The 208,861-nt window shown below is 36.8% G+C and overlaps 9 protein-coding genes, 2 long non-coding RNA genes and 3 other non-coding genes across 14 annotated transcripts in view; 11 read left to right on the top strand and 3 right to left on the bottom strand.

Moving 5' to 3' along the window:
* Window positions 1-1,120: 1,120 nt before the first annotated feature.
* On the bottom strand, window positions 1,121-155,479 carry side-II (sidestep II). Its single transcript, XM_065311984.1, has 12 exons — window positions 154,436-155,479; window positions 59,103-59,235; window positions 27,719-27,927; window positions 17,141-17,455; window positions 16,508-16,653; window positions 12,700-12,844; window positions 11,325-11,455; window positions 5,413-5,572; window positions 3,470-3,769; window positions 3,093-3,392; window positions 1,322-1,581; window positions 1,121-1,261 (listed from the first exon to the last, which is right to left on the bottom strand). The coding sequence occupies exons 1-11, from the start codon at window positions 154,515-154,517 to the stop codon at window positions 1,421-1,423; spliced, it is 2,082 nt and encodes a 693-aa protein (XP_065168056.1). The 5' UTR covers window positions 154,518-155,479; the 3' UTR covers window positions 1,121-1,261; window positions 1,322-1,420.
* Window positions 40,031-40,102, top strand: TRNAG-UCC (transfer RNA glycine (anticodon UCC)). Its single transcript has one exon. It is a non-coding gene; the product is annotated as a tRNA-Gly (tRNA).
* On the top strand, window positions 40,175-40,246 carry TRNAA-UGC (transfer RNA alanine (anticodon UGC)). The gene has a single exon. It is a non-coding gene; the product is annotated as a tRNA-Ala (tRNA).
* Window positions 53,430-55,905, top strand: LOC135798979 (CLIP domain-containing serine protease B9-like). The gene is made up of 5 exons (XM_065311985.1): window positions 53,430-53,697; window positions 54,141-54,351; window positions 54,731-54,927; window positions 54,987-55,091; window positions 55,145-55,905. The coding sequence occupies exons 1-5, from the start codon at window positions 53,529-53,531 to the stop codon at window positions 55,468-55,470; spliced, it is 1,008 nt and encodes a 335-aa protein (XP_065168057.1). The 5' UTR covers window positions 53,430-53,528; the 3' UTR covers window positions 55,471-55,905.
* Window positions 80,980-83,387, top strand: LOC135798280 (glucose dehydrogenase [FAD, quinone]-like). The gene is made up of 3 exons (XM_065311070.1): window positions 80,980-81,444; window positions 81,506-81,875; window positions 81,936-83,387. The coding sequence occupies exons 1-3, from the start codon at window positions 81,075-81,077 to the stop codon at window positions 83,224-83,226; spliced, it is 2,031 nt and encodes a 676-aa protein (XP_065167142.1). The 5' UTR covers window positions 80,980-81,074; the 3' UTR covers window positions 83,227-83,387.
* Window positions 83,487-85,656, top strand: LOC135798281 (glucose dehydrogenase [FAD, quinone]-like). Its single transcript, XM_065311071.1, is given in 5 exon segments — window positions 83,487-83,846; window positions 83,849-84,001; window positions 84,060-84,429; window positions 84,480-84,633; window positions 84,636-85,656. Coding segments are annotated over 5 exon segments (1,854 nt in total). The 5' UTR covers window positions 83,487-83,629; the 3' UTR covers window positions 85,596-85,656.
* On the top strand, window positions 144,324-144,395 carry TRNAG-UCC (transfer RNA glycine (anticodon UCC)). The gene has a single exon. It is a non-coding gene; the product is annotated as a tRNA-Gly (tRNA).
* A 2,841-nt stretch (window positions 155,480-158,320) lies between the features above and the next one.
* LOC135799093 (uncharacterized) lies at window positions 158,321-159,994 on the top strand. Its single transcript, XR_010549880.1, has 3 exons — window positions 158,321-158,560; window positions 158,672-158,715; window positions 159,780-159,994. It is a non-coding gene; the product is annotated as an uncharacterized lncRNA (long non-coding RNA).
* Window positions 159,995-165,744: 5,750 nt separating this feature from the next.
* Window positions 165,745-168,920, top strand: LOC135799871 (uncharacterized). The gene is made up of 3 exons (XR_010550078.1): window positions 165,745-166,081; window positions 166,172-166,351; window positions 166,423-168,920. It is a non-coding gene; the product is annotated as an uncharacterized lncRNA (long non-coding RNA).
* A 3,543-nt stretch (window positions 168,921-172,463) lies between these two features.
* LOC135798486 (uncharacterized) lies at window positions 172,464-174,238 on the bottom strand. Its single transcript, XM_065311335.1, has 3 exons — window positions 174,030-174,238; window positions 173,745-173,956; window positions 172,464-172,736 (listed from the first exon to the last, which is right to left on the bottom strand). The coding sequence occupies exons 1-3, from the start codon at window positions 174,166-174,168 to the stop codon at window positions 172,506-172,508; spliced, it is 582 nt and encodes a 193-aa protein (XP_065167407.1). The 5' UTR covers window positions 174,169-174,238; the 3' UTR covers window positions 172,464-172,505.
* A 26,067-nt stretch (window positions 174,239-200,305) lies between these two features.
* On the top strand, window positions 200,306-201,431 carry Vps28 (vacuolar protein sorting 28). The gene is given in 5 exon segments (XM_065313090.1): window positions 200,306-200,467; window positions 200,559-200,815; window positions 200,870-200,971; window positions 201,025-201,232; window positions 201,235-201,431. Coding segments are annotated over 5 exon segments (642 nt in total). The 5' UTR covers window positions 200,306-200,451; the 3' UTR covers window positions 201,294-201,431.
* Window positions 201,432-201,628: 197 nt separating this feature from the next.
* Window positions 201,629-202,556, top strand: RpL12 (ribosomal protein L12). Its single transcript, XM_065313091.1, has 4 exons — window positions 201,629-201,794; window positions 201,921-201,994; window positions 202,070-202,250; window positions 202,309-202,556. Exons 1-4 carry the CDS (start codon window positions 201,758-201,760, stop codon window positions 202,512-202,514), a joined length of 498 nt encoding a protein of 165 aa, XP_065169163.1. The 5' UTR covers window positions 201,629-201,757; the 3' UTR covers window positions 202,515-202,556.
* A 62-nt stretch (window positions 202,557-202,618) lies between these two features.
* spd-2 (spindle defective 2) overlaps window positions 202,619-208,861 on the top strand; it is a 6,942-nt gene continuing 699 nt past the window's right edge. Inside the window, exons 1-3 of the mRNA XM_065313088.1 lie at window positions 202,619-203,848; window positions 203,920-205,209; window positions 205,343-206,503. Coding sequence (XP_065169160.1) covers window positions 203,654-203,848; window positions 203,920-205,209; window positions 205,343-206,503 — 2,646 coding nt within the window. The 5' untranslated portion in view covers window positions 202,619-203,653. The remainder of the gene's footprint in view (window positions 203,849-203,919; window positions 205,210-205,342; window positions 206,504-208,861) is intronic.
* LOC135799866 (uncharacterized) lies at window positions 206,505-208,779 on the bottom strand. The gene is made up of 2 exons (XM_065313089.1): window positions 208,551-208,779; window positions 206,505-207,942 (listed from the first exon to the last, which is right to left on the bottom strand). The coding sequence occupies exon 2, from the start codon at window positions 207,912-207,914 to the stop codon at window positions 206,937-206,939; it is 978 nt and encodes a 325-aa protein (XP_065169161.1). The 5' UTR covers window positions 207,915-207,942; window positions 208,551-208,779; the 3' UTR covers window positions 206,505-206,936.

The raw sequence follows: 208,861 nt of genomic DNA on the forward strand, positions 1-208,861 counted from the left end.
TATAGAATCATGAATGATAGTAATTGGAAGTGTTTGTTGTGTGTGTGTTTGTATTTATATATTTGTGTGGTATATGAATTCATTTTGGAGGGTTCTGGAACGAGAGAACACTGACAAGAGTGTTCATGTTAGATTTAGTTTAGCGTTATTTACAGATTATCTACACACCGGGCGCGGTTTGATCTGATTGACGCTGTTTGTGTTTACTCAGCGACAATTCCATCGAATTCAATTTCGATTCGATTCGGCTTTTGTTAAAATATTCAAAGATGTGTTTTGTTTGTCGCGATTGTATTTACATAAATGTTTTCATTTGCAATTTTGTGCTGTTCGACATTTTGTGCGTCACGAATTTTCATTCGATTTCAATCACATCGACCCACATCGGTTTATTTTGAATTTTTGCGTTGGTTTCACAACAACTCGACAACCAACGCCACCTGTCGTCAATTACTCAACACTATGTCCAATTAACCGCCATCTTAATAGCTTTTATGACAACATAACATCAATAACATGATAAGTAATAACCTCAAAGATTGTTTTACATTTCATCATCGCTTAAGCTTACATTATTTAACAATATTTACAATATTTATAATAATAGCATTTATATATATATTATTTCATATGACATGATTTACGCTTTTTAATAATTAATTTATTAATTTTATGTATGTATTATCCTTTTTGATTCGATTATCATCATTTTTTTAAGAAAACAATATATAATCGTTTCATGGACGGTCGAAATAAAAATCGGGGAAGTACATAAATGAGACAGATGCGACATCTGTTGCCGTGTAAATGAATCAAAATGAATGTTTAGTTGTAAAATGATGGAAATTTAAACACAACTTTCCGGTAATCGGTTTGCCATGAGACGTTCTTTGATGGCCAAACCGTTCAACTCCAAATCGCTCGGTTGCGTATTACCACCTGCAACGCCACCTCGTGTCAGTGTGGCTGAATTACCATTACCTAAACGTAATTCTTTCGGTCGAGAGTCTCGCGGAAATGTTCCCACCATCGCTACTGGATTATTATACTGATGATACTATTTAAAAATTAAAAATTACATGTTTGCATAATAATTAAATAATTCATATGCTAATTACCGGATTATTATCAACAGCAGGTTCACCAGACGCTGGACTAACCCAGTGTTGCGCCACGCTTGTTTGATTAAAACCTGGTGAAGTTGGAAGCCGCCCGCCGTGAGATGGCGCTACTAACTGTCGGCTTTCGCCATCTGGTGAGCCTAAAAGTGAATTAAATTAATTTTTAACTACGAGTTTAAAATATAAAAACATATAATTACCATATTTTGCTGGTATGACATCTGGATCTCTTTCGTCACCTGCGCAATCTCTTGGAGAAGCACTCCTAAGCAACGGTTTTGTTGATGATAGATTTTGGCCTAAGTTAGCCCCGCCTCCAAGAACTTTTGTTCCGCTTCCGGTCCGTTGGTCTGCGCACGTCGTACCCGCACAATGACAAAGAATACAATGGCGATTATTGTGAAAGCGCCACCTATGACAATGCCCAGCAGCGGTGAGATAGGCAACTCTCCATCCGAAGCTGCAAAATAAGCGAATCATTTTAGGAATTGAATTAAACATGGTTTACAATAAATTTCCATAATTTTCTTAGTCCCATGTGCCTTGCCAGTTGCTAAGATTATTGAAGGACTTATGCAGGACCTTTGAGGGATTGTTATCCCTATGGACTTGCTACACTAACAATTGTATTGTATAAATTTACTCTCAATAAATTCTAGTTAATTCTGTATTTCTAGTATTAGACATTGGACGCCATCTTGTCTCGGATATAATTTGTAGCGTCCTGAATGGACATTGATAAAGTCTTACAATCCTGCACCGCAAGGACAATTAGTCGTCTTATCGGCGCGGATGCGACCATTGTACGCGTGCACTATTCGATTGAATTCCGGATGTCAATTTCATGGCATTCAAGACGGATGACGCCACGCCCACACCGGAAGTCCGAGAGATGCGTCATGGTGCAAGGAAAGTCGTCGTGCAGGATATGAATCGCCATGGACAGGAAGAGTGCTAGAGGTCATGCTATATCATTGGATCTGGACGTGTGGGGATGATGTATGCACAGTCGAGGGTGTTTGCAGGAATAAAAGTGGAATAATTCATGGTTAAAGTAGGATCAACGTGGATGAAACGTTTCGGGCGGTAAATTCAATGTTTTGGTGTTTTGTTCAATGGTTGGTGAATTATTAAAGGATGCTTGAGGGGTTATTGATTTTTAAAGATGATTTATTTAGTTGAGGGTTGTTTTACTGACGTTTTTAGTGGTTTAAGTTTATTGAATTGCACTTTTGATTTTGTTTGGGGAAATTGCAATTAATTTGATATTATTTGTGTATTAATAACTAGCTGTTGCCCGCGACTTCGTTCCGGCAGTGTTTAAAGAAAATGTAATTCGTTTTTACTCTCTTGTTCTAGACATACTCGTAGTAAGAGTCAATTCTATCAATAAGATTAGCAATTTTAATTTAAAGAAATTAATTATATAAAGTTTTGTCAATAATGCACTTCAGCGCGCCATCTCGAATTCAACTATTTAACTATAACTATGATTGAATCTCAATGTCAAATTTTATTCTATTGAAAAGAGCTGTTTTGAGGATTTTCCCGGCAATTATTCGAATTTTTCTCACCTTTTAAACCTTCCCTAGACCTCCACGAATAATTCAAGACCAAGATAAGATAAATCCGTTCAGCCGTTCTCGAGTTTTAGCGAGACTAACAAACAGCAATTCATTTATATATATATAGATTGCTTTTAAATATTAAAATTGATATTTTTTCTTGCTTTAGAAATTTTTAAAAAGTTTTTTTAATATTTTAGAAACTAAATAATTGATTATAATATTTTTAAATGCAATTAGCAAAATTTGAAATATTCAAATAAAAGTAAATTACTGTTAAAATATCAATTTCCTGTGTAATATTAAAAATATTTTAAAATGATAAGAAACTATGTAGATAATTTTAATATTAAAATTGACAAAGTTATGTGATTCTAAAGAAATGTGTTTTTTATTTAGTTTTTACCTGTTCGCTTTTCAGCATCACGAAAAGTGACTTCTTCTAACACCACGCCATTGCTCCGCCCCTTGGCGTTGACGGCAAAGACGACGATGCGGAACGTCACGTCCGGTTCGAGATTATCCAGGAAGAAGAACGGCTCGGCGAACGAAGTAATATTATACCGTGGAACAGCCGAACTGGCCGAGTATAACTCCAGGAGGAAATGCTGCGGCAGGCCGCCGTCAAAGCCCGACAGGCAGTAGACGTCCACTGAGCTGCTCGTCTGATTCGAAAGGGTGCAATTTTTTACCGGAAATGGTTTACCTACAAAAAAATAACAAAAATTTTAATTTTTTTTCAAATAAAAAATTTTTAAAATTTTTGATTTTTAATATAATTACCAGCTGCAACCACTTGGAAAACACATGGATTCAACTGATGTCCAACTGAGTTGATGGCCCAGCAGGAGAGCGAACCGTAATCCAGCTCAGAGACAGGAGTGTACCGCAGGACACTCGTCGTTCCGTTCGATGTCTTCGCAAAACGCTCAGCGGCGACGTCCAGAGTTTCGCCCGAGTTGTTGAACTTCCATCGGTAGCTTTTCGCTGGCGGGTCGGATTCGATTTCGCACACGATGTCGATGCTTTCACCTCGCGATGCACCCACAACTACAATCCTATCATATCGACAAGTTGGCGAATCTGAAATTGAAAAATAACATAATATTTTCCTTAAACATCAATTTCAATATTTTTTAGAAATCGCTTTAAATCCAATCTAAAAAGTCTTTAATTGCTGTTAAACGTAACAAACATGTTTATCGGTAAAAAAGTTTTATTATCATTGAGGATAATTGCCATTCAACTTTTATCCTCTGCCGTTGGATTTATTCCTGAAAGGACTAAAAGGTTTGCATGCGTGAGTGTGTGCACGTATGCAAATTGTTGGAAAGAGTTGCGCTGGGAAAATATTTTGCGATGCGGCCGCCCCTAATTGAAAAATCGCATTATCTAAATTGTTTGCGTCCCTGCCGAGGACAACGCCGTCATCCTTTCGAACACAAATGCTCTTGTAATCACATACTAACATGTCGCACGCTTTTTTAAGCTAAGTGACTTCGGCGCAGTGTCCACTCAACAATGTTGATTTTTCCGAGTAATTATCCTGCAGGATTATCCTGGAGATGCGTAAAAACAGTTAATATTTTTTGTTTGAAATAGAACCAAAAAATTAGGTAGGCGAAAAAATATTGTGTGTACAATTTGCAAAAATATTAAAAATTAATATATTTCCCTGAAAATGTGATTATCGATCTTGTGGGCATTCCTTTGGCCTGCTTAATCGACAGGGGCTGGTTTTGTGGTCCGCCGCTAGTTATGCATAACTTTCCGACGCCTTTGCGTTTCCAGCCAGCAATTTGCCCGTAACGATCCTTGATGATAATGAGCATCACCACAAAATGTTCGCAGTTTTTCCTCCACATTTTCCTCGCCCGCCATGTGGGATATCATTTGTCCGGCCGTTTGCATCTGCTCGCCGCGCCGCCGCCTATTAGCGCATAACGAACATAACGAAGTGGAAGCGACGTGCGAGGCGCGTTATCGCCGGAGGTGGCGGGCGTGGGTGGCAAAGGATGCGTGCCGGCCCGCTCCCAGGACGACGCTTTATCACGTCTGCACGCGTTTCCGCAGCCGCGAAGAGATAAAGTTATTACGATGCAATTTGTTACGGCGGCGAAATTGGAATTTTTCCGCGTCCTGACAGGACGTCATCCTTACCTGTGTGATACAGGCGGTGACTTTTCACGGTGGCGCGAGAATAAAAGATTGATCAATTCGTCCTGATAACGTCACACGACATGCTGCAAAACGCCCTTAGTGTGTTTTTTCCTTGCTTGCTTGCTAACAAATTCACAAAAAGCAAAACGCTTTATTCAGATCGCGCATGCTGGCGCTCATTATTCCCGCCGAAGAGGAAAAACCGGAAACCGGAAAAACACCAACGTGTCAAAGACGTCGAGGAGGCGGAGGAGAAAAAATCGCAAATAGATTGCGTCTTGCGTCTTTAAATGACATCGGCGTTTTCTCACAATTCATAAAAACACATCGTGCGTCAGGGAAACATCCTTTGCACCCTCCGTGTCCTTTCTAGCCTCACATGGAAAATTAATTGCATGTGATTTTTCTCTCAGCGCGTGTTTAAAGCGGGCGGTAATTGGCGTTCTCTTCTTGTATGATAAGAAGAGGAAGGAAGAGAAAACACCGAGTGTGGAGTGAGAGGTGAGGAGATGACTGTTATCCTTGGGGATGGAAATTAGGACAAAATATGCAAACACAGTACTCACACTGAACGCGAAAAGAAAGCTCGTTACTGAGCGTCTCGCCTTCGGAGTTCACCGCCGAGCAGACGTATTTTCCGGCGCTCTGACGCGTCACCTTTTGCAGGACGAGACTCTGATTGCTGCGTATTATCCTGGCAGACATGTTGTGATTTAGTACCAAGCCCTGGAACAGCGAAACAGTGAAATGTTTAGTGATATAATTCATTTGCGAATTTTTCTTGAACTAATTGAGATAACAATCTGAAATATAAATTAACAGAAGGAATATTAAATTCTTCATAATGTTAAATATTATTTTAAGGACATAATTAATTTATAAAGTGAGTTTTTATGCTTAAAGTCACAAAATATAATGAAAAATATACACGACAGATGTTTTATAAAACGGTTTTATTGATATCTTGGAAAATATTTGATATAAATTAAATTTTAATTTATTTTCTCATAATTAACTAAATTTTCCATTATTTTAAGAATTGAAGTAATTGTTATCTTAATATAAATATTGTTTAAATAAGTTTAAAATAAAATATTAGTTTATTAAAATTTTATTGAAATTTTTTGTATACTTTTCGATATAACTCTTTTAATAATAAATAAAATAGATTTTTTCTTTCAGCGATTCATAAACAGATATATTTTTAATAAATATTCGATTAAAATTTGAATCTGCATATATTTATTAAATAATTACCAACAAACATAAATTCGAGCAAACATATTTTAAATTTTAGCCATGTATTTATTTTGTTTTTTGTTTATAACTTAATAAATACTGACCAAAATGAAATAATTGAACTATATTCAATCAACCAATTAATTTTCCTACCATTCATGTACAAACAAATTGTCGAAATGTTATTTATTAGTAGCGTAATTATTAATCAAAGTCCAATCAATGTCTGAAAAAAACCAAAGCGTAATTTCAATTGATGTACTCGTACTCGTATATTATTTCGATTGAATTTATCGCGAGTTTGCGGAATTGAATCGCAGATTGCGGGGTATGTGCCGTGTGGGTTAATTCGCGGATTATAATAATTAGAACATAATGAAGCAAATTAGGCCACATGTAAAAATAACCGAGGCGTAATGAAGTCCCTGCATTATTAATTAGTGCACGTAATGCAGCCGAGGAGGAGGCGTGCAAAACGGCATACAATATCCTATATGCTGGCGTAGCAGCTTGCCGCCTCCGCAGCCGCGGCCGCATTAGTGTCGAATCGTTTTAATTGACAACGGCTCGCGCGCGCGCCATACCCTGTGCTGTTAATGAATGATTGATATGGTCTAATTACGCATTCATCGAACGCGCACCGAATTAATTATTGCTTATGATCTGCCCGCATAGCAAAAACACACTGATCTTAATCATGTTGGAAAAATTCTATATTTTATGATTTAAAATTATAGATTGGGGCAATAGGATTAATTTTGGCGTTAATTTATGGAATTTATAAAAAACTGCCCTTTGAATTATTTTTTTTAAGAATTATGTGGATATATTCTTAAGTATGTAGATCGATAATACAAAAATGAATCGCAAAATCTGTTTGTAAGCGCATAACTCAACAACGCCTGGACCAATTTGGCCAATTCTTTTTTTTACATGTTCGTAAAAGTCCAAGGATGGTTTTTACTGCGACGAAAATTCGAATAATTGTTGGGAAAACCTAAAGCCAGCCCTTTTTTGTAGGAAAAAAGTTGGCAATGAGATTCAATCATAGTTATAGTTAAATAGTTGAATCCGAGATGGCGCGCTAAAGTGCATTATTAGCAAATTCTTAAATAATTAATTTCTTTAAAATAAAATTGCGGATCTTATTGATAAAATTGTCACATAGTATGTCTTGAACAAGAGAGTAAAAACGAATTACAGTTTTATTAAACACTAACGGGGTCAAAATCGCGGGCAAAGCTAGTTTATAATAAAAAGATGTCTAATTTATTAATTTTCTGTTTTAAGCTCCACCCCGTGACTAAAGTCCGTGACTAAAGTATTTTAGTCACGGCATTGACCGTCCGTTTTTAAAATACTATTTTTTGTGTCTCGAACCCGTTAAATAACAAATGTCAATTTATTATTATATAGAATATATAATTTATTTACTTGGAATTAAAAATTTGTAAAAATTTAAACTGTAAAAATTGTTCAAGTCATTATAAGTTCTAAACACCGTAACATTGCCGATAATGCTTTTTTGGTAATTTAATTTTTTTTGTTGATGTTTTAAGAGGTAGTTTTTCTATAGGTGTGTTTAAGTTCAGGAGTGTTCGCTTAACCGCAAATCGAGGTCGATCGACATCGAAAGTTGGATTTTTGCACTCGGGAAACTTGCGCTCGCATGCTCGAAACGACTTCGCCGCCCCAACAACCCCGCAACTGCCGCCCAAGACGTCCGAGTTAGGTAAAGCACTCGCGAGCGAAACGATTGTGTAGATTGCATATCGGGGCGGCGGTTAATTTTGCGCCCCACCCCTGCAAATGCGAGAATAATAAGAGAATAAAAGGTTTTGATATCGACGTCAAGCACGCCACCCCCATGCACCTTTAAAACAGAAATAAAAGAATAAAAATTGTGTGATTTTTCACCAGAATAACAAAACGTATAAAGATGAAATACATTCGTAACAAATATATTGATGTGTGTTTTAAGATGTCACCGCCACAGCCACCGCTGGAGCGCTAAACGTCAATTCCCGTGAGGATGTGTGACTATGCCGCCTCCATATATATAGAGGGCAAAGCACCAAACGACAAACAAGGTAAGACGTTCGAAATTCGAATGGAGTTCGTCGCGTTTTAGGAAACACATCGGAATGTCGACGATTTTTGGCGGTTGACGCCCCATCCTCTTCGCTTTGATGCCGCCCCCGCGCTTTGACAGCTGGCAAGTGCACACGCCGCCAAGGAGCGCACAATACGTCGATATTATGTTGTCGTGTATACAATATCGTGAATCTTGAATTCCGACGCGATTGACTGACACGTCTCTAGCGGTTTTCGCAAAAAGTGAACTAAAATGGAAAAATTGGAAAATATGACGAAAAAAAGTTCAAACAAAAAATATTGACATCATAACTTCTATTTGACTTTAAATAAAAATCTTGTTTTTATACAATATATTTTTTAAATATTTTTTTTTGTAAATTTATGAAAATTGAAAAATAATTTTCTATTTTCAGAAAAATCCATTTTTGTAATCTCTCCGCTTCAATCACCCGAATGACCGAGATGGCATTAATCACAATTTCAATTAAACAAAGAGCCGGCCCGACATTCCATTAAAACGACGTTTTGCCGCCGCCGCCAACATTTTTGTCCTCGCCCATTTCCGCAATCTTAATGCCTTGCACATCCCAATCGCGATTGCCGCTGGAAAAATTTATAATATCTCTTGCACGAAAGAGTTCTTCTTTCGCCGCCCCCGCGTGTCTAAAAATATGAAATCGAATAATCGTCTCGAATCGCAGAAATAATGGAGCGTTTAGCACTTTTTGGCCCGCTTGCCTTAAGAATAAAAATCATTAAAGGGTTTTCATCGTTTTTATTCCAACGGAGGCGGCAAAGGCGGCAGACGCGAATCGATAGTCATAGATTGATAAAGGGATAGATGGGAAAGTTAATGAGCTATGAACCGCGCGAACAGAAGGGAGCGAATGGTGCAGAAACGTGCAGCGTACGACGCGCCGCCGCTCGCACCAACAACCGCCCCCGGTTTTCACTCTAACATGAACATCAAGCTTAGAGCAAAGCCATCGAACGCTGAGCAAAGAATGCATGTGCAGTGTATTAACCATCCTACAATGTTCATCCCTTCCAACATTGGGGGGTGGCATGGGGCGGCAATCTCTATCAACCACCAACGCTTAACATAAGGGTAGAATGCTTCTTCTTGATGGATATGCTTTCAATGTTTAGTATTTAGTGTTTACACACATTGTATGTACATGTCAAAAGTTTTATAAAGTTGTACATACAATGTGTTCATAGTATCCTTGTATCAATTTATCATTTTTTTCACGCGCTTAATATTTCCATTAGATTCGATGTGGTTGGAATATTTCCAGTCGAAAAATATGTTGTTGTATGCCGCCTCCGACACGTCGTAAATCGTAAAAAATCGACTTGGAAATTGATGATCCCCACGTATACAACCCCCGCCAGGACCTCTTTTTGCGCGCAAATATTTTGTCAAGACGTCAAATGCATTCCACAATCCGCATCGAGATTTCACAATTTCACATCAACCCGCCATTCGGACAAACAGGATTATTTATATTCCGCGTCTTAATTTTTTCCTTTTTCTCCGACGTTTTTTGCTTAATCGATCTCCGGGTGGGATTTTTTCGTCGACGAGCGCCGTCGATGCAATTACTACACCCACATGTCCGTGACTTTATCAAGCAGCCAGGATCACCGGTCGTTTCATCAGCCGTGGTGGCCCCGGACTGGAAGACGGATTATCTTTAATTATCTAAGACATCCCTCCACATCGCATGCCCGGCGACAAGTCGTGTTTTTCCGGCTGCCAAACGAAATAAGCTTCCGATCCTCAGCGCGCGCCATCATCAGGACTCCCGATGATTGTTACACACGTTCATCGCTGTTTTTCGCCCGGAATGCTCGTCACTTGAACGCGAGTCTTTAACGCGCGAGGACATTTCAACGGCGGCGCGATAGCATCGCAAGGATTCGACGTGAACGGAAATCATGAAATCAGATTAGTTTAGACTCGTTTTTCTCGAAGCTAACGATACAAACACAATAGTTTCAGTGCGGGTGTGTTGAGGGCGGAATCCATCTACTCTCAGAGGTCGTGTTTGCCAACGTATGCACATATACACACATGAGTGGAGCAAGGATGCAGGACAATGCATTAAACATTTTGCTTGCTCAGCAAAGCGCACTCTAGCCATACTAGCCATACGGATGAAAAAATGGGAAATCATCGTGCCTATATCCTCATCAAAAATATACAGTGTGTTCACATATACGCACAAAATTATAAATGAAGTTCAAAAGCTTTAAAAAGTCAGGATTCGTGGAGATTTGATAAAAACTCATTTTACATACAGTGTGTCCAAAGAACAATCCTTTGATTTTTTTCAGTCATTGCAAGTGCGAATAAAAGATTCGTTTTGGAGTTTGCCGCATTTTCCAAATCACCGTTAGATATACGTTTAGATTAAGATCAGAAAATGGTGTGCAATTTCATCCCCCGCCCCCCGTCGAGTTTGCTTTCGGTATGCCATTATGCCTCGGAATGTACTGTAGCGATTTCCTTCTTATTTTCGCTTTTCTTTTTTTTGGGCAGGCGGCGGCTTAAATTAATGGTTGTGCGAATTCAATGAGCCGTCGCACACCTCGTGCCCCAAAGGGGGTAGTTTCACAACCGTTCATTATGGCAAATTAATTTTTAATCGAAATTTCCACGTATTTTTTTAATGGCATGTAATTTTAACTCACAAGTGTGTGGCGGTGTGTGAGCACGCCTGGACGAAAATTGAGTCCTGCCACGCAAACCCAAATGGGGCGGATTTTTATCCTGCGGTAGTGGAAGAAAAAAAAAGCGTCGGCGAGAAACGCAAAAACCTCGAGGAATTTTTCCAATAATAAATCCGACATTGGTTGCGCAAGGCGCTTGAAAATAAAATTCGCTGGCTGTGGAGGGATTTTTTGCGCCGCCTGTGCGGGGCGGCGGTCGTCTTTGAAGTCCGTCGTGACAGTCATTAATTATGACGACGCATCAACGTCGCCACGCCGCATAACAAACAACGCTTCATGAAAAAAAGCGACGATGCGGGAAATGAGGTGAGACACTTTAATATACCATATGTTTAGGATAATAAAAAAATTATTATCTACTCAATCAATGTGATGTTAAATATACAGTGTGTTTGGATGTACTTACATCATGCAACCAGGTGAGTCGATGCCAATGGGGGTTTGCCTTGATGTGACATTCAAAGTAGACGTCGTCGCCCTCCTTGATGTCATCCGGGTTGAGGGTGCTGCCCAGCCGCAGTGAGACGATGGGCGGATCTGCAACAATAGAGCGGGCACAATGACGTGAGGCGTGCGTGGTTGAGTTACTGGAGGCGGCGGTGGTGGTGCGCATTATGGCGCAAAAACGGAGCGTATAAATCATCGATAGACTATTCATGCGCGACACGACACAAGGCAAGAAAGACGCTGCCATCGTCGCCGTCACCGCCGCCGCCCCCCGGTAGCATCACCACCGTCGTCGCACAGCGATTGTTTGCCAGATTTGTTGATGCGTTGTGTTGTTCGTTTGTTTACTTGTTGTTTGTTTGCGAGCGGAGGCGGCGGTGGTGAGCGCGTTCAAAAGGAAAACTGACGCGCGAGACAATGAGCAGATTCGCAAGGACCGCCGGCGCGCCTCGCTTTCTGTCATCTTTGTGCCGTGCCGTGTCCCTCGTCTTTGCATCGTGGGCAAAGAACGAAGAAATGGGGGCAGCAGGCCGTTGTGGCGGCATCGCAGGGGGCGCACGTTGATTAGTTCCGACAACTTTGACATGCCTTATCGACGACAACGCAATCTCGCACAATAGCAATAATTGTCAAATGTTAATAATTTATAGCTGAAATTATTATTAAAAAATATATTTTGACTTAAAAAAAATAAAAATATATTATAGGTTAAAATTACTTAAAATTACCAAAAATGTAAAGATTTGATGAAAACTGATTTCACATACAATGTGTCCAAAGAAATTTTATTTAAAAATTGAACACATTGTATGTTACAGAGCATTATGGTAATCGCGGATTAAAAATCAATAAAGTTGAAAAATTTTCGGTGGAAATTTCTGCCGGTGGCGGCATGGACGTTAGCACAATTAAAAACTAATTAGCGTTTTGTTCGCCTGAACAAAACGAAATATTTTTTCAGTGAAAATTGCCAAAAACGCCACCGGCAAATGGCGCGTGAATTAAACGTATAAAGAACGAACAATCGCGACTTTCGTCCTTCTACAAAGAACAAAACAACAAAAAAAAAACACAAAAAAAGTTTGCAAGAAAACCATGCTGCTTATTTGCATTCGCATCGAGACATCTGCACTAGCGTTCCATGCCGTGTTTATCCTGTGACGTCCTGTTTGCTTCCGCCTCGACTGTTTTAATACTCCCGGATGCAGACAGGATAAGTAGGCAATTGACATACGCCGACATGCGACTCGCGACCGACTTTACGTATTGATAAAACACACGCCAACGCAAAAAAAGCAACCACGGAGAAACAGGACGAAAAGTCGAACACTCACAGACAACGTTGATCTTCCAGGACGTTTCCAGGAAGAGGCCGGTGACGTTGGGATTTTCCGCGCGGCACGTTATGGATTTGCCGTCGTCCTCCGTCGTCGGCACGAAGCTCAACTCGCTGATCGTGGCGTTCTCGCGCGTCTCTTCCTGCGAAAATCAACCAGGAACACAACATGAGAAAAAGGACCTCACAACGTAATTATTACAACATGTGTCATGTGTCACATGGGTGACTATATTATATAAAGAAAAACAGCATACATTTCTGTTATCCTTCATGCAACAAATTATAATACCGCTTTTTAAATATTGTCCTGAAACAGGACACGACCTTATTTTTTTTATTACTGTGCATAAATCTTTTGTTTCATATGAGAAAGGATTATAACTCACGCATAATATAAAACGTTAGAAATTAGCATGTTTATTTATATACAGTGTGTTTTTATTTTTTATTTTGTTTTAAGAAAATAATTATAACACCCTGTATATGATGACAATATAAAATATAGTTCATTATTGTTCTGTGTCTCTGTAATAATTTATGTTTCTTTCAATCGTTTTGTTTTGTTCCTCATCCTTTGCATTTATCATTGCAAGTCCTGCGAGTCTTCATTCATATTTATTAACCTAGTTGAATTCGTAAAGTTAAATAAGCATTTGAACGTTGCATTAGTAATTTCTACCTTGGAGAGACAAACGGCGGCGACAGTAGCGGCTACATCCTTTGTTTTTCCTGCATCTTTGCCGCCCCTCAAGGCACTAATACTGTTTGTTTTCTTGCTTCGGTTGTTTCGCGTTTCTTGACAAACTTTTTACGTTTTGAAAGACTCGAAGGCGAGTGAATTATAGTGTGTTGCTTGTTGCCGCCTCCCGCAGCCACCCACCACTTCGGCGTGGTGAGGTTTTAGTCATCTTCAACTATTGAAATTGAAACGAGCGCAACAAGCAGGCGTGCGGAGATGAAAACGGAAGGAAAATGAAAAATAAGGCAGTTTTCTTTGCTTCCGGTTGGAGGAGGGTTGAAGGGTGGGTTTTATAAAGTCGTGACTTGATGCTTAAAGCGGGTGGGTATGAGTTAATAGAAACACTTGACGTTTTGATTAATTTTGATGAGTTTATATAAACTTGCTAGTCCTCGGTCTTACAGTCAAGGGTTTTGTCGGGGGTGAGTGGAGCAGCGGGGGTAGGAAAACAATGTCGCGACGACCGCGTAACAACGTCGCTGCGTGGATTCAACCAGCCAAGCAAACAATACATCGAATAAGTTTGTTTTTCAACTTTGCTTTGTATCCTACTAAAACCACCCCTATTTTCTTTTAAGGGGTGCACAAAAAATACACGACAATATTTTTCACATTTATTTGTCTTTTTAGTTAGTAATTTCGTATGACACTGTGATGATGATTAGCGATTTATTTTGCGAGGGTGCAAAATAAAACTTAGGGGATGAAAATTGAAAAAGTGGCAAAATGTCTCCAGAATTAATGTTTCATTTTACAGAGTGCTTATTTTATGCAACTTTCGCTTCAACAATTTCATATTTTAAATTTTTAATTTTTGCAACCCTTAAATTGGCAATGGTCCGAAACAAATTTGCGAAACGTCAGAATAATTGCAACTCTCAAATTAAATAACATTTATTAAAACATTCACATTGGCCTATTTTAGTGTTGAGGGTGATTACCCCTTTTGCACCCTATATACCGCCGCCCCCAGCTACCGCCTCTGTTGTGCATCTGTGCATTTATGCGTGTTGTATTCATCAAAACATAAATGTTTTATTATTGCGTTTTCGGCGCGCAACGGATGCGGCAGCAGCGGTGGCGAGCGAAACAATACCGGACATGACCGCCCTTTTTCGACCGCCTCCCCAGCTCGAATGCGGCTGATATACGTACAATTACATCGACATCGACATCGGCGCGCATAAATATTATTAATTTCGCGCATTATTGGCGAAATGATTAAAGCGCTTCGCGTTTTGCGTTCGCGCACCCCCAAAAACCCACCCCCTACACTCAACCACGCTCGTCGACATCCAAGGACTGTAATATTTTATGTGCCAAATGTAATTTGGCAATTTCGCCATTTTCCTAAAACGATTTTATCATTTTACGCGCACCCTTAAAATCATCCCCTAATTCTAATTTTCAGTGGTAATAGTAAGATGTAAAATTAAGAACCGAATGTTAAAATTCCGGAATATATTTGAATATTCAGCGAATCTTTAATTAACCATTATTGCAACGGTTGCATTAAGCTCTACTCTTGGCGCTGGAGGCGGCAAGCTGGGATTAGCTCTCCTCTTTCAGCGCGTTAGTTATGATCTTAATTGGTATTGCTAGGTGCTGATCAGGTCGGAATGGGTTTTCGCTTTGATTAAAGATTTAATGCTAATTGAAATGATGTGCACCTCTTCCGAAATTTTGAACACATTGTATATTTCTTATAAATATTCTCTGTTTGTAACAACTTGCAGGTTACACTTTTGCGTCACTCTCAGTGCCGCGAATAATTAGCGAAAATGTCGAGAGTTTCAAACGCGTCGTGAGTTTTCCTTTTTGCCGCCTCCGTCGTCGTCTCGAACGCTGGCTCAGTGCTTATGAAATTTAATTTTCGTAATTAAACGTTAGGTATCCACGTTTTAATGCATTTTAATAATAAACATCTCACAACATCCGGCTGCAACGTCTGCAACTTATTTTACACGGCGACGCCATCTTAATTCAAACATGTGAAAATAATTTACGTAACAAATTTTATAGAGCGAGAGCCAGTGACGGCCAGACTTTCGTCATTTTAGGAAAGATGAAATTTTGTCCATGTGTTTCTCCAACACAGGTAAGAACGATCCCCAATTATGAAACCTGGATCGTGGTTCCTTTGGCAGTTAACAGCCAACAAAGATGTACAAATGATGACCTCAAATTCGTTATTTTAGCAAACTCCATTTTTACATATTTTGTTCGTAACATTATTATAACATGCGCTACTAATTGCCAGACACCTAGTATGGTTCCAACCCTAGCCAGACACCCCTAAACTATAATATTTTTGAACTGTTTTACTTTCGTTATATCAGGAAAGCTGAATTTGAGTCACATTATGCAGAGAGCTATGAAACTGTGTTTTCTTTCACGCCAGACAGTTTGGTCGGTTCTATCATCCTGCCAGACGCATTGAAAGTGTTAAAAGTTGCAAAAGTTAAATTGTTTAAACATGAAATTTTCAGAGAACAGTTATTTTATTTGAACAAATATTTAATAATAATCATCCCTGTCGTCGATAACTGTTTTCTGAAAATTTCATGTTTAAACAATTTAACTTTTGCAACTTTTAACACTTTCAATGCGTCTGGCAGGATGATAGAACCGACCAAATTGTCTGGCGTGCTGGAAAACACAGTTTTATAGCTCTCTGTATAATGTGTATCAAATTCAGCTTTCCTAATATAACGAAAGTAAAAAAGTTAAAAAAAAAATACTTTAGGGGTGTCTGGCTAGGGTTGGAACCATACCAGGTGACTGGCAATGAGCAGCGCATGTTATAATAATGTGACGAACAAAATATACAAAAATGGAGTTTGCTAAAATAACGAAACATAGGTCATCATGTGTACATCTTTGTTGGCTGTTAACTGCCAAAGGAACCACGATCCAGGTTTCATAATTGGGGATCGTTCTTACCTGTGCTGCAGAAACACATGGACAAAATTTCATCTTTCCTAAAATGACAAAAGTCTGGCCGTCACTGGCTCTTGGTCTATTAATTAATTTAGAAAAATATTAAATTCAAAGTTACACTTACTTTCGTGCGTCGAAGTTGACGTTTTCCTTTGTACCAGGTTATGATTGCAGGGGGGCGGCTTCCGGCTGATTCACAAGTCACTTCGTAGCGACGATCTGCCACCAGTGGTGTTTGGGTTTTCAAAATGGTTGCTGTTAATGGTTTTACTGAAAAATAAAAAAAAATATTTATTAACTGTAATGAACACATTGTATGTTGTGCTTTATTTTTTGCGCGTTGGAAGTTTTACTTGTTAGTACACAAAACTTCACATTTGTAGCAGGATGTGAAGAGATAAGTGTAAGTAGAAGGAGTAGATAGGTGCAAGGACGACAAGGATGTGTGCAATACGGATTGCAAAGTTTAACGTTCTTCAAGACGAAACTACAATATCCTATTAAAACTTGTTTAATCATTATAATTACTTCTTTCAACCGCGCGCGATTATCCCTGGAAGAAAAGGATCATCAAGGATAACAGGTTCTGGAAAATTCGCGAAATTGCTGCGGTTAGACATTATCTCGCGTTCATAAAAATTAACCTCGGATTAAAAAACTTTTTTTTAGTTCTTAAAATTATCATTAACTCCAAAGAATAGGACTAGGAATTAATTTCTTGTGTTATCAACAAAAAAAAATTTAAAATATTTCTTACAATGAATATCGAGCATGACGAAAGCTTCTTTTGGCTCGGTGAGGATGGTGTTCACCGCTTGGCAGGTGAAGATGGCGTCCAGGTCCTTGCGGCCGACATTCGGCCACAATAATCGATTCTCAATGACGTCGCCGGCGTTGTGTTCGTACTGGTCATCAACAGGGAGGCCGTTGACCAGCCAACGCACCACTGGTTCTGGATGGCCGCCCACCGTGCGGCACGTTAGCGTGATATCGTCGCCTTCTTCATGGGGACCTACACTGCCGTTTAATTGTCGCCCCCATTTATCCAAAATTGTTGGTTGTTCAGGTGGTACTGAAAAAAAAGAAAAAAATAAATTAAAAAATTATACATTTTAGAAAATAATTTATTTCATAATTTTAATAAATTATAATTTATTATATACTAGCTGTTGCCCGCGACTTCGTTCCGGCAGTGTTTAATAGTAAGTAAGAGTCAATTCTATCAATAAGATTAGCAATTTTAATTTAAAGAAATTATGCATATAAAGTTTTGTCCATAATGCACTTCAGCGCGCCATCTCGAATTCAACTATTTAACTATAACTATGATTGAATCTCAATGTCAAATTTTATTCTATAGAAAAGAGCTGTTTTGAGGATTTTCCCGGCAATTATTCGAATTTTTCTCACCTTTTAAACCTTCCCTAGACCTCCACGGATAATTCAAGACCAAGATAAGATAAATCCGTTCAGCCGTTCTCGAGTTTTAGCGAGACTAACGAACAGCAATTCATTTTTATATATATAGATAGATTAGACTAGCTTTAACCCGGGGCTTCGCTCGCGAATATCCAAAATAATGAAGTTGCGTCCGTACGCGTCTTTAGTCACAGAAGAAGTAACAATGAAGTTGAATGGCGGGAAGTTTAAAATGGCTGAAAGTATTGTCTATGGAAGTATAGTGTACAGTCTCCATAGTGTAGTCAATTGGATTTGATGTTCACGTAGCTGTCGGTAATACAGTGTGATAATACAGTGTGATGGTACTATAGTACTTAGGTTTGATCTTCATTGCTGGAATGCTAGATGGCGTTAAAGTAGTCAAATAGCCAGATTCAGAGGTATTATTGGCTAAACAATTTCTTTATTTTATTTAAAAAACAATTTTTTTTATTAAATAAAAAGTAGCCTATAACCATTCGGGGACCACTAAGAATATGTATACAATTTTTCATGATGACCGGTTAAGTAGTTTTTGCGTGAAAGTGTAACAAACATCAGGACTATCGCATTTATAATATTAGTAGGGATGTGAAAATTTAAAATTATTTTGAAGCTTTTTTGATAAAACATTTAAAATTGAGCTTTTGATAAAATTGAATGAAAATCAATATTGTTTGATGAGCGTGTTAAATTTGTATTTACATTTAATTAAATATTGTATGGTTTGATATCGCGCGCTTTGTTCCTTAGTTATTTAAAGCTTTTTCGGTGATAAAAGCGCCTTCCACGCTCTAGAATGAAGTAGAATTTATAAATTCATCCAGTTTAAGTTACCGCCTCCAGTACGAGTTTACGGTTAATCCCGGGTCTATTAATCAGCATTACGCGCCGCTTCCTTCCCCATCGTCGTGGGCTCCGCTTTTTCCGCGAAAAACGCCGAAAGCTCTTCGCAAGCTCGGCGCAATGTAAACACGCCGCGTTTACACAGACGAAATGAAAATATGATTTCGAATCATTTCTCTCTGACAGTATTTAAAATGCGTTGATTAATTATATTGTACAGGGCCAGCGAGGGTGCGGGGTGAAAGCTCGCAGCTTGCAGCTCGCCGCGTAATTCTCCATAAATATTAAAAAGAGCGAAACGGGCTTTAATGCTTGCGCGCGACACGCGGTCGTCGGCGGCAGGGAGGCTTCGAAAGCACCAGCCGTCCAGGCATCGAAAGCTCGCTGCTCGGTCGGGCGTGTGTGGAGAAATTTCAATGATTTATTCAACCGGATTTATTTGATGTTTAATTACGAATGCCAACGCAGCTTAAATCGGCACAACGCAAGCACACACATCCGTTGAGCTTTTTTTTCAAAAAGCTCAAATCATACAAAACAGATTCTATATTTTTTTTATTTATAAAAAAACAACACGGATTAATATGCATATTTTATAAGTTTAACTTTGTGGCAGAATGCGAGCGTATTGAAGTTTAGAGCTTTTGCGTAAAACAGTCATAAACGCTTTGATTATGCGCACTCGTTAACGTTTTGCGGAATTATGGCCGGGGACCTGCTTCCGACGCGCTGCTGGCTGCGGATAGATAGCGGCGGTAATTTGCAGATTGCCGCCGCCATCGTCGTCGCAGCCGCCGCCGTTTCCGCAACAAATAACTTCATAATAATAATAATGTTTACGATATGTGGGGCGGGCATGCGGGGCGCGCTCGTTTGCGCGGAAGCATAACAGGCGCGCGACGCCTGAAATAATATTACAGCCGGTGGAGAAGAGAATCATCCGCTCAAGGATGGCCAAGGAAGGACTTTCAGGATGATATTATTATAGTTCCGCAGCGTCTAGTGCTTGCACAGCTTGCTGACGTATCATAGGCAGGTATGAAAATATAGGTAAACAAAAATATTATTTACCGGAAATAAAATTCGTTAAATTTTATTACAAAAGTTGAGCTTTTGAGAGCTTTTTGCTTCATATTTATTATTAACTAGCTGTTGCCCGCGACTTTGTTCCGGCAGTGTTTAATAAAAATGTAATTCGTTTTTACTCTCTTGTTCTAGACATACTCGGAGTAAGAGTCAATTCTATCAATAAAATTAGCAATTTTAATTTAAAGAAATTAATTATATAAAGTTTTGTCAATAATGCACTTCAGCGCGCCATCTCGAATTCAACTATTTAACTATAACTATGATTGAATCTCAATGTCAAATTTTATTCTATAGAAAAGAGCTGTTTTGAGGATTTTCCCGGCAATTATTCGAATTTTTCCCACCTTTTAAACCTTCCCTAGACCTCCACGAATAATTCAAGACCAAGATAAGATAAATCCGTTCAGCCATTCTCGAGTTTTAACGAGACTAACGAACAGCAATTCATTTTTATACATATAGATTATTAATAATTTTATATGAAATGAAATATTTTGTGTTGATTAGTTTCTTGCTGTGTTTTGAAAATGTTTTTTTGTGAGCTTTTCTGGACTTGTTTAAGAACGTTGTTCATTAGAACATTTTTGTTGCTCTGGCTGGAATTTACGACACTTGGCTTGGATTCGGCGGCGGCGTTATAATGCTTTATGGTCGCGTAAATACTCGCGGACGGCGCGGCGCGTATGCATGAGGTATTAAAGCTTTCGCCGCCCCCGGGCGCGCGTCCAAAGGCAATCCCGGCGAATGCTCGCCGGCGTTTTCGCAACTACCCCGATTACCATACCCGCGCGTACAACGTACAACTGGTACGTATGATTCCAACATAAAAATAATACACAAATGTCTAAAACTTTTAAAAACAACAAAAATTTAAAATAAATAAAATTTTATACAAAATTTATTTATGTATGATTTAATATCATAAAATTAAAATATATTCAACATATTTTTATAAATTCATATTGATTTGTGGTGGTTTTAATTCATTTCTAAAACTTTTGCTCGGTTGTGTACAATGTTGCAGTTTCTCGGTGCAAAATAAATTCCGTATTTCGTAATATGGAAAGTCAGTCGGACGGCACGAAGGCGCATCCACACTCCGGCGGGTGGCGGCGCATAAATATACGCGGGCAGCGGGGGCGGCAAATGCGGTCGGGCCCACAGCTCCAACTCCGGAACGCAAACGCAGAGATTAAGTGGCAGTTTATAAACATAAAGCAAAACGTTCCCGACTGGCCACCATCGCCGCCGCGACGACCCGCTGGCTAGTAACTCAGCACGCCGGCGAGCTTTCGGGCTTAACTCACCATCATCGTCCGAGCGCCACCGAACCGACCAAAGCTTTAAGGATTCGCCATGATATTATAAATATTTGTTATTTGTCTAGAGACTAGTGTGCTTACTCTAGCAGCAAATCATCAATGATTAACTTGGAAAGATTTGCGGAGCTTAAAGCTCCAGATCACAATTTTTTTTTAACTACATACTGTTAATATTAATATTATTTTACTTTAAAAGCTCAGGTGTTTTCAACTTGGGCAATACACAAACGAAGCTTGGTGGAAACTTTTTCGATCTAGTTAAATGGACAATGGCCCCGATTCCACCAGGAATCACAACAAATAATTAACTAGCTTTTTTTGGTTGGAATAAAGCTCGGAAAAAAGCTTTAAAAAAGTTTGCGCTTTGGGGACACAGAAAATGATCATAAACATAATTTACATTTTAAATTTTGCATGTGTATAATTCAGACTGACTCTTGACATTGATTTCCGGCCAAATGAGCTTTTTCACAGTTTGCAAAAAGTTTGCGAAAACAAATGATGATTTCGTGCTTAATTTAGCCGGGCAATATTTTGTTTCAAGTGTTATATGCGCGGTAATGCGCAGGATATGGGAAAACTTGAGGGTTCTTCCAGGACTTTCAGGACTCCATTGCAGGCGCAATTTCTGTTGTGTTGTGCTTGCCGAAACGATTCATTACATTTATGACGGCGCGTGCAATTTGCATTTTTTAAATTGCCTCCGACTACACGGCATTATCCTTATGTTCCTGCTCGCGCCTCGTAATTTGATATTTATTAAATTACCTCATTTACAGCCGAAAAGACCTCGTTATGTTTCTCCGTCATGAAAACTGCATTAGACGCATTTATCATGTTTACAATAAAAAGATGTGATAATATAAAGTATTATATATCAAGTGTGTAAAATGACACTTTTAAAAACCCCAAAGAAAAATTTACACATTTTCACATTATATGAAAATAATTTTTTATAATAATATATTAAGTATCAAGTGGCTAAACGGGGACTTTAGTCACGAGGTTGATTGAGAGCGGGCGTAGCAATCGTTTAAGGAATTGAGTGTTTTACGAGTACAACGTTTAGCCACGTGATGGTTACAGTATTCTTTCTATTTTCATTCTATTTCCATGTTTAGATTTTTGTATTTAAACTTTTGTATTTGAAATCTTTGAATCCGTAGGTACCGTAAGCAAATGCGCAGGCGCAAGCTCCGCCCCGTAGATAATACCCGTGGGTAAAGGTGAAAGTACAACGAATGTAATTTTTTAAAATCCTTTTTCATAAATATTTCAAATTGTAAAAAAAGTTGTGTCAAAAATTGTCAAAAATGCAATTTTAAACATATATATTTTTATTTATGAATTTTTACTTGATTATAAACTGGTGCATACTCCATCACTGACTTTTTTTGACCCTAGTTTTTTTCGCGTGTGTCCCGCACGCAAAAAGCGTAAAATGATTATCGGCCAGCAAACTGTCATGAACTGCGTTGTGCGTAACGCGCGTTTAAAAGCGTGCGCGTCCGAAAAAAAATGACTAAACGTCTTTTAATGCGTCAATGAGCGTTCATTTTTCAGCCCAACCAAAATTCCCTCTCTGTCCTCATCCTCGCAATCCCCACAAATCAATATCGAAACCATAACTTTACTCACAATTAAATCCCAAGCGTAAAACCCAAAGTCAAACAAAAGTAAAATTTACCTCAATAAAGCACATTTTCATATCAATAGAAATAGGAAATTGGGGTGCTATATCATATCACTTCGTGCTTTGTTAGCTCAACGAACAAAAGCCGCGCCTAGACAAAATCTCCACCGACCTGGTTTTGAGTTTTGGCACTTATCGTGAGCGCGCGCGCGTGTGAAAAGCCGATTGTTTAAGGATCGACTTTACATCGCATTTTCATTCAGGTTTTGCGGGCCGGCGCGCGCTGTCGATACATCACACAATTAAACACGCGCACACCTTTTGTGTCCCAAAAGGGCGTGCGGATTAATCCTTGCCGCCACTTGGAAAATCCTACTAGTGCACACGTGGGAAACAAAAGTTTATTAATAAATTAATAAATCGTCTCTGGTTTTAACGCTGCTTGTGAAGCAAAAAGGAAATTTATTGAATTTCAATTCAATGCCAGCGAAACACATGGTATATTAGAATTACCGCAACACACAATACAACGATGAAGTATTATCTGCGCAGCGCGGTGAGCTTTTCATATTATTTAATTAATAAAAACGTAATTAATCAACGTGCACGGATAGTTTTGATGCGGATGAAACCGCGGTTGTTAATTTTATGTATTAATTAAATTGGAAAATTATTATTTGAAAGTATAATTTATTGGTTTGATTAAAAAATAATTTTATATTTTATTGCAGGAATAGTGTCAATTTTAGAGTGAATAATTTGATTTGGAGAAGTCCAACAAATTATTATTTACTTTCTTTTGCCCGCGACTTTGCCCCGATAGTGTTTAATAAAAATGTAATTTGTTTTTATTCTTTTGTTCTGGACATAGTATGTGTCAATTAAATAAATAAAATTCGCAATTTTAATTTTAAACAAATTAATTATATAAAGAATTGCGAATAATGCACGTCAGCGCGCCATCTCGGATTCAACTATTTAACTATAATTGTGATTGAATATCAATGCCAACTTTTATCCTATAGAAAAGGACTGTCTTAAGGGTTTTTCCGGCAATTATTCAAATTTCGCCATCCTAGGACGCCATCCTTGGACTTTAACAAACATTTAAAAAAAAAAAGTTGGCCAAATTGGTCTAGGCGTTGTTGAGTGATGCGCTTACAAACAGATTTTGCGGTTCATTTTTATGTTATAGATCAGCTTTTGCTTTCACGTAAAATCGATTCTTTTAACACATATAATTAACAATTACTCAATTTAATCTGTAAATCTTACATAAACATTTAAAAATTCTAAGGAATACAATGTAAGACTTTTTGAACATTTAAACTTAAAAAAAGAAATATTTAGTTTAATCGTTTGTAGATCCAGAAGGATCAGCATAGAATGAAAGCATAGCACTGAGCAGATACTCGCACCCAATAAAAATAATCGTCTATTAAGTGAGTTTTTACTGTCGTGCCAACTGATGAAAGTTTCATTGCCGCTCCCCGGAATAAAGAAGCCGACGTAGATAGACATTTTCTTAAATCGCTTCAATTGTTGCAAGTTGTAACAAGTTGTACAAAGTTCCTGACAATTATTCTAAAATAAATTTAATTACTATACAGTGTGTTTAATGATTTTTTTTCGGAAAATAATTCAAACCCGAATAGGATTAAGCCCACCACAGGATTACATAAACTACCCTCGAGTTACGGCGGTGGCAACGTGTGCGCACCAAGCCCGCGTGTGCGGTTTGCCGCCCCCGAAACACGATACACATATATCCGGTGATAATAATAAACCAAATTTTATTACGCGCCGGAAGATTAACCCATCAAGGACGTTCCGCACACTCGGAGGCGGCAGGACACTAAAACAACCCTTCCCGAAAATTTAACGATCACCGAATCTAAAATCTAAACTTTTAAAAGAAAAATAAAAATATATAATGAGTAAACCGGGCGCTTAATGAGTCCTGCCGCACAATCCTTACAATATCCTTAAAAGTATAACCGTGGGGCGGCAGTCATTAATCATACTCATACATTGAGTCCTTTACGTCGTTTTTCGCCTACTTTTAATACAAATACTTCGGATCTTACTTTCAAAAGAGGAAAATTAATGATGGTCTAATTGATTAATAAATTAATAAATATACTTTCCGGGCTATTGTATACGGAAAATAGCTGTTCTAGGATTTGAATATTTCGGTAGGAAATTAAAATTTTCAGAAAAAAAGTTCAATCGCTTTTGGGAAATCATTAATATTCTGCGCCTTTGGGGAAAAAATTAAATAGAGTATTTACTTGTATAGTGAAAAATGTAATTTTGATTGAAGGATAATCCGGAAAAGCACAGCTTTGAGGGTTATTACCGGTGCACCTTTGGCTTCGTATTAAATTTTAATTAAATCGATTTGCACTATACATGCGGGTCAATTTAATTGGCTGTAATTTAATTATTTCCATGCTACGCTCGAAGCGTTTACCGGAAAAGTGGAAAATCCGTAAAAATAATTTGTGGTTTTTTATTTGCATAAAATATTTTATTTATGATTATTCAAAGGCAAAATTTTAATATTTGCTTTACATTGAGACACGATCAAAAGTAATATGTAATAAATTTCATTTCACGGATAACAATCTTCCGCCGCCTCCTTGTAATGTAATTCGTAACTGTGGCGGCAGCTTCCACTCAGATATTGCTTTCTTCTAATAAGTCGACATGTCGATTGCTCTCCTTTGCTCCTCAGCCATTGCATTAAGAAGTCGATATCTTTTCAATGCCTTTGCCGCCCCCAAAGTCGCGGTGCGTTATTCCGCATCAATAATAAATTATACGAGTAGTAATAATATCTAATACAGTAATACGGTATTATGTATTTTTTGTTTGCGGCGGCGGCGGCGGCGGATTACGCGAAATCAATATCAAGTTCATTACTGTGTAGTAGGTACCCTGCCGCCGTCGATCAGCTTGTATCGGCATATGCCGCCCAGTGAAGCCATAAGTCGATGCTGAAGATTCACGGATTCATGCCGCCGCCGCCCCCGTGTACACCCGCACGTGCCGCGGGGCATAATCCGCATCGAATCCAATTTTCTTGCTGGAGATAAGTTCGCTCCATTTGTGAAGAAGAACCCGAACGGCGGCAATTCAAAGGGTTCTCTATCGTGGGATAAAGAATGACAAAACGGAAAACCGGAAAAAAGGCTAATTTTTGTTTTATAATACGTAAATTAAATATTAAAATATATTTTCGTTTAAAAAAATTTTTTATCACGTCTATAACACTCATGTTCGGTACTTATACCGTAACTCAAAGCATTGTCCAACATATAAAGTTGAAGTCTTGATGTTAAAAATCAAAAATTTTAAAGAAAAACTATTTAAATTTTTATGTATTAGTGATGCACAATGACGCATGGAAAGTTTGTCGTGCAGACAGCTTTTCCGATCGGGAAAACTCTCGCCGAACAACGATGGGAAACTTGCGTAACGACTTGCCTAACGACTTCGTGCCGATAGTTGACTCGCGACAAAGATATTATTTGTCATTGTTGACGATAATTGTGCGCTAAGTGCGGGCGCGCATCCGACGCGGAACGCCGTAAGCTTCTTTGCGGGAAAGAGGCGGCGGCGGCAGCAAATCCTCGCGTTATCGAAATCAATGTTCCTGATCGAGTTCGGCGCTGGAAGCTCAGGCTGCATCGTCGATTAAGTTCTAACGACTTTCATATTCTCACCGATGCCGCTGCCGCCTCCAACAACGGCGGATCTTCGACGGCGGTGACATAAGCTGAATTTCCCAGGCTTTCGTAACTTTACACGCCGCATTAGACGCGAATCTATTCTGTGCAAGGAATGCATCAACGCACACGTCGACACCTTATTACATTTTCCGGTGGAATGTTGATAGTTTGTAAGTTTTCCCAACTGGACACACTGTATGTATTTTTCTGCATGCCTATAAATTAGACTAAGATTAGCGTGTAAATATTCCCCGTACGTCCGGTCGTTCGTTCTCCAAACATCGGAAAATAGCGCGTGGGGCAGGAAACGAATGCGAAACGAAGTCGGCGGCGGCGGCGTTCGGAGGCGGCGGATTGCAGGATGACGCGCTTGTATCGTTCGGTGGTCGCGTCGCATCCGTTTCGAGTTTAAATCGACTTGAGCATGAATTATTAATGCAGTTAATCCGTTCAGCCGCCTCCGACGTCGACGTCCTTCTATAACCACCGCCACGCTCCCGAATCGAGTTGCAATCTTGCAAGCGCGGATTAGGCGTTTGTTTCGCCCTGAAAGATTTATAAGTTATCCGTCATAATGAAAACACAACAACCCCTTTTCTTACCCTTTGCCGCCCCCACGCGTAACAACCACAAAACCATCAGTCTAAGTGATTGTAATTAAAAACGTCGATTTATCATGGAAAACTAAACCAATTTAAATTACGCAAAGAACATCAAATTTGCCGCCCCCGGGTGGCGGCGTGAGTTTGACTCGTCTTGCACTTGTCGAATAACTCATCTATTGCAGAACGCCGCCGTACATATTAATACTTGACAGATATGTTTAATTACTCGCAGCTTAGCCGGCGGGCGGCGGACCATCTGCTGCCCCCGCGAGCCTCGGCACCGGCGGCGACGCCATCTGCGTGACGACCGGAGTTTTCAACCTACTCGACGTGCAAGTATAAACTACCAAGTGAGCAACGTTTGGTTGAAAGTCCGGTCGGAGGCGGCTAAGAAGGATAGCGTATACTTAATTACACGTAATTGATTAGCGCCCGGCTTAGCTCGCTTAATGCCCGACAATTTATAATGCTACAGACAAGAAGATGACTAATGCGCGCTTGTTTAGTCCTGGGGGCGGCTAGCGACTTAAAGCTGCACACCGTCGGATTAACTTGTTTTTTAAACGATTTAAACATACTAATCTCCCAAGTAAAATTTTACTTAGTATTTTGTTTCATTACGGTTTTTAGTATAATTTAATATAATATGTAAATTTGGTTGCATACCTATCACTGTCAAATTGTAGCGAAAGCTGCGCGTCTGCGCATTGCGAAAATCAACTCTGCATCGATAAACCCCTTCATCGTGCCGGCGGATGTCATCGATGACGAGCTGCGCTGGTTCGGACACCGTCCGGAAGTATGCTCTCGAACCGAATACTTCCGGTGCGGACCAATGGCGTGCCTGTGACAACGGTTTACCACGCACGTCGAAACTGCAACACAGAAAACAAGTTTTTTAGTTTCACTCCATAATATTCAATACTAATTATATCATTGTTATTATGTTATTGTGTACACATTTTATAATTAAAATAATTTATGTATGTTAATGATACTATACAACTTCCGGTTTTTATTTGTTCCGCATCATAAAATTTGAAAATATTGTACAGCAGATGAAGTGGTAAACAATTGACGTTTTGCAATTGGTAGAATCAGGGGCTGGGCCGCCATTTGCGAACAATTGAACAATCGCACATCGTACAATGCGCATTGTTATTTTATTGCATTATTATTTATATCGCATTGAGAATGTGATATAATTGTGATTTATGTTGTCGGTGCGCTTGCTGTTGAATAATGCATCCAACATTACACATTTAAAATATATTAAATTAATTTGCATAAATCACTAGTGAATAATTTTCGGAAAATATAATTCTGTCAAATACTAAACTTTATACACAAATGTTTAAAATTTAAAAATGTGTTGTGCGCAAATTATGATATACGACGTGGGAGAAATTCCAACAGCAACTTTTCGGATGTCCCGTGAGCATTTCGTCCTCGCCGGCGAGTTTACAGGACCTTCAAGACCTTTGCGACCTTTTCACCCCTACAGGCCGCCCTAGTTTGGCGACCGTTGTTTGCAGCTTCTTGTCCACCCTGAATGGTCAAATTTTGAAATTTCACGTTTGTGGTTGTCTCATAACTACTAGCAAGATGCTACCTAACCTCACATATACAGTATGTCCGTGTCCGTAAAAAAAATAAAAAAAATTTCACTAAAACCTAACCTCATTTATTGTATCAAATTTATATTCAAGTATTTTCTCCTTAGCAAACTCTAAACTTGGCAAACACTTCCATTCATTAAAGTTGAATTCAATTAAATTGAATTCCATTTCTATTCAGAAGTGGTGACAATCGAATTGATTTCTAGGATAACCCCTCAATTTCACTTTCTAGCGCTTCGCATGCAATGCGTTCAGACAATGGCGGCTTGTTTCGTCAGACTATAAAGACGAGTTAGGTTATAGTCGTTAGTCGAATGTGGAGCAAAAGGGGTGCGTGTGGAGATTGTCCCAAAGTAACTTGTTATCACAAACGGGGGTGGCCGGGGGGTGAGTGTCCTAGGGTGTGTCGGCAAATTTCACGATTTCTAATAACAATATTAGTCGTTACATAAGGGATAATTAGCGTTAGGAGGTTAGGGCTTGCTCGAAAGTGGGTTGTACACGCCGCACACTACCCTTATAGCACAAAGTGTTTGCCAAATGGGTTCTCACCACATCGACGCTGTAAATGAGACTATTCTACATAAAATAGATTAAAGAAATATAAAAAAAGTTGATATACAATGTGTCCAGAGAAAAAAAATTAAAAAATATTTTTTTGTTTTTATTAAAAACTAGCTGTTGCCCGCGACTTCGTTCCGGCAGTGTTTAATAAAAATCTAATTCGTTTTTACTCTCTTGTTCTAGACATACTCGTAGTAAGAGTCAATTCTATCAATAAGATTAGCAATTTTAATTTAAAGAAATTATGCATATAAAGTTTTGTCAATAATGCACTTCAGCGCGCCATCTCGAATTCAAGTATTTAACTATAACTATGATTGAATCTCAATGTCAAATTTTATTCTATAGAAAAGAGCTGTTTTGAGGATTTTCCCGGCAATTATTCGAATTTTTCTCACCTTTTAAACCTTCCCTGGACTGGAATAATTCAAAACCAAGATAAGATAAATCCGTTCAGCCATTCTCGAGTTTTAGCGAGACTAACGAACAGCAATTCATTTTTAAACATATAGATTTTATGTGAATATTTGCAGTCATTTTCTAATTCTCCCTTGAGTCTTACATTCAACATAAATAACTAACTGCAGTTCGCATGACCGTGGCGTATTTGTAACACAACTAGCAAGTCCTTTGTTCCTTGTCAAGTAATCCTTTTCGCCTGCAAGCTATATAACGGCTAGCGGCGGGAGGCTTTTCCATTACTTATTTTCCTGGTATTTCCACCGTACGCTGCCGCTTTCGACGGCGCCGTGCATACGCTTACGAAAATCGCACCGCGCACGTAAATAAAACATTGCATCGCATGTCCTTCCAGTGGAAAAACATTCGCGACATAGAAGCCGGATGAAATTTTCATTATCCTTGCTTTACCGCGCATACGCGATGACGTGATCGAAAATTGAACCGAATTAATGTCACGTCATGTCTCTGCCCGAGTCAAAAATTGAAAATTTTCTGCATAACGTGCGCATAATTGGGAAATTAGCCTTAAACGAAACCGAGCACAATTGCGGAAATTTAATTAATTGTATGTCAAGCAAGCTCAAAGTGATTTTTGAGTTGATAGTAAATAATTTTGTGATTTATGCAGATTATTATTCACGCGGTGAATAATATGAGAATTATTTTATGTTAGATTAGAAGTAGACAAATGAAGCTCTTGCAGGACGAAGGATGCGATGAGGTGGTGGACGTGAAATATGTCCGAACATTAGGACGTCGAGCGAGCTCGTTCGTCCCGAGCGCGCCGGTAATAAATTCGAGTTTGATTTAAAAGTAATTGAGATAAAGCTCGTCCGGATAGCGCTTCGCCCATCTCAGGACGAATACGCAAACCGGATAGCGGGCGTTAAAATGCACTCGCACTTCCGTAAATAATCGGAGTTGGGTGCACAACGCGTACAACTAATTTCGTTTTATCCATCAGCGTAAATCACTTGAAAAAAGGACTTTTTCTTTGAATCTTGTCTCAAAATTTGATTTTTTGTTAAAAATAATTTTAAATTAAATTTTTTGTACTTTGTGTTGCATAATAAAATTATTTGTATGTTAGGCAACCAGTTATACATATTTGCATGTATGTTTGAGAAAAATCTGAAGTAAATTTAATTAATACATTTTATAAAGTTTTGAAAAGTGTTTAGCTATTGTATTCATGTTGTTTCTTATGTTATCTTGTTGTTCTTGCTGTTGGCGGAAGTACGCGTCGAAGCATGCCCCAAAAAGGGAGCGAAAAGTTGCGCGCCAAGCAGAAAACTTTGTAAAACTTTGAGATTTACAGTGATTAGGTTTCCGACGCCGCGCAGGACCCTCCACAGGATGAACATTGAGTAACCAAACTTAACTTCTACCTTAAGCCAGGTTTTGAGCTTTTTAAAAGAACACCAAATATAAGTAACTATAAATTTATTTTGTATTCTGCGGAAATTTTATTTCTAAACAAAAATTGTTCAATTTAGGAATGTCTGGAAGGAAAAAAACATTGAGTGAAAAGTTAATGTGTTGTGTTTTGAACGTTTGCCTTCGCGTAAATCGCAGAAAATGGAAATAATTTTCATATTCTAAATGTCAACGCAGACTGCATAAATCGTGTTAACATTTTTTGACATTTTCAATTTTTCCGCGCCGCCTCGAGCGCGCTTCAGTTAGCATTTTTCATATTATCCTTTCGTTTTCACACGTTTTCACATTTTCGTGCGACGGACGGGCGCACTCGCATCGGGTTACGTAACTCACGACTCGATGCCAAACGAGAAATGCTACTCACTTGCAAACGTATCGATTTTCACGAGGTGAGAAAATATTAAGTTCTATCAGGACCGAAAAATAGAAACACGGCAAAAGTTTGCTTTTATTAGAAAAAACCTTTTAGAAAGTTTTCAAATTATCAGTAGTAAATTCACTATCAATTTTACTTTAATATTTTCATGAGTTTAAAAAAATTTGTAAAAAAAATTATTTGTGCCTGAAAAAATCAGCTCTCAGACACTTTTTAAATCATCCGGTTAGTTACAACACTTATAACTCAAAATCGGCTGAACAGATTTTGATGATATATGATTTATTGGATTAGTCTTTCTCTCACGAAGGACATAAACTATTAAAATATTAAACATTGTGCCTTAAAACATGTTAAATAAAGGTTTAAAGTTTGTATTAAAATTTATTTATTGTTATAGTTAAATAATTCAATCAGTAATGGCACTAAAGTGCATTACTGCATTAATACAAAACCATTATTTTTCTAATGCTTTGCAAACTAAAATAATATTAAATAATTCTGATATAAACAAATTACAATTTAAGTTTTTATAGGTTATAATTCCCGGTAATGAAAATATACCTTTACACTAATTTCCACACGAAATAATTAAAAATGCAGACGAAGGAAATTTCGAGCCTGGCCTGGTTACGCGAAAGTTTGGTTCGTTGCACTCTCCTGCGGCGTCCTGCAGCGGCCTGCGCGCGCGTGTTAGTCCTATCCATGTGAAAACATGTGTATATGTGTGCACTGCAGACGCTTTGATCTATAGAGACGCGACGCTTGCGATGCAGGTCGCGTCGTTATCCAGAGTAATTGCCGGGCTTTTCCCGGCCATTCCTGCGCGCCGGCGACCTCGCGCCAAGCCTGCTTCGCGAACCTTGTTTGTGTTTTTTATTCCTGCGCCGCTCATTGCTCATTCTCGGGGCGGCCGCCCGCCTGCGCGGATAACACAAGACTTCACATTTTTGCAGTTAATTTAATAACGCGCTGGATACACATCGAGTTAGCGTGTTTGAAATAACAAAACGAAAAAAAAAACATGGCAGTGAGGCTTAGATGCGAAAATGCGAGGATGCCAAAGGATTTACAGCGTTTGATGTGTTTTTCGACTTTTTGAACTAGTTTTTCGCTGGTTAGTTTGAAGAGTTTCACACTAATTTGATGATTGTGCGTGCTAGATTTAATTACAGGACTCATTAATTACTTTAACTGTTTAAACAACAATTTTTGTCTTTATAAGTTGTCTTGTCGTGGTTTTTTAACTTTATTTGTAAGTAAAGCTTATTCTGCTAATAGAAAGACGATATATATCATTCGATTTTATTGTCCATCCATCGCAATCTCAATGGCTGCCATTTCTTTGCTTTGCTGGCGATATTAAATCGCAGGATCAAATGTCTTGATATTTCTATTTTCGTTCTGTCAATTTAGTTCTACAGCAAATGATCAATACAGAAACTTTATTTTAGGTTTATTTCGCTTATTTGACTTTGGGTATTAAAATATTTCATTTCCTAAGTGCAGTGAGAGCAATTATTGAACTAGAGAACATTCTGTGTGGTTAACTACAAGTTTACTGCCCGTAACTAACATTTAATACTGATTGTTTCTGTAAATTTGCTTATAAATGTCAATTCACAAAAATATAGGCAACTTTTGTAACGTTGTGTGTAAAAACTAAAGCCATCTATTTCCAGCAGCTTAAACTACAATATTAGTAAGTTTATCTATATATATAAAAATGAATTGCTGTTTGTTAGTCTCGCTAAAACTCGAGAACGGCTGAACGGATTTATCTTATCTTGGTCTTGAATTATTCGTGGAGGTCTAGGGAAGGTTTAAAAGGTGAGAAAAATTCGAATAACTGCCGGGAAAATCCTCAAAACAGTTCTTTTCTATAGAATAAAATTTGACATTGAGATTCAATCATAGTTATAGTTAAATAGTTGAATTCGAGATGGCGCGCTGAAGTGCATTATTGACAAAACTTTATATGCATAATTTCTTTAAATTAAAATTGCTAATCTTATTGATAGAATTGACTCTTACTACGAGTATGTCTAGAACAAGAGAGTAAAAACGAATTACATTTTTATTAAACACTGCCGGAACGAAGTCGCGGGCAACAGCTAGTTAGTAATATTTATTGAAATATAATTTTTATTAAAGTTTTGGTTTTTAAGTAAATTTTTGCTTTTAAAACACATTATGAAGAATTTGGGTAATGTTTGGGAATTTCCTTGATTACCAGTTTATTTCCTGGCGTTAGTTTTATGTGCGCCGTGCAGTATTTCACTGCGGATGGCTTTATTTTTAGGTTTTTTCCAGCTCCGTGTTGCAGGTTTGTTGGCACAACGCGCGAGCCGCCGCCGTCGTCTGCGAATCGTCGGAAAAATCGATTTGGAGTCGAGCCAAAGCAATATCTGCGCGGCGTGTGCATGCCTCCCCATTAGTAACCATCTCGGCCATCTTCGTCCTTTATTAATTCTTTTAATCAAAAGGAAATCTAATTTATTTCAAACTTCTTCAGAAAAAAAACTTTGGCTTAACTTTTAACTTAACACAAACAGATTAAATTAAAAATTCGGCACTAGACTTAATTTTTGCGTTTAAAATTTATTTGTATTTTATTTTTGTATACAACCAAATGACAGATAGTAAAATTTAGTGTGTTACATCCCAAGGGTAGTCTTCCCCGCAAAAGTCCTCAGGGGGTGCTCGTCCTGCTGGTGTCCTGCGTCCGCAGCGGGTTCTCAAAGTCCACCGCTCAATATTGTCTCATTCTCTGAACGTTTTCTTTTCGAAAGTTGAGCTGACGCAAAGAAAACACTGCGAGGACACACACCGTTACTCACCCTTTGCAACCCTTAGTCACACGGGGGGTGGATTTGAATATATTCGTTTCCGGACATGGCACAAAAATGTTTTACGTTATTACCGGTTTTACTGTCGGCGATTTTCATGTGAAATACACAATTTCCTTCTTTTTGTCCTTTGAGAGTACAAAAACAGGCACCAAAGACAAGATGAAGATTTTTCCTGAAGGGTAGCTTAAGGGTGTTTAAAAGGAGCATATGGTTGTTAGGATGGGGGATGAAGGACTAAAGGGCTGTAGGACTAAAGGACTCGAGACCATTCGCATGCATGTGTCGCGTAACTGCAATGATTATTGCCGTTATTATGGGGTCGGAATGGACCCTCACGTACTTCCGGGAAACAAGTGCATTTGCACACACCAAAATCGAAAAAAGGACAAAAGCACCCCTTATCTTGCAATGCGCAGGGAAAAGCCGTAAAATGCAAAAACTAAGGAAATTGAAAAAAAGGATGCACTTTTATAACTGTGCATAAAGTGCCAAAATAATAGATATATACAATATGTTTATAGTAAAATAAAAATATATTTTACTAAAAAATACTATTTTCTGATTAACTCTGCAACCATTCATGCAAAATTAATAAAATTTTACAAATATATTTGGAACTAGCTATAACCCGCCGCTTCGCTCGCGAATATCTAAAATAATGAAGTTGCTTCCATACGCGTCTGTAGTCACAGATGAAGTAACAATGAAGTAGAATGGCGGGAAGTTTAAAATGGCTGAAAGTATAGTCTATGGAAGTATAGTGTACAGTCTCCATAGTGTAGTCAATTGGATTTGATGTTGACGTAGCTGTCGGTAATACAGTGTGATAATACAGTGTGATGGTACTATAGTACTTAGGTTTGAGCTTCATTGCTGGAATGCTAGATGGCGTTAAAGTAGTCAAATAGCTAGATGCAGAGGTATTATTGACCAAACAATTTCTTTATTTTATTTAAAAAATAATTTTTTTTATTAAATAAAAAGTAGCCTATAACCATTCGGGGACCACTAAGAATATGTGTACAAATTGTCATGATAATCGGTTAAGTAGTTTTTGCGTGAAAGTGTAACAAACATCAGGACTTTCGCATTTATAATATTAGTAGGGATTACATTCATAATCAGTTTAATCTAAACAGCTTGTCAAATAAGCTAGTATATTGAAAGTTATTAACGTTTAAAAATATGTTTTGTAAGAAAAACAACTATTGATATAAATTACTTGATAACTATAAGAAATTTCACGTTAATCATTATCATTTGACGTTTTTATTGTATAAAATAAATATTGCATTGACAATTCTTTATTTTTTCTAAATCACGCAATTAATTTGCTTGTAATTAATTAAAAATTTAAAAATGCATTTACTTGATTTCAAACGCATGGTATATTTGAAAAGAAAATGTTTACAATGTAAACATTGCACCTCATCATGATAGCACCAGCGAAAAGAGACATAAACACTATGAGCAAACATCTTTCAGTAGCGCCTCTTTTGTGTCCTTCGGCCGGATCTTTATTTCTGCACGCCGACGTAGGATTATCACATGAGTTTGTCCCCAATCTTAAAAACTCTCTTCTCAAAACAATCTAAACTTTCGTTCGCAGGGATTAAAACTTTTACGAATACAGTAAAATATTCCAAGTTCTAAGAACCTTCTGAACTAGTTCCTTGAAAAATAAAAATCAATTTTTATCTGACATTTTTCCATTTTCTTCACTGCCCTGTGCACTATGCACTTACACAGTAATTTCATTGTGTACATTACTCAAATAAAAAAAAATAAAGCAATAAAGGAAAAACTAACATTTAACTCTAACATCTTCATTTCCAGCGGTGGGAAATCGAGATTGCGTCACGCTTCGCCGGACGTCACTTCTAATCAAAGTAAATTAAAAAGGACATCGTTATCTTTATTCGTGTAATTTAATTGCGGCGACGACGACGACTGCGTCCACCAGGAAGCAAAAAAACACGTCGTTTTTTCGCCGTCGACGGCTCGCAATCTCAATAAAGTCCGAGTGGTTTCACATAATGCCTTTTATTACAACCAATAAATTCGGCTATTAAGTCGTCCGGGAGGAGGACGCAAGACGGCGCAAAGAAGCGGCTGCAACGATCCGAACTATCTAACCATCCAAGCGGCAAACCATGCGACTGCATTTCGCTATCTAAAAATGGTGCATGGACGACGAGTGCGCGAAGCATGAAGCAAAATTCATTTTATCATCGACGTCCATGCCGAGAATGCAATATTTTATGAGGGAGAGGAAAAATAAGAAATTTTTATAATTCACTAGTGATTTATGACGTAGGTATATTACTCATGTGAGCGATATTTAGCATATTTAGTAAGTATTAACTGTAGTTTATTTAAGTTTGCTATTAAAATTATTTACCATCTGTTTTTTCACTGTTTTGAAACTCAAAAATCACTTTAAGTACTTTAGTCACGGGCTTTAGTCATGGGATCTATATCAAATATTTAGTAAGTATTAACTGTAGTTTATTTTGATTGGCTATTAAAATTAAATACCACCTCTTTTTCACTGTTTTCAGACTCAGAAATCACATAAAAGTACTTTAGTCACGGGCTTTAGTCATGGGATCTAACTAGCGCTTGCGCACTTGTCTACGGAGCAGCATTAGCTCTAACCAAAATGTTGTAATCCAAATTTTAAACGTTTTTCCGTTTCTAATGTTATTTTATTATTTATCGTTGATAATCGGCGGGCTAAAGGACAAAACTTTTAATTAGCAATAACAAAACAGAAATTGTGTTCCAGTTCAAATTGTAAGCCGCACTATTTCCGGCCGCGAAAGCATATGCGCTCTCATTACAAAACGTTCGTTTTCCCGTTTGCTTGTTTTCCGTTTTCCAGCATTTGCGCATTCGATTGTTTCCGTTCTTTGGGCGAGTTTGTAATTGCGCGCAAAATTTAATTACGCATTGTCGATCGTGGACGCAGTGCATGCGGAGCGCGCTTAAAAATTGAATTATTTATTGCAATCGCAATCGCGCATCGATGTCATCGACGGTGCACGGGGGACGGTTTAAAAGCACGGCGCTGATTGAAATCATAAACGATCCGCCATTATTCCCGAACGAAACAAAAATACAAATAAAAATGCAAATGGAAAAATTACAAACAAAACACGAATAAATTGAACGTTTGGAAAACGTGCGGAAATAAACCATGTACGCATATTGTTTATTACGAAAAAAAAGAATACAAAATACGTTATGTATTGATACAAAGCTGAAAGCTATTGCACATAAATTTAATCTTTTTTTTCATTGAAGCAAAAGAATTTCGCAAAAAGCGAAATATTTTACAGGATACACATGAAGCTGTAATTGTGCAAGCGCCGATAATTTTAATCACAAACACAAGCGGCAACTTTGAATATTGTGCTGAATATTGCACATCTTTGTTCATTATACGAGTAGAATGAAGTTGCGTGTTGGTGGAGGAGCCGGTCAAGCGATAGCCTCGGGGGCGTCTGGCCGCTTCTTGTGCCTTGTAGAAAGCCCATCAAGCATAATAGTTCGTCGATAGTTTGCCAATTTATTAATTATTGTTGTTGGCCTCGAACAGGTTTCGAGCCGGATTGTTATTGGGACGTTCGTACCGTAATTACGATGTTACATTAGTGGCAGGACCTTAATAGCCTACACTTCACTGGCGCCCGTCAATGAGGACTGACAAGGCGTCTTGGTTTAATTAAACTTCGTTTAAGTTTGACCAACAAAAAATTATAAATTGTATATTTTATATCAAGTGTGTAAAGTAAATATTTTAGACACTAGTGCAAAAAAAAGTAAAGTTAGTAAAACATTAAAAATATTTATTTAATTTTAAGAAAAAGTGGTTGATGAAAATATGTTTTTAAAACAAAATTTTATAAATTAAATATTTTGCGTGCGTAAAAGTGAATTTTAAACACTAGTACATATAACATATGCACGTCTTGCAAAAAATATAATTTTTATACGTTTTTATGATAAATATTTTAGAAACACAAATTAATGCGTGTGTAAATAATGATTTTACGCACTAGTGCACAAAATAATATTTTTAAACATCCAAAATTATTTTTGCGGAATTTTCCGTATAAAATAAACCAAAATTATTACGATAATTAACGTGTTTATGCCTGAAGAATTTACGAGTTATAATCCAGCAAAAACTATGAATAACACGTGTTCATAATGAACGTTTTTCATGCGCCTGTTAGTCCTCATCGCGCGCCGAGTCCTTTGCGTTCGAGTTCAGCAAGCAATTAAAACGCAAAGGACGAATGCAGTGCGTGCGCCGTTTATGTGCTCAGGATAATAGGACGTGGGCACCGACCATCTGTCGCACAAATGTACAAATTATATACAGAATGTTTCAATATGTATTATTATGTATTTTTATATTTTTTCTCCAACACTTTGTATATTATACGCGATTTGTGCATTACTATTTTTTCCATGCGAGTGTCGCGCGTGTTGTTTTACTAATGCGCCGCACGAGTGGGGGCGGCATGCGTGCGCTTCATGCATGTAATGATAACGTTGCGTGCGCGTGACACACGAAAAAGTCTCGCAATAATTTTTTCGTCGCGCGTTTTCGCACCGCTGCCGCCTCCGTATGTGGAAATGAATGCACATGCATATCCTGCGGGGAGCGCGCTCATATTCTCATATCCTCTATCGCTTCCGACATGTAAATCTGCGACTTTTTGCTTTTTGTGTTTGTTCTGCCTTTGCTCACTTCGCGTTTTGTTTCGCTGTGCTTTTTGTTCATTTTTTGTTGTGTGTATAACACATGAGGCCTCCGCGCGCGACAGGACTAATATGGCTGCCATGGGGTTGATGGAAAGCCGCAAACGCACGTCGGTCGACAGAAGTGGAAAAACGTCGAAACGAACGACACTCATGAGCGTAACGAAAAAAAGTTTGATGGAGTCATTATGTAATTTTTCTACGTTCTGTTGATTTTTTCATCGTAACAGCGAAATAGCAAAACATTACCGTTTCCGCAACAAATAAAACCAACTATGTAAATGTTATGACAAGTTTATTTCGTGAAAATTACATGTTGTATAATACCAATGATTTATACACTTACTAGCTTTAACCCGCGGCTTCGCTCGCGAATTTATAAAATAATGAAGTTGCTTCCGTAAGCGTCTGTAGTCACAGAAGAAGTGAAAATGAAGTAGAATGGCGGGAAGTTTAAAATGGCTGAAAGTATAGTCTATGGAAGTATAGTGTACAGTCTCCATAGTGTAGTCAATTGGATTTGATGTTGACGTAGCTGTCGGTAATACAGTGTGATAATACAGTATGATGGTACTATAGTACTTAGGTTTGAGCTTCATTGCTGGAATGCTAGATGGCGTTAAAGTAGTCAAATAGCCAGATGCAGAGGTATTATTGGCTAAACTATTTCTTTATTTTATTTAAAAAATAATTTTTTTATTAAATAAAAAGTAGCCTATAACCATTCGGGGACCACTAAGAATATGTGTACAAATTTTCATGATGATCGGTTAAGTAGTTTTTGCGTGAAAGTGTAACAAACATCAGGACTTTTGCATTTATAATATTAGTAGGGATTAGTTGATTGGGATGTTCCCATTCTTCCTGTTTCGTTATTTTTTAACAAACATGTGCGTTGGTGGTGTAATGGTCAGCATAGTTGCCTTCCAAGCAGTTGATCCGGGTTCGATTCCCGGCCATCGCAGCTTCTTTTGATTTTCTTGTATTTTTAAAACTTAGGTTCGAAAGATTTTTGTTGTAGAATCGGTTAACCATCGGGGATGTAGCTCAGTGGTAGAGCGTTCGCTTTGCATGTGAAAGGCCCTGGGTTCGATCCCCAGTATCTCCAAATTTTGGATTTCTAATTGTTAAAATTAATATTTTGCGAATTTTTTCTTCTTTCTCACAAAGTATACCTCGTAGTATCATTGGTAGCGCATTAAAACTTACTAGAACCTTTTCTGTTACAGTCACTGAATAATTTAGCAAATAATTCTTTGAACATATTATATATCCAGGTACTCAGTGATTGGCAAAACAATTTCTTTATTTTATTTTAAAAATATTTTTTATTAAATAAAAAGTAGCCTATAACCTTTCGGGGACCACTAAGAATATGTGTAAAAATTATCATGATGATCGGTTAAGTAGTTTTTGCGTGAAAGTGAAACAAACATCAGGACTTTCGCATTTATAATATTAGTACGGATTATTCACGGATTTTGTAATTCCAGTGTATAATTTTCAGTATTTGTGTATTGTTAAAATTTGTGCATAATAAACTCGTTTGCTAAAAAGTGATTGACTCGTAACTCGCGTTTTGTCGTCGCGACGTTGTTGGTCGTTTTGCATCCTCAAAGCGCCCGGGGGGCGGCGGCAGCGGCAAACGGCGACGACACGCTAAACGTATTAGCCCGTCGGTGGTGAAACTCGTGCGGTTGGGCTCTTGATGGAATATCGCTCCATTCGCGTCGCTGTCGCCGTTGCACTTTGGCTTTAAGTTCACCCACCCTCACTGCCGCCTCCGCGAGAGCTTTATCGACACACGAAGAGTGCACGGAAAACGAAATACATCGCGCATTTGCATATTTATGTAAATCTGGGTAGAATTCACGATTTTCAGTTGGAAAATATTTGGAAAACTCAAAAATATACAATTTTTAAATATTACACTTATAAAGCGATTTCTATTGAAAACGTGTGTATTGAGTTGCCTATAGTAAAGTATAATCTAAAAAACATTGACTCTTGATGCTGAATCCGTTTGGAAATTTTGTAAATTATGCCAAGTGGGTAAATTACGCAAGGACGAAGAGCAGCACGAGACAAGAGCGGTGTAATTGTCCGACGATGAATTCAAATTCGAGGGTCCTTGCAATAAGCCCTCGCTTCACGCCAGCACGTCGTTGACGCCGTCGGCACGGAAATGGCAGACTCGTAGGATTCGCAGGACGCGCACGTGTGACCCGTGAATTTACATACAAATAAGACGTGTTTACCTTTCGCAGAAAGGACGACTCATTGCCTCGTTATTCATACATCATCCTAACATCAAAATTCCAAAAAGCAACTTCAGAAAAATGTAATAATTTCAATTCTGCGTATAAAGTCACGTTGCATTTTATAACCTGAAACCTGAAACCTGCAAGCGTTGCAAGTCACGTGCAACAAAAGCTTTTTCTGTTTTTGCTTGTTTGTGTAAAGCTTTAATTAAAACGTGTCCGATGTTTGTAAGTGAAAGGTGTTGCAAACTGGCACGGATATTAACGCAAGCGTCTTGGGAGCATGATGCAAATCGTCCTGTTCTGTTTCAGCACCAGGACTTTATCCTTCGCAAAGGAAAAGAGGAAAAAAATGTGATGCAATTGGATCGCATCGCAACTTGCCAACTTGTTGACGACGCGCATCGATGGGGATTGCTCAAGGCGAAACTTAATTAACGTAAGGACGAGAAAAGGACTCGGTTACAGGACGACAGATCCGCATGATTGCAAAACGACGAATAGGAAAACGATTGTTATACAACTAGAGAGTATATGTAACCTTCAATAAGAAAATAATTGAATTATTCTTACGTAAAAATATTAATTATTTCCATTATTATATTTCATATCTATACGTATAAAATTGAATTGTGTTAGTTACATCATTTGTAACTCAAGAACGGCTAGACAGATTTTAATGATTTATAATTTGTTTGATTTGTATTTAGCAGGAATAGCAGAATAACTATTAGAATATTTAAAAAAAATTACTTAGGGGGTGTTAAATAAGGGATGAAAATTGGTATAGAAATTTATTCATAACTTGCTGTTGCCCGCGACTTCCTTCCGGCAGTGTTTAATAAAAATGTAATTCGTTATTACTCTCTTGTTCTAGACATACTCGTAGTAAGAGTCAATTCTATCAATAAGATTAGCAATTTTAATTTAAAGAAATTATGCATATAAAGTTTTGTCAATAATGCACTTCAGCGCGCCATCTCGAATTCAACTATTTAACTGTAACTATGATTGAATCTCAATGTCAAATTTTATTCTATAGAAAAGAGCTTTTTTGAGGATTTTCCCGGCAATTATTCGAATTTTTCTCACCTTTTAAACCCTCCCTAGACCTCCACGAATAATTCAAGATCAAGATAAGATAAATCCGTTCAGCCGTTCTCGAGTTTTAGCGTGACTAACGAACAGCAATTCATTTATATTTATCTATAGATATAGATAATAACTAAAAAATTGAATCACAGATGGCGTTAATGCTTATTCGTGGAATCGAGACGTACTAAGTCCTAAATACAAAAATATACATTTATTACATTTTTACTAACCACCACTGGCACTAAGTCGACGGCAAACGCTATTTAAAGATATAGGATTCTTTATATTTTTGTTTCATTTGTATTTTTAGAGAATAATCAATGTTGTTTTCAGCTATTATTAGAAAATTGTATACGATTAGATAGAGCATTAAATTTTCTACGTCTGGTCCTGCCAGGATATATTTGCGATACCCAGGTTACCGATCAAATTAGCGAAATGGAATTGCACGTCTCGCTAAACGTCTGAGATCAGAACAAAATCAATGTATCTGTCAATTATTTATCGTCGGGGCCGCCGGCCGGAGCTGTCCCGGGCCGCCGGGCGCCCGCCATCTCCGCCATCGGATCAATTTCGAATTAATTTTTAATTCTCAGTCCCGGAAGCATCTCTAATCGAAACCACTTTGTTACATTGCAACCGATACAAATTGATTTCAAGAGGGTTAATCATTCAGAGATAAAAGTTTTAAATTTCACATTTGAATAAAACATTTAGAGTTGAAATTTAAATTTTTCAGAGTTGGGCATAAAGCACAATCTTTTAAGTTAAAAATTAAAGCTTTTTTGTACTTTAATAAATGTATCAGTTAACTAGTTGCTGCCCGCGACTTCGTTCCGGCAGCCTTTGATTAAAATGTAATTCGTATTTCCTACTCTCTTGTTCTAGACATACTCGTAGTAAGAGTCAATTCTATCAATAAGATTAGCAATTTTAATTTAAAGAAATTATGCATATAAAGTTTTGTCAATAATGCACTTCAGCGCGCCATCTCGAATTCAACTATTTAACTATAACTATGATTGAATCTCAATGTCAAAATTTATTCTATAGAAAAGAGCTGTTTTGAAGAATTTCCCGGCAATTATTCGAATTTTTCTCACCTTTTAAACCCTCCCTAGACCTCCACGAATAATTCAAGACCAAGATAAGATAAATCCGTTCAGCCGTTCTCGAATTTTAGCGAGACTAACGAACAGCAATTCATTTTTATATATATATAGATAGATAATTGTTAAAAAATACATTTTTTGTATTTTGTCTGAAAATATAGTTGTAAAATCGTTTTAAAATACACAATGGCACAATTTGCAATATTTTTATATAAAATTTTACCTATAATTGCATTTTACATAACTCTAAAGATTTTTTTTGTAACACAAAAATTTAAACCCTAGAAGAACCAATACGCCACTTGCAGTGCAAAGTATATTGCGAAACATGCCAGATGTCCAACTGCAACGACCAGCGACAACCAATACACCCCAATTTGTCCTTATGGAGTCCGACCGCAGTGTCGAACAGATCGTGCCCGGAATCATCCTGGATTACGTGCGCAACACCACAAAAAGACAACTATTATTTCATTATTAAAAAAAACAACACAAAATCTGATTTAACCCAAAATAACTTTCCATAATCTCAAAAATTTACCCATTTTTTCTACTAACGCCATCTGGTGATAAATAGCCCGACAAAATCCTCCGCTATTTTCACGCTGTGCGACGTATATGAAATTTGTTGCCGCCCGTAATTAATAGTTTTTAATAACGCGCGTGTCGCTCGACTTTTCTCGTCCTTGGGATTTTCATTTCGTGTTAGGGATGTTGCATGCATAAACAGGACTCAGTGCCCAGGCCTCCGAGAGCGAAGCAACAGCATCCACTTAATAATTCAGCTCGTAAATCATTTTTTCACGTGCGCGCACACCAACACACAGCTCTTCATGGAAATATAGAGGTGGGGGCACGTATTTCACGCGGGCGACTTTACACTCCCACTCATTCCCTCCTCCGCCTCGCCATGGTCGTTACACGCCGACGCATATTTTTGCACCTTGACGCTAAATTAATCGTGCGCCCTCGATATTATTTTACGCGCCGCGTCTCACGATCGAGCGCTAATATTTACGTTTTCGCTTTCGTGCCGAACTTCCTAGGTAAGCATCCCTTATTGGATCCTGTAACTAGCGGGGAACATTTACATTTATCTTTGCTTTGAATACGAATATATGCATATTATATCTGCATACTCGGGACCTGGTCTCGTGGAATTTTGGAAGCCGTAGGAAGCTGTAGGGGTTTATAAAAGGGTGGATTGTGTTTGAGGGGTGTAAATGTTGGTGTACGTGGAGAATTTTCTATTTTATCATTGACATGCTTCGAAATGAGATGAAATTAATTGAAAATTATTTTTTGCCTAAATGGGATTTATGTAAAGTTTATGTTGCAGATGTCAGTTTGATCCTTGAAAGTTTTCAGGACTCAAGCATCCCTGGCGCCGCTGGACAAATGTATTCATTAACAATCTGCCGCCCAGGAAATACTCGACAGCGCTCAATTTGGATATTGCCGAATGCGGCTCACTGCGTCGCGCAATCAACGAAACAACAAAGTGTAATTAACATTAAACAGCCATAACAATAATCCTGGAGTTTCCGGCACCAACCGGGTGGAAAATCAGGATAACTACTAACTTTCAACATTTTACAATAATTACATTCAGTGAAAAATAATTGATCTCATTTGCAATGGATTACTAATTATTTTTGTGTAATGCGCATTAAATGGGTATTTTATTGCCTAGGCAATAAAGAATAAATTTTTCCAATAAATATTTTTATACTAAAACGTTTTTATAATTTTATCTGCAATATAAATTTATAAAAATTTGAAAAATAAAAATTGTGTTTTTTGCTTGGCATAAAAAATATTTAATGCCTAGGCAGTGAATATATTTTTTATTTTGTATTATTGGTAATTATTTCATGTTTTATTTAATTTTTTACATATTCAAAAACTATGCATACATTTTAATAACCCTTTCATGCATTTTTTTGCAATAATTTTTTTCCACTCCAGGATAATGAAAAAAAACTGTAACAAAACCAAAGGGTTGTACAGGTAAAGCATAAACACGAGCGAACATAATCACTTCGTGTTGCGCAGTGCACGAACACGGATCCTTGTTACCCGTTGTCGTCCTGTGTTGTGTCCTGAAAGTGCAAACTGCCTCCGGCGCGTCCCGGCTAACGTGCAATCCACAAACATGTTGAAATCCTTTCAGATACATGTATACCAACAGTTTCCAAAAACACTCCACATTCAATTCTGTAACTTTTCCAACAAAAATTTTTCCATTTCCATAACCACACTGTATATTCACCTCGGTGTAATAGTTAGGCAGGATTCCTGCTCTTGCCTCCTAAGCACTCGACGCGACGGAAATATTCGGCAGTCGTAACACACCTGTGAACAACACCTAGAGGCGGCTCCTGTTCGAGATGGTCCTGCGCCAGGACGACCACTCCGGCTCCTGCGGCAAACTCATTACCGAGGCAAGTTTATTGGACAGTTATTGGTGGCGCGTCGGGCGGCGTAAAAGGCTGCAGAAGGAACTATTATCTGAGGCGGGGTGGTTGGGGGCGGCTAAGGACGACACGTTCGTGGCGCTAAACGCCGCGTGCACGTATTAAGTTAAAACTTAGCGCGCCGGCGAAAATTTCGCTTTTACGAGAGGACTAGTGTTTTGCCTGCCTTGCCGACGGTGTTAAACTGTTGCGGCTATTTCGTCCGGAGCGAAATAACGGTCAAAAAGGAGGCGGGTTTGTTTTACCGAATGATGATTAGTCCCACAACTCTTACAGTGCAGGGTAAGGTAATAGTTATTTTTAAAAAACAATTTGGATTATGGTTTTTGACGTGATAACGTCTTTAAAATCGTTTTATTGGGTGACTGTTCAGAAACTGTGTCACGAGCGAGGTCGATCGCAGGTATACCCCCCTCTCGTTATAACGAGAGAGAGACGGACCGATCTCCCGTCTCATCTCGAGCGCTGCCAGTCATTCCGTGCCAGTCATAGCGTTCGAGTGAGTTGACCGATCTTCCGTCTCTCTCACTCTAGCGGCATACAAACGAATGGAGATTTTCTCGTGCGGTTAAGTTTTCGTTGAATGTTTAACAGTGAAACAAAATGTGAAGTGCAAGTGAAGTGTTACAACAATTGCAACAAACAAAACTTATATCACCAATAAGACGTTATCACGTAAACATCTCGATCGTAAACCTACTTTACAAACAACCATTTTTGAATTAAGTTGTAAATTTTTTGTAAAATTGAAAAAAAAAATTAATTTTTTGGATAAAATTTATTTAGAACCAGCTTCGACCCGCGGCTTCGCTCGCGAATATCTAAAATAATGAAGTTGCTTCCGTACGCCTCTGTAGTCACAGAAGAAGTAACAATGAAGTAGAATGGCGGGAAGTTTAAAATGGCTGAAAGTATAGTCTATGGAAGTATAGTGTACAGTCTCCATAGTGTAGTCAATTGGATTTGATGTTGACGTAGCTGTCGGTAATACAGTGTGATAATACAGTGTGATGGTACTATAGTACTTAGGTTTGAGCTTCATTGCTGGAATGCTAGATGGCGTTAAAGTAGTCAAATAGCCAGATGCAGAGGTATTATTGGCTAAACTATTTTTTTATTTTATTTCAAAAATATTCTTTTTATTAAATAAAAAGTAGCCTATAACCATTCGGAGACCACTAAGAATATGTGTACAAATTTTCATGATGATCGGTTAAGTAGTTTTTGCATGAAAGTGTAACAAACATCAGGACTATTGCATTTATAATATTAGTAGGGATAGTAAATGTAAATAATTTTTAAAGTAAATAATTTAAATATTAAGAAAATTAAACATTTCTGGAAAATTTTTGGGCAAAAATTATTTTTTTCAAAGTAACTAGTTAAGTAACAAAAAAATTAGTTAATTAATTAATTAATCATGTTCTAAATACTTGTATACCGTCTATTTTCAGATTGGTCTATATTTTGATACAGAATTATTTAGTTTGTAATATTCTAGAAACTATTTCAGCAACAAGACGTCCTGCGCTCGGCCTGTTTCATGTTGCATGTTTCCCCGCCGCCTGCAGTCGGCCCACATGCGCCCGTCGCCAACTCGCCTGAATTGGACGCATATTGGATCGCAATTGGCGAACTAATATCGCCGCCGCCCGAAATTTCTAATATGCATCGCTCGCCGGCGCGCGCGGAAATTCATTCGTCGCGCAGATGCAGCGGCGTAATTGTGCTGCCGCCGCCGCCGCGTCTAGTTTGCGCAAATGAAGATGAAGTTCGCGTCTAATTGAATCTCCGAACTGCCATGGCCGAGCACAAAGAGAGACGAATCGAGCGCGAAAGCCTCCGCCGCTTCCCGCGCGCCCGCTTGCACACGAAACGTTCAATTACAAATGTTATTGCGATATAAATTAATTTGATTGATTTCGTACCAGTGGAAAGTTTCCAGGCGTACGATTCCAGAAGACGGAAGTATCACATGGATACTTCGAAAACTTAATGATAGTTTATTAATTAATCAAGTAAATTAAAATTTTTAAATATTAAATTAAAATATATTTTGTGCTTTACAAAAATTTATATAATTTTAATAAAAAATATTGACTTATAACAGTTTAATCCAAAAATTAAACTTATTATAGCGTAATAAATTTATATTGTTTACTAGCTGTTGCCCGCGACTTCGTTCCGGCAGTGTTTAATTAAAAGGTAATTCGTTTTTACTCTCTTGTTCTAGACATACTCGTAGTAAGAGTCAATTCTATCAATAAGATTAGCAATTTTAATTTAAAGAAATTATGCATATACAGTTTTGTCAATAATGCACTTCAGCGCGCCATCTCGAATTCAACTATTTAACTATAACTATGATTGAATCTCAATGTCAAATTTTATTCTATTGAAAAGAGCTGTTTTGAGGATTTTCCCAGCAATTATTAGAATTTTTCACACCTTTTAAACCTTCCCTAGACCTCCACGAAAAATTCAAGACCAAGATAAGATAAATCCTTTCAGCCGTTCTCGAGTTTTAGCGCGACTAACGAACAGCAACTCATTTATATATATATATAGATATAGATTAACTCATCTATTGTTAAACATAAAATATTACTACAAAATATTTAGTACACTTTATAAATATTTGTGCTCAATGGTAGACATAATTTATTTATATTTTTAAAATTTTTGATTTAATAGACATTATAAGTTGATTTTTATTATATTTGCCAATACCTACTAAAATACCAATACCTCAGGAGCAAGGATAATGTCGACCTCTGGCAAATTACGATTGACATTCAAGATCAAATATTTAATTACGGCAAACATTCTCGCGCTCAAACAATCCAGCAATCCAACGCGGCAGATCCTCGAACGTGGAGGGCTTGAGGGGTAAACCGAGGGGTGGCAAATGGACTCTAGGACTCTAGGACTCATGAACTCATAGTTTATACAAACATTCGCCCAAGCAAATACCTTCGTCAAACAGTAAAGAAAATGTTACAATATTACAATAACAAACTTTTGATGTGTAATTTTGGTTAGTGCCAAAATAAATCAGTTTAAAATTAATATGTATAAAGTACTAGCTTTAACCCGCGGCTTTGCTCGCGAATATCTAAAATAATGAAGTTGCTTCCGTACGCGTCTGTAGTCACAGAAGAAGTAACAATGAAGTAGAATGGCGGGAAGTTTAAAATGGCTGAAAGTATAGTCTATGGAAGTATAGTGTACAGTCTCCATAGTGTAGTCAATTGGATTTGATGTTGACGTAGCTGTCGGTAATACCTACAATGTGATAATACAGTGTGATGGTACTATAGTACTTAGGTTTGAGCTTCATTGCTGGAATGCTAGATGGCGTTAAAGTAGTCAAATAGCCAGATGCAGAGGTATTATTGGCTAAACAATTTCCTTATTTTATTTAAAAAATTTTTTTTTTTTATTAAATAAAAAGTAGCCTATAACCATTCGGGGACCACTAAGAATATGTGTTCAAATTTACATGATGATCGGTTAAGTAGTTTTTGCGTGAAAGTGTAACAAACATCGGGACTTTCCATTTATAATATTAGTAGGGATAGTTTTAATGAATTAAAAACTACATCGAGTAGTGTACATACACAAACTTCAAAATTAATTTCTACACTTTGTGTTACTAATAATTCACATTTTTTATTTATGAAAAAATATGATAAATATGATAATTTCTCTGCTTTACCATTTCATTGTTTTTCTCATACTTAAATTATGAAAAAAAAAATTAATGAGTCCAGCTAAATTGCGTATTTCGCCGGAAACTTTTTTTTTTCTTCGCCTCTCATTGCTTTAATTTCTGTCTTGGTTTTGCATCTTCAGACCTGAAGAATGGAAACTTCTAGGCGCGTCCGCGTCCTTTTCGGGAGTTTTTCTCGAGTGAATAATGATTATGGTTTAATTAAATGTTTTAACGACTTGGCCGAAAAGCAAAACGGCGCGAACTGCGTCGAGGAAATACAATAAAAACGCGCGCGCAAGTACAGGAGTAAAAAAATCCTTGTTGTTGGAAATAGCTGTGGAGAAATTAAAAAAGCGGACATTTTATGAGCATTTCCTTATTTTGTACAAATTACGCAGCGGGATCTACAAATTTAAGACTTTTTGTTCGGTTTTAATTATAATTATAATTTTTTGCACCGATGTAAATGTTAAAGTTTTTAAATTAAAGAAAAAAACTTTAATTAATAAATAATTTTGTTGAAATACATTTTTGAAACATAATTTACTTAATTATTAATTAATTAATTAATAAAAATAATGAAAAATAACTAAAATTATAAAACAAAACATGAAAAAATAAAAATAAATTTAACTAACTTTAAACCGAATCCTTTTCCATAACTTACAATAACTACAAAGTGTGTTGCGAAAGATTTAATAAAAATTTAAATTTCCACTTTTGAGTAAAGTTGTTCGTTCACAAAGATATTGTCCTTAAAGCGTCCAAGATCGTCGTTCCATCGTTGCCAGGACAAAGAATCGCATTCAGCAGGCGCGTAGGTCCTGCGTCCTGAATATAAATGCTCGCTGCGTCAGAGGCGTCGCATTGGCAAGTTTACTAGGCAACAAAACACACACACCTATCTGCGTTTTTATCCGTCGCCATCCATCCGCCATCTTTCTCTATCCGTGCCTATCCTCTGTTATCCTTTGTTATCCTTGGCAAGGCGTCACCCCTGGCATGCAACGACCAAGAGGTAGGCAACTTTATATACATTTATGCATGTGTATTGCCTCTTTGCCAGCCAAAGCGCCTTTTTGTCGCGGCGCGTCGAGATGGAGAAACGAAAGGATAAAGTTTTACGAGGAGTCGGGCTACGATGGCATGGCGGCGCGATGCGTGCATTATATTCGCGGCACAAATCTAAAATGCATGTAAGTTATCCGATTTATATTAACGTCGCCTGCGCCCGTCTGCTCGCAGGAAACACCGGAATAAAATTCTTGCAGGAGCGCGAGCGACGTGTGCGATTCAAAAAAGTCATAAATTTTGAATTTTACTATCGCATCAAAACTCGCTGTTTATGTTTATACAAACAAAAATATACAGTGCGGTATTGGGGTGTATTATCATCGACTAGAATTTTAAAATCTTTCAAAAAATTCTTTAAAAAATCATTTTTGATTAAATTTTATTTTGGACACATTGTATATAACCAATGTTTTTATATTACTATTCATTAAATGGTGCATAACGGAAATAGAATTAAATGAAAAAACAAGAAAACATGATTTTCTTCTTCAAAATTAAAAAAAAATTAAAATTTGAATTTTTTATATTTTCCCAAAAATTTTTGCAAATTTTTTTTTTTTTTCAAAAATTCTTTTTGCTTATTAGGAAACATAGTAATAATTAAACATATAAGCATTAATTTTACACCAAACATTTTCATTCCTATGTGAAAATTGCTCCCATCTCGTAAAACACGTTTCCTTCCTTCAAACCACCCCCCAGCCGCCTCCTACAGCTCTGGCACAGGATAAACAATAAAACGCTCGCGAAGAAAAGCCCTCGCGTTCATCTCGCGCGTTGGTTGTTTGTGCACGTGAGATTTTCACATGGTTTTCGCTCTTATTTTTAGTGCTGCGCCGTCTTCGCATTGACATGAGCCGTGGGGCGGCGGCGGTGCGGCGGAAAACGCGCCGAGACGATTTCCATCAGTGTTCTTCACGCGCGAATTGCCACTCTAAACTTTCTAATTAACTGCGCCGGAATGCCGAAATTCGTAAACAGGCAAACATCACACGCCAACGACACAATCCAGTCGCTCGTCCTGCGAATCTCCTGCAATCCGGTAAATCCGGCGCGGCGCTGCTTGGACGCGCGATGATAAGAAAATTATAAATGCAAATTTCGAGGATTTCGTGTGCCAAGGCGGGCGAGAACATCATCCACCTGGAATTGTTATTATGCTTGCCGTAATAATTATTTAAGGACAAAATTATACAGTGTGTTCATGAAAAATAAAAGTAACCATAAAAAATATGAAGAAAACAAAGTCATGTTAGTTACATCACGTATAACTCTAGATCGGCTGGACAGATTTTGATGATTAATGATTTTTTGGATTCGTCACCGTCCCAGAGAACATAATAATTATTAAGATATTAAAAATTAAGCCATGAAGAGCGTTAAAAAAGAGATGAAAGTTAATATAGGGGTTTAATGATAGTTACAGTTAAAAAAATGGATACGAGGTGGCGCTAGAGTGCATTATGTGCATTTAATTAAATAAAATTGCAAATTTTGACAAAATTGACATATACAGGGTCTTGAATAAAAATGTATTAATATAAACAAGTAATATTACTTACTTATTCTAAGATATTTCGTATTCATAATAATTATTCATATACAATGTGTTAAATTTGCTTGTTTTTATGATGTAGAATTTAATCATATGCACAATCACGACTGCTACTGTTTGGACAATCGCGCCATGGTTAATTTAAGCATTCGATCAGATATGATTCGCGCACAACGCGAAATTATGAAATTCAACAATGCGCGCATCATTCATATCCGCGCGCGCGTGCTTGCCGCCACCGACACCGCTGGAAATTACAATCGAACGGATTAACTCTGATAAATCAGCTTAATAAAGTGCCGGCGCGCTGGAAAAGCGCCGCACAATGCGGAATTAATAAAACGATTTGTCCGCCAAACAATGCCCGCATATCGCGAGCGGTAAACAAAGCGATGGTGCTGCGCACAAAAAAATATCTACACGCACATTAATATACAATCGTATGTGTGTGCATGGGTGGACATATATGATCGTGAAGGTGGTGTGCGAGTGGACACAATGTATTCGAAGGGCCTGCGATTGGACGAGCGTGAGTGACGATTATGCGCTTCGTTTGCTGGTTGTCAGTGTGCGCGCGGGGCGCAAACAATGGCGATGCGCGTGGGCGCGTATACTTTCGATCTGATAAGCGACGATTTGAGCACTTATTTACTCGAAATATTAGCGCAAATATGTCGGGTGATCGTTTTCACACCTAGCGTCATCAAAAAATTATCAATAAGATTCCCATATTAATCAAAATAAATTTTTGTTCATTTTGTGTCTAAATATTAATAAATTGTATTAATTTTTTCTGTTTTTGAATAAAAAATATTTTTTAATTAAATGATTTATAATTTATTTTTATTACAAAAATTTATGTGACACCCTGTATAAATCAATTTGTTACTTTTCATTATAAGGTAATGCCATACAAATGGTAATTATCTATTGTTAAAAGTGGTGTGAAAAGTTTTAATTTGTTGCGCTGATGTTTCACTCCGTTCACTTTGTTGCAAAACGCCGACATTGTCGAAGGCGGCGGCGGCAAAGATTGTGCGGTGTGCGCGTGCATTAGGGACGCGATTGTTTCGGGATTTGTTTAATCGGCCGCACGCGACTATGGCGCAGCTCCCGAGACCTAAGAAGCAGCGTTCCGGAGGTGGTGGAGGCGGCGTAAAGTTTAAGTGCAAAGTTGCTGCTTTGTGCGCCGCGTGCGTGATGTTTGGGCAACTCATCGACAGCCGGAAAACTTCGGACTTTCAGCGCGTCGATAATAATGAACAAAAAGGTATGAACATATTGTATATGAAAACGAAATATTTCAATGATTAAATTATACATATATGAGGATTGTAGGTAGGTATTATGTGTTTAAATATTTTAAGGGTTGAAATATTTCGTAATATGTCCGTTTGTGTGGCGGATTGTTCGAAAAGCGTTTGAAGCGTTTAATTTAATCGCTTGCGAAATTGTTGCTGAAAAGTGCGCGCGGAAACAATCGAATGAAGGCGACGTAGGCGGCAACGGCGGCGGCAGCGGCAAAGGACATTCGCTTCCGGCTCAATAACGCTCCTTTTCACATAGGAGAGCATCCCGGAATTTGTCGGATTGTTGGAATTTTAATATAACTTTGCGACGCATTCGAAACAATGCTACAATCGTATATATTTATTAACATCATACAATGTGTCCACAATACAAAAAAATCATAAAAAAATTCTTAAATTTTAGTTTGTGGTATTCTGCATTCAAATCCACTATTCAACAGTCCAAAGTTATCAGAAATTGAAGAATTTCCATGGGTGGTGGCAATCAACTACCGCCAAAATGGCGGCAAGAAAAAAAAAGTTGATTCTTTTCGTTGTCTTGGATCTCTTATAACCGACATGCATATTTTGACATCTGCTTCATGTGTTGATGTGGATTGGTGGTTATTATCTATGTGAGTACTGAACACATTGTATATTTCAATAGGTTTTTTATATAAAATATCAATATAATGTGTTTTTATTCTATTTTCTCAATATTTCACAAAAGAATAACCTGAACTAGTCGTACACGCGTTCATCATGCATTTTTCATCGATATTGTGTTCGATTCGCTGCCCTTAGAAAAGAAGTTGCATTTTCGCCGCCTCCGGTTCAATTTGAATGCGCGCGTTCTCATTGTGCAGCCTCAAGGCGCCATTATTGCGCGTCTTTCACGTCGCGCGCATTTGTGCATTTCGACGTTTTTAATATTCCGCCGGCGGCGGCGGTGCGCCTTTGATGAAATACATGTTTCTCGCACGCCGCCTCCGTGCTCACGTGTTCACGTTTCAGCGATTCCGTACGCGTCGGCAAGTACAACATTCAAGATACGGGCCTGGAGTGCGTCAACAATCTCAGCGGCGGCGAGTGCACCGCCTCCTCACTCAATGTTCCCGTCGAGGAAATTATTATATTTGACACCTATGACCCGATAACACTCATGGATAATGTTGCGATTATCAAGCTCAATCAAAGTGTCACTTATACAGGTTAAATATGATTTTTTTTCGATAGAAAAGAAAAATATACAATGTGTTTGTGTTTTTAGATTATGTACGACCAATTTGTTGGAAAGGCTTGAAACAATCACATGAGACTTACAGTAACCTAAAATACAACTACACTTATTGGACAAGTGGATTTTCAATGGAAGGTAATTATTAATTATTTATTTATGTATATACCAAGTGTTTTAATTGTTTTTAGATAATTTTGTTATCATTAAAAAACCTGATCGTTGGGAAATTGCCGATGAAGAATGTGATACACGCCTGGCGCATTATTTCGAAATTGAAGAATACAACATAACCTCACATACAATGTGTACAAGAGATGCACCAACCACAAAATCAAAATGCATCATGGATACCGGAAGTCCACTATTTTACCGCAGCTCCAGTAACGGTCGTTGGTTTCAACGTGGAATTTCGTCATTCAACACAAATTGCAGTGAAAATAATGCTGTTACAAATTATGCACGATTAGAAGATTATGAAGATTGGATAGATGATACTGTCACCAGACTAACATAACCTATATTATAATCTATTTTTTTTTGTTGTTGTTGAAAAGCACATGCGCAAGTTTTTTATTGTTTGGTATTAAGAATAGCATATTCTGTTAAGAACATTGTCGTTAAGGGGTGTTGAGGTTTGAGAGGGCGGCAGGCCTTGTTTAGTGCGGCGGCCATTACGCCCGAAAGCGCGCAGAATATTACACTACAAATTAGTGGGTGCCTCGTCGGCCTCACTCGTTAGCGGGCACGTACGCGCACTATTCACAGATAAAGTCATATTACCGGGGGCGGCAATGCCGCCTCAGTGATATCACGCGTTTATGTATCCTTGCAAGGATAATGTTTATTGTTACTGAGCTATATGGAAGCGACAAGGTACAACGTCAAGTTTTAAAATGTCAAAGCAATTTTGTATTATTTTTACTTCCGGTTTGTTAAAATTTATATCACAAAACACTTTTTTGAATTATTTTTGTTATAAAGAATAAAATATTATATATTAATAGTTTTGAATAAATATTTTAATAATTTTAGTTGAAGAAAATTTATAAACCTATTTATATCTATACAACATAAACCTGTTAGTTACAACACTTATAACTCAAGAACGACTGAGCCGATTTTAATGATCTATGATTTCTTGGATTCGTTTTGCAATAGAATAGAATAATAGTTATTAAAATATCAAAAATTATTTCTTCAAGGATGAATAATAAGAAATGAAAATTGGTAAGGAGATTTAATCCTAATTAAAATTAAATTATTCAATTAGAGATGGCACTGCAGTGCGTTATAAGAAATTTTCATTTCTTAAAATAAAATAGCAAATTTAAATAATTCAATCAACATATACTAGGTGTTAAACAAAATGAAAATATTAATTAAATTCTCTTTAAAAACTACGTGTCAAAGCAAGTTTCCAATAAACTTTAATATTTCTATAGTTCAATTAGTAGACAATCCAAGCAATTCCCTTATTAAAGGAACTTAGCGCCTACCTGAAACTTTCACCTGAATCTTTCGTCCTAGGTCCTTCCGCCTTTCATCGCCTTTGGCAAACTTTCCCATTCACACGACACAACAAACCGCAAACCATATGCGTCGTGCGCGTGCCGCCAAGGACGAACAAACCTTGCTCATTCAAGAAGCGAATAGTACAGAGAGCCAAAACTAAAACCCGCCAAGGATAAATGAGGATAACAGCTCGTCCTGACAGGTTAGCAGCCGTTTTATCCAAGCCAAAGAACAAAAGGCTAAGAATTATAATTAATGCGCCAGCGGGCTATTATTGTACAAACAGTCACGCGCGAATCCTGTCCGCCATTGATCCTTAAAACTTAATCCTTAAACTTTCCCTCTGCATCTCCGAAAAACAAAAATTTAGTTTTACGGCAGCGCTGTGTTTTAATTGATTAAGAGCTCAAGTTGTAGATGGGCGCACTTCATTATCCTGGCGCGGAGGATAATAAAGAACAAGTCCTTGTTTAAGGACTCGAGTGTGCACGATGCGCGATGTAAAAATAGACGTAATAGACTGACGGCGTGTATAAATTATTCATGATGCTAAGTAATAAAGTGGTCACATTTTCGCTCGTCCTGGCGCGCCTCGTCCTGCAACTGTTTAACGGAGTTTTTCGCTACAATGTTGCGTCGTGCAGTTCTTGAAACTTTCATACTTTTCCCTCGGGTAAGGGAGCACACGGGTGTAAAAAACTGCGACGAGTAAAAAGGATTTTCAGGAAGTGGAACAGGAGCAGGACGAGAGTTTGAATTTTGACTCGGACCATAATGGAACTGCACGACAATGCGATATTAAAACGTTAAAACGAAGTTCTTCGTTTTTTTTGCGGTGCACGAGGCTTTATCATCCGTATTATCCTTTTTATCGTCCTGTCTAAATTTTCTCCGTATTCAAGATGGTTTATCGTCGTTGTCATAAAGCGCATTTTTGAGGTCAATAAATCTTTTATTAATATTAACTGAGTGGGAATATATCTCTGAACACACTGTATGTTATAAGGTTGTTAGCATATTGAGGGTTGTTTAGATGTGATTAAAAGCAATTTTTAAGCGTGACACAAAACGTTTTATAGTTGTCATGTTTTGGCTCGGTGAGCAAATCGAATTTTTTGATGCATCGGTTACATTAGGTTATCACACACTGTTTCGTCCTGGATTTTGTCCGGTTTTGTGCTGTTTTTCCAATTGTATGACGTTTTTCGTAAAAACGCACACAGGACGAATTAATCGCATTCAATAAAAATGTACAATCGGCTTGTTATTCCCCTCCATTTATCTTTTCTATCCGCCGCCCCCCAATTGCCGTTGCTGCTGCTGCCGGCGTGCTTTTGTCGAGCATTGTGCTTGAAAACCGTCGGCGTTATGAGCGGCGTTTTTCCGGACGCTTTTTCAGCTTTTTGCCATTTTTACCATTCGCTCAATTTCGAATGGCGGCCAGGATCACAGGACATTAAATCATTAAATTTCCCGCGCGCGTCCGGTACACTTATCATTCATACACCCTACATTTATTCGATTGCGCACTGCACCCCATCAAACACGTGTATACACGAGCATTTTCACGCGCAAAAAATTTAAAGGATGAAAAGCAGGAAGAAAAAAATTGAAGTTGGTACGGCGCGGAGCGCTATTCATAATAACCGATCTTATCGTAACAAAGTGGAGCAAAGCGGGAGCAAAACGGCGCGGCGTCGGTGGCAGCAAGAAAAGGGGTGTCGCGACCCTCCGTCGGCGGCGGCGTCGACGCGAGGACGCGACACGCGTCGACAAGCGTCGACCCTTGTTCCCTAATGTGAGTACAAACAGCTCGCCATCAGTTAAGACAAAAATTTGCATCCCCCGCGAACGCGCACACCCTTTAGTGTCCTTTAGACATTGATAACAAGCGATAACATTCACATTCATTAAATCAACTTGATAAGATTTCCAACACTAACATTTATATACCATGTGTTTCAATATTTTAACAAAACAAATTATTATCCAAAAAATTAACTTCAAACACAGTGTATATTTTAATGAAAACCTTACACAAACATAAACATTAAGATAAACATATTTAATTTTATCTACTTTGCAGCGAACTGGGGTTGAAATGTGTTCAAACAAATGAAAGTGTGAGAGATTGTGGAAAATTGCGGAAAACTGTGAAAATTGTGGCAATGTGGAAAACTAACTTTTTATCACTGGCATCTTTGACGTTGTAATTTTGCGCAATTTGTGCAATTGCGCATAATCGCGTTTAATTAGCGCCGCGATTTGCATGCGAATCGTGCTATCATGTGCGATTATTGCGGCGCAACATTATCGCATGACGTAATGTTATGATAACGAGTTGCGGCCACGTTTCTATTTATGTCTTTTCTTCATTCGCAAAAAAGACCGCTTTAAAATCACTACTACAAACTGAGATATTACGTTTTAAACATGTACAATGTATATAAGCAGGTTTTAAAACCAATGTGACGTCACAAATCACAAACTTTTAAAAATTTGTCATTTTTGTAAGTAATTATTGAAATTAGATGAACAGAAATGATAATTTACAGACTTTTTTATTTGTTTAATTTTTTCACCGCTAGATGGCGTTGTAATCAAGATATAACCTAAAATTTACTTTATTCTTACCTGTATATTGGTATACCGGAGCCATGTTGGAACCAAAAGACCATGTAGACTTTGTCATGTCCCGGTGGAACAACGTCACAAGGAAGATTGATGATTTTCCCTTCCACAGCTTGCACATCCTGCGCAATTACCACTGCAACAATAGAAATTTCAATAAATATCAATTTTAAAACGACAAAACAAAGAAAATTCACTCTGCATGCGACCATAACCTAAATTTAGCAAAGGTGACTTTTCCATGAATTTTCCGTTCTGTCTCGGTGGGTGTATAGTGCACATCGTGCTATTCCCTAAATAGCATACTATCCTAGTCACATAGAGTCCTAGATATCCTCGTGCAACGTGCGCAGGCATCATGAAATCGTTTGCCGTTTGCTGTTTGTTGTTTGTCGTTTTCCCGCTTTGCGCTCGTCGTTCGGATGTTTATAGCTGCGTCGCTCGTCCTGTTAGACGCTCGCCAGGATAATACCGACGGCGTGCCTGCACATTAGTCGCAAGAAGCACCCAGCAAGCACGAAGCCGCGCTCACAATGCCGGCGGGCGCGTAGAAAAGGACCAAAAGGACGAAATACGCAAGTGGCGCTAATATATCAGCGCGTAGGATATTAGGCACGAGGCACGTCATAACGCTAACGCTCATTGTCGGCTTTTGAATATCCGCGAGCGGCAAAACGCCCCGCAGCCATTACTCTAAGAATATTTAAGGATCAGCGTTGAGTTCGCAAGATGCGTACGTGTGAGTGAGTGTGGGGCGGCGAATGCCTGCGCATACGACTAATTTAAATTTTCGGCACTGGCGGCGCAAGCGAGAAAGGTAACGCTAAAGCGTCGACTTAATTAACGCCGAGTGGATTTGTGTATATCTGCGTCGAGGATTAAACAAAAAGCGTCGAAAATGAAAATGTTGCCGACGCTGGCATAAAACCAAGATAAATTAAAAACTATAAAAGAAAACCACATTATGAAATATTCTCCATATTTTATCCACTATAATATATTCAGTAGTATGTATAATCAGGTTTTAGAACATTTCATGACGTCACATCCGTTTTGTAATATCACGGTGTTAATTTACAAGCAGACAAAATATTTCCAAACTTAACGAATCGAAACGAAATGCTATGTGATACCTCTGCGTTGTTTTCATCTCTAGCGAATTGGTGTCGCTATTACCGCCTCCAGTGCCGCCTCCGATGTTAGTTACCTAATATTTCCAAACATTTCAGAGGGTTTTGTAGTTTTCGGGTATGCATACATTGTCAACTTGATCCGAAGAGGTGGCAGCCTGGGGACGGCAAAATGTTGGTGATCCTAACATGTGAATTTCATTTATAATTATGCAAAGCACCAAATATTATCCAATGGGAATCACTCCTCATGCTTAAAATGATAATTTTACACTTTATCATTAACCGCCCCTTTTATTTTTAAGGGTAGTTTTTATTAAAAGAAATTTCTATGGATTTTAATGTGAATCTGAAACTTTTGCATTCAAATTTCTGGTGGAAATGAAAGTCGACGTGTTTGACGTTGGAGGCGGCAACGGTGGCGGCAACCAAATTCGACTAATTAGCGAGTTTCTCACACCTGCGCACAGACAACCGGATGGAGTTTCCCGACGGCGGAAAATATAAACGCGCCGAATGCGCAAAGTTGGAGTGGAGTGCAGTCGCCGCCCCCGACGACAATATTTTACACTTCAAACAAAGTCGCTGCGTCAAAACACACACTCACACACATTCAAAAATCGGAAAAGTTAAGCGAGACTGCGAAACATTTTAAAATTGAAACTTTCCCAGCCGGAAATTTCTATATTAAAGATAATGGATTAAAGGTGGTGCTAGAACCTGCATATTACATCTACTCTAATCTGTACGTTGTTTGTAAGAAATTGTTTTCGAGTAGGTATTGAATTTCCCGGCGTGAAAACTCCACGTGCATGGAAAAGTTTAAATTTTATTACAGCCAGTTTATGAATACTCTTAAAATCCGCCGGAAAAACTTGAAGAAATTTTCGCGGATGCGGTTGTGCCAACAAGCAACGCCCGAAAAAAAAAACGATAATTAAATTTAAAAATTTACCACCTTCGGTATTTTCCACGCGAAACACGGACACTCCATCGGCGCTATCTCGACTCGTTTTTCACTTTTTTTCCGAAGGAGATTTTTTCCTGCGTCTTGCGCTGCCGGTTTTTTCTTCGTATTTTCCGCACGATCGTAAAAACTTCGACCACTTGTCCTGCCAACTTTCGGCCTCGACGTATCTCCGCGCCGCACGTCGGATTGCCACAAAGAAATGAAAATATCCAGGTCGATACGGCGCGCGCGAAAAACTTTGGATGAAAAAATATAAAACGAAAAACCCCAAGATGAAAATGCGAAACGCTTCGAAACGTGAGACTCGACAATAAGTAGGTGAGAAGTACGAAGCGGTGGCAAAGGTGAATGTTATAAAAATACGTACTTTTTGAGAAAGAAAAAAAAACACGCCGAAAAACCACCCCCTCCAACTGGTAGTGGGAGATTGAGGTTAAACCGTGAGAAGGCATGATTTTTGCGCATTTATAACTTCTTATCAGAAAGTCACGATACGAAATTCTAGCGGAGAGCGGAAGAAAAAATTTGCGTATTGAGAGTAATATTTATATATACAATGTGTTCAAAGATTATTTTTAAAAAATTAAATTTTTGTTATTTTTAAATAATTTTTATACAAAAATGTAAATATTGAACACATTGTATATTACGGCATTTGTCACATGTTTAGATGGTTACAGTGTTACAAAGTTAGACTTTAGCGATGCGAAGGCGCGCCGAACGGCAGAGCTTTGTGTTCGGCAAACTCGAAAGGTTTTGTTTATATATTGACTGACTAAAGTGTCAAACTGTATCACAAATGTAATTTGTATACTCCGGCAAAGCCGGCAAACTCCGACTCACGAAATTGACTTTCTTCTCTGGCGTCTTCGGCCTGCCGCCGAACTATGCGTGGCAAACCCAACTCGAACCAACAGTAAACTCTAACTCTAGATAAAACCAAAAAAATGTGTAACTCTAAAATAAAATCAAATATTTAATTAGTAAATAAATGAAATCACGTACTTACATATTATCATTGTATCTTGTGATATTTTAAACATTACTTTTTTTTGTTATACGTCAATAAATTATGTTCGCACAGGGAGAACGTGTTTGCAAATATTTTCGATATCAGCGCGTCGCGGCGCACATTTATCATGAAAAATTCACGTCGACGCGTTCAGCGACGCCTGTTTTAATTAATTCCCCAAAGTATCACTTCGATATTACCAGCTTTTTCACGTTTTCATTTTTATTTCCGTTCTGCTCGCAAATATACAATATTTACAAATGTTGATAATGCAATAATCATAAAATTTTCGCAGGATATAAATAACAAATATAAAATTTATATTTTTTTCAGTAGTAATCATGCGAATGTGTTTTTGATGAATAGAAAATGCACGCCCCGTCGTTCCGGAATTTATTTATATCTTTTCGGATGGCTGTTTGGTGGAGGCGCCGGGCGAGGAGTTATGAAGTGCGGATGTGAAATGAAATCAACGGGCGCGCGAGCGATTCCCATGTTTGCGATTTACAAGCGCTGGAAGCGGATACCACGGCTAGGAATTGAGGTGAGGTCGTCGCAGAGGGAATGAGGGCGGTAATAATTTCCATCGAAAACCGCCGGCGCCTCCGCCATCACTGTTTTCCTATTTGATCGACTAACGTATTTCCTCAATAAAAATCTCATCATTACATCCTCACAATATCCCTCCATTAAAATAATATAATTTATACACTACGAGTATGTATTGATCTTTGTGATGTATAAATAAAAATATAAATCAAACAGTAAAAAATATTTTTTTATTATTTTTCTTTGTTTAGGATTTTTCTAGGATACAGAAAAAATACGCGTTGAAATGATGAAAATAAATGGAAATTGTAGAGATATGAAAATATACAAATGCTGATTGATGACTTCGCCGGCGGGCTAGGAAAGGTCCTGCAAATCCTGTTTCGTTTCGGCGAGTTTTCCGGATCAGGAAGTAGCGGATTCAATCAATTCATTTGCGGGGGTGGTTTTATCGTTATGACGGTCGAGCCCGCGCCCTCCAGCAGTGGCATAGAATAACAGGAACGGCAGGAAGAAATAACACCGGATTGTTGCCGCGCGAAGGAAATGAAGGACTCTACGTTGGCCTTAAGTGATTGAAAACGTTTTATTAGCTTTTCTTTAACAATCACAAGAAAGCTAAACTAGGAAATTTCCTATTTTTTAGAAATTCTTGATTATGCATTATTATTCTTTAAAGTAGGTACAAAATATCAACAATTGTGACATTATTAAATGCGTAAAGTAGTACTTTGCGACATTTTTGCAAAAACTCGTGATTTTATCAATTATCAAACATTTTATGCGTCAAAACTCAGAGTTTAAGTCATCAGAATTTATTTTACATTTAAAAACTGTGAATGAATTGCTGTTTGTTAGTCTCGCTAAAACTCGAGAATGGCGGAACGGATTTATCTTATCTTGGTCTTGAATTATTCGTGGAGATCTTGGGATGGTTTAAAAGGTGAGAAAAATTCGAATAATTGCCGGGAAAATCCTCAAAACAGCTCTTTTCTATAGAATAAAATTTGACATTGAGATTCAATCATAGTTATAGTTAAATAGTTGAATTCGAGATGGCGCGCTGAAGTGCATTGTTGACAAAACTTTATATGCATAATTTCTTTAAATTAAAATTGCTAATCTTATTGATAGAATTGACTCTTACTACGAGTATGTCTAGAACAAGAGAGTAAAAACGAATTACATTTTTATTAAACACTGCCGGAACGAAGTCTTAATGAACGAAGAAGTATTAATGTTTTAATAAAATATTGACGTACTACTGCGTAAAATCCAATTTTCACACTCTAAATAAATTTTTTTCAATTTTTCCCCAAATTATGAAGACGTCTAAGTGCATTTTATCAAAATTTGTCAAACATATTGAAGATGACTCCTTCTTGAAAAATTATTGAAAATATTCAAATCCAAAAAGCCTTAAAATATAAAAACAGATTAAACAAGGATTAGGAACGTCGGAACACGCAGTTTCCTTTAGGCAGCGAGGATTTTCGCGGATTTTTCAACCGTCCAGACACTGGGGGATTATCACGGCTTTATGGTTTCATAAAAATACGCATTCTCCAGGACGAGGCCATAAGGACGCGCCGTTGATCGTAAGCCGCTTTACGCATTCGCTCGTCCTTTGTTATTGTTATTTATTTACATTTTCCATTTAGATTTTTTACGCTCGCTCATCATTTGTCACTCATAATTCTTCATTTTTTATCCTTTCATTACTTTCATCGCATGATAATAAAATTTAAATGAAACAATATTTATAAACAAATTATTCCTATACTAAAAAAATAAAAATATTATACACAGTCATCAGCATCCTGACGCCTGCTAATAAATTCAACCCTCAAAAGTCTAAAATTGCATGTTGACCGGCGCCTCCACCAAAAAAACAACTCAACTTCACTGCGCTAGCAAACACAACATCTCTGTAGCAAATTTATTTTTAATGGAAAATAAATAATGATCGAGTCGTTGCGACGCTGGCTTGCAATGTCCTGCTGTGTTGTTCTGTTGTGTCGCCAACGTGTCTACTCGAAAAAAAAGGGTCACGAGCAACAACACTCAACTCCGCTCGAGTGGACTAAACTTTAATGTTACATTCTTCAAGAGCGGCGCAGAGTATTTGTTCCCAATGCTCCCTCTCAAAAAAAAAACTAACAAAATAGTGCTTTTCCAAGGACTACGCGTAAAAAACGTGTAAAAAGTAAGCGCGCGCAAAAACGAACACGAAACAAGCCGGAAAATGACGGAAATGGAAAATTCTCAAGGACTCACCACAAGTAGTAAAGACCATCTGCTCGTGGCAACATAAAATTTCAACTATTTTTCACAATAAATTAAAAAATAAACAAACTTAATAAATAATAAATAAACTTAAATATTTTCAATGTTATCCATGTGTTATCCTTGCAATTTCCACGTTTTTCATTCACTGCGTTTAAGAGAAGCACTGCACCCCCGCGAGTTTCAATTGAAACGACATCCCATTGTGTCGCTTTTCATCAAGCATGCCTCTCACCCATCCCGGCACGATTCACCTTTGACACAATACCTCTTTAGTTCTGTCGTCCTTCGACGCGTTCCGAAACGCGCTCCTCTCGACGATGGATGATGAAAACCGATGCGGACGCACAAAGGGGTGATACCCCGTTTTGCACCCTTTGCAGCGCTTGCACCCTATGAACTCATTCAACATACCATTCATATACCGTCACTTATCTTAGGTTATCAAAGCCGTCTTCAATTTTTTTTCTGTTTTTTCTAAACATGTTTTTAAGGGTGTAATCAACCCCTAATATTTTTTCAATAAAACCCGATGAAAACTGTTTTTTGTGTCTTAAACAAAGCATTGCGATAATGGCGAGTACGAAAAGTATAAAAAAGAGGCTTCCAGGGTGAAAAATTAAGATTAATTACAGCGCGGTAATTTTTTTAATTAATTGTAGAGTAATTTAAGACGTTCTCCTGCGTTAGCGCCGCTTGCGCAGCCGGAGACTGGAATATTTTGCAGATTTTCGCCACGTGCAAGTTCCTTTTGCAAGAAATTCCAGAATTAAGAAGTAGGGGTTGGTCACCCTTTCACCACCCCTTTGGCTATTCGTATTCATACCGCGTCCGTCGGCAGGAGAAAATGTAATTAATTACGTTTTCTTCAACTCTTTCTTAAAATTCATTTAGTTAACAAAAAAAAACTAACGCTGGAAAAAAACTTGTAAAAAAATAAAAATAAATTTTGCACTTAAGAGAATTAAATCCGCAATCATATTCGTATTATCGTGAATTGTCCAGGATTGTCTAAATCGTCCCCTGAATGCAACCTGGACATAATTTATCAGCGTCGTTTTTAATTAAAAATATGCGCCGCGCGTTTTGCATCGTACGTATCACCCTACACTTATCAACCCACACGCCCAACATGCATTTAATGTAATTTAATGACCGCGCCGGCGAAAAATTCATAACGGTTTAACGAGTTTAGTAATTTTCGAGCGTATGCCGAGCGGTGCTGCATATATGTTTGGATATATAAATATAAATAAAAAATCCGGAGGCGGTAAAGGCGGTGCGCACAAACGAGCCGGGCGCAAAGTCGTAAAAACGCTCGCGAACTCGTATATAAATATAATTTTCGAGTTTGCAAATTCTAATTACTTTTCTCGGGTACTCGTTAACTTACGCACCGATTATTAACAACTAAAATATATAATGCGGTTAGAGGACGCTTTGACATTATATCAAAATATTCGTTTAAATATGACTCAGTAAATTTTAAAATATTTTTACTGGTGATTGTTATGTATAGTCATAAATTTTAAACAATACAACCAATTATTTTTTAGTAAGGCCCACGATAACTTTGAACACTTTCAATGCGTCTGGCAGGATGATAGAACACACCAAACTATCTGGCGACTAAGAAAACACAGTTTAATTGCTCTAATTGATAAGAACTACTATTGGGGTAGTGACAGAATGCAAATCACATAAGATGAGGTAGTTTATGATAAAGTAGTAGATTCATTTCATTCTACATTCTTTTACATTTATTATTTTAAATAAATTTTGCCTAACATTTCAAACACGAAATGAGATAAAGTGGACGTGTGTTGATAAAATCCGCGGCGATGGCCAATGTTTACAAAACATTGCAACAACGATATGACCGCGGGAACATTTTTAGTTATAACGGACATTTAAGCGACATCTCGAAAAGAATTTAAGAGTTCAGTTTGAAATCGTCTGTTATTGAATCGGGCATTTGATAAGTGATTGTGCATAGAATTGAATCGCGAAGTAACCGTGTATCTGTAATCGCTCGCAAGGACACGGATTTCAATCAGCAACATTTTTAAATTAAACGCCAGAAATTAAACATTCAATCATAACTATATACTATACATCGTTGTTGTAAAGTATTGTAAACACACACATTGGTTATCGCAGCAGCGCATTTTATCAATTTACATTGACTTTATTTTATGTTACGCATGAAATTAAATCACAAAAGTAAACCATATTTAAATAATTCATTTTTTTAATGATTTATCAACAGATATTATGTAATATATAATCAATTACTACATAGTATGTATGTTTATTTTTCTGGTGTTTAATTTAATAATGCTGCTGATTGAAATTCGTGTCCTTGCGAGCGATTACAGGTACACGGTTACTTCGCCATTCAATTCTATGCACGATCACTTATCAAATGACCGATTCAATAACACTAGCAGACGATTTCAAACTGAACTCTTAAATTCTTTTCGAGATGTCGCTTAAATGTCCGTTATAACTAAAAATATTCCCGCGATCATATCGTTGTTGCAATGTTTAGTAAACATGGGCCATCGCGGTGGATTTTATCAACACACATCCACTTTATCTCATTTTGCGCTTTAAATGTTAGACAAAATTTATTAAATACTAGCTGTTGCCCGCGACTTCGTTCCGGCAGTGTTTAATAAAAATGTAATTCGTTTTTACTCTCTTGTTCTAGACATACTCGTAGTAAGAGTCAATTCTATCAATAAGATTAGCAATTTTAATTTAAAGAAATTAATTATATAATGTTTTGTCAATAATGCACTTCAGCGCGCCATCTCGAATTCAACTATTTAACTATAACTATGATTGAATCTCAATGTCAAATTTTATTCTATAGAAAAGAACTGTTTTGAGGATTTTCCCGGCAATTATTCGAATTTTTCTCACCTTTTAAACCTTCCTTAGACCTCCACCAATAATTCAAGACCAAGATAAGATAAATCCGTTCAGCCGTTCTCGAGTTTTAGAGAGACTAACGAACAGCAATTCATTTATATATATATATATATAGATAATAAATGTAAAGAATATGTGAATATGTGCTTTATCATAAACTATCTCATCTTATATGATTTGCATTTGCATTTTGCATTGAAAAAAACAATAAACACAAAAAAAGAATGTTTTAACAATGTTAAATATTCACATTTACTTATTTCAAGCAGAAATAACTATATTATGATTTTCTCAGTTTAAAACCCCATATTTACTCTGAACCATCCACCACAAAATGCAAAATTACTTCATCCGAGCATTAACATTGTTCAACATGTTTTTAACATGCTTTACAATCAAGAGCGTGGAAAACAGCGAAATTGCAACGCAATCTAGATGTGCGCACGGAGTGTCGACTGTCCTATAGGAGTATGGCGTGGAAAAGAAGGAAACCAACGACCGACTTCGCTAATCAGCAGTCGTGACTGGAAAACTACTTAAAACTTGGCGCTGCCGACGCAGGAATGAAAGTTGAAAGTTTTTCCAGCCAAGGAAATGGAAAATAAAACTATAAGGAAAACTGTCTATGAGTTCATAATACTATACTTTATTCAACTTTTTCTCATATTTTGATAAAATTCGAATTTTATTCGAAAAAGTTAAATTCACTTTCATAAACGATGAAAAATTACGTTTTTCCATTTTCCGAACACGTTATGCTTCATTCAAGTTTCTATTTTTATCGGAAAACTCTCTGGTAATAACAATACACCCTAAATTTTCATTTCGGAAAAAATTCTTTTCTCGTTCGGAATTTTTGCGAATTGCAAATTTTTTATTATTTTACTTGGAGTTGTACACGTTGAAATAAACATACATTTAGCTTAGAGGGTTGCGAATCAGGTTCGTTTGAAGGGTAGTATTTGGATTGTGGGGCTGTGGGGTTGTAGCTGCGGCGGCCGGGTCGGTTTTTCCTCGGCAGTTTCGACAAGTTGTGCGTGCGTTCGAAGGGCGAATTTGCGGGGTGCATTTTCCAAAGTTTGCGGATTACCGAATTCACTTATGCAGGGTGCCGACCACCTTGCCGCCACCCTGAAGAAGGGGCGGCGCGAGGATCAGCATATTATGCCGGATTAAATCTGCACACCACCATCACCGTCGAGTTATAGATTTCATTTCCTATTTGTATACGCAAACAACCCTAACATTTTCTATACATACAGTGTGTTCAATGGAAAATTTAAAAAAAAATAATAAATTATTTAAACGAATAGCAATTTTTCTTTATAATGAATTATGAAGTAAAAAATTTAAATTTTTGGTGAACACACTGTATGTTTTATCCAGTTGATGATGTTGATGGGTTCTGCTTTCGCATGTCGTGTCGTCGCGTGTTCGCATTTTACGCTTTTCATACCTGGATGTGCCAAGTGCAAGGCGGGCCTCCGGGGGGCGGCGGTAGCGGCGGCTGTGGAGGCGGCGGGCGCGCACCTCGAGGGAAATTAACTCAATGATAACTTATATCTGCTAACCTAATAAGTTCACTTAGTTACCGGTTTCAATTCGCAAATTCGCTGCCGCCGCCAACGCCGCGGCGCGCTCCGCATTAAGCCAAACGTCATTTGAATTATGATTTTCATTTATTCGAGCGTGAATCAACGAATGCAGACGTTTTCAAACAATTTAGCAGTAAATTTCATCATTTACACCAAATTTATTCTATTTTCACTCAGGTATATAAAAGTATATAGCTTTATTTTGCGTATAAATAGAATAGGTGTCAATAATTTAAAAAAGTGTTACACCGAATGAAATAGAAGTAGAAATTAAAGTCGACGGAAATAAAGTCGCAATATCGTAAATAGAAAAGCGTTAGTGGAAAAGTTTAGAAAATGCGCGCGAAATTGTTGTGTGGAAAAGTGCGGAAAAGCGCGGATGGCTAAGGAAATTGAATTTCGCCGTGTGCGACGCCCGCTTGTCGACTGCACGCGCTCGCTGCCGCCATATTGCCATTATGCACGTGTCCACACGTGTCTTCGTCCGCGCCATCGAAGCGCGATAGTTTTCCGTTTGCCGTGTTCGCACGTCGCCACCGCCGCCTTCGTCCTCGTCGTCGTCAACAAATAATGTCTTTACAGTTTGCAATCGTTTGCAATACTCTCACTTCCAATCGTTCAAAACGCTCTATTCTTGTTATCAACAAAGTTAAATTCAATTAAAATTTATTTTTGAAAAAGGAAAATTCTATTTTACAAAATATACAGAGTGTATCAATTTGGACTAGATAAGAATTATATTAAAAAAAGATTTTTTATTGTTTAAAGGAATTATTAAAAAAAATGCTAAAAAATTAAATTGAAAAATCAATGAACAGTTTAATAAATCTGTTCTTATAATAAACAAATTATAAATTCAGGAAATTAGCAAAATATTAATCTCTCAGTTTATAAAATTTAATATTTATAACTATTACAATAACTTTTTTATATTTTTATTTTATTACCAACTATCAAGCGATAAAAATAAATTTAATAATTAATAATTGTTTAAAAATATGACCAATAATTAAATTAAATGATTGCGTAAAATAAACACCACTTAAATCAATAAATATCTGTGAGGATACTCGTCGGTTGTCATGTTGAGTACAAATAAGTACCTATTACCCCAAAAATATATGTTTACCAACACGCAACCTTCGATGCAAATTTTTATTGACTGGGACATGGTCGGCTTTTTTGCATTTTATGATAACCGCAATGCACGGTGCGCGATTTCGTACACCACAATTACCCAAGTTGAATGTACACCGCATGTATAATTTGCTCATCGTTTTTATTTACTCGATTGTAGGCAATTAGCGCATTACGCAAACTGACATTAACATTCACATCAACAATACCTCGATACGCAGATATTGGTAATGATAATGACCATGCAAATGGAAATAATTTTTGCCATGCTGATTGAGCGTTGAAATAAAAAAATCAGTGGTTTGTTTTGACGGATTTATAAATCAAAAAAAAAAACAAAGATTTCGAAACGGTTAAAACTTATCCAGTTAAATCGGTTTCCTCTCCGGTCAGGCAATCAATTTTCGACACAATGGCAAATCGACATATTAAATGTTGTATTCCTTGTTATTTATGGCAATAAACAAACTGAAAAGGTGTGATAAGAATCCATTCTATTATTATACTCTAGTTTATTGCCTTGCATTGTGTTCATTGTTGTCTGCTTAGTTTGGAAGTGATTAAAAGTGTGCTTTTAGTACTTCATACCAACTGAATGCAAACACATGATTTATATTTATGATTATTGTGAAATGTGCATTGAGAATAATCGCCGGATTTGTGGTAGATTGTGCAAAACTGTTGAAAACACACTAATAACCACCACAAGCAGGAAATAAGGTGCATAGAGTTTTATTGAATCTTTTACAACCTAACAAAAAAAAACTGAAAACACAAAATTTAAATATAAAAAAAACAGAAAAAGATTAAATAAAATGGAAACAATTGAACAATGGAAACAGAAAAAAAGCAAATGAAAGAAATTCCATTTTATAAAGTGGTTTTGAACAGTTGCTAAGTAAATAAACATTTTAATTTAACAAAATTAACTTGGTTTAGGAATAAATTATTAAAAATACAAAGACTTAATGTAATTAAATTTTTAAATGCATTTTTGTGAAAAATAAACCGAAATAAAATATATTTTGATGAATTGTGAAATAATTAATTTATGTTTATAACAAAAACAAATATCTATATATATATAAATGAATTGCTGTTCGTTAGTCTCGCTAAAACTCGAGAACGGCTGAACGGATTTATCTTATCTTGGTCTTGAATTATTAGTGGAGGTCTAGGGAAGGTTTAAAAGGTGAGAAAAATTCGAATAATTGCTGGGAAAATCCTCAAAACAGCTCTTTTCTATAGAATAAAATTTGACATTGAGATTCAATCATTGTTATAGTTAAATAGTTGAATTCGAGATGGCGCGCTGAAGTGCATTATTGACAAAACTTCATATAATTAATTTCTTTAAATTAAAATTGCTAATCTTATTGATAGAATTGACTCTTACTACGAGTATGTCTAGAACAAGAGAGTAAAAACGAATTACATTTTTATTAAACACTGCCGGAACGAAGTCGCGGGCAACAGCTAGTATTTAATAAATGTTTATAACAAAACAAATATTTTTAATATTAATGTTAATTTCGGTGTCTTTCCTGGAATATTCACACATTTGCTCATTTTTTCTGCCTTTTGACAGAATAACAGCGTCTGAAAAAATAAATTCCACCATCGTTGTATTTCAACATGATGCTCAGAGAATAACAACAACTCTTTGGTTTCGCTCTCGTGCTCTCTTCGCAGAGAGAATGGCAATACATATAAAATTGCACGAAATTGCAGAGGATATACTCGTTCTCGACACTCGACTCCTGCTCATACTCATACTCTGGTAAAAACGTATTTTTAACACAAAATACACACAATGCGCCAGTGTGGGTGTGTTGGTCTCGCTCGGTTCTTTTGCGTATTATTGTCACGTTCGGCGGAGCTAAAATTAAACGCGCGACCCGCATCGCAAATCTTATAAAAATTTAAAACCGAAAAGCGCATCGCACATCGACTCGCGTGCGGGCATACCAAATTGACCTTTTCACACACACATTCATACATGAACAGAAAAATTGAGACGTACACAGTAAGCTTGTTTAATGGAGCAAACGTGTAATCGTGTGAGTCACAGCTGAGTATGTGTAAAGTATATAAAAGACGAAAACAGCGAACACAAACCAAATTTAAATTTGCATTTAGAGAACGCGATGAGCGCGCGGATGGGCATAAAACTAAGGAAATTGCTTCAAAATTCAAAATTTACATCGAATTGCATTTTACGAACCGGTGAATATTTTGATATTAAACAACATTTATATTCTTATTTATACAAGAATTATATCATATTTAATGGTATTTAATTTCAAGGAAAAACAATAAAACTACAGAATTAGAAAAAGTTAATAACAAAAGGAATAAAAGTTTTATTATTTCTTTACTAATATTACCGGATAATAAACGATTGCACTGATAGAAACGTTTTAAAAGTTTTTTAAAGTTTTTATTTTTTGACCGATTATTGTTTGTACGTCAATTGAAACATACAGAGTGTTTTATAATTTTTTAATATGATTTTTATATTTACCGACAATTGTGTTGTTTTTATTTCATTTTTATTTTCAAATCAAACCCTAAATCATAATATCGTGCATTTATACTTCATCGAAATATGATTGCACATGATTTATGAGCGCTACGACTCACATATTAGATATTACGTGCCACTTCAACTCGCATACCGATGGAAAACGCAGAAAACTCGATTTTACGAGCGTGGCACTCACTCAATCGCTTGTTTTTATTTGTTTAATAGCCATACTCGCAATCGTCACTTCGCACTCCACTCAACATGCGTATGAAAATATCACTACGCATAAAGACAAAAATACTAATATTATGAAAAGGTAATGAACTTCAAAATAAATATTTGGTTAAAAATTAGCTGACTTATGTTAAGTCAAGTTTAATGATTTAATGTTATACGATTCGCGATTGAGTAATTATGAACGCATTGGCCTTGACCATCGTGTGCGCTGTTCGTAAATTTTTACTTCTAATTCTAACAAACGTTATGTAACTGCTAATCGTGAACTTGAACCGCAGATAAATGCTCGTCCGTGAAATCAAACAACAATTTAATTTATTTGCAAATGGTGTAATTAGCACCGCACGAACTAAGAATTTGCATGTGGAGTTATTAATTACATAAACGTTTTGTTGCCGCTTTTTATTGTGTTGAATTGAATCTTATCTGGAGCTGAGTCATCAGAAATTTATTCAGGTTAAGAAATTGCGACGTAGAACCCGACGAGTTTGGTTTGCAGTGAAAACCCATTATCGCAAGATTTAAATGTGTTGATCAACGGATGGAAAAACCTCTTGTAAGTCAATTCGGTTGAAACAATAAATCACTTTATCTTAATCTTTGACGAATTTATCGTGAAATGTTGTCGGGTTTTCCAATTTTGTAATTGTTTATAACGAAATTGATTTATGCGTAAATTTTTGCTTTAATTATGTTGTAAAATTTTTTTTAACACTGCCAATGGCCATATTGCAATAAAATATATTTGACACTGACCTAACCTCAAAATTCAACTATTTTTGTAATATACAACTCAAATATATATATATTTTTATTATAATTATATCGCAAAAGTTACAAAATAAATTGTTAAAAACGTTGTTAATATCAATAATTAAATTTGACGCATTTAACATGAACCTAACCTCAAATTTCAGCTACTTCTGCAATTTACAAGCCAAAACGTCTGCTTTCTCTTAATACATTACTTTGTATGACTAAAATTGATGTTTTGCATACTCAAAATAATGTATTTCGCATCTGGCTGCATTTATCATGCCCGTATTTGTTTCTATTTGTTCCAAAACGCAAACATATTGTATTACAAGGCGATGTGTATCGTTTCGGCAGTGGCGGCGGTTTCACAAACGCTCGTAAAACAAGTTACAAGTTTTCAAGTCGCTGCGGAGGCAGCAGGGGCGATTTCCCCGTGGGGCAGCGCTGAACTTGACTTTGTTGCCGAGTTGAACAATGTTGCACGATAAAGTGATGTATTATGACCTCTCATATTTCTTCGCACTTATGCCTTGCGTACATATGTGCATTCAGTTGTAAAGTTTGATTTTACTTCGCAAGGGAATAATAGAAATTGTGTGCATCAAGTACATGTCAATAAATATTATAAACAAGTAATTATTTTATCAATTTTATTTTAAAGGAATTAGAAATGCTAATAATACACTTTAGTGCCATCTATGATTCAATAATTTAGCTTTTATTATGATGAAATCTCTATACCAATTTTGATCTTCCATTAAACACCCTGTATGTCAAAATTTTTAACATTTCAATAATTATTCTGCTATTCGGGGCCAAGACGAATCCGAAAAATCATCGATTTTTAAAATCGGTGCAGCCGCTCTTGAGTTATACATGGTGTAACTAACCCTACCGGATTTTATATAAATAGATATAGATATTTGTTAAATTTTTGAATATTTTGTTAATATTCTTGTTGATTTACGATCAATTTGATAAACGATAACGCGTCTCGTTGGTGTATCACAGTCGCCAAGGGTGCGCCGATGTTTGGCGTGTAATTTATATCATTTAAAGCAATTTGAATTATAATTACGCGCGCATTGCGCCGGGGCAAAACACGGCAAATCCATTTCGCATACGGGTGTGTGCGCCGCCTGCGTCGCATTGTTCAATCGTTTGCCCATCCTTCGCATGTGCGTCGAATTCGGCCTGAATTCTCAATTCTCAATCCACTCGTTCGTGCTGCGCGCACCACAATCAACATTTTGCTATCTGTAATTCTGATCTGTAATCTCTATTCAACATTATATACATGTACCTATATATACGCATTCTATGGATACATTTAAACAGCTCGAATGTTTGGGTATTGAGTTTGACACACAATATTTGACGCCATTGAAGGGTTGGTCATGTTTGGAGTCCCTATCTGCGATTAATTCGCATTTGTTTATATGCAAATCATTGCAGACGCGGAATGAACGGGCATAATTTAACAATCGTTTACTATTCACTTATTTAACCACAGCAAACGACTGAATCAATTAATTAAATTAATTAAATTAAATTAATTAAATTAATAATTAATTCGATCTACTCGTAGGAGGAGAACAATCAAAGGATAAACAAACCTGTAAATAACTATAATATAACCGATTTATTTTAAAATAATAATAGTTTCATTAAAACAATCTCGGTACAAGAAGTTATTAATTGTCAAAGTTACAAAAAATAATTTGTTTTGCATTTTCCTGCTAATTTTTTAAGTTTACAGAAAACATGTGTTAGAAATTGGACTATATCTCGCGTATCGTTAATGATATTAAAATATTGTTTTCTTAATTTGATTAAGCAAGAGTTACTCTTTATGATACACTATTATCATCCCTCAAAAATTCCCAAAAAAAGGCCTTAAATCCGCCGCTAATATTAAGCAAATTTTTTGATAAACTTCATCAATTTCTCAACTTTGGGCTCGTTTTTCATAAATTTTAATCGAAATAAAACAAACAAGCATATTAAAATATCAATAAAATAAATGTTAGGTACAAATTTAGATTCACAGAATATTATAATTATCAAATTACAACTTCCGGTATTTGCTCGACTTGCCTTTTATCGGAAACACGTTGCGTGTGATTGATTATACCAACATATATGTACCTACTTTCATTCATAATACTAGATATTATTAACAATATTGACATTATGCACTAACGATCGTGGCATACATTCCTGTTTGAATAGGTCCTTTGTTGACGCGGTGGTAGTTTCGCTGGTCCGGTTATTCCGGTCAATACATGTGTCTTTTAAGCATCAAGAAAATGTGAGCGTAACTTATTAATATTAACACAATCGATCTTATTTACATATTTATGGATTATATTGAAAATTTATGCAATATACTCACAACTCATAATACTTATTATTCATATAAATTGTTAAAATCAAATAAAACAAAAATAAAAAATAAAAAATTAAAAATTAAAAAAAAATATTTAATATTTGACTTGCCGTATAAATACCGAACACAGCAAAACGCACATAAAATATAAAAATTTATAAAAAACCAGCTTTAACCTTTGGCTTCGCTCGCGAATATCTAAAATAATGAAGTTGCTTCCGTACGCGTCTGTAGTCACAGAAGAAGTAACAATGAAGTAGAATGGCGGGAAGTTTAAAATGGCTGAAAGTATAGTCTATGGAAGTATAGTGTACAGTCTCCATAGTGTAGTCAATTGGATTTGATGTTGACGTAGCTGTCGGTAATACAGTGTGATAATACAGTGTGATGGTACTATAGTACTTAGGTTTGAGCTTCATTGCTGGAATGCTAGATGGCGTTAAAGTAGTCAATTAGCCAGATGCAGAGGTATTATTGGCTAAACAATTTCTTTATTTTATTTAAAAAATAATTTTTTTATTAAATAAAAAGTAGCCTAACCATTCGGGGACCACTAAGAATATGTGTACAAATTTTCATGATGATCGGTTAAGTAGTTTTTGCGTGAAAGTGAAACAAACATCAGGACTTTCGCATTTATAATATTAGTAAAGATTCTTAAGGCTACTTAACTTTTGATTATACATTCTTATCATGGCACGTGTTCTTTTTATTATTTATAAGTACTTGATGTTGTTTACTGCTGATGTGCATGTGTTAAAAAATAAAACGCAATGAAAGAAGCCGCATAACGATAAAAGCAAATCGATGCATTAGGCGCGCGACGCTCATTAAATATCACTTAAAAACTTGCGTTTAATTCACTTACGCGTACGACTTTGAATCCAATAGTTACCAAAGTTGAACAAGTTTTACACGCGTACACTACACGCCCAAGAAACCGGAATAATCACAAGTCAATACTTGATTCTAGCTCCAATTACACACTGAGTGATTTATGCGTTATTATACACTCGTCGTGTTTAAATTTTATATTTAGTGCAATTGTAAATTATGATCTGCTTCCAGTTGTAGTATTACTATTACTATTAGTAGGTATTAGTATTTTAAGTTAAGTACGGGTACTTATCGTACTTAATGTTAGTCTGTTAGTCGAAAGCCACTCTTGCCTCTAGGCCGCATTAATTTATTCATGCGGCGGCACGCATCGCGCACGCCATTAAGAATAATTGCCGCCCGCAATTAATAATTTATTCGCGTTACCGTTCTCGTCGCGACACCAACGACATCACTTTGCCTAATGCTACAATAATACTCGGCGATGTCGGCTGTACTCACATTATTATCGTCGCATCTTCACACGCTTATATTATATTCATATTTTCATACTCTTAACATTACTTAATAGTATTATCCAGAATGACAAATGTTTTCAAGTTTTGTATTTTTTTTTTTTTTGGTCTTATATGAAGAACTACGGTCTAAAAATGACAAAACATGTTTTTTATTAGTTTTTTTATGATAACTCAAACATTTTAGAAGATAAATTAATTTTTCTTATTGTATTAAATTTGTAGGTAAATTCCTAATCGTTTGATGTTTTTATCGGTTCAATAGTTTAAATATATAAAAAGTTATAAATAATCAAAATTTGACTTTAAATTTAATTGTTTATTTCTAGTTTTTTTTTACGCTAACGCGTATTAATAAATTAAATATAATTATTTATTTATAAAAATCGATAAGGAATTAAATTTTGAATCAAATCACGAAAAGATAAATTATTTAACGTGTTTAGAATTCGAGTTATTTTTAATCAAAATCAAGAATTCAAATTTAAACATTTTTAGACCGCTATTCTGCACATAATGTTTTTAATTATGCTAACATGAATTTAATATACTTAATTCCTATTTTTCACTTAATAATCTTAATATCTTAATAAACTTGATGTCTAAATCTAAAAATAATGCAAATTCACTAATTATTAACTAAACATAAGTGCTATATGCCATCATAAACCTCGGTTTCTGTGCGGTTTTCTTAACTTCTGGTACCGCAAAGTGTAAAATGTGTAAATGGTATTTAAATTCGTTTTCGCATGGCGCGTATGTTTTGTGTGTTTTGTGGTCGTCGGCCGGTTGTGATCGTGGTGCTCAATGCTCAATGTCGTGCGTGTTGGACCTGCCCGACTGATAAAATGAAGCAATTAAATCCGAGTCGAACTCGCTGAACGGTACAAGCTTGTTGTGTGTTTTTTTTTTGTGTTGTGTTTGTCAACTTTACCTACATCCAATTCGAACTGCTTGAAACGTGTACCTGTACTACCAGTATTCGCACCTGTACCGATATTGGTGAAATAATCGAACGGATCAAGCCGGGCGCACGCGTTTCGAACTTTAGATTTACAGTTTTAAACTTGAGAGTTGAAAAGTTGTACTTGCGAGAGTTGCTGTTTTAAAATGCAACGTGGAACAAAAAAATTACGCGACTACATCGTCGCGAACGGTAGAAGTTCACTAACATTTTAATTACAACTTAAAATAAATGTTTACTTCATGTTTTATAAGCAATTATTTATATATTTTAAAGTTTAAACACAAAAACCGTTATTTTGAATGTTATTTTTTAATTTTTAAGTATTGCGGAAGATTTTGGTAAGAATTCAACCGGAATACATTAAAAAACTGCGGAAAATTTAAAATTTTGAAACTTTGACGAGTTATCAAGGTAATAACACCACTAAACAGCTCATTATCAGTTAAACATTTAAAATATTCTGTGTAAATAGTCTGTGTAAAGTTGTTTCCGTACGCGTCTGTAGTCACAGAAGAAGTAACAATGAAGTAGAATGGCGGGAAGTTTAAAATGGCTGAAAGTATAGTCTATGGAAGTATAGTGTACAGTCTCCATAGTGTAGTCAATTGGATTTGATGTTGACGTAGCTGTCGGTAATACAATGTGATAATACAGTGTGATGGTACTATAGTACTTAGGTTTGAGCTTCATTGCTGGAATACTAGATGGCGTTAAAGTAGTCAAATAGCCAGATGCAGAGGTATTATTGGCTAAACAATTTCTTTATTTTATTTAAAAAATAATTTTTTTTATTAAATATAAAGTAGCCTATAACCATTCGGGGACCACTAAGAATATGTGTACAAATTTTCATAATGATCGGTTAAGTAGTTTTTGCTTGAAAGTATAGCAAACATCAGGACTTTCGCATTTATAATATTAGTAGGGATTTCCACCGAATAAATATTTTAACCAGAAAATATAAAAATAAATACTTAACATTATAATAACACGATTAGGAAACATAAAAGCGGTACGCAATGCTTATCACTCGATCACATACTCATCTTGAAAGCATTTATTTTTTCATTTTTATAATGGTCGCAAACCGGGTTAAATTTTTATCGGAACTTGTATTCATTCCGGTACTCTCTATACGCTACTCTACATCTACATTTACATCTGCATGACTACATTCAGAGGCAGACTCATAACACACAGTTTCATGTAGAATGCACATGAGTGTACGAGCATTATTAGTAGCTAGTGCTACTAGTGCTAGTTACGACAAGAGTACACTCAATGGCGAACATTTAGAATGGAGCACACTCACAGTCCCGCATCCGCCATTGCGTTATCAGCGCGTGGTTTGCAACAGACAAAAAACTGCGAGTTGTGTTAAAAATTTAATGACTAATGACTAAAATACAGGAAAGTACTGTTAAAACCTACATAGATTGCGAGTAACTGTATTGAATCAAAAAATTATAAATAAAAATAAATTTAAAAATTGATGCAAAGAGGTTATGTGAATAGTAACGCCATCTATTTATTAAAAGCTTTAAAAATATTTGACGTTTTTGATTTGCACTGTAGATGTACACATGTTAATATCTTTGAAATGCGTTTTTGCTCGGTTGCTGTATCCGTTTGTATTTTTTCCTGCAATAATGTGCAATCGTTCAATGCGTCCCTTGATAACACAAACGCCATGCCAGATAAGCGGGCGAATATTCGAACGTTTGTGGCTGTACACATCTCGTTCCTCGACGTTCAAACATTCGAAACGTTTGAAACACTAGCCGTTCAATCATGCATGTTTTTCCTTCATTTTAAATGCTTTTGATTTTCTTTTTTATTATTTTTTTTACATGGTATCTTTTTATAGTGCGTGAAATACTAGATGTTAATTCCGAGCGAATTTTAATTACTTAATCATTTATTTACGTTGAACTCGATAATGAACTTCAAAGTTGATTTTCGATGATTAAGTGGGGACACGCTCAATGTGACGTGAGCAAGTCAACTTTGTGCTTGGGCATTTAAAGAGACCGGTTCCGCTCAATCAACTAGTCGCATCTCGACGGCCGTCTCGCCAACAGCCAAGCATTTTCGCTGAACTTAAGTTAAGTAAAGTTGGTTTGAAATCAACATGGATTGTGGATGTGCCCCGCCGAATTTAGGCGGAAGCCTAAGTGCTACCTGTGGGTCTACATTGCTCTTCATGACCCTGTTGGATTCTTTTATTACAAATAAATGTGATATTTCGGAGATTTGTCAGAGGGTCAGGCATACAGTCACCCCTGATTTGGAATACGACTATGTTGTCATAGGAGGTGGCAGTGGAGGTGCCGTTGCTGCAGGGAGACTTGTTGAAGAAAATATGGGGAAAGTGTTACTGATTGAAGCTGGAGGTGATGAACCACCGGGTACCCAGGTGCCCTCGATGGTTCTAAATTATTTTGATAATCCGGAAGTTGATTGGCAGTACAAAACTGAACCGGAACCAGTTGCTTGTCAAGGTAAATAATTTTAAAAACTTTCTATTAAAAATCTAAAAAATATTTTAAAATAATTTTACAGGTTACCCTGAAAAACGCTGTGATTGGATCCGAGGTAAAGTCTTAGGTGGTTGCGGTGTGCTCAATGGTATGATGTACATGAGAGGTGTACCACGAGATTTTGATAATTGGGAAGCTGCTGGTAACCCAGGTTGGAGTTACAAAGATGTTTTGCCAGTTTTCAAAGCCCAAGAAGATAATCAACAGATTGGGACATTAGTTGATGCGGAGTACCATGGTACAGGTGGACATTTGACAGTTGCACAATTCCCTGACCATCCTGAGTTTGCTGATGATATTCTTATGGCTGCCCAGGAGATTGGTCACACTGCTAGTAATGATCTTAATGGAAAGGACCTGACTGGGTTTACCATTGCTCAAACTAACAATAGGTAAAGTATAGGTACCTTTCTAGTTCTTTGAGAAAATATTTATATATTTTGTTTTATTAGAAATGGAACTAGGTTGAGTGCTGCAAGGGCTTACCTCCGACCAAACAGGGACAACCCAAATCTTCACATTATGCTCAAAACCTTAGCAACCAAAGTGACCGTACAAAATGTCAACGGACAAAAGAAAGCTACTGAAGTACATTTTGAACACCAAGATAGACCCTACAAAGTCCGTGTTCGTAAGGAGGTTATCATGGCAGGAGGTGCTATTAATACTCCGCAGGTCCTTCTACTTTCTGGTATTGGTCCCAAAGATGAACTCAACAGATTAAACATTCCAGTTGTTCATGAACTACCAGGAGTTGGTAAAAACCTTCAGAACCACGTTTCATTCTTCTTGTCTTTTACCCTTAAGAAAACAGATAACTACAATGACCTTGACTGGGCCGAAGTGATGAATTATATCTTGAAGAGAGAAGGACCCATGACTTCAACTGGTATGTCTCAGGTGACAGCTAGAGCCAACTCCAAATACGCAGACCCAGCTGGTAACTACCCAGATTTACAAGTGTTTTTCTCTGGTTACCTTGCTAAATGTTCTACGACTGGTGAGGTTAAATCCGCGACTGACCCTGAACACCCTGAAGCACCACGATATGTTGGTATGGCTCCTGTTAACCTACATCCAAAGAGTCGTGGGTATTTAACACTCAAATCCCAAAATCCATATGATCCACCATTGATGTATGGAAACTATCTTACTGAACCCGAAGATGTGAAGACCTTAGTTGAAGGTGTCCGTTTAGCTCTGGCTGTTTCCAAATCAAAGCACTTGGTTAACAAGTATGGAATGGAATTGGTCAAGGATGATTATGGTGATTGTGATAAACTCCCATACGATTCCGATGATTTCTGGGGTTGTGCAGTAAAACACTCTACAGGTCCAGAGAACCATCAAATTGGTACCTGCAAAATGGGTCCAGATTCCGATCCAAATGCAGTCGTAAACAACGAACTACAAATCAAGGGTATTCCCAACATGAGAGTTATGGATGCTTCCGTTATTCCTGTCTTACCAAGTGGTAACACAGCTGCTACCATCATGATGTTGGCACATAGAGGAGTTGATTTCATCAAAAAGACACAAGGACCAGATGTACCCGATTTAGGAAACAGAAATCAAGTACGCCCACCATCTTTCAGTGGCAGACCTCAACATGGCCCCCATCAAAACCAAGGATATCTCCCACCTTATAATTTTGCTCACCATCATAATATGGACTTCCATAATCGACACCCAGAAATCCCAAATCCGTTCGAACAAAGAGGTTATAACACAAAATCTCTTTGATATATATTTTTATCCATTTTATTGTGATTTATGTTAATTATTTTTATCTTAACAATGAAGTGAAGATCCAAATGTATTGCAAGGATGACAATGATATTAATCTTAATAAAAATAAGCTTTGTTCCTTTCATATTGAGAAATACAGTAACAATTTACTCGAAGATATTTATATTTTTTATGTTTTACAACAGTCGTAAATTTTAAAAAGTTCCATTTATCATTGCTTGGCTCATTTATTGCTCAATTAGATATGGTTATACTACGTACATTCTGTATATTTTATGAATATCCTTATCATCGCTATAAAATGGCGTAGGGAAAGCAGCTTGGTGTTCAGTTCAATCGACACGTTTTAAATATAAACATAGAAAAGAATACAGTGACCTTGAAAAGTATTTCTACAATGTCAGGAGTTGCTCCGTGTACTAATCCCTACATTGCTACATCAGTAGCAGGAGTATGTGGGAGTTACTTATTCATGACCATGTTGGATGAGTTTATCCGGAACCATACGGATATTTCTGGTTTATGTGATCGTGTGGTACCAGTGACCATACCAGATGAAGAGTATGATTTTATTGTTATTGGAGGAGGCAGTGGAGGTGCAACTGCAGCTGGTAGGCTAGCAGCTTTCAAAAATGGAAGGTTCTCCTTGTAGAAGCTGGAGGTGATGAACCACCGGGAACAGAGGTACCTTCAATGTTTCCAGTGTTTACTCAAGTGTCTACTTTGGGTTGGAATTATAAAACCGAGCCGGAACAAAATGCTTGTTTAAGTAGGTACATAAAATCAATGTCCATGGAATTATTAATGTTCTATTATGTACTTTATAGACATGCCACAACATAGATGTGATATTATCAGAGCTAAAGTCCTTGGTGGATGTAGTGTGGTCAATGGCATGATGTATATTAGAGGTATACCTCAAGATTTTCAACGATGGGTTGAAGCTGGGAATACCCACTGGGGATATGATCAAGTATTACCATATTTTCAAAATATTGAAGATAATAGAGAACTTGGAACAGTAGCTGATTTTGGTTATCATGGTGTTGAGGGACCTTTGACTATTTCCCGGTTTCCGGATTATCCTGCGTTTGCTGATGATTTTTTGGCTGCTGCTGAGGAATTAGGGTTTGGGTATAGTCAAGATTTAAATGGGGAGAATATTAGTGGGTTTGCCATTGCACAAACTACAAACAGGTAATTAATTTTTTTTAATCTGTGATTTAATAACTAATGAATATCTATAGAAATGGTACCAGATTAAGTGCCTCCAAAGCATTCCTCTGGCCACAAAGGTTCAACCCAAGTCTACACATTATGTTGAATACCACAGCAACAAAATTGGTCTTTGATCAACCACATCATCGTGACTTCAAACACAGAAGACCAAAAAAGGTGAAAGCAGTTCAACTAGTATACAACTGCCAATCGTTTTTGTCAAAGCCCGTAAAGAGGTTATAGTTGCTGGAGGAACCTTCAACTCTCCACAACTCTTGATGTTATCTGGAATAGGACCTAGAGATCACCTATCCAGTTTAAACATTCCTGTTCATATTAATCTCCCTGGCGTTGGTCAAAACTTCCAGAACCACGTTTCCTTTACAATGACCTATGCGTTGACCAAAATGAGCAACACCAATGACCTAACTCTAGATGCGCTTAATCAATATTTTGCTTATCATACTGGACCAATGAGTTCCACAGGTCTGTCACAAGTTACAGCAAGACTCAGTTCTAAATACGCTCGACCCGATGGAACATGGCCAGACCTTCAATATTTCTTCAATGGATTCGCAGCTAGTTGTGGAACAAATGGATCATTCTTTGATGCACCAACCTCATCACCTTATAAAACATTTGATATAGTTCCTGTTGTTTTACATCCAAAATCAAGAGGACAGATTAGACTTAAGTCAACAAATCCGTTTGATGCACCATTGATAGAGTTGAATGATTTGAAACATCCTGATGATGTGGCTACCTTGATAGATGGTATAAGAATAGCTCAGTATATAGCAACCGCAAATATTTTAACACAAAAATATGGTATTAGCCTAGTGAAAGGTAACTATAGTTATTGTGAAAGTGCATTTACGTATGATTCGGATGCATTTTGGGAGTGTGCTGCCAAATATGCCACGACGCCTGAGAATCATCAAGTTGGCACCTGTAAAATGGGTAATGACAAGATGGCGGTTGTAAACCAACAGCTCCTAGTGAAAGGCACAAGTAATCTTCGGATTTTAGATGCTTCTGTTATACCTTTTGCTGTTTCTGGCAACACTGCCGCTACAATCATGATGGTTGCCAATCGCGGAGTTAGTTTTATAGTTGAAAAGTACCTTAATGATCTTCTTACCTGAAATAAAATAAAAATTGTATTAATACAAATACAAATATTAAATATATAAATATCTGAACACATGGTATGTTTATGATATTTTTAATATAGGTTAGTTCTTTAAGTGGTATCGACGTTGGCAGGTGTTTCGGCTGGTTCGGGGGCGGCGCATGCATGGTAAATGCGCGTGCGAGATGTAAAGATGTAAATGGAAATTCATTTTTCATGTTGCAATCTACTCGACGCCAGCGGGTGAATGTTGGGTGCACTGGGGGTGGGGGAGTATATTCGACATTGCCACCGTCGCCGCCACCACCATCCATAATACAACCGTATACTCAAATAAGTATTTATCAAAAAAATTAAAAATAGTAAAAACAAATTTTTAGGTTAAATTTTTTTAGGTTAGGTTAGGTTAGGTTATATTATGTTATGATAGGTTAGGTAAGTATTTTTACACACGAGTTTTTTAAAGTATTTGCAAGTATTCGAATGAGTTGCATAATTGGCAGTGTAAAATTGCAGGCGTATGCACGATTAGCACAACAATGTTGTGGCACCGAATTGTTGACGAATGAGAGTTTGTGCCCGCGCATACGTTTAAGCTTTTCCGCGGCATTTCCGCGCAAGCATACACTAATTGCAACTTTGGCAGTGGCTCCATTAGTCCGCAAACAATGGCGTTGTTTCAACAAATAACGATCGCAAACAGACGAACAACGATCGTAAACTTTACGCGTTGAAAACTTTACAACAATGCTTGCAACAATTGAACAATACTCAACATCACACAACCTCTACTTTCATAACTAGTAATTATAACCTAAACTATACACTAGTGCATAAAGATAAGCATTAATCACGCTGTGGATAATCCACGCATTTAAAACCTAATTGTGATTTTTTAGTTTTGGTGTCAATGTGGGTAAAGTTATTGTTGATGAAATGAATATATCGCTGTGTAGGAAAATGTTCGCGGTCGGAAGTGGTGGAAAGAAATACATCATAATAAATACGTTGGCGTGACGTTTAAAAGGCGCATAATGACCACTTGTCAATGAGAAGCGTGCTTAATCTATGTTCGTTCACCTGCCTCGCGCTCGCCTGCGGCCCACCGAACACTCTTCCAAGTTTTTCCACTTTTCCACTAAACCCAGCCGAGCTTTTCACACACCCACATACAATCACACTCACACAAATCGTTCCGCGTGTATTCTACACGTGAGTACAAATAAAGTTGCTTGGAATGGCCTATTTTTTAGACTAACAAGCAAAATAAAACCTGTCAGGACTAGAGTCATTTATCAGGACACACTGTATGTACCTAATTATACCTTATCTAAAATATTAACTACATTGGAATTTTAAAAATTTAAAATTTGATTTTTTGTTATTATTTCTTGTTTTGCTGGACAGACTATATATTCATTCGAAGTCACTAGTTCAGTAAATATTCCTAACTGCCATTTTACATTTTCCGAGTAGTGGCGCAGCTGTATGAAAGTAGGAAAACTAGAATTGACTCCGTCGGCAGCGAAAAGCGCAGCGCGAACGTGTTTGCGGTCTCAATAACTAGTTAAAAAGCTGCTAATTAGTCATGCGACGGCGGCACGAAATGCGCCGCCACACATCCGCACACATCATCGTCATCCGGCTAATATATGCGCGTGGCGTTTTACCAGGAAGCGTCTATTACCGACCAACCCTTCTCTGTGTGCTATAAGGGGTGCTGGAGGGTAAACTAGAGATGTGAGATAACTGCGCGTTTTTCAAATACACGAGTGAAAATGGGTTTATTACCTGTCACACATTTTTAATGGCTATATTTTACTATTACTGCCCTAGGGCCGTTAAGATGGTTTTACAGCCCGCAAAATAATTTTTATGAAAATTAATCAAATTATTTTTATAATGAAAAAATTAAAAGTTTTTGTTTTTACGGCTCTAGAGCGATTATAATAGTTTTACAGCCCTAGGGCGGTAAATAATTTTACAGCCCGCAATTTTTTTTTTATTTTAAACAAAATGACTTTTGATATATAAAAATATAAATTTTTAATTTTTACAGCTCTAGGGCGACTAAAATAATTTTACCGCCCGCTTAATAAAAATCAACTTTTAAAACTTTCTGTATTACATTCCGTAGCTTGTGTTTCCAACATCATCACCTTATAAAACATTTGATATAGTTCCTGTTGTTTTACATCCAAAATCAAGAGGACAGATTAGACTTAAGTCAACAAATCCGTTTGATGCACCTTTGATAGAGTTGAATGATTTGAAACATTCTGATGATGTAGCTACCTTGATAGATGGCATCAGAATAGCTCAGTATATAGCTACCGCGAATATTTTAACCCAAAAATATGATATTAGCCTAGTGAAAGGAAACGCAAAATAATTTTTATGAAAACTAATCAAATTATCTTTATAATGTAAAAATTAAAAATTTTTGTTTTTACAGCCCTAGAGCGATTAAAATAGTTTTACAGCCCTAGGGCGGTAAATAATTTTATAGCCCGCAAAAACTTTTTTTTTAAATTTTAAACAAAATGACTTTTGATATATAAAAATATAAATTTTTAATTTTTACAGCTCTAGGGCGACTAAAATAATTTTACCGCCCGCATAATAAAAATCTACTTTTTAAACTTTCTATATTACACTGCGTAGATTGTGTTTCCAACGTTAACTTTTCATAAATTCAAAGATATATCTGCTGCCCCTGTGTTTGGATTTTCCACAGACATGTTGGGAAAGATACGATCGCGCAAACAAAACGAAAAACCATCCGAGCGTGTTTTGCCACCCCCACGGTGAAGTCGAAAAGGCAAACGCAAAAGGCGAAAGATTCACAAGCGACAGGCACGTTTAAGCAAAAACCCACGGCGGGCGGAATGTATGATGTAAAGTAATACTCGCCGCCGCGGGGGCGGCCGTTTCTTAGCGCGATAGTTCCCCCCCAAAAACGCGTCTCACAGAAGAAGGTTAGACGGCTCCCATCCACACACACACATACTCGTATATGCGGCGTATGCAGTCGGCTCGTAAATTTTACAAATCCTCTCGAACGTCGACTTGACCCTATTCGGGGCTGCGCCGCCGCCGCCGGTGTAAGGGTGTAAATCATTTCCTTAACGCCTCACGCTTGCGAAACATCCGCAGCATCGCCGCGATATTATTCTCTTATTTCGGGTGGTTTTACGTCGTTTTCGCCGGCGGTATTATGTGTCATGTGTGATGTACATTGTGCCACGTTGGGAATAACACTTTTATCGTGAAGGGTTTGTTTTCTTAACGTTTAAAACACACGCAGACATTTTAATAATTAAGCGGAACAATGTTTGACTTTGATTCGTTATAACTTGGAAACCTCTAAATGAAAATTACTCAAATTTTTACTAAAAGTTTAATAATTTATCTGGTATTCATTAAAATTATAAACAAATTTAGTAACAATTGTATATAAGGTGTTAATTACTTTTTAATAACAAAAATAATAAATTTAATTTTAATTTTCGATTTAAATTTGAATTTTACACCAAAAATTAATTAAAAAACACAATTTTACTTTGATAATTAGAAAGTATGTTTAATTTTTAATTATGGTGTTAAAAATCAGTTTTGTATTTTAATTAGTTTAGCGTAGATTGCAAAAATAAAAACAATTTACATAATTTATGAATATAATTTCAGGAATCGATTTCCTAGACTAATCCACCTTAGTCTCTCACCAGCATGTTTACTTTTACGCAACCAGATTTCATCCCCAGTTCAACCATCTGCCATTGCCACCCTCGAGCTAAATTCCGCTCTCTATTATTATGCTCCGTTTTGTCCATTTCTATGAGCACTTTCCGTATTAGTATGTCCGAACGGCAGTTGAAATCTGGTCAAACTAATTATACGGCCGAGGCGAACCGAGAGATTGGGGGGCGGCTGCGGCTACCTTTCAAATCCGACTGTTCGAGCGCCGCGTCGCGCGCGCTTTAATGAGCGCCGCTGCCCCCCAGGAGACCTGACACTGACAACGTTTCGACCGCATGTTATTCAATGCCCTCCTCGCGTGCAAACGCCGCCGCCGCCACCGCCATCGCCAATCTCGGCATTCGCGGACTGAAAACGTCCAAAACTGTGCAAGATGTAAATGGCGTTTTGCTATGTTTGGGAAAACAGCCGGCGACTGAGGGAAATTAGTGTCGAGGGAAGGTGGAAATTTCACCGAGGATGGAATTTTCAACATTTGTGTTTGAGTGCATTTCATAACCAAAGTTAAGGTACATGTTAAAATCAACACTATAATATTCACAGATAAAATAAAAAATTTAAAAAAAATTTTTTTTATAAATTAAGATAAAAATAACAAATTTCAGGATTTTACTCAAAACACACAACATATTTATGTAGTTTTTCTTTTTAAATCATACCCATGCTATTGTTGTTCGTTTTCATTTTTCCGAACGTATTGTGCCTGTTTTTTCGCGTTTCCCAGAATGTTTTGGTGTTTGTCCTGCGCATTCAGGCACGTGTCGTACACATCTTTGCAAAACCCGCTTTCGCCCGTTGTGTGATTTTGATAAATAATCTAAATTTCCTCGCTGGAGCACGAGGGCGCACAATGCCGTCACTACTGCCGCCGCCAGTGGCGCGCCTGCACTCGGCTCTATTCTAACGTGCTCAGTCAGTTTTTGACAGATTTAATAAAATTGCCAACGCCAGAAACCACCACAGTCAGCCAACCAAATACACACACCATCGACTAAACCACCCTGTTGGGATTCGGGTTTTTATGCAATAAACACTTGATAACATTTTTTGTGTTAAAACATTTATAGAAATGTTTAGTGGCTGGAGGTGTCAGTAGGCACTGGTGACGAGATGGTCTGGATGATATGCGAGCGGCGCGATATTAAATAACTGCGTAATTAATTAAAGCGCGCGACGCGCCCGACGACTGCGATTATGAGTGCGGCGGCGGAGGCATCCCCGGGAGACGGTGGCGGCGGTGGCAACACGTCACGCTGCTGTGCTGGGTTTTACGAGGCGACGTGGCCGACGTGCCCACACGAATTACTTCTACATACTTGTACCTGCAAACGTGATATTTCATTCAGAAATTAAAAATTTCAAATTAGAAATGTGAGAAAAGACATAAAACTAAATATTTGCTTAAAGAAACTTGAATCGTAAAATGTAGAACACGGATTTTTAGTTTTTCTAAGGAAAAAATTTAAAAAATTCTAAATTCAGAGCAAATTACTCGACAATGACGAAAAATTGTTTTAATTTGGTTCAAATTTTTTTTTAATATCTTTAATATTATTACTTCAACTTTAATGGCACAAGGTTTCTTAAGTAACCTATAAATTTCCACCTCGTAACTAAAGTCCGTGACTAAAATACTTTAGTGATTAAAGTACCACTTTTTGTGTCTAAAAACCGTAGAAAAAGTGGTATTCAAAAAGTGGAAGTAAAAAAATAATTTTTGCAAATGTAATAAACTAAAATTCACTTTTAATATATATTTTTTGAGGTTATTGTGTAAACTTCCATTATAATATAAATCAACTTTTATCAACTTTGAAATAATTTCCGCTTTTACAGTTGGTATGCAAATTGCTTGATTTTGGTTGTCCAGACATCTAATAACACACCAGTCCAGCACGGCTAGGCCAAAGCACATTCTCATTACGCAAAGTGAGTTTGTAGAGCATTTTATTAAATTTATAGTCGTGCGGCGTAAAAATTAAAATAGTACGCTAGCACGCTGCTGGCACGCGTTCGCGCCGACGAGCTTTATTTATTTTACGTACATACTAATGAGCATTATTAGTATGTTTTCAGCCGTGCTCGGCGCGCGGGCACACCGAACATATGTCGGCGAGACATGCGATGAAGACATAAAATCCTGTTTAGCATTCATTGTTTTCGAAATGTGGCGGCGCCACGCAGCGGCGCGCTTTTTTTCGCCTGCGCCGCGCGTCTGCTTTTTACAGCGTCGTCATTATCATCATTATTATTTTTATTAATGATACAATGTGCATGATACAGCGTCCTGGTGTTATATCATCATCCTGGTACTGTTACAGGAAATAATTTTTTTCTGCTTTGGTTTAGTAAAATCTGAAAATGACGTAATGATGTTTTTGAGGTTATATTGGGTTATGTAATTAAAATGTGTTTGAAATGTAAAAAAGAAGGAATAAGATGGCAAACTAACTTTTGTATTTATAAACTTGAAAATCCCAGTGATTTTGTTTGTGGCAGAAAGACATTCGTCGTGTACGCCGTCGACAGGCATGATGTATGCGGCAAGGATGTCGCCGACGTCGCCATGTTGACACCGCCATTTACCGTCGAGCCTTTTCCGCGCATCCTTCACCACGAAACGGAATCGTTTTCGGATTGCCGTGCATAAATATGAATGTGTTTACCATTTACTACCCCTCAAACAAAACATACAGTCTGTTTATATTACCTATCCTTGATTTTTAAATTTTTCAAATAATTTTATATTTTTCAAATATAATTTTAAAATTTATCGTGTTTTTGTTTTCATGTTGGTATTTTGTTATTTTGAGTTTAATTTGTGCCAACAGGTCATTTTCACATGTCATTTCCCTTCTGTTTGGGGGCCATCCATCATGCGCATGAGGCAGGATGTGTTCCAGGAAAAGCAGGACTAATCTGCGAGGAATTTGCGGGCTGGCGAGCGGCAGGACAAAACTATTCTATCAGTCGCACGTTTGTTTCCTTGCCGGCGGAAAAGTGGGCGCAGCGCACTCAATTTTAAATCCTGGCCGGCCCCGCCCGCCGCCCCCGTTACCACCAGCCGAGCGGGGCTGTAAATCAACCGCCGGCGCTTCCATGCGCTCGCCTGTTTTTCTGTTACAGTTTATGATTTATTTGTGCACATGCTACCCTCTCGAACAAGTTTGTGTTGCATTTCGGAACAAATACAAAATACAAATTGTGCATTCGAAAAATTTTAAGAAATGCCAAAAATTCAGTGTTTTTTGAATTTTTAAAGTATTTTTAGTTATAATTATAATATTTTTAAATCTCAACTAATGATTCATAATGTTTATTTTTGATATTATTAGGTTAATTAGGTTTTATATCTATATCTATATATATATATATATATATATAAATGAATTGCAGTTCGTTAGTCTCGCTAAAACTCGAGAACGGCTGAACGGATTTACCTTATCTTGGTTTTTTTTTATAAATATAAAAATATTTATTGATTAAAATTACAACGTGATTTTTTGGATTTACAGGTTTTTTGTTGAGTTTGACATGTTTCGCCCAGAGGGCATCTTCATAAACTTCATAAAGTTTAATTAATATTATATTAATAATATAATTTTAATCAATAAATATTTTTATATTTATAAAAAATAACATGGATTACGTATTCACCAAAGAAAGTAATAACCTTATCTTGGTCTTGAATTATTCGTGGAGGTCTAGGGAAGGTTTAAAAGGTGAGAAAAATTCGAATAATTGCCGGGAAAATCCTCAAAACAGCTCTTTTCAATAGAATAAAATTTGACATTGAGATTCAATCACTGTTATAGTTAAATAATTGAATTCGACATAGCGCGCTGAAGTGCATTATTGACAAAACTTTATATAATTAATTTCTTTAAAATTAAAATTGCTAATCTTATTGATAGAATTGACTCTTACTATGAGTATGTCTAGAACAAGATTGTAAAAACGAATTACATTTTTATTAAACACTGCTGGAACGAAGTCGCGGGCAACAGCTAGTTTTTAATAAAAACAAGAAAAATGTTTTTTCATTTTTTTAAATATTGTTTATTCATATATGAAAATATTCAAAATAAAAAATTACTATTCCAAACATATTTAGTAATATGCATATTTATTAAGCATATAATATTTACCTCTTTTTGTGTTGTTAAAATCAATTTTTTAAATAAATTAAAAATACATTCGCTATTTTTAGTAAAATCAAATGTTTTTATTAAATCCCCAATAAAAATATCTATTTTATTTGCCATATTAAAATAAACCACCAAAACTGTTTAAAAAGTTCAAACTTCGAATATTTTCAAATTTTCAATTTTTCCTCGTGTCAATAAGCTCTATTGCCTGAGATTACACAGGATGTGTTTGCGTAACGCATACAGATAAGCTCTAAGCGCGTCCTTTATTGGTAGTGCGTCTAAGGACATAATCGCGAAAAACAAAAGGATTGCAGACAGGTATCGCTCGGAGATGAAGTCATCAGCGCGCCGCTGAATGTTTCATGAAGAGGTTACTTTATGCGAGCGCGTCGGGCTTGTAAATGTATATTACCTCCTTGATTATGTTTAGATTACGTGCGCGGCGGCGGCTGGCGGCGGCGGCCGGAGTCGCGGGGGAGCGTTCAACGCACAGATCGGCGGATTAAATATGCATGAGTCTCATTGCGTGATGTCGCAGGCGAACGCGCCGAGGGTGGCCCATTGCCATTCAGGACGATGCGCCAGGACACCGTCGAAGGACCTCCACGGGATGCTGCTCGCAAGGCATCGAGATGATGAAGAAAACGACTTCATATTCATATTGCCCTCGACAGGGCGCCAAGGATACCACGTCAGGATAACGCAGGACTACCGCATTGCAATAAATTTTAAAATTTCACCGAAAAAATAATCGAAATTTTATTTTAAGTGATAAGTTTAAAGAAAAAATGTTTGTTGTTTTCGGTTTAAGTTCAAAAGACCATCAGTCAATTTGTACGCCAGGGTGAAGTTGAAATACTTGGACAGTAATAGATTAATGGCGCCAAGCACCACCAAGGGTGCATTATCCTACCGCAACTTCTTTTTGCTCCTCGAGACACGCCCGAAAACATGCTCAAACATTTTTAAAGCGACAACTTTTGAGCTTAACACGATGTCACGACAACAAAACATTTCCTTTTTTCACACCCCGCAAGGACTACGAAAAAAACGAAGAAAACTGCAAAGTAAAAAGTTAAAGTGTTAAATTGATGCGACAGCAGATAAGAAAAAATGTTTTCTTCACCAACAAGGTAATGAAGTAAGCGAGGGAACGTGCGTAGGGTGCGTACGGGGGTGGCAAACCACAAGGGAGTGTCGCAGTCGTAGGCGCACGGTGTCGTGTTTGACAAGCGTTAAATTTCTACAGTTTCTACACTAATCCGCGGTAACGTATTTATTAATCACGTCTTATCTGATTCGGAGCGGCGCGCCACCCCTTTCCGACTCTATGCGCGCTATCCCACTTCAATCCTTCCGCTGGGTTTCTATTTCTGTGCTTGTTTTAGTCATCTAGGGTGCTTCGCGCGAAAAGTGGTGGCGGTGGTGTCTTTCCCCGCTGTAGCGGCTATGATGGCATAAAGATTATGTGTTCGTTCTTCTCTTTACGGGGGGCGGCGGTGGCCTAGTTTGCGCCTTCATTCCCGCCGGCTAAGATTAGTGCTAGAGATAGCGCGTCGCAGCGCTACTCATCGAATGTGAACGCGCGGGGGCGGAACGGGGTGAAATTCCAAAGGGCAAAAGAAAACGATCGACGTTTCTGTTTCAGCATGGGGTGAAATGTTCCAAGACTTTGTTTTCATATAGATTAGTTTTGCGCAAAAAAATTTTTAATTTTTTATTTTTATTAATAATTTATAACAAAAATAATAAAAATTATTGTTAAATTATTTTATTATTTCAATTTAATATAATTTTATTATTTTTAATATGAAAATAAATTTTATCAGAATATTATTAATACCTTTCTTATGCATGCCCGGCGCCTCCACGATGAGTATAAACCCTGCACCCAATTAGAATGTAATTTAATTCACAGAAATGCCCGGCATTTTAACCCGTACTTTAAAAATACCTTCGCGCAATCATTTCGACAAATACTGAGCAGAATGTCTGGCTACAATGCGAGCGCACCGTTCTTGCAGAGCGGCGCGTTATTTGTAGATTTGAAAATTCCATTGTTATCAAAACCGTGCATAACCGTGCGCAACAATATAGTATTCGCGGCGGCAATGTTGATTTCCGAGTGCGCCACCCCCTTCGTGCAACTGCTGGCATTTACTCTGCGCCTTGACTTGACTCCGCAGGGCAAACAATTCCGATGCAGCGTTTTATTAAATTCGAATTGAAACTCGGCGCAAACACTACGATAACCCTTTGCAAGAATAAAAAAAAAGTGAGTGGAAATGTACAATAACAAAAGTGGAGGGTTGGCGGGTTGTGTCTGGGATAAATAAACGCAATTTGTTTTACGTCCAATTAGAAAAGACAAAGCTGCGTCTTTCAAAGCACTAACGATTGAGCATGCGCTAATAAAAACCGCAGAATATACAGTGTGTTATAAAAAATATATAATTATTTAATCAAAGAGAAATATTGAAATAAAAATATTTTATTATTTTTAGTGAAAAAATATTAAAAATTTAATTAATTTTGTTTTTTTTTGCAATTTTACGTCACGCCTTGTACGGGGTACATGAAACAAATGAACCACATTTTTCTTTCCACACATTCCTTTTGGTTTTCTGCGCTTTGTGAGACAAAAAGATGTTTTGTATCATTAGTTGTCCTAAAAAACAAAAAATAGAAATAAATTCTGTTGGTCACCAAATATTTATACACAACTACAAAACATTAAAAAATATTATTATCAATATGTCATTTAGTGTTGAATATTTTGGCTAAAAATCAATATTTGTAAATAAAAATTGTAAGAATTATTGGCATTTTATTAAAAAATGAAAATAATTTAATATATCCAAAATTTAAAATCAGATATTTTCTAAAAAATAGTAAATACATAACCTACAAATAAATAAAATACAATATTCTAATTACCTATAATATATTTTGCAATAAATTTAACTTATAATTTAATTTTATATCGTTCCGCTTTTTGACTCCTCGCACATTTCATTTTTTCCCTCCTTGTAGTATAATACAAGGTGACCTTATATCCGTTATCCTTCCGCTTGTTCTTCCCCTTCACGCTTACTAACAGGGTTTTCTTCAACGCGATCTTCAACGCTTGGAAGGTGTGTTTTTTCTGGGTTTTCAGTGTAAGGGTGGAATTGCATGGTCGATACCTTGCAGTTTTTCACCCGTATCCTTTGCGCGGCGCTGTGTGGCGGCGGAACGAAGGACGAAGGAACGTGTCTAATCTTAGTTGATCTGAACATGCGAGCGGCGAAGGGTGGAAAAAACAGTAATAGCATTCAAGTCGGCACTCGGCATGCACACCGCCGCCCCCCGGCCGAGAGCGTCGAGTTAAAGGTGAGTTAAGAGCGAAAATTGCGTTGCATGGAAAGTCAGTTTAACGCGTTACAACCTGTGTACTGCAAGAAATACATTTAACGTGTTTGGTGTTCAAGGATAATAAAAATAAAAAAGTTAAATCTTTGAGTTTTTTGTTTTTTTCATATTCATTAAAATAATATAAATATATTTTAGACGTACAAAAAATGCAAAAAATAATTTTTTAAATTTTTGAGCTTTTTTGAAAAATTCAGATCATTATTTGATTACCTGTGTGAAAACGTTATTTATAGTAGGAAAAATTGAATGAACATAAAAATGGAAATTCAGGACACATAAAAAATGACAAATCATTCTTTATTTTCCCGCATTTCCACGTCCGCTCGAAGCTTTCAAAGCTTTCCGATGTTCTCGATTCGCGTCCACACACGCACGTTGCGCGCGCGCACCCCAAAACGTTTCAACTCCACTACACCCCTGCGAAACGAATTTTTGCTGTTTTGGCTTTTCTTTTACGCGTTTGCAGCTCCTGGCTTTCCTTCATTTTTCCGCGTTTATTCATACATTATTGCCGGGTTACATCCTGTGCTTTTTTTCAATTTTGTTAAAAGCAACTCAGATCAAATCGATACCTTCAACACACACATTCGTATCGTTTAAGTTTAGTTTGTAAATTAACTAACAAAAACTTTAGACATTATTTATCTTCTACTAGTTTTAACACGCGGCTTCTCTCACAAATATTTAAAATAATGAAGTTGCTTCCGAACGCGTCTGTAGTCACAGAAGAAGTAACAATGAAGTAGAATGGCGGGATGTTTAAAATTGGTGAAAGTATAGTCTATGGAAGTATAGTGTAGTCAATTGGATTTGATGTTGACGTAGCTGTCGGTAATACAGTGTGATAATACAGTGTGATGGTACTATAGTACTTAGGTTTGAGCTTCATTGCTGGAATGCTAGATGGCGTTAAAGTAGTCAAATAGCCAGATGCAGAGCTATTATTAGCTAAAAAAAATTCTTTATTTTATTTAAAAAATAATTTATTTATTAAATAAAAAGTAGCCTATAACCATTCGGGGACCACTAAGAATATGTGTACAAATTTTCATGATGATCGGTTAAGTAGTTTTTGCGTGAAAGTGTAACAAACATCAGGACTTTCGCATTTATAATATTAGTAGGGATTGTCTCTTTGTGAGTCTACGTTGGTTATATGTTTTGATAGGTTACATTGTAGGCAAGGACATTATCGTCCTGTCGTCCGGCGAGGATCCTTAATGCGTGTAATCATAGTCGGTGTTTACAGTATGGACATTTTATTTATTTCCAGTGCTAGAGTGTTGTCCAGAAAGTTGATTTTAAGGACGAACGACGAAGGATATACGCAACAAAGTAAGGAAATAGTGAAAGAAAAACCAATAAAACTATGAGAATATTACAGGGTATCACTTATAGGTCATGCGACCTTTCTGCGGTTATCCTGTGAGGCAAGGACAATTCCAAGTCATAAAGTCCTGGCAGGACTATAAAAATATACCCATTTTACACATGAGTATATTACAATAGAAAATCAAAAGAAATATAATAACCACTTCATAAATAAATTAATTTAATTAAGATGTTATGAAATAGTAATTTAGATGTTAATGAACATGTTATTTTTTTGAGTTGTTAAGTGTGTATATTAGAAAATCATAAAAAAGTGTTGATTCTTGATCCTTGCGGGTGTCGGCATTTCGACGTTGGCGCGTCGGACCGCGGTGCGCGCAAATTGCATTTTAATTAATTAGTAATGGGAAATTTACGAGCTAACGACCGCCGACATTGTCGTAACCGAGTTAAGCTCGAAAGCTCGCCAGCCGCCGCGCCGAGCTTTGACTTTCCGGCTCGCGACACAATATTATAAAGACATAAATTTTTTCAAGGCTCAGCAAAGTTTACCGAAGAACATGCGAACCACTGTGTGGACATTAGTTTTTCCAGGACATTTTTGTCCTGCGGTGCATGGTCAGCATGCCATGCGCGTTTAATGACGAAATTAAGTTTTATCGGTTTTGATATACCTGCATACATACAGTAAGTTTTAAGTTCAATTTTATAGAAATTATGTAAATTTTTAATTTTTTTGTTTTTTTAACTTTTGACATACTGTATGTAGACATACAGGACTTGTTTATAGGCACGCTCTTGTAGTAAATCATGCGCGACGGCCAGGACGAACGGGTGGGACGAAAGCTGCATTTTTATGCGCTGCCCGTTTGCATTTTAATTATTTTTATTGCGTCGCGCGGAAAATGCAAATTCTCGCGATAAATATTTGCGAGAAGAAATGAAATTCGTTATAAAAACATCAACATGCAAAAAACGTAAACAAAGCATGAAAAATGACTTAATCGCTTGAAAATTTTAAATTTCACTATCAAAAAATATTTTTATTAACAAAATTTGATTAATTTACTAAAATAAAACTTAAAAGCTCTTAAAGTGTTGTGTAATTTATAAAAAAAATGAAAACAATTTGGTAATCTCATTGTAACTCGTTCGATGGCATGAAGCTTGCGACACTTGTGCGGTCATGTTTCCTGAGCTTTGGAAAGCTCACGCAAAGCTTTCGTCTCGGCCATGATGCCGTTAAACTTTGCGCGAGAGAGGCTTGCGACGTCGAGCACACCAAAGTCAGGTCTAAAGTTGGCGGCGGTGGCGACCACCCGCCTTGGTCCTGAGCTTGCAGCGTCAGACAATGGCATCTTAACGAGCGCTCGCGAGGGGACAGTTGTATCAAGCAATTTGCCGGCGCGCACAGCACACACCACACACAGGACCGCGCCGCTCCCGCAGGTCCTGCCGCTGCGCGCTGCGGTAATTGCTCCATTGAGTCGCGCGCGCGCGCAAGACTAATCTGCGAAACCATTGACTCAAGGATAATGGATGCGTTTCTTAAGGGTCTGGCTGCGGGAATGAGCAAAGCTGCGATTATTCACCCGGCGGTCGTGTTTAGTTTAGTTCTGCGGTTTTACAACGCGTCGGGAACCGACAGCAGTTCCTGAGCTTTTGATTACAACGCCGATTAGAAGCAAACAATAAAAACATTTGTTTAAAAAATGATCGGAAATGTAATTATTTTTGGTTGTTAATTTGATGTTTACTAATTTATTTACCAAATTGCTGCAAAATCCTTACTAATATTACAAATGCGAAAGTTTTGATGTTTGTTACACTTTCACGCAAAAACTACTTAACCGATCATCATGAAAATTTGTACACAAATTCTTAGTGGTCCCCGAATGGTTATAGGCTACTTTTTATTTAATAAAAAAATTATTTTTTAAATAAAATAAAGAAATTGTTTAGCCAATAATACCTCTGCATCTGGCTATTTGACTACTTTAACGCCATCTAGCATTCCAGCAATGAAGCTCAAACCTAAGTTCTATAGTACCATCACACTGTATTATCACACTGTATTACCGACAGCTACGTCAACATCAAATCCAATTGACTACACTATGGAAACTGTACACTATACTTTCATAGACTATACTTTCAGCCATTTTAAACTTCCCGCCATTCTACTTCATTGTTACTTCTTCTGTGACTACAGATGCGTACGGAAGCAACTTCATTATTTTAGTTATTCGAGAGCGAAGCCGCGGGTTAAAGCTAGTGAAGCAATAAAGCTCAGTAACTTAATTTCTCGCTAGCATCCTTCAGGACAACACACCGCTTAATTTTACAGTGCTCGTAAAATCCGACTTTTATTCGCCGCTGAAGAAATAAAATTAATTGACGATACCGCATCGAATTTGCATAAATCATGATGAAACACATAAAATGAGTCTGTGTTTTAACGATCTCGGCTGGCTGATTTCATCCGGCCGCTTGTTTCTTAATCTTAACAAGCGAGCAATAAAAACAAACATTCAAGTCGTTAAAATCGCTAAATACCGTTAAACTCACCCCGCATGCTGTACGTTTATTGGGAAATAAATGTTTATGCAGTCGAATAATCACGACACGCGTCTGCAATCCCTGCGAGTGTGACAAGAATTGTCTTTCGGGTTGTGAGCCACGTGCACATTACTAATGGTCCACTATTAGTAGTTTCCTCGCGGCGGTTTTAAGACATCGGTTAGTCCTGCGCGCGCGTGCGCCTTGCGTCCTCCGAATATTCCCCATTCGAAGAAGTGCAATTAGCGTCGGTCGTAGCGGACGTGATCGGCATCGGCAAAACCAGGCGAAAACTTTCTTTGCGAGAGAGTTAAACGCTTTGCTGAGCGTTAGTGAATGTTAATATACAGTGTGTCCAAAAATTATTTTAAACCACCTAAAAAATATATTTATTTAAATTTAAGTGTTTAAAAGTTAAAACTGGTTTATTTTGATTAAAATTTTAAAAAAATTGAACACACTGTATGTGAAAATTGTTGAAAGTATACCACAGCCGTGATTTAGTACTGAAAACTTTTCTTTCAAAGAAAACGTTTTTTCTTTGGGTACTTTTCTCGAAAACGAGCTTAAAGCTCCAAAAGCGCTTAAAAACCAAAGTCCCTACAAAAATATCCATCTTAAGACTACTTTTACCAAAATTAACAAACCGCATATATAATTACCACTAAAAATATATAAAAATATAAAATACAATTATTTTAGGTTATGTTCTGGTTGCTATCCACATATATCACTAATTTTACATTTTCTGAAACGCGTAATGACGAAATTTATACCTGCACGACGTAATAATTTATTGCGCACTATTAAAACTTGAGTTTGATGGTGAGTAAGGATGCGGGGATGTGAATTGGGGAATACTGAAGGTTTACGGATGATAGCATAACCCTCATCCTTGTTGGAATCCAGCGAACGCTTGGATTTTAATTAATCCGTCGTTCTTTCCTGCTACGCCTATAAATTATATCAGCCACATTGTATCGACAGGTAAATCATTTTAGAAAATATGCATTCTACTAAAAATAATATTTTGCATCTGCATTGTTACCTAGACGAAAATATTTCTCCCACTCAGCATTCAGCAAGTTTTCTAGCTTTTTGACTACTCCTGCTGCGCCTGCAGTGAAATACTTGTATATTTTCACATTTTGAGCACGCGCCTCTAATAACGTAAAAAAATCTCGTTTGGGTAACTACCCCCGTGTTCCTGCTACTCTAGCAGGTTATATTCCTGCTGGTGGGTGCTACGTCTTGTAAACTTGCCGCACGTTTTCCGAAAGCAACGCGAAAAGCACTACACGTACCAGCAGCAGGAGCAGCAGGAAGAAATATAGAATATTACACTCGAGAGACCCTTCCGCGCAAATCTACCTAGCCATTACACAACCCGAGCAACAATTTAAACACCGCGTGGAAAGGGACAGTGCTCCTGCACTGCACGCGCCGCCTCCACGACAGTCCGAGTCTATTTACATCTACATTTCTCTTCGCCTGCGCACGGAAATATACCACACAATGAAATAGAATGGACTGCATACTATATAACTATAAATATACAGTGTGTTCAAAAATATTTTGTTTTTGTTTAAATTTGTTTGAAAAGTTTTATAAGATTAAGAAACAAGTCACGTGCGCTCTTAAAATATCCATAGTTCTGGAGAAAATGCTTGGATTGTCCTGAAATGTCCTGAAATGTGTGTTTGATGTCAGAGTTACACTTGTCGCTCGTAAAACCGCATCCTTGAAGCCGGTAGCCGGTGTGCTCGTGTTCCGTAAGGGCACCCCGGAGGCGGCGGCGCGTAATGCACTCGCGCGCGCACGTGTGCATTGTAATCGAGGGGCGGCGCTCATAAATCATGCGACGCGCCGGCCGCGAAACAAAAGGCGACGCGCACTCACCGCAGGAGACTTTCGCGGGCGTAACTAATTGTCCGTCACTTTACGAGATCAGGATTCAGGATTCGCCGTCCGGAATCCAGCGTCCTAAATCCTAAAGCATGCTTTAAGTAATGGATTTTTCACTGGAGAATAATAAGCGGGAGTAATTACGAGTTACAAGCCGGAACGACCCATGAGAGTACGCTGGGATTAACAAGGACTATAAAGGACCAAAACAGGACAAACTAAATTTATACCCGAAACATAAAAATATTTTATTTATGTCGAAATTAAATTTGATTTTATTTCAGGATTGCAGATGCAAACATTGAATTACACTAAACTCAGAGGCATGTAATTATGACGTGAATTATACACCGTGCTCGGGGTTGTAGGGCGGTATTGTTTGCCGCCCCCCGCAATTCCACATCCAACTTGTCTTCGCATGCACGCGCGCGCCGAAATCTATGTAGAAAATCAAATTTGCATAAACTACACGCAGGCCAAGCCGCCCCCAAAACCACCCCTGTACTACTCCGCACCCTTTCAACCCCTTAAAACAAAGAGATACGCGATTAGCATTAGCATTAAGTGTACGGTTTTGATTTCGATTTATAAAGACATAACATGCTTGTTTGGGCCGTAATTTTTAAGGGATGAGGGTTGTGGGGATGGCGGTGCGGAGTTTCTAATTATCGCTGCCCGCGGAAAGTAAATAATTAGCTCGGGTTGTTTATGTTTATGTTGAGCGCAACCGCCGCCAGGAAGCAGCAGGCAGCGGCAGGAAGGCGGCAGGCATGAATTACGGCGGCGAACGTGTCTTCGGACACGTTTTTCGTGCTGTATCAACAACAAACCATCCGAGTGAAGGTTACAAGTGGGACTCTGGCACGCAAGCCACAAGATGGGCACATCCTGCAAGTCCTGATTTCCTGGAAACTTACAGGATAACAAAAAATACAAAAAAACACAGAAGAGTAATAATAAGTTAAAAGTTACATAAAAATAAACAGATTGTACTGATAAAATATTAACCCTTTAATTTTCATCCCCTAAAATTTCAACCCTTAAAATTTTATGTGAAATAAGTTAATATATTTCAGAATGATACGCTGCTTGTTTTAATGAACGCATTAAATAACTTCGAAGGGTGGTTTAGCAAGGGTTAAAAATAAGGGGTTGGCGGTAGAAATTATGTTATACTCGGCGAAGACAGCGCTGTCCGCCGTTGTTGGATTTATCTTCAGCGTCGGCAATTATAATGTTAGCGATTACTTCTTGCCATGAAACTGCCCTGCGCCAAAGATTTATAACCCTCTAACAAAACAACCCCTAAATATATCTAAACTAACAAGAATACACACAATTAAAATTAAAATTAAAATAATTACGTCATGAAAAAGAAGATAATTACTGTCGCTGTGGAAGTAAATAATGAAATATTTTCATCCCTTAATGTTTAAACTTTGATGGCGATTGTTTATGATGATAATCATCGTTATTATCCGTTCGGTTATGATCGCCATCATCAACATAATCATTATCCTTGGTTATCGCCATCACTGCTATCATCGCTTCATCGTTTTCGCATAAACGAGCAGCGGACCAAACAAACCGCAACCCTCTTACGTTTCAGGTGGTTTCAGGGGGCGGTTGAGTTAATATGTGCTTGTGAACGCAAACGCAAACAAATGAATGCATAAACAAGTATGCACTGCGTAGCTTTATAAATACCACTATTACAAACCCACAAAAACAACCCTTAAAAATTTACTACCCCTACGTATTTGACTGTTGACTTTTTATTGTGAAAACTTTATGCTTAAATTAATTGCATTTAATTGCAAAAGTAAATATTAGTGCTAGCAGCAGTTTGGGTCTTCACGTACGCAAACCGGAAGTGTGCGTAAGGGTGTGTAATCGAACGGTATTAAAATTTGTGAGCGCATCCGTACTAATTAAAATAGTCGACGCGCGAGCTTAGTGGCAGCGTTTGCGCGCTGATAGCGTAATTATCATTTACTTTGCGCGCCGTTATTTGTCTATCGTCGGCTGGCGTTTGATGATCACGATGAACGCCGCCTCCAACCGCCTCCAACTAATTCTCTGATGTTGGAATACTGAATTATGTTAATAAACATGCCGCATCCGCCGAAAAATATAGAAATTTTAACATTTTTGGAAAATATTGTGGTTCTTTTGTTTTCTAATAAACGAGCGGGTATTATTTTTGTTGGATGTGAAAAACGAGAAAAGAGATAACAAGCGGAAAATTTAATTTTTTTCGCTGAACGCAAACGGGACGAAATATAACGAGCAATTAACAAACTCCGACCGAGCTTTATAAATTCATACGCGGGTTTGGAAGGATGGTTATGATGACGGAAGTGTAAGTATCTTAAATTTATAGCATTTTATAATGTTTAATGACTATTACTGTTGTGTGCTTGCGTTTTATATGTTTTATGTTGGCAGCTAATTTAAAATAACTTGCAAACCTTCTAAAATACTTAATTATACATCATCAGATAGGAAATTTAACTGGGTATATTTTGACGTTTTATTATATATTTTTATTTATTTATTTCTTGTGTTTTTTGATAAATAAGTGTAAAAAACAAAATTTTTGTTAAATAAAAACAATATTTAAGTTTTTGTTAATTATTTTATATACACGATATTATTAAAAATTTCTAGAGAGGCAAAATCGATAGATAATTTATTTGGCTTTAAATTAGATTTTAAATTTTTATAATTGGCTCATTGGTTCAAAAGTTATTAAACAAAATGCAATAAAAAACATTTTAGAAGTTTTGAGTTAACCGATGTGGATGCGCCGGGCTAGCACATAACAACCGCTTTGAATTCGAATCGACAGCAACGTAATAACCGACAGTTTTATTCGAGCTGATATTATTCGTTAATATTTATTTGTTTGCGCCGCGAAGCGAACGGTGGCGCTGGCATTATTGTAACAAAGTAAAACGTAATTATTCGCGCTGATTGAACGTGCGCCCGATTCGATTATCGCGCGGGCGGCGATAATTTGCGACATAAATTACCGCTCGTCGGTAAATTGCATTTCGTCACCGCTCGCGCGGAAAAATTGAAAATTTGTTGTGCACACAATCACAATAACAACACCAGCCAGAGAAAGAAAAAAATACACAACAACAATGCAAACATGTTGATATTTCCGTGTTTTTTAATTTTTACTTGAGTGAATATTTCGTTTTATTTTTCATCGTGTTTTCATTTTCTTGCACGACGAAACACGATAACAATAACAATAATATTTTGCAAGCAAGTAAATGAAAGAATTCGCCGCCCCCTGCGGGGCGCAGCCGGCGGAAAACGAATAAATCCGGAAATTTGTTTTGCAAGCGGAACGACGTCCGACGACGCCCCATCAATGCGTATCATTAAATCACAAGCGAGCGCGACGATGCGACAGGGGTAGCGATTATTGCAAATGGGATTATTCGTGTGGAAAATCACCTTTTTTCGCATAGAAAAAAGTGAAAAACATCAATTTAATTCTTAACTTGTAAAACATCACTGATTAATTTTAACTGTTTTTAAATATTTGATTTTTACTTGAATATAACATAAAGTGGGCGACAATACATTGTGTGTACAATTTGCTAAAAATAGCCTCTTAAAAATAATAGTTTTTAATGATTTAATGGAACTTAATTCTAATTTCCGTACGTTAAAGTTTCATTCTCTTCTTTTTGTTTAACCATTTCGTCCCGAGCTTTTGTTCGATTGGCTCTCGATGCTTTTCGTACAAAAGAAGCAATTTTCAAAGCACAGGAGTAGGCTTCCCGGGCTCAAAGCGAAGGCCTCCCTCGTGTATTTAATTAAAGTCCTAAGTGAAACGAACGAGTTTTACAAGACAACAAGTCCGAGCGACGCTCGCTCTGCCGAGGGAAGCAATAAAAGCTCCCTGAAAAGGATGAGCGGACGAATAGTGCGACGCGAGGAAACTTACAAGCCGTCTGCCAGAGAGCAACTCAACAGTTTCACCAGGCCTACTCGTATATTCACAAACCTGCACCAAAACTACTTCCAAGCGGTGACAACCAAAAGTTTTTTTTCCAAAATTGAATTTAATTAATTAATTATTTAAAATAAATTTTCATTAAAAAATATTTTTAACCCAGTTTTTATAAAAAACGTATTTTTCAATTGTTGCCGGATTTCGGCGAATCTTCTATTTGCCCTGACGCAATTTTTAATTAACAGGCAGTAAATATTGAACACGCCAATTGTTTCTTCAATATTTATTCAGTTATGTAATTGTTCATATTGTTTTCGAGCGCTATTCCTGCGATGGTAATACCTGCAAATGTCTATTTTTATCGCGAGTAAAAAAAACCATTCAATATTGTTTAAATAAACGAAAAATGTATAAAAATTGAGCTATAAATAATGCGTAACTGAACTGTTTGCAGGTTGCGTCGATGTTATTTTCCTGCTGTCTACGACCTCGATGGATTCATAAATAAATATTCGTGCAATTTTTGATATTTTTGTTGTTGTACACTTTATTAGTTATTTATTCAATTTGGGGATGCAATATTTAGGAATACTGCAAACTTGTAACAAAAAATATATATTTAGGGTGATAACAAAATATTTCAAAATCGGATATTTGATAATAACACAAAGAAATTTTAAAAAATTATTAAATTAATATTTGTATCAATTTCCACCTTTAAAATGTTTGTATTTTCATGGTTTTTAGACCAAGTTCATGATTAAAATACTTTAGTCACGGGCTTTAGTCACGGGGTGGAATTTTTCCATTTGCTTACGGTGCAGTACAAAATCATAAAATGTGTAACATATTTTGTAGTATATTTATCCAATGCAATATTTACAACAAATTATAAATAATTTTGTTTTTAAATTTTTAAAATACAGCAGGAAAACGTGCAGAATATAAATTAAAAAGTTATCATCCATTTCAGCGGCGTGCAATTTGCTATGAGTGTAATTGGCGTCTTATCAACCGCCCTCGCCGCCTCCATAATGAAGATGGATGCATATTTCTGAATCCTGCAGAAAGCAGGATCTCCGCCTGCACGCGCAAACACAGACGCAGGCGCTTCTTTAATAACCGCGCTAATTAAAAGACATTATGAAGCCATTATTACCGCCGTTCTCGCCGCTTCCACAAACAATCCTGCTGCACATCTATAGCTAAACAATTATGCGTAGTTACTAATATATCTTCCCCGTTTGCTATTATTTATACAAAGCAGCAACATCACGCAAAACTGTGTCAAAATGCAGTTATCCTGCAGGATAATACAATTCATGCCTTGCAGAAATAATGATAGCAAACCGGAAATGTTTCCCAGATAATTACTTTAGATATTTCAAGGAAGTTTACGTTATTTAGGTTTTGTATCCTTTTTCAGGCAGGATTTGTGAAAATAGGCCTGTTTTGTGTTTGTGGGTGTGTGTATTATTGCCGTTCGAATTAATCCAACTTATTAAGTACGTTTCTCGCCGTCGGTGCCGGGCGATAATTATGCGGATTTCTTAATTATATTTAACAAGCTCGTCCTGGCTGGCAGGACGTTGCGCGCTAGGGTAGGACGTAAATCGCGCCAATTTGCGTATATATCGTGCAATTAGTGGCCCGAAAACGAGAAATGCGCAAACCAACACAACCGACGTAGAATGTCGGCATCCTGCTCTGCCACCGCCAGGATAACAATAATTATCCTTTAGGTTTAAATTCAAACCCTCTCCTTATTTATTAAAACTTCCGGGAAAGAAAATTAAAAGTTTTATGAATAAAATTTGTTTGCTTTCGAATTCGTCGAAAATTATCCTTTTTTGATTTTCAGGAAGAAAATAATTTTGTTACTTGAATTTATCTCAATTTCAAAATCAACTTCGTTGAGGAGTGTAAATCAGTCTGGAGAGAATTAAACACGCCGTTTTTGGAAACTTAAGGATTTCAGGACGAGTTTCCTTTTTGTAGGGTTTCCATTGCTGCGTAGATCTCGTTTTCTAATTGATGGCCGAATCAGTTCCAGGGAGTTCGTTCTACTCGAAGGAAAAAAACAATATTATTGAGTCTTGCTGATTCTCGGAAGAGGGTGAAAGCCAGACAGGATGAAGATAAAACTTTTTCCGGTCTGCACCTAATCGAAACGGAGAAAAGTGCAAAAAACGTTTTTTTCTTAAAACACATTGTATATTTTTTATTTTTCTAATTTACGCTTTCCACCACGCTCTAGGCAAGACAATTTCCACAATATATTTTCATCAAAGAAAAATCCACCGCCCTACAAGAGGAGAAAATTGTATCTGTGAGCTTTTCTTCACGTAATCGAAATTGAATGAATATCATTATGGATTGCTTTCGTCAAAGCAACGATTTTTCAATCTAAGTCCTCATCACCAAACGAGCTTTCAAGATGGCGCCGCGTGCAATTAAAATGTTTTAATTTATTTCGACCGCTAGCGCAGCACTTCACAAAAATCAACACGGTGTAAAAATATTTTCATCATTATGATTATTTGATGCTCGTCGAAGGACAAAAGCTCACAAGGACTTCATGTCACGGAGTGTTTTCATTAAGAAATTGTTTCGCGCTCATCTTTGAGATTGCGATCGTTGCAGGCGTTTTTATTTGTGTGTAGGTAGTGTCGCTGCATGAGGGCGCGTGAGCTTAACCGAGATTGTGCTCGAAGGCGGCTGCGGCGGCTGCAGCGGATTGTGGATTGTTCCCCGAATGCGGATTTCGTCGAGCGCCGGCTTGTGCATTATACATGCGCGTACACACAACGCCTCCCAGATGCATCTTTGCCGCTTGTTTGCCGTCCCCGGTGCGCGCAACACCCTCGCGCCGCCCCCAACCGCCGTGTAAATATTTAATTTTATCTCTCACTCGACGGAATCTTGCTTGCGGCGCCGCACTCGAGAAGCTTGGAAATGAAACGTTAAAAAACTACAATATAAAGTGGAAAGTAAGACGCGATTGAGGAGGTGGAAGTTAAGGGTTGGGGGCGGCAAGAAAAGCGTAAACTCTTCTTTCGTACAAACAAAAGTTTTGCTTTGTTGCTCAACACGGAAAGAGGCCACAAACCGAAAAACTGTGAAACTTAAGGGTAGTTTTGCAAGGATTCTAAAAAGGACTCTACAAGGATTTGAACCTACAACAACCACAAACAAGTTGTGTATTATCTGCCTAAGTTTTTTTTCTTTTATCTTAATATCATGATAAGTATTGTAGAAGTATATTATATACTAGCTTTAACCCTTGGCATCGCTTGCGAATATCTAAAATAATGAAGTTGCTTCCGTACGCGTCTGTAGTCACAGAAGAAGTAACAATGAAGTAGAATGGCTGAAAGTATAGTCTATGGAAGTATAGTGTACAGTCTCCATAGTGTAGTCAATTGGATTTGATGTTGACGTAGCTGTCGGTAATACAGTGTGATAATACAGTGTGATGGTACTATAGTACTTAGGTTTGAGCTTCATTGCTGGAATGCTAGATGGCGTTAAAGTAGTCAAATAGCCAGATGCAGTGGTATTATTGGCTAAACAATTTCTTTATTTTATTTCAAAAATAATTTTTTTTATTAAACAAAAAGTAGCCTATAACCATTCGTGGACCACTAAGAATATGTGTACAAGTTTTCATGATGATCGGTTAAGTAGTTTTTGCGTTAAAGTGTAACAAACATCAGGACTTTCGCATTTATAATATTAGTAGGAATGAGTGATTAATACTCAGTATTACACTTTGAGCTTTTATAAAACTCGTTTTATTTTCCACAATATAAGTTCCCGGAAGTAAGCGGCAGGATTAAATGATTACCCGGTTGCGTCGACTTCCTGCTCCAGTCTGCTTTTGTAAAATTAACTTAATTACCGTAATAAAAGAAAAGCGTCTGCCGCGCTGCGCAAGAATCCTGCAAGCAAGGACAACATCTTGCAGGATGTGCTCCACCCTCCGCAACCGCAATTGCCCCAATTTTCCACGCATAAAGCACTCGTTTCACCAAAACGCACAAAATATAAATTATCCTTAAATTATCCTATCTCTTTTACTCCTTGAAAGCTCTATTTTATTTAGTGGGTATAATAATGTGAGGAATTTTTTCATTCGCTGATTTGAATTGTTCAAGCATGTTCAATTGATGATTGCATATTTTATACGTTTGCAGAGGTCGGTTGGTAGGCTGGGGGCGGCATTCCATCCGCCATCGTCCTGTGGTGGAATGGATACTCTAATGATCTCGCCGAGCGGCCGTTATCCGTCGGCTCAACTTGAGGAATGCAGCAACAGTTAAGCATTAGGCATACCATGCGCGCCGCCCCCCAACAACCACCCCCTCAACGAACAAAAGCTTCAAACTTGTTCGTGTCCCGCATCCCTCTTCCGAGTGGACCGTTTGAGTAATAGTTTTATAACTTGTTGTCCTGGAATGTGGCAAGTGCCGCCCCCAGGACCAAAGCAAGGACCAAACTGAAACTCGCCGTCTACGATATTCGTATGTAGGTAGTAATAATATTTAAATGTGTTTATACAAAACATTTTAAAACTACAGTTAGATTTTGTTATCCTTGATTGTCCTTGAATATTAAATCAGTGCCCAGATGTGTGCGGATCGTTTTGTAACATCAAAGCGATAAACGTTAAGGTAAAATTTCAGCGTGTCGCAGGCGCACATTACAATGAAACAGTGTTTAAGGACGCAAGGACGAAACGAGATTCGTCCCGACAGGAAGCGAGCTTATCGCGCGCGACGTTCCGTTTGATTCGCGCGCGTACGCCGAAAGATCTAATTTAACTCGCGTAACTTCTTGCCACGTGTCTCGACATCCTTTTCGCTCGAGAGGACAAAAGCTTTCAGTTTCGAGCTTTGAGCGGCGCTTTTGTTCTCCCGCTGGGAGATTTTAAATTTCGATTTCGACATTTCGCTATTGAACTCTCACCTTTCTCTCTCCGCCACTGCAAGGATGAGTGCCGTTTGATCCTTTCATCCCGAAAGCTCCCCGCCGCTGAGCTTTTATCCCCATCCGCGTACCGGTTTTATTAGCGACATTAAAAATAATTGTTTCTTAATTTTATTTTACGCACAGTAGAAGCGGCAAGTTTTTATGTTTGTTTTAAAAGAGCTTTAAGGACGATTTGAGTTCTTAGCGAAGCGTGTCCTTGATGCATCATGAGTGCTTTTGGCATCGACGGGTCCTGGGGAAAAAGTCGTAAAAGTTACTTTATTAAATATTAAGGCCCACGAAGTTAATTTTTAATATCGACGGCCCAAAACCGGAAATTGCCACCGGAAACACGTTACAAAATCGCAATGTGAGCTTTTCTTTACAACCCACTCAAATTTTATGCAATATCAATTTTTAGTGTCATAAAAATAAACTTTTAGATTTAACCCTTCATTAAAAGCTTACGCGCGCATTATTTTTGATCCTTGAAATGTCCTGCGGAATTAATAAATAAATATTTTTATCTTTTAGTTTACCGCGCCACAGAAGTTGGCGTTTTACGAGCGCGTGGGCGATAAAACTAAGCCCCCGAACGTAGAGGACCAAAAACTGTCCGGAGGTCCTTTTAAGGACGAGCAGAAGCCGGCGGACTAAAACTGCCACAAAGTTACATATCTTGAAAGCGTTACTTTCCACTTCCGCGACGTGCCGAAATAATCCTTTTACTTTTACAGCTTTGTCCTTCTTTGAAGGACTCCAAGGACTTCTGGCACATTTTCGGCCTTTCCGGACATTCCGCACGTTTATTATCAATGTCATCTTACGAAAAACCCACGAGGCGACCACAAATGACGTTATAATAAATGACAAACTTGTGTAAACATAAAAGTCCTTCAGGACTATATTAAAAAAATTGTTGTTTGTGTGCGCGACCAAAAGCAAATGTCGCTGGGCAACACGAGTGGAAGCAGATGTGATTTATCGTTTTTTGTATATACGTGTGTACGTCCTGGGAGAAAGGACGAAAGGACGCTCAGCGGACGTGAGTATACCGCGCGAATCAAATATCAAATGTGTGATGGATCATTTTCTGGCGGCAGGACGTATGCAAAAAGAAAACGTTTTGGTTTTCGTCCTGCAAGGATGCAGGAAATATCTAAACACATGTTTAGAGCTTTTTCAAAGACAACGACCCTTTTTTTGAATACATAAACAAAAGCCTAAAAGGACAAAAAATTGGTTTTGTAAAAAATGTAATTTTTGTAAATTTGTGTTTGTTTTTCGTCCTTTTTCAAAGGACACGTTTTAAAACACCTTAAAACTGAATAGCAATGTAATCCGGCAAACGTAAGGTCCTTATAAGGTTAAGGTTTAGATGGTGGGGATGGTGGCGTCGAAATGATTTATGATGGTCCTCGGTGGCGGCGGCGGCGGCAAAAAATATCACAAACGCGCGCGCGCGCTCACAAAGACGGAAAGAAAAACTCATTATAGGCTCCATTTGATAAATGGCGAAATCGTACGTCACGGCCTCGTCCTTTTTAACCGAATCATAGTTCATATGCTTCCTGCAACCGCCGCCCCCTAGAAAAGATTTTCGTTACTTTCCTCAGCTCTGGCAACGTTTCCATGCTTGGCGATTGTCCTTTTTTGTGGTTAAAGCGCATGTGTATAATAGGGGCAAGTGGATGAAGTGTGATACTTCCGTCTTTGCCGCCCCTGACCCCAAAAGAAGTTGAAAACTACATTAGACTCTTCGATGACGTATTTATTAAGATGTCGCCTGTCAAACATCAAATAAGCTTATTTTTATTTACATTCAAATTTCTTCGCTTCTTGATTTCTATTTCTATTTCGAAACTTGTCATCAAAACAAATTCGCCCATCTAAAATCACGAAACCAAATTTATATTTAAATTAACTCGTTTGTGGTCCTGTGCTTGACAAAAGCCCTCATCTTAATCCTGGAATCTTTCTTATCACTCGACTCATCTCCGGCTTGACTTTCGACTCTTGGTGGCAGCGCGACGTTTGATTTGTGTCGGGTGAACTTTTTTTTTTCATTTGCCGACTGTGAAATCTTCCATAAACTTCCAAAAACTTCAAGGCGGCTAAAGTTTGATTTCGGATTAATTTCTCGGCGCGGGTTTAATTCAGAGTCGGGTTGTGTTGACGCGCGTTATTATTACGTCCATTTTTTGCGCTAATTGGATTCCTGCTGCAGGCAGGCGCTGGCGCAAAGTCGACGGACAAATGCAGCACGATGGTTATTAGCATTTTAATCGCATTTTTCACTTTGCATGACAAACAACACTATTTTATACCGGGCAAGCGGCTTGCCCGGCGCCTTCACCATTAAATCTAGTGGAATTTCTGCATGGAAAACTAAAGGCTTTATAAGATTATAGAAAAAAATATACTTTTAAAAATTGTTGAGTTAAAAAAGAAAATGTTATTATTTTATGTTTAAAACTTGATTTAAACAAGTTTTTAGATTTATTTTTTCAAAAAAATAAAATTTTGCAACTGTAACGTTTTTTTTTAATTGTTAACATCAAATTTAAAACTTTTTACTAAGAACATAATTTAATAAACACCCATGGTATATTTTACATAGGGTATAATGTAACTTTGATTGTAATCATCAATATGTTGCATTTGCCTATAATCCAATCATAATAATATGATGAAACGATTATATCAACGTCAGTGTGCTCCAAAGCACAGGATGATAATCCTGCGGATGCTGAGCTGTTAATTAACATGAAACCTAATGCATTTCATCGAATTGCACAATATCCTGTAATGCAACTTAATTAAAACATAATATTCTCCAAACCTAACCTAAAAATTTTAAATATTATGTTGTTTATATAATTCGCTATAATATAATGATGCAATTATGAAAATAATTTTAAAATGTAAACATCATATGATTAATATCATCCCCTTGATAATATCATCTAAATTCAAACAAAATTAAGTCACGCTAAGTGAAATTAAGCGCAAATACTGGCATTATTTCCCCGCCTCGTTGTGCGTTTGCCAACAAACAAACTCATTTTCTTCAGCGTCAACTTCACAGAGAATAGCAACGCTAGTAGAGTTATTCCATTTTGATTTGTTGAACATTTCATCGTTTGAACATCCCCAGCAAATGTAAACTTCCACATGTAGCTGGAAATTAGTGCTTAATGCCCGCGCCGGCTGTGGCAGCGCGCTGCTATGGAGACACGCATCGCCCGCGGGTGGTATTAGGCATTAAGGGCGCTTTTATTACGCACTGCGCTCACCAGCCAAACAACAAAGGGGAGCGGTGCTCATATGTACGTACGCATGATGATAATTCACTTATTTGTGCTGCTTGAAGATGAGCAGATATAAGTGCGCGGGCGGGATGTGCTTGAGTTTGAGTTGAAACAGTCGCTTGTTTCACGTATTTATTTATAGCGAAGGGTGAAGGGTGAATAGCTTGATGGCACTTTATTATGCTACAATGTTTTTAATTGAGCTATTAGGGCTGATATAATTTCAAAATTAGGTTAAAATAATAAACAGTAATTATGTACCAGTAGAATATTGTATTTTATTAATTATTTTAATAAGTAATACTAATTTTTTTGAAAATTTTGATTTCATCAACAGAATTTATAATTTTATTTAAAAAAATAATAAGAAATGTATTATAACGCCATCTATGAGTCAATTCTTTGACTATATATATGATTACATCTATCTAGCAACTTATTTAACACCTTTTACTTTATAATTTTTAATATTTTAATAATTATTCTCCTATTAAAGACTGAAACGAATCCTACAAATCTTAGATCATCACAATCTGTCCAGTAGTTCTCGAGTTATACTTAGTGTAACTAACACCATTTTGTTTTTGTATGTTAAAAGTTGGGTTATGTTTAAAAATGAATTAGTTTGCATTCGTAGACATAACTTGTAATAATGTGCAATGCTTTGATATGTAGTCCTGGTTATTATTTATTATTAACAATACTTCCACAAATTTCTTGACTTTTATGTCTATATATTTTCTTCAGTTATAACAAAAATGTTGTATGGCATTTTCCGTGGGAAGTTTCCGAAGCACATATGTCGTCGCACAAAATAATTTGTTATTTCGAGTGTAACAGCCATTTAATGCGGGCCGCACACGAGGATAATGATTATTAAACCAGCGAAGAGCAAGCAACGACTACAAACAAGCCACAAACAAAAGAAAAGAAATAAAACTCGGTTGTAGGAAAACTACGACCAGCAATGACATGAAATAAGGAAACGACGGCAAAAACACACAGAGAATTAAAGAAAATAATGAAAAACACAAACAAAGACTTAATGTCACGATGTCATCATGTCAAAACATGATGATGACTTAACATCGTGTTAACACAACAATAATTACAATGATATCAAATTATTATTTGATTATGGTAGTGATAAATCTAAATAAATTAATAGAATTGCGGTGGGTTTTATTTTTGTTATTATTATTTTTTCGATTCAAAACATGTTATCGTTGTTTATGCGACCATTTCATGTTTATTGTATTTTGGGGAGGTCGATTTACGTTCGTTTTATTTATATGGAAAGTTGTGAATATGCGTCAGATGACAATTACGATTACGTAAATTTCGTGAATACGCTTGACGTCTATATCAAAATATTGTATGAGTACAAAAAACGCAATAGTCAAAATAAATAAAAAGTACAATGCGTTCAGCGCTTTATTAATCTATTTTTAACTTTGTGAATAAAACATTTGTTTTTTATAAACAATAACATAACTGCAAGAAAATAGAATAGTTGTAAATAACAGATAAATTAAAGAAAATTGTAAGGAAATACACGAGTTCTAACAGAATATAATTTTTATTCAATTATTCAAAATTACTGTAAAAAGATAGAAAATTAAATTGTGCAGACAAAGAAAATTGTTGTTGAAATATAAAATTGACTAAAATACAAAGTGAAAAAAAAAACAAGAAAAAAATTATTTTTCCAAGTTTTTCTAAATTCAAACCAAAAATAATAAAAATATTCCCATAAATAATAAATATAACACTTTCTAAATAAAATACTTATAAACAACATAGAACAACGAACACTTTACTTGATAACTATAAGAAAAAAACCAAGTTGTTTGTAAGTGAATGCCCTCCGAGACTTATTCACATTCCGCGTGTACCCATACTATAAGTACGCATGGAAACATATGGAAATTCAATAACGGATCGCCGAATATCGTGACACATATGAATATAATTCAAGCCGCCCTCGTGCCACCCCCAAAGCGACACTCATTGCTTGCCACACGTGCGCGCCTCCACCACTTAACTTCGAATCATTCACGACTATTCACACGAAACAGCTAAATGCTCAAACTTACGATTTTATATAACTACGAAAAAACACATAAAAAGCAAAAGAGAAAACATAAAGAAAAAATGAGATAAATATACGTTATGTAAGTGTGGGAGAACACGAGTCACCTACAACGAATGGAAATGGCAAAAGGGAAAAGAAGTAAGAAATACTTGCTCTTATCAGCGGCGTGTAATAAATTCTAATAAAGTCGTACAACTTCGTGCGGCGTTCAAAGCCAATCGTTCTAACACTTTTTTGTGTTCTTTGCCAACACCATTACTAATACATTTCGTTTTATTTTTACAAGTGGACGTTAGCAATATCTTAATCAATGACGGAATATAAATATTTATGAAATTTATTTTGGAAATAATAAAATTTTACGCAATTTAAACGCAATTTAATGAAAATTTATTCACACGTGTTAAGTTGATTTTATTTTTGGTATTTATATTTTAATAAAAATATAATTATTATTTTGAGTACTTATTTGTTATAAAATATTATATAAATATTTAAATAATTTATTTTTTTGGTTTTTAAACAATTTTAATATCTGTAATATATGAGTATACTAGCTTTAACCCTTGGCTTCGCTCTCGAATATCTAAAATAATGAAGTTGCTTCTGTACGCGTCTGTAGTCACAGAAGAAGTAACAATGAAGTAGAATGGCGGGAAGTTTAAAATGGCTGAAAGTATAGTCTATGGAAGTATAGTGTACAGTCTCCATACTGTAGTCAATTGGATTTGATGTTGACGTAGCTGTCGGTAATACAGTGTGATAATACAGTGTGATGGTACTATATTACTTAGGTTTGAGCTTCATTGCTGGAATGCTAGATGGCGTTAAAGTAGTCAAATAGCCAGATGCAGAGGTATTATTGGCTAATCAATTTCTTTATTTTATTTTTAAAATAAATTTTTTATTAAATAAAAAGCCTATAACCATTCGGGGACGACTAAGAATATGTGTACAAATTTTCATGATGATCGGTTAAGTAGTTTCTGCGTGAAAGTGTAACAAACATCAAGACTTTCGCATTTATAATATTAGTAGGGATATATTTTTATAAATTAAAATTTTGTCAAGTTCTTTTTAATGCAAAATCAGGTTAAATTCAATCAAATATTAAAAGTAAACACATTTTGTGATACATTTTAGGCAAAAATTCAAGTACATTCATCATGCTTTTTAGATTTTATCAAAGTGCCAATTATTTTGCGAATAAATTTTGTTTGAACAAAATTTTTTTAATCAATTGGCTCTTTTTTTCTAAAAATTCAAAATATAATTAATACAAAATTAAATAAAATGTTTTAAAATTCATTAAACAATAGAACATATATTGTAAAATTAAAATAAAAGAAATACTTTCGAAATTATTCCAAAAAAAGTTCTGAAAAACTGATTTATGATACAATTTCTATGAATACTCGTATATCGCACATCGAGTTATTAAATTAGCACGAAGGAAACACGCGAGGCGAAATTCAAATTTAATTGCCATCATTACTCGAAACTCGCACTCGATGCCTGCAATGGCTAGATGGCTCGATAGGTTCTTCGGCACGCTGTGCGGGCGGTAGTGTTGCAATCGAGATTTTGCTTTATTGGCATCGACACACAAACATAACACGGTTACGCCGCGCAACTATCGCCGGAGAGCTTCGTAGTCGAAGGAAATAAATCCTTGCCGAGGGGCATGAATATTCAATGTGTTATTAGATTACGATACCGTCGACTGGCTGCGAGCAGAATCGCGGCGCTTGCTGCACATTTGCATACGTTTCGCACTCTTTTATGCAAGCGCATCATAAATCAAGTCAAATAATTACTCTCGGACAAAAAAAATTATAAAATTTGTTCAAACACTCTGTAAATTAACATGTAATGTTTTAGGTATAGATAATTAATTTATCTAATAGAATGTTTTTGAATTTTTTGAAAATGTTTATTAGTTTCTGAGTAATTTTGATCCAAAATTTGAAGTTGGAATTAATTGAGTTACTTTGCTTTTTTTTCATAAAAGTGCTCGTTAAAACGTAATTAGCTCATCAAATCATTAAATTCATTAACTAAATAGATAGTTAATTAAATTATGAACCAATTTCTGTCGTGATATTTTTTAAATATAATTTTTTCGCAAAATAATTGGTTTTTAAACTTTTGTTTACATTCACAAAATATTTTAGTTTTTTTTAATACAATTTCACTAATAATAAAAATTACTAAAAATATTCATTACCATATATTTAAATCGTATTAAATCCTCTATAAAATGCATTTTAAATATTTAAAATATCTAAATTACTTTTCAAATAATTCATGCTTAAACAAACCAGAGATAATATTTTTCCAGATTACATCATTTTTATTTCTACAAACTGCATGTCAACATGCTCAATGTAATAATTAAAAACGAATTAATTGCCGATAAACATCGTGCGTTCTTGCGGCAACAAATCGGCCAGGATAACAGTACGGCCGTTATCCTTGTGTCATATTTTATCCGTGCGTGCTCGCGTGCAATGCGCACACAAACTGGGTGCAACGACAACACCGCCTCCCGCAAACGCCAACAAAACGTTATGCATCGCCGAACGAGATTGTCTCGTAAATAATTAGGCTCCGAATTAGCGCCGGCGTATATGTCAAAGGCTCGAATTTGACCATTCGATTGCCAATTTGCGTGCAGGAATCTCTGCAAACCTAAATTTTCAATCAGGACCACCGTCCGAATTGGCAATATTTCAAAATTAAATTTCTGCACGACTAATGAGTGTAATTACGTCAAATTTTCATCATTAACTTTAGGATTTAATATTCGGCTAGATCATTATTTATTTTAAATATAATTTATTGGTATAATAAAATTTGTGTGTCTATTTTTAGTTGTAAATAAATTTGTCATTTTCAATCGTTAATTACTAATAAACTAATTAACCAAAAATTATGAACTAAATTTGGATAAATCATTTAATTAATTATATTTTATAGGTATATTAAAATTATTTATAATAGTTATTATAATATGGTAAAAAATAATAATTTGTAAAACAATTTTTTTTTATTTTAAAATGAAACATTTTAGATAAAAATTAATAAAAAATTAATTACAAATTATATTTTAAAAAGTAACTACACATTTCGTAGCCAAATTAACGTTCTTTCTAGTAGTGTAAAAATAATGTTAATAACTCTATTAGTTTTCTCACAATCTTGATTTAAACAAAAATTTATTTTTTTTTTTTTTGTTTCAACTGACCACAATTCAAAACATTTTGCACGTAATAGACTCACAAATGTTTTAATAAGTATACCATCTGCCCAGCACAGTTGGTCAATGGTTGGTCGAGTACGTGGCGAAACTAAGCACAAAGTAGTGCGATGTTTGCGCAGTAGGGCGTGTTTGTACAATTCGGCTCGGTGTTTGCTCGTGTTAATATTCACACTCGTGCCGTTCACAATGGGTTATATTATAGTTTAATATCATGTGCAAACCGGTGCGCCCCGACATTGCGTTTTGGGCTTGATCTCGCTCGGCGCCCTGCGCCTCCACCATGGCTAACACAGCAGAGAATACACGAACACGCCGAACGCTGCTAATGCACAATGCGATGCTGGTTAATTCAGCGCATGTTTTGAAAGCGTCGCCTTCAGCATCAATGATTGGCAGATATGTGCTAGTTAATCAACGAGCGAATGTTATCGATAGATAGGTTCATTATTTCTCATCACAAAATTTCAAAATAACATCAATGTAATGATAATTTTTCTATTTGTTAAAATATAAGTTCCTAATACTTTCAAAGAAAGTTTTAACTACGCGAGGCGAGTTGTTTCGTTATTTAAAGTGTTTCGAAGTGTAAACAAGTCAGAACTCGCGGCAACTCGCCGAAGAAACTTGCGCACAATTTCATTATACGTTAATTTTTCCGGTTGCGGAAAACTACGCGACGGCAGCATAATTAGTTACGGAGGACAACACTTCAAATATGTACTTTTCCGCACGCCAAACTAAATAGAACTATACAAAAGTAGGAAATTATAGGCAACAAAGTTGGTAAAGTTTCACTTGAAGACGGCTGGCGTATAGCATTATACACTTTTCTTAATTATGTTGTTGTCGCTTAACTTTTATTGACTTTTTTTCGCGTGATCAGGACATAATTAACATGGAAGCACTCACATATGTTGTTATTGATTAAGCTTTAGAGCTTTTACAATGATTAGGAGCATAAAAATAAGATAAATGCTGTTTATTTTTTTAATATTAATAATTGAACGGTTTAGTGTTTTGTGTGAGCTCTATGAGAGCTTTTGTAAAGCTTTTAAGTACAAATAGGGTAATATAACATAAGTAAACGCTAATAAATATTTTATGATATATTGATTTATTATTTTATTATCCTAAGTAAATTATGCAAAGAAATTAATAGGTTATATAATTTTTTTTCTTTGCATTTCGCTGATGAAAATTTTATTTAATTTTTTAATTTATCAAAAATTTATTTTATATTTACTTACATTTGTGCTTGTCAATCGACATAACCCTTCCGGATTTTCTCCCGTTTCCTTCTCGCGTGTCCTCGCGAATCGCACGAATTCCTTTCGTAATGCTCGCCCGCGTTTTATAACACGCAACGCCATAAAAGCAACGACGATAAATGTCAGTAACAATTTATTAAATTATGAAAGTCGAATGCTTGAATACTCATACTCCATTCTAACATTACTATGAATTATTCGTTCTATTACGGCCGTACAAATATTTTTTTGTGATACTTATATTTATTTGTAACATTTTGTATTAATAAAGAATTTAAATAATATACGTGAGCGATGATATTAGAAATAAAAACATGGAACATCAGATAGTTGAAATGGTGAAGGCGCCGGGCATCGGGCGTAAGTTGGATGATTTATTAAATATTAAACTGCGACGACAGAATAACCGATAGCTGCCGCAACTGTTCGTCCTTTTTGTGCCATTCATCCCTTTTATTGCATTTATTGTATCGTAGTTTATGACATTTTATTATTATACGATTGCAGAGTTTTGCTTTCTACGTTTACAACGTTTTACAGCATTGAAATAAAACTATTCGAACCTCAAAAATATTTTTTCTTTATAACAATTTAAATAAAATTTTATTTAATTTATGTAAATGTAAATTTCTAAAATATTTGAGTTTCGTGTTGTATGCGAAACGAATAAAAATAATTTACGATTTTTATGACGAGTATCCATTAGCCTATATATTTTTTTGCTTCCGCGGGCATTGTATAGTGCGTTTTCATTGTTTTTCCGGGCGTGTTTTTCTATAATTTCCACTTTCTCGCCGCCCCTGAACGCGCGCTGAATACCGGCGTGTTTCTTTTTCTCGCTGAATAAGATCGGCGTTCGATAGGCGGTGGTCGCCGGCGTGCAATTGTTACTAATACGCGCGTTAATATGGCGTGATGGAAATAATATTCGAGTTAATTTCGTTTGATTGCGATTTTCCGCGTACACACATCGTGTTTCCAGCCGAGAGCTTTCGCTCGGAATTTAATAAACATAGATTATACAATTTATATTCAAATTTATTTAAAGCTATTTTAATATTCTTCGAAACATTTTTAGTTTTTAGGGAAAATGCCAGCTTGGAATATTTAACTGAGTTGATGAATAATTAATAACCAACATTTTGTACTGTTTGATGAGTAGTTGAATAATAAAAAATAAATTTTATTATCCAATATTGATTTCATAAAAAACAAAAAAATTCTCACAAAGAAACTTTTTACATTTAATAATTAATAATCTGATTGCCGTGTTTCGCATGGCAGATTGTTTATTAAATATTTAAGCCCTGCGTTAAAATTGTATTGAAGGAAATGAAAACGTCTGAACTCTTAGAAGACGAACCGATTGAATGTAATATTCACGTATATCAGAACGAAATATGGAAGTTCAGAAAACTTTATCAATCCAATAAGAAATTGATAATCTTCAAAACCTTTAACCTCGAGGAAAAATAAAAATTATATTTTATAAAGCTTAAAGTGCAACTTAAACTTTGAGCTTTAGGTAAAGATGCGTTCGGGTTAGCTGTTTGCTCTAAGCGTCATTTAATAATGAGCAAGTTGGTGCACGATGTAAGTTTAGACGATGCCACCGCTGTCGCTGCCGCCAGTACTTGTCGGGGGCGGCGACGGCAAAAGAACTTTTGACAGTTTAATGCTTTGTCTTATTATTGCTGGGTCGGTCCGTTTGGTTCTCAGCGTTGTGGCTGCGAACAAAGTTTCCTTCCGCCGCCACACGCCGCCCCCTTTAGACATACTTCTATTTCACATACGTAGATAATATTTGATAGTAATTATATCAAATAATAATTTATTTATATAATTATATTTTTATTTTATAAGTTTTTGAATTAAAATTATAATTTTATGACTTTTTGGGAACTTTCTAAACTTATTTCGGCTTTTTGTCAAATTTTCTCATTCCTGCTATGAAAAGCGATGAAAAGTTGAATCCTTCAGGAGCTTTAATTGTAATGCGTTGTCATTGCGTCTTCCAAAACAATCAAAACAACTTTGTAACAACTTAATAAAATTTATTCATAAATTAATTAATTAATTAAATATAAATAATAATATATTGTAATTAATTAATTGAGTGAAATGTTTTTGTCCATTCTCATATTATTTTCTAATTTTAATTTAAACTTGTTTAATGATAATGATTTTTTGTTCCACAAGCTTTTTTTTCGATAAAAACAGCTTAGTCCTTGTCAGAGTGCTGTTTTTCCTGCAACAATTATGTTCGACCGGCTTGTGTCCTGGCTGCTGTGTCGTGCGGAATAAGCACTTTTTAATTAATAAACTTTCGCATTAATTACGTCCTCGTCCTGATGCCCGTACAGCAACCGCCTCTTGTCGTGCGTTAAAGTGTGTCTATTTGCGTCTCGCCGGTGCCACTAAAAACACATTCCGCACCAAATAGAATTTCCGCTAGCGCGTTGTCGAAGTTTTCCAGCCGCGCGTCCTTATTGTCCTGGCGCTTATCCTGATGTGCGTCGCGATGGTGTGTCTTGATGTGTCGTTCTATTATTGTACCAAGACTTTGCTTGCATGCGTTTGCAAAACAAGGACGAGACAGGACTTAACAGGACATTGACAAGGACGAATACACTCCGCCTTTGGAAAATGGAGAGATGGAGAGAGTAAGGAAACTATTGAGTTTTTGTGCTGGTTCTTATGTGTGTTGCTTCGGCGTGAGGATAATGTAAATTCCCGGCCGTCGGCTTTAAGGATGCAGGATGCGCGAGATATGTGACGTGTAGACGCCGGTTGGAATTTTTGGTGCGCACATTCCAGGAACTACGCAAGAAACTTAAACTAGGACTTACGCAAGAGCAAATATCATGGAATCAGGAGATATTGTCCTAATCATTTTTGTTTTTGTAATAAAATGAGTTATTTCCTAGGAATTATCCTTGATTTTTTACCTGAAACAGAAAAATATTTATATTAATAATTAGTATATTAAATAAATTAAATATTATATTTCATTCACGAAAAACTTTTAGTTTTTTAAATTTTTTCACAAAAAAACTTTTAAAAAATAAGAAAAATTTGTTTTGTATAAATTTAAGTAAAAATAAAAATAAAAATAAATGTGTTTTCTATCAGAAGTAAACTATGTTTTGAAAAGTAATTACAACAATCCGAAATTTCTAGGTTATGAAACAAACTTGATTTTTTACCTGAAACAAGAAATGTTTATATTAATAATTTGTATATTAAATAAATTAAATATTATATTTTATTCCCAAAAACTTTTAGTTTTTTAAATTTTTTCACAAACAAACTTTTAAAAAATAAGAAACATTTGTTTTGTATAAATTTAAGTAAAAATAAAAATAAAATTAAGTGTGTTTTCTATCAGAAGTAAACTGTGTTTTGAAAAGTAATTACAACAATGACAAGCAATCCGAAATTTTTAGGTTATGAAACAAACTTGATTTTTTACCTGAAACAAGAAATATTTATATTCATAATTTGTATATTAAATAAATTAGATATTATATTTTATTCTCGAAAACTTTTAGTTTTTTAAATTTTTTCACAAAAAAACTTTTAAAAAATAAGAAAAATTTGTTTTGTATAAATTTAAATAAAAATAAAAATAAAAATAAATCTGTTTTCTTTCAGAAACAATGTTTTGAAAAGTAATTACAACAATGACAGGCAATACAAAATTTCTAGGTTATGAAACAAATCAGGCCGTGGCAACGTCTTGTAACCCAAGACGGTGTTCATGCTTCGTTCGTCAATAAGTGAATTTTAATTACAGCGCGCACAGCGACCGCAAATGAATATTTAATACTTCGCCCGCCGCCAGCAACGCCACCGCCGTCCATCAACATCGAGCGCACGAATCACGCTTTCATTCCTAGTCAAAAGCATCTAAATATCAAATATCAACTCGTTTCGATTTCCAGCCTAGACGTTATTGACATCGTGCAATGTCATTCATACATAACATGTTTCTATGAATTATCCACTAGTTATACTTCGGTAATTGTATTTCTAATTCTAATTGTAATTGTAATTCTAATTCTAATTACACATCCAGCAATTGTTCTATTATTTTTTTGGTAGGTGAATCGTAGGACGATCAAATCAATGACTGCCTCAAAGGGTAATTGTGCACGACACGCTTGTGCGTGGTCGAGCGTGCCGGAGCGTTTAATTGAATCGACGTGATTTACAATTACGCATCGCGATTGATTAATTACTGGGCTGGTTGCGTGACGCGCACTTAAGTTAAGCTCACAGTGTATTCCGATGAACGCCGACAAGACAAGGTATTACAAACGTTTAATGTTTGACAAGCTATAAATTTCAAAATTTCATATATCGCATTCTTTTTTCAGTATCAAATATTTTTGGAAAATTTACACATGTGATACAATATTGTAGAATTATTGCAATATTGTAAAAGTAACGAAATATTGCAGTTTTATGATCAATTTTACTTCGATTTTTATTGTGTCCAGCAGGTATTATGATGCCCGGCGCCTCCACAGCATGCAAATCAACAATGTATGAATATTCCCGCGCTAGCTATGAATATGAATGAAAATTTTTGTACATACGCACATAACGGCATTCGTAACGTGTCACGGTTTCGATTTTGATTTCGATTGGGATTTGATGCATGCGAATGATTTTCAACCGAATTATTGCAGGACATGATATGGCATACAGTTTTAATATTTGGGACAAAAATGACACATTTATTCAGTGAAAATTTTGTAGACAAAATAAAAAAAGTTTATTATTATGTAAAACCCTGGAGTAAATTTGTCTTTACTTTATCGAAGACGCATCGTATTTTACGCCTAAAAAATCAACTTAATTTTACGCTTCCCAAAAGAAAAAAAAGCTGAAAATGCGTGGAAGGGAACACGCAAAGTGTTCACGCATACATCACCCGTCTAACATCTTTAAATCGATGACAAATTGATTTTTTACAATTTTACTACATTTTTATTATTTTTTAATCCTGAGCTTTATATATCTCCATCAAAAAAATTTCAAAATATTATTTTAATTTATAATTGCGGTAAGATAAAAATAAAAATAATTTTCTCCGTGAAATAATTATGATATTTAATACCTGAGTTGGTAACCCGTGTAACCTTGCTGGTGATGGTGGAGGCGCCGGAAGTATCCGACTGAATTATTAAATAAACCAGCCGCACACGAATATTTCATCATTCGCCCGACAGCGTTCAATTATATTACAACCGCTGCCCGAATATAAACGGGTGCGCGTCATACAAACCGGAATCCTTTTAAATGTGTGCCGCCGCTGACAAGCGCCACCGCAATGACCACCATGACGGGGTTATCAGATATCTAGATATCTCACACCCTTTATACCCGCAGCAGTGAACGTATCAACACAATATATGCCACATTTACAAGTTGAGCTTTTTTTTGTTTTAGAAAGAAGAAAAAATTAGGTGCTAAGCAATTTATTTTATTTTTTAACTTTTTGCAAGTAGTGAAAAATATTTCAGTTATAAAATGTGAGTTTTTTTAAGTGCGTATTTAAATTTAACAAAAAATAAGTTTTACGTTGCGAAAACATTGTGAAAAGGTTGTAAAAAAAGTTTTTCAATATAAACTAAATAGTGCGTGCGCTCGGACTGTAAAAAAGTAGGCACACATGTCCTTCACCGCCGCTGCCGCCCCCCTGATGTCATGCCTTTACGAAGAGTGTGTGTGGCCGGAGCGGCACGAGCGGCACGTTTCGTTTGTTTTATAAATTTCCACTTTGTTTGCTAGTTGTCGTTGGCCGGTCGTGAAAAGCTCGCGTAACGGATTTCCTGCCAGTGTGGCGAAAGCTTGTTATTAGATTCGCGCACAATATGATGCAAAACATGCGAAAACATGCGGAAACGACGCGGCGCGCTTCGAACTACAAATCAAATTTAAAGTTTTTCATTCTGCTTGGCAAATTTTATTTTAATGCTTTTTCGCAATTTCACAACAATTTAACAATATATTTATTTAGTTTTAATCTAAACTTGAAAATAACTTTATAACCGTAGATAATATTTTTGTATGGTTGACTTGTTGGGTAGTTTATTTTTGTGTTGAGCTTTCGCTTCACCGATAAAATTTACTAACAGGACGATTCCCAATCGTACAATAAACTCGTTTGTGGAATTCACTCCTGCGCGTCGTTTCGCAGACCATTCACGCTAATTAATTGTGATAGTAAATATCATGCTGGCGCGCGCGCGAGCGCAATTGGATTAAAGCCGCCCCCGCCGTCGCCGCAGCACCACCGCTGTTAGAAAGAAGGACGATATCGAGATTACGCCCGCCATTAACTAGCGCGCAATAAAGTGCAAATGAACGTGGACGCGAGTAAATGAAAGTAAATGTGCGTTCACTAAAATACTGTCCTGTTACTTGTCCTGATCCTGATCAGGACACATCATGATTTTATATTTAACAATACAAAATATTTTTTGAATGTTTTTTTCTTAAAAAAACGAAAAAATAATTAATGTTTTGAGCTTTTGAGCTTTTCACCTTTTTTAAGGATACTGTCATGTGATTAATAATTATTTATTTTATCATGTTTATTATTGAAGTTTTTTTGCTAGAAAACCAAAAAATATTTTTTTTATTTTTTGAGTTTTTGAGTTTTTGAGCTTTCTAAGGATAAAATCCTAAGAATAAATATTATTCATTCTATTAAGGATAACAATGCATAAGGGTATGTCAAATGCAATTAACCAAAATTTAGTGTTAATTGCAAGACGCGTCTTTTTGCAAGCGTCCCAAAGGACGAAAAGGACGATCGCGTCCGCAAACAGAATATAAACGGTCGATGATGAGCTATAATCTAAAACCGCAAGCGTGCGAACTTCCTTTTTACCCGCGCGCACCCATCCGATATTCTAAGGACGAGCGAAGATTTCGCAGGATAACCGCACCATTCCAGGACATAACACTAAATTCGATCATTTCATGATTCGATATCTTTTAAAGAGGTCAAAGCTTTTCAATTAACATTAAATAAATTACAGTAGCGATTTTTCGAGCTTTCCGAAAAAGCTCACTAATGATAAACATTTTCTTGAGTTAACAATTAACATAACATTACATTGTCGAGTTTAATTCGCAGCAGAAATAGAATTACGCCGCGTTTGATGCTGGCGGGCATTTTTCGCCCGCGAGCTTTTGCCGAGCGAGTGAAAAAGCTCTCTCGGTGCGGACGGCTCGGCGGTGTGCATTGAGAGGAAAGCTCGCGTTTGGGCTCTAGCCGTCCAGAAACGGCTAGATTACCACGGGCCACCGGCCAGATGTTTATGAATCTCTCTCTCGGAGCTTTCGGCCGGAAAGCTCGCGCGGGCGGGCAGCACGAGATTAACGGAGAATTATGTTCCGCCATTCCTTAATGCTGTAATTCGCCTCTTTTTCCACGCTTTTTCCGCCCTCTTCCTTTTTTTTTTGGTTTTGATAGTGTTGGCTACTGAAAAGCTCACAAAGCTCGAGGCGCGCACACAGTGCCCGAGTGCTCTTTATTTATGTCAACGCAATTTTATAAACGGAATAATTTATAGAGAAGCGTAATTTATTACTTTCGCACACTAAATACCCAAGTCTACAAAAGCTCTTGATGCAGACGAAAAGAAACAAGCTTTCGGAGGAGGAAATTAGTTGCCGCTCAATGGTTGATGAAAGTACTTGGGAACTGTTGTTTCATGCGCTGGATATAAATTTCGATTGTAATTGCTTCTGCTTCAATAATTCATTGCACTTTCATCCCAAGCTTTCCGAATGCGAAAGCTCGTTATAAACAAAAGGCGGCCACGCTTTTCGAACTTTTAATATTTTATAGCGGCCATGATAAAGCCATGGTGATCGCCGCGAGAAGTTTACCCATCACGCCTCGCGTGAAAGCTCCGAAAGCTCAAACTAGGTAATAGATTTCTGCAGTTTGGCCGCTCTGCGTAGCCTCCAAACAACTCAAAGATGTGTAATTACTAACACTTTGTTCCATCGCCCGGAGAGCATTTGTGAGCTTTTGATGAAGAAGGAAAAGTTCGCCGAAAAGATGTGCCGGTCGTAAAACTCAAACGCTCGTCGCGTATCAATCATTTCGCAAATGCGCTCGCCAATAAACTTTTCGTGCTAAAAGCTCGTAAAGCTCCCAAGATTAAATATGTATTTGCCGGAGTCGCACACGGAGTCATGCAAAACTGGGTTAGAACTTAAAATAACACGTGCGCCGTGTCGACGTCGAAAGCTCAAAAGCACAAAGCTTAAAACTTGAAAGCGTACCGAATACGCAGTCAACATTCGATTTATAGACAATAAAATTCGCATTAGCGCAAAGTTTCGGCGTTGCATGTGCACCGGCGCAATCGTTCAAAAATTAAACTTGTAAAAGCTCACGGTTTCAATGACACGCCGACGTATTATAACTCAGTTATACGTTTAATGGCAGAATGATGCATTGTTACAAGTGCTGCAAGTCCTGTGAAGTTATAGGGCAGGACCACACACGTGATGAGAAAGTTTCGGATAGTTTGTTGAAGATATCGAAGATACTAGAGCTTTCCACGTGCCAAGTTACACGTGTAACAAACGTGACGAGCTTATAGATTACCGAATATGCATTGATACAGGTCATGGTAAAACAAAACCAAGTTAATATCAATTTAATTAAAAATTTCTATTTATATACAAAGTGTTTAAAGAAATATTATTAATTTTATTATACAGTGTGTTTAAATTGTTTCATTTCAATGGATGTAAAAGAAAACGCAAATAATAGATGGCATTCAAGCATAAGTTACAAGATGTTATGCCCCTTTCGCTTTGGAAGAGAATAAAGGACGATGATAACTAGCGCTGGCTGAAAGCTCGACAAAATGGAAGAAACGAGCGAAACGAAGCCGAATGAATTTTATTGCTTTCGCGGTTCACTTGCTCACAATTGAAACTTTTCTTCTTGTTCGCTACGGGCAGGACAACGACAAGAGAGAGAAGCGGGGGTGGTGGCGGGGGGCGGCAAGAGTCATTGTTGGATATTTGCACGTTTAACGCTTGCTGCGCCAATTGAGACGCGAAAAAATTTCACATCTCACAAAGCAGACCGAAATTTATTGCGCGAAGTTAAGTCTTTGAAGCCTGCGACAGAAACTCTAATTATAAATTATTAATAAATAAAGTTAGATTGTATTTTATTTAATTTTGTGTGTCTTCGTGAGAGACAATCGTGTTCGTCTTGACGACCAAATTAATTTCCCTCGCTTCACATTAATTTCGTTTGTGGCGTTGCGGTGGTTTTTATTGTCGGAGAGATGGGAGCTTGCTCGTCAGCCGCCTCCATCATCAGCGTCGGTTGTATTTGTTATTGTGATTACGATTGCGATCGGCTTGAAATTTTAATTATTATTACGGCCGCGCGCAGAGCAATAACGAAACACGTCTTCGTTGCGCCGCCGGCGGTAAAAAGCTCGCCCGCCGCCGCCGCTTTCGTAAAGCGAATTTAATGAAGCGGAATACTCGCAGCGTTCTCTCGCAGGAATCGTCGGAAATCGAGTTGGAATTGTATAACCTAACAGGAGCTATGGTTGTTATAAAGCTCGCAGCTTTCAAAGAGCTTTTCATGAAATAAAAAAAATTATTTCTGTTTCAAATCATTTTCTGTCTGTATGAAACACTTTGTATGTTTTCTTTTGTATACAAATATGATATATGTAGGAATTATAAAAAGCTGCGAGCTTTTTTCGAAAAAATTAATTAAAAATTTGTTTAACATACGGATGCTTGCAGTTTCCGGCGTGTAAATGTAAATTTATTAATTCGTTAATACATTAATATACCCTTACAGAGTAGAGGTCGCCCGCCGCCCCTCGAGGGCAAATTCGCCGCTTAACTTGCGCTCGACGTATTTATAGAGCCGCCGAACATGCAAGTATAACATAAGAACTTGTGAAGGCGACGAACGAAAGAGAATAGAGGGTAAAAGGCGCGCGCGCGCCACCGCGGGAGCGGCATGAATATTCATTGTCGGCGTAATTAATTTCTTCTGTGATTGTGTTTACGAAGCACTTAACGTTTTCACGGTCGACTTGTTCTCGGCGAAATGCACCCGACCAAAAACCCACCCCCCAAGTAAACAGAAAAAAATTTACATAATAAAATTTATCACGGAAAATGTATGCATATAAATTTTTACGCCGTGGTTTTTGTTATGGCCTATAGATGGCGTGGATGTTTACGATGTCCAAGAAATGAGGTTATAAAACATTCTCGAGGCGGTCGAAAATGATGACAGAATATAAAATTAATTATTGCTGGCCGCTGTAAATTTTCCGGAAATTGCCGCCGCCGCCGTCGAGTCTTTGATGGATCCGCGAAGCGCGTCGAGCGGAATTACGGCCGCCGTAAAACGAAGCTCGAGCGAGCATTATAAAATAGATGATTTACATGCGAGCGGCGGTTGGAACCGCCGCCCGCTCATAACGATACTCTTTCTGCTCAGTCAGAGTCGTTCGGTAATTTTATTAAGCGCGGATTTATGATAACATAAAGTGAAAGATTTGATTCGTTAGGGATTTTTATTGGCGAAAGAAAATTCCGCAGTTTTCATCATCAGAGTATCAAAACAAATTATTTGCTTTGTGCGCTTTTCTGACGCAGCTATGCTTTTTTGTGAGAGTGTCCTGATGTCCTGTTGAAACAGGAGTGGAATTTAACGTGGAAATTCCTGCTGACAGCGCGGCGGATCGGAGCGACGGTGGTGCATTACGCTCATTCGCCTTGGGGACGGCGCAAACGAGCCGAGCGACGAGCAGCTGCTAGCTACTTTTGCTACTTTCCAAGGACGAGCTTGCGTCTTCAGGATTCAAAGTTATATCAACAGTTTTCTTTTACCTCTAAATTTTACCAATTTTTTTTACCTCAAACACACTGTATATTATTAGTTAATAGTTTTGTGATATTTTTAGCTTTAAAAACTTAATTAATTTGTGAATTTTAAAATTTCGAAACTTTTTAATTCGGATTAATTTATCTCTGAACACACTGTATATTATTCATTTTGAGTTTGCGAACAAGTTCGACAAAAGTTCGGAATAATCATCCGTACAAAACGGACAGTTAAAACAGTTACATCATTTCATCCCCGTGTTTCCATTGTTTCCCATTCGTCCCCGCAAAAGAACAAAAAGACTCAAATCTTTCTTCATCCGCCTCTATAGCCGCCGCCGCCGCCGCCGTGGAAAATATACATTTCGCACTCTTTAATATTGTAATTTATTCAATAACTTTATGCTCGACGCTCGCCCGCGGATTTTGAAACAATATTGACGCACGTTTCCACCACCAAAGCTCTCCGACAGGCGGGCGCAAAAAAAAATCAACTCAACGCGCAATTTTTTCTCGTCCTGAGAAACCTGCAGCGGTGGTTCGACAGCGTCGGATTTTTCGTCGCTCCGCACTTTATTATTATGCGGTCGGCAGTACTACCACCGCCCCGCGCTGACGCACAGGGGTACCAAGAGATAAAAGTTTCTTTTTTCAACCGGCTTCGAGCTTTTCCCAGATGAATAGGAAACAAAGCGCGAGCGCTTCCGTTTACTTCATTTCCTCTCCTTGCGCGAGCCGAAAGGAAAACGAGGCAAAACGAGAAAAAACGCTTGTTGAAATTTCTTAATGAATTTTTCCTGCGATGCATAAAGTAACTTCCTTAAGAAAATCAACTATAAGTATAAAATATGTTTTTATTTCTTATAGCAAATTAATTGGATACTTGAGAATTTTATTTGCCTGAGTTGTATAATTGAATTATAGAAACTTGATTTATATAAATGAAAATATCACAAATACATAAATTCAAAAAAATTATAAACTGCATTAATAATTGAAATTAATAAAGGTAAATTTTTTATTTATTTTTTGTACCTACATAATGATAAATTTAATTAAAATCTTCAAGTGACATTTAAAAGCTTTGATGCTAATTAATTACAAACACTAAAACTATTTGCGTAATTCAAAGCGTGTCGCCGCTTAAGGGTAGTAATATAATACATGCTTTGTGTTTGTTAAAATCTTGTCAACGTTTATTTGACATAATAAAAAGCTTGCACGTTGTAAAAATTATACTTTTTTCAGTTTTTTTAGTTTATTTATTTTTACTGTATTTTTTAATGTTAATTAATAAGCAAAACAGAAAATATTTTTAGATTTGAATGTAAAATAGAATTTTATAATAATCAATGCACCAAACAGTATTTTTATACAAAAGCTTTTTATGAAAAAAATAACAATAACGTTGTTTACTTGAAAAACTATAATTAAGGTATAATATCAAGCCTGTTAAAACACCTTTATCTAAAAATTGAGCTTCCACCAAGTTTCTAAAACAATAGTTATTTCCGTATGAGAGAAACAAAGCGTAATTAGCAACAAACACCAACCGTCATTCTACCACTACTATACCCTCGATTACCACACCCTCCACCCTACACCCTTCCATATCTTGAAACAAAAGGATAAAGAACCACCTCATGGTTAGTCTACTCCAACAATCGCAGTAATAATACGAAATATTTCGGCCGGTAATAGTGCTGCCCATGCTGCCTATGTTGCCTGTGTTGACCGGCGCCTCCACTTTCAACTTTCGTTTTGTTCCGCGCACAAATGTGTTTATTATGCGTGGCGGACGCAGAGTGGAAGGCCGAGATTGGCAATAACAAACTTTCGCTATTCTTCGGCGTGGAGCGTGCGCGACGTGGTGTGTACAAATGGAATAATCTGATTTTAATAGACGCGCCGGAAGAAACGAGCACGTGTATGTGTTGCGAGTGTGTGGGTTCGGCAACGTGTACGCAATGCATCAAAATTAATCATCATTAATCTCGGCTGACGATACCGCGTCGGGCGTGACATGCAAAAGAGGGTTTTTGCCATCGCGGCCATGAATAGAACAAAACACTTTAGGGTAACGTATTTCTTTGTTTGCGTAAAGTTTTGGTATTAAACAAACAAATTGTGCTGTTTTTATTGAATTGAAACACGTGTTGCTAAAATCAATAAATTTACAAGAAAAATATTTTGCAAAAAAATATAAAAAATATTTATAGAAAATAAATTTTTTTAATTTTTACTTTTTATGGTTGATTATCTCTTGAACTATTAAAGTAAAATAAATGATTTTTATATATTTTATAGGGAAATAATTACGCTATATTTTAAGATAAGAATGATTTCTGTAACTTTATTATCCTTAGAGTTATTTAATTGTAAAGTTTGTAAAATTAGTTAAATATTTTTGTGATTTTAATTTTAATTTTTTTCTGTAAAAAAACTAAAACCTGTGAATTTAATAAATGATTAATTACTTGTTAAAGTTGCTAATTAATTCAAATGGATATCTTCCTTTTTTGAGCCAAAACGAAACTTGTTTCGTTCTTCTACAATGCAGAGGTCGAAACCGTAGAAATACGAAAGTTTACTCAGAAGTAAGTGAAAAGTATTGGTGCAGCGTCGGCGGAGGTGCACATTAATCATTTAAATTAATTCCAACGCTTCGGTCTTTGCTGCTCGTCGGGAGCGGCCAACATCGTGCAGTGAATGCAAAAAAGGAGCAAAAACAACGAAAAATCACCAGAAAAAACAAAAAAAAAAACATAAAACGCTGCTCAACTCACAAATGTTCTACTTTACAACTGACAACTGATCCTAAGTTTAAGTTTATCCAACATTAACAAAAACTACCCTTAAATTAAGCTTTCATTTAAATTTATTTTTATGCAGTGAACACAGTGTAGGTTGATGAATACTCTTAATTAAATTGCATCCGGGCATTTATCACTTGAATATACTCTATATTTATTTCTCATGGGGTGATTTTTTGTCTTTAATTTAATTTGTACTAGTGCACATCCCTCACAATTAACTTTTCCGCGCCTCGCGCGGCTGTAATGCGTTTACCAGAGGTCGCTAATAGCACCCCAGCGAGCAGTTACAGCGAAAGGCGGTTGACTTAACTTGGCTCGCCGCGGCTGATTATTACCGGGCCGAGGGTTTAGATTACAGCGGCGGCGGCGGCGGCGGCGGAGGCAAGCGGTGCGAAGTGAATAATGCACGCGCGTTCGAAACGCGCGAATCGATTCTAATAGGCGTATGACGTGCAGGCCTTCAATATATCACCACGTTGGGGGTGGAATGGGGGTGGTGGAAACGGTGTCACAAGTAGGTACATAGTAAAACATTGAAGTACTGAAGATATAGTAATTTTTTTGCTACAAGATTTTTATGTTGAGAGATAGGAAAATTTTATTTAAAGTTTGGGATTTTTACAGCCCTAAGTTTTTAGCAATTATATTGTAAATTTTACAGGAGATAATATGACTAATTGTTAGTCAGTTGTAATTTTTTCAGAAGAAATTAATATTAAGTGAGTCGCAATTAATTATTTTGTAAAAAATGCAAAAAAATAATTTTTGAAAATGTTTAAGTTTATAATTATTTTACGCCTAAACTACTTTTTGTTTAAAAGTAATTTTTATACCACGTATTGTTAATTTATCAGAACATAACTTATCAATTTTTGAACTTAATTAGTAAAGTAGTTTTTGAGTTATGATGAAATAACTAAAGGTATGTCAAGAAAATGTTTTGAATTATTCCTAATGTTTATAATTTTTTTGGTACCAAAGTACTACCCTAATAAACTTCAAATTTTGTATAAATAATTAAAGGTTAATAGTAAATCCTACGTAATTTTTTTGGGCAAAAATATTCAAAACTTTAAAAGTTATTGTCAATTTAAATTTATGTTTCAAAACGTAATAGGAGTAGTAGCACTATGCGGGTTTTCGCAACAAAATCAAATTCTAGTACCACTCAAACTGTACTTGTTTAACAGGAATACATGCGAAGTAAAAGCAACCATGGCAGTACGTACTTGTATTGTTTTTAAGTTGAGTTAATATTCGTCTCTGTTTACAATTGCGAATTGTTTATTCAGGGAAACAAAACAATTGCTGCAGAGCTTTGGACTTTGCATACGCCGCTCGAACTCGAACTGACCGCACCGGAAGTGCTCAGCGCGCGCGCACACATCGATGCGTATAAATATTTGCTTTAATTTGACTTTTAAATGATCGCAAATGCATATGCGCGAAACGGCAATCGGATGCGCGGCGTGAAAAGCAAAGCACCAAGTGCCAGTTAACTGCTAACTGCAAGTTGCAAACGCGTGTGTGGAAATGCGCGATGGTTAGTAGAAAATGGCGCGCGTAAAGCATGAAAATATGCGCGTGGTTTAGCGCGCGGAGCCATTAACATAACACACAGCTTCATAAAATGTTCGTCGGAGTGCGCGAGCGCACTGTTGGAATGCCGTATACTCCTGCTCGTACGGTGGTGGCGTGTTTGGCAACGTCGCGCAATCTGACAACGTTTGAGAACGCGCGCGCGGTAAGCGCCTCTATCTGAATAGATAGAGGTAGTACGAATGTTATACGCTCTTATACTCGATGTAATTATCACCGAAATCGCATAAATCTTTGGCGGCAGCGGCGGCGGCGAGTCGAACCGCTTCCTTAATTATACACGAGTCTCGCAATGTTCAAACATTCATCGTGCACGCGCATTAAGCAGACGAAGGAATGAAAATGAAATGTTGATTATTAAGATTCTACCAAACAGAATTTACATTTTTGTTTATTTACGTCTTATCGGACTTGAAAAGTAAGAAATTTATTCATATCTAACTTTGTCAATAAACGTCTATAATTAATTGTAGCACTGGATTTAGGTTAGAACATACGTTGTCAAAACATGCCGCTATACATAAATTTGTTTTTGAATCAAACATTAATATTTATTGCTTATATTCTTACTCCTTTTACTTTTTTTTACTGCAACCTTTATAGCGTCAGTCTTTCCATGGGTTTGAAACACAAACACTTGCCAATTTTTTCTTATGAAATAAAATTTCATCTTTCAGATTTCGGTTTTACCTATCTTATCTTATAGAGAATAGTCTGCTGATTAAGACGCTGCGATCAGATCTTAAATATCTCTATTAGTTTACGAGATATTCGCGATTGAATAAAATGGGTAAAAATTGAAAAATGTCACTTTTTAGTACTTTTAGTGGCGTTTTTTGACCTCTTACACTTGGAAATATAATTATTTTATATTTTTATCTGATAGAGAATCTTCCAATCTTTCATAATCAGCAATTCGCTGGTTGTTATCATTTTTTGTTTAAGAGATATTAATTATTGAAAATCGTCGAAAAAAAGTATCAAGCACCCCCCCCTTGGCAATTTTTTCTTAAGAATAAAAATTTCATCTTTCTAATTTCGGTTTTAACTATCCTATCTTATAGAGAATAGTCTGCTGATTAAGACGCTGCGATCAGATCTTAAATATCTCTTTTAGTTTACGAGATATTCGCGATTGAATAAAATGGGTAAAAACTGAAAAATGTCACTTTTTAGTACTTTTAGTGGCGTTTTTAGACCTCTTACTGTTGGAAATATAATTATTTTATATTTTTATCTGATAGAGAATCTTCCAATCTTTCATAATCAGCAATTCGCTGGTTGTTATCATTTTTTGTTTAAGAGATATTAATTATTGAAAATCGTCGAAAAAAAGTATCAAGCACCCCCCCTTGGCAATTTTTTCTTAAGAATAAAAATTTCATCTGATTAAGACGCTGCGATTCGTTCCTTTCTATCTCTTTTAGTTTACGAGATATTAGCAATTGTAAAAAAATCATGTGTGTAGTTCACACGCAGTAGAAGCGGAACACTATCAGGAGTGGTATAATTTTAGAGTTTATTTATTATAATATTGGAATCAAGTGTAAAAGTGGCGTAATATTGAAATTACAACGGTTGAAAAGAATTTTTCACTTCAAAAACAAAAGAAAACGTAAATATAGCCGAGAGTCACTTACAATCGACAATCCAGAACCGGTTAAAGGGTTGATACGTTTATGGCCGTGTTTTAACGTTTTTCACCTTTTGCTGCCGAGCTTTCCCGGCGAGCTTATCCACGATTTTTCAATCGCAATGCGCAAAGAATAAAAACCAACTCATATCCGAGTAGTTGAAAATCAAATACTACTTGTTTACAGAACATTTAAAATAATCTTGTAATACACATATCCAACAAAAATAATAATCAATATACAGCTTGTTTAAAGCTTTTCTTAAAATTTATTTTTATTGTTAATTGAAAAAAAAGTAATATAAATAAAATTGTTGGAGTCATATAAAAAGAAAATAAACTTACTGCAACAGTCAATGTCACCGATTTGGTTGATTCGGGCCAAGGGGTGAGTTTATCGAGCGTAAAATCGGCCGACGCCATGAACGTCTCGCGAAATGCAATAACCGATTGCATTGCATCAATTGCACCAATTGCGCCAATTCTACGCTGGGTCGAGCACAAAACACACATACACATACCTACTTGAACCACCTCTATAAACCACTTCAACAACTAAAAGTGAGAAAATTTAGAAACTCACAAACCATATAATAATAATACTTTTTGTTTACACTTTTGAAGAGCTACGTGGCTAAAATACTTTAGGCACAGGTTTTAGTCACGGGTGGAGTTTGCGCCTGCGCATTTGTTAACTGTGTTTTAAAAATTCTGTATTTTTGTTTTTGCTAAAACCAAGTTTATTTTATTTGGTTTTCAATCGGTGGTTAAAATACAATTTAGCGCACTTGATTATTAATATACTAATTTATCAAAAAAATTAATAAAACCATACTGTATGTTCATAACTGCATTAATAATGTATCATAATATAAGTAATTACCATATCTACTATTCATAATACCTGTGTTGTTTTAATCCTTAAAACATGAAAAATACCAGCAAACGAAAAACATTTTTTCTTTTTTTAATTTTTTTTGTTTATGCCGGATGACATGTTTTGACTTGGTTTAGTTTGTCCATTTGTTTGTTGGGCACCTCCCTGGATTATGACCCAAGCGAGCTGCTGACCAAACACAAACATGAAAAAAAAAATGCGCGCACGTACAGCTCAAAGCTCGAGTTAAAAAGCGCGCACAGATCGAGCAAAAAGCGTGAAACGAGTCGCGGCATTTTTCATTGCGCGCTCGCTAAAAATTGCATGCGAACGAATGTTGAATCATCTGCCCGGTGCCGCTGCCGCCTCCACTTGGACAGCGCATAAATATGATGGGAACATGTCGTGAATTTTTATGTTTAATTTAATTACTCGCTACAAAATTTTTATTCCCGTTCAGGATAAAAAAAAAACAAAACTTGGATATGAACATATTCTATTAATAAACTAGCGAATAATTAACTTTAAAAAATTTTTAAACTTCAAATGGTAAATAGTATTATTAAATTTCATGATAATATTTCTTTTGTTGTTTGTATGAGAGCTGAAGCACGATTTGTACTGTGTTTCTTTGGCAACAAATTTAATTACGTTTTTGTCCTGGCAAGGAACAAAACAGTATAAAATAAAATGGTGTGTGTGTTTTTGCTACCCCTTTTGCCTTCCGCTGGCTGCTCCTTTGCGATGCTCGCTGGAAAAGTGGCAAACAAAGGACTCCGACGCCGAGCACAAAGCTGAAGTCCTGTTGAATCCCGGCGAGCAGCGCATGGAACCAACAAAAATCGAAATCAAAGCGAAACAAGCACACAAACGAGCTAGGAACTTGCAGGACGATTACTGCCTACTTCTAGGACAAGATAAAAAGTTTTGAGACTTTTTTAACCAAAATCTCAATAACAAATTTTATTTTAAAAAAAGTCTTTCTCAGTTTTTATTGATATATTTTATTATCCTGCAGGATAATACAAAGTAAATGAAATTATCCTGATAGTCCTTTCATTACAACATGTTTTTGTTTCGAAACACGTTTTGTTTTGTTTGTGGAAATAAAAAGAATTCTCGTCAAGGACCCCAAAGGATAACACAATTAGTTGACCTATATATACGCCAAAATGTGTCAATTTGCCGAAAAACTAACAAAAACAACTGGATTAAATATTTACAGCTCCAGCAGAGCGTTAAATTTTATTATCCTTACTGAAAATATTTAACTGTCACTTTTATGGATTTTATTGTTGCGAAAACGGGCGCTAGTCTTCACGAACTAGTCTAAACTGTTAAATAAACAATACTGTTATCCTTCTCTATGTCCTTTACACTCCTTGTTAAAACAGGAATAGTCCATTCCAGACCATAAACTATGCTATTAAAACCTGAAATAATTTAATGAATGTTCTCGTAGAGAAAATTAAGTTGTAAAAATTTTGTTCTTACGTTTATATTGTATAAAATAATTAAAATTTTAGAAGTGCTTTGGACACACTGTATGTTTTTATAAAAACAGATTTTTTTTGTATTTGGCTATTCAACTTCAATTTTTATACATCTGAGGTTATTTGTTTGCTCGTGTTACGTCATGCAGTCAATTTCTTTACAAATTGCCGCCACCCCCTCATACGCCGATGCAGGTTGTGGCGGCAGTGCCGCCTCCGCCTCACATATCCATATAAATGACATAAAATTTTGCGTTTTCTCCGAGCGGGGACGCGTCGCCGAGCTTTCCGTTTTCGGTCCATCAATTTCACCCCAATTTAGCCGCGGTATCTGTCTGTATTCTGGCGGCGGCGGGCGGCAGTGTGGAGGCGGCATGTGCTATGCGTCGCACACATCGCGTCGCGCCTTTTGTTATTTTTACGCTTTGCGCAAGGGCGCTATTTATGTCTTGTTCGCGTCTGTTTTGCGCCGCCAGCCGCCAACATCACCGCCACCCCCTTGTGAAGGGTGCGATCATCGAAAAATAACAAAATAACAAGTCGACCCACATGGGAGCAAAGAAATTTCACCCTATGTGTAAAAATTTACTACTTGTTTAAGCATAAAATTAGATTTATGCATAGCACTAAATTGAGGTTAGAATTGACGGTGTTAAAACCCGCTATATTATACTACTAAGTTTGATGTAGTAAAATTTTAATAAATACAATATAAATCGTACATAAAACTTTATTTTTAAAGAAATATTGTTATGTTTGTCTTTTATCCTTGTAAAAAGGATTCAGGACAATAATACATTCTGAAATGTAGAAATTGATTCACAACGATGAGACAAGCTGCAATGCAAAATATTTCTGATATTTCTCTACGAGTATAAGGTACAATCGACCGGCTTTTAAAAGAGGACTTTCAGGACGAATGTACGGACTTCTGGTTGCACGTACGCCGCCGGCACGTACGCTTTTCTCTCTAGTGGTGCTTGTTGCCTCTTGCAGTACGCACTTTCCTCTGATATTGGACAATATCTGGATGATATTTAAACAGGACGTGCGAGAAACACATTTTTTATCCTTTTTTAGTTTTTCTGCAAAACTGAAATAATTCATTGGTAAAAAATATCTAAATTATATATTTAAACAAATAATATTTTTTTAAATAAAATTTTTTTTTTTTTTTTTTTTTTTTTTTTCAAATGTAATTTGTATTCATATGAAAAATGAATATTTAAATGAAATTCGAACAGGATGTTCTCATTTTTGACGGTGGCGGCAAAAAGTAAGAAAGGCGTTTTCAGTTTCAAGGATCTCATAGCCTGATCCGGATCCTGATCCGCGATTTTCGATTCGCGCTGGCATTGCTCGGCTTTCAAAAATTTTCACTTCTGGCGCAAATATATTTCCAATATCGGATGTCAGAGCGTGCGTGCGCGCGCGCGCGAGCTCAAGGAAGCAGCTACATAAAAAGGATCAAAGGATACGCCGGGCACACGCCGCGCTAAACCCACCCTCGGCAAATTTAAATTCAATTTTCGGAATTTTTAGCGAAAATATAAATATAAATCGATCGCCCATCACGCCGGCCAATTTCTCCATCGGATCCTTTTCGATTCGTCCTTCGACTGTTATTTTTTCAAGACGTCTCTTTATTTATTTTTTTCCGTTTTCTTTTTTTTTATGCTGCAATACGAATTTCTTCATTTAGTCCGCGCGCGCGCGCGTTTAAGTCCGCGTTACGGAAGGTCCTTTTCGTCCTGAATTACATCGCCATTTATTTAGGGGCGCGCGCGTTATTCTTGCGGCCCCGGCGCATTGCGGTCGATTGTGAAAAACGAATGGGCACTTAGTGGCTCTCGGTGCGAATACGTTTACGTAACGTTTGCGGTCTGCGTTCGAAAAAACCGAACGCCGAAGAGGCGAGAGGCGGAAGAATGAAATCCGCACGCGATTTCCCCCGAGGAAAGACATTAGCACCCCTAAAACAATATTACCGCGCGCTGCAAACGAGAGGTCCTTTCGAATCCTTTGCAATCCTTCTAGTCCATCTAGTACAACCACCCCAAACACAAACTGGTAATATATGAACGTGTAAAGGAGATTTTAACTCAATTTCATGCAGAGTCATTTGCTTCTTTTGTAATATTACATTTTGTGATCCTTTCAAGGATTCAACAAAAAATTTATTTACATTTAATTATAAAAACAGCTGTTTTAAATTTTAAATATTATCATTTAGTTATTGGTAAATTATACTAATAATTTTTGCACATTATTCACGCAATGTTTTTTTGCCCATCTTTTTTACCGTTCTAGAGCAATAAAAATAAATATACGCACCTTTAAAAATATTCTTCTTCTACTACAGTAAATCAAAATAAAATCTAAGTTATAGTGCAATTCTGCAATAGTAGGAGTATGTAAAACAACGTGCAGTTCAAACAAAGCGGAGGAATAGCACAGACAGAAACGTATGGATTTCGAGCGCAAGTTGGATCTTTTCAATTTTGCGACAAACCGGAAAACGGGAAAGTAGGGCAAATGCATGCATAGATACCTACTGCAAATCTGCCTTATTATTTTTGTTTGCGTCTATGCAAATGCAGGTATAATATTTATAAATAACAGAATTTTTTTTAATTTTAAGTGGGTAGGCAATTAGGTTGGGATTTAGGTTAAAAAACAGTTCTAGAATATCCCTACTAATATTATAAATGCGAAAGTCCTGATGTTTGTTACACTTTTACGCAAAAACTACTTAACCGATCATCATGAAAATTTGTACACATATTCTCAGTGGTCCCCGAATGGTTATAGGCTACTTTTTATTTAATAAAAAAATTAATTTTTAAATAAAATAAAGAAATTGTTTAGCCAATAATACCTCTGCGTCTGGCTATTTGACTACTTTAACGCCATCTAGCATTCCAGCAATGCAGCTCAAACCTAAGTACTATAGTACCATCACACTGTATTATCGCACTGTATTACCGACAGCTACGTCAACATCAAATCCAATTGACTACACTATGGAGACTGTACACTATACTTCCATAGACTATACTTTCAGCCATTTTAAACTTCCCGCCATTCTACTTCATTGTTACTTCTTCTGTGACTACAGACGCGTACGGAAACAACTTTATTATTTTAGATATTCGCGAGCGAAGCCGCGGGTTAAAGCTAGTTTCTAAATAAATATTAAATAAAATATATCCAAATAAATAGGTAAAAATTCAATAACAATCATAGGTAAATATTTGACTGCAAGATGGCGCTGTAGTGCAATATTAGCAAATTTCAATTCTGTAAAATAAACTTATAAATCATTTTATAGTCGAATTGAACAGTAAAAAGTAAAAATTAGAAAAAAAATTTACTAGAAATGACAAACACGGCGGTAAGTTTGCAATGTGCGATGGTGGTGTAATGGTCAGCATAGTTGCCTTCCAAGCAGTTGATCCGGGTTCGATTCCCGGCCATCGCAGTAGTTTTTGATTATTACAAATTAACCCATTCCTTTGAACATATTGTATACACCTGTATTAGAAATGCAGATGGGTACATCTTTATTTCATCATTTACTTCTCACAGGGGATATAGCTCAGTGGTAGAGCGTTCGCTTTGCATGTGCGGGTTCGATCCCCGGTATCTCCAGGTTCTTGTATTTTTTGGTCACTGTGTTGACAATAAATAATTATTCGCAATTAGTTACATATTTATAAGCCAACTGATAGTTTAGAAATTGAGACATAATAAACATTAATAAATAAATAATTGCATCTTATCTCCTTGCAATTTATAAAATTATAATAATTTTTTTAGCAATACCTTTCCTTACAACACATAAAATAATGAAAATCTATTCCTGGACGAATTCAATAGTGAGCTATCTCGGCGTTCGCACACATTTAGCACATTGTTCCACGCGCCAGTTAGAATAGGGGTGGTGCGTGAAAATAGGTGTTATAATTAGATTACACCCCTTGATAGATTGTCAATAACGCGTCAATGCCTGATAGATGTATCCTGCCGGTGCGCGCATTTCCACACACATCGGCGCGCACACATCCAGCCTCCTTCGCCCATCGTCCTGCGTCCGGCCGTAACACGCTACACAAACAACCACGCCGCCGATGCGGAAAAAGCAGCCACAGGTGTGGATGAGACACACATTGATTATACAAAAATTGAGCAAACAAAAAGCACACAACAGCATATGAACCGCGATGGACACAAAAAGGATAACGCTGTTTGTTGAAAGTGGAACAAAAATTATGCGCCGGACATAAAATAGAATATTGATTTTTTCCCAGCACCGAATTTCAAAGCATTGTAAATCCGGTCAAATTAAAATGGGATTTTAATTAGCGCAAAACTATGATGGATAATACCTGCGTATAGCTTAATTGCGTTAGGTAACAAAGCCATAGATGGAGTCGTTATTTACATAACCTCATTTTTATAATATTACTTTTTTGTTTTTTGTTGGGTATTAAAAGCTTTGTATTGATTAAAATTTGAAAGCTTTGAGGGTTGCTTTTAGGAATTTTCCGGTCGTATGTAACAATCTCAATATGAGGTGAAATTCGCTAAAATTCCTCAAATTTTACCTTTTCTTCTTACGCCAAGCTCAAAAGCTTCGTGTTTCGGACGTGGCTAATATCCAACAACGCTCTCACCATCAAGGTAAACCTGCGATGAGACAAACTAAAATATTTCCGTCTCAAAGCCTCAAATTCCTTAAAAGTTTTACGTGTTTCACATCATCCCAAAACTCTTTTTGTAAATTTAAACATTTTTACCTCAAAATATTTAAAATTCGATTAAAAATTTTAATGTTTTATTTTATCCTTTAACGTGTGTGATACCAACTGTCTCTTTTGCATACATGCATGTATGTATAGGTTGATGTTGAAGTGTATAACCTCACTTTTGCCCCCCGCACTGCCATCCTTCACTTGTGACGCCATGTGAGGGTTGTGTGTTTAACGTCGGCCCGCATCCGGCCATCCGCGGGCCGTTCCCGCGCGCATAAAGAATTCATTTGCATATCACTCGGCATACGCACAAACCCACAAATATCCGGCCCGCCCGCCGCACACCTTGCACGCACGCCGCCGCCCGGTAGATAGGTGCCGCGATGGTGTATAGCGTTCGGCATGAATTTATTGCATGAAATAAATATAAACGAGCGGAGTGCTATTGCCATCGCGCGCCGCATAAAGATAGATAACTCTATATTCCATTCGTAAGTTTCGGAATATTTTCTATTTGTAGATACAAGGTTTAGGTTTTGAATATTAGAATATTTTGAATATTAAACAATAAATTGACAATAATTTTCTTGTTTTTTTTTTTGATTTACGAATATGTGTTGAATTGGAAATGGTAATGAGGCACGTCAGCGCCATCTGGGCTTTGATTATTTAACTATAACTACAATTGAATCTTAATGTCAACTTTTATCTCTTACTAGCTTTAACCTGCTTCCGTACGTGTCTGTAGTCACAGAAGAAGTAACAATGAAGTAGAATGGCGGGAAGTTTAAAATGGCTGAAAGTATAGTCTATGGAAGTATAGTGTACAGTCTCCATAGTGTAGTCAATTGGATTTGATGTTGACGTAGCTGTCGGTAATACAGTGTGATAATACAGTGTGATGGTACTATAGTACTTAGGTTTGAGCTTCATTGCTGGAATGCTAGATGGCGTTAAAGTAGTCAAATAGCCAGATGCAGAGGTATTATTGGCTAAACAATTTCTTTATTTTATTTAAAAAATAATTTTTTACTAAATAAAAAGTAGCCTATAACCATTCGGGGACCACTAAGAATATGTGTACAAATTTTCATGATGATCGGTTAAGTAGTTTTTGCGTGAAAGTGTAACAAACATCAAGACTTTCGCATTTATAATAGTAGTAGGGATTTAACACCCTTTGAGTTATATTTTTTGTCAAAAAGTGATTTTATATTCTTTGCAATGTCCTTAAAAATGTGTCTATAAATTTTTATGATGATCGGATGAGTAGTTTCCGCGTTATAACGTAACAAACGCACAAACTCACTTTTGTATTAAAAATACCTATTAACATTTAGTACAAAAAATAACAAAAAATGTTATTTAAATTCCAAGGAAAAAGCATTATTCATGTTATTACAATGTTTTTTTCAAAATTTATTTTTGTCAAAAAATTTTCCTAATAAAAATAAACATTTTCGTGCGTCATTTGTTTTTTTCCAATGCTTTCCTGAAACGAATGTTACATAACGTATTTCTAGATTTCTAATAAATAATTAATTCAGATAAAACGTGTGTCAAAACGTAATTCTCCCGAATTTCACAAAATTGAAATGTAAATTCAGCTGTAAATTTAGTTTTCAGCCCCTGGCTTGCAAAACACTTCCACGTGAGCATCACTGGCATACCGGCGCATAATTTTAATTTAATTACGCGTTGTTTAAGCTCGTCTCGCGGCTGCTGCTGTCTTCATATATCTTTTATCGTGTGCTCCATCTTTCACACAGTGTCAGCCACAAGCGGAAACAAATTTTCAAAGCACGTGGAGGAGAATATTCAAGTAAAACAGATGTAAAAGTTATTGAAGCCAAGAATTCCAAGAATTCAAGTTGATTGAATTTTTTTTTAAATTTTTTATTTTTGTGTTTTAATGTTTTTTAAATTTTTAAAGGTTTTATATTAATAGCTAGTAGTAAAATGTTAAAAACTGGTTTGCCATTTGTTCTGAAGCTCTCAATTCCGAAACTTGAAACCAACAATGGTCGACGATCAAAAGCTTAAGCGTTTTAACCTTTTTACAAGCCGCTCGTGGGGCGGCGACCGAGTACAAGGCGACGGCGAGGCGAGTTGTTAAACGATTGTGTGCACTTTTAATTGGCGCCCATTCCGGCGCAGTCCGAGCGGTTTCCACGCGTTGTTCCGAACGCCATCGGCGTCGAACGCGAGCTTTTCCGACGATTTTCGCGTGAAAAGCTTTCCGGCCGCGTCCGCCCGCAGAGAGTCGATTTTCGCAATTTCCTCTCGGCATTAACCCACTGCCGGCGGGCATTAGGACGCCGATTGGCGACCAAAGTTTTCGCACGACTTTCGCTACGATTCAAAACGCTCTCGAAAATTATTTCAACTTTTTTTGCGTTTTTGACTAAGTCAAACAACAATACTACATATAATATAAATTTAACTTGTGTTTTATGGTAGGAAATTTGTGAAAAATTGTCATTAAAGTTGTATTTTGATTTTTAGGCAATTTTAACAATTTTTTTGTAAAATTCAACTTTTATTCCTTATTTCATCCTTTATATATTTTATTTTTCAACAAAAACATGTTTATATCTTATACCACAATCCAAACTACCATTAAACTATAAAATTATCACTTTTACTTAAATTGTTTAGGCGTGAAAAGGGCACAAACAAACAAAAAACCTAAAAAAATATAAACAGATTAAAATTAACACAAAAATTAATATTAATTCAAAATGTCACACGAAAATAAATTGATATAATTTGCCAATATCGAAATAGTTTAAAAGCCATCATGATACTTAAATATTGTCAATTGCTGATAACGAGTACATTTGATTCAGTTTGACATATTCCATTAATGTAATCATAACTGTCGCCAAATATGTATTGATTGCAATATTTAAAATGCGCCGAAAACGTTACATGTATTTAATATTGAATATTGGACGAGTTGAAATTGCTTTTAATTAAGCTCTTCAAATTGCGAATTATGCAGCGCAGTATAATAATGGCGGCGCTGCACGGCGATCGCAAAATTTTTCAATTATAACGCCATTAATCAATCGACTTTGCGCGCGTTTGAGGACGTTAATTAGCGCGACATCGGCCATAGATTAATCGTCCATCATTTTCATTCTCATTCGTGAAATAACAACAAAGTAAAATATTGCAGTTCAATTACTTTTATTTCTTTAATTAAAGTGTTGTACATTATAAATTTGAAAAAATACGTTTGAAGTTATTTTGTTGATAACTTTGGCATTAATTAAGATAAATTAATTCTGCAAATTTCTGTTTATGAATAATTTAATTGTTAATATATTTATAATTAAATTTCGGAAAAATAGTGATTTTGCAATAAGTTACAGGGAGTTTACTAAAACAATCGCAAAAAAGTAATCAAACATTTTAATTGTTATTTATTTATTGATATCTTCAGTAAAAATAAAGATAAATTAATTCTGTAAACGTAATGCATTAGATAATTTAATTCCAAACAAACTGGTTTTTAAATAATTTAGTAATCGTCTTTGGTAAAAAAGTTACAAGGAGTTGAAATATATTTTTTATAAAAATAAATTTCTAGCTATATTTTTTGTATTTTTGTTTATAAATTTAAAAAAAAATAAAGCAAAATCTATCTTCCATATTTTTCTTGATTAATGAATTAATAATTTATCAAATTATATTATTTTGGTAATAAAATTATTAAGTTATGCACATTTATAAATTATTTTCTGGTTTATTATTAATTTCAAAGTTATGCTTCGTTAAAACTCATAAAAATAAAGATTAAAAATAGTTTTTTCAATTAGACCAGAACTTTTAAAGAATATTGCCTTCAAAAATACGTAATTCTCTTGGGAGTTATATGACATAACTCCCCAGCGAGGATAATACCTCACATTTCATGCGCAATTTTACTTTACTAGACGATTATTTCTTTTTTTCGCGACTCGCGAGACTTGCAAAACCAACGGATTTCTACGCGAGCCGAGTTTTCTGCCTTCGCACGATTCCCTCAGTTTCTCAGTTTTCCGGTGGTCGTTAGAGCAGCGACATAAGTTGAAAATCTACGAAGTTTTACGCTCGCGACGCGACATTAGGAAGTGGAAAAGCGGAATGAAAGTATTCGTAGTGGTAGTCGCAGTCGTAGGTGCTTTTCGCGTGATGCACGGCGGCGGTGGCGGCGGCGGCGGGGCTGTTAACGGGGTGAATGCGGAGACGCCGGGCCAGAGCGACTAACTTTATAACCCGCGCATTAATCTTATTTTCTTTTACGATTTATGAAATTTATCTCGAAGAAGCAGCAGCCAGCAGGCTAGGCGCTGGTGCGGGGTGGGGGCGGCGCGTGTGAATAATATACCGCTCCTGTACAAACAGACATATTTTAAATGTGAAACTTGCTGCGACAAGACGCATTTGGGGGTTTATTCGCCGGAATTCTGGAGAAAAATTTAAAATATGCACGGAAATGGTTTTTAGTTTTAATTTATTAGAACTTTATGAGGAATTAAGATATTGTTATGAATCAAAGTTTAGGTTATTAACACTTAAATTCTCTTTCGGTATATCATAAAAAAGTAATAGTTTCATAATTTTTAGTAAGCGAAATTTGATCTGAAACATTAGCAGTTTTTTTAGTACATATGTAATGCAACATGATGTATTTTTTTAAATAATTTAGTATTTGAATTGTTATTTACAAGTTTTCAACGTATTTCTTATAGCCAATAAAATTATCTACCAAATTTTATAAAAATTATAACTACACTATAATTTTATCCGAAACTACAATGATTTAAACTAAAAACTTTCAAAATTTTAATTTTGTTTTTAGTAAAATGTGCTTTTACTGCTTAATTTGTTGTTAATTCAGTCAAAAATCAAACAAAATATTTAAAATAAAAATAAAACAATAGCTAGTAACATTTTCAACAAAATACATTTATTTTCAAACAACTAATATGTCTATTTTTTATTCTACAATTAAATAAACTTTCAAGTTTGATTTAAAATCCACAAAAATCATTATGTCACAAAATTAATCATAACTAAAAATATAACAATGTCACCATAATTAATATAAATTAATCTGAATCTTGATAAAATTCTGTATCAAAATTCATTGAAACCATTTTTCTACCTCTTTTATTCCTTGAATTCAATGGCGTTGAACTTAAATCTTAAACTCGCCGATTTATTTCACCAATTCTTAACGCGCCAAGCAAACATTTTTTCATAAATAATTAATTATCCTGAATCGCGCTAATGATTTATTTGTTTCAGCGTTGACTTTTGTTTACCCATTTCGTCCGGCGTCCTTTGGCTCCTTTCACCTGCGCCCGTCCGCCATGCAGCGGGTTAATTTCGCCCTAATGACTTTTCCATTATGTCGGCTATAAATTAACGAACGCCGCCAAAGCATGCGCGTGCGCATGCTGACGAATTGAGCGAAATCATTCTTGCAGAAATTTGTCCTACTCCTGCTTTTGAATTTGCTTACTTCTTTTGAGGCCATTCAGAGGCATTATCAAAGAAATAAAAAAGGAAATGCGGTAAAGTGATAGGGGTGTTTAATTTAAGTTCGTTTTTATCGCAAATATTGTAACTATTCATCAATACACGGCATAATGGATTAATTATTAACAAAAGTTTGATTTTGTTTTGTTTTTAGTTTTTGTTATTTTATTTCTTTTTAAACATTTTTCTAAAAATCTATTTGTTTGTACTTTTGGAGCTAAATTAAAAAAAATTAATGTAAAATCAGTTTTTTCTGATAATATATTAAATAACTTATCATTTTCAAGGGCATTTAGTATATAACTATTAACCTTATATTAAATTATGAATTATTTTCTGGATTATGATTAATTTAAAAGTTATACTGAATTAAAACTTACAAAATTAAAGATTAATATTAGATTTTCCAAAACATAATACCGAAATATAAACAAACTGGTTAAATACTAAACAAAATGTGTGAAAAATTTACGAATGTAAACTAACAACATTTTTTTAAATTTTACTTATAATTTAGAACAAAATTTAAAATTTGCGATTTTTTTTCTCCCTTAACTTATTTTTGCTATAAAAATGTTCCAAAAAATTTATAAAATTTATATTTATAAAACTAGTCCTAATTGTTATTAAAAAATAAATAACTTAAAGGTTTTTGTTAAGTATCTGTTGTTTAGTAACAATTTAATTACCACAAATAAATTTCTCTTATAATTTTTTTCCACCTGAACTTTTACCAACTATAAAACTAATGCTGTACTGGCATTAAATAGTTTTAAGCGTAATATATTTAAATAGAGTCTTCAAGTCGCGTTCGCATTTGTCGTCACATTAATTCAGCTTTTTTCGCTGCGCCGCAGTTCGTGGGAGTGAGGTTGTTCGACGCGGCTCATTTACTCATTTGCTTGAGGTTCGTGCAAACGCTGCCTACCGGTATAGGTGGAGTTTTGTATATGTGCGGGTGTGGGTGTGTGTGTTGTCGAAATCGTTAAATATTCATGAGGCGACACACTTTAATTGCGATTTTATACAATCCCAGACCTGGTTAACTAATGAATTACGTCCACTTCTATTTACTTCAGCTTTTCAATTCTTTCCGCAAAGTTTTAACCTCGAATGATTACTTTTTAATAGTTTTCAGTTGCACGGTCTACTGTTGTTAATATTAATGATTTTTTTCTGTACCAGAGAAGAAATTTTAGTTTAATTTTAATTTATAAAGTAGGAAATGTTGATGTTTTTGGTTTTGGTGAGGATTAAAAATTGATTTGTTTTAGTTTTTTGTAAATTATTTTAAAAGTAAAAAAGTTAATTAATATGTCTTTAGGAATATTGATTGGGAGTAAAATTTTCTATTTTATTGATAAAAAATCGTAAAAATAGCTTTACTACATAAAAAGTTATTAATAATTAAATTTGCATATAAAGGAATATTTTTTATCCGAACAAATTTGCTTGTAACTTTTGATGGAAATTAGTTAGCGTTTAAATTATTTTATAAATCATTAGAGAATCATAGTCTTAACCAATTACTTCAAAAATCATTTACATATCTTTATATGTTTGTGAGTAATTAATTAAAAACAAAAACAAATGGTACTCATTTTCTTCCAAACGAAAGTACAAAGCAAATGTAGGTAAATAGAATTGTTTTTGCAAAATAATGGCGAATTTATTCACGATAATTGTGTTTGTTTCACTCGAATAAATTGATAATTAAATTTTCCAACTAAATAATCAAACACTGTGCCAATTAAGCAGTTCTAGAAAAAGTAATTAATAAATAAAGTTGTACTTTGCAAAATTTATTTTTCTCAAACAAAATGCTCTGTAACTTTTGATTAACAAACGATATAACAAAAATTTAAAAACAATTATGTTTAAAGTTTAATAAGAAATTAATTCTTAAATAAAATATTAAAATTAATTGTGTGGGTTTGAAATTACAAGCCAAAAATAAATTTTTTTACTTCATTTTTTCTTAACTTGTATTTTATATAATTTTTTTTATAATGTGAATTTTGTTTACTGTTTCAGGAATGAAAAGTCAAGCACAAAGAAACGCGTCCAGAGTAATTAGCGTAAATTTATGTGCCATTCTGAATCCTCGAGCGGCTCCTTCTTGCCGCCGAAGGGTGGCAGAAGCAAAGAGTGCGCGTTTTGAGAGGGTGGATGTGGAGGGCTGAAAGGGCGGCGGAGCGCGCGTGCGAGCCTCAGTATTTAGGTAAATTAATTAAGAATTACACGGTCGGCTGGCCCCGCCACTTAACTTTTAATCTACCTTCGCCGCCTCGGTGTCACCCGCGTCACCCAACACTTTCAAGACCTCTGAGACGCGCGCGAGTCACAGGACAAGTCAAGACAATGCGAAAGCTAAATCCGGCAGGGCAAAAAAACATACTTAGAAAGCCAAATCAGGTCGTTTAAATTTTTAAAGGCATTATTAAGAATACTTCTAGGTTTAATCAAGAGAGACCAAAAAATGAGATTTTTGGAGGAAATTTTAGGAAATATTTTATAAAAATAGCAATAACAAAAGAACTTTTCAAGATTTTAAAAAAATTCTTTCAAAACACTCTTTATCTTTAATTTTTTCAACCTTCCTGATAATTGCACTTTTTAAAAACGTATTAACCATAAGTTATACTAAATTAAAATAATATTTGCAAAATAATGCAAATTTATTGTAAAAATGCTCATAACTTTTTTTATATAAGAGTTATCAACAAAAAGTTTAAACAAAATCTTTAAAAAAATAAATTTTACTTTAATTACTTAAAAAATCATCTTTCTAAGTTGACTAGTTATAATGTTATTAGCCAAAAACTATAACATTATTAATGTTATAAATGTGCTGTATACCATATTATTAAAGTTTACATTTATTAATAAATTACGGCAAAGCTCTGCGCGTTATTTAAATTATTAGCACTCATATAAACTCAAAATTTAATTTTACATCTAAATCCATTTAATTTATAATTTTATCATGTTTGTATCAAAAGATATTAACAATTGAAATCAAAAACAAAATATAATTACAAAATTTTATTTAATTAAGTATAACTTATAAAATAAATTATCCATTATTTAAATATTCATATATTATACGTAGAATTTATTTACCAACAGATTACTAAAAAAATCATAAAGATATCTTCCTTGGTTTATGAGTTATAACCAAAAAACTATTAACTTTCGAAGATTTTTGCCCAAAAATGGAGCACAAAAAACTCACCTTCTTTTTCAGCTGCGGTATCAATCCGACACGAAGCCAACGCGCAGATCGCAGCAAAACAGAACACTCTTAACGTTATCATGACGTGCAGCGTGAGTTTTCCCGGATGTCAAACAGTAAACTCCTTAAGGATATTCAGGAAACAAATTTTCTCACTGGCACAGCACACAAACTCGCGCTTGCATTCCTCTTCCTCTTCCTCTAATCAACACTGTAATTTTTATCTTCTTTAATTTTCAACAGCACAATTCACAGAATCCTTGCAAAGGATAATTCTCTTATAGATAACACACAGTTCACTAATATTAACAGTTAGTTATTTGTAATCGAAGTTTTATTAATTTATTCAACACATGTAAAAATCTATTCATCACTTTCATTGATTATCCTTTCGTCCTTAAAATATTTCCTTCCTCAATGAAGAAATACACAGAACATTTGTCTCGTTGAGTATTTTTCAAGTGTTATTAACAATTAATAAATGAATATGCAAATTGTATTTGTTGTTTATTTATGAACGAAGTCCTTGTTCGTCCTGTTTGATCGTTTTTCTCAAGGAGCGCTGCACATCTCACGCAGCTGTGCAAACAGAAAATATGAGGAACGCAATTAGGAATTTAAATTATTTAAATGTTAAATAAATGGAAATTTTTGTCCTTCGTCCTTGTTCCGTGCTGTATTTTTACGTTCCCGCGGCACTTTTTATAATATATCCTTCCTATGTCTAAAGATATCAAATTTCAATTAAAATTTTTGTGTTTTTTACTTTTATTTATTTTCGTCCTTTATTTTCACCAAGAATATTTAATATTATATTTACCTTGAATATTATTTAAATTACATTTGATTTAATTTAATTCACATTTATCCTTGATGATATCCTTTGATTTTATTTGCACGTATTTATTAAGATATGATACTCGGATATGATGATGTCGTCGCGTGCGAATAAGGATTCGTAAGGATATGTGATATGCGTTCGCCTGGCGGCGGCGGCGGTGGCGGCGACGGCAGTGCGTTCAACCACGGCTAGCGTACGTCTCGGCACGGTGCGCGCGAAGTGACTGCCGTGGCGAGCCGATGCCGATGTGCTTGCCGCCACTGCCGCCGCCACCTACTCTTGTCCTAGGATACGCAATGCGCGCGCATATTATTTCCACGCTTACAATTTCAGCCTGATATCTTTAAAATTCATCAACAATCACACTTTATTTCTTTATAATTCATAACCACAAATTGACGTTTGACAGATGATGCTGTCAAAATAATGACAGATGATCAAAATTATTTGCAAACTGTCAAAATATTGACAGATCACATTGACATCTAACAAATTTAATAATATATTTAAAATTACATACAATTAAAGATTGATAGTTTAAATTAGCATGAATCTATTTGATTGATGTTGTCTTTAAGGATTCTTGTTATCCTGTGATTTCCGGTTTCTAGATTCCTGCACGCTTGGTGGCGTTGTTTACCGAGTGTTTGTAGCCCAAAGAAAAATGACAATTGATCGTCGCGTAATCGCTGGCGTTGCGGCTCACACCTTCGTTCTTTTGCCCGCCGCCGCCCTCGGAGGCGGCGAGCGAATGCAGCGCGACGCGCAAGAAAAAATAACGCCAACAGCAAACACAGGACGAGTTACGTGCATGTTTATATACGCTGGACAATAAAAGTGTCACATAAAAACGGAAAACACTCGCATGTGCACTCCAACTAACTAACTTCCCATGGCCTGCCGCCGCCGGCCGTGTTACTCCATAATTAGTGCGCTTGTAATGCATTTTGTTTAGTTACACAAGCGACGCCAAGTCAACCTAACGAGCGGAATAATTTTTTAATTTATTTTATTTTAATCATACAGGGTGATAATTTTTTTTACAAATTTTGAACATTTTGTATGCAAAAGTAAAAGATTTTTTGATTGCTTTAAATTTTAGCAAAAGAAATTACCATTTGTGTAAAATTACAATTTTTGCAAATATTTTCAATATCACTTCGCGCACTTGTGCATAAAATGCATTTTTACGCACTCAAAACAAAGAAAATGTGATGTTGTACACCGCGATCAATTTTTTTCGAGTTGAGGCAGACTGTATAAAAATAAGTTGTCCTCATTGATTCATACCGTGTTGTTCGCGCGCGGTTTGGAGGCGGCACGACGTATGGAGAGTGCATTAAAGCAATTACTTTAATTCCCATCCATTTACGAGCCACCCGTAATCGTAATGCAGCATTGGCATGCAAATGTACATTGCGCGGGCGTCGGGGGACGGCGGTGGCGGGTGCCTTGTTTTCCGGCCGCCTCCAAGTGCTCGCAGCCGCCGTGTGAAACCGGATCGCGCCGTCCCGCTGATAGCATGCGCCTTAACCGGTCATTACTACGATTTTACGATTAATTTTCAAATTTAACTAATAAACGTACAAATAACCTCAAAATTCTAGTGTTGGTGATGTTGAAAACTATTAGATGTGTTGTTAAAGTTAAGAAGTTGTAAATTAATTATGGTTTAGTCAAAGTAATAGTTTTCAGCAATATATGAAAATTACAAGCTTGCATGTTGTATTATATATTATATATATTACGTATTCAGGGCACCGTACGAGGGTAGCGAGAGAAATGACTCGTGTTCAGGACACCGTAGAAGAGCAGCGGTAGAAGAGACTCGTATTCAGGGCACCGTACGAGGGTAGCGGTAGAAATGACTCCCGTTCAGAGCACCGTAGAAGAGCAGCGGTAGAAGTGACTCGTATTCAGGGTACCGTTTGAGGGTAGCAGTAGAAGTGACTCCCGTTCAGAGCACCGTACAAGGGTAGCGGTAGAAGTTACTCGTGTTCAGGGCACCGTACAAGAGCAGCGGTATAAATGACTCGTATTTATGGTACCGTACGATGGCAGCGGTAGAAGTGACTTGCATTCAGGGCACCGTAGGAGGGTAGCGGTAGAAGTGACTCGTGTTCAGAGCACCGTACGTGGATGATTGTATAGCTGACTCCCATTTGCACACTTTTTCTTATGAATTAAAATTTCAATTCATAAATTTCTAAATTTTATAGAAAATTGTCCGTAGATAAAGACTTTGCGATTCGTTCTAGACTCTTGACAATGTGTTAATTTTGGGTAAAAGATGATCATGGAAGGAAATATCACTTTGCCAGAAAAACAAATCATATATCTTGTACCAATGGAGTAAACATCTTGTACTCATATAATACTTAAAAGTTTCTTAATAACTTACGCATTTTCTCGACCCTTTCAACTTTCTACAAGTGTTCTAAAAATGACTTACAAAGCGACATTTTTCAAAAAGTTTCTTTAGATAACAACTTGTATCTCGTGAACTGATACACATTTTGTGCGTTTCTAAAGTTCATGTATAGTTTAAGAGACGCTCTACATGTTAATTGACAATATGTACTGCATACAAAAGTGGAAACACGTGGGAACATTAATTATTTATTATAATAGTCCAAATTATGGGACTAGTGTCTGTCGCATTCATAGATGGCACTAGGATGCACTAAAAATCATAAAATCGAGTTATACGGCTTATTTTTATATTTATCTACAAACGTGGGCACGAGAATAGTTTTGTATACAATACTGTTATCTGCGATTCGGTGTAAACAACGTTTTTAACGCATGTGTCTCCGGGCGCTGTCTCCTAGCGCCACATCAACTTGCTGCATGCAGCGAAGTCTAGTTTTGTTTAGATCACAGGTAATGTGCCTATTGCAAACTCGCGCACACGGTCGCGTGCCTTCGACGCGCCGTCCTTGCGAACCTCTTGCTTTCTTATCATATACTGTCCCGTCGTTGTTTACGCAGTTTCGGCACGCACTATCGGTGGATAGCAGCCAGTTTTGTGCCGGTCGCTGGTTAATCCAGTCGTGTTTTGAGAGACTTGTATCGTTTATTCTGACTTCAATATTCTATATTTGTGTCACACTCGACGATCAATCGACTATTTATTTCTACTTTGCGACTATAATAAGTCTCGTGATAGTGAATTTGATTACATTCTTCACTCGGCGTTGTGTTTGGTGTCGGTTACTAAATTAATCGGATATATGTCGTCCCCATGTTGCTTCTCATCATTAAGAAAGATCCATCAGGCTCGTGTAAGTATTTTTTAACTAAGCAGCACGGATTGTTTATTTTGTGTTGATTGCTAATTATATCATAATTCAATTGTATGAAAGATTTTTGTTTTAATTTATGTTCTCGTTTAGTTACAGCACTCGTTGTGCCTGGCAGTCCGATAAGCTGTACACTGGTAAGTTTATAATTCAATTATATTTTTCGGTCAAATTTACATTTGCTGTTTATATTCAAGTTTTTTATTTATCACGTACTACCTACCTGTGACATAAATTAAATGAGCGGCACGGTCGGACACAATTAGAAGATATTCGCAATTCAAAAAAGGGCAAAAAAAGAAAAATTGCACATTTAGTCACGTTTTTGGTCCTTTTATCCCACGAAAATAAATTATTTTAAATTCGTATCTAATGCAGAATTTTTCTATTTTTCATTACTTGTAATCCGTTGGTCGCTATCGGTTTTAGTTTAAGAGATATGAATTTTTGAAAATCGTCGAAAAAAAGTATCAAGCACCCCCCCTTGGCAATGTATTTCTTAAAACTTAAAATTTTGTCTCTCAAATTTCCCTTTTAACTATCCTATCTGATAGAGAATAGTCCGGAGATTAAGACGCTGCGATCAGATCTTATTTATCTCTTTTAGATTAAGAGATATTCGCGTTTGAATAAAATGGGCAAAATATGCAAAATGTCACTTTTTAGCACTTTAGTCGCGTTTTTCGACCTTTTACTGTAGGGAATATAATTATTTTATATTTTGATCTGATAGAGAATTTTCCAATCTTTCATAATCAATGATTCGTTGGCAGCTATCGCTTTTAGTTTAAGAGATATTAATTATCAAAAATCGTCGAAAAAAAGTATCAAGCACCCCCCCTTTGGCAATTTTTTCTTAAGACTTAAAATTTTGTCTCTCAAATTTCCGTTTTATCTATCCTATCTGATAGAAAATAGTCCGTAGATTAAGACGCTTCGATCAGATCTTAATTATCTCTTTTAGTTTACGAGATATTCGCGATTGAAAAAAAAATCCCCATTTTCCCTTTTGAATTATTTTTTTCAGATGGTTTTGTTATGCTGCTGTTTGTTTTCAGATATTTGGTAACACTATTTTAATTTATTTTCTGAAATTAACATTCTGTTTTATACCTAATGCGACTACCCTTAAAACTGCTTAGAACTTCTTCAAAAACGCCATGAAAAGAATACAAATTTCTATCAATAATTTTTGTTGCAGTTATGGTTTGATATTCAATTGACTGACTCCTATGATGGATCCACTTTCGATGTATGTGAATAATCATATATGATTTAGAATAGCTTGCTGAAGTCTGATATAATGAGAAGCTGGGGACTGTCTCTTTTTTATGTTGAAAATTAATAGTTTGAATTTTTAAATTCTGTTTGCAAATTCTGATAGATAATTTAATTCTACAATGATTATTTAAGTAACTTTTTTTACTAACATTAACCGCTTAAGCCCTATTTACAAAATTAAATGAAAACAACATTTGACATAAAAAAGACAGAAATCTTTTGCTTTTTTATGATGAAATCTTTTTTCAGCAAATACCACTTTTGAAATAATTGGAATTTTGAAATTTTGATTCTGATTTGACACTCGCTTGCTTAAACGCTCACTACGCTCGCTCTCAATCAATTTGGTGAGTAAAGTCCCTGTTTAGCCACTTAATTCTTAAAATACTATTAGTCATATTTTTTATTCTAGTGCGTAAAAAATTACAAATAATCTTGTAATTAAAAAAATAGTCTAATGTATTCATTACACCTAGAGTTTATATTTTGTTTATTCTATTTTTTGTCCTGTTTTTCCTGTATACCTGTTTGTTTTCCTTTGATTGAATTCCAGTCGGCCGCAGAAAAGAATGGGTCATTAATTAACGCGGTATTTATAACAAAACACATAAATTTCAATATGTAAGTCCCGACTGGCGGGCGGGCGGCCCCCGGAGGCGGCGGATTGAAAAGTGCGAAGGATACGCGCGCCGCCGACGATTCTACAGGACGATAAATTAGAGCCGCATAAACCGGGCGCGTAATTCAGTTAGCCGATCGCACGTCCATCCTGCACGCATCGGCCCACATCAATCTGGATTAACTTTGCATCCTTTGCACCTACGCGCCGACCGTGCAAAGGACGAGATGATCTCACACACTAACAATAATCAAACAATACCAATATATCTCCAAAATAAAATAAAATAAAATAAACACATTGTATATTTTATTATTTTAACATTATTTTTTATAGAAATTTGATATTTTTAAAGTTATTTATATACAGAATGTTTAGTTTTGTCAAAAATAAATATTGATGCAATTTAACACATTGTATATTTTATTTTTTAACAAAATTTTGACATTTTTTTATTGTTTTGTAGTTATTTATGTACAGTGTAGTTTGGTCAAAAATAAATATTGATGGCATTAAACACATTGTATATTTAATTTTTTAACAAAATTTTGACATTTTTTTATTGTTTTGTAGTTATTTATATACAGTATGTTTAGTTTGGTCAAAAATAAATAATGATGGCATTAAACACATTGTATATTTAATTTTTTTAACAAAATTTTGACATTTTTTTATTGTTTTGTAGTTATTTATGTACAGTGTGTTTAGTTTGGTCAAAAATAAATAATGATGGCATTAAACACATTGTATATTCAATTTTTTAACAAAATTTTGAATTTTTTTTATTGTTTTGTAGTTATTTATATACAATGTGTTTAGTTTTGTGTAAAAATAAATCCCAAGGATAGCCGGTGTTTTGTAATTTGTTTGAAAGCTAAAAACACGTTTTTTAATGCTCAGGAGTTTAAAACTTTTTTCCTCGTCCTTTTTTTGTCCTTGTTAGCCCGCTTTTGTCTTTCGCCGACGCTCGCAGACATAAAGCATTTAATCGTTTAACTGAAGGACCGAACGACTCTTGTTCTTTTTATTATTTTTATATATTCGCTGTGTTTTTTTGACGTCATCCTTTTCGTCCTGATGTCCTGACGTTTGCGCGGAGCAATTGCACATAAAAACTCCGCTTTTTATTTCATTAGAAAGGCATCAAGATATCAAACTTATTAGGACTTATTACGTTTTATCGCCCCTGGACGTTTTCGTCCTTTTATCGACGACGATGAATTTCGAGGTCTGACTCGCAGGATAATTGCGATTGTCGTCGGCGAGACGATGCAGACAGTGATATTAAACTTTTACCGTAAGCATGAATACTGAAAAAGAAAACTTTTGCGAAATGTAAAAAATGTGAATTGTGAAAAAATACAAAATGGCGGATAGTTGGAAAAAGTCATGAGGATGAGGGGTGGGAAAAAAACCGGTATGAGAGGAATGGCCATGAGGGGAAACGCTTTTTGTGTCTATTATGTGACCCTTTGGTGAATTATTACGAGCCGAGTCCTTTAGTTTTCCAGTTTTCCTGGCCAGTTTTGCCGGCGACGCCGAGAAGTCCGCGTGAACTGTAGCCAAGCAAAGCGCAAATAAATTTGTTTTACTGCTGCACAGCGCATCACAAATTTAAGCTTTTTCAACCACCCAATGTTTAAAATGATTTTTTTCTACTAAATTAACTTTGAACACATTGTATATACAAATATAAAATTATATTTTAAGCACTTGTACTTAAATTACAATTGTTAGACAGTCAAAAAACAAGAAACACATTTTTTCTGCGTGCGTAAAGTTGGACTTTTCCGCACAAGTGCGTAAAATTACATTTTGCACTCTCACATATAAAAATGTAATAAACATTTCTTTTTTAATTATCACTAACTATTTACATAATAAATTATAAAAACTTGAATTGTCGATTTTTTTAATAATTAACTTTAACCACATTGTATATTTACAACAGCAGTGTTTTGAAGATGTTGCACCATTTATTTACCATTTGCATAGTTTGCCTTCACGAAGCTGCAAGTTGCAAGCAGGCGGCAGCGGCGGCGGCGGCGAGATTGCGCCGACAAGGACGTGCGCCGAAAGGACTTTTCCAGGACAAAGCCGCCTCGATGCAGCTTGATGCGGCCATTAAAATTCAATAAAACGGTCGCGGGACGCGCGCCAGCTCGCTGAAGCCATTGCCGCCGCCGCTGCCGCCCCAAACTACTCACACCCACAAATGCAGCTCCCGCGCCTCGCGTTTATTAAAACGACGCACGATGGATGCACTCATTACTTATTTTTTAGTCAAGGGTCATAAAACACATTGTATATGAACCATTAACATCGGCCATAAAAATACAAACTAACGTATCTACTCTACGGCCGAGTACTAAAAAGTAACTAAAACATTATAATCACAATATAATATTTATTTCATAAATTTAAATGCAATTTTATTTGATTTTGTTTGTATGTGTTCGTTTTACGACTTAACCAGATAACCAATCATGGTAAATTTTGGTAGAGTTACAGATTGGACTATGGAAAATAACATAGACTACTTTTTATCCTAAAAATAATATTTTAAGCGTGTAAAATAAGGGATGAAAGTTTAATTTTTATTTATAAGTAATATTTGAGGTTATTCTATCAAAACACATTGTATATTTGTGTAATTACAAACGTAATTGTCAAAAGAGAGTAAAATGACAGGCGTGTCGCTGATTAACGCACAATTTGCCTCGATGCCAATTAATAATCAACGCGTAATTCCAGGGCGGCAAACGATGGTAGTAAAATTAGTCACGCGCAAACATCCCAATCGCAGACCAAATAACTAAATTGCAATTTGAATAACAAATAATGCAATAAAACTATTTATACCCTCAAAATTTAGGGGTAGTTTTATTTAACCGAGGGTAGTTTGCGCAGGTTCACAATAATCCACGCATTGATTCCGAATGATTTCAAGGGTGAGTAAGTTTGGAATGTGTTTAGGCTCAAGGATTGCCGCAAAAGGGATGATTTCACCCATATTCGAAGCCCATCGATATTTAGGGTGTATTTAGGGGTCACTTACCCCAAAACGCTCCCTAATCCCTCAACACTAAAAAAATATCATACGTTTACCCAAGTGTGTGAAATGACCACTCCACAGGAAAACTACCCCTGAATATACAGTGTGTTCGGAGTTATGTAAGACAAAAGTTTGTATTGATTCACTAGCTTTAACCCGCGGCTTCGCTCGCGAATATCTAAAATAATGAAGTTGCTTCCGTACGCGTCTGTAGTCACAGAAGAAGTAACAATGAAGTAGAATGGCGGGAAGTTTAAAATGGCTGAAAGTATAGTCTATGGAAGTATAGTGTACAGCCTCCATAGTGTAGTCAATTGGATTTGATGTTGACGTAGCTGTCGGTAATACAGTGTGATAATACAGTGTGATGGTACTATAGTACCTTAGGTTTGAGCTTTATTGCTGGAATGCTAGATGGCGTTAAAGTAGTCAAATAGCCAGATGCAGAGGTATCATTGGCTAAACAATTTCTTTATTTTATTTAAAAAATCATTTTTTTTATTAAATAAAAAGTAGTCTATAACCATTCGGGGACCATTAAGAATATGTGTACAAATTTTCATGATGATCGGTTAAGTAGTTTTTGCGTGAAAGTGTAACAAACATCAGGACTTTCGCATTTATAATATTATAGTAGGGATTACTGTCTGGATTGTAATTGAGTATAGTATTTCAATTTTCTTTGGAAAGTTTAATTATACGTTTCCACTCGATTGCATTCCAAGAGGGGGATGATTCCACCCCCAACCCTCCACCTCCTTGGATTGCGATTGCAATCCGTCTTATTCGGCGCGCATCGTTAGAGTGCATCCGCGACGAGTATCGGTTGCATCATTATTGCATTAACTCAGTTGCGAGGACACAATATTATCTTTGTTTCCATCTCCATCTTGGTCCTGCGTCTTCGTCCTGCGTCCTTCGTTTCGGGCGTATTGTGGTTGCATCCGGGATAACTTTCCCTTCGACATCTTCATCGATAGCATTTGTGGGTGGAAGGCATTGGGTTGGAAGGGTAAGGGTGCTTTAGCTGCATTAGGGGTTGTGCATTGGGGGTGGCGTAATCAAGGCGAATGTAACGCGACCGCAACATAGGCGTTATTACTGCAACGGTTTGCAATGCTGCGGCGATAAACTCGAGTGTGGACATAATAGGGGTGGCTGCTGCAAAGGGGCGCGACGCACCCTTCCAATGGTCATAATTCTTTATAAACCAAGCGTAAAAACCAGATAAACACAATAAATATAAAACTGCACTGATTTAACGCGATGATTTGATGCTTTACTACAACTGAATTAAATTCACGGCTATTTGTTGCCTAGAGATGGCGTTAGTTGTGCACTGCAATAAAATCTAGTAATTGTATTCGCGGCGACATCTGGTGGCAATTTAAACAATTTGATGTGCGTCGTTTAATCCCTCCAGCATAATTACGCCGATGATTTGGTCGTTTTTCGCTACGGCGGCGGCGGTGAAATAAGAATTAAGAATTAAGGCGTCGTAAAATCAAAATTATGGCCCGCGGAGAAGACGCGAGCGAGCGTCCATAATAAAAAAGTTTCAACTAGCTGCTTGGAGTCGCGGGTTGCGTTGGGGGAGAGGCTGGTGAAAGTTTTTTTATTGCGCGCCATTCGACGACAGCGCGAGCGCGCAGGCAACCAAGCGAGCATGAAAGAGGAGTCGTTTTTCGAGCATCCGCCCGAGCGAGTTTTATAACTTTTAATTGCTCACTTGTCTTTTTTATATTATAATATAATATTATATTAGTTTACGAGTTTGGCGGTGGGTGGCGGAGCGCATGGTGCAACCGCTACGAAAATGCGGAAGAATAGCGTCGTAAAAATATTAATCAAGTCGAATATTGCATTAACGGCTTAATTCTTACGCGCTTTAGAAGTTTTACTAAGTTTTTACAAGTTTTTGATTTTATATGAAGCCGGATGTATATTTTCAAATAAAATCGTTGATTTATTGACTTTTGTTGATGTATTTAGCACGTAGATGTCAATTCTGAATAGTGTCTATTGATTAAACTATAAATAGTTAGTTCTCATCTTTAAACCAATAAATTCTACGTTTCAGAAACAGTTTGAATTTCTTTATAACTACAAGTGATTTGAATATTAGTTGCTGAATTGACTCCGTCAGTACTTTTTAGTTTTGCACGCCGTCGCCTGGGGGCGCTGCGAATGGTAATGGCCGTAGTGATGGCTTTTGCACGTTTCCTGTTAACCGTGGTGTCTTTTATAATTTTCTTTGTGTTACTGAGCATCTTTTCATTTGAGTTCTGCGTTTTAAAATGTAAATAAGATTACTTTTCAAACCGTTAATGCTGCAAGTATGTTAACTGTGCGTTACATTCGCATTCAAGGTCGTACGACTCAGCAAAACTGCATACGGTGTGCACCATGCGGTATTCGTATTCGTATTGGCGTCTAGCGTGTTCTTTCGTATGAGGTTTGGTATTTCGACTTAAATATCGTTGTTAATCGTTGCATATCACATATAAAGTGCTAAATGTGTTGTTTAGAATTCGAAGAAGTATAACTGGTAAATACTGCATTCTTATTTTCATGATTTTTGATGATTTTGGCGTTTGAATGTGAATAGGTTATGTAATATTAACCGACATTTATACAGAATTTCCAGTTGGAAATCATGTGATGCATAATTAAAGTTATCGAGTGTTAATGGATGTTTGTAACAAACCTCTGAGTTATTACTTAGTGGTGAACCGTAAGTTAAGTGCATTGTTACTACGGAGAATCAGTTTGAACCTGCAAGTGATTAAATGTTATACTAGTTCTAATCAACCTTCAGGTAATACATTGTTTCTGTCTATATGAATTTATATATTTCAGTCAAATCTAACTGATATTCTTATGTTTTAGTGTCAAGAATTATCCACAACCTGTCAGTGAAGTCTACTTGTGATTCAAAAATGAGACAATTAGGAGCAGTTGTTTTATAAAGTTCTGTAATGAAGAAATTATGCAGAATGCAATTATTTTGAGTGACTTCAGCGTGAATAGCCGTGGGAAATGTACAACGCTGCATTATTCAGTTATTTTAATGGTAAAGTGTTGCATCTTTGGTGCATTTACAGCTGGATGCTATTTTAAATAGCAAAAATCGTCTCAGAGTGTAACTTTATTAGTTAATGACTTCTTAAGAAGTTGCCTACACAAACATCTTATTTATAAAGATGTTATTGATATTTATGTTGTGATTGTTTTCATGTTTTCTAAGTGATGATAAAGTTTTGGTTTAGTGTTCAGCCCCCGCAGACAACCGAATCGTTTTGCCAGACCAGGCTGTTGATTCAATTATCGGCGAGACTTCGACACTTTGTCGCTTATTATTTGCTCAGTTTGCGCCCGAACTTGATCCTCGGATTTTTATTCCCTATCTGTTTTTGTGCGTGTGTCGTATTTCGGCGACTCTCGCAGTGGTAATATAAAAAGAGAACTTTTTTTTAGGTCACACATCAACGAGTGAGTGTATATTTCTATCCAAACACATTAGAGTATTAGGAAAGCAAAGAAACTAAGCCAATAGAGCGTAGTATATCGTGACGAAAGTAAAAGTATCGAAAGCGGACAAAAAATGGATGGTAGACATACAGTGTGCAAAAAGTGACACTTAATCTTATCACACTTTTCATTACGGAGCGTTTTTTTCTTTGAGTTGCTCAGGTTTATTTATGTGAATACTTACATTTGCCTTTTTGTAAGTTTAACAACATTGAGCGACGTTTAAACTATCGTATTTTAAAACTTCGAACTTTGTTCGCATACTACAGGGAAATGTAAGGTTATAAATACATGGGAGTAAGTTTTACTCACGGTCCTGGCCGGTGGTGACTAAAGTACTACTTTTCGGGCCACGAAACCATGGAAAAAGTGACGCTTTAAAGGTGAAAGTAGGAAAACTGTTTTAACAATCAGTTCTGTAGATTTTCAAGGCACAAACTACTAATTGTCTAATTGAGCTGATACTATTAAGATCCAATTCAAATTATTGATTTTTTCAAGTGTTTAAAAGTATTATTCTACGCATTCCGTAGCCTTCTCTTCATTTGTTTACTTAAAAATAAGTTATTTTATTAAAATCGCCTGAAAAAAATATTATACAATAATACCAGAAAGAATAACAAGAAAAACCAGAAATTATATGAGAAAAGATGAAAACCTTATTTGACCAGTAATATATCTACTTATGATACTTTTTTTATACGTTGGTTATATTGAAATAAGTTTAGTTACAGTCAAAGCAAACTCAAATGAAAACAGAATACTCTGAAGTATCTTAACACAAAAAAAAAAACATCCCTCATCTTTTTTTGCTTGTCGTCTGAAAAAATAAAAGACTGTATATTTAAACGTCATTCAACGTTAACGCAAACGAGATTGTTAGAGAGATGTGAGGAGACTATTCGAGATCGGCAAGCAAATATCGAAAACACATTCGCGTGTTTGAATGTTTGCACGTTTGAACGTCGTGCCGGCCGTGCGTCGGAATGGTGTTTGAATGTTTGAAAAGATGCAAACAGTCGAATATATCGATATTTGCGTCCGTCGACGTTCGCCGACAGTCTAGACTCGCGACACAAAAAAACATAAACTGATGTATCTGGTAAATAGCAAAGCAAAGGAATAAAACACACATTGAAGGGATGGGATACTAAAGACATACTAAAATACTAAAAGAAGGACGCAAAGGAAGATGAAGTATAAAAATAAAATAGGGCTTTGAAAAAATGTATGAAACGGTAAAGCGATATGTATTGTATATTGCTGATGATTTTTGGTGCTTTGTTTGCCTTGTGCTTGAAGTGGTTTTTGTTGGTTAGAAAATGTTTATAAATTAGGTGAATTCCGACGTGTTCGGTTTGGGCTTTGATGTGTTCAAAGTGAAGCACAGATCGATTGCTTTGTAAATACGGCGACGCTTTTGTTTTCTTGTTTGTTCGAATCGATTCGAGCGAGTCAACAGCGAAATTACATTGTTAAAGTGCGTTATTATTTTTTAAAGTAGGTTGTGACGCTTTGTTACATTTATTTAAATTAATTATTAAAATGTTGCAATGGACACATTGTAGGTATATCAAAACTCATATTTTTATTTCAAAACTAGCTGTTGCCCGCGACTTCGTTGCGGCAGTGTTTAATAAAAATGTAATTCGTTTTTATTCTCTTGTTCTAGACATACTCGTAGTAAGAGTCAATTCTATCAATAAGATTAGCAATTTTAATTTAAAGAAATTATGCATATAAAGTTTTGTCAATAATGCACTTCAGCGCGCCATCTCGAATTCAACTATTTAACTATAACTATGATTGAATCTCAATGTCAAATTTTATTCTATAGAAAAGAGCTGTTTTGAGGATTTTCCCGGCAATTATTCGAATTTTTCTCACCTTTTAAACCTTCCCTAGACCTCCACGAATAATTCAAGACAAAGATAAGATAAATCCGATCAGCCGTTCTCGAGTTTTAGCGAGACTAACGAACAGCAATTCATTTATATATATAGATATACGAGTAAATTTCAGTACTGTATTAGTAACGTCATATCCGGAAACTATCGGAAACTATTTGAACTCAATTGCCGATCAGAAGTAAAATTATGACTTTCGTGTTTAATCTGTTATTTAATACACTTGAGTAATAATTTTTGATGTTTGAATAGTTTTTCTGCTATTTGAAGTGAAGACAAATTCAATAAATCTTAGATTATCAAAATCTATCCAGCCACTCATGAGTTATAAATGCTGTAACTAAGATTTTTGTGAAAATTAGTCACTCCAAAATCTCTTTTTTTCGTTTTGCCTCGAAACGCCCTTTTAATTCATGAAAAGACGCACAAAAAGTTAAAAATTTTGTGACTTACAACTTCTATTTTGAGAATAGTTTCATGCCCTTGCTTGAATTTTTCTTTTTCGATCACAAACATGCCAAATACTATTTTTCTTTAAAAATAATACAAGTACAGATTACAAGTACACCAATGTTTTGCCTCTGAGGTCAAGTAAGTCCATTGGCCGGCTGAAAATAAAGATGAAGTGTCCTTTGCGCCTCAGCCCGACAAGCACACACATGTGATGATGCGCTGTGGCGCACAAGAAGTGGAAGAAAAATGTGTACATGCGCCGAAAGCGTGTAACGAAATGCCACTCGAACGCGAGCGTGGCGACCTCTCCACACGACATTAGAACCACTTTAGGGTTTTGTGCTTTTCACACTTTTTCCGAGCGTCACTAAGCTGCAACACCACCACAAGCTTTTCTCTTACACATCTATAACATCTTAAAAATATTCCGCGCAAAAAAAATAGATTAAGATGAGATAGTTTGCTGAACATGCGAAGCATTAAAAGTTGTTGCTGCATTTATGCGTTCAGATAACTTAAAAGTGCTTTGGTGAAATATGATGATTACACGTTTTAATATCCGCTGCGCCGTTGGTTTTTGTTTTAATTTTAATTAAACGTTTCTTTTGTCGCGTAGCCAGAAAAAAGTAGGTGTATAACACAAGATTAATTGTTCACATTTCCTAAATTTTCTCATTTCATTGCATTTTTTACGTTATAACTTCTTAGGCTTGGGAAATATTAATTTCAAGGTGGATTTATAGTTTATTTTAATGATTTTTGAAGAAGAAAATAATAAATTTATAAAAACGAGTTTTTTACTAATTTTAGTTTGAATTATCATTTTGTTTTTACTTGGATTTCTATTTATTTAAAAGAATATAAAAGAAAAATAGGAAAAAGTAAAGTTAATCTCATTGGGTTTCGATGAAACCTAAAATCCTTGAAGTTTTACTCTAAACTTCACTAAAATATGAAAGTGAAAAATAATCTGTTAATTAAAGAACCCTCAAGATTTTTATTCGACGCTGAAGATATGTTTGCAGTATTCATTTAATTATTTCGGGCCGCAAAGTGCAACTAGCAGACGCAAAGTGTAGCATTACGTTACGTAACATTAGATTAAAAGGGCGCTCGCGTTGTTTCGGCCGCATTTGTTTTATTGTCTTCTCGTCCGTTTTATTTCCGCCTTCGGAGCAAGCGCGACCGAGGAAAAAAGTAGTTTCCCTCGGATGCATCCCGTGAAAAGTAGGAATTACCGTCCGGCCAAGAAACACATTTAAACAGATGGTCGCCCCGCGCGGAAGAATTATGCCCGCGCGTGGAGGCGGCAGGCCGGACGGCGATCTCTTTACGACGCCACTTTCCGTCTTAAGCGGCGAACGCATCAGTAAAACTGCAACAAGCAAACGGCAATGGGGAGGGACGGCGCGTGTATGGCGTGGCGGCGGAGGAAATGAAGACGGAATTTTCTCCTGAGGCATCAAATAAATAAAAGTGCGCGCGGTGAGTGCACGAGCACAGAAAATGTTTCCACTTAAAAAACACTTTTCTGACGCAAAAGCAGCGACGGGGGCGGCGGATAGTTTTGGGATGTGTGAATAAAGCAGCGGAAAGTGCGCACAAATATATTTACGAAATTTAAGCATAATATCATGAATAGTTTTGGAGATATTTTCAAATTCATCAGAAAATAAAACAAAAAATTACAGATTTTTAACTAAAAACAAAAAATATATTGAATTAATTTAAAATTTAAATATAATTAGCAGGAATCTGCCGGTTTTAGAATCGCCGCGCAAATAAACCGCCAATTTGTTGTAAAACCAGTTGCTGCTGGTTACTCGGTTACTAGCAAATTCTATTTGACGATAGATTAGGCCAAAGCGCACCAACGAGCCACCCCACGCTGGGTGTGATGGTTGCATGGGACGGGATGGCAACCTACGCCGAAATGCACCGGCTCCAATCGATACACTCTGCCAGCGGAGGACATGTGCACGTCCGGCGGGGTGCACGCAACACGAAACGCAACACCGTTACGCGCCGAGGGGGGCGGCTGTAGACAAGCCGCGTCGCTGCAGTGGCGTCGGCGGCGAAGGCCCTCTAATTGTCAGAATTAATCGGTAAACACAGGGCAAACGACGTGCGTGTCGATATGCAAATAGCCCTCCCGAATTACAACCCTCATCTGTGCACCATCTCCCGTTCTAAAATAGATAAAGGACGAAAAAATATATTAATGGGTGTAATAATTCAAGTTTTTTTCCGAAATGTCCTTTGGAAACGCGCGCGTTTGAAAATAGTAAATCATAATAAATATGAAATTTCATCGGCGATTGAATTCGGGACAACGCAGAACTATCACTGGGATCATCCAGGACTATTCAGGACAATGCGATCACATACATCAACGTTGTAGTCATCGCGTTTCCTTCCGGCAATAATTTTTATAATTTTCATGCATATTGTGATCACGTACTCGTACCCCAACCACATGCTACTCAAACATACAGTATGTTCACATATAAAAAATATTTTAATCTTTGGTAGAATTCTCAAAATTTTAATTTGAAATATTTTGTAAATTTCCAATTGTGTGTCAGAGGGTTAGGGCGCCGATAAAGATAACGTTTACGATTCGACGTGCACATCGCGTCCGCACGTCCGCGTCGTATAATGGCTTATTGAGTTATCATAGAGCGCCCGCCATGCATAGCTATAGGCCACCAAACATGCACGTTTAACCGCACCGAGCGTACACCTGGCCGTCTACCTGCGCGGCGAACAAATTATTGTTATCCAACATCTTCATCGACGGCAGTGGTGGCGGCGGCGGTTTTATCACGCCTGGAATAATAATAAACCAGCTCGTATTGCGCCATCCGGTTTAATAATAAACGCGTGGTTAATATCCAATCTCGCTTATAGATGCCAACAAGAGATAAACAAATGTTTCATTATAGAAACAACATCAAAATGCAATCGTAAACTAAATTGTTTACATTGACACTAAAGTAAAATCTCTAGGTCGTTTTAGCTGTATAAATCACAAGTGAATTATGAAAAGAAATTAGTTTTATTGTCATGTATTTTAAGGATTTAATTTTCATTTGATTTGATTTCTTCTTTTGTTTCTTTCTTGGCTCTACACTGTTTTTTCACTGATTTCGTATCTTCTTCCTTAGTTTCGTCCTTTTTGCAGAATAATCTCTGTGGTAGATTTACAAAAAAAGCAAAGGACGAGATTATCCAGTTGTTCCACTTGTTCTTAAAGCAGTTTGCATTGTCGCGTATTGATGGCGCCTTTTGACACAGTTTTAATTGCGCCAACTAAAAATTAAACAATTTCATTTTCAATACAATTTATTAAAGGTATGTGTGGGTTGGTGTTGGTATTGCGCATCTGGTTCAATTATTATTATCTTGCTTCAACGTCGATTTTAATTAATATTCTAATATTTGGTTAACCGAGCCGAAATTATTTATTAAACATAAAACAGATGAAATACCTCTAGCGGCGTAGCGCTCTCGCATGGCTAGGCGTAATTTAATTTAACTTTTATATCGTTGCGAAGCGTCGGCCGTCCGCCCAAATTAGTAATCAATGAAAACCAAAATTATTTCAATCAGCAAAACAATTCGTTTTGGCCCGATGACCGCAGACGTAAATTTCGCCGGTGGTCCAACCTCCGTTTGACCATTTAATTGGTATTTATAATATTTAATAATTTAATACACTCTGAGTTTGTAATTTTAAAAGTATGTACGTATTTAACATATCTTTATCTCATCGCATTTTAACTGCTTATCGAAATTTTGACCATACATAAAATTATAATCAACTAGCTTTAATCCGCGGCTTCGCTTGCGAATATCTAAAATAATGAAGTTGTTTCCGTACACGTCTGTAGTCACAGAAGAAGTAACAATTAAGTAGAAGTTTAAAATGGCTGAAAGTATAGTCTATGGAAGTATAGTGTACAGTTTCCATAGTGTAGTCAATTGGATTTGATGTTGACGTAGCTGTCGGTAATACAGTGTGATAATACAGTGTGATGGTACTATAGTACTTAGGTTTGAGCTTCATTGCCGGAATGCTAGATGGCGTTAAATTAATCAATTAGCCAGATGCAGAGGTATCAATGGCTAAACAATTTCTTTTTTTTATTTAAAAAAATATTTTTTTTATTAAAAGAAAAGTAGCCTATAACCATTCGTGGACCTCTAAGATTATGTGTACAAATTTTCATGATGATCGGTTAAGTAGTTTTTGTGTGAAAGTGTAACAAACATCAGGACTTTCGCATTTTTAATATTAGTAGGGATTTTTTTGCTTACAATCGCGTCCTCGGAAATCAACGCATCGCTGTTTCCGTCCATCGCCATTTGTTTACTACGATAAGCGAAAACATCGCAAGTTTGATTAAAAATCGCTTGTTGATCACGCGCTTTCTGCATAAGTTTGTCTATTTCTTCCTGATCCGGTTTGTACGCGTATTTGCAGAGATCTATGTAGAGTTGTTCGGTTTCGTCTGGTTTACCCCACAACCCTTGGGGTAAACAAATTAGTCAAAAGTTTATAATTTATTAGCACGCAAAATTTCGGTGTGAAATACTACATACCGATTCCATATGTCCAATAGATTAAGCCTCCGGCAAGTGCACCCTTAACGCCAAACCCCAATAATCGGCCTAGTGAGGCCCACAGTCCGGTATTTTTCGCTCGTTTTGTGGGACAAGCACAGAGTTTCGGTGGACACATTCGTTTTAAGTCTGCGCCGGTGCAAACGCGGATTTTTTTGGGATTTGCTTTTTAAGTGCTATAAATTTTGCTAATTAATAATATAAGAAATATAAAAGAATAATTGTGACTCTTACGTGTTATATAACATGTCTTTGGAAGCTTTGATTTTGCCACACATAGATTACTTTTATCATAAACCAGTAGATTCTGTTTGCGAACGCATCTTGCTTTTGAGGCTTCAGTGGCTGGTTCCGTAAAGCAATGCTTCCGAGGATCCATTCTTAGAGTTGCAGTCCACGCATTCAATTTTGAAGTAATATCTAGTTGAGTTTATATGTTCACTATTATGAATTTTACATTAAATCAGTGTATAGCTCTTTCGGTGGGAAAGTACGCGAACAATTTGGGTAACACAACGATGTATTTCACATAAAATTTGACAAGCAAATGAAAATGACGAAAAAATTATTCATATCTATGACAATACACGATGTCATTTTCGGTCAGAAAATATCTATTCTCTGGTCACATTTTAATTCCAGTGGCTTATTCCTACAAAAATATATAAAATAAAATCGTAGTTATAGTTGTTGAGGTAGAAAAGTTACCATTTTTCTGAGAATAAAATATAGGAATAAAAGAAAATAAATTTGAAAAATAAATTTCAAGCCAACAAAATGGAATTGAGTAAATAAAAAAGAAATCTAAATTTACGTATATTTACTCGATGTCTTTATAAATCCCCCTTTGATTTAGTCCTTAAATTGAGACGCTGAAAAACATCGCGCAACATGTGCAGATATCAATCGGAGGCGAACGATGTCGACGTCAAATGTTTGCGGCGCAAAAAGAGCGCGACGCCACGCATCGATATCTCAACATCGCCGCCGCCGTCGCCACGACACACTGACATTTATATTCACTCTCGCAAAGAGTCACGACCAAACAAGTCGCAAAGCTCGCGCCTTCAGCCTTCGGGGCGGGCGAGATTGAAGCACTATATTGACAGAGATCTTTACGACCGTCTCACGGTTTCGCTCCTCTTTTTCACGCCGCCGCCGCGTTTATTTCCGTGAATGCTAGAGCCGCGCGAGCATTCTGTGACGAGTGTCACTAAGCCTACCGGCTGCCAACTATGCGGCTGCTCAGATTTACGGCGTTTTAAATTGAAACTTGAGGCGTGAATACGACATGCAAAAGGAAAAAAATGTAATCAGGCTAGTGTTGCTTTAGTTTAACTTGGTGTAACTCGAGAGTGGAATAAGTCAGGGGCGGTTGCCTTTGGTAAAAATACGGGGAATTTAATAGAGTATAACAATATTTTTGTTTGGTTATTTTTGAATAAAAAGATCTTAAGTTATTTAATAATTTAGTAAAAATTGTATTTTGATAATTGGCAACAAAAATCACCAACTTGAAGTTTAACACAGTATAACTCTTAAGTAATATTACTTAGAGATAAAATTTTGCATTCAGGGGATGAAATATTTAATTAAGATTTATTACAAGTATAAACCATCAAATTTGAATATGTTTTATAAAAGTTATTTGAAAAATAATGAAAGATTACGTTTGTTGCATGATGAATTTGATAAAGTTTTATGTTTATGTAACGATAACTTTTTATTAAAACGACTCAATAGTTTTATTTTTAAATGAAGCGATAAAAAATGTTATTAGTTTCCATAAAAGCTTTAAATTGCGATTATATCATAAAGGAATCGAAAGTTACGTAATGAAAACCATCAAAAATGAATATTTTTCTATAATTTCCATTTCGGCGGAATACTTTCAAGATCCCTGAAAGGAGTTTGGAAACTATAATAAAAATTTCAATCAATTTCCTTCGCACAAAACATTTTCTCCGGCAAAGGCCTGCGCTTGCCAATATTGCATTGTGTCTTTTCATTATCCTTCTTACTCGCAGCGGCCATAAAACTCCACGGTCAATTTGGCGTTATTAATTTTCCATTATTAGCATTCGATGGACCGCGAAGCTTTCCGCTCGCCGCAAACGAACTGAAAACTGCCGCGTGGCATTGTCGCGACTTGATGATCCTCGAAAATAATGCCCGCCGGTGGAGGTCAGCGCCGACGCGCGTATTATCCGAGCGTCTTCATTCTCCCGCCGCACACCCACCCCCGCAAACTCAATAAGGCGGTCTCGAGGACTTTTCAAAATCGGATTTGAAACCTCAGCACTGAGATTATTGCCGGATTCGCGAATCCCTCCGCCGCAACGGGCAACGCCATAGCCGCTCCCGAAGGAGTCGGCTGCAGTGGTGTAGAGAAAGGTCTTGTAAATCCGCCTCGTGGGAATAAATATACTGCGCGTATATAGTCGTATCGCGGCGTGATGCTGCAGGGCGGTGCGGGGGCGTCGGACGGCGGTGCAGTTTTGCTCTTTTTGGCGGACGTTATCCCCTCCAGCAAGTACGTATTTCATTGTTACAAGACGATAATATGAAGATACAGACAGATACGGCACTCGGGGGCAGCGCTGACCGCCGCAAATAAAAATGAGTATAAAGGATTAGAGCTACAATTGTATCAAAGACGCGTTTCTATCTAAATCTTTAGTTTCAAGCGTGAATTTCAACTTTAAAATGCGATTAAGGGAAAACTATCACAGATAGCGAAATATTTCTTAATTATTTTTGGAAGAGCATTTTATAAACTTTAATTTTATGCTAATTTTAATTATTTAAACAATGAACTCTGGGAGTTATTAACAAAAATATAAATTATTGAATTTTTTATGAATGAAATTTGCATTTCATTAATGTTTTTCTTTTATTTTATGCCTAAAGTGGTTATTATGACCTTAAATATTAATTTTAAACTAAATTTTAAAAAATGAATTGATACCCAGTTAAATTCTTTATACTCCAGCATAAAAATTAGGTTTCTAGGGTAAATATTGAACCCTGTAGATCAAATCAAAAATCACCCCGACAAGTCAATTATACCTAAAGTTGACCGATAGCAACATAATGAAATATCTGTAAATTTATGGTGACTAAACACGTTTCTCTAATCGTCACTCGCTGATCAGCGCAGCGGGCAATCGTGTGAGGTGGCCCGGGGGTGGCCGAGGGTAGAGGACAGGCGTGCAAATGAAAATCTAAAGCCAAACCGGAGCGGCAAAAGCCAATTGAATCCGGTCTTTTGAAAATCCGTCTGCGCGCATTCTGAATTCGCTCGCTTACTCCCGAAATGTGTGAGGCTATGTATGCATGTGTGGGTGTGCGAGGCGGCGGAATGGGGACGCTCGCTAAAATGCGAACAATTCCGGCGAGCTAGTTTTGTTCGCGCCCATTGTGGCGAGCCGAAACGGATAGATCTATTGCACAAAACATCGCTACATACGTGTGTCGGAACGAGCGGCGAAATTGCTGAATAGAGCGGCGGTGGCGCACGGAGGCGGCGGCGGCAACTGCGACGCTGCGTTTCGATGTTTCGTGTGTTCTTTCGACCAACCGCGCGCGCGGCGTGAATGCCGACGGACTCGGTGTGCACTCGAATATCGAGCATAGTTTGTTATAAAATGTATAAATCTTTCGCACATTCGCGATGAAAATGTCGACATATACCATCTGTTCAAAGGTAAATAATCATATCATCAGGTTTGTTCAAATTTTATTTGATTTTTATTTTAAAAAATACTAGAAAATTGATTTAAAACATCATTTGAATTTATATGAGACTAAAATGGTTTTAAATATTTAAAATTTTAAATTGCACCGTAAATAATTTATTATATTTTTAAATTTTAATTTGTTATATTTTTCTTAAATTGCAATAAAATTTTGCCCTGTCAAAATGTTTAAATTTATACAATATTCAACTTTAATTAAATATCGCAAAAGACTAATCAACAAATTGGAAAGTGATGAATAACTCTGAAACTAATAATGATATAAATTTCAATCTAGCATCAAGTTGTAGTAAATTAAATTTTCCATCGAATTGATATATAATTGGTTATGAAAGTAAATAGAAATTAACTCAATACAAACACAAAAACACAAAATTTTATTTTTTAAAATTTGACTTTTTTATTTTCTGATTTTAGTTTGAAATAAGCAAAATAGTATTAAATATAATTTTTAAAATATTTTTTATTTGACCACTGCAATATCTAAAAATAGAAGCTGGAATCCCTAGCCTAGGATCTGGATTCTGGATTATGAATGTAATTCCATTGTAGCGCGATGACAATGCGCTCCCGAACGCATCGCCAATAAAATGTACAAAGCGTATAGGAAAGTGTTATTGTCGCCAGCTACCCTCCACCCCCGCCTTCTCCACCTCACTCTTTCTCATTCCAGTCCGTGCGGGGGTGGTAAAGAGGCGCACAATGGCACGCGCGCGATAAATATGAGATATATTGTGGCGCCGCGCGCTCTATGTTTAACTATAAGTTGTAATCCTCGTGCGCGCTCGCGCGCTTTCAATGCACGTGCCAATGCCGCCGAAATTTATATTGTCGGCGGCGGCGACGCGCGCGAACGCGATGATAAGGGTGCATAATAAATTACAGTTAAAAATGCCGTTCGCGAGCCAGCACCGCCGACTCGACGACTTTTTGTCTTTTCAATTTATACTCGTCGACGACGCGCATCCCGTCCTATGCAGGATCAACGGCATGAGTGTGGGCGGGCGGAGGATGGAAATGAAAGAGTGGTTTACACGTGTAATACTTGCGTAGGTATTACATGCGGATTTTAAAATGAATATTTTTAGTGAAAAGAATATGATGGGGTTTTAAAAAATCAAAAAAAAAATTAAATATCCAAAGATAATTTAGGGAAAATATTAGTTTTAGGTTTAGGGATAGAAAATTTTGTTTTATGGTTAAATAATCATGTATTGCATGATTTTTTTTTATATTTTTACGTTATTACACATTTTTTAACAAAAAACATTTTTTAATATTGCAAATAATTGATATATAAAAAATTTAATAACAACAATAAGCCGATTATTAAAAATCTAACATTATAGAAAGGTTTTTTTTTTTTTACTCTATAGTATTTTGCTATTTTTAAATGCGTTTTGTAATCACTGAATATACAATTTTAAAACATAAAAATTCAAATTTTCAAGCGCTGTTTAAACAACCTATAATTTAGATATAAGACTTTTATTGACACGTTCTGGTAGCTACCTTAAATAGCGTTAATTTGACGCAGTTTCCACCCGCCACACTCATTATCCTCGGAGTTATTCATAGTTTTTTAAACACGCAGTAAAAAATTTTACGCGCGCAAAATTTAAATTTTAATCGCGCCCGTTTCCACCCGATATTTCATCCGTTTTTATCCGATCGCCAACAAGGTGGTGCGAAAAAAAGAAACTAATAAAGTGACATTCAACGGCGGAGGCGGCGGAACGTGTGAAAACACTGATTGTCGTTAAATTTTACGCGTGTTTTGTTGCTTCGTTCGCGCTCGCGGTTGTTTTCCTTCGGCGGTTTCCTTGCGGCGTGTGCTATTTTCGTTTTTATGTTGATGCGTTCGTAAGCCGAGATGTTGCTTGCCGCCCCCCATACCTCGCGCCTCAGCTAGCAAAACGTTAGTTTACCATCTGGCGGACGAAGCGGGAATGATAAATATTCATGAATTCGTATTTTAGTACATATTATGTGGAGTCGCTGCCGCCGCCAACATATTTATACGTGCTGGCGGCGCTAAAAAATGAAAAATAGTGGCGCAACAAAAGCATTGTAAAAATATAGTTTATACAAAAAACGCGGACGCGCGTGTTTAGCCAGTTGGAAATATAAAAATTACGAGTATCAGCGAAAAGGATACGACCCGGGGGCGGCGGCGCACAGTCGACATTGTGCAAATGAAACGACCGTAAATCACGCGCACGCTTAGAAAGGTGGAAAACTAGGTGTACAAGTGTGAAATGCACGTTCACAATCGTCGTAACGCACAAAAAATTAATTTTTTAAAAAAAAAAATTTATTTTACGGATGCTAAAATTAATAGTAGTTTAATTAAAAGTTATTGAAGGAACTAATGCTGGAAGCAATAAGTAAATTCTATTATTAATTTTAATTCACTTTAATGTTAAAGTTTGAGTTTCTTTTTTCAATTTGCAAGAAAACAAAAGTTCCTCATAAATGATTGAATTATTCTCTCCATTTTGATTTCGATTTCAATTTCAATTCATAAGTCAGATTAAAATATCTTGTGCCCCTTGTGGCGCTTGTTCACTTGAAGCATTTTATTCGGCACTTTTTTGAAGGATGTAAAAAACCGAATTTTAAATGTTAAATGTTCAATTTGACGTTTTGGAGATGTGGAAATTCGTCCCACTTCGTATTCCATTCTTTCCCGAAACGCGACGCGCAAATATTTGCATTTCCAATTCGATTTCATTCAGTCCCGAGTCCCGAGGAGGCGTCCCCGCATCCCGAATCCGGCCTGCTGAATGCCGGCGCGGCCTAGGCGCAAGAGCGCGACGCGTGCGTATTTACATAAAGTGCACAACCTAAAAGTAAACGTTGTGCAACTTTGACTCCGAACTCACGACTTTCGGCGTCGACATGTGACCCCGGCGAAAGGGGCGGCTCACCCCTACGGCTAACCGCCAACCGCGGACTAACCCAAAGCCGCATAATTTAGTTTGGCATAGTTAAATATTAAGAAAAGAAATCCGCAAACTTTCGAAAAATGTCAAATATTGAATGTTGCAATTAGGGCCGGAATATTTTTATATTAACCGGCCCACAATTTAAGTGATGATTTTTTTGCACAAATAAAAGCACTATCTAAGAAAATAAAAATAAAACTGCGGGAATATATAAACGTAAGTTTTTTTTCTGCTTAGGGGCGACTTTTTTTCTTGCAGTGCGGGGGTGGTTTGTGGCGTGTTCATAAATCCGTCACTAACGCTATCATTTCGCGCCATAAACCGGCTGACCGTAAAAAGCGACAAAAAGACCGGCAGGCAGTCCTGGGGGCGCAAAAAGACGCGTCGCCCGGCGCCTCCACCATTTCCACGAATCGCAACCCATCCGCAACGGGCGACGCCAGCGTTTTCTCATATTGCGACTTCGCATATAAATATAAACGACTTAAGCACCTCGACAGCCTAGCATAACGTTGTCATCAAGGACAAACAAGACGTTCACAATCAAAATTAAAAAAAACGATTATCTAAGTAAGTGAATAATGAATGTCTTTATATTCAAGTTGAATATAAAATTTTAATCACAGATAAAATTCAGAAACAGTGTAATATTATATTATTTGCTTTAAAGTAGTATTGATTATTCGGTAAGCAATTATTTTAAAATTTTATTTGAAATTTTATTTTCTCGTCTTCTGTTATCCTGCATGAACATGGCATTAATGGATATAATTATCGTAAACTTCAATTACAATCACAATTACAAGTAATAAATTCCAGATCGTAACAATGCGCGTAAAAATTTTACGAGCGTTCGTCGATGATGATATAATTTCTGCCAATTTTCTAATTGATTTAACCATTATCCTTGAGCCGTCACGCTTGACGTTTCATTTTACTTAAAATAAAAAGATCACCAAAGCAGAACGGAAAAAGCATAGACATTTTTAATGGACCTTTTTTCGGTGCGTTTGTGTGTGTGTGTGTATGTTTCATGCTTACAATTTTATCCTAGTTGTTATCCTCACCACCATTTTCATCCTTATGCTGACAGTCGTCTGCTACAAAGTGCCATTGAATCGACGAGTGTCAACGACGCCAAACGCGAACAACAAAAAGCAAACCGGAAAAGCACCACCGAAAAAAGAGATGCAGTGTTAAAATCGCAAGGCGAAAAAGGATAATAGCATGTGTAGGTTATGTGAAGTCAGTGTGGGAGGCTGAGCGTTGGCGCAGATACTCGTATATTCTATAAGATGAGCGAGAAGCAGTTGCGTTGTACATTTTATGACGTCGTTAATATTATACATCCGCAGGACGAAGATGGCGGCCGCGCGCGCAAACGGAGATCGTAACGCCGAAAGTTCGCGTTTTATTACTTAGTTTTATGATTTTTCCAGCTATTTCTGGTCAGATGTGATCGAATCAAAGTCGGGTGCGCGCTCAAAAAAAATAAATTGATTTCAGACGTAAACAAATTTTTAATGGACGTGATTCAATTTTCATGTTTGGCGCAGGATATTTTAGTGGTACTCAATTTTAGGATTATTAATAAAACTAGGTATTATTAAACAAGCTACGTTTGTAAAATTTAATATTTCTGCTATGTTCGATACTTGTACCGCAACTCAAACATTAATTTCAACTTAAACTTGACCAAAGACACAAATATTTAATTGAAAGTATCCGGGTATATCACACACAGACATTTTTACAGTGTGATAATTTAGTTTGACTGCTTATCATCAACTTCCGGTTACCCTTACAACCTCCCCACCCCCGCTTGTCACCCTTTCAAAATTTCGCTCGTTTTGGCATCGTTCGCCCGGCACTTGTTTACGAGCGTGAGTCCGAATCCGTGCGTGTGCCCTGCTCTATTGTGTTTTTATTGCCCGCCATCCCCGTATCGCACGTAGGGATGCACAAAAGGATCGAAGGACGCAGCGAACGCGTTTTGTTTATCTTGTGCGCGCGTTTTTAAAAATTATGCGTTTGTAATTCAGCGGAGAGGAACTAATAAAACACCAGATATGTCTATATAATTTAGTGAAATTCCACCAGAGGGTTGTATTTAGGGGATGGTATACAAAAAAAGCGGAGAGACAGCTATCGACAATATAAATATTAACAATTTTATTTATGACCAGAGTGTTATCGTGCAAGTTTTGCAAAAAATATTCAAAAATAACTTTTATATCAAGAGGCGAGGGTGTAAATGATAAATAAAATGCATCCGAGCGGAATGTTAGAGATTTGAATGTTGAAATATATGTAAAATTTATTAATTTTTGCTTAATATTCAAAAATTCATCTCCAGGCATGCTAATACTCATGATGTTTTCATGAGTGCGCGGCAACAAAAGCCGTTTATAAACTCGGGTCGAATGTCGAAGTTGGAAGTTGCTTGTTGCAAGTTGAGTCTTAAAAAATTAATATAAAAATTTAATAACAAGGCGTAAGGGGATGTTGCCGCGCAAGGACGAGGCAGGTAATGAAAAATAATCAATCTTTCCTTGGCGCACGTCGTGTCTACATCGTCGAGCTAATACTCTCTAGTCCTTGAAAGTATTCAGGATGCGTTAGTCTTTAACTTTTTTAGGAAGTTTCTAGTACATTGAGTGTATTGTAAAAAATAAAACAAAGGCCTAAAAACGTCTAAAAATTAATGTCATCTATGAATTATTGTTAGGTAAAAAGATAACACATTTTTTTGTTGACAAATATTTTATGAAAATTGTATTGCGTTGTCGTGTAGGTATTTTTATCCTCCGCTGTTGTTTTTTTCTTAATTTTTTATAATATTTCCTTGCCGGATAAGTTTTCCGAGTTTTCCACCCGCTTGTAAGCAATATGCTTATGCTTGAATTTTTGATGAGAGTCGCGGGCGCGCGTTCGACGATGAGAAAATAAGTGCATATTGATACACACATCCACCGCCACTGCTGCCACCACCCCCTGATCAGCCTCAGTCCTGATAGGATAAAGAGAGGATAACGAGATCCGCGGCAAGTACCAAATTTCGTCTCGGTGCAAAATTTTCCACTAACCAATGAGCTAAGCTACCCGGATGCGCTTGGTACACAGATGCACGGTGAGGGATTAAGTTTAAACCAAGTTTTTCGGCGCGGAGAACACCGGAAAAAAAGATACGGAATATGATCAAATTAAAATGTTTACGTAAATTGATAAATTTTTTTGGAGAAAGTTTTATGATGAAGAAAATAATAAGGACAACGACACCAATTCTAAACAACAATAATGTCACAAATATTGTTTGGAGAAAATGAGAATAGAAGTGAGTTTTATATTTGTTGTTCACTTGGATTCTAGTAAAATCAAAATGACACAATGACAACTTTTTGACAAATGGTTGTAATTTGAATTTATTAAAATTACGAATCATGATAATTGAAACTGTAAAATTGAGAACACGTACTTATTTTTTTGAAGATCTGATGATGATTATTTTAATAACTACTAGATAAAAATCAGCACAAACAAAATTCTTCTACATGAAAATTCCACATTAAAATGATATTCATAATCTGCAATTCGTTAGATTATAGCGCTTTTAGTTTAGAAGTTATTTACTATCAAAAAACGTCGAAAAAAATTATCAAGCACCATGTCACTTGTCACTTTTTAGCACTTTTAGTGGCGTTTTTTGACCTTTTACTGTTGGAAATTTATTTATTTTATATTTTTGTATTATAGAGAATTTTCCAATCTTTCATAATCAGCAATCCGCTAGTTGCTATCTCTTTTGGTTTAAGTGATATTAATTTTTGAAAATCGTCGATAAAAATTATCAAGCACACCCCCCCTTGGCGTATTTTTTCTTAAGAGTAAAAATTTCATCTCCCAAATTTCCGTTTTAACTATCCTATCTTATAGAGATTAGTTCGTAGATTAAGACGCTGCGATCAGATCTTGAATATCTCTTTTAGTTTACGAGATATTCGCGATTGAATAAAATGGGCAAAAATTGAAAAATGTCACTTTTATCACTTTTAGGGGCGTTTTTTGACCTTTTGCTGTAGGAAATTTATTTATTTTATATTTTTATCTGATAGAGAATTTTCCAATCTTTCATAATCAGCGATTAGTTGATTGCTACCTCACTTAGTTTAAGAGATATTAATTATCAAAAATTGTCGATAAAAATTATTAAGCTATTTTTTTCTTAAGATAGAAAAATTAATCTCTCAGATTTCCGTTTTAACTATTCTATCGTATAGAGAATAGTCCGTAGATTACGATGCTGCGATGCGATCCTGATTATCTCTTTTAGTTTACGAGATATTCGCAATCGTAAAAAAATAATGTGTGCAATTCACACGCGGTAGAAGTTAAACCTTCAGAACACTGCACTGCGAGAGAATGAGACGAACATTGTATCAGGAGTGGGATAATTTAATGGTTTATTTATTATATTATTGGAATCAAGTGTAAAAGTTGTTTAATATTTTTCTGCTGATATTCACGACACTTATCGGCATTAGTTTTTGGCATACATGAAGATCGTTATTATGGTATATTCAGAAAATATTCAGAATCAAGTTGTTTGTGGCAAGCTACGAAGCATCGCACAAAGGAAGACGAAGATAATAGGAAACAGTGTATATTAGTGTTTTCTTATTCTCTCGCAGACTAAACCATATAAACAAATACGTTTGTCTTTTTTTAGTGTAGTTTCAGTAGTTTTGAAATTTCACCGATTCTAAAGAAGTTTTTACTTCAAAAATTATTTTTTTGTCCTTTTTTCAACTCCTCAAGATTTTAATCCACAAGTCATAATTTAAAATTGTGTGCTCGAAAAAAAAGCACCGTCTGGATTTGTGAGAAGGTCGGAAAAACTTGTGGAAAACCGGCGCCGAAGCTAATCGATGGGAAACGAAGCAGCGAAGCGATCCGCAAATGAAGAAACGACCGACGCGAACGATGCACTCGCCCTGATAACGATTGCAGACATAATAATAACTGTTTTCTTGCCGGCGAAAGAAAAGCGGCTAAAATGACGAAGGAAAATAAGGACGAAAAAATGAGTGCAAAGTGCTCGAATCGACGCGCGACGCATCAGCGCCGGTGATCATCACCCACCTAAGTGAGAAGGATTTTGCCTTTCACGCTGAATTTGTCCTTTATCCTGATTATTATCCCTGGCTATGATTCACCAAATGGCACTTCCGAAAATAGGATATTTGTAAAGCAATGAATAAAATAACAGATTTTTTTAGGCGTAATTTTTATTTGACAAAATAATTAATTATGTTAAATTATTTCGAAAATAAAAACGACAAAGTATGAAAGAAAATCGAGGAAAACTAGGAAAGAAAATTTTTAAATCAAACAAGCTGCTGCGTGTTATTTTACGCTATGTGTTTTCCGTACGACATCATTAATCACGCGCGCTTTCATTACACCGACCTCAACAACCCCGTATCACCCCCTGGCGCGCCGCCCCCCGCGTAATATCCTTCGCGATTCTTACGAATATCATTAAGAAATTAATTATAAAATCATAACAACTTTAATAACAGTTTTGTATAGCGTTGCTGACGCGATGAAAACATTGTTTTTCTGCTCGCTTAGGGATGAAAATTTAACGCGGCGAATAAAATTCAGGACGAAGGATAAAAGGATGTATTGCCCGCGTGAAGTACATTGACAAATCATCGACGGCGCGCGGCATGCGCTCGCATAAAACAACGTCGCGCGCGCCCGCCGACCGCATTTGCCAAGCGCCCCCGAAAACAGCCGCCCTCATCCCGCAAAACCCACGCTGATCTATGAACGTCGTTTCTTCGTGTTTCTTGGCTCGATTGAAGTGCGCCTGCCACCTTTAAACTGACTGAAGCGATACAGCCGGGGGTGGGTGTCATTGGAGGCGGTGGTGGCAACGTGTGGGTTCTGAACGGGTTGCACGAAGACATTTCGCAAACTGCAGAGGAACCGCTCGCCGAGCAAACAACCTCGCCGCCACAGCAAACACCTTTGCCTGAGTCCTGCGATAAAACCGGAAACGACCAACGACATACACAAAAAAACATGCAAACGCTAGATGATAAATTTCTTTGTCGTAGGTGCGTCCTATTCGTTTATGCGTGCACGCCACATCCTGACATCCTGAATTTTCAGGACCTACATTCGAGGTCCGATGATTTTTCATGCTTAGGTGTCGATTTTTCAAGATATTGTAACCGGAAAACTCATGTTTAACAAATTTTAAAAACGCGTGCTTGTCCTGCGAAATGCCGTAATGGAAATCAGGAGTGTCTAGGATTTTCGTCCTGGGTGCGGAAAAAAAGGACTTATTCAAATTCAAGAGTCACTAAGCGTTTAATTGATTTTTTTGTCAGCGAACACTGTTCGTGCTCGCGCAAATATTTGCGAACAATTTGAGTTTTTTTCTCTTCCTTTTGAGCGCCGCCCCTCGATTGTGTCCTGTCGACGCTGACGTCGAATAAAAACATTAATTAATTATTTATCGACGCGGCACGCGCACGCTTTAGAGCATATTAATGCCGAATTTATTTTCAATGTTTTCATGAATAAATTATCGATTGGTCTTTTGGCGGCTGCGATGGAGGCGGCAGTGGCGGCGGTGGCGCGTGCAAAAATCAGAAGCGAGACCTTTCTCTGCGCGCTCGTATTTTCGATTTTCATTTGCAAGTTAAATTGCGATACAGCGTTACGGCCCCGATGCCGCCCCCAGAATAACATCCCGCCCCGCGAATGTTGTTCATGAAATTCTAAAAGAAAAGAGTGCATAAGCGTGTTATTCAATTCCGAGAGTCAATTTGACACTCGATATCTATGAATTTTAATTTTTTGTTGTGTGTGTTTTTCCGTGTTGTTTTTCTCCTTTGCGGATAATGAATTTGCGGCAGGACGAAAGGACGATATGCTGTTGTCGTGTCGTGCATTCACGTCGGTCGTTCTTAATTAATGCGCGAGGACTTTGTGCAACACCTGCGGTTTGCTCGCACACCCGCAAGACTCGCGAGAGGCAGTTTCCACCACTTTCTACCGCCGCCCCCCGAAATGCGGGGTGGTCGTTGATTAATGTCGCCGATCGTGCATTGTGCTTTTTGAAAACGTGCGCTGCGTGCGCCACGAGTAGATTGATGTCCCGCCGAGATTTCCCATCGTGTCGCAGGACGTCCAGAATTCGAATCAAGGATAACCACAAAAAGTGTTTAATTTTATTAAAAAACAAAACATATATCACAATACAAAAAGTATTTAAATTGAATATTGCATTAATGGCAATGTTTCGGAATAAATATTTCTGCATGTGAACAGAAAACATTATTTACATTTTTTTGTTATTCGTTCTGTGAATGTATAAAATTCGGTTTGTTTCGCTGTCAGCACGAATCAGGATCAACATTGTCCCGCGTCACCGAAAATTTTTAATAAGCGCATTGATGATTTATGATGTCGACGCAAAGCAAGCATGATTACGCGTATTCATTATTCTTGCGTGCGCCGGAAAAATCCTTTCCACTTTCCCATTTGATGTCCTTTTAATGAAAACGCGCCATGCGAAATAAAAGCGAATTGTCCTTCGGTTTGTCGACGCGGTTTCGGCGTAATGAGACGTGGCTATAAGTACTTTTATAAACGTGCCGCTGCGTGAAAATCCGGAGACACTCGGAAAGACCCTAACGCATTTGAAACCCGGAAAATTCAAACCAGAAAAAAAAATTTGAAACGAAACCAAAATATGAAATACAGCCGCCGGTTTTCATTCCGCGAGTTTTCCATCCGTCCGTCTGTCATAGATGGCGGACGATAAATCCATCCTGCATACAGGATGAACAATTGTGGTGAAAATTTGTTTCTAACAAACATTTACAAACATTTTGAGACACAATTCACAATTGATTTGATCAGCATTTTGCGGCTAATTGAGGAAAAATTAATTATTTATCAAATTTCGCTAATAATTTGATATTCATGACTGCAAACGTCTATATAAGACATATTTGCTCGCTTTGCAGGACGTGTTTGCCTTTTCGTCCTGCGTTCGCATTCCGGAATTCGTGAAATGCGAAGTTTGCCAACTCACAACTCGGCGTTGGAGGTGATCCTGGCTGTGGCGCTCTAGTCAATTATATTAATTTCCAAGTTGCACCGCCGCAGCAAGGACCGCGCTGGAGCTGGTAAGGTGGAAAACCGGAAATAGGGTCTAATACGGTTTAATGCGAGTTTCCTTTGCCGTTACCGCCGCCGCTACGAAGGTAAACGTTGCAACATTCGATCAAAATTATTCCAATTACTTTGGTAAGTTATTTATCTAAGGAGCAATTTCGGAAATTCACTCCGGAAATCAGATGAAAAATTGAGCGCCGAGATAATTCGAAATCCGGCAAATTAGATTCAGTAGACGAATTTTTTTCTTCTTTTCGATAACACACTAAAAAGTGCAAGAGTTCATTTGCGCGAGAAACGCTTTGAATCGGCGCTTCCGGCTTGCACGCTCAAGCATCCAGGACATTCCGGGAAATTCAAGGAGGAGCACTGCTGAAATATGGAGATAACTTCGTTCGATTCCTTCGAGGCGATCCGCAAACTGGCGATTCCGCACCGGCTCCCAGGAGGATTCCGCACGATTTTTCCTCTTGTATACCAAATCCCGGAAAATCCACGACAATTTAAAATATTTCACATTTTTCAAACAAAACACCCACAAAAAAACAATTTTTGATAATCCTATTATGTTATTATTGCATTACCACATTATCTTGTTTGCAAAGTCCTGGAAAAGCGTCAGGAAACATCAAGGATAATGCCGTAATAAGGAGCGAACGAAATATGAATCCTGCAATCTTTGATTCTATTAACCGGCGACGTTACGACGACACGACACGGCGTGTAACATGCACGGTTGCATCCGGATGCAGGATATGCAGGATTCAGGGCGAAAGAAAAACCCCAACGCGCACAGGAGTGCATTCCAATTTGCATAATGGCGTTTTAATGCAATAACACGACGCGCGGGTGTTTATCGCGTCGCAGGATGCAGCAGAATGCGCGACATATGGCAGGAGATCCTTGCGGGAAGAAAATTACCCGGAAAACCCTGACATCCGAAGACACTACTCTAATTTAACCTCAAAAAACTAGTCGACGTTGTTTTATATTTACATAGGTCCATAAAATTTAATCAATATCCTTAATTGTCCCTACAAACGCCATTGTTATCCTTGTTAGACGAAACGTCCAAGAATTGTAAATTATTAATTTGAACACATCCATCGCCGGCAACGCAGCCACTATTATCCTGTATTTCACCGGAACGAAATAGTTTCGCAGGATAATGACGTCTTTGTTGAATTATTAACATTCGGCGTAATGATAATGAGCGTTACGAGATAGTGTTACACCGTAAAGTTGTACATATTTAAACGTATTTTCCACATCCGCATCGTCAAGACTATTTATCAAAGACGAAGAGGATAATTGTGTGCGAACACATTATCATCACTTGGAAGGCGTGAAATTCTATTTTTGAGAGCGCTTCTTTTTTGCCCCGCAAGGAAAATATGAATGGTCGTATGAATAATCCAGGATACCGCCGCGCTCGCACTAAATTCGGACACGATTATGAATAAATAAGGACACGACCGCATTGCCTTCGCATTCGTCTCGATGCCTCGCTTTCATTATTAACCCGACAGTCCGTGAATTATTTTTAGATCCTTCTGGTTTTCACATCATTCGTTAAACCCGGAAAAATTTTTCCTGAATAAAAATAAAATCTATACGATTTTTATTTTTATTTAGTTACTAAAACAACACCCATTGTTTTATTATTACGATTGTAAAATATTCAATTATCCAGAAAATGAAAATTGGAAATTCAAAGTGAAAATTCCAGCAAAACACACGAATCATTGCTAATAAATCAGGCAATCCTGCATTACTTACCGCTTCGTGTGTTGTACGTCGGTATCAATAAAATCTTGCCGCCCCCGACCATCGCCTGCCCCCTTTTTTCGTGTTAGCTCAGGTGCTTAGTCGACATTAGTATTAAGCAAACACTCGCTGGACGTATCGATGCGCCTTGCATGTCGACGCAGCACCCCACTTGCTTACACCATGGATGGAGGCGGTTGTAAGAGGGGTTGTGTGTTGTGTGAGTGTGAGGTGGAAATTTTCATGTACACGTCAATTTGGAGGATTATTAGCCTGTCCCGCATGCGAAAATGACCGAAACTTACGTGCGGCGTGAGTCGACATGTACGTATGCCGGTGGATTGGGCGGCGGCGGCGGTATGAGGACGAGTGTGTGCTGCGCGAAGCCGCCCTGAGCCGCGCGCTTAATTTATTGTCTCGCGTCCGGATGCGGAAGTTCCTGCTTCAATGAATTTATTTGCTTTGTTATGTTGATGTATTGTTTCACGGAGGCGGGGGCGGCAAAGATTTTTCTGTGTTATTATTAACAAAATTAACAATTTAACCGATGTTTTGATTTCGGTATCTCCCCAAATGATAAATACGGCTACATTTATGTTTGCTGTAGCAATCAGAAATCGCGTCGTTGGAGGCGGCAAAATCATGTATGGAAAAAATGTATGCTTCATTTCGATTTGCGCATCAATACATTGTTAGTCGCCGTTTTGGCCAATTTTTGACGATTCATCATCGACCAAAACTCATGCCGCCTCCAGCGATACTCTACCGCCGCCACCCTCGGTGTACAATACACCACCATTTATTACGTTTTAAACCCTGAAATTCAAATTTCGAATTCTGTGTGATAAGAACTATAACCCCTAACCTCATATACAATATGTTTGAGATGATTTTTATTAAACTGTTTAAACTCTTATTTAAAACATTACGAACACTTTGTATGGCGCATACTAAAAAATACTCAAATAGAAAAATGTGCAAAGAGCAAATAAACGTCGTGCGCGTCGAACACATTGAGCACATCAATCATCAAACGAATGTTGGTCGAAATACACAACACCCAGCCATACAAAAAAAAAATGGCCGAAACGCACAAATAAACGCGTGGTGAAAAATTCGAAACGCGGCAAAAAAAAGCAGCGCCAAATCAAAAAGCGAAGCGCATGGAAATCTTTGCACTTTTCGCACCCTCGGTCATTCGATTTTATTCGACATCCATTCGTAAATTGAAAACGCGCACAAACAGCCGATATTTTTACGACAAACGCAGCCCACCATCCAGGATAATCAAAAAAAACAAAGTGGACGACATTATAATCATAACAAAAATTTTAGTAATAATATTATTCACGCCTTCTAAATAATATTATTTATTAATTTTAATTGCCCTGCGCGCAATGAAGAAATGATTAATATTATGTAGATTTTCTTTAATTTCCGGAAAATTCCCCTGAAAGACTCAAGCTTACGAGCAAAAGCGGAAGTGATGTAAAGTGTTGAGTAAATTAGTTTATAATTTATGTTTACCCTTTGTGAATTAACTCGCTCACAGTTAACATACAAAGGCATACAATGTGTTCAAAGTAAATTAATATATTCTTATTTTAAATATAGCAATGTTTAGGTTATGAATATTAAAAATTTTATTAAGATTTTTTTAATTTAAGTCTTTGGACATAGTGTATATTGTAGATTTGTTTGATGAGTCCTCTGTGTCGCTTGGCATTAATTAAATCGATTGACATAGTCATAAAGTGAAATTAATATTAAATAACCCGCGGGCACAGAGCGGCCGAACGCGCTTCGACGGGATCAAGGATAACGAGGCCCGCCATAACGAGATGTTATCCTTGAGGCTTCAACCGCTTCGATTGCCGGCGGACATTTTCACCTGCACGTGGCTGTGAGGTCCTTGCGATGCGATTATATAATAGTTCATAATTCTGCTCAAATCTAGGACATTTAAGTATTTTACGGATTAATTTAGAGCAAACTAATTTATCCTTTGAAGTAGTTTATAATTTCATTTCAACTCATGATAACTAAAGTCTTAATAGGAAAATATAAATAGTTTATATTTCTGTTTTTGATCATCTTCGTTTATATTCAAAGTTGAGGTTAAACTATAAACTTAGCAAGAGTGGAAATAAAGTGCACGCAGTCGTACATGGTACATTGTCCCGCAGGACTCGCGGAACACCTTAATTGTTTGTCTCTGTCGGACTGGATGGGCAGGATCCGCGCGTCGGGATCATGCTCCCGGCGGTGGCAATGATAATAATAATAATAGGTCGGCGGGTGTTGATTGTCGACTGTCCTTCGGAGCCGGCGCATTGTGCGCGGGACAATGCGGGGCGCATAAATCCGGCACAATGGCGGCCGGAAACGCGCGCCGGAAAGCGGCGCCGGATGTCGTCCGACCCGTCGGCCCCCCTCATCCTACACTAGCACGCGCGCGCGCCGGACTCAATCACTGTTCCACATTTGTCAGACAACACGAGAAAACAGGATCCGAAACAGGATTGCACAGATATTCAGACAACATCAAAGTGGAACAAAAATCCATTAACTACTGAATAAAATCTAGGTTAATTCACCTAACGCCATCTAGCGTCCGATACATGTACTTGAGGTTATGTTTTATTTTTAATTGTTTTTGAGTGCTTTCCGAGGACATTAATATTGTTTAATTCGAGACAAGTTGGCTGCGTCCGTGATCCCAATTTCGGTAGCGGGAGGTGGCGGCGTGCCGGATGTGAAAATGTTATCCTTTCGCCGGCGAGCGCTTTATGCGCGCGATATATCAACATCAAGTTGCCGGACGCTATGAATTATGATTAAAAGCGATAAAATTAAAGCCGTAGAAGTTGCAGCTGCAGCAGGAGCATGTCCGGGGGGTGGTGTGGTTGTGTGTGCCCTCGCACAGGACCAGTTGCTCGGCGAGTGGCCGCATTCGTCCACGTCTTGCAGGACGACTCGGGCTCGGGCCGGGAAATTCGCAAATGGATATTGTATGCCACGTATAATGGGCGACGAAACGAAATTTCCTTCCAGCATCAACACCTGCGCCCCCGGCGCGTTACATAATTCCTCCTTTCCGCCCAGGACGACGACGACGACGAAGCTAACATACGCGAGCATGTGTGTGTTACAAACTCGTCTACCACTGTTTATGCACATGATATTGACTCGGTGAATATTTACTTCTATAAAAATAAACGATTAATACTTCCAGTGGTGCCATCTATAAATTTCTAGGTGTACTAACGGGTAATTTCATGAAAAGTCCAATTTTGGAACTTTTTTCCAGTCGAAAATTATTCTGGAAGATTTTTTATTGCCTTTAATATGTTCCGACGTGTGCACCACCGGTTCTCGCTAAGGTGGAGGCGGTTTTGCGGAGGCGGCGAAATGATTTAGTTTCGCACATCTGGCGAACGCATAAAGAAATTACGCAAAAAGACGTCGCCACTTTTCACCTTTCTTTTCGCCAACGTATGAAAGTAGACTTGGAAAAAATGTTGAACTGAGGTTTGGGGGGCGGCGTGCTGAAAATCGAAGAAATTGCAAACTGAAACCGATCCGGGAAGTCGAAAAGTCTGTGTCTTAACACGACGCTCGCAATTTATTTTAAACCAATATGTTAAAAGCCAAGTGTGACCGAATAATATCCGGCATTCCGGGAAATGCGGAAAATCGTCGAGCATGTGAAAAAATAAATATCGGATTTTTTCGCAGATAATAAGTGATTTTTTAATTAGCAACAAATTCAATGGCTGATTCCCTGCGGCGATAGAACGTAATGGAAAACGCCGACCGGACGTTACCAACGCCGCCTCCGGAGGCGGGCGCAAAATGGAGAATGAAAGAAGATTAAACGGCATAAGAAAGTCCATAAAGGATGCGCCGCTTTAGTCCTCGCCGCTCGGCAGGCAGAGAAAATGATTAACTTTTTGTCGGATGCACTATATCTTTTTTACATGTCAGTAGCGTCGACAATAATCTCCTCACAAAAAACAAACACCTTCCAGAGTGGATTTTCCAATAAATATTTTAAACATAATCCTTTAATAAAAAATTAACAAGTAAATTGTTTGCGCGCAGTGAACAAACTAATTTTTCATTATTTCTTGCGCAATATTTTTTGTTGACGCCACTGGTGCTTCCGCCGACTGTGTAAAACTGTAAAAATACGTAATCCCGCTGCGCGCGAGTAATCATACGGTATCGTAGGATATTAAAGTCCTTCGATAACTGATTTATGAAGCACCAAATGGAGTCCTCGGCCGCCTCCACTGCCGCCAATGCATAAATTCTCCACTTTTCCACCAACACACACATACACGAGTCTTTTACATTCACCGAAAAAAGACGCAACACAAAATCACCACCTATACCTCGTCCGGAGTGAAACCGGAAAAAAGCACGCGCCGACGACGAAAAAGGACGCCCGGCCGGAATGGGCCCGGAATGGCCGGGAATAGATTCAGTTCCGTTATGCGCCGTTACGGTTTTATTGCGAAATGGACAGCGCGAGCGTGAAATTGAAAAAGTTTGTTATAAAAACTGGCCGGCGAGGATCATATCTCGCCGGCGGCGAGCGCGCGACAATTACCCGGGACCGGAAGGGACGCGCACACTCGCAGAAACAAAACCAGGCGCGCGCGAAGGAAATGAAGTGTGTGCGAAGAGTCGTCCGCCCGGATCTTCCTGCATATTGACTCCGGAGATCTAATCTACGAGAGTCCTTCAAGGAAAGGTGGCAAAGTGAATCAAACAGTTCGAAGGCGTTCGGAATGATATGTTACTTTTAATATTTCCGAGGTGGATAAATTATTTTTATTTTTTGAGGGTAGCAAAACTTTTAGGGAAGTAAATTTTTAAAACTGAACTTTGTAATATGATAATAACTTAGATCAACTTGTTTTTTCTTTGAGAAATATTTTTTGTTGACGCCACTGGAATTTTTGCCGAATTGTTATTTTTTATACTTTTGGCCATCAACATTACATCTCATTAAATGCGGAACGATATCACGTCTGGGATTTTTAGCGTGTAATAAATTATCTGAAGGGGCCGTATTTTTGCCGCCCCCGCTGACCGCACGCGCACACGCAAAGTTTTATTACTTTTATATCGTCTTGCATTGTCCGGCGGTGACTTGTATATGATGTTTTTAATTTGTGTGGCTGCAGTTTTACATTGCGCTGCCCCCAACTCGGAGGCGGCTGGCGCGTTATTATGATGTGAATAGCGAGCGCCATTGTTTTTCGCGACAATATTTTAACGTTCTTTCCGTCCCGCGGCGCGAGCTCGCATTTTTTGCACTTCTTGCCGCCGCCGCCGCCTCCCGCCACCTCTGCGCATTCTTTTATTCATTCGTCCATTCATTTCATTCGTGTTTATTTATTATTATAGTTGGCCTCGGCACATCAAGAACAAAAGAACGAATTGAAACAATTGCGCGACAAACAAGTTTTTTGTTGTTGCATTTTTTTAAATGACTAGATTTATCCCACTTTTTATATTTCATATTTTCGGTAGCTGCGTTCGTGTAGAATGTAGATGGCGCATTGAGGACGACATAAAGTTGTTGATTTTTTGCGTCTTTTCCTCTTTCGCCAGACAACAATACTAGTCGTATTCGCGCGGTGCTTTCGTCGAATGTGATTTGGTCCTTTTCGGCGTTCGTCCTTAACAAAAGTCACTTCGAGTCGTTGGCTCGCCGGCTGACAATATCGGCTGGCTGGCTGTCGTCCTGTGCCGGTAAGGACTCCCTCGGGCATCCGTCTCGCGTCTCGGCGCAGTCAGCAAGTTATCTCAATATGTACTCGAAACGAAGCGAGCGGCGAACGTTTCATACTCGGCCGAGGACGCGGAAAAGACGGATGGGGATGGCGCTGGGGAAGGACGAGGAGGATGCCGGGGGCAGCGAAGGAGTATTGGCGAGTTATCGACGCCGGTGATCGACTCGAACAGTGCGCGGCACGTCCGCATCGTCGTCGCTTAGAAAAATTTTCGAATTGACCCCGGAGGACATTTTTATTTTTCACAACATTTTTAAGGGGTGAGTTAACAAAAGAAAACAAGTTTTGAATTATTTATAAACTATTATTTGTTTATAATAGGCAAGTTAATGTCCAGTAAATATCCAAACTAATGGTAATGTGAGTTTTTTTTGTTTATTTGTTACGCTTTCACACAAAAACCATTAAATCTATTTTTATAAATTTTTGTGTACAGATATATTTGGCCCAGGAAAAGAAAATAGGCTATTTTTAGTTGCATAAATATAACTTTTAGGGTGTAAAATAAGGGATGAAAGTTGATATAGGTACGTTTAATAGTTAAAATTATATAATTTAAATCCGGATGGCGCTGTAGTGCATCACTGCATATCACTACTTAGTATAAAACAAAGTCGCTTTCTCTGTCTGTCCCTTTGTATGCTTAAATTTTTGAAACTACGCAACGGATTTTGATGCGGTTTTTTTGTAATAGATAGAGTGATTCAAGAGGCAGGTTTATATGTACGAGTATAATAACATCCATTAAATAGTAGAGAAGTACTGATATTTTTGAGGTTTCTAATGTGATGTCGTAAATAATTACATTTTTTTCGCTTACATTACAAACGCAGGCTTAACCCTACGAGTTTTATAAAAATAATGTACTAAGTATTGTACACATTGAAAAGGTCTACAGAAAAGTCCGTGATGATATATGTCTATCTCTTATAGATAACCCACAATAACTTTTTTTGTCATTTACTTTTTATGACAAATAATGGCTAATTTTCGAAGCGATTTTAACCAATACAGCATTAATCCTTAACCAATTAAACACCTTGAATACATTGTTTATTTAATATAGATTATATGGCCCTTTACACCGTACGATTTAAGTGACTATTTTCGAAGATATTACTGATTTAAAAATTGCGGGACGTAGCGTTTGCGGCGGTACCGGCTGGCCGCCCGGTGCGGCAAGAGCGTGCCTATAAATAGCGCGTCTGAGGCCGCGGTTTTCCCTATAGCACTTTGAATTTAGCAGCAAATAGAAAATTTTATTGGCGGAGTTGAGCAATAAAAAAGTAAATATTTAGACTACTTTTTATTAAAATCAGCGAGACACAATTTCAAGTAAAACTGCTTCAATATTCTGCTGATTTTTAAACAATTAATCACTCCACAGAATTATGAAAATATAATTTGTGTTGGAGAAATATTTCAACATTTAATATCCATAACTTTTTTGGAGGTCATAAAAAGAACCCACGAATTCTACACAATAAAAAAGCGCCGCCTAAGAATGATGTGACTGAATGTGACCATTTTACATTTCTACTTTGCGCTGCGACGTTTTGCTTACCTTTTGCCCTCATCTCGTACTCATCTTTTGCGTGAGTTTCTCCGCACAGACTCACCTGAACTTTTTTACATTTTTGCGCCGACGACGACGTCTCCGCCGCCGCCGCGGTAATCTAATGCATTTAAAAAGGCGTAAAGTCACACCTTGCTACCCCACCATTCCCGCCCCCAACACTGGCACATTATCCCCGACACCCTCGACCCCGGCGATATTTCCTCGCACGCGTCACACCTTTCACCCTCGCCTATTTTTTTGTGCCACCGCCGCTCTTACAGCAATTCAAGCTTGCTTTTCGTTTCTTTTTGCGCTTTTCACTCCATGCTGAGTGTGTATGTGCGTTTTTTCGTCTCTTCTCCGCGTTATCCGTTATGAATGACTGTCTCTATGCGTACACACATACCAACACCTACCTGCTGGATATGTGTGTGGCTTTTGCAAAAAAAGGCGCACAATAAAAACAGAATAATGACGTCGTTACGATGAAACATCGCTGCATCTTTTATGAAGTCGCAAATTAATGAATGTGCCCGAAGACGGAGCGCGAGCGCGCGCGGGCGTAAATGTTTAATGTTTACCACGGCCGCCGCAGCCGCTGCCACCGCCGCCTCCTGCGTTATGTGTGTGTCGCCGGTTGAAGCCGGGATCCAGCGAAAAGTTGAATAAGTGGAAAGCGCAGCCGAGCGCGCGACGGTCAACGCACGCATCGCCTTGATTTTCATATGTCTAATGCGGGGCGAGGACCGCCGGGCAGGCGGCCATCTTGTTCCTGGTACGGTCGAGTGCACCGGTCCCTTTGATATTTCCTTCACGGTTAATTAACCGACAAACAGCGCTAGCCAACAATAACCAAACAAGCGCATTAACAACAAAATACAGCGTAAGTACACCAATTTCGAATTTACCGCAATTTGGTTCAAAGCTCTACAAACCGAATGTAAATTATTCATATACTCTTACAGCATTTACCATTTGTAATGAAGTTTTTCTTTAATATCACAAATTTAACAGAATAAATATTTTGGTTTGTCAAAAATTCAATTTTTGCAAATTTTTATTTCACTTGTTGATTATTTTGAATTTTTGAATTTTCTAAAATGACTACTAAATTATTTATTTATGACGTGTTCCAAATGAAGTGACGAATGAACCAAATGAAGGGCTAAATAATTTCACGATTCGCAAAGTTGGAATATTTGGAAATGCAGTTATTCCGAGATAAATTCGGTGAAACTTGTTGGCAAATCGCGATGGTCACGAATCCGAACGCGTCCGCTTCAAATATTCAACGCACATCTGCACACAGTAGCAACCGAACTAAATGATAGCGAATGAGGAATGAGTAACGACTGATACACCGCTGCCGAGGGGGGCAGCATGGGGGCCAAGCGAGAAAATTGCATTCGTGCCGTGCGCGTTTCTCGCGTACGTTTTCTCATCCTCTTTCAGTTCGGCAGCGCGCCATCCCTGTGATGTGGGCAATTTCGTGCGGATGTATCGACTAATCGCATCCTCCCTGCCGCCGCCGCCGCCGATATCCTCGCCCCGTAAACGTTTTCACAGCGAGATGCACAGAGATGCGCGCTGATTTCGTTCCGGCGTGTGCGGTGCGGGCTTTGTGTTGCCTCCGTGCTTGTGTTTGCCGTGTATTTACGTATGGAATTTATGATTATGCACTTAGATTAGCTGCGCTGTTAGTCGTAATTACTGCAGCGGACGCCGCCGCTTCAAACCGAATTTCCACGCCGGGACAAATTGCTCACGTCCATATTTGCGATTGTAAACAAAATACGACGCGAGAAGCGCGCGATAATGCGTTAAATAAAGTTATTCGAACGTTATGCAATTGCAATTCTATCAAAACAACAAAATGGACGTATGCATCAAACGTGTTAATTACCATTTAACAATATATAAACACACACAAATTGCATTAATTCACTTTGAGATCTTATGTAAACTATTCGGAAACTTTTTCGGTTTCAAATGCATCGCTAATTTTAAATTTACTCTTGTAGTTCTATGTCGGGTGTCAGAGGGCGCCACCTCCTGGACACACTTTCCAAATTTGTAATAATTGTAAAAAAAAATAGATAAAAACTTGAAGAGTATTCTTTATATTACAATGTAATACTTATATTTATTTATTTTTCGTTATTTGGTCATGTTTTAGATATTTATAAACATAACAAGTACGCATGCGCAATACGTACTTGTCAACCTTCAAGTGATTCATTTCTGGTTTCCATCAAAACACAGCTGAGTTCCCAATTTGTCAATAATTTAACGTTTATTACTAATTGAAGCATACAATCACTACTAATAACTACTACACAATTTACAGACGTGCAGACTACTTAGAAAATGTCTGTGAGCCAAGGTAATTGCACAAGAAATTGATATTTCTAGATTTGTTCATAATTTTTGTTTGTTCACTGAAAAACATCAATTAATCTATTCAATTTCTGTAGATAATCGTCCAGAACTCTTTGAAGAAGTTAAACTTTATCAGAATGCCCGTGAACGTGAGAAGTACGACAACATGGCTGATTTGTATGCAGTTATAAACACTTTGCAGCAACTTGAGAAGGCCTATATTCGAGATTGTGTTACGCCAAAGGAATACACTGGAGCCTGCAGTAAACTACTTGTTCAATACAAAGCAGCTTTTAGACAGGTTAAGGGTGATGAGTTTCCTAATATTGATGCATTTGTGAAGAAATTTCGTGTAAGTATCAATTATTATCTGCAATATATGCAATATTTTCATTTTTTGTTTTAGCTGGATTGCCCTGCTGCTTTAGAACGTATTAAAGAAGACAGACCAATAACAATCAAAGATGATAAGGGAAACACAAGCAAATGTATTGCAGATATTGTTTCTGTAAGTTGTTTTTATTTAGAAACACTTCCAAGTTTAATAAGTTACATTTTTAGTTGTTTATTACACTTATGGACAAACTGCGGCTCGAAATTCGTGCAATGGACGACTTGCATCCGGAGTTACGTGATTTGGTTGATACAATGAACCGATTGAGCATCCTACCCTCTGAATTTGAAGGGAAACAGAAAGTTACCGAATGGTTGGGCACGTTGAATGCGATGCAAGCATCTGACGAGCTCTCTGAAGCGCAGGTGCGACAGCTTCTTTTGATCTTGAGAGTTCGTACAGCGCATTTAACAAAGTTTTGCACAATTCTTCATAATGTTTGTGGGAACACACTTCACCAGAGAGAATCATATTTCGTGCAGAAATGCTTGCAATTATTGCCACTGGCGTGTATTTTAAGTTTAATTACGCATATATTTTAGTAATAGATTGTTATTTAACATAAGAACATAAATTAAGATGTAAGTTTTTGCCATCAGAACTCTTAATATTCTTGCATAGCAGACGTAATCAAGTTGGTACAGTTTGAATTTGGCGCCTGTTTTTAGTAATTTTTCTAGGGGATTTTACTTCCGTTAGTTGGGACCACTGCATGTAACTTGGTAATTTCAGTGCAACCAACCTAACGAAACTAAACATAACCAGGGAAACTTGCATGGTTACTATAGCTCTTTTCGTGAACGTTCATCACCGCGGTGCGTACGTTCAATTTTTAAATCCACAAACATCCTTGTGGTTTTCATCCCTATTAGTGTAAAAAGCTAATAACAAAACACAAACATGCCACCAAAATTCGATCCCAACGAAGTTAAATATGGTAAGGGCCAATTTTATTTAAAAGAAACATTTGCAATCGCCTAATCTTATAACCTAAAATTTTCAATGTTATTGTTGCAATGTTCATTAAAACTGTTGTTTTACTAAATTAACTTCTTTTTTGTAGTGTACATGAGGTGTGTTGGTGGCGAAGTTGGTGCCACTTCCTCCTTGGCTCCTAAAATTGGTCCATTGGGTCTGGTGAGTGAAGACAAAATTGCTACTTTCTGCTCCTGGTTTAACAACTTATTTTCTAATGTACATATTCTCTTGTAGTCTCCAAAGAAAGTTGGTGACGATATTGCCAAGGGTACCGCTGACTGGAAAGGTCTTAAGATCACTGTCCAGCTGAAAATCCAAAACAGACAAGCTACAATTTCTGTCTGCCCATCAGCTGCTTCATTGATCATTAAAGCTTTGAAGGAACCTCCACGTGACAGGAAGAAGGTTAAGAACAGTAAGTTTTGTTACTCAATTTAATGGTTTTGTAAGTTTAAAACTGATCAACATTTTAGTTAAACATAGTGGCAATATCACCTTTGATGATATCCTCAGCATTGCAAGACAAATGAGGCCACGTTCAATGGCGAAACAGTTGTCCGGCACCGTGAAGGAAGTGCTTGGTACCGCGCAGTCAGTCGGTTGCACTGTTGATGGTAAGAACCCACACGACGTGATTGACGAGGTAAACAATGGCAGTTTAGAAGTGCCCGAAGAATAGACGTTTAATTCTTTGATAAAATATAAAATTTAAAAAAAACAAGGCGCTCTTGTTTAATTTATTGAAATAATCCTGATATTATTTATTGAGCTGCTGACTATAATTTGTGGTTCTTCTATGATTCTCTACAGGATAGGTTGCTATGTGTTGTAGCATGTTTATAAGTTTTATATAATTAAAACTTATTATCTTGGTATGGTTGTATTCCATGCAACCAACACATTCAATCTGTATTTATTCCAATCAGCCATACCAGTTCTGGAAATGATTTCACCCTTGCCATCTAGAACTATCATTGAGGGGATTTCAGAGATTCCATAAACAAGCCTCAACACCCTAAAATGTACATTTGAGGATTTTAATGAACTAGTGTAAGATTATTTACCAGATAGCTGGATCACCAAATGGTACAGCATACCAACTACCATGCCTCTGTGTAAAGTACGTTTTCATTGTTTCTTCATCATAGTCAAAGCTCACATATATAACTTCAAGCCTTAAATGTAGTTCTTGGCTTTTAGTATAAATTTCTTTTAAATTTATTAAGAATTGCTTGCAGTCCGAACTCCAAGACGCAGCAAAGTACAAAATAATTATCCTTCGATTCTTGAAAGCTTTCTCGCATGGCACAATAACACCCGTGCAACTCATAAGCTCGTTGCTTTCTATAAATTCCATTTCGTGTATAAAATAAGTATACTGACGTTTGAAAACAACGTACAGAAGAAAACACTTGAATTTTTTGAAAGACAGTTGGTAACTTAAACAGAAAGTCCCTAGTTATATTTTTATATTACATAATTTTGCGTAAAATTTGGCATATAACATTTTTATATACATATATTTCATATTTAACATGCAATATATTTAAAATATTTAGATATAAAATTATTATGTTAAAGAGTATGAAATTTTGGTAATTAGTTAGTTACCAATGGTTGCGCAGTAAAACCAAAATCCCCAAGTTTCAAACTGACAGTTTTGAATTTCACCAATAAGCGCCAATCACAACACGTTGAGTACCTGTTGAAATCCCGTCCAATCTCAACGGCCGTTATCAAATTTTGAACACTTTGCGGTCAAAAGAATAAATAAAAAAACTTGCATTCGTGTCCACACCTTAACTGTACGATAATAAGATGAGTGTGCACGATTCTCTCGCCGAAACGCCACAGCCATCCGCCTGTTCGACCGAAACTAAGCAATCACGCCAATTTTCAATACCAACGAACCCAGTGCAAGTGAAATTGGACGTGAAGAGAAATCTTATGGACATGAACGTTTCAACGGAATCATTGGGTATATTATCGCTGGACGATATGAAACCAACAAAGGTAAATATATTTTAGAATCATTGTACATAAAATACAATAATGTAAGGTTGTCTAATATTTTTTTTAATCAGGATTCTCTTACATCAATTCATAATCCAGCCACCACAAGTACAATTGCAACAACAAGCAGCACAGAGGCACGCCAACAGGTCCTGGAAAGCACTCGCGCTTTATTAGCTAAATTCGCCAACAGAAAGAACAGCTCAAGTCTTACAGAAAGTACAGTTAATGAGAGTGATTTACAAATGACACCATCTAAAGGCAGCACCATTAATGAAAGTGATTTGCTAAACAAAAGCACTGCAAGCAATGTTTCAGTAAATCAAGCAAGGAGAAATTCAGTTACATCAAACACTTCATCCTTATCATATGGTGATTCAATCAGTGCTTACATCAGTGAATTACAACATCAGTTGGGAGCTAATTCAACTGCAACCCTCAGTGACATCATTGGCAATAAGTCAAAACAATCCTTTGAGTTGGATAGTGGAATGTTTCAATGTGCTGAAGAAATGAAGCAACAACTTGATGAGGATGAGAAAGCATTGAGAAAAAAATATGCTGCACTACCAAATGCTACTCAAGCTTCATTCAACAATCTGGAGAATATTTCTGCTCATTTTGATGAAAAAGTCTCAATGGGTGAATTTTTCAAACAGAAAAGTGATATCTGCTCACTCTTCAAAACTAGTAGTCCTAAAAGAAAACCTATAGCTTTGGTCAACTCTACAGCAATTGAAGATGACACAAAGGAGAGTACCACACTGAATGAAAGTGTCTTATCTGCAATCAATCAAAGTATTGCTAGTGTTTTGAGTTTGTCTCAGATACAAGGATTAATCACAGGTGATGAAAACACACCAAACAAGGTGATTGAGAAATTGATCAAAGCACCACTACAAATAAATAATACCAACTCAAGTAAAATGCAACAAAGTCACATTAATCAAACTGAAAATGCGCCGCCTGTTTTGTTAAAAGATGGATATTTTAACTCACGGTCGAGTTTGGGCTCGCCAAGTTTATCATCAGTTGGCAAATTGTCGAAATTTGCTAGTAGCACAGATTTGAGAACTCCTACAAAAGAAAGTATGGCTTCATCAACGAAAATTTACACTGCACGGAGTTTGAGCAGCATAAATGATAATAAGGAGAATATGATGAGTCCTAGACGGTTAGAGGAGAAGAATAGGACTTTGAATTCGTGTCGAAGCACTAGTAGTATGGATAGCATTCCTGATGGCATTGCAAAGTTAGCAAGCACAAAATGTGAAATGGTTTGGGGATGCATTAAGGAAGGCAGGGCTGTTTCAATGGATATTACTATTAGGAATAAGAATAATCGCAGAGTTAAATTTATGGTATGTTTAAATTAATAGTTTTTCATTTCTTTCATGTTTTTTATTTGTTTTTTTTTTTATTAAGTTAACGTATTATATCAGTTGTATAACTTTTATATACATTTTACAATTCTTAAAACAACTTTTGTTTCAGATTAACACGAGTAATTCAAACTTTAAGTTAACCAACATGGAACTTCAAGGCGATAAAGCAATACTCCTCCTACACCCATTGGAAACCCGCCAATTATTTATCTCATGCTCCCCGAACGCCATCGGTCCTCAAACAGGCAATCTCGTTTTTACTCCCATCGTGCGCAAAGAAGAACAACTCGCCAGCCGTCAACAAATTGCGATGTATGCATATGGCGGCCATGTCAACATTCAAATTAAAGGACAAACTCGTGACCTCGCCGGAAAACTTTGGGTGTCACTTGGTCCACTCGACGGTCGCTATGAACTCATCGCTGATTTTGTCATACGCAACAGCGGTACTATTGATGGTTTTGTTTCATTGACTGTTAATTCCAAATCACTTTGCGCCTACGATGATATTAGTCTTACCCCATCGAAAGTAATCATCAAACGCGGTTCTGAAACCAATGTACGCGTGCGCTTCCGGCCCAGCAAGAACGATCTTCAGCTGTTGAATCAGGCATTAAGTAATAAAAGCATGAAAGCGTCTGAAATTGCTGTTATTAAGATGATTTCCGGCGCGGATATCAATCGTCAACGCATCAATAAAATCAGCAAGAAGATTCCAAAGGAGTATGAGTACAATATGCAAGATCCACTTGCACAGCAGCTAAATGCGCCGTATCAAAACGCAACGCGTGGTGAAGATATTCGCTATTTTAATGAATCTGTCAAATCTGTGAAGAGTTTGATGCAGACACTTGATTGCACAGAGATATCTCTACTAGTTGATCGTGATATGGACGCTACTTTAATGCCGGAAGCTGATGATTCAACTGTATTGTTTAAAACAATGATTAGTCCCGATGATAGCGAATTAATGGACAACTTCGCGGAACACTCATACCTGAAATCATTCAAAGTTGAACCGGACAAGGTGATTTTGACACCTCCGGCTAAATGTGCTGATCACATACTTCTGAATACCACTTACGACAGGCCTGTACAATTTAGAGTGTCTATATCACCCGAAGGACCGGTGAGGATTTCACCTAGGTGCGGAATGGTGCGGCCGGGTGAAACTGTCATGGTCAAAGTCGAATGCGAGTATGGCGTCACAATGGCTCGCCAGGACTTTGAAGTTCTCTTCGAGATCGAGGACGAGGCGCTTAAGAGCAAGGTTAGTGTTTTGAACTTATAATTTTATATCAAATACTATAGCTTTTATGATGTTTACAATTTTACGTGACAATCCATATTATAAAATCTAGAATTATTCAAAATGGCAGGCGACCGTTTTGTCGCCCTTCGTTGTTTGTGATTTATGACTGAGAAACAGTTTACAATTTTGTACAAAACTAGTTTACACACTATTTATAGTCAGTATTTACAATTTAAATTAAAATCATAAATTATTATTACCCATGTGGTTTCTTTCACTTTTAACTTAACGTGCTCTGCGCACACGACGACAACATGATGTTTTTGTGATTCGGCGTTCAATTTCACTGCACGCACGGCGCCGCCGAGAATAATTTATAACAAGGAAATGCTGCATTGAAAATGCGGGGACTATCACTTTGCGACCGTTTTTAACACACTTCCTTATGATTTTAATCGACATTATGTTCGACACATTTCTCACTTTTATTTTCATTACTCCCGGAGAGGAACTTGCGCACCCTTTCTTGATACTCGGAATTACTCTCGGTCTTCGGCAGATTGCCACCGTCTTCAGTCTTGGGTAAATATTTTGCTAGTTTTGAACTGTTTGGAAAGTGATTTAAAATATCTGGTGGCACTACTGGTGGTGGCGCTTTTTTATTGCCCTTGTGAACTGTGTTGACTTCAATTTTACCTCTGCTCTTCGAGATAATTATATCATCCGGATAGGAGTTGCGCATTCCGGCGAATGCTACTCTTGCACTGAGACCAGACCAAATCATCTCCAGTAAACAAGCGATCATTATATTCAATGAAAGAACAAATTTAATGTTTGGCAGTTTACTATCATCAGACAATTTGTTGGTATTGCTATTGTTTACTCGAAAATCAAACTCAAAGTTTGGCAAATCCGAGTATTTCTCATATTCAGCAATGAGGGTGATGATCATGACGAATACACATATTGAAGAGAGTATAGTTGATGTTAGAGTAGCCAGGAAGAACCATCGGATGTTGTGATCGATGTACCATCGCTTCCAGGCTAATAAACCGAAGATTCCTGCGAGGAATGCTCCCAGTGACATTAAACATGGCGCCAATGCACAGTTGCGATGTGTTAGTGATAAAAATTGTATTTCTCTAGTTGCATTCATGGTTAGATCCACTTCTGCTTGCTCTAGTTCCATAGAAGTATTAAAACTTGTTGATTCTTCATTTTGAATTGTACTTAGAGTAGTGTTATGACTACCATGATGAATATGATAATTGGATATGCTTAACATCGCCATTAAAAGCGCTGTAATAGCTAGTGCGATGTGTACGACACTTAAACCAAGAACTGTAGATGCAGAATATCTTCTCTCAGATGGATACAATCCTGTGGGATCCGGATTGGTACGGATTTTTATCTTGTAGATATTTTCCATGTTAAAGTTTGTGCTTGTAGTAAAAAATCTAAAAATAAAAATATGAATAAGTAGAGTGCAAATGTCAAAAACATGATTTTCCGCCATATTGGAATATGTTTAATTTAAAATTCCATCGGTAAAAGAACAAAGAATGTTTATGAAAATTGAAATTACTTTACATACTTTCTATTATGTTTTATGTTTACTGTTTTGTGCTCTGTTTTGCGCAGATTCTTGTGCGCTGCGCGACGTGCGCGTGAGTTGTGAAAACAATTATTGTAAGAATTGTAAATTGTTAGTTGTTAGCGTAAGCAATCGATGTTACGACACTCGCGCGCGGTCGATTGCTAAACGTTGCGCTCTTGTTTTCTTATTTTGTGGCGGCGTGCTCGCAAGCCCCTTTTAACTCGGTTGATCTCTTGTGGCACTTTCTTTGTGTGAACTTCGGCATGAACTTACAACATTCGCGGAGCTCCACCGGCCTTGGATTACGCGATTATGTGCGCGTATTAACATTAATCATGTTTTATTAATGTCATTTGCGCGTAGCAGTGAAGCTGAAGCGGATGAAACAGCTTTTGTTTTACCGTTTTGACCATTACAATCGTCAAAACAAGATTAAGATGAAGATTTTTAAGTTACTTAAGTACTTACCAAAGATTTATTTAGTTTCGATTTGTGTTCAACAAGATTTTTGTTTTATTCGTTTTACTATTATGTTGGTTTAATTGTGCGTCGATTTGTAGAAGCATTTTTTATAGTAATTGTGGTTTTAATTGAAGTTTTGAAGTCGGAATGTCCGAGTTGAGAGCGTTCGCGAGTTGTGGGTTCGACCGTGGACTGCGCCCGGCCTGCAGTCGCTTCAAAACTGGTTAATAATAAAATAAATGCATGTCGCGACTCGCGTTCGGCCCGTGAGGCGAGAAGAGAAGGCGCACTTTACCAGGTGGGGCAGGACGAGCTGA

The sequence above is a fragment of the Atheta coriaria genome, unplaced genomic scaffold, assembly GCF_025399875.1.
Source record: "Atheta coriaria isolate IRGN ID8LTWV9N9 unplaced genomic scaffold, Caltech_Dcor_3.1 hic_scaffold_9_pilon, whole genome shotgun sequence".
NCBI lineage: Eukaryota > Metazoa > Arthropoda > Insecta > Coleoptera > Staphylinidae > Dalotia > Dalotia coriaria.

Coding starts and splice junctions, on each gene's coding strand:
- LOC135798280 (XM_065311070.1), top strand. CDS start 81,075: ATGGATTGTGGATGTGCCCCGCCGAATTTAGGCGGAAGCCTAAGTGCT. Junction 81,445..81,505: donor GGAACCAGTTGCTTGTCAAG/GTAAATAATTTT, acceptor ATAATTTTACAG/GTTACCCTGAAAAACGCTGT. Junction 81,876..81,935: donor ATTGCTCAAACTAACAATAG/GTAAAGTATAGG, acceptor TTGTTTTATTAG/AAATGGAACTAGGTTGAGTG.
- LOC135799866 (XM_065313089.1), bottom strand. CDS start 207,914: ATGGAAAATATCTACAAGATAAAAATCCGTACCAATCCGGATCCCACA.
- LOC135798979 (XM_065311985.1), top strand. CDS start 53,529: ATGGCGCAGCTCCCGAGACCTAAGAAGCAGCGTTCCGGAGGTGGTGGA. Junction 53,698..54,140: donor CGATAATAATGAACAAAAAG/GTATGAACATAT, acceptor CTTAAATTTTAG/TTTGTGGTATTCTGCATTCA. Junction 54,352..54,730: donor GATTGGTGGTTATTATCTAT/GTGAGTACTGAA, acceptor TTCACGTTTCAG/CGATTCCGTACGCGTCGGCA.
- side-II (XM_065311984.1), bottom strand. CDS start 154,517: ATGATAACGTTAAGAGTGTTCTGTTTTGCTGCGATCTGCGCGTTGGCT. Junction 12,845..16,507: donor GTCAACTTCGACGCACGAAA/GTAAGTGTAACT, acceptor TGATTTTCGCAG/GAAGAGACGCGCGAGAACGC. Junction 1,582..3,092: donor TGATGCTGAAAAGCGAACAG/GTAAAAACTAAA, acceptor CTTATTTTGCAG/CTTCGGATGGAGAGTTGCCT.
- LOC135798486 (XM_065311335.1), bottom strand. CDS start 174,168: ATGTGTCCACCGAAACTCTGTGCTTGTCCCACAAAACGAGCGAAAAAT. Junction 173,957..174,029: donor CTATTGGACATATGGAATCG/GTATGTAGTATT, acceptor GTTTACCCCAAG/GGTTGTGGGGTAAACCAGAC. Junction 172,737..173,744: donor TGATTTCCGAGGACGCGATT/GTAAGCAAAAAA, acceptor TTTAATTTTTAG/TTGGCGCAATTAAAACTGTG.
- RpL12 (XM_065313091.1), top strand. CDS start 201,758: ATGCCACCAAAATTCGATCCCAACGAAGTTAAATATG. Junction 201,795..201,920: donor TCCCAACGAAGTTAAATATG/GTAAGGGCCAAT, acceptor TCTTTTTTGTAG/TGTACATGAGGTGTGTTGGT. Junction 201,995..202,069: donor AAATTGGTCCATTGGGTCTG/GTGAGTGAAGAC, acceptor ATTCTCTTGTAG/TCTCCAAAGAAAGTTGGTGA.